Source organism: Pagrus major, chromosome 23 (assembly GCF_040436345.1).
Source record: "Pagrus major chromosome 23, Pma_NU_1.0".
Lineage (NCBI taxonomy): Eukaryota > Metazoa > Chordata > Actinopteri > Spariformes > Sparidae > Pagrus > Pagrus major.
The window spans coordinates 12815854-13069559 of NC_133237.1; the positions used below are offsets into that span (position 1 = coordinate 12815854).

The following is a 253706-nucleotide window of genomic DNA, read 5'->3' on the forward strand; positions in this document are numbered from 1 at the left end:
TCCAGTTGCCTATTATGTAATAGGATTCCCGAGTCATAGTGCGAGGTTAATGTGCTCAATGCCTGCTTTCTGACATGTAGATCAACAGTATATATGTGAACATTTCAGTGCCAGATCCCAGATCAGAGGGATTTAATAAATTGTGCAGTAGCTGCACATTTTCCTCTTATCTGACTTGTCATATTGTGCTTTGGCTGCCTGTTGTGTGACATTAGACTTATGAGCTGACAGCAGTCACAACAGCAGCGTGCACTGGTGCTTCAGGCAGACCGTTAATAATTAAAAGGACACATGAACAGATCAGTCTATCGTAAATATAAAGCCCTTTCTTATGAATTTCTGGAAACATGTCTAAGTATTTTTCTTTTTCTATTTTGCAGGAAAACATTATCACACCCTGTGGAAGGACGTCACTTCTACAAAACCAGCACTTTTGCTTTTGAACCGTGTTTTTTGTCCGAGCTCTGGTTGCTTTTGCCATCCTGCCTGGTGAGCGTCTGTTGTGTTGCCAACCACGGATAAACAAAGCAGACCCAGTGGACACAGTCAAGGTCAGACACACCTAATCTTCACGCACCTGGTAAACTTCAGCAGTTAGCTATGCAGCTTGAAATCCAAGTAGCTCTCAACTTCATCATCTCCTACCTGTATAACAAGCTGCCGAGGCGGCGGGTCAACATTTTCGGCGAGGAGCTCGAGAGGCAGCTGAAGCAGAAATATGAGGGACACTGGTACCCAGACAAGCCATACAAGGGCTCAGGATTCAGATGTATCCACGTGGGGGAGAAGGTCGACCCAGTGGTGGAGAAGGCAGCCAAAGAGAGCGGGCTGGACATTGAGGATGTCCGCAACAACCTGCCCCAGGACCTCAGCGTGTGGATTGACCCCTTTGAGGTGTCCTATCAGATCGGCGAGAAGGGGCCTGTCAAAGTATTGTACGTTGATGACAGCAACGAAAGTGGAGCGAACAGTGGGGGGCTCGATCTGGATAAGGAGATCAAGAACAGTTTCAATCCCGACGCACAGGTCTTCATGCCCATCAACGAGCCTGTGAACGGAGCCTCTCCGGGCTCCAGCTCCCCCTCACCTCCTTTTGGCCACTCAGCAGCTGTCAGCCCCACCTTTATGCCCCGCTCCACGCAGCCTTTAACCTTCACGACAGCCACCTTCGCCGCCACAAAGTTCGGCTCCACTAAAATGAAGAGCAGCGGCCGCAACAACAACAACGGCGGAAGTGGCGCTGGGAACAAGGTGGCGCGTACCTCTCCCACCAACCTGGGCCTGAATGTGAACAGTCTCCTGAAACAGAAAGCCATCTCCACCTCCATGCACTCTCTGTACGGGTTGGGCCTCGGAGTGCAGCAGCAGCAGCACCAGAAGCCCTCGGCCCTGTCCCCCAATGCCAAGGAGTTTGTGTTCCCCAGCCTTCAGGGCCAGGGCAGCCAGAGCGCTCTCTTCCCCGGGGACAGCTCACTCAGCCTAAGCCCGCTGCAGTACAGCAATGCCTTCGACGTGTTTGCGGCCTACGGTGGCCTTAACGACAAGTCCCTTATGGATGGCTTGAATTTCAGCTTGAACAACATGCAGTATTCTAACCAGCAATTCCAGCCAGTAATGGCCAACTAGTACACGTAAAGGTACTACTTAAGCTACTACTTCACACAGAAACGACCAGAGATAATGTGATACGGGGGGAAAAACAAACACAAATGCACATTTTGAAAACTTAAAAAAAAAAAAGTGTAAACAAGAACAGAATGTCAAGGATAAAAGGAAAAAGTGACTTGTCAGCTGTAAGATCTATGTTACGAGTCTAAGAGCATGAGCCCGAGGGTGAATTACTTTGCCCCCTTGAGTTATACCTTTAGTACAAGATGTCCAAGCTTGGTTTTCCTAAACTTCAACATGCATCATTGTTATTTCTTTTGCCAACCAAGCACAAAATATTTTTTTTATGTGACTGTTTTAAGATATAAAAAAAAGGACAAAAAAAAAAAAAAACTCCACCACAAGTCATGGCCTCTTTCAGTATTTAAACATAACTGGACACCGCCAATTTTTTCAAGAAATTGGCACAAATAAGTGGGATTTCCTGGTCTTTTTTCTAATTGTATAATTTAATTTAGTACAGAGTTTGTAAAATATCAGAGTATCTATTGTTTCTACGACATGGTATTGCATTTATATCTTTTTACTACTCCAGTGATCTGTGATGGCTGCAGCAACTTTATGTTTTCTTTTTTTTTATTGAAATTATAAAATGAATCCATCTTTAAAAAAAAAAAAACATTGACTATTCTAAAGATTGTGTACAGAATATTCCGTAGTGGTGGGATTTAAGAATATTTGCTTTTTTGAAAAACATAAGAGTTGTATTTTCTGTTAAGAGTTTAAAGATTTTTGCTATATTATGGACAAAATGTAATCGTATATTAATTTTGTACCTACATTGTGCAATACTTGATAAAAACAAACGGTATAACAAAGTATTTGGAGTCAGTGTCTTACATGTTAAGAGGGACTGATAGTTTATTAAGTTTGTATTAAAAAGCTTGAAAATAATTCCACATGTTCAGTTTGTCATTGGTTTTTGTGGTTCGGCTGGTTGATGCAGCTCTTAATGGGGAGTATTTTGGGACAAATCCAGTCCTGAAGTTAGAAGAATCTGGTTTTTCTTACACCTACATATGCTTGGTACATGAGCATTTCCTTAGCAGACAGTTTTTACATTTCACACAGTCAGTTTTTAAGCTGAGAGGTTGCAGGTTTAGTTTGCTACACTAGTTAAATGTATTTGAACAAATGCTACAGTAGATGAAATATTACCTCTGCCTTCAGCACTGAGAAATTGGCACACAAGCCTCACCACAAGCCCTCAGCGACATTTGTTCAAACATGCAGGCTGTGTTGGCTAACAGTTGCCCTTGGGCCAAGTGTCGTTACACATATGGATACAGGGAGTGTGATCATGTCGAGCCTGATAACATCCTGAACTAAAGCCTGGCCTCATATGCATAGCAAGGCTGTTGGCTAACAGGCTGCTGAACCGTGTAACAAATTTCAGAGATAAAAACCAAACGGCAGACAGGCAAAAACTGGGAACCATCTCTGATGAGAATACCGATCTGATACTGTAGAGCTGCAGCTGCTTGTTGACGGAAAGAAAATTTAATCGCCAACTATTTTGATAATCATTTCAATCCTTTTTCAAGCAAAAATGTCAAACATCTGCTGGTTCCAGCTTCTTAAGTGGAAGGATTTTCTGCTTTTCTATGTCAGTGATGATGGGGAAATGAAGAATCTTTGGGTTTTACACTGTTGGTTGGACAAAAGAAGCAAATTCAAGACGTCACTTAAAGCTCTGGGAAATTGTGATGAGCATTTTTGACAATATTACATTTTATAGATATAAAACAAACATCACACTGTGTCACAGATCAATTGATAAAGAAAATAATCTTTAGTTACACCCCTATCCTATATGCTGTCATCATGCTCAGTGGGGTATGGGAGGAGACAAAATTGTTTGTCTGCATCATCGGTCCATCAGACTGTGTGGGTGACAGGTTAGGCAGACTTCCTCCAAGGTGAAACCCTACCGGCTCTGGGGTGCTGTTCCCCTGCTCTCTGACCTCCTTGTAGATAGGAGACCCGATTGAAAACTCGCCCTCCAGCGAATCAGCAGCGTCACTTATTAACATTGATAATAAAATGCATCAGGAAGCAGTGCTAAAGGCTGTTCAGGAGAGATGGAGAGTGTAGCTGAATGCTAAGCTGGTCAGTTACGTTTCACCCAGTGTCCTCAAGGATGTTAATGGATAACTTGGCAGTACTCTTTATGTGGGGTAAAATGACCTCTCAGCAGGTACATGCTAAGAGAGATAGAGTTTCACAGTTGTCTCAGATAAACCATTAACCTTGTGATTGCTCATAAAAAATGATTTTTTCTAAACATGTAAAGTAACACTTCCTGTAGTCCTTGGATTTTTTAGCTGCTCACATTATTGCATGATCATTCAGTTTGAGCATTTCTAAGGTGATGATTTGGATAGTTAGAGGCATTATTGGACAGCAACAAGGTGCATTTAAGTGAATTAAATTGATATACTAAGTGTAAGTTAGTAAGCAACCTCGCTCTGCTGCATCAGAGTAAAAGATGTTTTTCACTGCTGCTTGTGATGAGAGCTTGTTGGACTGTATCATGCCAGTGCCGACTGACTAAAATCACCCTGACCCTGCTGGCGTATCGCGGCCCCTCTGGGGCTGGCTCATCATCGCTTGTCTGTCTGCGTGTCCCCTGATACACTTGGGGCTTGATAGGCTGTGTAAAGTTCAGCCTGCGTGTGTGGGTTTATCTCAGCTGCTGATACTGTGAGTGTTACACAGTCTGGTGGGGGTGTTTGTTTATCTTGGTCTGTGACAGCGTGTTTGCGTCCATGTGAAATCACTCGGGTGTGGAGCAGGTCATTCTGAGAAAAAGCCTTGATGGATCATTATTAGTTTCTGCACCCTCCTGATCTGTGGGTTCGTTATTGTTATTGATGGTTTTCTATACATCACAACTCAGGTCTGTGACCCTCCAGGTTAGCGTGAGAGAGGAGTCATGGACATCACCTCTCTCCTTATCTGGTGTTGTTATTCTGCACAGGACGAGAATCGATAGGACATATAAGTGGCACTTGTAATGAAAAGAAGCGTGTGTCATAACCTCCAGAATGATTGAGGGGACTCACCAACACTACTGGAGTATCTTGTCCTCCACTCATTCAAATTAGATTTATAGTACTTCGTATGTTACATAGACTTATATCAACCTGGAATAATAGTCAGACGTTACTTGTTGAAATACGACAAAGTTTACATGATTGTGGAGGTTATGTATGAAATATAATCTGCTCAGGATTCCTGTTTATTAAGTATTTTATCATATTAAAATGACCTGATTACATCAAGAGACTAGCTATACGAGCCAGGTTTCTGTTTTTATACAACAGGCACATAATGACAAAAAAATTGTGAACTACCAAGGGTCTTTTACAGATAATTTTTACTTTGGCTCATTATAAAGGCTAACAGATTGTATTATTTGTATACAGATATTTTTTTACATACGTATATACTCTGTGTTGGTTAAAAAAATAAGGTCTTGTTGAATCCTTTAAGCACGAGAGACATTAGTCAAGGAGGGTAACACTGTCTAAGCCACCAACAACCTGCCTTGAACACTCCCTTGACCCCTGCCTGCAAGCTGCAGATAATTTCCTGTGCACATATATGGCTGTTTATGCCCAAGGACCTCTTATGGTTATAGCAATCACAATGTTTTGAAAAATCTTGTGCCAGAGCGGGGACAAAGTGGAAAAATGCATTTCCGACAAACGGCTAGGCTAAGAACAAGACTTAGCTGCTGCATGCCACACTTTTGGTCTTTGTCATGGCTCAAAACTGGACATAAATAGAAGAGTTTGGTCTCATCTTGAAGCGGAGCATCTGCAGATTAACTCCATACCTGATATGTTATGATCTCACTTAAGTTAGGCACAATACAAGATAAATAAATCCCTGTTTTTGTTATCCTTACCGCCATCATGTCTGTTAGCCTTGTAGAAATCTGCAGTCTGCTGAGTGCACTCTTTAGCTATCGTAAAATCACCAGTATTTTGGTTAGAAAGCCTAAATCAAATTACTTTAAATGTATTTGTTTTTGCAAGTGACGGTTATGAAATCAGATATTTTGTTACTTCCCAACCCTATCTACAGCCCCAGGGGTGGCTGACAGACAGTGGAGGAAAGGAGGAGTACTGACACAAGAGAGAGTGTGATATAGAGGATGTGAACGCCATTAAAGCATGGTACTAAGAATACCAGGGAGACGAAAATCCAAGTGCGACACAAGGCTGAGAGTGGGATCAGAATAGCACAGAGAAACGAGAGACAGAAGCTTGATGAGAAGAAGAGGAATGGAGCAATGTGACTAGGAGCGAGAAAGAGCGAGAGTGAAACACTGCCAGCGCCACTATTGATGCTAATCCTGTGCCAAGCACAGCCCTCAACTCCCCAGTCCCCCCACCTGTCATAAAAACAGGTGGAGCTCAGCTCAGCTTGTGGTCTGCAGCCAGCCAACACAGCCTTATGGTAATGTCACCCTCCTCAGCAGTAAAAAAAAAAAAGAAAAAAGAAAACAGTTAATGGCTTTTCAGTCCCTTGCCTTAGTCCAACCCCTCACCCCATCTATTTCTGGAAGCACGCTGGAGCTGATTGAGCAATGATAAGCTGGAGGGAATTGTGCTTTCCTCTGAACATTACTTCACCACGCCTTATCTGTATCTCACAGGGGAAAAGGAAAAGATCTCAGCACAGCAGAGAAGAATCCATCTGTTTGTGTTTTGTTTTCTCTTCTGCACTGAATGCTTATTAGGAGCAGTTGTGTCCATTTAAACAGAGTCGACGCTCGGTTTTAGAGGTGTGCAACTATACTTGCCTCTAGTGCGCACTAATGAGAAAGATAACATTTGTTGACTGGTCTCACAGCTGAAGCTTAAGTGAGTATCAAGGGCACCGACACACAGTTGCTTTAAACAGTTGCCCAGACACCCATGTGGGACACGTGAGCCGCTGCTAGAGAGTTTACATTCACTCACATATATCCTGTCCTGTACTAATTCAAATAGAACTAGAACAACGGTTAAAGGTGTGGGTATCACTATTTAATAACCACCATTAATGGTACATTTACAGTAAATTCAACTTTAGTTAAAGGTGCAATATGTAAGAATTGGCCACCTGTCGAATTTATACTCAAAACAAATAGAGGGAGACGTAGGCTAACTGCTGCTTGGCTAACTGTAGCCATCGATAGCAAAGTTAGCTGTGCAGCTAGCAGCCCACACTGAAAGCTTGGTGAAACAGGGGGAGTGTTGGTGTTTCCACTGCCAGCAAAAGAGCTTTGGACCCAGACATGCCGGGGCTAGCCAGTTAGCATGCTAACTTCAGTAGATATTTCTGCATCACAATACACAGACGTCAGTACTCCAAAACTGTTATTACTTCACATTCTGTAAATAATTTTAGTTACTTTTATAATGTTTTCACTATTTGAACCGTTAACACACAATGAAATACTTTGTAAACCATTTATTAAGCAGTTGTAAAGGTTTATAAACACCAGTTACAACTTTATAACGACCAAATAATGTTTTTAGATGAGCTACACAGTATTTATTAACTATTTAGAACGTATTATGAACATTAGTTGCAACTTTTAAATAAACAATTGCTTATAAAATGGTTTATAAAGCATTTCATTGTAAGTCACTCTTAAAGTTTAATTAACTAGAAACAGATGACGAATGTTTTTTTATCAAGTGATACAAATGTGTGTAGTTTATCAAGAATGTTTATTATGGGTGATGTTTTTCATGGCATCTGGTGGATACATGTCGCATTTTGCATCTTGATAGATACGCTGCACGTCTGCGTGCCTGTGTACACACTGCTACACAGACACACTCAGAGTAAACTGTGTTTCAGATGCATAGCGGGAGTTGTCCCGTTTGCTTTGTGCACTGTAGATATCCCCAGCAGACACTCACACGCCCAGCCCTTTAAACTGCAGCTGCTCTTATCTGCAGAAGGGAACCAAAAACAAACACACAGTCCTCTCCCCTCCCTCACCGCACCTCTCAGGGTGACGTACTTTGGTTTTCCAGTGTAGTCTATCACGCCACTCCCATACCTGACACTTGGTCCTCATCCCAAGATGCTTTGCAGCTAAGGGGGTGTGCCTCTGCTGTTTATGGTATTTCTAGGTGCACGTGCGCCGCCTTATCAGGTGGATGATTTGCATATCTGTTTCGTTTTGTCTGGAATTAGTTCTGATTATATCTTTTTATTGCTTCGTGATTGGATATGATTGTCAGGCCAGAGTTCAGTTTGAGGCCTAGATCGTGGCCAAGATAGTTCCTAACTTTAAAAATGTTCACTACACTATCTTAATATGGCTTTCATTTGGGAATCGCACCATTATTTCTTGATCAAAAGGAACCTATTTCTAAAATTAAACCCATCCATGATTCTACAATGCTCTACCCCCAAACTCGCCTCTTTCATTGTGAGGAACTTGGCTAATTTCAGCAATGTCCAAGCGTCATGAATCAGCTTGTCAAGCAGAGATTAATCAGCGCCGTGTAATCTGCAGATCTGTGGCTCTGGTGGTGGTGGCGGTGGAGGAGTCACGAGTAGAGGAAGGTATGGGGGGGTGGACACCTGCTATTCATCACTTCCTAGTGTTTGCACGTGCGTGTTCAAGTGAGAAAGAAAGACACTGTAGCAACAAACCTTTTGGAATCGCTGAGAGGCTTCATGCTGATTTAAAGAGGCTGGATCCAGGAGAGTGAAATCATACAAAACACATGTGCACAAACAGGAGAGCGTACGATTGTGCTGCACATGCAACCCAGTTGAGAGGATTACAACAAAACTGGGAGCAAGAAGAGAGCCCCAAGTCCTCCCTCAAAGCAAATTCATATGAAACTTTCTCTCCACAACCACTTAATCCATATTATCTTCAGCTGACACGTCACCACAAAGTCTCCTCTGTTGCTGAGAAAAAATAGCTATTGCTCTCTAAAGGCCTTTTCTGTCTACTTAGAGTCAGTCTGGATTTACCTGACTTATACCTCAGGATGCTTTGAAGACTTTCATGAATAATATTTACACACATTAAAGAAAGAAAACCCGGTGACAACTGGCCATGCAGCGTCTGACTTGTGACTTTGTGCAGCGAGACGCACACTTTGTTCCTTTACTCTTCCGTAACTGTCTGCGCAGGACTAAAAATATTTTCTCGACACAGTTAATGTATTCTCAAGATCTCAGAGAAGACGTTTTTTTCCCCCCATACTGTACTAAATGTGTGAGGATGGGCTTGTTGGCTCGCGTTCATATGGATCAGCGGGACAGAAAGTCAGAACGTGCAAAGATAAAGCCATCTCTGTAGCATTTGTGGCAGCGCAGTAATCGTGAATGAGCGCTATTATGACGGTTTGAGAAGTGCAAGGATGGGGTCAACTCCAGAGAGAAAAGGGTGTGTGTCTAGAGCCGCAAAGGAGAGGGAAGTAAGACATACACTGCTGGTAATGTCATGATAGAGCAGCAAATGGCACATGTGACTGCGAGTGTGATACAAGAATGTCATGGCTTCTAAGGAAAAATGTAATCTAAATGTTTACAGTGAGGGTCGAGATTATCTGTGAACCTGTCGGGACATCACCACGAAGCGTCTCCACAGCTGGAGCAGCCTCGACTGACTCAGGACTGTGGAATTTAAACCATCTCACTAATGAGGCTGCCCGGGACACTCACGTGCAGGCCCGAACACTCCTCCTCATTTCACTTTCCCTGACATGCACCTACATTACTGCTTCACATACCTCATTACACACAAGTGTGAGGCAATTTCCCCCTGGCCATTACAATCCTAAGTGAACTGTTGTTAGGAGCAGCTACTGTTGTTCACATCAAGACGTATAGCTTATAGCCGTGTTTCCATTGCAGGAACTTTCACCTGGGACTATGAACCTTTGGAGGAATGTTTCCACTCCAGAGGAAAGAGTCTAAATTAAGTTCAGTGGACATTATATTACCCCCCAAGAACTCCCTCCCTGGGAGTGGGGGGGGTAGTATTTTCTAAAATGACAATAACTTTGGGGCTTTGGGGCTTGCAGCACTGAACATTTTGGATTGAGTTGAGTACTCTCAGCATTTTATTTCAGCCAACATTTTAAAAATATGCAGCCACAAAGCACTTTGTTATTTGCTCACTGTGAAGAAGAAGAAGAAGAAGAAGAAGAAGAAGCATATGACAGGATCTGGGTCTAAAAGTTCCTGGTACTTTGTCCAAAGTCGCAGCCTCAAACACACAAATAGAGACGACTCATAAAGCTAGCTAACAGACTTAGTAAGGTCAGTTACACAGCTGCTGTATGTCTATGGAAAGTTTGCAAACATTAGCTAATATTAGCCACCGTAGTGCTAAGTAAGGCAGTAGCAGCAAAGACTTACTTTACTGAGCTAAGATGTATTTTACTGTGTGGGAATTCACTTCGTAACATAGACAAATAAAAGCTAAGTCTCTTTAAAAACACCAGACCCCTTTCACAAAAGGTTCCCTTGCAGAATACGGGAGTTGTTCACCGCTTACGCCTTTGTTTATTTGTTTGTTTGTGTTATTGTGAGACTTTAGTGATTTAAAGGGTTAGTTCAGATCCTTTAAAACAGACATGAATCATCCTGCCAGAACAAATAGCCTGTAGAGGTGGGTGTGAACCGCTATGCAAATTAAACTGTTCCCTTTTACATTAATTTGCAAGACAATTATGCAAGTTATTTGCATCGGTAGGTGTAAAAACACATGCCATTAACTGTTTAACCTCAGCATCTATTTAATTTACATTTATGTTTTCCCTCAGAGTGTTACTTCCCATGGCTCCCACACTGGCACTGCTTAACATTTACCTCAAGGTTAGTAGTAGAGTTTACCATGGATGGTTGTGCGTTGACTGATTAGGTTTTCGTGCATAAAAAGTAGACAAAAAGCATTAGAAAGATCAGCAGCTATAAAAGTTCAATGCAGGTCCTGATATTCAACATCAATATGGAGGTGGAATTGCTAAATATGATGAACGTTTGAGGTTTGAGTTAAATATGTCGAGATTACATCCAAACCAAATAATGCTGACCTCAATTCCATTTGACTGAGTCTTATCTACAGGTTTAAAGCCAATTTCCACACTTGTCTAAACACTGGCTTGTCCCTGCCTGCAGCTGGTCTTGAAATTCACCACCGCTCTCAAACAGATGTTTTGGCCGCTCTTTACTGCAAAAAATGAATTTAATTTCCTTCCCAGTTCTTTGAATTCTGATACGTTGTTGCCGCTTGAGTTTTCTCTTTACTTCAGGCCCATTGTGATGATGGAACGAACAGACCTTGATCTGCATGCGAGTTGAAAAAAGAGTCAGAAGAAAATATTTGATTGTATCCACTCAGTCCCATTTTGTGCAATGATCTGGGGAATGTATCACACAGCTGTCAACCAACAGCACCGCACAGAGAGGCTCTAATGAAGCCAGACTTGGTGGTTATGATAGAGATTCCTCCGTCCAACCCGCTCTATTTTCGTGTGTTTACCATTACCAGGAAAGTGGATGTATTTCTATGTTTTGGTGGATCAGAATCCAGAGAATTGCGATTCAGAAAAATCACCCCCTGAGGTAAAAAACTGTTGCTACAGTTAAATGTTTCACTGTGCAGAATGACGTATGTGCAGAGTTCAACACTAAAAGGCTGTTTTCACATCCATTGCCCAAAGTGTAAATTTTTAACTGTGCTCATTGATTTCCAGGTCTATGAGCATGATCAGTGACATCACAAATAGTTTGAGAGCCAGTCCTGGTCCATGCCTCAGAACGAGCAAGTGTCACGACTTCAGCAAAACGACTCACTCCACGATCAGAATTTGATTCATTTGGTCCGATAAAACATTCTGAAAGACTTGAAGAGCTGCAAGATTAAATCATTTTATCCCCATTCAGGTTAGCTGGGGGCTAAGTTAGCCAACTCGGCAGACAGAAGTCTCTGGAGTACACTGTGACCTCACAAAACACATTTTTGGCAACTCAACAAATCACATAATGATTTTGACACAATTTCACACAATATCTCCAGGATAAAATGATGAAGTGACGTTATTTATATACAGAAGGTCAAAGGTCAGCTTCACTATTGGGTCACAATGTTCTGCAAAAAATGTTCTCGCCATTATTCAGAGCTCAACCTCAGGAACAGAAACTTGACTGGTGCACACAGGAATACAAATACAAGGCAGTAATTCTAGTTTTGAATGATTTAGTACATATATGGCAGGTATCCTTAAAGTGACTTCAGTAGGTAAAGTCAACTCTTTATCAAGACTTTTTATTAGAGTTTTCTATGCCTGTAGGCATCAGTTTGTAATCTTGTTATGTTGATTATAAACTGAATTTAAAAGATCAATCACAATAATATTATTTCTTTTGTCCTAGGGTTACTTTTCAATAATATGTTTCCAATAACCAATTAAATATCTGTGTTAAATACACACATTAAAAAAAAGTTACTTTAATTGCTTCAAACAAAATATTGTGACAATACTGTTATTTTCTGTCCTTTAATCAGTTCCCTCACAACATCTAATTAATTACATTGTGTATTGCTGCGTTGTTCCGTGCAGGCTTATGAAACTAACACAACCTGTCAGGTATCATCCAGGGCTTTTTGCAAGGACTTCATCATTTGTCTCATGCTAAAATATTGTATGACACAAATAAATAGAGCGAGTGAGAGGAGTTGGAGGCTGTTAACTCGCTGTGGAATCCAGTTTGGGCTCGAGGATGCATCCGAAATAATGGCTGAATTAATCACTCTGTGTGGGTGACTGGTGACGCCACGCTCCTGGCAACAAACACAGACACATGTGAGAACTCGAGCTCTGGAAGAACCAATCGCTTCTCACCTCATCATCAACTTTAAAAAAAAGCGTTAGCACTTCATCAAACACATGTAAAGTAAACACACACATAGCATATATTATCATGCTAATGAGTGTATGTTACTGACGCAGGGATCAGAGGCAGTTTGTTTCCATACTTGTCAGATATATTACTGCGTCGCACTCGGTCATGGCATTGTGCCGCAGGGTCTTTCTCCCACACACACATACACACCACCGCGTTCACCAATCATTATGATCCGATTAACATAATACTCTCAGAGCAATGGCAGTATTGTGACAAAAAGGCTCAGTAACACATTACATTACAAAGCAGCTGTTGACGCTGATGCATAATACGACTACAGCCAGGTCCTAATACGGTCTGCTTTGGAAGGTGAAATGTGTGAATGTGTGGTTTGTTTGTAGTCACATGGCTCAGTATTATAGATTGTTCTTATGTGCCTGAGGTGCTTTATCCTTTTTATTATATGGTTCTGAGTTCCCATGGATTCCTGTGCCTGCATTACCAATTGTAAGCGTATCAAACTTAAGGCGTTGTGACATACACACACTACAAGATTATTTGTTTATTTATTTCTGTTTCATATAAATTCTGCCATTGGTGATTGATTTTTACCTTTTGCCCTCTGCAGTGTGATCAATGGTGAATCAGAGGGCATTCGAACAAACATGGTTATCAGTGTTTGTGTTCTACTGTCTGTTTTTTCCTTTGGTTAAAGGAGTAGGTCAGCATTTTGGTAATTTTGGTATCTTTTCCAAAGAAGCTCTATTAAAATATTATGCATTTTAAGCTAGTGGATACAAATGAGCGGGAAAATAAAGCACAAACTATAAATTTGCATTGTATCTAGTGTCGCGGTGTTTTCACGTCGACAAGGCCTTGACTGGCTGGTGTTGTTTTGCAGTACCCTTGTAGATAGCTCATGCTAATTTGTCAATATGTTGTTGACAACCTGTTCAAACTACGCCCACTTAGAAGATAGGAAGTGTATACCATTTCATATCTCCGTTACAGCTTATCATGCATTATCTTTTGTTGTAGAGCATCTTTGGCCAAACTCTCACATTGACTGTACAATTCTGCAAGAAGGCAAGAACGTGTATTTTAAACTTTTTTTTTTTTTTAATTACAAAAAGTACGTAAATTATAATACTGTAAGTATCTGTTTAAATGCAATATTTTCACTCCATACACACACGACAGCAGATGACTGGACCACCCTGTACTCCCTCTCAGACTAAGTTGTGTTAATCAGTGAAATCTGGGCCTAATTAGCACATACAGTAGATTACCATCCTGAGTTTGACAACACTGTGTTTATGCTTTAGTGTTTGTTTTGTACACGCAACACAGGTGGACTTAATGATGTCACTCCTCTCCCACACAGACCACAGATGCTTAAGGCTACTCCTTGTGCGTAGGACGGCTGTGTGTATATGTGTGTTTGTGTGCATGTGTGGGAGGTTGTGATGGGTCCTCAGTGGGTGGCGTTGCATAAGAACGTCAGAGCTGAAGTAAAGTTAGATGGAGAATTAAGGGTGAGGGGGGGTTCTCTCACCTAATGTCTCCCTCGCCTACTCTGAAAGTCTCTCTCGCACTGTGAAGCGCACACACACATGGACTCAGCCCAGCAGGCAGTGGTGTCTGAGTCAACTGCGTGGACCACGATTTGTAGAAAAAAAGCCCACTGAGCAGCAGCAGAGTGTAAACATGAGTCTACACCAGACCGTCATCACAGATCAGATAGAGAGAGTAAAACGGAGAAAGAGGGAGAGAGGAAGATAGAACAACAAAAACAAAGATATGCTCAAAACTATGTAGGTGAAAAACTTGGCCTGCTTAAATAAACACCCACCACAAATGAAACCCCTTTCTTGAAATACCTGATCGAAAAACACAAATTATAATGATTATCATTTTCCCCCACTGAGAGTTGAGAAAGGTTGGCTTCTCCTCCCAACGGGCAAGAGGCAGCATTATTATCAGGTTGTTTCAGGCTTAAATAAACACAAGTAAAGCACAAATACACACAGCCTTCATCCTGTCTGCTGTGGCCTCTCTGTTCTGCATGTGTGTGGGTGTAGCTTGGCCCCCACCCTCAGTCAAACAGATCTAGAGCAGAGGAGAGAACCAGAGACTGCGATGTAACCTTGTCAATTTCCTGCTGTTTTTGGCCGCGGGCTACACAAATTCCACATAGCATACCTTTAAGATACAGTATGTGTGGCACCTTTTTCTTTAGTTGATAAAAACTGTAATTTCCTGTTGTGAAAAACTGCTTATAGTAACTCATTCTGCCACTAATGATTGACTAATGATTTCCTTCAGGTGCATTGTGTTACTACTCGTGTCAGTCACATACGTATTAGGGAAATAGCCTCAGATATCTGCATTTCGAATTAGCACTTCTTCAAACATGTAAAACAATAATAGCATGTAATAGATATGTGTCTGCACTTGTATCTGTTCTGCTTTATTTGTACATAAGAAGAAAGCCACTGATATATTTGTATCAAAATAAAAGTAGGCGCATAATATCTCCAGAGTGCATTGGGTCCCTCGCTGTCACGACACTGAAATCCTTTATCTCGGAGTGAAATAACTACTGTCATCAAATCAGCTGAAGTGTAGCAAACATTGATCTAACGTCATTGATGTCATATAATTATGGGCTGTAAAACTTTTGTGTCAACAATGTGCCCTCAGCTTGAACGTCAGTGTCTTTTAGTAGCGACTGTTTCGGCATGTTAACACTTGCAGGTGTAGGATTTAATCTTTGGCATATGTCTTTTGACAGTTTTGCATATTTTATACCTCACCCAGTGGTGGAATGTAACTAAGTATATTTACTCATGTCCTGTACTTGAGTACAGATGACATTTTCTGCCAATTTACACTTCTGTCCCACTACATCTCACAGGCAAATATTGTACTTGTTAGTCCTTTACATTTGTCTGAAAGCTTTAGTTACAGTTACTTTTCAGACCCTGCCGAGTGAAAACCATCTATGTCCAAATTCTGCTTGAATGTTAATGTTTGTGACGCACAAACATATGATTTTTTTACAGAATATGATGCATTGCTGTAGATAAAACTACCCAACAGTATATAATGTAGCTAAAATTAGCTTAACTTTAAACATCTACTGCAGTAAATGCAGCATACACATTAATGCGGCAGTTATTTTAATCCCAAAACATCGTATATAACAGTAAAACCTTTACAAGGACTATTTACTGCTCAATGAGTGTTTTTTCTTTTTAATATTCAGACATTTTCACAGTGTGGTATTAGTACTTTTACATAAGTAAATGAACTGAATACTTCTTCCACCACTGTCCAAGTAATAAACCGCCCTGTGTCCTCCCTCCGACCTTTTTCGGTATGTTGTTCCTCTGTTCCTTCTTGCCAACAGTGAGAACTCGTCATGCCGTTTCTGGGGAAATATTTTGGAAATAGTCGGAGGGTTGCACAGTGTCTCTGCCTCTCTTCCTTTCCCACAAACCCTGGCACAGCGGTGAACTGAGCTCCACCAGCAGCTTGAGGAAGGTGGAAAGAAAAGACTGTTTTATCTTAAGGAGGATTAAATGATTAGGGAGGGAACAGAGGTAAAGGAAAACAAGTGCACTTATCTGGTGACTTACGCTAAATCTTAGGTTTGGTTCAAATTAGTTTCACTCACGAGCACTGTTGCATGGGCGTGATGAAGTGGTGCAATGTTAGCAGCCTTTACAGAGCACTTTCACAGCTAGTGGACCCAAACACACTCCTCCACAAGACTGGGGAATGTTTGTCTGGGAAGGCACAAACCTACAGTGAGCCTCCGCTCTATGTGGTGCTTTACAGAAGCCACATTTCAGTCCTGATTTATACTTGGTCCCTCGCGCATGCTTCTCCTTCCCCAAGGCTGATAGCAGTCTACAGTAGGCCTATAAAACGTCAATCCCATCGTGCGATATAGTGCCTGCTGTGCTGTCAAGCATCGCAAAGGATTACTGGCAGTGTTGTGAGTTTTCCAAATGAGGAGGAGGCGGAGGTGGAGGAAATGGAAGTGGAGAAGCAGCAGAAGGGATTCTGCCAGGTCATGTCACTCTGTCACTGAAAAATGAGATTTGTGGGTCTCACTTGAAGGAGCAAAGTGCTGATTAAACAGACCTTTTAGTTCATCTAGCTCATTAGTTCATTGTCCTGTAATGTGTCTGAGAATCGATCCTGTCAAAAGAAAATCAGGTGAAAAGGGTACTGGAAACATGTAAAAATAGTGGGTTACTGCACGCTCGAGGCTGGCATGTTTGTCTAAATAAATCATCGCTGAGCTAAAATTGTGCATTGTTTTTTCTTTTTAGTTATATTTAAAAATATGGGTCAGGTAACAGAGATTTGCGGGCTCAGGAAAGGGGATGTCTGAGTAAAAAAAATGTAATATGGAACAGATGGACTATCTTCTGTGTACAGTATTGAAACCAGAGCCAACAAACTGGACAGTTTCCAGATTTGATGAAAAAGCAGTAGGTGAGTTGAATCCCTCCAGTATGAGGCTCTTTTTGTAAACAGTCTTGTCATGACCTGCTGTCTATATTTGGAGACGGAGAATCTACCCTGAGTTAGATTTTATACACATTTGGATGCACTCGATTTAGAAATAAAGATATTTCGTGTAATCTGATGTTCCTGGCAAAGAGCTTTCTCAAGGGAGGCTACAACCAAATAAAAAACCCTCCAAGCCCCAAAAGAGATAAGTTCACCTGAGGGGGTAAACTGAGAGGGCTTTATTGAGTTACCTTGCAGTGCTACATACCTTTAAATAGGGCAGAAGCTCTCATCAAAAATGGAGTATTGAATCGTGCATGTGGATGTTTCTTATACCAGTTTGCTTGTGAAGACTATTGTGTGTGTGTGTGTGTGTGTGTGTGTGTACCAGTTATGTTTGCACGTGGAAGGCTGTACGCCTGGCACACATCTCAGCCCTCATATGCGCGCGTGTGTGCATTTGATTAGAGATCGGTTTGATTTAAGGCGGTTCTTGGCCGTGCTCCACCGCTACTGCAGACGTCAGCAGCTCAGCCAGCTAGCTGAGAAGGATGGGGTGAAGGGGGTGGGGGGGGTGAGCAGGGGGGGAGGGGGTATGGAAAGTTAGAGGTAGGAAGGAAAGAATAGACTGGTGACATGATGGAGAGGTTAGCAGGGACATGGATGGATGGAGAAATGAGAGAACAGAGGGAGAGGTATAAGAAGAGGGACGGCGAAGAGTGATGAGCAAAGCTGGAGGAAGCCAAAGAGGGAGAGAATTTGAATGCAGGGTGAAAAACAAAGTGCAGCTTTGCCAGAGAAATGTTGATCATATATCAAATACAGACAGCAGAAGACACCAAAATCCTCCAATAACAAACTTTTTGCTGTACTTTTCTAATGTGAACTGCAGGCTTTCTCCTGTATAGAAGTATTGTGTGAAGTAACACACTGCCTGGCTCTGTCTTAATAAACATGTAATACTTTGCTTTGTTTATCTGTACAAAAACGAAGTGTAATAATAACAAGTTGCGTTTTATGGGCCGTGTGCGACCTTTTCTTTGCTAGGAACAGTTGCCAGGTATCCAACAGTGGCTCCAGGAAGTTACCAGTCTTTAGCTGATGCTAAGCTAACCAGCTGCTGGCAATAAACAGTGACCTGACAGCGGTGTTGATCTTCTCATCTGACTTTAAAGGTGTAAATATGTAGAACATGGCCAGTATTCAAATGCAGCTCCAAAAACAAGGCGGCAGCATATCGCCATCTTTGCTAACTATCCTTGGCTGTAGCTAGCTAATGTTCACTAATTAGCTCATTGCTCATTTAGCTGTGAAACCAGTGGCCCTAGAGTTTGTCTGGAATGGGAAATAATAACGGGAAAATAATAGGATAATAGAATAATGGGGAAATAGAAGTATATTAGAGTAGAAAGTATTTTTTATTTCATTTTGTTCATTAATTACACTAAGCCACCTAAAACTATGGGGGGCTATCGGACGATCAACTTTTGCCAGTACAAAGTGGAATTACGAGACAGGATGGGCTGGGTCTAGCTGGTTAGCATGCTAATTTCAATAGACATCTCCACATAGTACTACATTAACACTGTTAAAAATCTGGCCATATCTTACAATTGCTCCTTTAATTTAATCAATTAGCAAATACGCTGGGCTATATTCCCTGAAACTATTCAAGCTTCTCTGAGATTAGGCAATATTACAGTGCATATTTTAATCATATATTTTGTATTTATTTATTATAAGTAGATAAGAGTATAAGAGAAACCGGTGTGGTTTTTCAGTTAATATTCAAGAGTTAACAGATTGGCTATATCTGCTATCTGCTCCTGCACAAAACACTTACTCCACCTCAGTTCTGAGTGCACACTTCACAGCACAAACAACAAACACCCATTACCTTGATAACAGTGCAGTCCCATGTGACCTCTGCCAAACACACACACCCTCACACAATCTTCTAAAATGAATCAGTGATTTAAGTGTCCTCCACAGCCAAACAGGTATGTGTGGGCTGACAGTTGAAAGCACAGCACTGTAACACCATGTGACAGGCTGCGGAGTCAGAGACAGCGACAAGCCAGCTAAGTCCTCAGCAGGAAGGCAGTCTTTATTTGAAGCCAATAGTTGGGCTGTCAAAGAAGAGAGGCTGTTATTAGCATAACCCTGCGGGGGGTTTCTGCTACAGGTAGCTCAAGGGAAGAGCGGAGGGAGGAAGAGGAGAACACTGAGGTGGAAATTTTAAGAACAGTCGGTTGTGGTTAAAGCGACGCAGACGATGACAATGATAGTGACGGTGATCATGGTGATGTTGCAGGTGACAGTGATCACAGTGGTTATCTAGATGACTATGATGATGTTCGGAGCAGTGATAATTATGAGGTAATGCTGATGATGGTGCTCTAAATTATAAATGGCAACATGGATGTCAACAGTGATACCAAGGTATCAACTGATATAACAGTTGGCCGATATTATCAGCCATTATCAGCTGATACTGACCTATATAGGTATAGGTGTATATGTTGTCCAATATTTGAGAGTCGTAGCTGACCGGCAGGTGGACATAAACCAGAAAACATTTTCTCCATAAAATATGATCCAGTTTCACCGACATAGTTGGCATTGTGTGACATAATGATGTAAAGCACTGAGCACTAATCCTGGGAGATCCTATCCACCCAACCAAGTTACATAGTGTGAATACAAGTGGTCAAGCCACAGAGTGGGACTGGCAGTGTACCATCCAAATGATTTTGAAGATGTATTTTTAGGGTGAAATAGTTACAAAATGTTGCTTTTACTGAACTTCCATTGTGTTTCGGAGTTCAATGTGGAGCTTTGTTTTTAGCTTTTGTAGGCGTCTTATGACTAGTCATTACAAATATTGTGCGGGGGAGAATTTCCATTTTTCATATGGATGATCTGTAGAGCCGAATCAGTTCAGACACTGTAATATAGCGTCTTCTCTCATATCGTCTCACTTTCAGTCCGGACTTGAGAATGTAAATGCCACTGTCGAGCCAGAGATGAAAATATAATGTTGTCCCTAAGCCATAAGCTGTTGGTTTCTTCCTCCCACCCTGCAATTGAAGCTCCAGTCGTATTCATGGTGGCTTGACAGCCACACACAATAGACATGGTAATGGTTGGGTACATACTGTCGCGCACACTCAGAAAGACACACACACACAAAATAGAAACGTATACTGAGACCACAGGCTTTCAGTGAACCACAACATAAAGATGATCATTTAGACGCTGCCTTCCCCTCCACAGGAAACTGCAGACACTGATTATATGCTATTTGTTTGTCTGTGTGCTTTGTGTGTGTGCGAGACCAGAGAAGAATTCATATATATTAAATTTCTGAGGGTAACAAATCAAAGTTTGATTTTACTACCTGTTCTCCAGAAGCTCCCATATCACCTGAAAAAAATTTAAAGGGGCACTCCTGCAATTTAATATCGCACGTTCATGAAGTTCAGAGGCTTGCAAGAGTATAAATATCGGAGATTTTTAGTCATAAGTATGGGTCAAGCTCCGAAAATGCTGGATCCTACACTTCCCATAATGCAACTGGATACCATCCTTCAATCTACCAACCCTGTCTGTTTTTTTTCAAGTTTCAGGTTGGACTCTACTCTCTTGAGAGACACCGACGACTGATGGACAGCACTTTCTGTGACTAGTGAGCTGATCTTCATGTGTAAAACGTGTGCCCTTCTGACATATTAGTGATTATTCACATTGGGCAAGTGTAAAGTGTTGTCACTTCAGAGCAAGACTGGGGGGGAGGGGTCATTCCTGGCCCTGTAATCTCATCAATGACTCTGAAGAAAGTGCAAATTAAAATGGTTTCATAAGCAGCCCTGTTTACATCACTGCTGCATGCACACTCTATCACAAACCTGTCTTAATGCTCATCGTGGGCCCTCCTGCAACAGTTTTATGAGGATATACTACTGGAGTTACTGAGCAGAAGATGAGCTCTCTATGTTTATGTCCGCAAAAATGATAACATCACCTATTCAGGATGGTTCCCCTGAGAGACATGCAGCACTCAGAAAAAGGTAGAGAGTGCTCGTAAATTACACGAGTGGTGAGTCTTCCCAGCAGAGTAACTTTACTAAACTCAATTTCAGAAGTGCAGAAAGAGATGAGCCTAAAATCCAGTCATTGTGAAGAGTGCTGTTATGAAATATAACTCCAAATGATTGTTGGAAAGTTTAATCCACTTTTTTGACATTTTGACTCTGATTAGTTTTCATTTCTATTCCGACCATTAGTGACACAAAAACAATGCTGTTTTGAAACGAGGACGTGAAATCTCATCTGGACTGAAACTCTTCATAGTGTTGGTTGGAGCCGGGGCTATATGAGTACCAGACAGAGACACATTGACCATTAACCACTGATATCCAACCCCTGTTCCACTAATAGAGTGCTGTCACATGCTTGAAACCCAGCTGGAACCATTTTATTTCCACCAGTATGTGATATCTAAGTGACTGGCCGATATTTAAAGTTGACATCTGATGAAGCTGTTGACACATTCAGCTATTACACAGCAGGAGGTTGAACCTTTTCTATTATAGTTATGTTGTTTGGAATTCAATTATGTGATCCGTTATTACAGGCGAAACATTTAAAGCACTGTCAAACTGATTATATATGTTATTTTTCACGGTATGGCTAATAGGGTTGTAGGATGGAGACACAGTATAGAGTAGACCAGAGGCTTGAATACCTGCAGGCACCTTTGGGATAACAACAATGATTTTTCGCAATATGTCAGCTGCTAGTTAGCCCGAACAGCAAGAGCTGTCAGATGAGAATCCCCAGCCGAATGTTATCTATGTGAGGCTTCCTGATAAAATGCATCTATCTGGTGTAATTAGGTTTGAGAGCCACCGGCCCTCAGTCACAAAGGGGTATTGATTTGAGTCAGTATTGAGTTTGGGAGTTTGACTCTGAGAATATAAATCTTGATTATAGATGTTGTTGTGGCCAAGTGGCTGAAGCACTAGACTAGTAGTCCTTTGAGGTTTCACTCCTCTGGTTCAGATTGTGCCGAAAAAGACAGGTTGTTGTTTTTTTTTCTTAGATGTTTGAGCTGGAATCTCTGTTCTGTCAGTAACAGGAATGTCACCGGCTGCTTTCTGTTTTTGAAAATATTTGCTATCTCCTATATAGATCAGATTTGACCTGTGTGCTGTTGTGATTTTTGAGAAAGAACAGAAGCTGTTGTCATCTTCAAGGTGCAATGTGTCAGAATTGTCTACCTGTCGAAGGTCACTCCAAGCAAATAGTGGGCAGCAAATCAGCAGAGCAACCCCTAATTGCTATTAACTGTAGCTGCTGTTAGCTAGTTAGCTCAGTCAGCAGCGCAGCTAGCGATCCAGACTGGGAGCTTGGAGTGGTATTATGAGACAGGACAGGCCAGGGCTAGCTGGTTAGCATGCTTACATCGGTAGACATGTATTTGTATGTATGTATGTATTTTACATAACTTTAAAGGTGCTGGCAGGTGGATTTACTTTGTTTTTGGACTGAGCCAGGCTAGCTGTTGCCCCCTGTTTCCAGTTAACTGGCTGCTCGCGGTAGCTGTATATCTAGCATACACATTACAATTAGCAAAACTTAGCTTGAATTGTTTCTTTAATCCCTTGCTCATTATTTATTCGCACTCCTGTTCAACTAGCTGGCATACGTCTCGTTTATTTTACATATTCACAGTGGAAATACACAGAATCAAACAGTGGTACTGGTTTGAAAGTGTGAAAGGATTTGAGAGACACAACTTTGTTTCCTGATGTGGTCTTCGACCTTTACTCTCTTTTTCCTCTCCTTCCCACCATCAGTATGTTCGTCCATATAGGACTGAAATAGATGCACCAGTCTAACTATACTGAGAGGACATCTGATGCAGCGCACTAAGAATAAGGACATGAGTCAACAGCAGTGTTCCTAATGTTAGGGGACAGGCACCTAACTGGGTCACGTTTCACTGGAGATAAAAGTTGGTTACAGGGCACTCTTTAAACCTCGCTAACTCTGAGTTTTGTTTTCTCAATAGTTTTTATTCACATACACTTACAACGTGTATAAAGTCAGATGTAATAAATGAGTAAGTTCGGATGACAAGGATTGCTGTTTCTGGAATCTGAAGCCACATTTGTTAAAACTTGTAATATGAGTTGTGAGCTGATCTCCATTTTATAAAGCCAGAGCTCGGTTTACTGCCGATCTTAAGAAAGCAACCTAAGTGTCTGGAGCAGATTTCATGAGGCATCTGGACAACATTCTCCTAAAAAGCAGGTCATGCTCCTCTGAGACCATCCAAACACCCTGAAGTCCCACCACACCCTCCTCCTGAGAGCTCCTCTCCCCAGTTCAGGTCTCCTGTTCCCAGCTACTGATAGGTCAGCAGAGCGTGCGTTCCACTAAAGATAGTAACACACAAATCACCAGCTATCTTATTGTCAAAGAGGGTGAAACACTGGCCTGAGGTATAAAAAGATGCAGGACGGGGTTTGGCTTGCTCCCGATTTTTCTAATACACAGTGAACAGGCGGACAAAGGTGCAAACACACACACAAGCACACAGGAATGCTCTTAAACACACATCCACCCACAAACACAGAGACATACAAACACTCATAAACAGCTTTCTCTCTCTCTTTCTTTTGTCTTTCTACTTCCTCTTGGCCAGTCTCCCTCTTTCTCTCTCTCTCTCTCTCTCTCTCTCACACACACACACACCCTTTCTTGATGTGTGTGTCCATTTTCACTTCACTTTTTTCCCCGTCGTTCCTCTGTGGTCATGATACGTTTTTAAGATGAGGTCTGAGAAAACCAAGGGTATAAATGTGAGCAGACAGCGTCTCCTCAGAGGTTGGATGTCGGTTGTTGGACATGATCAGCCTTATCCAAACACACACACACACACACACACATACACCCACACACACACAGTAGGAAGGGGAAAACATGCAGGAAAGCTCTCATGTATGATCTCACTGTCCATCTGTCCTTCTCACATGTCGGCCATCTCTGTATGTGGGGAGCAACTGTGTGTCAAGTTGTAACGAGGTAAAACATACGGAGCGTTTCATCAATTTGACTCGCTGGTCCATCTATCTATTTTGTAAACTGCTTACTCTGCTCAGGGTCAAAGGGCTGGAGCCTAAAGCAGTGTTCAAACCGACAGCATTCATCTGAATGGAGCCAGTTTGTCAATGCACTGTTGATGCCAAACGAAGGGGTCAAAACAATGCAGGATCGTCTGGCAAAAAAAGTTAAAGGCTCAACTTTTGCTGCAATGCAACAAAATGTAATCTAGCAAAGCACTGTAATGGCCAATCACATACATGCGAGCACTGTTTACCTCGCGATTGTTGTGACCAAAGATAAAGAAGTTGCTGCTGTGATAAGCTTATGAGCCAATGTCCAGTGTTGTGGCATCTGATAAGACTTTAAAACCATTCGTTTGCCACTCCAGCTCCACCTCCACCTCCTTGATCATATCTCATTAGCTGTGTTTTCGATTTGAATCATCAAGTAGGCACCTTTCCATCAATTGTGTCGGAGCTAATGAACTAGGCTACACAGAGCATAGGTTGGAGGTACGGGTTACGTTATGCATGGCTGCGATAAACAGAGTAGAGGCAGTAGAGGTCACGAACAAAACAAAACCAGTTGCTTGCCAAAATACCTAGAAGAAGAAGAAGAAGAACCAGTCACCTTGGCCGTCTACCAGAGAAAAATGGAGAGTGGTCTTTAATTGGGCAAGTTGTAATTATTCTTTCAGCTAGTGATGGTATTAATATATGTGAACATGCCAACAGTGGACACATACTTGAAACATAGAAATATGACTTATGTCCCACTGGTCTCTTAAACAACTCACCCCCAACAACTGTGTTGTTTTAGTGCTGCTGTAAGCCTTCTCATCATTTTAGCTCACTTCCTGTCCGTTTTGCAGTTAGCAATCCCCTCCTTCCTCTCCAAGTCATTACAGGAAGCGCAGGGGTAATCGCCAGACATGGCAGCAAACAGAGGGATCCTGCTCTCGGTGCGTTCACGAGCAGACAGGACCGCCTTTTTATGGAGTTCTCTGTCCTGATTGGATAAAGTGGGCAGGGATACCAGAAAATGTCTTTTCTCTTTTACTGCATGAGCAGGGAGAGGAGAGATATGTGTTACTGACCAAACTTTATGACAGCGATTACTGTTGGAACACTTATTCTGAAAAAAATCACTTACAGCAGTTTTTACACAGGGCTAATTTCAGTCTGACAGCACGCAGATTGCAGAAAGGAATTTACCATTCTGGGCGATTTCTTGGCCATGTTAGTTTCGAACAAGGTTTTTATTATGTGTGCACATGTGCCTGACAAGGTAGCATAACAGCGGAGATCATTCTTACTCGTGGTGATGCCTCCTTGTATCCAAAGTCTGAGTGAAACTGAATTTAGTCAAAATAAATTGGTTTCCTCTGCTTGCAGTAACATTTGGACACATGCTTGTTGCGTGACCTCTCTGTGTTGTCACTCCAAATGTCCTCTAAAAGGGCGTAATAACAAATTAATAAACGGTAAAAATAGCAGCCTTGGAGTGTGGAGAAATCAGATTACTGACCAGCTGCATCTGAACATGATCATCAGCTCGATGCCTTAACCTTAATCTCCCCCTTGTTTTTCTTGTAGATGCGGTCGGTGACTCAATAACATTGCACCTGCTACCACATCAATCTCCTCACCAGCTACACCCATCAGATTTCGGGAACACATATTTCAACACCCCCCCCCCCGGCTCGGTCACTCTTCACTCTGTGTGCCCTCTGTCGTGAGCCTCGCTGCTTTCTTACCATCTGCCTCTCTCTCTCTCTCAAATGACATGCTGTGCCAAGTGTAAGTGATTCAGCTGACTCACAAGCAGTGTGGGTTGCCAACCACCACCCTTCTCACTCCAACACTATATACTCCAATACAGAGGTAGAATACAGAGGAAGGCAGAGAAAACGGCCGATGAAAAGGAGAGTAGAGGGGATGGCGGAGGAGAGGCGGGGGGTGGGATTACAACTACGTATAGGCTCCTATTTTAGTCCAGCAATCGCTCAGTTTGAAACAAGTCAAAGGATTTATATAAATATACAATACGCTCCAGAAGTTGCCCCGAGTTTCTCCCTCTGGTCTCTCTGTGCATCTGTTTTTCTCTTGAAAGTGCAGTCTGGCAGAAGCGGCTACAAATTAATAATTTGCTCCCCAGAGACAGAGTCGCTCCTCCAATTACAACTGGTAGAGAGTAAACACAGGAGCACATTAAAGATAGGCGGAGAGCTCCCCTGGGGTAAACCATCGCCCCCTTTTACACAGAGACACGCATACTGCACAGGAATACACACACACACACACACACACACACACACACACACACACAAGGAAACACAACCTGCACTCACTCCATATCAGAGACCCACTTCTGCCAGAAACAGGGTCACTTTATGACTTTTTTACCGCCTGTATTCCAGCAGCCGTTTTGTTAAGCAAAACTGCATGAAATGATGACGACGATGTGCTTTTTAATGGCTCGAATGTTTTTTTTAAAGGTGTAAAACGCAATTAAAATGGCTGTAGTAAGATATACAATATGTCGTGCATGCTGCATTTAGCTAATGCCCTCGTATCAAGTACAGATCGAGCCATGGGACACTGGTCGCCAGGCCTCATTAGCTCCATGGGACAAGGTTGTCACCTTAACAGCACACACATTCCACGTGGCTTGACGCACGTGCACGTGTGTGAGTGTGTGATATTTGAAGGTGGACATTAATCATGTCTATTGTGCAGAAGCGGTCATTTAGTCTGAGGTGACCCAAGGTTATCTGTGCTGTGGTAGGTCCACCTCAGCATCACGCCCCGACACTCACACACACACACGCACACACAATCGCGTCCCATTGTTGTGGAAAACTGGCTTTAATTGCCCCAAAAATGTATAGATGGTATCAGTGAGAGTCACATTAAGTGTGTTAGAGTCCATTTTGTCAAATACAATGGGGATTTTTCCTCACAGCTCAATAGTGTGTTCACACAGTGTATATTCAGGGTCTGTTCTCAAGTCTAAAGGTCTGCCTGTATTGAGTGAAATAATGAAACTGAAAATATATTATTTTTATTGAGTTAATTCAAAAGAAAAATTCTGGATCTTGTTTTTCATTTTACACACATCTCTATGAATCTCCGTAGCGAGAAGGAAACTGGAATCCCATTTGAATGTCGCACTCTTTAGTTGTTTCCCTCCTGTATATGCAGATAAGACCACAGATTGCAGACCCCATGCACTTAACTATTCAGACACACTGACTCAGACAACCCACTAACTGGAAGCTCACCATCACACCCACACCGGCCCTAAATTTCACCACCCCTGATCCACCCAGACCTCCACCACTCCCCGGCCCCAAACGCCCACCCCACCCTCTCGGTTTATAATCAGAGTTGCCGAGCTAAGCAGAGTGAAAGCACAGGAAAGACAGCGGGGGCCGGTTGCTCGACCCCCATTCAGTGCAGTCGGAGGGCCGGCCCGGGCCCCGAAAGCTCAGATTACATCCCACATAATGAGAGGCCTGGCTCAGCAGGCTCTGCCTCTCTTTCTCTCTCTCTCTCTCACACACACACATAGAGACAGACAGACCCACTGCTGCATTATTGCTGAAGTCCTGTTCTGTTCTGTTCTGTTCTTCTCTCTGGTTACTACACTGACATTTGCCAGCACAGCTGCTTTACATGTCACTGTATGGCCAAAGGAAATAGACACAGGCCTTGTGTGTGTGTGAGCGCGCGTGTGTGTGTGTGTCTGTTTTCTGACAGAGTGAGAGTCTGGCACTTGGTACTCAGGCCATGACCACACCAATGTGGACGAATTCTAAACTGCATCTCTTGTTGTAATTTTAGCCCTCAATCCACACCAAACCAGCATTTTCCACTTGTGACGGACAAAGCCTTCTCTCCCAGTTTTCTTCTTTCTTAAAGTTGCCGATAATTCAATACAAGCATTGATTTTTGAAAGTCTCGCATCCGTATTAGCCTGTTTACACACGGTATTTACATGCAACGTGGGCATTACAATACATCTCCACATGCGTCTCGCTTCCTGCCAATGAACTCATATGTCACTGGGTAAAACAGACAGGATGTTTTTTACACAAAGAAAGACATGACACAAGAAGGCCCAAATAATTAAGAATATGTTGTTTATGAAGTTTCATCTAACTCACAAAATGTGGTGATTTTTCTAAGTGAGTCTGGAGACAAAAAGTCGGAGGATTCGGGCACTGCAGCAGCATAAAGGCCTGATAAATAAAGAGCAACATTTCATGGGAACCATCTAATTTTTGACGACAAGTTGGGTCAAACTCGATTATTAGTTCAGTTTGTTGTACCTATCAAGCGAGTGTGGTCGCTAAAGCTCGCAGACAACAATAAAACGCAAAGATAGAGCCAAAACGTGATGTGAATTCAGCTACAGTGAACCGTTTGTCCTCTTTGAGCCCTGGTGCCGAGGTCCTTACAAAACCATATTGAAACATGGTCTTTTCTGGAAGCTCCGTGTGTGGAGTGCAGTGACAAAGCCTGGCTCCTTCGCAAATACACACACACACACACACACACACACACACACACACAGCACACAACTCACAGCCTACTCACTCACATGCCGTGTGGGCTGGCATTGTGTTTATTGCTCCGTGCTTTCAGAGCACCAAGGCCATTAGCATTGTGAAAAGCTGGACTGGAGCACAGCGAGCTTGTGTGTGTGTGTGTGTGTCTTGGTTTTTCAGTGCATATGTGCCTATATGTGCTGAAGGGCACGAGCTAATATTTGTAAACAGAAAAATATTGCATCCCTGTTTTTCTCAACGCGTCCACCTCTATGTGCTTTCCCTCAGGAGGATGTATGTATGTGTGTGTTTGCGTGTATGTGTCCGTGTAATAAAAGGAGTGAGTGAGGTCACAGACTTCTGCTACAAAGGCTCCCAGCCCAAGGTCTACTAGAGTACAAGCAGCCTTTGTAAAGGCCATGTGTGGAGTGCTCTGTGCTGCATTACAATGGATCTGAGAGAGAGAGCGAGACATAGGAAGAGAGAGCGAGGAGAGGCTCTAACAACTCGTATTGATTAGCAGGAAAGAGTTCCACCTGACTCCCTGTCCGCTGATACTGCTGCCAACAGGAGAAAAACGAAAGATATCTACCTTCTCTGCCTGCTGGGAAACTGTTTTTCTGCACATAATGTGGCATGACAGTGTGTCTTCACGGTTGTGTTGCCCCAGGGTTGCATAATTTCCCCCTTGTTTACACTCTGTGTGTACCCTTATTTGGATGTCTACATAAACTCTGCTATATATACACAGTATTCTATGAGTAGGTGTGTGTTCACATAGGACGCCGCAGGAGAGGAAACATCAAGCTCATACAGATCAGCAGACACCCTGCTCAGGGCTTTTTCTCACAGCTGTTCCACACCCACCCACACACACACACACACACACAAATGTTATGTTCTAACCTGCCCTGGATGGTTCACTCCGGGGGACTGGACATCATTTATTGATAGGGAGACGCTATAAACAGCCCATACGTCAGAATGCAAATAGTGCAGCAGGGCCGTTTGGATGCACATGGGTGTGTATCAAAATAAAGGCTCGTTTGGGGGAAGTGTGCTGGTGAGGTGGGGTTAAGGTGGCAGGAGCACAAGGATGTTGCCCCCCGGTTGAAGGACATAGTGTATGTGAGAGTGCATGTGTCTAAGTTTCAGAGATTAATGTGTGGCATGTGAGGGCAGATGAGGGTTGGGAGGTGGACTACTTGCATGTGTGCGTATGTGTGTTATATCTTTAACCATGTATGTATATGTATGTGTTTTCCGTGTTACATAACAAGTATCCAATGAATGCAGTGAAGTGTAAAGGGTAAGCCACCCGTCTCTCTTGAAAGTGTAAGAACAGTCTGATAGACGGATTGACTCACCAGCCCAATAATACACTCCGCAGCTGTCACCATGGGCCTCACACACTGATGGCTGGAAAAAGTACATGAATATTCCTACTATTATGCAGTGACGTCAGAATGAATCATTCAAAAAAGTTGAATATGTTGTGTAAACCTGCTGTGACGTCACCCAATTGGTTTGAGGTTTAACGTTGTGAAGCCTCGAGTTTTGGCTTTTTGGTCGTCGCCATCTTGTTTTTTTGGAGCAAGAAGTTACCATTTTTTGGACAAGATGGTGGAGCTAGGCAGGATGTCCTGATTGGATCTGACGCCCTAAAGCATACCCGGCTATATTATCTATTTTACTCTGTATGGGACCATTATTTACAAAATGAACATCCTGTTCTCTGACGTCATGCTCATGGTGGGATGCCCAAATGTTGGTATAATGTCTTACTGTTGTGTTTCAAGCTGCAAGTTGTATATATGTGATGAACTTCCTGATTAATCAGCAACTGAGTGAAGATGGATCGTGAATGTCTGGAGGGACTTTGGGCCATGTTTCAAGCTAAAACAACACATTTGATAGCCCGATAGCTAGTGTTAGCATTCAAACATTTCTTTCAAGATTACCGTTTGATTACATCCAGTGCATTTCACATAAATGTGTGTAATTAAAAGATGTGTGTTGATATTTTTTTATTAATGTAAGTCTTTCCTAACATATTGCGTGTCGGTATCAAACAGTAATGTTAGCTAAGAAGTGGTTGAATGCTAACATTAGCTGATGTGTAACAGACGCTGATCTCAAGTTTTCAAATATGTTTTTGGAGCATGTCCCATCAGATTTTCACTATTCATTGTCTTTTTAGTTGCTGATCAATCAGGAAGTAGTGAAATGATCACAATTTGTCAGATTCCCTACGCTAACACGAGACAGCCGTGTGATATTTCCCGAGCATTTGAGCTTCCCACCCTGAGCGTGACGTCGGAGGGAAATGGCCACTGTGTGAATACGGTCTGTTCAGGAAGACTTGAAACTAGCGATCGAGACCGTAAACTTATTAGGTAACTGTCTAATGAGGAAATAAATCAAGTGAGACGTAGGCTTATTTTCTCATAAGCTTACATACAAAGTGACAATTGAGAAATAGACGTCTTGTCGTGGCTTGTCAGATCATACTTGTCTTGGTGGATAAAACCAGTGAAGTCCTTTCAAAATAAACATATTTGTTCCCAGTCATTCTGTATGCGCAAATATTTTCTTCTCTCTTCTTTTCTGAGTATTTCAGCCAAACGTAGCTGCAACACTTTCAGCTCCGGTACTGTCCCAAGGTAATATCTTGAGCAGATGAGCCTTCAAGGGGGATAATCATATACTCTGCATGTGTGCGCATATGCATGTGTTTGTGCATGTTTGTGTGGGCGTGTGTGTTTGTTTGACACAGTGAGGAGTGGAAGCTCTGGCAGACGACAGCACATGCCATCTGCCGCTGTGCACCTCATCAGTGTTATACACAAATCACCAACACACCTACGGAAAAAAAACATATAGTTGAATCTAAACAACAAATTGTTACTTCTTGTTTGTTTCTCGTTCCATTCCTTCTCATTTCTTGCTGCCTCCCCCGTCAAACCCTCCAAACGAACACCCAGGTGATTGAACGCCATCGTCTCTGCACATCAAAGTCGACTGTAGCTGGAGGTTGAAGCTAATGGCTGTTCTGGAAGATGATTTAGGCTCTGAACAGACATTAGAAAAGATATTAGAAGCGGGAAACGCCATATGGGAGAATGGCTCAGGCACCAAGGACGAAATCATATTACCTGGCAACTGTACACATCAGAGGGTACAAAAACACACAACTCATTTTGAAGGCATGGAAGTCAAATGTGTAATGTGATTTTAGATGAGGCAGTGAGTCACAGTATCTGAGTATAAAATGAATTCATGTTATGTGGGATTGTAGAACACACCAGGTGATGGGATTATAAGAGATGTTTCACAGTTTCATGGTAATTTGTATTTATTTATCAGTAAGCCAGTAAGCCTGGCAGTAAGTCGTGTCTATTAGAAGTCTATTTAATGAAAATGCAGTAAATGATCAGACAGGGAACCGGCAATTCGTGACTGGTGTTATTATTTATTTATTTACAGGTAGGAGCACAGAAGGAGATCAACATGTAGCCTAAACACAGAGTGAAAGGTATTACACCACTGCAAATACACAGTATTTACACAGACATATTGCAGTACGGTACCACTACAGTAATGTTATCTACACCTATAACCTTAGTGAGTCATTGTTAAGTTAGTTACTTCACCTTTTACAGTACTGTAAACAGTATTTACTGTTTGTTTTTGCATTGTTTTTTAGCTAAGTTTGGCAAGTACTTCACGTGTTAAATCAGCCATTCAGCTAGCCTACCCTAGTTGGCAATTAAAATGAAGAAAAACATCATCAAGTTTATGAGCAATGAAAGTTGGACCTTCAACCTACTAGCTTTTGCAAGACAGTGTATGTCAGTCGCTTTAATTCTCGGCAGCTCCTCCTAGCAGCAAGTGTAAAAAAAGAGCCATATTTGCCTAACATTAGCTAAGCTGCTTACACTTCTAGGCTAACATTAGTGCTAGCTCATGTCACTAACAGTCATCCCAGGCCTAGTTTTGGAAATGGGGCTTCAGAAGATAGTTTTGCACCATTTCAGAAATATCTGTCCACAGGAAGCAGATTGTATACTTCTTGAATAACATGTCGGCGAAACATTGTCAGCAGCCTTCTTTGTCTCACTTCCGTCATTGTGTTATCAACATCCGTTTGTGTGTTTCTAAATATAACGTTACACAATATAACATCCATTCTGTCAACGCACGAACGCAAATACTCCAATTTCATGACACACACTGTGATCACCAGGCTGACAGGAGGTAAGCAGATGTATAGTTCGTAAAAATGGACAGGCCGATGTCACGCTACATCATCCATCATCATCGTTCATGACTGCTGCAAGATCTTCGTGAGTTAATCCACAAACCTTCCCTTTTCTCCTCTCATTTTCCTCTATGCATTTTTATGTGTGGCTTCTTTGTACTGTCTTTGTCAGGATTTGTTCAGTGTCTCAGTTTCTCTCTCTTATCCAACACACACACACACACGCCCGCTCACTCTGCGATAGTGTCTCCTCTCACTGCTGCAGGACCCAACAAGGTCAGAGGTCAAGTGTCATGTGATTTCGCTGTTTAATACACACTGACACGCTGCCTAAGCTGCTCAGGATGAAAGCGTGACGTCACGGGATCTGCCGCACATAAATGCGAGAACACACACACACACACACACACACACAAGCTTTGGTTAGACGTGAGCTGCACGTGAGGATTTCAGCTGTAGCCAGCTTAGAGGCATTTGCGTAGCAGCCAACACACATTATACGTTAAGTAAACACACACATGTGCACACACCTACAGGCTCTCACAAAGGCCCATCTGTGGAAAACGTCATTTATCTTGCTTGTACCTGTTGATTACTGATCACCGCGTCTCACAACAAATCTGAAAGGACAAATTATTCACCCGTGCCGCCCAGCTTCCCCTCCACACAGCGGCTTTTATGTTCAAACAAGTCCTCTGCTCTCTCTCTCTCTCTCTCTCTCTCTCTGTGAGAAATGTCTCCGACTCATATGGTAATACAGCAGAGGGAAAAACAGGTTTATGGCTTTCCTGCCATTCATACACAGAGGGAGCCTTTCCATAACAAATGATAAAAGCATCGATTAATATTCATACTCTCTCATGGCGGAGAGGCACAAACTGTGGAGAAAGGAACCTGACTGAAATCCAAAAATAGTCAGACTGCAGCTTGTCTCTGGTTCTCTGACGGGCTCAGGCATTTCCTTCCATTTCAAGTTGTGAACACTTATGTAATGCTTCTCTTGAAATAAGAGCAGACACCTGAGCCTCATAATATACATTAACGATTGTGAGAGTGTGCACTGAAAGCTCAACATGTTCTGTAAACTGTAGCTCAGTGCAGACTAAAAACCTTGGAGGATTTTTGTTGAGAAGTGTTAAACCAGAGGTCATAATTTAAAGATCATGTTGTTATCTTGTTGTTTACATTTCCACAGTTAGCGTCTGTTCGTGGGATAGTCATTCGCAGATGATGACTTACAGAGGAAACTATGCGACGTACTGTTTCTCAACTACGCCGTGACCCCCCTGTGCTAAATTGGGGCCCCGGTGTGTGGCTTATTATGTAATTTGTCAACATTACTCAGATGCTACAAATGCTAAGATGGTAATAAACAAGAATAGGTGCAGGATAACTACCCCCTTTCGTCCCGCCTCATAGAGTTTGTGTTGAAAGTTTATTTTGAAGGCACAATTTTATTTTTTGTTTGTTAAGGTAATCAGTCCAATAGTTTTTTCTTGTTTTCCCTGACTGAGTGAAGTGAATAGCGTCCAGCTAGTGATTACTCAGCTGAAACAAGCATCCGATACAGATGATGTACGTTTTGCGAGTATCATCCGAGTGAATGTAAATGTCAGCACTTAACAAACATTAAGGTAAGGTAAAGAGTTCTATCATGACCAAAAACATTGATCTGCAGCTCATTTCTAAGGCTGTTCTGTGAATTCAGCCTTAGAATTGAGCTCGTCATCACTTGTCAATGTTTTTGATCACAAGAGATCTTCATAAAGCAGCAGGCTACTTTTAATGAGGCTAAAGCTAAATTGTGTTTAGATTTTACATGTAATTTTACTTCAGGGGTACTTAATAATTATGTTATGCAATTTAAACCTCTTTTTTTCCAGTTTCATCAGAATACATTTCGTCTGCACATATTAATTCATGAATTCATTCATTTCCTTGTTTATTGTCTTGGGCTTGATTTACCTTCATTTAAAGATAGAGGCTTAAAAACATGCAGCCTCGTATCAGCAGCGTGTTAAAAAGGGGGCAGTGTAAGATGAGCTTGCTTTAAAGCAGCTATAATCAGTATTTTTCTAATAACCTTCTTGTATCATCATCATCATTTAATTCATTTTAAATGCCCCTTAAGTTTTGCAGGTTCAGTTCCTTTGCTTCTGAGTGGAAATGAAGTGTCTCTGTCTGTGCTTCTCTCTATGAATAACAATAAGAGGAAGCTGAGCTCACTGCAACAACTCAAACATCCAACAACCTGTACAAACTAACTTTCTCTGTCTTCAGCTCATAATGACAGATGGTAGTCTAGCACTCCCTCCAGTGTCTGCAGAGCTTCATAGCATTTCAGCAGAGACTTGCATCCACTGGCCCCTCAGGTGCCACAGCAACGGGGGCAGTGAAGTCACTGTAGCTGTAAGCAGAAAGAGTGCTATTTACAGAGACTGTGAAGCCATGTGGTCTGTGTCAATGAGAAAAAATCTCTTCTACGTGAACAAAAGCAGACTGGCTTCTGGTTTAAATGTCTCTAGTGTGCATGAGCTCAGATATTAATTGGATAATGTTTTTATTTCAATGTATATTTGTCTGACTGTGAAGTGAGTACAGTAGACGTGATAAGTTCTGACATCGTTAACTGTATAAAACATCTGGAACCAATACTACTAACACAGCTCAGATGTAAGGTCAAGTGCTTTTATTCTGGGTCAGTGAAGAACAGTCCCACAGGACCTAATTACAGCAAGATTTTGGGCTCCCCTACAGTGAATACTGTATGTGTGTCATGCGTGTGTGTGTGTGTGTAACAAACAGGACAAAATGCAGCATCATGCTGGGCGCTCACACACCGCACACACACACACGTACATACTCACATGTGTGCATGTGTGTGTCCCAAGTCCCCAAGAATGGTGCTGGGTTGCCACTTTGTTGGGATGGCCACAGTCAGAACTGCAGGTCAGGTAAACATCTAATCATTTACACAATACGTATTAATAATGTTCCATTACTTTACTAATTAGCAAATGTCAATAGTAACAGGACACATCATTTTGCACATTTAATGAAGCCCAGCTCCATTAAAGGTGCCTTTCAAACAACCCCAAAACCTAAATATCCACGTTACATCTTTTGTTTTTAAAGGTGCAATATGGGGGCAGCATAATCACCAGAGTAACTGCTAACTGCTGCTAACTGTATACTCTTTCATGATTGTAGTAACTGTTAGCCAGATAGCTCAGTTAGCTGTGCAGTTAGCTTGACAACCCGGAAACTTCACACGTGCTAAACTTTTGGCACACAGCCTGTTGATTTTGACGTATTTTTTTTGCCAAAACATGGCGGAGGAAAGTACCAATGTAGCTGATGGTTAGAAATGTTTTACTTCACATATTGTACATCCATTTTTTATTGCATGTGACGTATAATGTGGTGTGGCATTGTAACCATTAGTCTCTTCCCACGTCTATTTTAGCTAGAAAAGTTAGCTTATTTGTAGCATCCATGTTGTTTCCACATTAGGACTCAAAAGTCCATGAACCCACCAAAGTCAGAAGAACCCCTTCCACACATGTGAAGGAGCATATGAATGCAAGGTGTTTAACATGTACGTCAAGGGGCCAGCCTGCAGTTTGGAGGTATTCGCTGACCCACAACAGCTGGCTTAACGTTAGCCCCGGTGAGTCCAATCCAAACAGTGAATACGCACAACATCCAACTCTGACCTAAACCAGGTGATTCCTGTATATAGCTAGCATTTGCAATGGGTTAGGAAGCCAGCTAATAAGACACAACATGTCAGTTAGACAGCTCTGAAGTTATTGGGTGGCACATTTCTGCCCTTTTGGTGGCAGCTAGCATGTACCGACCAGTCGTACGACTATAACCCTGAATTGCGACAGTGTGTTACTCGGAAGTAACTGTAATATATAATATTTTTTCAAATTGTAATCCCTTACACTGCTCATTACTAAAAAAAGCACTAGTATTGTGCATGCAGTAGCACACATCACAAGCCTGTTAATGAATGAGAGGGTCATTATGAGCTCATTTGCAAGCAACTCTAACAGGGAGGCATTTAAAGTGAGAAGGTCATCTCTCTCTCATACTGTCCTCTGTCTGACAACATCATCCCTTTCATTTTAAAACACTCATAGAAGTGTCACTAACAGTGGCCGTGTCCTTCCCTTCATCCCCCACAGGATTCTCTTTTTGTCTTTTCACATGTATTTGCAGATCATTCTGAACACCTACAGCAGACTGACATTTATTGCTCCCTCTCCCGAAAGCATCTGATCTCCGCTGCCGTTCTGCTGGGTCACACTAGGACACCGGTCCTCGTCCCGAAACGGAAACAATGTGAAATCCCTGAGTAACTCTCTGTGATGTTGGTTTGGGATTAGAACATTTTGTCCCAAGCATCCCTTTATCCCCACCCCCTCCCTCCTCTGTCTCTTTTTTCTGGCCCCTCCCCACCCTCTCCCTCTCCGTCTCTCTCTTGCTGTGTCATTTCTGTTTGGATCTTTGTTTTCTGTGTCCCTCCATCACTCTCATTTATGAAGAGTGATGAAACTAAAACCAATTGTTGCCTATATTTTCCGTTTACCTTTGCACATGCTGGCTAAACAAACACAAACAGACGGTTTCGTGTCTGCATTGCCTCTGAATGCATTTCTAAATTCAGTAAACAGACAAAGGTGTGTGTGCGTAGGATACGTTTGTGTGTGCATGTATCAGCAAAGTGTGCGTATGACATGAATCAAAATCAGGCTGGTGGTGTGACATCTCATTAAAGAGACAGTCTGCCTGCAATGCATTGACAGCACATCTAAATTTCACAACGAAGAGCCTCGGGCACAGTTTGGGGGGGAAGAGGTACTTTCAACGTGTGGTTATATTTCATGCATACACGTCATTGTGTGTTAAGGGTGTGTGCATATACGTCTGCACGTGTCACTGTGGATGATGACTTGCAGCCTGTCACCGTCGCTAGTTCTTTAACCATATTTTGTGATTTACCATGCACACACACCACATATAAATGGTAATGTAGTTCAAAGTCCATAGACTGGGAAACAGGTTTGTATTAAATGATGGCTTATTTTTCTGGCAGTTTGGTTTCTTTCTGCTGGTTTGAATCCATTAAAGCAACTACAACTTCATGCATAAAAGGAGAAAAGATATATTCTGGTATCCCTGCAAGCTTTATCCAATCAGGACAGAGAACTCCATAGAGAGGCGGTCTGTCTGCCAAGCCAACATTAAACATCAGTGAAGACTCTTTCATCACCAGTTAAAACTCCTTGTAGCCGCTTGAATTTCTACATGTGAGCATGCTGTATTTGTGTTCAACTGCATGTTGTGGCATGTACAATAACATGTTTAAATCTCAAGGGGTATTTAGTGTACTTGCCCCTCTATACTTAATTAGAGGGCTTGGGTTTGTTCGGTGCACCGTGTGATGCTGTAATCTATGGAAGGATATGCTATTCCTCTTCAATAACATGGTTATTATTCATTAACAGGAGGTGCATGAAGTATCTGTATGGATGTATAGATGTATAGGGTAGGTATGGATACAACAGAGTGATTTCAGAGGTAACGGTGTCCTAGTTTCCCCCTACACTGAGCAAGCACTATTTTTAGAAAGCAGAGAGATAAGGGGGGTAAAGAATCCCCTCGAGTCGACAGCAGCAGTTTTATGTTCTGGACAATTTACACCCTCCTTATGCTTCCATGACCTTTCTGCCTTCATCGTTCACTCATCCCAGCCCCTTTCATACCCTCCCCTCCTCTCCGTCCTCCCTCCGTCCTCATGTCTCCTTACCTTTTTTGATTCCCCTCTCCTCCCTCCCCCCATCCTGCCACTTTTATATGTTCCCTCCTCTCCTATATTCAATTTTCTTTTCGCCCCATGTCCTCACCTAGTGCCAGCAACATTGATCAACTGCACTCATGCACTCGTTGTGTTCCTGTGTGCACGTGCATGCATGGATTTATCGAGTGTGTGAACGCAGTGTGCTGGTATTCCACATTTTGTCTTGATAATTTATGACTATCTGTCTTTCCGTCCCTCTTCTCTATCCCTTCCCATCTGGCAAATTTTTAGTCTAACCCTACCAACCTACCCAAACACACAGACCAGCTGTGCCCCGGAGAGCTGCTATTGACACTGTGAGTGTGTGTGTGTGTGTGTGTGTGTGTGTGTGTGTGTGTGTGTGTGTGTGTGTGTGTGTGTGTGTGTGTGTGTGTGTGTACACGTGTGTGTAGCTGCACACATCGAGTACCAGCACACATCCAGTGCATTGGGCACAATCTACCAGACCATCTGGATGGCTGCTTGTGGAGGCATTCATTGAGCAAGTGACACAAGTGTGTGTGTGTGTGTGTGTGTAATAGAGAGGAAATTACAATAAAGTCTGTCATGTAAAAGGGAAACTTTTCACTGGAATTTTCACCATAACTTTACTATAATTTCTGTACTTTTAGGTCCTAAATATAATAATTTCTGATAGTAGGTTGAAAAAGGTCTGTTTTACTTCAGCCTCGTTTCTATAACAACTGTTATTTTCTTGATTGCTTCTGTCCACCTTCATCCAAACATATTTCAAGATAGCAATCTTTTGCAGATTCCTGAGACAGGTGGAATCACCCTGAGCAAAATAAAAATAAAATTGATGACTGAATTTGAGTTAAAGTGACTTGTTAAGATGAATATTTTAAACATATTTGATGTATTGTTGATGCACTATAAAGACCGCTTGTCATGAATGAAAATGCTGATAACAAACATGTCTCATATCAAAGAGATCAGCAACCGTTTCAGCCAATTTACAGTAATGTGCTGCCACCCAGTGGACAACTTCATGAATTAGACAAACAGCAGTAATAAAGTTTCAGTAAAAAAAAAGACCACTCCAACAGAGTTATGAATTTGGTAGTTTATTGCATGTTACGGATGGAGGAGAGCTAGACGGATGAAGGAGGGATGGGTTAAGGTAGTGGGATGAAGGGATGAGGGGAGAGGAAAGCAAGGCCGTGGAGGGATGCAGCACATAACAATCCAGTTTTCATTTATTCTCTAAATAGAAAGCAAATGCATTAATTTGCTTGTGTAAGTGAATGTGCGATTATAGTTCACCCCACAGTGTGCATACATCCGCTCACCAAGATGAACCACCTGCATGTGAAGTGGGTCAGACTGTCTTTGTTCTGTCATCACTCCCCATTTTCTCTTTTTCCTCATCTTCAGTAATTATTCATATATTAAAATGTTTCTCTCCCTTTCCCAAAAACAAATGTAAACCAGTGCCTTGTGACCCAGAGTTGTCAAAATAAAGAATATTTCCTGGTGGACTTGCATCTCAAATGATTTGAAGGTTTCTCAGCACACTGCGTCTGTGAGGTGATTCACCACAGTGGACTGATACAAATATGAGTCTTTTGGTCAAAAGTTATTCCTTTTTTAAGATCTTAGAATGAATAAGTTGAATTTTGACTGAGAGACCATGAAAAAATAAAGGGGCAACTCCATCAGTTTTACACATCGCACTACTGCGGACAAGAAAAAAAGCCGTCTAACAGCTTTTGTGGCTCCTGCTTGAAAATGAAAAAAAAATCTGGCGACAGCTTGAAGCTACATGAGCATGAAACGTGAAATCTCTGCTTCTGCTGCATTTTGATCCTTTCATAACTGTTATTGTGGGTCCAACAGTGTTACAAGAGTGAAATACTAAATCCCCAGAGTACTGTTTTTAAATAAATTGGCTTTTAACCTAAATTGTTCATCCAAATTTGTGCTATGATGAACTATTATTGGTTATGTGCATACATTGTGTAGAAAACGATGTTCATTTTGTGAGCAAGGCAATCAAAGTGCAATTAATGGCTAGTTATCTTGGAAGAAAGTCGATCCCTCACTTTTGAACGCCAACAAGTTCACTGATACTGTGTCACTGAGGGCATTGTGCCCCTCCTTTGTGCCTGTGGCTGTCTGGCTTATTATTATGGTCTGTCTGGCAGGCCGCCTGGCTGGTGGTCTCTAAGTGAACTTGATACTGAAATCAGCAGCCGGCTGTGATGTGCAGGGCATCAAGGGAGCTCGTCTGGAGCTCAGCCAGTCACTTAACACTTGTCAACAGTTCTAATGAAAGTGGCCTTTTCCTTGGTGGCCTCTTTTTCATTAGCGGGGTCAGAGGTCTCCGCACAAGGCCGGCGCTCTGTCGGGTCTGAGAGGGTAGGCAGTTGAGGAAGAGGGAGTTAGAAAAGGGGATATGAGGGGGAAGGGGGAAAACATTCAGTGGCTCCTTATGTTTTGTTTCCTGTATGCCCTGCTGGTCCTGGTGACTAACTTTGTTCTTAAGGTCTCCCGCAGCTTCAACACCTGGCACTGTAACAGTTTGCACCTGCTGCATACTCACTCATGTTTTCATTTTCTCCCAGTGTCTTTTTCTCTTAGTCACAAGCCTGAGGAGACGGTGATTCTACAGAACGATTTGGGGTTAATCGAGATAATTAGTGTCAAACTTTGCATTAACTTTGGTTCAGTTCAGGGGTTACATTCCTCTATTTCTACTTGACTTTTTTACTCTCCTTCAATTCCTCTCTCTGTTCTCTATTATGCCCCTTTAACACAGATGTGGCCAACTGAGTGAGTGAAAGAGAGAGATTCAGCCAACATCCCTCTCCTCCTCCTCTTCCCCTTCACCCCGGCCTCTTGCACATGAAAGGGGCCGCCCAAGGCCAGTGGATGGCCGGTGGGGTGTGTGCTATGCGAGGGCCCCAGACCCAGACACAACACAACACACAGCTCTGCAGGCCACCACAGCTGGGCTGGAATGTGACCTGCTTCAGACTACGGACCCTGTGTGTGTGTGTGTGTGTGTGTGTGTGTGTGTGTGTGTGTGTGTGGAGAGGGAAGGAGGAGGACATGGATGGAGGGATGTCAACTACAGAACAGCACATGCACTGGCCGCATGAGCCTTTTGATAAGCTGGGGGCATGTTGGGTGCATAACAACATCACAAAGCAAGGACACAAAGCAGTGTTTGGTCAATTATCTTTATTCATTCTGCCATCGTGTTCCATCAAAGTTTGAATGAAAACTAATATATAATAGATAACAAAAAATATGTCTGTTCTCCATGTAATTAGATCCACGGAGAGACATTCTGCCTATACATATATATATATATATAAATAAATACAGATTATAGAAGTCCACATACATGTTCTGTATTGTAAATTAAAAACTTATCAAAACAGATTCCACAGAAATGTGGATCCAAAGAGCTTATTTGATTCTGGTACATAAACTGAGGCTTGCAAATTGCATTATAGTGAGCTCAAGTGCTCAGGACTGATGTTACATAACGTCTTTGTTGTGATAACCCACAAGAACATAAAGCAAACGTACCAATCACATTAAAACATACTGCTAAACAAATGATATTAGTGTGTTCACATTGGAGAGGAGATCTATAAAGCCATTTTAGTAAACACTTATAAAGATTAAATACTTTGTACAGGGTAAATGCTTGTTGCTAATACTATTCTACCTGCCTTTTCCAGACAGTGTACCCTAGATGTGGCCATGAAAACTGTCTAGAGCTTTGTGGACAGTCTCAGCACAGCATTTGTGAAGAAATCATGGCAAGAATAAAAAGTGAGGAGTGATTTTTCTGAGACCTACTGAGCAATAAGGAACAAAGTAAGGGAGGAAAAACATCTGAAACAGGCAACAAAATGTAACAGATAAGTTACTAGCTTTGTGTTCCCTGGCAGTCGGTCGGACTGGTGAGGTCACTGGAGCTTGGAATAAATCAGAAAACAACATAACTGACTTTTGGAAGACTCTACTGGACGGCAGAGAAATCTTTCAGGAAATCGCAGGTTTTCTTGTGGACGATCTCACGAAGCTTCCTGATTTTACGAGTGCTTGAAGAGCCTACGAAGCTGTCGGGCTGCAGAACGGCCATCCCGTTGTTGACGTCCCCCATGATGATGAGCTGCCCGTTGGCTGTGGTGATATTGGGGCAGGGGCAGTTCCAGTCCATGTTCAGGAGAGTGACCTCCAAGGGCTCTTTGCCAAAGAACCTCAGACCCATCTTCTCATCCTTCAAGATCTCCTCCACCATCACCAAAGCGTGGCCGGACTCCTGCTCCTCTGTCAGCTCAGTCACACGCCCGAGGATCACGAAGTCACTCTTGCAGAAGCTGGTGACCATCTTGCCTCGAGGTTTACATATCTTGCAGTTGTGGTTCTTCGGAAAGGGACACATCTCGTCACAGGCTTCTTTAGACTCGAAGTTGTTCTCGTTGCCACCGCAGCCTCCGTAGACAAAGGACTGACACTTTTTGAGGGCGCTGCTGTAAGCCCAGCGAGGCTCATAGGCTTTGCAAGGCCCTTGGAGACTTGGTAGGCTGCAAGGAGCAGACAGCTCTCCTCCGCATGACAGCATGCAGGTTTCGTAGGTGTCGAAATGGTTACGGTTTTTATTGCACTGACTGTAAGTGAAGGTGAAGCAATTGTTCCTCTTTGGTTCATAGTACCAGCTCATGCTCTCCTCCCCACAGTCATCTGTGTCTGGACTCTTAAGACACTCTTCAGCTGGAAATGGCAGGTTGGTGCTATTCCCCTCTGCATTCTTACCTTTTGCTTCTTTTCTGATCACTACCAAGGGAAAGTGTGATGAAACACTCCCCCCAACATTTTTGGCTGTGCATGTGTAGATGCCGGCATCCTGAAGTTGCGCATTGTATATGACCAGCTGGCCGATGTTGGTGACCACAACGTTCCCTCGGACATGGTTGGGTCTCATTATGGTGTTCTCCTTGCCTTTCAGTTGCTTCTCCCAGGTGATTTCTGGACGTGGCTTCCCGGACACCTCACACAGGAAGCTAGCTGTCTCACCCACGAAAACAGCCTGTTGGGTGGGGCCGCTGTGTATGGCGGGGAGCTGGATGTCAGCTGGCAGGGTGGTCTGGAGGGCAGTGGTGGGATGTAAGGTGGTCTCCGCAGGGATTGGACTGGTGTTTGGCCAGGTCAGGTGGTACCTGTAAGTAGGTTGAATGACAAATGAATTAATTAGAGCGAGGAAATGTCCACGACTCTTCTTTAAAGGTTCAGTGTGGAGGTTTAGTGGTATATAACGGAGAGGTTGCAGATTGCAAATAACTGAATACTGAATACCCTTGCAAGCGAGTATAGAACGCTAAAAATGCAAAAGGCCCTCTCTAGAGCCAGCTTTTGTAAAAACATGGCAGTGCATCTGCCTAAAATACAATGATTCTTATTTTCCAACACATTCTCACTCCCATCTCGTTAAATGCAGCAACTTTGTCAGTGGCCTTAGGCGTCAAACTATGACGCTCTACCTTCCCCTTTAACATTGGTTTTGCACAAGAAGGGCTCCACGGTCAAGTTAGAAATCATACAAGTACAACATCTGGTCAGACTTAAAATAAAGCTTGCTTGCTGACTCACATTTTACTATTTGTAAAGTTGTGAAAACAGCTGCGGTTTGTTCAAGTTTAAGCACAAAAACTACATGGTTAGGTTTGCGTCCAAATATTACTTGGCTAGATTGGTTAGGTTTAGGCACAGAAACTAGTTGGTTAGGTAAAGGCACAAAAGCTACTTGGTTAGGTACTTAACTACAACTACAGTGTCACATTTACAAGTGTAGGGACACTAGCCAGGCAGCTGTATTTGACAAATTGGGAGTGAGAACAACCTGCATTTTTAGGTGATATTACATCGAAATGAAATGAAATCATACTTATGAATGTGTAATGATTATGATTATACTTATATTCCATTTCTGCCTAAAAAATACCCACACACTGAACCTTTTCTGTTGCACACAGAATACATTTGTTATTCTATGCTACAGCCATTTAAAACTTGTTTTAAAATGTCTTAATTTTGAGTACTGAAACGAGACAACTTTACCTCATAACACCAAAAAACAAATAGTAGAGATATAGAATACTTAACATGTTACCTGCAGGTGACCTCAGAGATTGAGATACCCTTGGTACAGGCCTCTGCATCCATGTAGCACTTGTTATAATAGGTCATGCCGTCAGATGCACAGGTGAAGTGGGGTTCTCTCTCACAGCGGTCCCGGCACTTACAAACAGGCTGGCCGTCCCAGATGTCGCACTCTGACCCTTGCTGGGAGCACATGAACTTGTCGCAGGTGGCGCCCTTTGGCATTCCAACAGGGCCCTTGCTGCCCTTGATGTCTATGTAGCGTGCTGCCACACAGCTCTTGTTACCGCAGACATTAGGGCAGCACTTCTCGAAGGACTCACAGTCCTAAAGTTGGAAAAGAGACAGGACGTTTGAACCACATGCCATTATTTCTTTTTGAGTTAATAAACAGTATTAAATACAACATAAAACAGACAGAATGGTTGTGATTCCTGGTGAAGTCTTTCATGTTTTCAGTGTGGATAGGTTTTGATCAACATGACACAGCATGAATGAAAACTTGAAGGAATTAAATTCAGCAAAAACCACTAAGATTATTTTTGTTGAACTGGGTTTCTGCTTGATATTTTTCTTTTAGCACCCCAGGCAGCAGCTCATGCACAATGCAACGACAACAGAAATTGTTGGGAACAGAGACCACTGACACTTTTGAACACCTCAGATTGAAATGTCTTGCAATAGATAATAGATAGTAAGATAAAAAATAAATAAATAAAAATCTAAATCATTCTGCCTCATTTTAAGATATGGCCTCACAACATTTTTCACAAACTACTTTCACATCTGGCTCACTGTCCTCACGTTGCACATTTGCACATGCTGCAGGCTACATCACCTTCAGCTGCGGGTCAGCTCACCTGGTCAGATTCACACTCGCGCATGCAGGTGCTCATAGCATCCACCCACAGGTTGGGGTTCAGGTCGTTCGGGCACAAACCTGCGTGAGAGTACACCACCTTTGCCACGGACATGGGCATGGGCATCGCTCTCACACGGCAGCTGTCCATATAGAGGAGAATAGTGTAACATTGTCCCAGAAGAAACCAAATCCATCGGGGAAACAGCATCCACCACATATCCGGCGCGTAACAGAGCGGACGCTAAAAACAAAAAAACCCCAAAAATCTGTCAAAATCCAACCAGTTTAACCCGACCTTAAAGGTTTTAAAACCCTTCAGACTATCTTCAAACTGTCGCGTAGTTATTTTCTAACCACTAGGATCAGATGGTGCGTAAAAAAAGCGAGAAGAGGAGCGCGCCGGACCGGTCTCGATGTGGAGAGCTCTCCAGGTTAGTCGCTCCACGTTTAATAGCAGCGAGAGATTAGGGCTGCGGTGTGCAAACCCACTTAAGATCTAACTACATGAATTACAGTGGCCTGTCTAGTCGGACGGCAAATCCCAGCTGAGTTACAGTTATGATCAACTTAATTAAAGGAAGAAGAAAAAAGAAAAAAAGTTCGCCAACAGTTTGCAGGCGCTGTTTCGCAGAGGACTGGCGAGACACCTGTGCGTAAGGCGCCGGCTGCCTTAACCCTTAACTTGCAAAGTCGGTGCAAAGGAGGAGATATTAGCAATACTATAACAACTATAGCAGATGATGTTTATTATACAACAGTGGATGTTAATTTAAAAAAAATAATAATGTAAAGATGCTGAATAGAGCCAAAAAATGGATGTAGTTTTTATTATGTTGACAGACTTCATCTTACTTTTTTAACAAATAGTTATTATTGTGTAGTGTTTCATATAAGAAGAGGCTTTGGGTATGTTCATTTAAAAAAAAAAAACATCTTTCTTTCACACATTTAAACACAGTACTCAGTGACATACAGTAATACTGCATGATGTTTCCTGTCCATCTGAGCGAAATGTCTCCAGCAGATGGCACCAAACTTAGTTATTGCAGCTCTGGTGTCGGTTCTGTGCACATCCTTCTCTGGTTTGACTTCTGCACAGAAAATGAACCAAAGGACAGGTTTCACTAAAAGTGCTTGAGTAGAAGTGGGGTGCATTATGTATCATTAAAGGATGGTTTCTTATATGTTAATTCTGGTTGATGATTAGGTTAAAGCTTCTCTCCTCCTCCAACTCCCACTGGATCCTCTTTTCCTACCTCCTCCTCCTCTTGTTTTTCTCCACAGATCTGCGGCCAGACTTTCTAGATAGGTGATGACAAGTATCCTGGAGCCCCAGCTGATGGTGCCATGTTAGCCACCTCTGAGCTGCCTGTTGTGAAATTCAACCTGCAAACATCTGTATTTTTTTTACATTTTACGTATCGCTTGCAACTATTTTATTTTATGCAGTTTATCTCGAGATTACACAGAAATTCTTTCATTATCTTGAGACAACAAGCTGTGTTGGACATAATCAACCCATTGACACATTTCTCTTATTACTCGTGTACATATTGCATCTTGACAAATTACTGAGAATGAAAATGTCACTGATCGAGGCATCAGACTTCAATCAAGACCGGGCAAAGGCAGAAATTGCACTGTGTCTTTCTGTTAGAGGCAACATTTAGATCAGCCCTCGTCATTTCAGCAAAAGATCTGCCCGTCTGCGTCTTCACAGGCGAGCGCAGTGCATTTAACTGTGCTGTTTCATTATGAATTCTCCTCAGCAGTCAAGACAGTAATCTTGAAGGCTGAATCCAGGTGGGATTAAATGAGCCAGACACTTGTTTTTGTAACTCGTCCATGAATATACCCTGATCCAGAGTAAACAAAAATCATTTTCTCGTGATAGATTATTTATTATTTCAAGGAATGGGCTTTTTGTTTGCAAGAGATAACAAGATACAAAAAAATCTTTGAGATAACAATCTTTGTTACCTCAAAATAATGAAATAATCAACTTCATCTCGAGATAACATCATTAAAAAAATAACTGCAAGCATGGCCGTTCTGGGCTTCCATACCCAACCTACTGTTGGTTTATTATTTAACATAATGTAATACAAAACGCAGATGGTGAAGCATAAAAGGCAAATAGTTATAGTGAATATGATTGTGTTCTAAGTCATCATAATGACTTTAACATGTCTTGGTAGCTGAGTATGCCATATGAATATTAAATTACAATTAAAATCACTACTTTGTGCTTTAATTACTCCAAATATGTATCATTGTTCAGTGTCAATGTTGGAATATTGTGTGGTGGGGTTAGTGATAACACAGACAGCAAAAACAAATGGAAATACTATAAAGTTCACGACTCAGGCTATCACAATATTGACACGTAAGAAGTCACAAGTAGTACAGACAGTTTGATATCATGCTGTGAAAACTGGTTTCTTCCCCAAAAGCCTGTTCCAAGAAGTGTTGCAGAAAAAGGGGCTTCAAAGCAAAAGAACTAGGCTGGCGGTCTGTTTGGTCATTTTACATGAACAGAAGAAAATACAATGATAGTAATAAAAGGATCCTGCTGTAGATCAAACTCAACCTCATAATCATTCCGGGGAAAACCACTGAGCTCGAATAAACTAAAAACCTTTATTTTTTGAAGAACTAAAGATTCTACATTTTAGTAGCCTCGCTGCGTGTGTGAGAGTGTAAGTCTCTGTGTGTGTGTGTGCGTGTGTGTGTGCGTGTGTGTGTGCGTGTGTGTGTGTGTGTGCGTGTGCGTGTGTGTGAGAATGGAGTCTGTGCTTCCCAAGCTGAGTCCCTGCTGAGCCCAAAGAGGCCCAGCGTTCTCCAGGCCAAACCCTGCAGTCTTAGTCTGGCCTGTGTCTGTGAGCCCTCTGAAAACACACACACACACACACACACACACACACACACACACACACATACACACGCACACACACACACACACACACACACACACAGGTAAGACTCATAATTCATACATGCAAAAAACGCTGATTATTTAGCTGGCAATACTAATAATTTACATGGAATTGGTTAAATAAAATGGATGAAGATTGCATACATCATCATACTTGTTTTACACACACACACACACACACACACACACACACACACACACACATGCGCACTCTCTCAATTGCCTGCAAATGCACAAACACAGTCAAGCTGTGTTTTCAGTGTCTGCTCACCCACTCACCCCCTCAGGCCCTACACCCCTAACCTTCACCCCTGCATTCCCAGCATAGCCGACACTGGGGCTAAGGGGCATGTCACATATTGAATAAAGCCACACGGTGGACCCCACGCAGGGCGCTCCGACAGCCTATCTGCCTTCAGCGCATGTATTGTCTGCAAACAGACCTTGACTTTGACCTTCTCTGAGCCCAGTTCAAAACAAGTTAACTCAACGGATGTCTGCATTATGTTTATTTTCTCACAATAATAAGATGTTGAGGTTAATGCCACATAAAGCTGATAGATCCAGATGTTTGATTTTGTACAGACAATGCTGTTTCACTATATCGTTATCATGGTACCCTTTGTAATTGCACACATCCACTGACAAAAGCATGCAGAAATCAAAAAACAATAAATAAAAAAACTTTCAGTGTAATAATGTTCGAAACTTACAGACCTGAAGGCAAAATGACTTCATTTGATACATTTTCGTTCAGCCAGGACTCATCTAGAGATGCATATAGGACAAAAAACTTCCTGAATGAGTTCTAGGCTTAGTGGGAATATTGGGGTTTAGTTGGGTCTTCCTCTATGTCACCCTTATAAATGCTGGATTGGATCGTCAGTGCTGCAAAAATAAATAAGATGTAAATTGTAGTTTTTGCTCCTCAGGTTTTGTACAAATTAAACAAACAAGATATATATAGATATAAACTAGTGAGCCTCAGAGGGGTTGATAACCAGATTTTGAAATGCCAGTTGTTACATAATGTTGCTTTAACTTTAGACTCGACTTGACTTGACCTAGAAAAATGACTTGGGACTTGCTTGAGACTCATTCAACGTGCTGTATGTGGGCCTGTACAACTCAAGCAAGAGTGAGGTCAACAAGCCCTGTTCTCACCACAGTGTTTCAACTAAATTGCCAGAATAAATGTCGGCATTGTACATTTCTTAACACAAAAAAATACCCTGCACATCTACTTCATGAGCCAGGTGTGTAGGAGAGGGACAGGTTGACCAAAAGTTGCAAGCAAAAAGTCTTATAGCGGTCTCAAATAGTGGCCTTGCCTAAATGCGGTCTCACCTAGCATCCTCTCCTGATAAGAAAGTCAGAATGTAACGTGATATTTATGGTAGAAATGTTGATGTGATTAGTTGTTTGCGAGATGTGCCATCCCAACATTTTGAAATGAACAGCACCACTGATAAAAAAAAAGGCATAAATCTCTATAGTTTGTCGAGATGTACTGTAGACTCCTGTACATCTAACTTCATTAATCTCTGTGGCTTTACAGCGTCATGCTTTTAACAAGTAGCTCTGTATATTGGATTTATGCCTGTTAGAGAGGGGCACAAATTGTACCAGGGGCCATAGTCCAAGCACATCGCCCGAGGCACGTACTTGTGAGTAACGTCGCCTTCTGCCTCCATTTCTGAAATGCTCTTAGGGGTTCCCGACCACGCAGGTCCACGGCTTCTCTTGCCCACGGCTGAGGCCTGGGAAGCTGGTGGAACGGGTTCAAAACAATGAAGGTGTTATGACTGTTCATACTAAGCTTATTATGAATGTCTCCCTCCAGAACAAAGGAGAGAGACACGTCCAGCCACAGCAGGGCCCTAAGCTGATTCCTCAGCCCCAGTCTAGACACACTGCACAACATGCCGATGGACAGACATGCAGGCGTACATGCGCAGCTTCAGTGAAATGTATGTATCCTGATTGCTTTACATTCCTTTGTCCCTATTTTTAGGTTGCACACACACAAACACACATTTAACTTTCTCCACACCGCTCTCGCTCAGATTACGCAACGGCGCTCTCCTGATCGCATCGCAGTGTCTGAACATCTGCTCGCCGCGTGAACACTGTTGTCTTCACTTTGCTGAAGAGGTTAAGGATTTCACAGATTCTCAAGTGTGTCAGTATGACCATAACTTAGGTGTTGTTTATGTTCTTTAAATCAGAAAGGGAACATAACAAAATGTCTCCTTAGTTCATAACAGAATGTACAACATTGGCTTGAAAATGCAGGTCAAAAGTGAACGGCCTGGTCGAAGACAAAACCACAGCTGGACCGTAGAACAATACTGAAATATGGAACATTGCCAGAAAAGCTATTTATTAGTGTCAATAATGCACATAAGTGTCAATAAAGGGACAATCTGTAAAAAAAAATGTGTAACTGAGCAGCAAACAGTGTAGCTTGACATCAGATTTTTTGTCAGTCCAGTATGTAAGTGAATATTCAGCTCTACTTCACTTGAGCAGATTCTGCAGTAAGACATGCATCAAACGATATAACACTGTCAGTGCACGCCGGAGACAAGGGTTTCTCTACTAACAGGCTAAATCCTTCTTGTACAGTTAAAAAACACTTTGAGTTTCAGTTAATACATTTGTTTTTTCAAAATGATAGCATGGAGTGACATCCACACAGGTACCTGTTAGGAAAAAACAAAAACAAATTCCTAATGGTTGATTATATGGATTTAGTCGATGTAGGTTTGGACAATATTACCATATACGCTGTGAGACAATATATAATTGTCTGTAGAGCTGAGGAAGCCATCCCTTTCATAACTTTTGTAAATCAGTGAGTTGAACCACAGTTTCAAGAGCGGTGTTCAGCTTTGGGATATAAAATGTCACTCAATCATTTTATCCTGTTAGACGTGTGTTTGAAATGTTTCCATAATTGGTGCATTAATTCTTGAGTCAAATCCTTGAATAAGTGAACTTTAAGCTATCACATACACGAGAATGGGACAGAAGGACAGACAAACTGTAAATAAAATGCTTTCAGCCACAGCTGTCAGCGGCACACAGGCACAAAAACAAGTCTTCTTATTCTAGAAGTGCAGTCCTCCCTCCTGAGGCTCCAGTTCAAACCAATGGGGACTGATTAGGAGTGGTATGGTGTCGTTAAATGGATTAGGCAATGTAAACTTTCGCTTATTTCACCTTTCAAGAAACACATTATCCAGTTGAATCTCGACTTATATGAAATCTACAAGGTATCATTCAAAAGTTTGTTCTGACTTTCATAAGCTGCCGTCACTACAAGCAACCTTTCTGCTGAAAGTCACCAGTTAGCCCGGTCACTAGTTAAACCAAAACACCAGTGTAGGCTGCTTTTTTTCCCCGTCATGTCAATGTCATCAAATAAGTAAATATTACAAAGACACTGATCATAGATGCATATATGTGTTCAGAATAAATACTTTGTTGTTAAAATGTCCTTCAGCTAACTCGCTATGGGAAATTATAGGCTAGGCGCTAATATGCTAACAATCAGAGTCATAGGTATGCTGTTAACAACAAGGTGTTTATTCTAAACACAAATATAAACAAAACATTATCAGCATTATTGTAATATTGTGATGACATAAAAGAAGTATTAGACTAATATGACTTTCATGTGTAGTTGTTTTGGGGCTTAGCTGATTCACTTTGGTGAAGTGAAGTTGTTTTTTTGATTTATTTGCATTATTTCTGCTATATGTGCTTTATGTACATTTATTTAGATTACATTTGATCTGTATGTGCTTTTGTTTTTACCTGAATTCTTTGTATATTGTTCTTGTTCTCAATAAAGAAGTCACAGATAAATAAATAGGTGTATTTTAGTATTTGATCTATATAACACAGTATATATTGTCTTTGTATATTTGCAATGACATTTCTAATACAGGCCCATAGTGCACTTTTCGTAATACCTAAAAAAAAAAAATACAGTACACCCTCCGACCAGCAGGAGGCAGTACTATCTGCTTTAAAGGGGCCTGATATGCTGTCTGGTGCTACAGTTTGTGGCTCATCCTATGCCAATATTTGCTCTTCTGCTCCCTCTAGTGGCTCTCAACTGAAACGGACATTTTAATTTAGCTGCAACAAAAAACCTCTAAAAACATGACACTGATCCCTTCATTTAAAGGGAGATTTCAGATAGGCGCTCTTAGACAGACACTACCTTAGTCAGATGGACATAAGTGTGCTTGCAGAAGCACACGTGGTCGGCTTGAGAGAAAAAGAGGGAAGAAATCAAGTATTTCACCATGCTTTATCAAAGAACAGATACAGGTCTCAAGAACGAAAAAACACAGCTTGAACAGTGCCTAAGATTTCTACAAGTACACAGGACGTACTGTATATAAAAATATCAGACTCTGAATGCATAGGTTAAGTCAAACTGTATTCTGCTTTTTCTAGAACAATAAGCAACCCCACAAATACAATGTTAGTCATCTCCTCTCCACATAGTCAAAATTAGATCTTATAAAAACCCATTTCGAACATGCTGCTCTCGCTCACCCAGGGCACAAATCGGCCCGCGGGCTGTTTCCTCCACACAACTGTCCCACTTTTACTCAACCGAGCTCCTGCCTTTTCAACATGTGGCACGACTTCACCTTATAAAGCATTTAACATTGTTGGGAACGTAAAATAAGCACTCTTGGTAGTCTTCTCTTCTCACAGTCAGCAAACTCTCTGGAAACACATTCTCCCCCACCCAATCCCACATTGCACGTAGCTTCAACAGCAGCGTCTCAGCACTTCTCGTCCCATTGTTGAACTCTTTTCTTTGCACGATAATAGACTTCTTTTTGACACAAACACAACAGGCCTAGCTGGTTAAAAAAATTATACAAATTAATAAAAAATAGGTCATAAAACATACAAATAACAGTAAGAGCTTCAGGTATACATTTGAACAGTAAACAGTTACCACTTGGTAAGAAGCCGTTTTGATTGTAGGACATGTGTAGTGGCCGCCTACTGCACTGCTTCAAATAAAAGGAGCCCCAGCATTTAGAATTAAAATGAAATATAAAGTGTTGATGAAAGCAGCATAAGCACGACCACCTGACACAACATGGCTGTGCCTCTTGTCAGTTAAATCCTCAATGTACACTGTTTTTCTCATCAGACATCACCTCTGATTAAGGGACCAAGTAGAAAACATCGTTTCGTTTAAATAAAAGGAGAAATTAAAGGTGCGCTATGTAGTTTTGGAAAAGAAATCCAGAAACTCAAAAGGTAATATTTACAATTGACATTTACATTGATGAGGTAATAACAGAACTCAGAAATATTTATTATTTCCATAGCTGAATAAATAAGCCTTCCTCAGAAGAAAATAAGGACCCCAGAACAGTGTTTGAAGCTAGAAAGGTGGCAGGGTCCGCCACATATAAACAAGGTAAAACAGTATGAATTGTGTTGTCCTTTAAGGTCAGTTTGTTCATTCGGTTAATTCAGTCATGAAAACGAAGAGAGTTTGTTCATTCAGTTTGTTTAAGCATGAAAATGAGTCAATGGAGATTTTCTCAAAAACTACATAGTGCACCTTTAAATATTAACACTAAACTGGCCTTGACAACCGAGCTGAAGCTGTATCTACTGATATTCTGTGTTGCTTTCAGTGCGTTTTAAAGAAAGCTAGTCACCATATAGATAGCCTAGGTTTAACGTGAGGTGACGCAATGATAGTCACGTCAGAAAATATCATTTGGATGAGTGTTGGGGGAACAAGGAAGCGCTCATTATAACATAAAGTGTCACAAACATAGATAATCATGTCCTTTAATATATCTTATTTATTTCCTCTTTGATTTTGGAGGGGGGAAAATGTCTGAAGCAGTGATAGTTCAGTTAGTATCTTTGCTGGCTAGATTAGTTTTTGGTTTTGATTCTAATAATCACAGTTAAACACGAGGACAGCGACTGAAAGTATTCGACAACTTTAAAATCAAGTGGGAGCCTCGTACGCAACCTTTGCCGGGACTCGAGCCTCGTTACTCCGTTAGTACAAATCATTACGACTAAAAAAAAGTTCAAATAAATACTTCACAGTTGACAGTTTAAGTGTTAGGCTGACTGAAACGGATAGCGCACCCTGCGAAGCAGAAGTGAAAATGCGTTGTAGATTTTTTTTAAAATTAAACGAGTCCTGCTTCAAGTTGCTGCACATTTATCTCTACGATATAACTGAAGTTTTTTTGTTTTTTTTCTGACATGTAACGACACGAAAGAACAATTCAAACAAAGCGAATTATTTCTTTTCCACAGTGTTATGACTGGATGATTTAAATACGTAGAAGAAACAGTACTCAAACTCATCCATCCTAAGTGTGGCTGGAGATTAAAGCATACTGTACGTGTGCTCGGCAAATAAAAGTACTATTAGTCCAAAGTCTCACCTGGTGTGAGATTACTTCCACCTCTAAGAACCAGGCCGGTAATGGTTGCCCTCTGCAGGAAAGACACTAAGGTTTTCTGCCTACAGCATATATGAAAGTGTGTACGCAGGCTAGAATATCTGATAACACTCTATGGGTCAGTTTACTGTGTGCAAGTCCGCTGTCCTTCCCTGTGGACTGATGATGAACAGATGAGTTAAGAGTTACGTAAATCCTTCCTGTCGTCCTCTGCTCTCGGCCTTATCAGACCGTTTCCCTCGGTGGCCACAGTCCACAGCCGGTATCAGGTTGTGTCCGTATAAGGCTATTGCAGAATCCCATTCAAGTCCAGTTGTTAAGGAAGACAAGCCGATGTCTCCCTCTGTTGTCCCACCGGAGTCTTGGCACAAAGTGCAGTGGGTGGAGAGAAAGAGATAAAGAGAGGAGAGAGAGGGGCCCGAGTACTCTCGCACATAATCGAGGACACCATGCATCAGTAATCGCTTAGAACTGGTTGGGTACACTAAAGCGGCAGGAGGGCCGGAGGACAGGAGGAGGGCGATAGCTACAGAACTTGAAAGAACAAATCCCAGTTGGGAAATTGGCCAAACACCAAAGCCGGACAAAGCTGTAACAAGGGGCCTGGGCGGGCAACTAGTAACGGTTGCTTTAGCTACAGAAGCCCATCATGAGCGGGGAGACCTCGGGCTCGGTGGTAGCTCTAGTAGGTGAGGCGGGAGGCCTTCATGTTGTAGCAGGGTCTGTCTGTTAGGCCCCCGGTCCCAGAGAAAAGAGACAGGCCCTCTGCTTTCTCCAACACAACCTCCAGCTCCTGAAAGTCCTGCAGCCGAGCCACGTCCTTGTCCTGGACAGGGAAGGAAAAAAAATACATTTAAGTCAACATCATTCATTTCTATCTACCCAGGTTTATTAACGGCCGCCAAAATATATTCAGTTTATGACCATTTTTGACAAAGAAAAGCGTTAAATGGTCATACTTGAGAAGCTGGAACCAGCAAATGACACAGCTGTTCATTAATAATTGCAGCTAATTATCAGCGTGTGTTTCAGTATTATTTCTGACTATATGTCGTAATGTGTCAGAGGCAGTGGGCAACGATTCAAACATAGTAAACACAGAGGGAGAAAGGTAAAGTGAGTCACAAACTGAAATAGAGAGCTTGGGACAGTGTCAGACACGAGTCAGACAGAGAGTCTGACTACATCTATAGATCTCAAGAACAAAACAGGTCAGGCAGCATTGTGACCGCAGGCGGGTGAGTTTAATCTGATCAAAACGTCTCTTTCACTGAATGTAAACACTTTAACATGTGAGACGTTCAGTCTGGGAGTGGTTCAGATGTATTCTCTTCACGTGCACGTGTCAGTATCAAACTTCTTGAACCGACTTCTTGACTTTTTATACGTGTATGTTCTTGTTGCAAACTGTTTACTGAATGTCTCCTCGTGTGGATGACAAAAGGAACTTGTGCGGGCCTTCTCTCTCGTACCTTTCTCAACATGGTGTTTGGCAGCTTGCGGATTTTCTCCACGTGTTCGGCGCCGATGTCCAACTCACGGCAGCAGACCCTCAGGAGGGAACGATAGGTGAGCTCCTGGCGGTCCAGCTCCACCTCGATGAAGTCGTTCTCCCGTGCGTTGGGGTTCTGGATACGCACCTTGAGCACCAACTCTACAGAGAAAAACCAAAGAGATGCCTCTCTTTGAACAAAGATACTGTGTTTTCTGATTAGATGACAGAGACAGCAAAAGGTGAGATTTAATTACAGTGTCTTGTGTGTGATACACGCACGTCTCCTGTACAAGATGGATGTGTAGTTGCTGCTCAGCCTGTGACAGCTCACTCATCATACTGACAGAGTAGGCTACATACACCACTAATAAATCTTTCTGGTTTGACAAGTCGGCTGCCGAGAATGTCGTCATGTCTGAGCTCTCATTGGTCACTTACTTGAATAGCATGCGACAAAAATAAGCACGACAGACAAAAGCCAGCAGCTTTACTTCCTGCTCGTGCAGTACAAACTCAAGCCTTGTAACGACAAAACAATAAGGTCAGAGCTCCCAGCAAAGAAAGTTACTGAACTCCTGTCTGGTACACATTAAAGTGGACGAAGGTTTCCCGCATAATAAAAAGCGGGATGACTCTCTCACCTTGCACATTGACAGGGAAGGTGCCGGTGAAGAAGAAAGGCTGGAAGGCCGGCATGGCCCCACCAGCCTGGCTGTAGCTCAGCTGCTGTGGGATGGACTGCTGCCGGCTCATTGTTGGGTTAGCGGCGGCCACCGGAGCCTGGACCTGGCCCCCGCCGCTGCTGGCCAAGCTGGGGCTGGGCGAGGGCAAAGGAGACGAGCACATGGTGCCGTTGTGCGCCACCGCGTGCGGGTAGTCAGCGTGGTTGATGAGGTGCGGCCCCACCGACAGGTCAATGGGCACCGTGCAGTTAACAACAGCGTGGTTGTTGTGGGGTGAGGCTGACACGCCGTTTTGCTCAGTCACAGGGATGAAGTCTCCTGCCTGGGCCTGGCTGCGGGTGCTGGGGTTTTGAGGGGGAGGAGGAGAAGGGCCTTCGGAGAGCAGCGATTTCTGGGGCTCGTGAGTCGGGGAAAGGGAGGCTGAGTCACTTTGCGTGTCCTCGTCGTGTTCTCCAGAACCGTTCTGTGTGAAATGCTGGGCCAGGATGAGCTCTGACTTGTTATCCATCTTGGAATACATGAAGGGAGGGTTGGACAGGTAGTTGGGGATGATTGGCAGCTCAGGCTCTTTGACTTCAGGCACTTCCTCCACTTCAACTGCAGTAATAACGTGCATGAAACAAAAACGTTACAAACCAGACAGATTATGCAGGTTTTAACCGGTAAATTACAACTTCAGGTATCGCATGGTAAGAAGTGTGTAGTTTACCTCCTAAAAGTCGTTTGATCTCCGGCTTGGATGTGAGTTGCGAGGCCAACTCATCCTTAGCTGTGAGGATTTCTTTGTCCGCTCCACAACTGAGTAAGTAGGACACTATGTGCTTATGGTTCCTCTTGCAGGCCCAGTGCAGGCACGTCCTGGTGGGATTATTGGAGAGAGAACCACAACGCTAACACACGCCGATATGAATGACTTAACATTTATAACATGATCGATTTACATAGCTTCACCGATCGTCACACAGATTGTGTACTGAACTAGGAAGCTGGGAGTCTTACAGCAGCTGAAAAGTGTCAGAATAAAAGTCATGCACTGTAATTACCTGTCATTTAAAACAGTTTTACTTCATATGAATATATAATAAACTAACTAATAGGAACAGGCTTGCCATGTGCCAAGTAACAGCTTGTTTTCCCTAACTTCTGTTGGTCTGAGGTTACCAAAATAAAAGCACTATATATTTTAAAAACCTATATTCACTGTTTGACTAAGCTAGATAAAAAGTGGCACTTCAGGCAGAATAACCAGCCTTGGTCTGTCTAATAAGATCACACTTAGTCCCTGTAACAACACGTTTGGCTGCACTGAACTTTCCAGCAATCATCAAACAGTAAATATTTACAAATCTGTTAAGCTAATTAGCACGGCACGGCTCGCCTCTGTTGTTTTTTTCCCCCACTCACCATCCATTGATTTCGTTCTGTGAATTAACATTCACTCCACTCTCCACCAATGTCCGCACTTCGTCGATGTCCCCGATGGCAGACGCCTCTCTCAGACGCTCCTGTAATTCTTTATCCAACGAAGTGGTGGACATTTTGGTACAGGCTACCAGCGCTGCGAGATCATAGGACACACAAAAGCCTCTCGGATTACGCTGTCAATACTAATCGCCTACCGATTTCCCCCGCTGATGGCACACAGGTCCACTATAAATAGGCTCGCCAGCTAGCATTAGCTACGCGGCTAATCGTACCTGCTGGCTAGCTTAACGAGGCGCTAGCAGTCTTTGCTGCTAGCTTGTGGCATCAAACCGCTTCGGCTAATGTGTTGCTAACGTCTCCGTGTTGACGGTCCGGGTCTGTGGCGTTTACACCGCAGGCTCCGTCCTCTGCGTTTGTTTACGGTAGTGGTTAAAGTTACACTATCACTGTCAACTCTCATTCAATCATTCACTCGGTGGTGTCAGAGGTCCGCTAGTGGGCTGCCAGAAAACACCACCGCCTCATCGGGGGGCATCTTTAGATGTAACAACAGCGGGCACGAATGTTTAGTTCCCCTCTGATACTTTCTATTACCTGTTGGTGCCACATCATCAATGTATGTGAAATCCTTCTAGACCACATTAAATGTTCAGTTAGTTATTTTCTTTTATTAGGTATAAATTCATGCTAGTATCCAGTTTTTTATATATAGTTTCACTGATCTCCACAACAGAAAACCTTTCAATTGTTATATCATTTTTTTATTTTTTTTTTATTGATTATAACCAATGTGTTTTTATTTTTTGTAAAATGTTTCAATATTGTTGCATTTACATGGCCAACATTTTAAAGGTGCACTATGTAGTTTGGGGAAGACATTTTAATCAGAAGAGACAGATATTCATTAACCTTAAAGGACAACACAGTTTCATACTGTTTTACTTTGTTTATATTTGGCGGACCCCGCCACCTTTCTAGCTTCAAACAGTGTTCTGGAGACCTTATTTTCCTCTGAGAACAGCTTGTTTATTCAGTTATGGAAAAAATAAATATGTCTGAGTTTCACTCATCTTGTAAATATTGAAATTCAGAGTTTGAATTTATTCTCCAAAAACTACATAGTGCCTCTTTAAAGTTACAAATCAGTAGTTTGGCAACTTGAGATCCTGGAACCATCTTGCCTTCTAATAACGTGTAAAATTCGTGCTTGTTTTTTAAGTTGTGTTTCAGTTTTGGCTCTCCAGGGAAAAAGCTTGGTCCGTTTCCTATGAATGAACTCACCGGAAGTGTTTGTTTGGTGTCTTGTGTTTATGGACGGTAGCTTTAACGGATTCTGGCTGTTGCAGTTCCTAAATGTGTCCGCTAGAGGGCGGCATAAACTCCTGATTCTGCCTTGACGCCGGGCGGAAATGCCAAACCTGGAAACGTAATATATTGAATATTAACTGATTAATAGGCTAATTAACGCGACATTCACATAGTTAGCGAGGCTGTTAGTAAAAAAATAGCCTTTGAATTGCTCCATCTGTCATGGAGATGAAGGTGTACACGTCGAGGGAGGCGCTCCTTCCAGAGTCTGCATCAAGGTACACACAATATTATCCTGTCGTTTCCGGTGAAATCTTTCAAAATAAAACAATCAAAATACTTTGGCATTTCTGTTAAACAAAAACAAAACAGACATTCACTTGTGCTTGTATGTGTTTATGGGTGAATGTGAGCTTCGTGCAGTTTGCTTGACAAACGTGATGAATTACGGACTTCATCGATATGAGAGAATTGCGTTGTACTTCCGGGTCAGAGGCTGAAGGTGCCGCCGCTTAACTGGTTGTAGTCGAACCATAGACGGGCGTTGTTGTCACGGCGTCTGCCATTTTGATTAGGTGTACTTAGCGCGCAATAGATGGTGTGAACTGGCTCTCCAGGAGATATCGTAGTGCTTTAAAGTCAAGGCGACCTTATTGTCGGCAAAAATGCTCTCGGCAGCCCAGCTACTCGACGAGTTGATGGGCCGAGATAGAAACTTGGCCCCGGACGAGAAGCGATGCAACGTGCGCTGGGACGACGAGAGCGTAAGTTAGCATTCTGGCTAGTTTCTAGTTAGCTTGGCCAGTTTGGTAAGCTAACATATGATAAAAGGCTGAAACTCTGGCATGAATAATGTGGGAGTTGGGGTAATAAAGCTATATGTGCAGAGACGCCTGTCAGCCAGGGTCGTTAATAACTCCTGGAGCTGGTAAACTGGCATTGTGAGTGTTGTGTAAGCACGCGTCGTTGTTAGCATCAGAGTTTGCTAATGCTAACAGCGCTGATTGCTAATTGGCACAGAGCAGGCTAGAAACACAGTGAATTAGCGTCATGCTCCTGCTCTGCTAGCGTTAGCTTTTAGAGAGTTATTATTTAATAATTAACTAGTGCTTTATCTTTGTTTGGATTGTGTATCTTATGTAAACTGATAACTTGAGACACGAGTAACGTAAAAAAGAGGATATTGGTATTACATTTTTGGGACTGACTTGCAAGGCACATTTCACCTTAATTTAAATGATGAGTCAATGTAATTAATGGTAGCAGAGACGTTTCAAGAGGAATCCTGTTTGAGATAATCTAAATGCCTCCTTTCTCTCCTCAGGTATGTCGATACTATCTGTGTGGCTTCTGCCCAGCTGAGCTCTTCACAAACACCCGCTCTGACTTGGGTAAGTCCAGAACTTGTGTGTTTATGTAAGCTCGTTCAAACACAGCAGAATCTGACAGGCATCTGTTACATAACCTAAGAGAGTAAAGCATTTTGACTCTTTTCCAGGCCCTTGTGAGAAGATCCATGATGAAAATCTCAGGATAACGTAAGTTTGATAGACTTTTTTTTCTCCCCTAATCATTTGTGTGAGTCTTGATTATGTCACCTGATAAACATTTTTGATCCCATTGTGTCCAGGTATGAGAAGAGCTCTCGGTTCATGAAGGAGGGTTATGAGCGAGACTTCCTGCGCTATCTGCAGTCGCTCCTGGCAGAGGTGGAACGGCGGATTCGCAGAGGGCACGCTCGGCTCGCACTTTCCCAGGCTCAGCAGAATGCAGGGGTTTGTTCTTCAGTTTCTAGACAGTGTCATGTAACCCGTGCTTCTCATTGCATTCAAAGCATATTATGTGGCCTGTGTGGCTGTACCTGAGATTGTGTATTTATTTATAAGTGTATTTCCTTTTTCAGCAAGGTCCTGGTCCATCGGGAAAGAATGAGGAGAAGGTTCAGGTTCTAACAGAGAAGATCGAAGACCTGGTTGTACAGGTTTGTAACAAATATAGTGAAATGAGTTAACGGATATCCAGCATGGAAAATCGTATCCTAAAATTATTGCAGTTTTTTGAACACGCCACACTGTTTTCTTAGTGATTTAGTCGTCAGTGTGTTGAGATTGAATGGCAGGTGTAACTTGTCTGTTTTTGTTTTTGCTCAGATTGAGGAGCTGGGGTCAGAGGGTCGCGTGGAGGAGGCCCAGGGAATGATGAAGCTGGTGGAGCAGCTGAAGGAGGAGAGGGAGCTGCTCAGCTCCACCCCCTCGGTGAGTCGGCTTACTCCAGGCTAATCAGCCTACAGGTGCTGGTCACGTAATGCTGTCTGATGACAAGCATGTAGCATTTTTTAAAACAAAAAATCAATCTGCACTTGGAATGACAACGATGATAGGCTTTCATAAAGTTCCCTCAAAGCAAAGTGTAAATTGGATGAGCAGTTATCCTCTGAGGCAGAAATATAGGTCTTATTACATCATTCCCCTGTGATGTAACTGATCTCTGCTTTTACTGTAGACCATCGAGAGCTTCGCAGCGCAGGAGAAACAGATGGAGGTGTGTGAGGTGTGTGGGGCCTTCCTCATCGTGGGCGATGCACAATCTCGAGTGGACGACCACTTGATGGGCAAGCAGCACATGGGCTACGCCAAAATCAAATCCACCGTAGAGGAGCTCAAGGTAACAGCATTCCCTTGATCCATGTATTTACTGTGACATTTCATACATAGTGTTAATGTTGCAAGAGAAAATAATGCTCCATCACTTAGTTATTTTAAAGTGGGCTGTTTTACCTGGACTGTGTTTGATTTAGATTATTTGCTCTTTCTCTTGTGTAGGAGAAACTACGTCGCCGCTCAGAAGACCCCCAAGGTGAAAGCCCCGCACTCAAGAGGGACAGAGAAGACCGTGAGCGCGAGAGGGAGGAAAGAGAGAAAAAGCGCAAAGAGGAGGAAGAGAAGGAAAAGGAGAAGGAGAAGGAACGTGAGAAGGAGAGGGAACGAGAGAGGGAGAAGGAGCGCGAGAGGGAGAGAGACAGAGACCGGGACAGAGATCGAGACAGAGACAGAGAGAGGGACAGGGACAGAGACAGGAGGGCGCGCCGGAGCCACTCCAACAGCCGCCACTCCAGCCGAGCGTCAGACAGGAAACGGAGCAGATCCCGTGATCGCCGGAGGTCCAGGAGCCGAGACAAGGACAGAGAGAGGGAACGCAAACGCAGCAGGTGCGTCTGACTATCTTGATACACACTTTAAATCCACATTCATGACAACAGAGACGAGTAAACATTAGTTTGAACTGCGTTTATCTTTTATTTCGACTGCCTGCACTCCCAGCTGGTCTGCAAGAAGAAAACACAGCAAGACAGGCTTGTTGTCACATTGTTATTACAAGCCTGCATTAATATCCGACTGGTTAATGAGCCCTCACTTCAATTTTTTTTGACAGAGGCCAATTTTTAAAAGCATTTGTTGTTTGGTGTGTTGTCATTTTGGAACCTTGTTGCGTGTGCCATAAACATTATAATTATTGGGTACATCTAGTCTGCTGCTGATGGTGCTAATTAGAATGATGAGTACTATCAAAGTGTCACTTTTCTGCCCTAATAAAAAAAGAAGAAAACATCTTTTTATCTGACATTTTAATTACCAGGTTTCCAGTAGTGAGAACTGAGGTGGAAAAAATCCTGGTAATTTAGTCACAACTTGGTGACCAGGAAATGAAGGTGGCACGATATGTATCGTTAGGAAGTTTGTATTATTGGCTATTAATTTGCTTCTGTGAAATTCTAGCTGATAGTGGATAATATGAAGCATTTACAAGTATTTGACTGATTGCACATTGAAAGTTGGTTTGCAATTCACCAATAAACATGAAGAAGGAGAAGAACGTGTGCAGCCAGCAGACCATAAATCACTTTGTGTGCCATTGCACGACTAGACAGGATTCAACAGAAAATGTTTTTATCTTTTAGTACATCTCTCACTTGTTGCCCGGATGACTTATTCTCCTCCCTTTTTTCCAGGAGCCGGGACAGGGACAGGGAGAGGGAGAGGGAGAGGAGGCGCAGCCGAGAGCGCTCTGACAGGAAGCGTCGCTCCCGCAGTCGTGACAGAAGGAGGTCACGCAGCTCGGAGCGCAAATCTCACCGCCACCGCAGCCGCAGCAGGGACAGAGACAGAGACAGGGACAGAGAGCGGTCATCCAAAGACAAAGGTGAGGACTTCAAAGTGGCTTTCGTGTCAGTGTCGAAAGTTTGGAAAATCCTTCATTTTTAAGGTTAGGAATATTGAATTTGGAAACACTCCTTGAAGACAGTGTGGTGATTTATCTTCACAAATACTCATGTAAATCAAAAATCTTATAATGTTTGAAATAAAAGATCCCGTCATCATAAGCGCTAAATCATCATGACCATATACAGCTGGTAAAATAAAGTGACAATAGTCATTGATTGCTGTGGGTATAAAGAAATTCTGTAAACTTCAATTCTCCACCCTGTTGTTTGTACATATAAAGTTACTCTCTTGACCACTAGCTGCTGTGTATGTAAAAGCCAGCAGATTCTATTAAAACAAAAAGCTTACTGTCCCCAGGACAGCTGTCCATCAAGGGGAAGCGGTTACATTTTGATTGACGTGTGTGTGTATGTGATGTGTTGATGCGCAGACCGTAAGACAACAGAGGAGAGGAGCAGCTCTAAGAAAGACAAGCACTCCGATGGTGACGCAGCTTCCATCAAGGCTTCGTCGGAAGCGGAACCGATGGAGACGGAGGCGGCTGCCTCTGCCTCCTCCCCTCTGCTTAACGGCCAACAAGAGCTCCTCCATTCTGAAGGTGACACTCAGTCCAATTAAAACTGATCTGATAGGACCTCAGATCAGGCTCAGGTAAGTGCGTCCTCCTCCTCGCTCCCCCCTGGCTCTTAACCCAACCCTCCACCCTCCCATGACCCCCATTTCCCCCTTCCCACCCTCTGACCCTCCTGCCTTTCCCTCCCTGTTTACGTTCAGTTCAATGCCTATGATTTTGTCTTATGTACTGTATGCATATATCTTTATCCTGTTTTCGAATAGTGCATCATAAGTATGCACTGAAGATGAAGGACTAGGCCCGATGAATGAGAAGAAGGTAGAAAACATTCACACAAAGCCAAGAGGGAAAGGCCAGTGTAGCCCTGAGGTACCCCTCGTTTTGTATCGGTTTTTGATCCATATAGATGTTTATTTGTCTTTGTGGACCAAATGGCAGAAAAAATATTAACCAGTCCAGTCAAACATTTTCCTGCCTGTATTTACCTGTTTTTATTTATTTATTTTTTTACTTTGAAGAAGGAAAATGTAACTATTTTGGATTTTCTGAGATATTACCTAACATATAGGGAGAAAATTGAGCCACTGTGTGTCCACATGTTGGGGATTGTTCCTGCTCACATGTGAACACACAGACATGGTCGAAGCTGTATGTGACAAACCAAGCCATTTCTTTGACTCATAACTCAAATGCCATGGATTTGTTGTCCAGCTTACTGTGCCTGATGATGCCATGCAGTGTGTGTTTTTGGGGGGGTGTTATAGCACCGGGGGGCCTTACGTAACTAACTAACTGGAGGGGTAGGGTTTATCGAATGAATTGCAGCTGACTTCCATACCTCACACAGCGTTGGTGTTGTGAGCGAGACCACATGAGAAAAGGGCAAATTAAAAATCATGGATACTCTGACTGTCAAACTGTGCAGGTACTCACCCCAGGTACTCCTTTCTCTACCCACATCCATTTCTGAATGCTGTTGCCTGTCAGAAAAAAACAATTCTGTACTTCTGCAGAACATGAACATGAAAGCTTGACTGTGTATATTTTTGTATCGTCTTTCTTTGTTTTTTTCCTATTTGTTAATTTTGGAATATGTTTGGGAAAAAAGTAATCCTATAGAAATGTCTGAGACACATTTTTTAAATGCCGAGATGCACAAACAGCCTGCTTGATGTGCCTACGCCAACCGCTGAATTCGTCTAGACTTCCCCGTAGTTTTCTCTTAGAGCATTTTTCATGTCATATTTTTTCATGCTGTTTGTCTCTAACCTTAAAGGAACAGATTACCCCAAAATCAAAACTTACGTATTTATTCTCTCACCCGCAGTGCTGTTTATCTGTCCAGATTGTTTTGAATATAGTGGATGTAGAGATGTCTGATTCTCTAGAGTATAATGAAATGAGCCGGCACTCAGCTTGTGGGGCTCAAGTCAGTTAAAACTCAACAGCAGTGTCCCTTTCCAGAAATCATGAACCGGTTATATCCTCAGGCCTTGTTGTGAGCCGTTTCATGTCAAAACCATTTTCTTTCTATCAAACTACAGCTGCTAACCATATCACCACACAGATGTAAACATGAATGGCGTCTTCCTCGGCTGAGCTGTAACGTTGCGAGCGACATGAAACTGCTCACAACACGGTCTTGGGATGATCTTGGATTTGTGAAGAGAGACAGTGCTATAGAGTTTTATCAAAACTTTTTTTCTGGCGCCCCAAACCGATTGCCATCCAGTTCCATTATACTTTAGAGAAGGCAGACATCGCTGCGGTTGATATCTCAAACTCTGCAACTGGCATCAAAACAATCTCGATAGATAAATATGTATTTTTTATTTTCGGGTGAACTGTGCCTTTTAAGTTGACCATCAAATCTGCAAAAAATTAATTGTGAAGTGCAGTTTGGTGTAAGGAATATCAAACAGGTTTGTCACTGTTTATAAAAGATAACATTGGTGATCAAACCTTGTACACTTTTTGTCAGATTGATCTTAAGTGCAAACTTCTGATCAAACCAATAGTTAATAAATTGAGAAATATGTACAAAATATCAGCATATTCTGGCCAAATGAAACAATAGTGTCAGTATAAGGATAGTATTTGTGCATTAAGTGTCTCTTGTTTATGAGCTACACTTTCCTCTGTGACTAAATTGAGGGATATGTTTTAGTCTTTCTGTAGATGGTATTGTTGCTCCAGTAGCAGCAGTTGTTGCTACAAGCACTTGTTGTGGGACCTTTGCTAACATTTGCATTTTGTGGACATTTTTGCTCAACAGGGGAAGCTGGGATTACTGGTGGAGGAAGACGTGGAAGAGCGCACCCATCCTTAACCTGAACCTGACACTTCGCTGCTTAAAAACAAGGTGAACCACAAATGTGTAGTGGCTTATTTAAAAAAAACAAAAAAAAAAACACGTGTAAATGAGGAGGGGGGGAGGGGTAACAGTATTGATCCTGTTCCATTACCTGTCTATATTTTGGGCTGGATGAGGGTAGTTGTGGTTCATCTGATGTACTTCTTGGTCTAGATGTCAGCCGGGCATCACTTTAAATACCAAACTTAGAGGAGAACTTCATTCTGGGTTTTTTGTGTTCTTCTTTTGAAAATCTTTACACATCCTCCTTGTTTTCTTGACATTTAGTAAAAACGAAATAAAAACCGTGCTTGTGGTTTGTTTTGGTTTGTCAGGTTCCACTTCACTTCCTTACCTTTTTTTCAACAGTCAGTTGAACGCGTATGTACAATGTTAGTCCCGTAACAGGGCGTGTCTCTTTTCTCCTCCACTTAGAGCTCACATTGATTGCTCGTGTCCCCTTACTGTAAAATATACTGATTTAATTTGATCAAAACGATTTTGAAGACTGAAGATTTGTTTAATTTTGCTCTGCTTTTAATGTTCATGTTGTCTCGATGAATAAAAAGTAAAAACTTGTCGATGCTGTGTTGTTGTTGTTTTTCCATCATTCAGATTGTCTACCTCAGTGTTTTTTTAATCTTGGCTGTTTCCCTGCTCCAACACGCCTGATTCAAATGAATGGCTCGTTATCAGGCTTCAGCAGAGCTTGATGACGAGCCGATTATTTGAATCAGGCGTGTTGGAGCAGGGAAACATCTAAAACATGCAGGGCAGGGGGCCTCCAGGAACGGGCTTGAAAAGCACTGATCTACCAGAACAAAAAATATCTATTTTTGTTGAAGCAAAAGCAAGTTAGCACCATGAATGGGAAACTGGGAATCACTAAAAAAGTGAGACTTCTAACCCTCTTTTGAGCAAGTTGAGTTCCAGCCAGACTTCTCTGGGTTTTGAAGTTTATCCAGTATTTTGCCTTCCCATCAAAAGGGTAATCGTTTTCCTACAAACTGAGTGAAGCAAAAGATCTGAGGCCTTTCCAGAGAGGCAGGCTTTCTGGTTCACCTGCAGGGGTCAAAGCTGGATGTCTTTAAGTCAGATCTAAAAGGAAACATTATAAAAAGCTCAAGATGTTGACCAGGCCTTCAAATTCCCAGAATCAATCCAGTCAGGCATCCGTGGGACGTGCCGGAGCAGGTTTGACTCAGGGAGGTCTTCCTTGCAACCCACAGGATTAAAAAGGTGCAATTGCCCTGGTGCCAGACACTGCAGGACACCCCCAGATGTCCTGTGTCCGCTGCATGGTGGAGCCTCAATGGTTTGGACTTGTCCCAGCACACCCCATGGATGCTCGATCAGATTGGGAGCTGGGGGAAATGATATTTTCCAGGCACTCAGAGTATGATAAGTGTGCCATTACTTTGTAGTAGGTCATTATATTGTATTAATATACAACTTTATGCAGACAGAATCCTATTTGGGTATTAGTTGATCAATTGTTGAAGCACCTATTTATTTCTTAAATGTGTATTAAAGATTTTTATGTAGTCAAAAGAACTAAAGTAAGCCAGTTACAACATTTTGCAGATCTACTTTCCAACAGCTACCAGACTATGGACTGCTAAAAGCCACCCGTGTATACATTCTTCACCTTGCTGAACTTGCAGGTCTGCGGCTGTCCCCAAAACCCACCCCTCCGTCCAGCCTCTTACTCCTCTCCTCTTGTAATTGAGTGAGAACACACTGCACAAGTGTCAGGTTACTGCCAGCCCAGTGCTGGCTGAGAGCCACCTGCCTTGTAGGACATAATTGAACATTTTCATTAATCCGCAGTGGCTCAAGCTTCTTGAGTGTGTGTTCTAAAAAAAAAGTAAACAGATACCACTATACTTAAGGTCTGAATACAGTAATACCAAGACAACTTTTGATTCTTATTATCTTAGTGTTTTATCCATGATAATTATGTTAATCCCACACAATAAATTGTTTCCCCTCATTCCCGTCCGTACAGTACGTGCCCCCAACACTGCCAACATACCAGGCCTGATGTTTTTCCTCGGTGCCGACCTTTTTCTGCCCAGTTGCCTGTGGAGACACTGGCAGGAGTTTGCTGGAGTTCATCATTTGACTAATTCATCTGAATAGCTGCTGTCCTGGACACCCAGGTTAGTGTTCAACCAGGGTTCACAACTAACACAGTGCAGATTGACCACACTGTCACACTGTAAAGCCAATATAGGAAAACTGCAGACATACTTAAGAAGTGTTGTAATTCAACCATATCCTTAATGATGCAACAGTCCAGCTTGCAGATGTATGCTGCTTTTAGAAAGTAGGTCATTTGTCAAGTGACAAGTTCACAGTCGTAGTAGTTGTGACAGCCTAATTGATATTAATAATCTGACCGATCATCCTTATCACTGACTCAGCTATGTCCAAAGCTGCTCTCCAGGTTAATAGTGTGATTATGGGTGCAGTGTATCATGATCACTGTGCATGATTTGGCCTCATCTTCCACGGCTGAAAAAGCTTGAAATAAAAACTGCTTGCCTCTCGTCCTTTGGCACATTTTTGTTTCGCCCCATTATCCCCATTGTCAGTGGGGAAATACCAGTTTCACGTCATCTCAGCAGAGAATCAGTGTTTGGAAAATAAATGACTTTGGGTGTTCGTGTGCAAATTATTCCTCAATTACACGTAACCGCCCTTGATTGTGCAGGTGGACTCTCTCTTGCGACTCTTGTGTCACCTGAACCTCTCAGTCCTCTCCTCCCTCCCTGTCCCAGAACACCAGAGCAGCAGGTGGGCTTCAGATGGTCTGTTAACTTCTGGGACAGAAGCTGAGGGGAGGCCCTAGTTTGAGAGCCAGACCCAGTGCTCATTTGGGGAGATATATTGGCACCAGGCAGCAGCAGAGATGCATGGTTAGGAGCTGGACTCACAGGAAAATAAACTGACTTTGTTGTCTGCTTCGTAACATATGTAAAGAGTGGGTTTTATAATGTTGAATCTTGCTGTACGTATTAATGTACTGCAAAAATGTTCCCTTACTGAACAGCAGGAGGCAGTATGTACCTATTTTTCAGGGAAAGCCTCCCAGCAGTGCAGATACTGTATTTCTATGCACATATTGTGCCTATTATTGCATGTACAGTCACACACATGAGCAGGTAGGAATAACCCGCTTAAACGATCTAGCAACATGAACACCCAATTCTCTCTGCAACACACAATCCACACGTCATTAGGAAAAGCAGCATTTCCCCGGGGCACGAGTTGCAGCGAGTAGAAAGCCAGGGAAAAAACAACAGGAAGATAGTGAGCTGAGAAGACAGGGGGAATGAAAAAGTGATAGAGCAGGGAACAAGGGGAGAGATGGAGGTGGTGCGCCTGATGTGACGCTAAATAACCAGGGTGAAAAAGGATAATGGAGATGGATCTTCTCCTCCCTTCTCTACTTCTTCTCTTTCTTCACACAGTCAGTCTCACAGCGAAGGTCGAGAAGGAAAGCAGCGTGTAGATTATGCAGCAGAGAAGGCAATTCATCAGTGCTGTCGGCGTGCTGTCTGATTAATGATCTAAACTCCAACACACACACTCGCGGCTTATGTCAGCTGTCAGTCAGCTCTGATGGGGGAATATAATTTCCCCTAAAGGCGCCTGTCAGTTGTGCTGAGCTGGTGCCTATTGCATTACTCCTCGCACAGCTGTACAGCTCATACTCTGTCTCCCAGTGTTTTTCTTTATATTATTACAGGTGATGTACTGTCCTCAGGCACTTAATGTGCACACTCCTGACATTGCAGGCATTGCAGAAATACTGCTGCATTGTGTTTTTTTACACAGCTGCAAATCTCAGGTGATTTTTTTTCTTACATATGCCAAACATTGTCAGCCTTAAAGGATAACTCTCTTGGGGAGTACTACTGCACATGAGGAAAAATTAGTATAAAGCCTTTTGTAGCTGCAGAAGCTGTAATCTGATAAATTGTCTCCAGTGATGTTACTCTGTGGGTAATGTAGGCACCAGGTTTTCAAAAAGCAGTCCAATAAATACCAACATTAGGCTGTTGAAAGGAGAGATTTGTGTGTGTTGAGGAGCCATCGTTGCCAGGTAGAAGAGGAAGGATCCAATGATGCAGGAAAGGAAAGGGTTAACTGTAGGGAGGGGGCACTGTCGGACTCATTATAGACAATTTAAAAGCAAATGATCAAAATCGATACGGAACAACCTGATATCTCACCACCCATTCCTTTTCCTTTTCAAAAGCCGTTGCCTTCATTACCCACAATGCAGCTTAGCCACTACTTTTCACACATGCAGCAGTACTCCCCGAGAAGAGCAAACCTTAATGTGTAAAACTGGCGGTTACCCTTTCAGCACAACCAAGAGCTTATCACAATATACGTGTGTAATATAGGCTACGGTAACGGTAAATACCACAATTCAGTGATGGTTATGTAAACTGGGGGCAGCATATGACAGAGTTACCGCTATCTGCTGCGAACTGTAGCTGCCATCAGGTAGTTAGCTCAGCTAGCCGTGCAACCAGCAGTCTGGCTCGAATCATCTTCACCAATCAGTCTCGCACTAATCACAGCTATTCTCACTACAAGGCGGTCCATTTAAATATCATTTGATTAAATATCAAATCATAGACGTCATAACTTCAACACAGTTATTTCTTCACATTATGTTGTTAATTTCAGTGGATTTTTGGATGCTGTCAACTAAAATTCCTATATATTGCACCTTTAAATAAAGTGTGCCTCCTGCTCTGTATTTACAGTTTAAACTCCTCAGTGTTTTCTTGTCACTCTCTTCTTCTGCAGCCCACACCACGTCAGAGAATTCAGCCCTGATTTTGCTGCATAGACCCCACGGTTGAAACGGTGTAACCGTATCTGCACTGGTGGACGCGTTTCTACTGTTGCGTGTGCATACCGTCATATTGCCTAACCCCAGCCTGAAGCTATTGGACCATCCGACAAGCAAAAGCACCCGCAGCATTGTTGTATGATCCTTGTTCTATCATGTGGGAACAAATTCTTTCACGTAATGCTGTTCAGTACAACACTACCACGAACTAAGCCTCTAAAAGCCCCACAGAGTTGAGTCTTCTCCTTTCTACCGGCCTCAGCAGAGGTTGAACACTATCAGTTTCACAGAGGGAGGATTCATTGCAGGTTATGTGAATGTTTTTAGACTGTCTGGGTTCAGTTGGGCATTCAGTGGTTTCACCTGCACGTTGTGAAATCAAAATTCTCAACGGCACTAATGGAAGCAGAGTGGATCACGCTTTAGTGTTTGCACTGCACTCGGTCTCTCTCCTTCCCTCAGCAGATGGCTCCACCGCAGGAATGGGCTCCGAATCAACGAATAACAGCCCAGCAGCTTTTTCTTTCTGTGCTTCTCTCCGACCATCTCTTCCTTTATGTTCTTTCTTTTTCTTTCCCCTCTTTTTTTTTTTTTTCCTGCAGTGTTTTGCAATTCTGGCTAACAGATGAGCCGGCAGGAGCCGGGGCGGCAGCCAGTGAAGAGTCTTCAGTCCTCCCACCTGAGCGTCTAAGTCCTTTTGTAGGCGTTGGAGTGAGGACAAGCCTGTCCCCCTGTGCTGTCTCCTTGTCTGAAAGCTCAAGAAGGAATAGTTTGGACACAGAGAATGACAAGAGGGTAAAAACAGGAGGGAGATTTTTTCTTGCTCTGCAGAATGACTTGCATTCCTTTTTATAGGAGGTGAATTACATGAGGCGTGCAGAGACTAGATTTTGGAGCATGTTGGGAGAAAATAATGAGAGATGGGGGCGAACGTGCACTTAAATTCTGAAATTTAGAGAAACAGTTAAATCTTTAACGTAGTAGGAGTCAGAATAAGGTGGATAAGTGGTGTGGAAAGCAGATAGAGACTCCTTGTGGTTAAATTGCTCACTGTGATATGTGGGTGAAACCTATTTCGCCTCACACGCACATTGGAGATACAAGGCAATACCAAATCATCCACCGGTGTAACCCTGTCTCCATGGCGACGGCTCAAGCTGACCTTGCCTAATTTGTACCCTAACAACCGACAGTCGTGCCGCGCGGCGCACACACATAAATATGCACCTGGCGAAATGAAAATCATCTCGCAGACAGAGCTAACAGACCTGCCCTCCTGTCCACACACACACACACACACACACACACACACACACACACACACACACAGGCAGCCGGGGGGGAGGAGCTGGAGCAGAACAGACGACAATTACCACCAAAGTCTGGCTGATGAATTTAAGACTGCTGTTTTTGTTGACCATTTGATTTGTTTTTCATGTAAAGCCGAAGATAACAAAGGCCACCAAACGTCATTTGGGCTGCAGGGGTGACTTTTTAACCCTGCGATGAGCTCCAGCATCATTAGAAGACCCTTTAGGCCCCCCCCCGCCCCCTGTATTTGGTTATTGATCTCAGATGGTTGCACCCGTAGGTGTGGCTTTACAAGAATCCATGATGCCCCTTTTTAATCTCTGTCAGTCATGAGTGATCATTGGCCTCTAGGTTCATTGGATTGACCCGCTCATTGTCTGTTGATTGATGGATTAATCTTCCATCTGTATGGAGCGAGATTGATTGATTGATTGTTATGTGTTACGGATCTGAAGATGCTCTTCTCCAGTACACCGTGCTTTATTTACCAAAGGGTTTTGGTTATCTTGCCTTCATCGGGGTGTCTCAGGCTTTTTACTGTCTACTACTTATATATTTGATCTTAAATAACAGATTTTTGAGAACAATTTGATGTGACAAAGATCTGTTTTGGGTTATTCAGAAATGTTTAGGAAGGGAAGGCAACCTTTATGCCCATTTATAGACTAAAGTGACAGTTCACCCCATAATCAAAATACACATTTTTCCTCTTACCCGTCGTGTTTTTTATCCATTTAGATTGTTTTGGTGTGAGTTGCCAAGATTTAGGTATATCTGCAAGAGAGATGTCAGCCTTTAGACAGCGTATGAGGCTCAAATCAACAAAAAAGAATGCATTTTTAAAACTCAGCGGTAATGTCTCTGTAATCTACAGACCTTGTTGTGAGCAGTTTCATGTAGGAACTATTTTTTTTATACCAATCTACACCACATCACCGCACGGACGAAAGCGTGTATCTATTCATGGATGAGAGGTTCGTGCTTGTGACAGCGCGGGATGTAAACATTAATGGCATCCTCCTCAGCTGAGCTGTAACCTCGACAATGAGTAGACGCACACTTGGGTCTTCGCAGTGATACAGAAAGAAAACAGTTATTTTCCCACCCATGTCCGTTTATGTGTTGGTTGGTTGGTTTGTCAGCAGGATTACAGAAAAACTACTGAACAGATTTCCACGAAACTTGGATGGAGGATGAGTCTCGGCCAAGAATAGACGCCATTCACTTTTGGTGTGGATCCAGGTAGAGGGGACGGATCCAGGACTTTCTTCACGCTTTCTTTAACAATGTGAAATAGGCCATTTTTTCGCTAATTTCTTAGAGAATAATCCATGGATCTTGACTTTGAGCACCCTAAACTGAGCGCCATCCAGTTCCATTATATTTGAGACAATGCAGACATCTCAGCGCCTAAGACGGGCCGCAAACGTGACCTATGGTCAAAGTAAAGCTCTTTTAATTCCATTATTCAAGCTAGTGCTTTGTCCATAATGACTTTTCTGTCGGAGTGTTGGTCAAACGCATACACACCATATTTGTCCAACACAAACACACACTCCTCCAGTGTTCTCCTCTCACGTCTCCTCTCCAGGAAAATGCTGATGTTGCACTCTTGCCTGTCTCCACCCCCCCTCCTCATTCACAGCACACTTTTCCACCCCATGAATTATGTATCTGATTAATTAGGCTCATCATTACTGTATATGGTCAACTGTAAACCCCCCCTTCAGTTCTAGTTCAAACATAAAATGGACCTTCTTTCCTTTTTTTCTCTTCTTCCCTCCTCTCCTGCCGTCATTGTCGGCTGTGTGTTATGGATGAGAGGGACGGCCCTGGGTATTTGTTGTACCCCTCGGGATGTTGCGTGGCGTTGCGCGGGGGAATACAATGAAATAACAAGATAACAAGATAAAAGCCTCGTGGTGGACTTCAAAGCGGAACAGCGGTTTGAATAGAAGCGGAGTGAGGCACCCGTCGGGCCTCGGCGATTTAAAAGAATACTGTGTGTCTGCGTTCATGGAAGACGGGGGCTCGACACGGGATATGCAAACATGGGACGTGAACACACAGATGTGCACGTGATGGTCGTGATATATAAACACTTTCCTGGGCCTCACACAGAATACTTCAACCTGCAGCTCACGCTAGTTCATCCTCGGTGGAACGATCCACGTAAGCCATATTAATCCCAGCCTAGCGTAACTGCATTGCGCCGCCTATATTACCTCCTTCCTTTTTTCGCGACACAATGTCAGAGGCACGTTTAGCACCGAGTAACCTGGAGGTGTAAATCATCCACAAACCTGTAATTCCTGGCAGACCGCAAGTCTCCCAGCCCGAGGTGCTGTCTGTGCAATAAATTAGCTTAGCAGTTATTGATCCACGCTGTGCTCACAAGGGTGGGCTGTCCTGGCACCTCAGAGACAGTAAAACGCACATGCGAGCGCTCATACTCTCTTATGAAAAAGAGGCAAGGGGGGGGGGGGGGGGTACTCGAGAAGTGCTCTGCAGATGCCACAAGCGAAGCTCACTTCTTCGACTCTCGCCGTCCAAACATTCATGCTCACATTTGGCGAGCTTTAATGCGCTGCTCTCGCACCACGGAGCAATGTGAGGGTGTTGGGAGGTGGCCCCTGCATTGTGAATGCTTTGGCCTTTCATCGATCGAGGGCTTCAATAGCTCCGTATCGATCGTCCCTCTTTCCTTTTACAGAGATCAGTCATGTACCTGTCTGCAGATGCTCTGTGGCCAGCAGCGCTCTCTTTTATGCTTGCCCAGCAGTGAGATTATACAGACAGATCAGTGATAGGTAAGGTTTAAAACGCTCGGCTCTTATGCTAATTGACAATGTGGCTCCGAGCGATACTACGGCTCGAAGATTTCAGCATTCCTCGAGCACAAGAATGCCGGCACGTGTACATGTGCCCGCGTATGTCCCCAATCCTCGCCACCGCTCAGCTGCAAACAGTGTCAGATGATATCAGATTACCGTGATGTACAGTATTTGTGTGTGCCTTCGCTCACTTTCCCGTAATCACCCCCGTGTGAATTTGAGGTGAGAAATGAAGCGCGGATGCTGTGTAATAATGCAAATCAGTACCCAGCAAGGACATCACAGGCGATGCCTGAGGCCAGCAAGGCCGGCCTCCTCCTGACTGATTTACTCTCCCCTGTCTCCACCGTCCCCATGAACGACACCACAGCAGTAATGTATAGGATGACAGGGAAGGAGGGAGACACGCAGAAGGGCAGCGAGTAGGAGAGGCTGATGAAATTAGAGATCAAATAATGCGAAAAAGAAGCAGAGGAGAGAAAAAAAACAATAAAGTAGTTGACTGCAGAACAGTTTGGTGTGGAGTAGACAGTATGTTCCATGTTTTCAGACTCATTTGTAAATTACTTGGCAGCTTCTCTCAGAAGTTGAGTTGCAATTCATGACTAAGCCGATGACTCAAAGTACTTGACTTTTTTTTTTTTCATTAAATGTTTTCATCTTTCTGGATCTCGAACAGTTACAATTTGGATTTTGACCCAGCAGCCTATAGCCAGATGACTTCCATATCGGGAGGTGGAGGGGATGATGGTGGATTTAGCGACATGGCTGCCAGTGACCGCAGTTTGAGATTGCATTTCAACATTTGTAAGTGTGACACCTGTGAATATTTTTAAGGCGATATCTATTATTTGTCAATGACAGTTCTAAGAAGAGAACAACTTCATCCTTTACTAAGCCCACAGACAAAAGTACATTAATGTGTCTTTTTAGCTAGCTTATTGGCTGGTCAAAGGTTAGCTAGAAAGTTTTTTTAACTGGGGGGAATTTTGTCTGACTTGTGACTTGCTTACCTCTAGCAGGGACTCCACTCACTTGATTCTCGCTGCAGTAACTTCCTTTAGACTTGACAATTGCTTGTGAATTACTCCCACCTCTTTTTCTCACACTCATCTGCATCAGCTAGCAGGCAAACACTTTTCCCATGCAGTCCACTCATCATGTGGCATATTGGCATGCGGCATGAGCACACACGGACATAACAGTGACATCATAATGGACCTGCCAAGCAGAAGTGGTTTTGCACATGTTAACAGCAGAATTAAGTTTATCGAGTGTGATGACGGTATGTGCATTGGAGTCTTCGGTATGCATACATGGGAGTTGTTGTGTCCAAGTGTGTGCTTGTGTGTGTTTTTGAGGATGAAGTCAATGAGTACTGACATTTGCACTGATGTGCACTGAAATGGAAAATACAGTGCAGACTGACAACACCTGACTCTCACCTCAAAACGGGGAGCAGGTCCACTCGACGGTTCTCCACACAAGCACACAGATGTACAGTACATGCATACTCATACACACAGTGTACACATCTAGATAATGTTATACTTATACTCTGGAGCGTCACGGCAAAACATCGTTGCAGCATTCTGCTTAATAACAGAAGTAGATGGGGACTTGTTTTAAAATATAAAAAAAAACAACTGCAAAAAAATAATAATAAAATGGCTCCATACAGCTCGTCGGCATAACCCAAGTCTCCGGAAGCCTCATGATCCCACAATGATTTGAAAAGACACCATTTTAAAGCTGAAATCTTCACTGTAGCTGCTGAGCCAAAAATGTTAGCGCGCCACCCATCTGAAGTGGGTGCACGAGCTCGACCAGAGGTGAAGTGTGAACAACCTTCAAATCAATTTGGTGATCTGTTGGCTTTCAGAGTCTTGAATTACACCAGACAAGCTATATGGAACCATTTTATGTTTTTTTTGTTTTTTGTTTATGTTTTAAAACAAGCCCCCATCTCCTTCAGGTGTTCAGGAGAATGCTGAAATGTTTTGCTGTGAAGCTCCAGAAACATTTTGTGGACCACAAAGCTTCACCTGACTTTCATTCGGCATGAGGCTGAGTAGATAATGACTGATTGAATGAATGATTTTCATTTTTGGAGGACCTTTTGGCATTTGGTGGTGCTGGAACAAAATCTTTAATGTCGATATCTTTAATATCACTTTGACATAAATCAATTGTTCACTTGATGAACACTCGGGGTGTTGATTGGTCCGACACGTCTTTCAGGGTCAATTGATTCTCACTAGGTCCATCTCAGAACTGAAGCCAGCAGCGAAAACTGACTAATTCAGTACATTCTGTGCTGCATGTACACAGATGAGGTCAAATTTTCCAGTTTATAATTGAATTTGAATTCTTCAAGATGGCATGTAGGTTTACAGGTAAGACTATCTTTAAAAGGAGACATTTAGCTGTCGTGTTAAATGTCTCCATGCAGGACCGGCAAAGAGAAGAAATGAAGGTGTGCATGTGCAAACACACGCTCCCAGCTGATTAACCATATGCTAGTACCACTTACTTAGTGTTTACATGGTGTTTAAAACTTTAAAACAAAACAACATATGGATGCAAAGTGTTGCCGGGCAGTGGCACTTATTAGTACGATAGCCTCAGCCCGATGCACACACACACTAAAACCTCTTGTCATTTCCAACATTATCTCCTCTGCAGAGCGGCAAACAGCGAGTGGACATCTACTTTAGCCTTTTTTTTAGTTGACTGCATACCATATGTGCAGGAGAGAGAACATCTGCCACAGAACAGAGAGGATACGTACACAAGAACAACACTGCACACGGGTCACACTACACGTTTCCGGCTCCTGTAAAAACAGATGAACCAAGGAAATTAGCCCACTGTGTCACCGTGTCAAACCGTTCGACTGTAACACCTGTCCAGAAAACAATCTTCCAACCAGTGTGCGATGCCTAAATAACAGTGAGTTCATTTGGAAAGGGAAATTAGATTTTGTTTGGATTGTAATGACTTTAGATAAAGGTAGAGCGGGCTTTGTTCTCTAATTATGTGACTGTCTTATTTATTTTTCCTACCAGGAGTCATATTTGCGTAATTATATGTTACATCCATCAACACCAGCAATAACTGAGCAGTTTTATGGAAGAAATTACCTGCAGTCTTTTTCAGCTCATTGTGGCTCACCAAAGCTCATCCTTTAATTCCTTTTAATTGCTTCTTGTCGCCATAACAATGAGAGATCCTAACTGAAACTCACAGTCGCACAGTTGAGTTTTTAACATCATTTTGTCAAAATAGCTCCTGACTCTTCTGAAAGTGCATCAAATGATACTAATGATACCATTACACTAGGTAAAATGTTGCTTACAGAGACTTCACATTGATCACAATGACCTCGTGGCCATTTAATGGCTTTCAGTAGTTCAAGGCTGTGGCTGTAACTGAATGGTTATCTTGAGAATCTGCAGTAGTTGCTCCAAAGAAACAAAAAAATAAAAAATAAATCTGTAGGGACTGGGAAAAAGAGGGTTTTAGGGACCAACAAGACCCACTTCATTATAATGGACTTTCCATTATTATCTGTTTTCCATTATCTCCTAATGAGGCAGCTTCAATCACCTTAAAATCTGATTTAAAAAAAATAACTCAAGGTTCACTTAGTAGTTTCATCCAGGGGTTCAGTAAGGATCGTCATCTGTAACGACACTATTTCAGGATTAACTTTCAAGCTCATATTTTATAAGACCTTGAGCAGCTTCTACACAGGGATCCTCTCACACACTTGATGGATGATTGGAGGGAATTTTTTCTGGCAAGTTTGTAAAAAGCTTCTTTTGAACGCGAATAAAAAAAGGTTCACCTCAAACAGCTGGTCTGGCCACTTTCCACCAGAGCAGTTATGGTACATAGTAAATGGACTGTATTTATATTTATGTAGCTCTTTTCTGGTCTCAGCTACCGCTCATAGCAGCACAAGTCAACATTCACTCATTCACACACTAGTGGCAGCGGCTACCATACAAAGAACCACCTGCTCATCAGGAGCGATTTAGGGTTCAGTATCTTGCCCAAGGACACTTTGACACGCAGACTGCAGAGGTCGGGAACTGAACTACCAACCCTTCGATTGGTGAACTAGCGTTCTGTTTCCTGAGCTGCAGTCGCAGATGTTGGTGTGTACAAAGTTCTCCATCTATTCCTGTAAGCCGTGCTCGGACATCGTCAACATTGAGTCTGAAGTAAAAGATTTTAAAGCAACACTATGTAGAAATCGACCTTTTGTGTGATTTGGCGCCCCCCACAGTTTCTGAGTGCAACACCACTGTTGTAAATACAAATCCCAGATCCGTGACAGTGTGTCAGATGTAATGTAGGTGCAAAACTACAAACAAAACTCATGACATCATAACAATATCATGTGTTGAAAACTTGTATGTTGAAGTAAACATGTGAGTAACGCTGTGATCCTACCCTCTCACTGAAGTTACATAGAGCAGAAACAAGTGATAGGGGGGCGGAGTGGCTGAGACAGAGACACCATTCACCCTATTACAAGACACTGTACCATCAACATGACTGTGAAGATGTTATTTTAAGGTTCAGAAAAAGTTACGTAATGTTGCTTTAAAAAGTCACCGCTGTATCATCATTGCCGGCCTACATGCTGCTTTCTACTATAACCTGTTTTTTGCCACAGAAACAAAAAAAAAAGCCAAACTAGTCTACTTGCAATGGTAAAAGAGTCAGTTTTTTAGCTGAAAACCTGCATATGCACTAATGTTGGTGTAAATATTGTAAAAGACTTAATTAATTGTCCTCCTTCACATCAAAAAGAGGAAAGAAAATCAACGCAAGAGTGAAAAAAATTAAGTGAAATGAGTTCAGATGAACACACAGTGGGCCCTTGTCCCTTTTATCTCTTTCTCTGTACGCCAGCTTCTTATTGATCTATTCTCATCCGGCAAACCAAATATAGCCTCCTGTCCTTTGACGTCCCTGCGATCACACTGAGGTCCGTTTGGCAACCCGTGTGGAACCACGAACGCAGATGTGAGAGTGACGTAAGATCTTTTTTTTTTACACACATCTATCAATATGTATGGTCGCTTCAGTGTCTCATAGTGTTGTTAGCTATCCTCTAACCACTTCACATTATTCTGATGAATTTATTCCTCAAGCCCAGACATGTACACACTGTGACGTACTATAAATAACGCTTAATTGAACAAGAAAGCCGGCCTAACAATGTGACCATTAACGGGAAAAAGCCGAGAGACGAGGAAACCCTCTGGGCTCGTGTTAAAATCTCCATCACTGATCTTCCTTCTTCTGTTCCAATCATTTAATAAATGCATCACCTTGAAGCATCCCTCCATCAGCTCTTTCCTCTTTTTCCTCTCCCTGCCTATTAGTGTGTGCCCTCACCTCGTCTCCACGCGAGCATCAAAGCCACAGACATCAAAAGTGTTACACAGCCACTCATTTGAATGCAATTACCCCTCCGCTCATGCTACTAAATAACACGCCGGCATGCATGCGCACGTGTCACACTGCGGATATTTGATTTGAGTTCGTCATCAACCTTTTGGACTGGAGTGGATTAACTCCTGAGAACTTTCAAGACTACATCTGATCAGTGGACGCGCCTCCCTCCCACCACACACACACACACACAGAAACATGCAAACTGTTCATTCAGATACACACACTTTATCTGAAAGTGTTGCTCTCCAGCGTGATAGAGGTCTTATCAAGAGGAAGCCCAGTCGAACACAGTTCATCATCGTGCTATCAGCCAACCTTCCCCCACTGAATCAGTTAACACAGGTAAAAAAGAGGCAAACAGAATCAGGCAGGATTGGTGGCTTGAAGAGTGTAATGCACTTAAGTGAGTATGAATCATTTAGTAGAAGTGCTGTAGAATGAAAGCCTTTTGATTGGACGAATGTTTTAACTTTAACTAAGCAATTGGATGCTCCTGGGAAGCGCCAAAACCAGTTTCCCGCCTCACCTCTCATCTCTCTACTCATTCCGTCCTCGGCCTTTACGCATTTTCTGAATCTTCTCTCAACCTTTCTCCTCTCCTGTCGCTTTTTCTTCGCCCTCTATACCTTTAACTCTCACCCTGTCTTTGTCGGCGCAGACAGGGCAGTGTGTAATTTCAATATGGATACATCCTGTGCATGAGGCGCTGGCTACGGTTTCACTTCCTGGGCTCCCGCGGATGTACAACATATGTTCGAAAAGCTAAATATGGACGTTATTTCATCCACCTTTGGAGTTTGTAGCACGGCAATGCGACACACTCTGCTCTCCCTAAATGTTTCTGGCACCTTTCTCCTGTGCGTTCTCCATTTTGTTTCAACCTCATTCATCTTTCCACCCCGTTCTTTGCACTCTTTTGTCCGCAGCGCTGCCTCTCCGCCTCTGTCTCGCTCTTCCTCCTGCTCCCCGAGCTAGGTCTGTCTGTCAGTGATATCGTCGCTGTATATGAGCACAGGCGCAGACACAGCGAGGACAAAAGACAACATTTGGTAGAAAGGAAGCCCTGTTGGCTTCTTGATCCGGGCAGCAACAAAAGGCAGGAGCACTTGACAATCAACGGGTGTTCAAAACTCCATTTGCAGCAAAGATGGTCGAGTCTCTCTCTTTTTCTTTCCCTCTCTTAACCACTCGTGCACTCACACAGCAGGCTCTTAGGTAAACAGGGCAGACAGGCTCTCCAGTGGAGGAGAAATGCTCGCCCAGCGTGGGCCTACACGCTCAGCAGAGCGCCTAATTGCAGTGATAAATATGAGATGGTGTAGATGGGAGACAAAGACTCATAGGACCTCTCCTCACATGAACCTTTGGGAGGGAGGTGGCTGTTTAATGGACTTAACAGAGAAACGCATAAATGGACTGTATACACACCCTAAAGAAGCACGTAGTTATCCCCAGACACACTGAAAAACATACACAGAAAACTAGCCTGAAATAGCACCTCTAAAATATTACTGGACCAGAGTTTTACCTCTCAGTCTTAATGTCTTTCATCCAAAGTATGAATCCTTGAGTAGCCACAAGTGATGACGGTAAATGCAGCGAGGAACGTCGACTCCGTCTCGGAGCGAGGGATGAATCTTGAGTTTCATCATCATAAGGCCCGAAGAGCCTTTTATTTACGCTCAGGTAGAACATCATAATACATTATCTCATGTACTGCGCTGCAGACAAAACTAATAAGCCTAATTTAAAACTAATAAGGGCACAGTGACATTATTTTAGTCATCAGTGTAACATGCAGGGTTAAGTTCTTGTTTTTATGTTCTTGCCTCTCTGCCGTCTGCTCTTTCTTTGTTTTTTACTCTCACCGTGTGGTGGAAAACTACTGAAGCGTACATATAAAATCGCTGAATCACTGTTAAATCACCTGTTGAATATGTCTAAAGGGGCATTGCAATCTTTGATGTGAGAGAAGGTACAGACTGTGCAGTCGCTAAGATTTGGAAGATCTCGGGGTATCTAAGGTCAAAAAACTGTCATGTGATGTAGTTTGAAAAGCAAGAAAGACAAGATGATACAGAGAGATGTAAACGCCGTGTTTTTTCCATATCCTCATCGCGATTCTGACTCATCCTCATTATCCAGCTCCTGGAAGGGGGCTGGCAAGCGAACACCATGCATTTGATCTGTTGAGTCAACTTTCTAGTGTCGAACTGTAATAAAACATATTCATCTACGACAATGGAGACCAACCATGGAGTGATTCTTTATTCCAAGGCAGAATACCATAGTGTAGATAAAAGTTTCATGCAGCTTCAAAGCGTTAAATAATAAGAGGATTAGTATATTAATTTAATAACTCCTTCATCTTTTAAAGTTCAAATCTGACTGCAGCAGATCAAGGTGAATATTTAGTAATAGTTATATAGATGCGGATATTTTGTTTCATGCTTCATGGACATGCTCAGCAGTCTTACAAGGATCTGAGGGCAAGAGTAAGTTCACGTATTTGAATTGCAGTTCTGAGTCTGATTACACTTCAGACACATGAAGATATATTCAGGCAAATTTAAGAGCTTTGAAATTCATGAGTGTCCTCATAGTTTACCCTTCTCTACAACCTTGTGTCGTGCATAATGTGAATTTCCGTGTGTTTCAGAGTTTGAGCTGATGCTCTGTCTCTTACTCTCCCTCTCACCGTGCTCATGCACGAGAGGCTACAGCCAAAAGCTCTTAACACCAAGACCCAGCCCCAAGAAACACGGCGTTTTAAGAGTCAACAGGCATCAAACCTAAACACTTTACCTTTAAATCCACTCAGCACCTTCGACTCTCTTCTAGTGTCTCAGCTCTGGAGCGCCCCTTCAACCAGAGACTGGGTAGAAGCAAATTGATTGAACCGGCTTCAATAAAAGTGCTTTTAAATGTTATACATTCGCAGCACCGTAAAATGATGAGATAAGTAGAAAGTCAACAAAGCTAAAACCGAGAGCTCCCTGTTTGTGCACCACATGACTTTGAATTAACTTTCATGTTTGCTTTGAAGTGCATCGGGATTATACAAGGTTACCATAATTAAAGGTCCGACTGAATATCAAATAAATAAATTGCATGAACGAAAAAAACTGCTGCCTTTGTTGCTCTAGATGCTCCCTGCTTCGGAGGACAAAAGATAAACTTTGTTTTGCACACCATCGTTTCCACAGCAGAGCCAACTTTATTACAAATTCAGCGCAGTTGCATAAGACGGTATCTGGTAACCTTATGTAACTTGTCTTCAGAGGGCATGATTTATTTTTTTTTTACTTCTAATACTTCCATTTCTGCTTTGTAAACAATTGTAGAGAATATGTGGAGGTACTGTGTTCGTGCTCGCATGCTGCGGCTGGGTAATTCAATCTGAGCTGTGGGCACCATCATTAATATGAGTTCAGTTGTGCTGGTAAGCTACTTTCTGACTTTCTCTCCTACACACATTTAAAGAGATGTCAGTCAAACATTGGATGAGGGAATAAACCACAGCAAAACACTGCATCTTATCTTAATAATGCAACTGTCTGCTTATATACTTAATACTAAAAATAATGCTACAGTCAACCGTCACTCAGCATTTTAAAGGTCCCATATTATGCCTTTTTTCAGAGTGAGGGTTTGCATATGAAATAGAGGTCAGCAACATTTGTTTGTCGTTGATACTCTAATCATTATTCCCGCTCAGCAGTAAATGTAATAAGTGGATTCCTCTGAAATCGTGCCAACCTTCAAAATTGTTTTCATGTTTAGGGAAATTGCAGCGTTCTAAAGTCGCACAAGGCAGGGATGTGACAGCCTGAACTGGAATTTCAAATATGTATAGAAAAGAAACAAAACAAAGAGAAAAACACAACCCAGCATGACTGCACCACCGGAGCTCCCTCCGAATAAATCTTTCAAAGCATAAACCAGCCGCTCAGCGTTGTTACTGTTTTATTTTTCACTATTATCTTACAAGACAGCGGGCCAGGTGTTGAGAAAACCAGTCAATCATTCGTTGTGATGAAAGCGCAGCAGAGCTGAAACTAGCAGTGTCAGCATTGCATCCCAATCTCACGGTTTCAGCTGTCACAGCCTGTCTTTATTCCTCTAATGGCTTTATGTTGCAGAGGTAAAGCAGAAGAAACAGGGAGGAGGAGAGAGGGGCAAAAAGCAGTTTGTGAGGGGATAAGCTTCAGCCATTAGCACTGATCCTCAGACAAGCAAACTGCCTTGCAGACTCACGTTGGGCGCTACAAGGGAATGGATCTCTCCGGTTGGTGTTTGTGTGTGGAGGAGAAGATGGAGCGTGTGACTCGGCAGGTACATGTCTACATTAATGTCTCCGTATATATCCACAAGCACTCGTATGCAAATTTTGTGTGCGATTCCCATTCAAATTAGTGCAGCTAGGCAGATGTGCGGATACTGTAGCTGCTTACTGCATCCTGTGAAAGTCAAAGAAAGTGAAGTTCAGGTGGTGATAAGAGAGAGAGAGAACAGTGTCGGTATGTTTATGTGTGTGTGTGTGTGTGTTTGGGTGTGATAAAGGGAAGGAAGGGGGTCAGAATATGGAGGACTGAAACTGCCAAAAACAAAATCAAGCAATCAATACATGTTTACATTTTTAAAACATGTTGTGTTATTAAGAAGTATGGGATTAATAGAATAATTAATTAATCTATAACATTTGACTTAAATTTATATTAATGATTTTTCTTTACTTATTAATTCCTTTATTTATTTAACTATTAACCATTTTATTTTCCATTGTAATTTTCCATCCATTTATTTATTCATACTTTAAAATTATTTAGGTTTTGTTTATGTATTTATTTTTGTATGATTTCCCTGTTTGCACCTCCCCTCCCCTATTTATTTCCATAAAACTTAAAGGGTAACTCCACCAAGTTTACACACTGGGGAGAACTACTACATATGTCAAATAAGTAATATAAAGCCTTTTGTGGCTTCAGAAGTAGCTGCATGTTATCTGATAAGTTGCCTCCAATGATGTCACTAAGTGGCTAAGTTGCATTGTGGGTAATGCAGGCATCAGGTTTTGAAAAGAAGTCCACTGGTCTGCATTGAAATACTATAATACTGCTGGACTCTAAGAGACTAATGCTCAAAATCAATACAGCAGATCCAGAGGTATCAACTTTTTTATTCCACACGTTCTTCTTCCTCTTGGAAACCTGGCGCCTACATTACCCATAATGCAACTTAGCCACTGAGTGACATCACTGGAGGCAACTTACCAGATAACATGTAGCTTCCTTTTGGAATCACAAAAGGCTTTATTCTTCTTTTTAAAAATATGCAGTAGTACTCCCAAAGACCTGTAAATACACTTGAATGTGTATAAAATTGGTGGAGTTACCCTTTAATTCTGTATATTCTTTTAACAACCTCTAACCCTCTCTGCTTCTTTATGCACATAAAGGGGCTGTTATTCAAATGTCAATTTATGTCACATTAATGACAGTTGTTTTAATAGTTTTGGTGCATTTAATGGCATATTAATTCATTTATACAGCCATTTATTTATTTCTGATTTTGGCCGTGTCGATCCTCTCTAACAGAGAACGGGCTTAAACAACAAAGAGAAGAAAAACCTCAGTAGCTTAGATTTCAGAGAGTTTAAATATCATCCGGAGATTGACAGCTATTTTCTCTGATCTTATACAGTCAGCTAATTTCAGTGGCGTCCCATTCATCTGTTTGTTGTGCCACCTTCATGACCTGCCTTTATCTGGCTCTCTCCCTGGAGCCCGTGATACAATTGATGGCTCTGGACAACTCCCTGGGCAGTTAGCCTTGACGTCTGACAGGAGCTGGTTTCCATTCACCGCCTTGATGAATGCGCGTCTGTCAGGAGAGACTCAGGTGTGGGTAAAAAGGTTTCGCACACTGATGCGATTAAATAAACGAAAGGAAGAGACAGAGTGAGGGACAACTGTTGCTCCAGGGCGAAAATGCACATACTCATTCTTTCAATTATAATCCTATAAAACTGCATTAGAAAATAGAACACTACTGATTTATCTTCTCTTTTCAACCCTTAAAAGTAGAACAAAACCTCTAGGCAGAATTTCCCACAATGCTCGCGGGCCCTTCAGTTTGTCCGCTCTGAGCGTGTTACATCCAAATAACTCAGGCTTGGTATCTCTCTTTCATGGTCCGTGTTCCCTGCTTAGAGCAGCAATGGGGTCACCTCGACACACATCAAAGACACTCTGCCAGCTTAAGCGACTCATTAGGTGACATAGCACTAAAAACAAACTCCTAATATACTCACTTTAAAAATAAAAAGCCTCACGCTTCCCCCAGGAAAAAGGCAAAACAAAACAAAAAAGAAAAAGCAACCCGTCTATGAAAACAAGTTGGATGTTGTCAGAAGTTTTGCAGTCCCTCCCTCTTGTGCACAACACATTAATGAGACATCTGTTTGGACCTTGTTTATCAGACTTATGCTTGACAAAACATTCGGGGTAGGGATTCCTTTGACGGCACAGAATTTCTCTTGATTTTCCAACTACCTTTTGACCTAGAAATGAGGCTTTTCTTCTTCTTTGCAAAGAGGGCTGCTTTAACCCACTTTAAATCTGCTCACTCTTGTCTCCAAACAGCGGCGCCGACTTAGGATAAACATTGGGTTACAGACATGTCGTTAATTTGTCATGACATCATGTCGTGAGGAGCCTCGGTGGGCTCCAGGGGAGGATTCATGGACAGTATACATAAGGAAGGCTTCCATTGTTTCTGCAGAGGAAAACAAACACATTATTTAATGATTAATCATCTGATCCACGTCATCATTGACCGCGTTGTTTTCCCTCCTTTTCTGGTGCCAGTGCCTCCAAAAAACAATTCCCTTGATTGACGTGTTTGTCTCAAGTTTCACATCTGTAAAAAATGTGAGTGAGCTTTAACAGCCTTAAACTTCCCCCTGCAGCTGTGAAACTACAACCTGTCATGCTGCACAGAAGCACTGTGGTTATAGAGACAAAACCAGTAGGTTTCCAGGTGAGGTGAAAAATTTCTCTTGTGCCCAAGGTGCCTTGACGTCTCAGTGCACTTTGTGTGTTTTCCACAGAGGGGAAATCAATCACATCAAAACATGAGCCCCAAGAAGCTTATTGGATACTCACCTTTTGAGTTTATGTCACAAGAGGTCACTTGTTCTCTTCAGGCGATGGAAGGAAAAGCAGAGTTAATGCCCCAAAAATTTCAGATGACAGGACACTTCTTTTTAAGACCTTGCAGATAACTGAAGCGATGACACGTACTTGTTTGTGCGCGCATCACAGTCTCAGAGACACACTTAGTCCCTTACCACACACACCTCCACCCTCCTGCAGTGACATTTGAAGGACAGGGGCCTGCAGGGAGAGCTGGTTTTGAGAGGTTAGATGAGGTGGAGGGCTGTCTGGTTGGGGGTGTGAGGTAAACAACACCTCGGAGTTCAGCGTGCATGCCTAATGTGCTCTCTCGCACCGGCGGCTCCGCCGGGCGAGGCTGCCGATGACAAGCTGTCTGGAGAAGTCTCCTGCTCCTGCAGCATCGCACTACCTCAGCCTCTCACACTGTTTGTTTGCTTTACTCTGTCCAGCTGTCCGAGACAACTCTGTACACTTCCTGCATTTGTGTCCCCGTCCTGTCACTGGCTTTCTCTTCGCTGCTTTTTTTCTTCTTCGCCTGACTCAACCTCTTTGCCTGGCGTCATATTTAATTAACTGAGATGTAAACCAAAGGTATAAAGATGAAGCAGATTTTACTCACCCCTATCATGTAAAAGATGTGCTGTGGCTCCGACTGGTTCAATTTTGAGTGATTTCATAGCAGCAGTCAAAAAACACCGGGGCATTCCCTTTAACTTTGTACAATTTTATGAAATGCATACTAATGATATAATCATGGTCACTGGCAGCAATGCACACATGCAGATCAAAATACAAAGATATGTACAAATGTGAATTGTACACTCTTAAGGTGTGTTCAGACTGAACGCAAAGCAAATTCCAGAGGCGGCGTGATTGCATACAAATTCAATGCAGAGGTGGACGCACGTTCGTTCAAGGCAGCGTGAATTGAAGCAGAAGTGTGTCGAAAAGTGTGAGCGAAAAAATGTGTGCTTCTCCCGAGCTATGAAACTGCACTTCATGTTCAAACAGAGACAAGAAGAAAGTAAAAAGAGAGTCTGGAGGAAAATAACAGAAACAAATTAAGATCCTGGTAAGAGACCAGGCTGAGTCTGAGCCGTAGCACACACGTACTGTACAAAGGCACACTCTGCTCACACACACAGTTGGTGTATCATTAGGTAGTTAGAGCTAGCATCGGGAGTGTCGGTGCATTGGCTGTTTGTGGGAATAAACACTCCAGCAGTCAAATTTGTGCGAATAAAGTGAGGTGAAAATTCGCCCCGAGTTCAGTCTGATCACACCTTTACAGCTATCTTGAAAATTTTACTAGTGGTTTTTACCCCCCGACCTGAGTTCAATAACCTCATTTGTTCATGTTGTCCAATTGCAGCCCATCTCTCTGCTGATTGGTCTCTGAGAGGGCAGAGGTGCTATCTGATTGGTTGTATTTTCAGACAAGTAGAAGCAAAAACAGACAGTAATGAATACTGTTGTATTCTGAGGAGATAAAAATCACATTGACATCATTTACTCAGGGCATACACATAGAACATTTATTGCTGCGTAGTCAGGCTTTAACCTTTGATGCCATATTCATTGACACAAGGATTTGTCTCAGAAAGATAGGAGGACATATCTTTGAAGCTAAAACAGCCCTTGGTTGCTCCGCATTTTCTCTCTTCAACCTTTAATCTCGCTGACAAACAGGACACTTCAGGAAAAGGCAATCACTTCACCTGAAGTCATGGACACACACGCACAAGCACGCACACTCACACAAACTGCCTTTACTATCACTCATTAATACCCAACACCATGTGATAAAACATAGTCATCAAAGTGATTTTGCATGATAAAAAAGGTCAAACCCTCGGATTTTCTCACATCACCTCATTCTTTTTAGAGAAATTAAAAAAGCAAGGTAATGATCAAAACACTAGGGATATACAACAGTCTACCTCTAGAAATCAGGCTTTAAGATGAGCATCTGCTTTTCAGATGGAGCAATTAATCAAGTGGCAGGAGCCAAAATAAGTTTGCATTAAAAAGATGCAAAGTTTTGTTCGTTGTTACAGTGTCCGCTTTTGATATCAAACTATGATGTGTGTGTGTGTGTGTGGAAGGGTTGCTACAACATACTGTATGTGTGAGGAGATGGGGAAGAGAAGATGAGTGCATCAGGGTGTCATTTCAAGAATAAGCATACTGTATTGCAATCCCAGAACCATGCTTAAGGAACACTGATGTGTCCATAATCGATATGTTGTGGTGTAACTTTCAAATTAAAGCTTTCATAGAGATGGTTTGCGCTATTCATGGTTTTTAGCATAGGAGGCTAAAAGCAAACAAAGTTCCCTGTGTGCAGCCAGGAATGTCTGTGAGCTAGAACGATCCTCATGTGCTGAGTGAATATGGCTGTTCCCATCTCTGGTTGTCCCGCTGGGACTCCAACATTTGAAAAAGAATCCACTAGGAACCAGTGTTCCCAAAGAGAAATGTGCTGGAGGGAACAATCACTTCAGCGCACAAAGTTTGTTTGAAATTTTTTGCTTCGTTGTTTTATACACTGTGCACACCTTAAAAAATGTTATAAAACTGGAAGCCACTGGCAGACAAAAAGTCCCAGACAACAAGTCAAAGAGATCGTATGGGTTAAATTAAATGGGGACAAAGAAACGGCAACACTTGCACGTGCCTATTCTCTTTTCTACAAAAATAGTGGAATAGAAATCACATCGTTATCACCCAACATTGACATCTTGATACACTTCTGTATATTGATAAAAATCTCAGGTTAAATGCAATTCCATCATGCAGTCAAGGTCCCTCGCAACAACCTGTGGGTTTGTCCATTCACCTCTAATCCTTAAGCATGGTGGGAGGAAGTGGTGTCAAAAGGAGTGTGCTTAGAGTCTCACTTTGTTAAGTAGCTGTGAATCATTTTTTGGTGCACACAAGGCTGCCCCAGGCACGCATTAGTGTTCCTGCTGATGGGGTTTGTAAAGCTCCATCCAACCAAGCTCTTATTCATACTCATTTCTTCATTTTTCAGTGAGTGCGAGATGCTGGAGATAGAAAGAAAAATAACCAATTTCACGAATCACTCCATGCATGGTTATACCTCTGCAATCTGTCAATTTCTTTTCATTTTCCGCTGCCACTCAAGGCCGAGTTGACAGAGGCACGAAGCTTTGATCTGTCGATACCTATCTCCCGTTTAAAAAATACAGAGATATGGTGAAGTGATGAGAATAATTTAATTCATGCCTTGGAGATCAGTGCTCTCACAAACACAAACACGTTGAGCGCACCCTCTTGAACTCTCCTCCACCTTGCGCTTTACTCCCAACTCAGCAGAAGGTCCTGTGCCACAGTGAGTAGGACCTGTTGTTTCCGTCTGCCAGAACAGATGGACATTAGATCCGCTTTCTGCTTGCCCAGCCAAACAAATGACCTGTCTTCTCCTTTCCCAGCCTTTCTTACGCCTTGATATATTCCACCATCTTCGAGCCTCCTCCCTCCTACTTGCCGCACTGCCTCCGAGACACTAACGAATCAAAACTGTCTCTGTTGGCATGAATAGCTGTTTCAGTTTGGGTATTTCTATTTTTGCATTGTCATCCTCTGTGAAACCGAGCCGACGCAGAGAAAAGGAACTACAGTCGAGCAACAGCGAGACTCTTTCTTTGAGTTTAAGCTCTTTTGTCTCTGCTCCAATTCACTCCCTGATATGGATGCACCTTCTGGCCGTCCAAAGAGAGCAGAACCTTCCATGGCCTCCTCAACAGGTACAGCCCCTAAGAGGTTACAAGGACCTGTCTTCAGCCCTTGGTCCTTAACTCCGCATGCCACTTCCTCCCCAGCAGGCTACAACCAAGACCACTCCCCTAGGTAGCACAAAATAGGACATGGGCTTGTCACAAATGTATAGAAAGGGGTTGAGGGGGAAGATGAGGGTTTGGTTTTGAGATACAGGACATCATGTGTCATCAAGCCTCTCTCTCACTGATGCGAGCAGAGAGAGTGAGAGGGACAGCAATGGGTTTAGATCCAAGGAATGGAGAGACAAAGAAAGAGTAAACAGCAGATTTCATCTGTTTTCCCGACAAGGCCCTACTGTTGTCTGGCTCGAGCTCTTCCCTTTAAACCCTTGCTCACCATCTCCTAGGTCCCCTCTTCCATCTCCCCTTCTTGTATCAACTAATACCCCCGTCCAGGGGTTGGCCAAGAAGCCTTGGGGGTCCATAAGTTCCAGGCCCAGAATCTCCCTGCGGCTCTCCCTGCCCCGGGACGACAGCAGCATCCCCCCTTGTTCCAGGCTCCCTGTGCTGTTGCACTTCTTCACTGCTCCTCCCGGGTACACCAGGGAGCTGGGCGACAGCAGTGATGTCAGCGACAAGCTGCTCAGTGTCTCTGACAAGTGTTCACTGTTGCCCGCTTGGCTGGAGCCACAACCGCCAATTGATGACCCAATGCCTATGCCCAGGTCCTCATCTGAGGGGTCAATTGAGTCATCGCGGGTGTAGCCCGGGCTGGTGCTACCTCGGCCGCTGCTCTGGCTCCGCTGGTGGCCCCTGGTGGCCTGGAGGGTGAGGGTTGATGAGGGCGTCGGCCTTGGTCTCAGGGTCTGGACCGGGGAGGAAATGGCCGTGCCGTCTTCGGGCAGCTGGAGTGGACACATGAGGGGTAATGGAGCTGTTGGCAAAGGCAACTCCAGGTTCTGTGGTGGAGAGATGCTGAAGCTCAGTCCTTCTTCCAGGGTAGTCTGGAGGCTGCCCTCAGAGCTGCCTGTAGCCAGGGAGGAGTCACTGTGGGACGGGTACTGAAGACAGAGAGAAGGGAGAAAGAAAGTAGAGCACATGAATCCAACTCTTTGTTCCATTAAGAATGTAATGTAATGTAATATCTGTTATTTTGATCGCAAAAAACATTTTATTGTATCTCGTGTTGATTACAAACCAGCTTTCATAATAATAATTTCATCTAGGGATGCACCGATTGGGAAATTCTGGGCTGATACTGATATCGATGTTTGAAATATGGCTTGTGGTCGAAGCCAATGTCATTTTCTTGTTATTCATTTTGTTTATTGCCCCCTTTGTGCCAGGGAAACAATGACATTTTCATTCTAATAAATGTTTAAAGTCATTCAGACATTCATTACACTGTCTTTGACAGAGTACAAAGTTGATGAAACAAACACAAAAAAGTCTTCTTTGTGGTTCCACCACTGATATCATCTGACTTGCTCAAGCCTCTACAAACCCCCTAACAACCACCTTTCTCCACTTTTAGCATAATTTAAACTATTCGACTGTGTACTGCCCCTCTCCTCCGCTCCCCCTACCTGTGTACACAGCATCTTGCTATGGGCTCCTGGGGAGCGCAGCGACGCCCAGGAGGCTGGGGAGGTCAGCCGAAGGCCCCTTGACAACCGTAGGCTCCGACTGCGGGGAGGTGCTGGGATGGCTGCTCCTGCTGGGTGGAAGAACTCTGCAGGCAGATGGAAGAGAGGAGAAATGCCACTGGCTCCTCCTTCTCCATCTTTGTTTCTTCCCTTGTTGCTGCTGCTGGAAACGCCACCTTGAGGAGGGAATACACTCTTTCCATTTCTATATTGCTGTTACTTCATGTAGTGTTTCCACTTTTCTTGCATGAGAAGATCATAGAGGAGACGTGCATCTATAAACTTACTTTCTTACTTTATATTAATCTGAAACTGAATCACTGTCCCAGATGCTTTGAAATGCTTTCTTCTGGTTGGGCCTGCAGGACAGCTTGAACTGGTTCACAGATATATGTTGATGTTTTGTGTACACTACAGTATACACTGATTATAGGATTTAGATTGCCAAGATTAATCAACGGCAGTTTAAAAAATGTAAAATACGTCGCTCCAGGTGCACATCTACACAGATGTGATGCAAATCAGTTTTGGCAAATTACTGCAGAGGTTCAAGTGCTCCTTGTATGCTCTCTTCCTCATTGTTGAGAGCTACACTTATGGGAACTGTATATTCTCTCATATAAATCCTCCTTTTGTAAACTGAATTAAAATATGTTTGCTTTGATTTATTTTCATGTTAAAAAGCTGTTGCTTGTTTTCACAAAACCTTGTGTCCATACTGTGCCGTTGTAAGCAACAAAAAAGCAGCAACACATGACTTGTTTGCAGATACAAATACACACTTTGAAAAAACCCTTTGAAAGCCAGCTGGTATACTTCATATACTAAATATACTTTATCTGCTTTTACTCACCAGGGCTACAGTGAGGTGAGCACATATGTGTTTGGTGTGTTTGCATCTCCATCTCCTGTAGTGCGGTCTCTATCTCGATGCCAGCGCTGAGGGCTCGGCAGGGCTGGCTCTGCACCACGGTCTGGTAGCCTCCCGCGTGACTCCCTCCACCTCCAGCCTCCTCGGAGCTGCGGGAGTCACTGCTGCACCTTCCCTGGATGAGAACAGACAATCTGACATTGAACAGCAAGTCTTTTCTCATAAACCTCTGCAGTAGATTTATCCAGTAGGTGTGTGGATTCTTCCCAAACTTCATTTTAAAAACGAGGATAAATTAAACATGTCGGGTAGCTTCATTGTAAAAGAAAAAAAACAGATAAATGATGTGCTTAAAATTGCTGGGACTTGTGTGCTGAAAGGCTTAGAATCATTAACATAGCTTAGCCTTAACCTCGTATTTCTTTTGCAGAGGGACAATGTAAGTTTAGGATTAGCATTATATTATGTATGAATGTAAAGTGACAATTCCTGGACCCAGCCTGATAGAAAATGAGTAGAGAAAAAAAAAAGCAGCCCCTCTGGCATCCTGCAGATATCAAACATGGCCTCTGATTCACATCATCCCTCTGGCTTTTCATTTAAGTGCAAGTGAAGGGGTGAGAACTGATTATGAGCCAGAAGAAACTGTTATTGTCATGTTAATGTTATATATTATAGCAATAAATGTTTGGTTATAAAGCGTGTGATGTCTGTAGCTTCTGGAAGCAGGAGGCAGATTAAGGCGGGAGTTCGGCTTTGTAAGCCCTTAACTTGCACGTTTTAATTACCACCAGGGACTGCGGAGTTATGTGTGTGTACATGTGGGTGTGTGGGTACACTTCTGTGCTTTCATTAATGTATTGCACCACTGAGTCATTCAGTCCTAGCCCCTGAACAGCCTCCATTCGACCAGGCAGCCACCCACACCCATACAAACAAACAATGCTTGACAAATAAAATCCCTAACCTTGGATCCTTTCTCACCTTCTGTCTTTCCCTTTCTCCCTCCTCTAATGAGCAGCAGTTCACAGCCATGCTTGGTGGGTTGCAGGCTTATCTGGCTATCTAGAACCAAGGAGCATTACCCCTGTTACAGTGGAGGATATCTAGGAGGGACGGGTGATAAGGGATGGCGATAGGATGAGGTGCAGAGAAGGTACGCAATTACCAGAGGGGTAACGCTGAGAAAGGAGAAGCATGAAAGATCAAGTTGGAAAAGGGAAGAGTGGGTGCAAGGGAGGGAGGCACGAGCACCACCCAAGGATAGCAACCAGGGAGAATGTAGTTATTCATGAGGAGGTCTGTGGTGGATAGAGACAGTGGGTTCTTCAAAGACCAGATAGTTACAACTGATACACAGAGTGAAAGAGATAAAGGGCCCTCTGGAGCCTCAGGTTTATATCTGTAATCCACAAGAGAACTCATGACTACAGCACAGCCATGAACGGTCATTTGTTTTGTGCTTTCTGGGATTAATATGAAAAATTACCAGTGAGCCTCTGCCATTGTTTGTGCTTATCCTCACGGGGCAGCAGTGCAAAGTGCTGGTTTACTGTGTCAAGAACAAAGCAGTGGGCACACTGGAAGTTAACCAGTGTGAATTTGTTGAACACTTTGTTTTTGTGGTGATCACTGCATCTTTTTGTTTTTCCTCTAAAGCTGCAAAAAGGATTATAGTGGCATGAAGCTGGATCTGCTTTGGCTTTAAAGTCTGTGTGAAGATGACAAGCAGGTGTACACCCCAACAAAATGATGCCGGTACTGACATGAAAGCAGATGCTCACACCCTGTCTCTGTCACACACAACGCTGTGCTGGGACTTAGCTATTCACTACATTCTGGTTATGAGAGGGATGGGCATCCTTTTATTAGGATTTTTATCCGAGCAGTGTAGGACCAAAGTCTGGGCAAAGCCAGCAGAAGAACATCTGTGGAAATTGCACATTATTATTACTGATCAAAGCTCAGACCCAACTTTCTTTACCAGTATAATCTGTGTCCAGATGGCTTCATACATCAGAGAGATTCCTGAGAAGAAGTTCATTGCCTACAACTGCTTCACTGTAATGTACCTACGACAAAAAGATTTCTTTTTGTTTTTAACTGCATACTTTTCTAATACAGGCTGCTCTGTGTGAATATCGCTTGTGTCCAGGTCTACACCGTGCCTTTATTCTGTGAGACTTTTAAAAAAAATATCTTTTAATCTCCCTTTCCCACCTCAGTCTGCTCATACCCACCGTGCCCTCTCGCGCCAGCAGCTGGTAGGCAGTATGTTCGTCCAGGCTGAGGTCATCAGGCAGCGCAGGAGATGAGGACTTGTCTGAGAGTTGCTCTGACTTCAGCGATGCCTGCTCAATCTCTGCCATCCTGATCTGCTGCAAAAATGTACCGCTGTTATTCATGTCTCAAAAATAGTAAGTGATTGGGAGTAGGAAACAGAAACACTCTTGGGTTCACAGCAATCTTAACTTCAGTATCTTACATCTTTTTGTACACAGAAATTGAATTTCTAAAGGAACAGCAACAATGTTTTTAAGATGTCTCTCTTAGGCCGATATGAGCTGCACAGACAAGATAGGTAAAACCTCCGCCAAGTTTCGATATGCTTCACCAGATGTTGACAATTCAAAGTGCAAAGTCCAAAATGCCGTGGCACCTGTCTGTAAAGAGAGCAGGGTGAGAGATTTCAAGAAATAATAACAGTGTTTTGTCATCATCAGTCGAACAAATATTTCCCAGTGCCACAACAAAAGGTGACGAGAGAGGCTGAACAAGAGGCGAGAGGCAGATATCCAAGCAGTCGGTGTGTGTGCACCCACACCCATGTCTGCATGTATGTGTAAGCCAGAGCGAAAAGATGAGTGTTTTTTTTTCCAGCGGCGGCTCCAGAACCTTATAATTCTGCCCCTACAGCTAACTGAGTATGTTTTCAAACACAAGTGCACATTAACATGATGTTGCTGTGTGTATGGTAATCATGTCTCTCACAGCCTTACAACAATCCTGAAGAGACAACACTACCAAACACAGAATAATTGGAAAAGTGACAACGATTAGTCCAACTGTTACAACCTATCTTCCTCATTTGTTCCAGCTAGGTCTGAAGGTAACTGGCCATTTGGCTAGTGAACTGGTTTCTAAAATGATCGCTGCACGAGCCTCCTGTGAGCTCAAGTTTCTCGGCTGATACTGTTCTTTATTCCTCCCCCCTTGAAGCACTTTTTGTGCACAATTTCAAAACATACTGCTGACAGTGAGCTGGAGTGGAATTTCAGGGTTCTGGGGGTGCTATGAAGCGCTCAAGCAGTGTTTCTGCTTGAGACGGAGCAATAAATAGCCAGAGAGAAGCATTTAAAATGGGTACTTGAAAAAGGCCAAGTGAAATCCAATGGAGTGACGCCTGTTAGCGATATATTAACATGTGCCCGTAGGTGAAAGAGAAAGAGAGGTTCATAGAGAAAGATTCATGGCTGATATGCAGCAGTAAATTACCATTGCCCAAGCCCCCAAGGAGAGAGAGAGGGAGAAGAGAGAGAGTGGGATGAGGGTAGGCAGATTCACAGCAATGCAACTCATTAATTTACTACAAAGGACCACTTTGTTGTTTTTCTGGTTCCTCTACATGCATCAGCCCTCAATAATGCTGCCATGCAGCAATACCATATCTGCTGACTTCCTCCATGTCTCAGAGTTGGGCTGTAAACCATTATCTGCAGGTAATGGAAACTACAGCCTTTCTCCTCCTGTATTCTTGGCTGTGTGTCCGGGAACAATGAAAAAAGGCACAAGAGGTACAGGAGGAGTTGCTACACCGTTGCTTCCAAGGTAACTGCAGATATATTAAAGATAGAGGCTAGAACCAATTGAAAGTGTCCACCGCGGCCTGAAAACGGCGAGGCAAGGCATTGTTTTATTCAGTGGTGCTGGGAGGCAATGAGAGGAGAAGGTAGTGTGACTGAGCAAGAAAATAAGCATGGCTTGTAGCTCATGGCCACAAGTCATGACTAACCAGGACATGAATATGCAATATAATTTATGCTAAACTAGGGCTGCGGCTATGACATTTTAAAGTATATTAACTCAGTCCAGTCATCATCATGGGATATTTTTTCTGCCAAACATATTACATTTTTGCCCACAGGACCTGTTGGTGGCTATAGATCAACATCACTACTTGTCTATGTAAGAAAATTTATCTATGCTGTTATTTGGAGAAAAAAAACAAGCAATATTACACGTAATCCAAGATGCCTACCTTTCAAAACCTGGGAGAAATGATGTTGTAAAACGTTCACACACGCTTGAGAAGTACCTCTTTATTCTAACAACTGAATAAATGGCAAAGGCCTTCAGTGCTCCACTGAACTGTTCTCTGCAGACTCAACTGTAGTCGGCCTCAAGCTGCGGCTGATCTCAAGTCCTTATTAGGCAGTTACTTGATGAATATTTCCACTGTCACACACACACACTGCACCCAGGAAGCCCGCTGTGCCTTCCCGTCCCCTTAAACGCAATAACATTGTACAGAACTCTCAGCTTGTGATACTTATTTGTCTGAAAATGGCACACAAACACACTCACACACACAAACAAACGAGTCTGATGGTTAAAGACCAAGGCAAATTAAAGGAGAACGGTATGAGATCAGATACAGAAGATCAGAGTTAGATACAGTAGAAAGAAGAGGAGGAGTGGGGGCAGATGTGAAGAGGAAAGGATGTAAGAGAGGAAAGATTGATGGTTTGACAGCATCTGCAGACAGGCAGAAAGCAGGACTGACAGGTGGGGAGGTGTAGAGCCCGGTTATTGCTTCTTCTGAGATGACCCGCTGCACTTTGCTGTTGTGACGGACAACACTGGCACATGACAGTATGCTTTGAGTGTTTTTATGCAGGGTCTCCTGTGGACAATATACCCCAAAATGTGAGCGCACAAGTAGTAAGTAGAGTGTTAGTGTGTGCGTGCATTGCATGCACATCAGGAATGATTGCTTGTGTGTATGCATGCAAAGGGCCTCATTAATCCACATTTTTGCACATATGGAAAGTTGATATCATCTTGTGTTCATATTCCGTTTAATTAATTCTCTATTATACTGTAACAAAATAGCATACACAGTTGTTGACAGGCTCTATAAAGCGTGAACTTCAACACCACTTTCCGTTCAGACTGCTTTGTGTGATGAATGAAGCCCTGTGTGTATGCGTGTGTGTCCATGAAAGTACAGGCAAATGCATGTTCCTGTGTGTGCCCCTGCTGCAAATGTGCATGCACGCGATCCGGCCCCGAACATCATGGTTGTGTATATGCGTGTGCCTGTGTGCATGAATGAATATGTCTCGTATGTGTGAGTTTGTTTTTCAAAACTAACTAAGTTTTACTATTCACTGGTTTTGGGCCAGGGGAATTTCAAATACACTGTGGACACTCTGTAATCAGTCTATATTTCAGACCAGCTGCCGTGTGGTCAACTGAACATCTGTCAAGCCAACGAATTGCAGACAGTGGGCAACCAGGACTGCAAAGGAAAATATCTTTATCCAGAATATCACTAGATCTGTTGCTGGGCTCATTTTTTAAAAATAAAATTGCTAAAGGGGACATAAAAGTTGCCAGGTCTTACTAAATCGGCAACACTGGGGCTGTTTCTTTATAAATAGGTTTCCTATTCTAAAGTGGGAGTATTTTTAATACTAGTGAAACATTCTGGATGATTAATAGTGATTCTGACATGTCTGATACATATGTGCCTCGAGGCTGGTCCAAGCCTAGGTAGAGACTTTCACTAACATATGGAGGACCAAAACTGCCAAAAAATTGAAAATAAATTGAGAAATAAAAAAGATGACTCAATAAATACATTAATATGCCAATAAATGCACCCAAAAAATACTTATATAAATGTAGGCATTCATTAATTTATAAAATAAATGTATATTTCTGTTTTTTGTATTTATTAACTTTTGTTCAAATTCAAATATCCCATTGTAATTAGCATTTTATTTAATAATTTATTAATTATTTCATATTGTTTTCCCCTTGCATTTCTCTCCCTATTTGCTTCTTCAAACGTATCTTTTTTTTTTAACTTCCATTTTACATTTCTCTTTGCATTTCTGCTTCACTGCAAGTGAGGACGCTGTCATTCAAAGCGTGTCAAGTTAAATATGTATGCGTCCGTCCACTGTACGGTAAGATACTGTGGATAGCTGTGTCAAATGTTTTAAAAAATGGATGACTGAGGCTCTGTTTCTCTTAAAAATTTAAACTACAAGGATGAATTTAATATATCTGGGGTTATTGCACTCTTCCACTCCTCGTGTGTGTATGTGTGTGTGTGTGTGCATTGCATGTATGTGGGCATCCACGTGTGTTCAGGGTGGTACCTCTTGTGGGTGGCCCTTGCAGTCTCTACAGACGGGCGGAGGAGAGGAGTAGTGGTGGAAGACAGAACCGGAGAGGTTGTCGATCATCAGCATCTCCCCCTCCAGTGTATCCTTGATCAGAAGAGAAACGCTGTCCAGCCACTGGCTCTCCTGGAACACATACACACGTACACACACGGACACATACACACGGGACGCAGGCGGGCAGACCAGTATTGCACGCAGGCGCAAACGTGTGCACATGCGAGACATGCGAGGACAGAGAACACGGAGGGAAACGCATACACCATTGTAAGGGTTAAAATATGCCAGTGCGCACACGCAGGTATGTTATTATACTTTCTTATGTACTCACACAGTCACATATGTCACCCACACACATGTAAATTTCACACTACCAAACCTTCATTTCTACAATTCCACAAAACATAAAAAACTAAACAAAACTACTTTCACTATGTCAGAGATCGTTTACAAATAAACCAGAACAAATCCCTCTCTCACACTCTGTCGGCCTTTAGGGCTAAACATTGCTCTCTTTTGGCAAAAGGCTCCTCAATAACATGAATGCAAACCCTCATTAGCCAAGTAACACATAATTTTACTATCAAAGCCTTGAGCACTGAGAACGGTGCAATTACATTTGATGTATCACCTCAATTAGGCTGTTCAATACCTTGTTGAAACAATTTAAGATTTAAGCGTTTGCTTTGTGCTCTGGGTATTATTAGGTTTAAAGCAATTTAGACTAAATCAGTCAGGGCTTTTTCTTCGACTTAAATGATCCCTCCTTGCTTGAATCTCATCTGCCAGATTGGTTTTCCCAGAAACCAATCTGGCAGAAAAAGTGCGACTGCTGACAGAAAAAAGAAACTACTTTAAAAATGATTTCAGTGTTTCTTGGCAGGGCACTGTATTTCACAATGAACTAGGTGCATTGTTGCCTGTAGCACATTCATAACAGCCAAAATAACTGTATTACATCAGCAGATACATCCCAAAAGATACTGCGAAACAAGGTCACTCCTCTTCAATCCCCACACAAGCCTATTCTCATCAACACATTTCCACAACACCGCTTATAGGACTATACTTAGATCTGTTATGCAAACACACATTTCTGACTCACGCTGTTATATTACAATCACTCATGGCTCATGTTTTGAAAAATGAGGGGGCTAAGAATTCAAGAGACAGGTTACTGTACTCCCAGAAATATAAATACACCTAAATCATGCTGGTTTATGAAACAGCGTTGCAGTGCCACATTTTGGCACAAAGACAAACTGGCTGACTCTGCAATCCAGCTCTTTCTATACATGCATGTATAAAAAACACACGTCTTTCTCTCTCTCTCTCTCTCTCTCTCTCTCTCTCTCTCAGTGCCAAGATAGTCCATTCTGTGTAGGTGGAGAGCTTGATGTAAAAAAAATGTTTGATTGACTGTGGTGGCCTATGTGCTGGCCTCCATTAATAACTGTATTAGTGGACAACAATAGGGCCCATCCACAGGGAATGGAAGTAGAGAGAGAGAGAGAGAGAGCGAGAGAGAGAGGAGAGAGCTGAAATTAATTACGGCGTCTATCTGACTGTCACTGGCTCAGCTATTATCTCTCCTCTCTTATTCCTTTACTTTACCACTGTGTGTGTTGACTTCCTACAGAGTCCCGTGTAGTCCCCATGGAATGTATCACTAGTGTTTCACCTGAGATATTATTATTATTATTATTATTATTATTATTATTATTAGAAGGGCTGGGTGTCGCTACTCAATACCTTTTAAATATTGATTGAAAGTAGCAAGCAGTGTCAAAACTACTTAAAACGTATTCAATCCTTTCCCTTCTAGAAAAAAATTACTATTTGTATGGTTTTGCTTGCAGCCAATCATGGCAAGCCTCCTTTGATTAAATGTGACATGTGATTGACCCACTAGCACAGCAGTTGAGCATGCTGTATTTGATGAAGTTGGCAGTTCAGTTCAAGATGCTCCCAAAACATTTGAAAGCATTGCTACGAAAAAACACATTTTCTTCTCCTCAAGAGGATATGCCACAACTAGGTATGTAAATATTTAATCATTAATTGATTAATCGCTGTTAATTGTTTGCCGGATTAAAAATGTCAACGTCAAAAACTATCTTGTTAGTCATTTCTAATTTAGAAAATACTTTAAAAGGGCATTCTATGCTAGGGTTTCACGATACTAGAATTTCTAACTTTAATACAATAGAGAGCTGTTTGTACTACCAAAGTTTTTCGGAAATAAGGTCCTGTAGCCTCAATTTGGTTTGATTATGGACAGTTGTGGAATAACGACAGATGCGGGATCCACAATAAAATGCCAAAGCCAAATTACACTTTAAATGAAAAATTGCTTTGGGCACACTCTAGCGGGCAGTTGTCTGTTACGGATTCCCTACTAACTTTACCTTATTTAGCGACTCTATTGTAGCTGTCTTCTATAAGTATCAAAGAGAAGTATAAGAGGTATAAAATTAAGTTTCATTTTGGTATCAGTGTCACTATAAGAGTAATGGTATTGTTATTTTTTTTAAATGATACCCAGCCCTAATTTTATGGCACATTATAGAACACGAGGACGTGAGATGTACCTGCAATCTTTCTCAACCATCCAATCTCATCTGCTCTATCACTAACACTCTCTGAGTATACACAAATCAGTTTTGTGGGCGATTAAAGTAATTTGACACCATAAAACCCACATTTCTCTTTACCATGGATAATGATTTGTTTTGCAGGAGAAGCTGCTGGTAATATTATGACAATATGTGGAGATTCACAAAACCTTAAAGCACCACAACACGAGATGTCACAATGTTTGGATTTCCTCACATGAGCCTTTTTCAAATTGCACACACGCACACTCCAACCCCAGGACCTGTGCACTGAATAAATTGCATCGGTCTGCCAGATCCCTTATTGCATCACTTGAGAGACAGAGGAGAAAAGAGGGGGAGGTCGAGATAGAAAGAGAGCGGGGGGGAGGACGCTGCCAGTGTGTTCTCCCTGGTCTGCATTAAGTTCCTTTGTCAGCCAACACTGGGCTAAAAATGGCTCTGTGCAGCCAACTTTAGCTCTGCAAAGGTGAGACACTTCACGGCAGCTGATGAGTCATCTTTATGTGTATTTCTGCGTGGATATCTCAGACTATCATTAGCGATTTCATAATGGATGCTCTGCTGTGAGTAGAAATGAGAGACCATCTACACTCACACACGGATGTAGGCCGCGACATCTTCACTTCAAAAATGTAACCTGTGACTGTACGTTGGCAAACTCACATAGTCTCACGAGTACTGAAAGGTAAACAAAGCTTTATTAAAAAAGGATTAACTGAAAAAGTGTCCTAGCCTTTGACTCCAGCCCAATGTTTTTTACACTGAAATAAATTGGCTTCTTGACACAATTGTACTTGTGCATTGTTGCCATTCAGGTAAAGCTTAATGTCTCTTTCTTCCTTTCCTTATATCTGCCTTTTCTTTGTATTCCCTATTTTTGTGTGTCTATAAAAGAAATAAAGTACAAGTGAATTGTACAGAGAGATTGCTAAAAGTGACTTAGTGTAATCATGCAATGTGGCTGTCAGTCAATCCCACAAAAGAAAGGAATATAGCAATGATTCTCTGCTCTCTCCCTCTCACCACCATTCCACCAACATACGGAAATTACTGCCATATTGTTTACCTCTTTTGTATTCTTCCAGCTTGTGAATTGAATCTGTAATTTTCCCTACATGAACTAATGCACTGATACTGTGTAAAGAGAAGCAAACTGACAGCAGCGAGAGAAACAGAAAATAATTCGTAGAAGTAGGGATGTCTCCGTTATGTGATTTGCCCTGGATACTGATCAGAATTGTTTATAATGCAGGATCTGCAGAGACTGAATCTGATCCAGTAAAACAATAAGTGTGCTGTTCCATTTCGCAATGATGCTCTCTTTTTGTCTTGTGTTAAAGATCCAGTAAATCCCTTTCCTTTACAGCGGTGCACTTTCGCACTCTCAGCAAACCTAAAACCCAAACGCTTTCTCAGCCAGGTCAAGTTTAGTTCAGCTCAATGCAGTCAAGTGAGTTGTTGTCTTCAATACCTTACTGGTTCAGAGTCATTTCAGCAGAAACTGCTGGCCATTGTTGACGCCGCTCTTCAGTTTTCTCTACAATGTGCTACATTATGCAGTGGTTCCACTGTTTTAAAGGAGTGCAGCAAAGCATTACAGCGGAGCTACAGCTGGGTCACATCTGGGATAGAATTTAAAAATGAATCAGAAATGGATAAATATTAATGAGGATAGGATTTGTGATTAGCTGTAATGGATCCCTTATAAAAAAGAAATTCTGATCGTGCAGATCATGGAGACATCCCTACTTGCAGACACAAACGCACACTCCCACACACACTGACGCAAACACCACACATACAAAACAGGCCTTTCACACACTACCAGGAAATAAATGTAAGAATACTCGCACTCTCTCTCCCTCACACACACACTCACAGAAATACACACACTCACTTGTGCTGGTGAGTACAGGCTCCGGCTGGAGTCTCGGGAGTTGTACCCCCCTGGGTGCCCAGTGGCTGATGCATGGCGCATCTTCCTCACTCCTTCTCCCTTCTCTCCTCTGGCACCTCCTCGCTCCTTCCCCGCTGCTGTGCCTCCAGGCCCTGATCCAGCAGCGACTAGTCCTTTGTCCATTCTAGCACCCCCGCAGCCGGGGGCGCCCATGCAACAGAGGGTGCCCTGGGCCAGCTCCAGCTCAATTTCTGCATCCATCTCCGCCTCCTCTGCGGCCTCCTTGTTGGAGTCGTCCAGGTGCTTCATCAGCACGGCCACCACCACATTGATGAGCACAAACTGGGCGGTGAGCACGAAGGAGACAAAGTACATTGGCGAAATAAACTGAAGGCTCGGATTGCAGGCATAGTCCACATCGGTGCCGTGGTCCGGTGGGCACTCCCGCAATGTGTCCTGGTGTCACAGAGGCAGAAGGTGAGGAAAAATGTGGTTGGTTAGGAGTGGAGGAGGACTGGCAGTGTGGAAGACACAAAACAGATAAGCTCTCAGGGTTACCACAGTTTTGGATAAAGCTCTGCAGCAAATACTTTCATTTTTTATGTTTGTAACATTCAGTTCTTGGTGAGATGTGAGTCATGGAGGTGTCGATGTAATTTTCTGGGTATTTATTAGGCTATATTTTTGATTTTACTGTAGGAAACTGATACAAGGCTATATAAATACCGGGAAAGCATCAAAACAGTCAAGCCGCAGAGAAATGCACTCAGCCTGTATTTAGAGACTGTTTCTTAAAAACAGCCATTAGGATTTCCGTAAGGTTGTGATGTCACAACTGTACAAACACCAGCAGAGCTTATGCAGAACCACAGTGGGTGGTGCCTGCTCAGGTCTGTGACAACTGACCAATTAGAACAGACTGGGCTTTTCAGGATGGGTGCTTTACAAATACAGGCACCAAAAAAACGGAGCATGAGGGTGAATAGAGATGCTGCAGCGGACAGCGTGAGACAAGTAATGCGTTTTTTGAACAATAAAGCATTTTCTAGTAGACACCCAAAATGTAAGTAGGAACCCCAAATATAAGCATATTATGGGACATATTCACAACAAAAAATCCTTATTAATTTTAGGCAATAATAGAATGCATCTAGTTCATGTTAACAAGGCTCTTTGTATTCATGACAACTTGCATAATCATCAAACACTTAATTGTTTTCCTTCCATGCAAAACGACGGGAGGCGTTTTTTCTCTTCTCCAGCATTATTCTCGTGGTTTTCCACTCTGGTTAACATGCACTCAGTGGAGTTCAGTCAGAGCCGAACCAAAGTGACAAGTGTTTTCTGCAAGTACACATATCTCACCCAGGCTGTGACCACACGTAACAATTTTAGCCCTCTGAGCTGAAGCTGGTCTTTTCTATCTAATTTGGCATGACATTTACACACTGTGCTCCTTCACACAACTTCTCCTTCTTCTGCCTTCACTCCCTTTTCCATCTTATTTCTTTCCATATTTTTGTTCCCAATCTCCATTTGCTCTCACGCATGCTTGTGCTGCTCGCCCTCCCCCTTTTTTTCATTTTTGCTGTAATTTTCCCTGAAGAGTGGAGAAAGCATAATAACTGGTCAGTCCTTTTAACCCCCTTTCCAATCCTCTCATCCCCCCTCTTATTACAGTTCATTGGTGCCTCCTTTTCTCCCCCCTGCCCTCATTATTTCTTCTCTTCCCTGCATGGCTAATTACCACTCTGCCTCACCTGCTTCTTACTAAACCAAAGCAGATTTGCTCTCTCATGGCAAAGGTGATAATTTGACAGCTAAAATGACAGCGATTTACTCAGAGAGGTAGCATCTGTGGCCCGCTGGTTTGCTTCATGGCCCGCTACCATCCACACTGCCTGTATCCAGTGTGTGTTTAATGGTCCACGCCCGACACGCTCCAGCTTAATCTCTATTCCCCCTGCAGCCTCGGTATGTGGAGGAGCAGCCATAGCTGCTGGTGGCATTAGATGTGTGTTCAGGTGAAATTGGTGTTTTGTGTGTGTGCAATGAGGCACAGTCACCCTCCTGCCCATCAGTAAGGTAATCTGTGCCACCAGTGCTGAGCAAGCACATTTCCTTTTCATCGGTAAGCATCGCTAGAGTGGAAGATAGGATGGATGAGAGTAATAGAGGAGGAATTTGTCTTTCACTCCTCACTGCTTTCTCTAAGTCTGTGATTCTGTTTTTCCTCCGTTTGAAACACAAATAAGTAAGCTGTGTGAAGTTTGTGTATGTCCTGTGTTTTGCAGTGTAAGGCTCTGGTCACCTTTGCAAAATCTCATTCTCCAAACCAAAAGGCGGCAGCATATCACTAGACTAACAACTAGCTACCATCAGCTAGTCAGCTTAGTTAGCCATGCAGCTAGCAGTTTGGGAGCTCAGAGCAGTGGGGGAGTGCTAGCACAGGAGCTTTGGACTGTGACAGCTAGCTGGTTAGCATGCTAAGTTCAGTAGATATCTCTGCAAGAATACATACACGTCATAACTCATGGAGAGTGAGATTCTTCATGACTGTGAGCAAATTACCTTCACAAAGTGCTGTGTTTGAATTGTAATTTACTAACTATTCTGAACTAATTAAATATTGCCCCTGACAAATACCACCATATTACAGTAAATAAATAACAAGCCAAAACTGGTACTGAAACTAGTAAAAACTAAACTAAAGCTATACATTTTTTACCAATAGAAACAAAGCGGAAATGAGCAAACCCACTCAGGAAAATAACTGAAAGTAACTGAATTCAAAGTAAAAATTAAAAAAACAACAAAAAAAAAAAAGACAAATACAAATAACTCTGATTTGTACACTGTGAATGCATCTTTGTACCTTCATGATGCCATTCCAGTTGTCGCCCGTGGAGACTTGAAACAAGGTAAGGAAAGCCATGCCAAAGTTCTCAAAAGTAGCGTGACGACTCATACCCTCACATGGGTAATCAGGATTGCAAACTGAATATGAGAGTGAGGTGGGTGGAAGGAAGTAGAGGAATAAAAGAAGTTATCAGGTCACAGATAAGAAAGAGGTGAAGAGATAAAGAGAAAGATGGAGAAAGAGAAAATGGGACAGGAAGGGAGCGGGGATAACAAAAGAAGAAAAGATCAACACGTCATTACTCCTTTAAACTGCAGAAACACGCACCATTTCTGTCACTAAGCTGCCTGTGGATGAATGTCCAAACAAGCCAACTCAGTGTAGACACAGTCTGTTATCAAATCAGCAGCAATGTGACCAAAACACTCTATTTGTCTTTGAGCTTATATCCCAAGATAATCTCTGGAATGGCCTCAAGACAGAGACACTTGCATTTGCCACTAATCCTTTCTCCTGCCAAGCTCCAATAGGAAGCAACGTTGCCACTGGCTGCAGCTGCAGCACACAAGGGAGATGTGACAGTTAGAAAGATATATCTTCCAACTTCAATGTGGATATTTTAGGACAGTGCTTATATATCAGAATACTGGAGAGTGGGTTGATTCTCTAATGGCTGTCGGACTGCAGGAGAGAGAACTGATGAAAAAGGAAAAAAAAGATGGAGAGTAAATAAGGACATGTTCAGGCTAAAGTTAATACATGTGATTTGGCTTTTATGTGCACGAAAATGAGAACATGAAAACTGAAAGTCACAATTTTGCTGAGACACACATTGATAAATGTTGATTTTTAATCACCTACATGTATGGGGGTGATGTGTATGTAGACCACATGCTCTGAAACTAGTTGGAAAAGTCCTTTCATCTCTAGTTTTACACATATGTATGAGTATGGGGTGAAAGGATTAGGAGCTTATGCACATTACCACAGATATAATGGTGCACATTGTGTTACATGAGAGATAACACAGTTTCTCAAAAGTTGTAAGTTGTGCCTTGAGATCAAAGAGTAATCCATCCCACTGTACAAGGAAAATCTCTTCAAAACTCAAAATCCTTGAATTAGCTCTGAGGTTCTCCGGCACACAATGGCTCGCTGAAAGCTTCACAGATTGTTCTTTTAAACATTTATCCTATTACACCAGCCGAAATATCCAAACAGTTTATTCACAATAAATAATCAATGTATTATCGAATTTTTATGAATGTGATCTCGGCCGTGCAACTTATTACAATCATAGAGCACAGCCTTGGTTCTTGAGTCTTTAGAAAACTTCTTTTTTAACTAGCAAAGATCACTGAATGAATGTATGGTTTCTCTTAACAGATTTGTAGTTAAACTTGAAAAAAACATCAACAGTATAATATTCTTAATAACGGTTATAATTAAAATGTTAAGCAAAAAAAAAGAGGTTTTATGTGACATAGTCGCGACTGGGACACTTACCAAGTTCTCCAAAAAGCTCTACTCCTAAGGCGGCGTAGATGAAAAACAGCAGCATGAAGAGCAGGCCCAGGTTACCCACCTGCAACACACAAGCACACACACACACAGACCAGACCCAGACACAACACACACACACACACACACACACACACACACACACACACACACACACACAAAGACAGAAGAACATGCACACGTCTTAAACCATTTGACAGCATAACAACAACATAGTGGCTAAGTTTTATGTTCTGGCTATGCTAAATAATCTGGACCAAGAAGTCACTGATAATGGGACCTGTGATAAATCAGTTGTAGACTTGCTTGAGGGTAATTCAACCTTATTTTGAATTTCTATTCAAGTCAGTCATTTTTAAAACAACTAACCACAAGACAAGAATGCCTTTCAAATTGAAAATTCAAACACTGCCACTAAACAAACTGGCAGGAACTCAAACACGATTTGTAATGGCTGTGCATTAAGAATGTCACATAGGACTCCAAATTGTTTCTAGCATGCTGCTCCCACATCCTGCTTACTTCTGCACACCACGGCACAGCTTCCTCTGAGACCTTGATACGACTGAACCCCTGATGCTGTTGTGCATTTCTAAGTTTGGGGTTTTGGGATTTGGCTCGGTTCCACCACAAAACAAACCTTCTGTTCCCACAACTTAACGGTGATGATGATGTTCCACGCTAAACACTCAGGGCAAACTCTAATCCCATCACAGGGAAACAAAACCCAGTCTGCTATTCACTGTTTTTGACACTGTGCTGCTCCACGGGGAATGAGAAAAAGCACCAACAAATAGTTATAATTATTCTCCATGCCGTCTAAAGAGAAGTTTAGTTCACTCCACCTGTTTTTCAGTGGAAAGCTACTGTAAATGTGCAGTTTTCTTTAGAGTTTGGTCTCCGAGTAATGCATCAACACTATGAAAATGACAGAGCCTATTCTAAAGAGATTACACACTGCAGTGCAGACAAAATTTATTAAAGGGGCTGTTCTCAGTCTGAAGCACGGTTTGGCAGGACTATCTATAGTCAGGCCTAGCTGTAAAAGAAAAGTCATGGTGGAAATGAATGTTTAATCATAAAACCTGGTTTGGAGGGAAGGCTCTCAGTAAATAGGAGCCAAGTTATGATTGTGATTGGACTGAAGTTACACTAAATTGAACTAAAATGAGATTTCAGAGCAACCATGTCTTTTTTACTCAAGGGATAAATACCTTTGTTTACATGTTTTCTCCTCTACTTTGAAATCCACTAAAAACTCAGCAGGAGTTTACTATTATTCACTTTTAAATGCTGCTCAAGGCTTTAGAATAAATGGCCTGATATGATTCACTTGGTTAGTCTATGAAGGTCAATTCTTCACTTAAAGGAAGAGCTGCAGAAGGTGGTGAAAAAAAGAACAAAATACCTTCATCCATGTAACACAATAGAAGTGTTTAGCAGCACCTACATTATTGAAATATTAAAGTTAACTTTTTATGTAGACAAATACGCTCCATTACACGCAGAACAGTCTGATGAGTCCCTTTGGACTGAAAGTAATGGAGGTAATTGCCTTCCAACCTTTCATTTGAATTCTGTAATAATTCTTAATGCGACTGTTCTGGGGTTTGTCTCAACTACATCTCTTAAGTTAGTGCTATCCTGCCCTGTGTGCTTAACAATCTGTTCTTCCTAATGGCCTGGGCCTATATGGGATCCAGGACAAGGATAAATAACTGGATGAAAATAAGCATGGGCTGTCCACAGATTTTGTTGTCTTTTGTAAATGTGATGATCTGAGGTGAGAGAGCACAGGTGAAAACATTGGACTTTCATGTACAGGTCAATTTTGAGTTTTGGGGCTATTTTGCTTCTATAATTTTTTCAGATGAGTCAAAGTACATGCCACATACATTTTTCACAAAGATGATTTCTGTGAGTTTACTTAAATCTTATCATGCTGATGTATGTTAAAGTGTTTATGTTTGGTTTTCTTTAGTTATTTTATGCTATGAAAATCATCACATCTTGATGAGCCCTGCTCTAATTGAATCGTCAGGGTGTATGGGCAGGAACTCGACACTAGGGTTGCACAATTTGGTCAAAAAGCGATACAGCGATTATTTTGAAAGATATTGCAATTGCGATATAATTCAGAATTAATATGGATGATTAAATTTTACATCACAATTTTCAAAAAACTAGAAAAATCATGATAATGTGGCATTTCTCCTGGTCTCTGCCAAACACACGTTTTATTACATCTGGAGAACAAGCTTTGTAGGCCAGAGCATCTCTGCAGCACTACAAAATTTCATTAAAACGCTGTTTTTGTGGCAAATTACCTTTATAAAATAATTGCAGTTCTTGTGATTTGGATATTACACCTAGTTAAATTGCGATTTTGATTATTTTGTGATTAATTGTGCAGCCCTACTCGATACCATCACTCCACTACCCAATCATTACTGCGATGTCTCTGGCTCCAAATGAGGTCACTAGTGCAGGCTGGCAGCGCTCGTATCCGGGATATTTTGGGCTCATTTTAGCACAGTGGGAGGAGGTGGAGAACCATCGTCCATCTTTATATGTCAATGTTTTTAGTTCAGATTTATGTTCTGGAAATGTATGCAGATTAACAAATGTTTAATTAAGACAGTCTCATTTTGCTAAATACAAAATAAAAAAAACTTGTAATAAAAAAAATTATTGTCTTAATATAAGTAAGCAACAAGGGAAGTTTCATGGTAATATCTATTTAGGGGAGTCATGATTTTGACTGTAACTCGAAAATCGATCAAAATGAAATCACATTCAAAAGCAGGATTCTCCCAGTATTTTTTTTCTCTCCACCTGCACCTACTTGTACACATCCAGTGAACATTTTGAGGGAAAAAAAAGACAACACAGCGAGCTTACCAGTAGCCTGCAGCTACACTGTAAGGCACTTATCCTGTGGCCATGAGGATGATCAACTGAGTGGTACCTGGGGTAAATTTTGACAGATGTTGGCTATCTTCTCTTTGATTTGTTTGGGTAGAGGGTTTACTCGGGACAGATTCAAGAAACCAAACTTTTTTTTTTTCAACTCTTTATTTTTGTTGAATATTAATCGAGCTTGCCTAACCATAACCTGCAAAAAGCCACCAGGATGAAGTCAAGGTGGTGTTGTTAAAAAAAACTTATAAAGAATATCTTGCAAATGTAAATTATAGCGCTCAGGGCATAAAACAAATGATCTGTTCATCAATTGTGACAACATGAAATCTATCATTTAAATCTTTTTATCCTCTTCACCTGTAGTGTCTCACCTTATAAGGACAGAGACCAACATTCTCAACATCAATTATTTAAGTTGAATCCGAATAGTTTCACAGGGGACGGCAGTCCCAAAGCACAAATGGCATCCCATCTGGTGTCCACATCTGCCTCAGGCTATTCTGGAGGTTTCTCAGCCATTCACAGAGAAGCGATAAAACAACTGGCTTGACTTTAGTGCCAACATGATGTCGGCTATTAGTGTTAGTAAACGGTGTGTTGCAGCCATTTTACACAAGTCAGCGAGGAGGATAATGGAGGATGCTTGTGGGTTAGATGACTCTCTCTTTGTAAAGACAAACTATAAAAATACATTTCTCCTAACATGTCAGTGAGCTATTAAGCTCATTCACCCATTTAGTCTGAGTGTTTGGATCCTTCATTACATCTCCATGTCCTGTCAAGGCCTATTAAATATATACACAGCTTCCCATCACGTTTCATCTCATGAATTATTATTCTAACAGACATCTGTCGCCGTGTGCCCTGATGGCATTATTCATATTCCTTGCCTTCTCATACCAATAGCTGTGTATTTGTCTGTTCCTTTGTTCTGCTGTATCATGAAGCCTTTGTTGAAATGTCAATACTGTCCTCAATATCCTATGTGATGTAATAAAGAAATGTTGGCAGCTCGCCATTTAATTTTCACAGTGAAATATAGCAGAATATCACCTCAGGTTAATATCTCGCCAGGTATATCGCTTTCACTCTCACTCTGTCAGTACCTCAATATGCACACACACCCATACGCAGAGACAGAGACCTCCTGGAATTGTTTAATTAGCCCCAGTTTTAATTACCTCCCCTGGTGCCCTTGGGATAGTGCAAAGGGCTCAGTGTTAATGAGAGGGGGATCAATAGAAAAGAAAGACAAGGAATCTGTTCTCCCTCACCTCTGCCTGCCCTCCTTTCACCACACCACCTGTTTCCCTCTGTTTGCTTCATCTTACTGTTGATGGTCAATGGGTCAGACTGTGTGTGTGTGCGTATATGACTGTGTGGCTGCACGCCCATTAATGAGGCTCTACGCTAGTGTTTGCATCAAACCTTCCTGTCTAGACAACTGCTTTCCTTTTGAGGAACTGTTCAACATTTTGGGAAATACGCCAATGAGACGATTGATACTATTACATCTGCAGTAAATTTGTAGCTAGGCAGCACAGCCAGTTAGCTTAGTTTCATTCATATCTATTTGTTCAGATTAAACGAGCAAGATGCGTTAGTAAGTGGGTTTAAGAGATGTTAGTAGGCAGATTTGTTACACCCCACTCTGAGGTCACCCATTGGTTTGTGAACTATTGTTTTTGGAGCCAAGATACTGTGGTCCAAGACCATAATTCAGAAAATGAACATCATGCTGTGTTGAAGAAAACTAGCAAAACTAGCAACCATAAACTCATTAGATAAGTGTTTACTGAGGTAATAAATCAAGTGAGACGAAGAGTCATTTTCTCATAGGCTTACATACAGTTTGACTTCTGCAACCAGTGAAGTCACAAAGAATACAGGTTGAAGGCACTTCCACATTGGCTTCACTTTCACAGACCGGAAAGCTAAGTCCATATTTTCTACAGTCAATGCTTTCACAAATACATCAGTGAGTAGAATACAGCAAATACAGCTTCAGGGAAAGGCTCTGGATTAATAAACACTGAGTCTTGATGAAGGCATGAACATGAGGCCGGATAAAAAACAACATACTGACATTTAAATATAATATAAATGTAAAATGTACACAACAAAACTGTATTTTTTCTCTCGTCTCCTTTTTTTCCTTAATTCATGACGCTATGCTTCAAAGCAAACATGCACTACTTCCAGACACTAAGCAGAGTGAGCAAAGATGCATTCTGGGTATTCTGACACTGGGACGACCTAGAAACTGTCTGACTCTGAGGACATTTCACCACCAAATGAACTACAGAATGCTGTAAGAAGCTCCCACTGTTTCTAGCACACTGTGGCCACAGCGGGAGTCTGGGTGCTCTCCATGGTGCTGAAAGTGAAAACAAGACAAGCCTACTATGTGTGTATGTGCGCACATGTGTTGGTGTGCGAGTCTTCCAGCCTGTGGCATGAATGAGTCATCTATTAGAGTTGCCTACAGGCCAACAGAGGAACAGAATGGGTGGGCTAGTAGCACTCTGGCTATTGAATGGAATTGCAAAACTCTCTGTGGGAATGTGGAGTGTGAGTCTGTGAGGGGGAAAAAAAGGGAAAGACAGTTTTTGTCACTGTGTGTGTGTGTGTGTGTGTGTGTGTGTGCATGGTACCTGAGGCAGGGCTTGGACCACCGTATCCAGCAGGGCTCTCATTCCTGTTGCCATTTTCAGCAGTTTCAGCACTGTGTGTGTGTCAGAGAGACAAAGAGAAATTTTAAGTGTGGCCATTTAGGGGGAAATCCCTCAGGTTCAATTACAGACTAAATGGGAAACATGAAACTGTGTAAAGGTCAGTTCTTAATTTACACCCTGTTTAACACAGTCACACACACACACGTGCCTGCACACACAAGAACAGCCCTTTAGAAATGAGCTGCTATGCTACAGCTAACTGGCCAGTGAAAGTTGATTACAGGCTCAAGAGTTATATTTTAACACACCATTAAGATCAAGTCAATATTCTGTTTCACTGAAAGCATTTACAGGAAGTGTGGCTGGGGTAAATAAGGCTTGTGAGCGAGTGTGTACATGTGCGTATTTCACACGTGTAGTGGTGCGTGTACCTCGAGCTATCCTCAGTACTCTCATGATCCTGATGATAGTGGGGTTGATGGGCAGGGCAGCACTGATCTCAATCTCCTCCAGGGTGATGCCCATCACTGACAGAAGCACAATGGCCAAGTCCAACTGGTTCCACCTAGCACCAGCACACACACACACACTCATGTGATGGAGGAAGGTGCACAAGGGCATTGCAACACACATGCACACAGAGAAAACAGAAACACACATACATATGTTACATACAGATGTTCACTTGGTGAAGTCCTACACTCAGGGCTGTCTGAAAGGTTCTGACCCTAACTATACAAAGAGGTACGTAGTTAATTATCCATTACCTTTCAACTCATTGCTCTCTTTTACACATTTCTACCAGTGATGCTACAGAGCTTCATCCCCAAAAGCCCTTGATAAATCCATCATGTGCAGCAAAATGCTTGTCATATAATTGCTTGAGCACAGATGGGAAACAGATGTTGCCAAATCAGATGAATTTGTTGGGAATCAAAGAGTTTGAAGTCACCGTATTCATCGCAACATCTAAGTTCAGGGAAGCCGTTGACCTGATGCAACTATGCCACTACTATAACATGCTTTTATTTGCTTTTGCGTATCCTTTATCGCCTCATGTAATCGCTTCAGGGGGTATTGTAGTCCTTATTTATCTCCTGAGTTTTTGGAAGACAGTCAGTGGGTTAACATCTTCTGTGAAATCACAAAGCTGGCCCTAAAGCTGTGCAGTTTTTATGGAGGATGCTAAATCAGGTGCACATCTGATCCGCGTTCACAAAGCGAGGCACCCAGAGTGCTAAAACATTTGCCACTGCCAATCCATTTGTCAGAATGCTTGCCAAACTCTCTCATTTAAATGCCAATGAGAGCAGTGTATCAACCGCCGCCCGTGACTCATTATCATCTTGCACGTGATTGTGTTTCCCTCTGTTGTCAGGGCCTGCCTGTGTCTCTACTTCTTTTTCACATATTTGTTACAGGCACGTTATCATCTGTGGTTGCAGTGATACAGACCCTTAAAGGGATGGTTTGGGTTTTTTGAAGTGGGGTAGGAGGTGCTTATCCTTGGTAAATGTCCTACAGTAGATGGCAGCCTGCATGCTCCCAGTTTGGAGAAACAGACAGGAGCACTGGTAAGGAAGCTACAGTAAGCAATGTACTTAACCACCTAAAAAGACGGCCCACACTATATTTAGAATGTTTTCACCATGTTACCTTGCCTGTAAAACAGCTCTCTCTAATGGGACACTGAAGCCATAATAACAGTAATTTTACTTTGCAGAATGAGGGAGTTGCTAGTCAACTGCTGCCTCGATCTGTTAGTTTGTGTGAATCCGAACAAACCCTTTAAAACACCGAAGTCTGAAGGCTTTGAAGAAAGCGATATAGCTCCCTGTCAGAAAAGGCTGTCTGAGGGCAGGGCAAGGCAAGGCGGTGAAAATATACTAAATATAGCGTACAGTTGGAGTGGGACTAAAGAGCGTCCAACTCGCCTCCAGTGATGTGTCATGACCATGGCCAACCTGTGTCAACGCCCCTTCTCCCCGTCAAACAAGCCTGTGTCAGGATAGCGATACTTAACTTATATATGTGTGGGAAACTTGACACAAAGGTGTTCTTGAAAGTCTCTGTGTGTTCAGCTCTCAGTACTTTTGTGTCTTGTAACTAAATCTCTGATTTTGCTGCTTTATAATAAAAGCTTTCAAATAACTAAATTGGGGGGGGGGCTTTTACTGTGAAAAAATTATGGAAATGAAACGTGTGTTTAACCTAATTAGCTGAGCTTTTTCAGAGGCTATTCTTCAATAATACTGTGGGGAAAAGAGAATTTACAATTGACCACAGAAATGAGTCAAGTCGAGCCAGCACACATAGGGAAAAGCCCAATATCTGGAAATAATTACCTTATACAGCCTCACTCCTAAAAAACAAAAGTATCCCTTCAAGGCTGAAGACGGCAGCTCCCTTTGTTCATATTTGCATAATAATGTTCCTTAAAATCACTTTAACACATCAGAGTCAAAGGAACAAACTAACTCACCTGATAAAGATGCACCTGTTACTCCTCCAAAGGCACATTTAATGTGGACTTTCATATCTCCTTGACTGCCCCAGACCTTTAAACATCTACACATCTACAGTACACACACACAAACACACACACACACCTGCAGACTTACCAGTGCATGGTGACACTTGTGGCAGTGTGTTTGTGCGTTACCACCTACTCCATTGACCCAGTTCTAAAGCTGACCCCAGACTATAAATCACACTATGCACAATGACTGCTCACGGCTGTTGCTGACACTACATAAAAAGAGACGAAGTGCCAGCTGGTAAGCGTGTGATAAATTCTCTCAATATCCGCCCATCTCTTTCTCATTTCATCACTCATTTGCCCTCCTCCTTTTTTTTCTTTGATCAGTCCAGCTTCCCCTCCTATATATTATCAGATTCTTCCTCAGCCACCTCATTTCTCTTAACCGTTTCTCCTTATCCTCTTTCTCTCCTGGCTAACTAAAATAGGTCAATGACATTAAAGTACCATCAGTGTAATATAAGCTCCCAAATCTGTTTCTGCCTTTAATTAGTCACCACACAGCCCTGAAAAGAATAAGACATCAGTCTCGTCACTGTGCACATTTGGGTGAGTGACGAATCAATTAGTCTGAGCTCTGAGTGAATGAATGTGGGAGTACTGAGGTGTGTTTCTCATGGAGGTCAAACAAAGGTGAATACAGTGAGTTGGAGAAATGGAAAGCACAGGAGTGTAACAAGCAGAGAGCTAATAGACTGTTCATTTTAGTTAGTAGAATGATACTGCAGGTTAACACTTTCTTTTTTCAATCTGCCTGATATTGTACGAGATCAATAAATGACCACAAAGAATAACTCATTAATTACACATTAAGGGGTTAATTGAAAAGGAATTATAGTTTGTACTTACAATTTAAATTAACTTCATAGGAAATGAAATAAGGGGAAGAAGGCTAATCACTATAAAGGAAACTGTAAATTCTTACGTCTTACTGTGATAATGAGGACATTTCACAGAACTGATCATTGTCAGGAAATCTGTATTTGCACCACAATAAGCTAGTCAACTTAATAACACATATTTCAACATATTTCATAATCCTCTATGTCGTTAAAGCTGTTATCCCCTATTCCATTTATAATGATCAAAGCAAAAGGCGGATTTGTGCAGCCATTACACTTTGAGCTAAATAACTGTTTATTATGGCACTATTTATATTATATGTTATTTCAGAAGATTATAGCATGTGCCTGGAACCCCCGATAGTCTTTTCTAATGCTTAATTTTCACATCAAATATGAGATAAGTGACTGAGCTGAATAGACAAAAACATAGAGTAACTATTTTGAAATGTAAAGCCCTTTTTGCAGTAATCCAAAGGGCGCTTGTGTTTTCAGAAAAGAAAAGCTGATGACAATCGTCACACAGGTACAGTACAGTCTGCCTCTGGACAACAGATTAACAAATCCCACAGCGGATGGATGAGTTCTGCACTGACACCAAGCTGTCAAGCTGCATTAGTATAGCGCTACAAATAAACACACAGACACACTTCCATGGGAGGCAGAAAGGGAAACGCTCTCATACACAATCACGCTGCCAACACACACTGTACCTTTCTTTGAAGAAGCGGCGAAAGCCGAAGGCGATGAGTTTGAGTACTGATTCCAGCACAAAAGTGGAGGTGAAGAAATAGTTGCAGTACTTCAGGGCGAGATCCAAAGACTGGGGAGAGAGAGTAAAAAAATAGGGGCATGTGTGTATGTGTGTGTGTGTGTGTGTGTGTGTGTGTGTGTGCATTTGCATGTGCAATGGGGTAGAGTGGAGTATCAGCAGTATCAGCAGGGAAAACAGGTACATTTGGAAGTGTTCCCATTGTTGGTAGAGTAAAACCAAGCATGCCAGAAGCAAAAACAGAGCATCTTCCATTCATAGCAGCACACACACACACACACGCGCACACACACGCGCACACACACACACACACACACACACACACACACACACACGATGTCCCCAAACAAAAACAAATTCTTAAGCGAAATTATATTTGCAGAGTATTAAAATATTCCAGAGACAAGCCTGTTTTAACATCCAGCCCAGCTCCACGTTGCTGCAGAGACTGCAGATTATTTTCCCCGGCTGTTGTCTCCTTTCATAAATAGAGCTGTGGCTTCTAACAAGTGGGAGGCTGCCAAATGTCAGAAGCAACAACTGACGAATACAGCCAAGACCTGTGATATTTATCTGATGCCCGGTCAGTTTGAGAAAGCTTGCTCCATTTTAAAAAGGTCAAACGGGCATCTTATCTCAAGGATAATCACTTCTCTCCTTCACAAAAAATGCTATCAGAACCTCCATTCATCACACATGAATGGACAGATACGTGTACTGTACGGCTAACACCACTCTGACAGCAGCCCACGTCAAATCAGCGGTGCAATCACAGGTCCTTTGTGCTGACTGCAGTTACTCACAACACATGCTACAGTTTCATGGTGGTGGACCAGTCAGTGGTTTCACACACTGTATCTTTTTAAGATGCCGCTCTTTGGGGAATGGAAGGCTTTATGTAAGGGTTGCAGTCGGATTTGACAGACATTAATACTCTGCACGGTCCGTCTCCCCTTTATCATCTAACATACATCCACAGACACAAACACAAACACACAACTGGACCTGTGCCCCCTGCACTCCCCAGCGTTAGTTCCTACACTGCTATACACACCCCAAATACGCGTTTGCACACACAGGTAAATGTTCTTACATGAGGTTGATTGTAGTGCTCTAAGGACATGGTGATGACGTTGATGCAGATGATGAAGGTGATGATGAGGTCCAGGTAGTGGTTTGTGCACAGTGTGTGGATCATCAGGCGCACTTTGCCATAATTGGAATAGTAGGGCAGCTTCTGGGCTTCTGTTGATAGAAAATATATCAGTGGAGCTTTAAAACATATTTTCAAACAGAAATCGTTGTTAGTTAAAAAAAAGAACGAGACCCCGTGTCCGTATAACGTTTTATTCGTGCAATTCTAGCAGCACTTATGTTATTAGTTATGTGTAGTTGTGTAGTTCATTGTTATAGGCATCATGTCCTCTTCTAGCTAAAACCGATGTAATGTTTGTTGGGCACTTTCACTTTGAATTTTCAGGTGGTGCAACTTATCCTATCTCAGATGTGGTAGGATTGTCACCCACCACCCTGGTAACCGACAAAATGGATGTAAAAGCTTGTCCTGGCCGTGTCTGTCTATCCAGAACTTTATATATCAGAGAGAAGAACATAACAGAGACAGAAAAGCTAATTTTGAGCAGATCAGACCACTGACTGTTGCTGGAGAGTGCTGTGCTTTTATCAATCTAGACGTTGTAAGCTTCATCCCAGCGCTGTCCAGCACCCAACTCTTTTTTTGCCAGAAATAAACACTGTGTGGACATGGGGCCCAAAATGTTCTCTGCAGAGTTATTAAAAAAAAAAAACTTCCATTGATTTCATTATATACAGTGATCATTCAAACTTTCAGGCTATTAAAAAAGAAATTATATTTATGAGTAGTCCAGATTATTGTGCAGCAGATCATCTTTTTTCTTCCAGAGAAGGCCTGCTCCACACTGAGCGCTTTGAAATGCAAAAATTCAAAGCTTTGATCAAGCTGGAATCACTATCAACAGAAAAAAATGTGAAATTGCAGAGCACATAAGCAAGTATGACACTTTTGTGTGTTTATTATTGTCTGTCTGTTTGTCTGTCCATCTGTCTCTATTAGCATCTTTCTTTCTACAGCACACATTTTCATCAGTATTGATCAGAACTCACATTGCTAATAAAAAGTGATTCATGTATCTAGGTAACAATAGGGGATGAATGAGCTATTCAAGTCCCCTTTTCAAGCACTTTGTGTTTTGTTGTTGTTTTGTTTTGTTCATTATATCTTGTTGCTTTAAAACTGTTTGTAATAATTTTCATCTGATCGTACCCATTGTTACTCCATTAATCTCTTCCTGCCTCTTCTTTCTTATTATACCGCTCCTTTGTATCACTTTATTTTTATTTAACGTTTCAAACGTTCACACGCCTATATTTTCCTATTTCTTTACAGACTTTCCCTATTCCACACTCCTTTGCTATCCCTCTCCTGTCATCCCTCTCTCTTACTTCTCCTCTTCTTTTCCATGCGCCGCTGACGTTTCTCCTCCCGCCTTTTGGCCTCCTCCACCTCTTGGTGTTGTCGGCACTTGTGAAAATTCTCCACCACCACGCCGACGAACATGTTGAGGACGAAGAAGCTAACGATGAGGAGGAAGGAGATGAAGTACAGCAGCATCCATGGGTTGTTGTTGGTCACCGGCTGGGGTTGAAGAGGATGATGAGAGGAGAGGAGAAAAAGATTTAACCAGATAAGATCTTACCTAAAGTTTTTTCTTATGTAACATTGTTGTTATGCAGTTGATGTACCTGTTGGTCCACACCCACAGCATCAAGACCGTGATACATAATGTTGACCCAGCCATCCTTGGAGGCGAGCACAAACAGGGACATCAGAGCCTGGAAAATAGCGGGCAAACAACAGAAAGGAAAACTGTTTATTATGCTTATTCTATGAAGAAAAAAACATCATGTTCCGTAACATATTCTTATATCGAACACAATGAACACCAGATGTGCAGATATAACACATGTGACACTAACCTGTCCAAGGTTGTCAAAGTTGTACTTATGGTGGACCCACTTGTAGTTGGCTTGCAGGCAGTCGGACTTGTTGGTGATGTTTTTGACGTCGGGGCCAAAGCAGTAGAAGAACTTGCCTTTAAACAGCTGTCAGTAGAAGAACAATAAGCCAAGCTTTTGATGCTTTCTGACTACTTATAGAAAACAGACAAATAAGCCTTCGTATGCCCCGCCCGATGAGATGAAAGACTGCTTTTGAGTGAAATAATGAGGTGGTCAAAGATCCCAGCAGATGAAAATGTTGTGCAATGATGAAAGACATAGGAAGACAGTGAGGGTTTACGTAAGAATGAAATGCAAGTTTGCTTCAAAGCTATTAAAATGGAAAATGAGGGAAAGAATTACATAAAAAAAAACATAATTGGCAGGAAACCATTGCACGCACAGACTGTGTTATTTACAACAATTTCTGTGTAAATAATATAGTTGATTAAAAAATGTATGCATGCAGTGTGTATCACACCTACCTGCACCCCAAGAATGCCAAAGATGATGAAGAATGCACAACAGATCAGGACAATGTTGCCGATGGGTTTGAGGGAAGTGATGAGGGTCTCCACCACTAGCTTCAGACCCGGAGCTCTGCTAATCACCCTGAAGAGAGGAGAGCAGTAAAAAGAAAATAAGACAAACAAATAAAACAAGGCAGTTAAAACAGGAAGCTTATAAGTATGTTTTGTATAATACTGTCTGTCTTCCTTAAAACCGTCTGTATATTTTTGATATATATTTATTTATTTTTCATTTATTTATTTTTTAATCACAGGACTTTGTCCCATACCTGAGAGGACGCAATGTTCTGAGCAGCCTGAGTACCCGAAGCACGCCCAGGATCTTGGCCCCACCCGCCATGGACACGACAATGTCAATCAAAGACACGAAAACCAGGAAGCCGTCCAAAATGTTCCAGCTGCTCCGCAGATAAGCCTGTTCACCCACGTACAGACCCATGGAAACCACCTGAACATGAGAGGAAAAAAGTAGGTGAAGCTGCATAAAGCAACACAACACGGACTACACTTGCGACGTAGCATCTTAAGTAGAATTACAAGACATCTGCATAAAAAAGATATAAAGGTGAAAAAAACAAGGTGAATGGAGGATGAGCGGTGAGATACAGATAAGAAAAGTCATCAGCAGCTGTAGGAAAACAGGCTGATGACACACGTACGTACATGCACACCTGCCAAAAGACTTTATTCGCCACACACACTCACACACACACAGTGTTTTAAGAGAACATTAATTGATACCTGTGGTTAAAAATGACACAAACACACACTGACACACCATGCATCACTATAAAGAGCACACAGGTAACAGTGTTTTTACTGCAATATCCACTGGTGCAGTAACAATGTCCCACTGCCTTTATATTTGCTTGTAAAAAGTTTCATGTGAAGCCATTCGACACATGATAGTACTTGACTCGTCTCTGGCTTCAACAGTGAGGCTTTGATGTGGCTCAGGAATCGTAATACATATGCACGCAGCTGGATTTGGTGTAATGCTGAGCAGTGGCAGGAGCATCACGTCTGCCTGGGCAAAAAAAAAAAATCTGCTACTGACATTTGAAGCTGTTTGCCATGTATCCGGTAAAGCTTCAGAGGGACTGTGGGGGTGAGCGTGCAAATACATCAAGATGGTTGAAAGATGGGCGCTTGGCAAACATCTTAGGGTCTAAATGCCAAAATGTAAACTGAATGTCTAAAACTTTCAACTAGCTATTGACTTCACAATCTAATACTTGTGTGGGAAATAGCGGTACTTAATCAGACGACTACAATACAATCATGAGAACTACTTTTTCAGAGAGTTGCGCCCGGAGCTGCCTCACAAAAAAAACCCTTGAAAAACTTCTTTGACATGCTGACCAATTCCTCCACCCTGCTGTGCTGTGCTTTTTATGTGGCTACATCTTGTAGACAGCACTAAACACAGCGGTGGAGTCTTATGGAGAGATTAATGCTACACAAACACACATCAACACACATTACAGGACTACACGAGGTTCAGACAGACAGAAACACTGGGGGAGACATGTACGGCTCGGCCAGGGGGCTGACAAGTCTGCGGCTCCTTGACGGGCGGTGATTGGTTAATAATTGATTGCGGGAGTGCATAATTGATGGCCCACTTGTGCCAGAGCCTTTTGCAGAGAATACAGAAACAGTGGCGAAAGGGAGGGAGGGAGGAAAAAAAGGAAGGATGGGGAAAGACCAAGTCTGAGCAACCAGACTGATGAGAACAGAGGGATCCTAAGGAAGTGGAAACACTTAAAGACTTAAAAAAGAAACCTTCAACATCAGCGAGGACAGGAGGAAGGGGAGAGTGTGGGGGAGTGCTGGAGATGGACTGCATCCATAAGAGAAGCCTAGCCACTAATTAATGACTTTGCTTAATTGCTCTGTTCTCCAAAGGAACGTGGGAATTGCCAAGAAAGAAGGGCAGGGGGGAATGGGCTGTGGGAGCACTGAGGCGAAGTCAATTCTGTGACAGAGACAAACAGGCAGACACGGGGAGGAGACGGACACAAAAGACACCTCTGTGTAATGCCTGCACACTCTACACACTTGGGAGTAATAGAGAGACAGGTTGTAAAACGTTACCTTGAGTGTCATCTCGCCCACAAAGATGGCCGTAAAAATGTAGTTAGAGATTGTGAGGAAGACTCTTTCCTGCACAGACAAACAAGACAAGGGAGAGAGGCGTTGACAGTCAGAAGGAGAAGATGGCGCAATCAGAGGTAGAGAACCATACTTATTGCACCTTTAAGAGAAAAAAAATGATTCATCTCAAAAAGCTATTACACAAAAGCTGCAGAGAGGAGAAGAAGCTTCAACACACACGTGTAGAGACACATTTCAGATTGACTTACCAAGCTGCCCTGTAGTATCTTGGGCCTCTCCAGAGCGACTGTGATACAGTTGGAGAAGATAAAGGCCAACACCACATAGTCAAACAGCTTATGGGCTATGATGGACTGGCACATCTGTCTAAACCTGGAGTAGGAGGAGAGGAGTTGAAGAAGAAGAAGAAACAGAAATTTAAATTGGCATTCCAGGTGTTATTAAAGGTACAGTTCACCCCCAAATTAAAAATGCTATTTATTTTATTTTACCGGGAGTTCTATTCATCCATTTAGACGGTCTTGATGTGAGAAGTTGAGTTTTAGCGATATCAGCTGTGGTGATGTCTGCTTCTCTTGAATATAATGGAAGTACTTAGCAATCAGCTTGTGGTGCTCACCAAAAGAATACATTTGATAAACTCATCACCAATGTCTCTTTCCAGAAATCATGACCCTGTTACTCAAGATAATCCAGAGGCCTTGTTGTGAGCAGCTTCATGTAGGAACTATTTTCTGTCTGCATCAAAGCGCTGTAGGCTGCGCTCATTTACTTATAAGACAGGCTAGCTAATAAGCTACCTAAGCTAGCTAACATTACAGCGCTGCCAAGAAAGACACCATTACTGTCACAAGCAGAAGGAAAATAGTTCCTACATGAAACTGCTCACAACAAGGCCGGTGGATCATCCTGAGAAAACAGGCCGTGAAAGAGACATTACTGTTGAGCTTTTCGAACATATTTTTTGGGCACTTTGAGCACCACAAGCTGATTGCCATCGAGTTCCATTATATTCATGAAACGGTAGACATTTCTATGGACAATATCTCCAAAACTCAGCAACTGGCACCAAAACAATCTAGATGGATAAATAGCACTACAGGTGAGGGTAAAAATATGTGTCTTTGATGTTGGGCTGAACTGTCTCTTTAAGCCAAAAAGAGACTGGGGATAATAAACACACAGGGGTAAGGGCGACACTGTCCAAACACAATTTATAAATCCCTTCCATCCAATCTGAATGGGAGCCAAGTTCCTTGACAGTGCACGGGAGCTCTCTCACATCTTGGTGGGTAAACAGCCTCATTCAGCTCTTGTTTACATCACTCCTAATTCAAAACAAATTACATTAACAACACTCTCAGAAGCACAAGACTCCAGAGTACAGTGCTCTGCAGGGAGGACAGAATAGAGAGATAGGAGAGAAAGGAAAAGAGTGCGAGTGAGAGAGGAAGAGATGGGACGTATAAATACTGAATATGCATTTCAAAAACTTAGCATGTGACACTGTGTACTGCCAAAAAGCAATTAAATATCTTTGCTGTGGTGTTTATTGGAACGGATGAAAAGGAGCAGATTGAATAGGAGAGGCTGGTTTATTCTAAAGTATTTTGGAACAAGCACGGAGACATTTAGCTGCCTTTTATTAAAAAGAACTCAGTCTATTCAAACCCTTCCTCTGCAGAGTGTAACACAACATCACTACAAGTTAATGCAGAATTTAATGAATTGCCCATGGTATTACATTTACCCCCTGAGGCCTGTTTCTGGCTCTCTAACAGGAGGGGAGAAAATATCCTTTTGTTATTTGGAAGGTGGCAATCAATACTCTAATGTAGTCCTTCTCTGAGGAAGCTCGGCAACCCGTCCTTGCTATTGATGAGGTCGGGAACAGAATCTGCCCACCCGTCCTTGGTATTGTTTCGATGAGATACGTCCTGTGGCCAGCCGATAATGTTTATGACTCTTTTGATGACAAAAAAGCCCACATTTTGAGTCAAAACACACTTTTTGATGCAATCGCTCCACCGCTAAATGCACTGGATACGACCGATTAGATTAAAAAGAAATAAAGGTGACTCACTTGTTCTGCGGGGAGAACAGGAAGACAGACCAGTCCTCTCTGCTCTCACACCAGTCTGGTCTGTACACTTCTAACATTTTCTGGATGCGGAAGCACAAGCTCTGCAACAAAGAACACAAAGAGATTCTCATCACAATTTCCCAAAGTGATGTCTTGAAATCGCTTCTTTTGTTCAACCAACAGTCCAAAACCAAAAGACTCCTTATTTGCGATCATACATGACAAAGGAAAAGCAGCAAATTCTTACATTTAAGAAGCTGAACCAGTTAATGTTTGAGAATGTTGCTTTAAAAATGAAACTTGTGACTGATTAGCAAAATAGTTGGCAACTAATTTGCTCTCTGTTGACTAATCCATTAATCGTCTAATCATTGCAGCTCTAACGATGGCACACACAAGCAGAGCCCGTGCAGCATGCACAATGTAATCATGCAGTGAATACATAAAGACACAGAATTGCAAGGCTCCCAATTTAAATTATTTACGAAAGTGAAACACTTCTATAGCAACAGCTCGGAGCATCTTCCAACATTACCATCTGTATAGCTCTCTCCCCCGCTGTCTAAATAGTCCTTTCTAATTAACCTTGTTTCTCTCGTACACAGACTTGTTTACAATGAAAACAATGGGTCTCCCATGAGGCCCAGGTGATAGAGAGTGCAGGCTTTATACAAAGCACTTGAAAATCCTACACAAGAGAGCAAGAGATTATTGCATGTGTAAAATCTTGTACTTTAACAAAAGAGCAAATGGTTTGGTTATTGAAAATCACAAGGCTAGATTGTGTTTCTTTGTTCTATTCGGATGCTGATACGCCGTCTTATCTGCATCTGTGGAATTGGACTGTGTGTTATAGGATAGTCGTATGATTGCATAAGCTTACTTCACTTACTCACCAGGCTTTTCCTAATTCTATTACCGTCTAATTCCCCTCCTCCCACACACACTTACATAGTCAATGTCATCATCCAGGTCCTCCCTATCCTTGCTGCGTGTGTTAACCGCGGGGAAGACGTCGGCCATCAGCTGGCTCTGGGGGTTTGGCCCTCCAGCCGGCTCAGTCGGGTGTCTAGGAGGAGGCTGGAGGAGCTGAGACAGAGGAGTCTTCCCGTTACAGTCTTGGTGCACCACTCCTAATCCACCAAGACTGTCGAGCCCACCGCCACCACCTCCGCCGCTGATTACCATCCCCCCAGAGAAGCTCTTCTTCCTTTGGTGAGCATGGAGCGTCATGGGGGGCAGCGGGTGGTGTGGTGGCAGTGGACGATGCGGGGGTCCTGGGACCTGCAGCAGATGGGGCAGTTCTAGCGATAGAGCTCTGCGGTCCCTCCTGGGTACAAAGTGACCTGGCAGCATAGGATGGGGAAGGTGAAGAGATTGTGGAGCGACAGCAGGAGGAGAGAGGAGAGACTCCTCCTCATCCGTGTGGATGTGGGGCAGGTGGCGGCGCGGAGATGAGGAAGCACGGGGACCCCGTATACGAAGGCTTCCTCCGACCACTCCGCCAAGGCCTCCCAGGCCGTAGCCATAGAAGGGCCTCGCAGAGGTGGGGGTAAGGGCTGGACTGGTGGAGGGAGAAGAGGAGGAGCAGGGGCGACATCCTCCCAGGCTGTTCCAGCTGGAGCGACGGGCCCACAAGGCCTGTGGATGGGGAGGCAGTGGGCGGCCCCAGTTGTGATAAGCTCGCCCTGGATACTGAGAAAGAAAGACAGAGACGTTTCTTCTATCACCTGTAATTCTGAGCTAAAGTCTGTCTGGATCCAGAGACACAGTGACACCTACATGTCATAATAACGGACAAAAAGAACATAGCAATAAATTCTTCACATTACTTATTACACTTGGAAATACCGTCAATACAGTACATGCTTAAACTTTTAGTCACCTAAGTGCCATAGCTAATTCAATCAATGTAGCTAATTATATGAAGTTAATTAAACTATTGTTTGTTCCAGACTCCATAAAGCTGCCGAACTCTAATGCTAAATCAATAGAGCAATGTGCATTAAATACACGAGCACTTTAGCACTTTAATTCTTACTGTTTGTTTTTTTAAGCTGCTGTTTTGTCCATGTCAAATATATAGTCAAATGTGTCTTTGACGCTTTATATATAAGTAATATAGCTTACTACCATCGTACTTATAATGGAAGTTTTTTAATGTTTTATTTGAGTGCTGGTTGACATGACATTTTCGCTGTTAGGGTGAAACAGATACTGTCATATAGGTCCAAAAAAGACATGCTGTGAGTTTCAATAATGTTGCTTGGTGCCTCAAACAACATCACGCTGCCAGGAGACTGCACCAACAGGGGAGGAGAAATACTCTGCAAACTTGTTGCAGATGGTGAAAGCATCTCTGGATGAGTTGTTGATCCCAAGCCAGGAGCCTGAAGCCGGGTGCCATCTAGGCAGAGTTCGATGATACTCTCCCTGTTGTGTCCCCCCACACTGCGGCACAACCCCTGCCCTAATCACCACAGTGCCTGATTTGGTCTGAATGAACCATAAAGCATGTAAAACCTATCTTTGAAGACTTGAATAAAAAGTAAAAAAAAGACCTATAATTACTTATAATTACTTTCGCACTGTTATATCAAAACATAATAAATGGTGAGTCAATCAAGAACTAACAGCAGCTACGTATGTAGAGTATGTGCGTCTTTCTCAGCTTCTCTAATTACAGTCATTTTCACTTACCAGAGCCCTCTGCTCTGCCCTGCCAAGAGAAATAACGCTGTTCTTTCTGGAGCCAAGAGCAAAGGTCAACCTCTCTCCTGGATACAGACCAGGGGGCAGAGGGGCCAGATCCAGGTGCCCATTCGGGGTTAGTGTGCAGATCTTTGGGTCTGTAGGAAAGAGGGAGTGGAGGGAAAAAGATGGAGGAAAGGAACAAGTGGTGAAAAGTGGAGGGAGAAGGATAAGACAGCATTAAACAAGTCCTCCCCTACTTTAGTTAATTCTATTCTGTTGCTTCCACGTAAACAGAACTCGGTACTCTATATCACTTTACAACATAATGTCTTAAAATGTTGTTACGGCGAGCTCAGAAAGGCAGAGGAAGGTTTAATTTACCCTAAATCACCTTCCAGGTGCCTGAGAGGAGCTCATAATGGTGAAAGAGAGGACTATCTGCCAGTGGTTTGTCCATTCTCTAACATATCTTTTCGTGGAAAAGGTCTCAAGGAACTATTAACATTGCAAATGTGCTTTCTTCTTTTCCAGGTAAGCTGGCATTTGAAAGGCAAATTTGGGCTCAGGAGAACTGTGATCAGATATCCTGAGAAACTTCCCTGATGTGCTGCTAACAGGATTGGGTGGTGTGGAATTACATGTAATTGGTGTTACATAATTAGATTACAAAAAATAAATTGCTACAATAACGCAGATTACATTTCTTAATACATTATAGTTAAATGGTCAAGGATTGCTTGATTACATTAATCATTACATCTTTAAAATATGCCAAGTTTAAAACCATTACACTTTTTTTATGAATGTCAATATGCTGAATATGTTCTACAAGTAAGTTTTGTTAATGGTGATTAAACGTACTACAAGGAACTTTTAACTTTCTGTCTTAATTTAAACCGATGCCTCTATGTGACCTACATAAGCAAACAGGACCATCAGTGAAAAGACGGCTATTTCTGTATAATTATTAAAGTTCTTCTTAATGCCTGTCATTATTTATTTATTTTTTTTATGATGGAGAGCTGAGGATGAAATGAGGAGTCTTACAGCCTGAGTTGAAACAACAGAGCCTGGTGGTACATTATGGCACTAAAACAAAGTTTACTTTATTTAGCTTTTTCTGCCAGGAAAAGGGCCACCAGAATCAACAACAATAAATAAATAAATAAATGAGAAAGCTTTAGTAGCTTTAACTAATATTTTTTATATGATGATAATGCAGTTTTTATTTGTTTTTATTGAAAGTAGAAGATGAACATTTTGAGTTTGTGCTCGACTTGTGTTACAAGAGCAGAGTTCTCTACGTGGTGTTTGATTCAAAAACAGCAACATGAACTTACATAAAAGAAAAAGTCTCCTATGTATAGTATACACAATAAAAATTGCCATGTAATTTATATTCAGTAACTGACGACATTTCAAGGCAATCTGACCCAACACTGGCAACTCAGTCCTGCTCTATATTGAATGATGCTTTGGTCGGCTCTGGATGAGTTCACCTTTGTTTTATGCCTACAAGGAGAAGAGGGGAGAGGAGTGGATGGAAAAGTGGCATCAGGTGTGCATTATTTAAAGTCTGTGTAGCTTTCAACACAGACTGGAGAAAAGATGTTTGGCGCTGTTTGTTGTGGAAAATGGAGGAGAAACAAGACAACAAACCATGGCGTGATGAATGGCTAGATGGCCTTAGAGCAGATTTATGAGGGTGCAACTTTTGGCATCAGACTGAAGTAGACGGATGGTGTGAGATAATAAATCCACAAACAGTTTTGCATGTTTTAAATTCTGTTATAATTCAGACAACAAAGTCAGGCTGTTTGTATGGAAATGATTAAAGAATTAAATACAGACCTTTTTAAGTAAAAGGATTTCTGATTTCAGATTTTCAATGCAGTGCTCCAAACTCAAGGATGAAATGGTCACATACAGAAGAAAAACAATCTTTATTAAACAAAACATGCTGTAGAGCTCCTACAGGCACTGAATACCTGAGAGATGTAGAGAGTCTTTCTGCTTATCATTCTCCTCAAAATTACAGGAAGACCTGTCATCATCCGAGTAGGAGCGGTTTGCATCACCCTGTATCAGGTACAGTGGGAGAGTGGCAGAAAATAAATAGATGAAAGTGAGAGAGACACAGAAAGAAGAAGAGGAGAGGGATGGGAGGCACCACAAGGAAGAGGACACATGACAGAAGGTGAAGAAAGGAAGAATAAAAAGCAGAGTTAAAGGGTTAAAATAATGATCAATGTCAAGATAATGTGAATAGAAACATTTAATTATTTTCCCTCTCCTTATTAACCAACTATCCGACTATAATGTCGAGCTCTAAAACACAAATATCTGAAGTTTAGCTGTAAATCTGACACAGACTCTGTCAGTGCTCAGTACTGAGGTCTAATATACAACCCATCTCATTGCTGATTAATTGCTGCTGAACAAATCCTTACATAGTCTATACATCAAGTTTTTTATCTTTGTAAATAAGGAAAAGGCGTGTATTTCTTAAAATTGTACAACTATGTTTCAACCCAAAACAGTCAAATAACTAAAAAACACATACAAAATGATCTTGTCCCATATCATATTTGCATCTGGTTTTGTTTATTTGTCTTTTGCCAAGTAAAGATGGTCTAACACACTAAACCCAGATGTCATACCTCAGCTTGGAAACCCTCCACCAAGATAGCGACCAGTAAATTGAAGAGCACGTAATTTCCAAATGTCATAAGAGCTACGAAGTAGAGCGCAGCACAGGGCGTGGTAGACGCCATGCCATTGTACAACACCATGTTCCAGTCCTCCTGAGTCAAAATCTACAGAACAATACACATAGGGGAGAGCAGGAACACACATAGAGTAACACACAGGTACACAAAATAAGCATATTTAATGAGGTTGTGAAAACAAAATGTTGAAAGTGTGTGAAAACTATTCATACCTGAAAGACAGTGACGATGGCCCAGAGAAGGGAGTCAAAGTTCTTCCTGTCGGGCACTGTGTCTCCGGCCTCTGTCTTCAGACTGAACTTGCAACCAAAGATGTGCATCCCCAGGATACTGCAACACAAGAAGGGACGTCTCCAATAATTCAGCCACACATGCTGTCTTGGAATAAGAAAATATTGCATTTATAGTACGTCGTTTGAGGAAGTAAGTATGTTAAGTATGCCATGGGCTCTGTGTTTGTGACACCTACAGACAATGTTTAGAATTAAGGGTTAGAGGTAGGTACATGTACTCAAAATCAAAATACATAATATTAAAGAATTATTCTAAAATCATTAATTTTCATATTTATTTGTCTGCCGATACAAACATATACTACAATTATTACTTCTGCTTCATTTTAAGCTCTTTTTGTTCTCTTTCACTCTCTGTCCTTCTTCCTGCCCCTTGCTGGCGTCACAAGACTCTGACCACCCATTAATGCCGTTCATATACTCATTCATCGCTGCTTTCTTTAGAGCAATTAATGGAGGGGTTTTAAAAGTTTATGTCTCAGCTGAGTGGTGCTGTACATTAACTGCTCACTAAAAGCTACACTGGCTAGATGTATAGGCCAAAAGCCACTCGCTCAGGCTAGCATTAGCTGGCTAAAAGCTCTGATGCCATGTGTCTGTCCTGGCACATTTATTCTTGAGTGCTGTGTGGGGGGGCTGGCTGACAGGTGCGCATAAGCACACATAGGAAGTAACAAACACACATCTCAACTCACCCTTTTCATTACTTACTTACTACATTTTACATTTGACCTAGTAGTTTGAGTCTTTAATGTTACAAAGATGGTGTACCACCAACAATTTTTACAGGATTTATGATAAGTCCCTCTGCTCTAATAGTAATGGTTTATTGTCATGATTGTTCTTCAGCCTAAGGCCTATCCGCCTAATTGAGTGGAAATTCAGAAGTTTAATGTTGAATATACTGCTGACAGACAGATAAACAAGTTAAGCTGCTCATAACTTTCCTGGCAGACATACTGCTGGAGAAGGAAGCGGGTTAAAAGAGAAAAGCCTTGAAACAACTGAGACACTGTTTGGGCAAAAATGGGGTAGAGGTCCAATAATTGGAGGTTAATCCTATTATTTTGCACAAACTATGTTCAAGCCTTTGGCTATGGTTGTCTGCACCACGCTCAACTCCTATATTTTGTCTTAATCTGCTGATATTCCACCTCAGCTTTGAAGATTTTAAGTGATAACAAAACAACCTGTCTTAGGCTGTCAAAGACACACAGTATGTGCATATCCGCACCTACACACCACAATCTCTGTTCTCCTTCTCCACACATTCTTACTCACACTTTCATGCCCTCTCTGTGTCAAGCTAATTTCCTTTCTCAGCCATATTTCACATTAATAGATGCCCCTGTGCCCCTCCGTTACCTGAAGATGAAGATGAAGAGCATGAGCAGCATACAGAAAGTGGCCACGTTGTCCATTGTCTTCATCAGCACCACCAGCTGCCGCCTCAGAGCAGGCATAAACCTCACCAGCTTAATGACCCTCAGCAGTCTGAAGGTCCTCAGCACTGACAGGCCGCCGTCTGCCTGGCCGATGATCTCACACACACTGGGTTAGGGGTTGCAACAGGTGGATGTTTGTGTTTAATGGAGAGAGACAGAGGCACAGTGAGTAGCTGGAGGATGTGGAGAAATCAAAGCAACAAATGTAACTTCCAGGAGAAAGATAGTTGATTGTTGAGTCTGTTTCCCAGGTTTTCAAATACTGACATCTAACCTGAGCTGCTAACCCAAAGCGTCAGTATCTGAGTATCTGTGGATGAGATTCAACAATCAACTATCTTTCCTCTGGGTTTGTGATTATAAAATGTGTATTTTTATAATCGGGGAATGTAGGGAGAGGAAGATTTTAAAAATAAATATTAATCATCAAAAAGGAGGGAAACACCAGATCAAAAAACATCAGATAAGAGGATAAGTTGGTCCATAAGAATAACAAAATACTACTACACTGTCTATGGCCATATATAATCCATACGAGTGTGATAAGGAATACTGCTGCGTGTCACACATTTTATCTCCATGCTGCTGGACAGCTCCTATATTAAATATTTGTCACATAAAATAAGTAGTTCCTTGTATTACAAAGCTCCATCTAAAAGATAGAAAATCTGAATGGGTCAGGCTATCTTAACACCATTAGATGTACAGTATTTTGTATCTACATGTTTGGAGAAAAGCTCTATTTATTTTTTCCAGTGGATTGATTTAAAGCCGTGACTTTCAGGCTCTGGATTCACTAGTTTTAAGCCATCTTTTTAAATTATTACCATTTATAATACACAGCTTACTGACAAAAACCTCTTTCACACATAGTTCCCAGTAAATTACAGGAGTGGGGTAACCTTTCAGGCACTGTTAGTGATCTTCACGAACATCTACATTTTGTGCCTTTTCACACATGCAATGCAATGCTGGAATAGATTGAACAAGGAACGTCCAGCATACGGCAGTGGGAGTGCAGGAAAAACGAGACGGAGAGGTGAACTCAGGTTGAGTCTGTTTTACTCCCACTTCAAAACAACAGCTTACAGCACCGGTAACACAGGCTAAAGCTAACTTCCCAGAATTCCCTTCTCTCCCCTCTGAGCTCCCATCTTAAAGCGAGCCACAGTCTTTGGTGAATGTCTCTATATTGTGGGTCACCACACCCTACTATTTATTTATTATTTTTTGCAGCCACACGTTCAATCCATTAAAAGGAACATGCTGATGAATGATGACCTTTTCATGAAAACCTCCATGCATCTCACCAAATAGGTTGGAGTCTTGTAATTGAAAAGTTTCACTGGCTCCACGTGAGAGCGTCTTTTGCCACTTTCATTCACAACCAAGCCATTCTGACATTTTCCATGAAATGTTACTTTATCATAAAAATATCAACCCGTGCTCCCATTCACGCATGACCCCATGCAGAATATGCTCCAGAACATTTCAGGGATAGACTACAGGTGTGAGGGGATGCAGACACAGGCTAGTTCAGTAAACTTGCAGACCTGATGATGACAATAATGCCGTCGAAGATATTGTAGGGGTTCCTCAGGTACTCAAAGAAGCCAAAAGCAGTCAGCTTTAGGATCATCTCCAGGGTGAACATGCTGGTGAAGACGATGTTGCAGATCTCCAGGACGTTGGTCAACTCATCAGGCTGGGTGGAGGCAGGTGAGAGTGTAGAGGGTTGACAGAAACAGAAATGCATAATGAAATAGTAAGTAAGACGTGGAAGTGGATGAACACAGAGTGGTAGGAAAAAGATAAAATGGTTCAAGTTACAAGCATCCCAAGTTAAAAAACAGAGCAGCGATAGACTGAGAGAGGCAGCTACAGACAAAGAGATAAAAACACAAGTTGATATTAAACCACTGCTTTGCAATCATTGCCACCGCAACAAAAGATGACGAAGCCACTGTGAAGAAAACAACCGTGTGCGCATCGCATTTCTCTGCCTTTGTTGAAAAGGCTGTCACTCAAGCTGTCAGTCACTTGAAAAGAGAATTTTCTCTCACCTGGCAAACAAAATTAACACATACACCTTATCTGAGATAGGCAACAGACAGAGAGGAGGGGAGGAGGCTGGAAAACAGGGGGACAATTGTGTTTTTTAGCACAAGCTGTGAAATTATAAAGGAAAACTCAGCAAACATCACATCAACAACAATACAATGACAAAGGGAATGGAGCGAGTGTCTGTGTAGCACATGGTGTCAAACACTGGCTGAATTGGAGAGCATGTTATCTGGAATTGGCAAGAGAACACATGCATGCACCAACCGCACACACACACACACACACACACACACACACACACGTCAATCCCAGGTTTATTACCATTTGTATGTGCGTGTGCACATACGACTCGCTTCATGAAAGTGTATTTTGTGTGTGTGTGTGTGTGTGTGTGTGTGTCTGTGCGTGTGTGTGAGTGAATGTGGGTTGTGCACGATATGGATCAGATGCTTTTCTCTGATACCCCCTGTGAATTTCACTTTCAAAGCCAGTGGAGAAATAGCCAGCTAGCCCTGCCAAAGTTAGCAAACCATGTCAGAGAAAAACAAACTCTCGGCCCTCCCCCTCTTCTAATCCGCTTTTTCTCCATCCCCCCTTGTTCTCCATCCCTTTTTCTTTCTCTTTCTGAGTCTCATTATCAGGCAGGCTCATCTCTTCCCAATCAATATCCTCCTGTCAATCAGAGGTGGGAGAACAGCAGAAGAGAAGAAGAGGGAAAAACAGCAGAGAGACTGTGTAGGAACAGAAGAAGACATGATGGAGGAGAGGAGAGGAGAGGAGAGGAGAGGAGAGGAGAGGAGAGGAGAGGAGAGGAGAGGAGAGGAGAGGAGAGGAGAGGAGAGGAGAGGAGAGGAGAGGAGAGGAGAGGAGAGGAGAGGAGAGGAAAATACTTGTTTAAAGGTGAGAAAGAGTAAGAATGATAAAAGGGATAGACGGAAAGGAAACAGGGCCATAACCAGCCTACACCTCAGGGCTAAATTTTGAAACCAGTGTTTTAGTCTGAAAAACATCTACTGAGACTAATGGACAGACTACAGAGTGGTTTCAATGATGACAATACTCCCTAAGCATCTTTCTGCCTTCTCTTGCATATAATGGAAGCCAGACAGCACTTGACTTGTGGTGCTCAAAACGGCAGAAAGATTCACTGAAAAAACTCAAAAGCGATGTCTCTTTCCAGAAATCATGACCCAGTTACTCAAGATATACCATGTCACTGCGCAGAAGGAAATGTCTACCTGCTCACGGAAGACTGGCTAGCTAACTAAGCTAGCTAACCGAGCTCAGCCGAGGAGGAAACCATTAATGTTTCATTTGTGAGAAGATTCGTACTACCTGCTGGGGGAACTCCAAAAACAATCTAGCTGGATGTATTGGAAGGTAGGGATAAATGTACAAAGAAGCACAGACACAAACACGATTTACCCCTTCGGCAGTTAGCTCTAACCTTGAACTCAGTCCAGAACTCACTCAATAGTCATAAGTGCAAACACAGGATATGAGATTTATTGCTATCGACAGAACCATCACAGCGCTTGACATCACAGTTAAACTCAGACAAAATACCATCACTCCCCCCTCTCTTTGCTCTCTCGACCTGTTCACTAATTTCCCATCTCCCGAATGCAATTTCGCATTTTATCCTTTCAGCTACAGCTTCCAAGTCTGAATTCTTCTGTGATGGTTTATGCACACACAAACACACATATCACATGAACGCAGTCCAACATAAATCTGAGGAAAAAATCTTTGATGGTCAAAGATCGCTCTCAAAATTTCTCAGACCACACCGATAGAGAGTCATATTTATTTTTTATTTGACACCACACACTTGATGTCAACATTCCCCCTTAAGCAGGGTGTTGTGCAAGTAAGGCAGCCCTGAGGTTAGTCATTTTTTTTTGGAGAGAAGCACATCACTTGCAGAGTTCCTGTTTTAGAACAAGATTGCATGAGGTAAGACTTTTTCTACTGCAGAGCAAAAAACGCGAACTTGTATCACTGCTTCTGTGTCAGCCTGTGGAAACTGTTGAGGGAGAAACACCCAGGAGACAGACAGACAGATGAAGTGTGTGTGTGTGTGTGTGTGTGTGTGTGTGTGTGTGTGTGTGTGTGTGTGTGTGTGTGTGTGTGTGTGTGCATGCAAATGTGCACGTGTGCTTCTGCATACATGCCTACTGCGACACGCGCACACACTCGCTCGCGCACAGAATCACGCAGGGAATTGAGCTGAAAACTGCTGTGTAACCGGCGTCTGCCTCGTTCTTCCCCTCTTGCTCGTCTCCTTCTCTTCCTTCCCCCCACAACCCTCGTTTATTTTTAGAGTCTTCAGAGATGAGAGAAGGCAACTATTCTGTACGCTGTCAAAGTGTGAGTGGGTGGATGAGAGAGAGCGAGAGAGTGAGAGAGAGAGAGAGAGAGAGAGAGAAGCGGGGAGACAGAGGGTGAAACTGAGGGAGGTAAAAGACAGTCAGAGAGTAGATGAGACAATTGGGGTAAGGCGGGGAGAACGGAAGGAAGGAAGACGGCAAGGACCAAAGGAGCTAGTGGGGGAAGGAACGTGCAAAGGGAAGGTGCATGGAGGGATTTATGCAGAAAATAACGGGAGAGAGATGGAAGTAAAATTAACAAGGGAGGGAGTACGAGAGAAAAACAGAACGGTATGAGCTGAGAAGTAGAAATTAGGAAATAAGGATCAGTTGTTTTATGCATAATAGCTTGTGACTTTATGAACCTGCATGTGTTTTTGTCAGTGCATGCGCACACTGGACACAAGTGGATGGGTATGATGTGTGTGCACGCTCATATGTGTTTGTATGCATGCATGAATGTGCGCTCTTGGCAGGCTTCTCCCTCTCTCGCTCTGGGACACCTGCCTCGGCAGCTTCTGAAGAGCCGGGCCAATGTTAAAAGCCAGCTCAGTTATGGCTACCGCAAGGCTAAATGTTTACACCTCTGTCAGGAAACTGCATGGCAGTGATGCTCCACACCCACCCACTCATCCTTCTCAGTGTCATCTGCTATTATGATATTTCTAGCAGCAATGCTTCATTAGCAGTGATAGTGGTGGTTTGTCTGCTGAGGCCTCTGTGATTTGTGGGAGTGAGAGGGGAGTGAGAAATTATTACACTAACTTGCTACTTTTGACACGATAGTTGGGCTGTACAGAATGTCACTTTTTATATTTGAAGCTTCTATTGAGGGTTTCGATTGAACCTTTAAACGCCTGTCATCATATTTTAGGATGTCATCACCCTAGGGGGAAAAAAAATCCTCAAACAAAATCCTCGGGTTTGAATAAAATGATTCATCAGGTCAAAAGAGTGTATTCACTTTTTTAATTAAATAAACTTTCTTTAATAAATATCCCTGAATCAAACGGTGGTTTCTGCTTTCTTTCTACAGTCAATGTTAGTATAAAAATGATGGAACACTGAAGGCCAAACAAATGCAGACACATGATATACTTTTCCTTTGTAACAACTTCAGTAATTTGCTATAATAATGTTGGAGATTTTTTTTTTACAGCGGTTAAAGAAAGGTAATTTATGGTACTGTTCAATGGCTGCCCCGTTAATGCAGGTGCATGCCTCCCTTTGTGTGCAGCAGGCAGGAGAGCAAACAGTTTTTTGACACACAGTGAAAATGTTGTTTTTGAAAGTCTAAATGACAACAAAAATGGATTGGAACAGAATAGTTTGATAGATAAAACCATGTTGTGAATTTTGGAAATCATATCTATCTATTTTCAATATTTTTTTTTTTAACTTAAATGTTTGGAAATGTTTTGAACAGATGAGTCAAAAACAAACCTACACAGCCACCACTGGAATCTAATTCTACAATAAGTAAACACCAATACTAATAATGTTAGTGTCACCTAATCTTTATATGCAACTGTTGAGAAACACCAGGTTTAGACAGAATGAACAGTAATTAGAATGAATTAGCATGAATTGGAACATTAACATGACATAAAGTCAGTCAGATTGAAGGGCTTCTAAGTAAGAAGCTTATTTCTAAGTAAGGCTTATAAGTAAGAAACAAAAGAAAATTAAGGGGCAAATTTAAAAACTAATCCTGTAATGTGACAGCATTGATTATATCATCTTACCTGGTTATGATGCTCGATGCCCATGCTGATGGTGTTGATGAGAATAGCGATCATAATGCCCCTGCTGAAGTATTTGCTCTCCACAATGCCCCAAAGTTTCCTCCTCATTCCATTCCAAATGTCTCTACAGTGCCCAAAGCAAGACCTCTTCCTCTTTTTCTCTCCATCCCCCCTCTCCTCTAGATGGTTCTCCTCCTTGCCCGTCTCTTTCACTGCATCCTCATCATCTTCCTCCCCGTTGGCCAAGTCTCCCGCAGCCCTCGCCCCCTCTTTCAGTGATAATGCACATATGGGGCAGTCCTCGGGTTTCTGAGGGACAGTGAGACTGATGGAGTTGGCTAGTGGCTGAGGGCTGTGGTCTGGCTTGTTCTGGTGCGGACAATGGGATGCTACACAGATGCAGAAACGAGACCAGAAAGAATATAGAGACTTTAGCTGTTTCCTTTGATTTGTCAAGTGACTTTGAGGCACTCAGAGGTGAAATTGAGAAAAATGCAAATTAGATGCCGGTACAGTCTATGTTACGAATGGCTGCAAGACAAGACCAGTTGTTTGCCAACCAATGAATCTCAAAGAAGAAACAAAACCAGTTGCCTTAGTCATCTGCTAGACGGAAAAAAATGGAGATCTTCAAAATATATCTGGGACGACACTGACAGCAGAAACAGCTTCTTCTTCTTCTCTCAGTGCAGAAACAGCTGATCAGTCATGTGAGTTAAATGTTCCCTACGTCAGAACTTATTCAGAAAAAGGTGGGTTTTTTTGCAAAAAATTTTTTTTACAGGTTTGCCAGTGTTTGGAATCGGTACAAAATTTGGAAATGCATTTTGAAATGAATAACATAAACTATAATAGACATTACATCAACCCCCAAATCTTATCCATTAAAATGCAACCAAACCTTTAGTCAGACCTTGGCCTTCATGTCATGTATCAAATGTTAAATAAATAAGATGTAGTCAGATGTCATCGCTGAGGCCCTCCTACTCACATCTTGGGTGCCTGGAATGATGCCGCTCTCCGTTCACATTGCCTCCACCACGCCGGTTGCTTCTACCTCCACCAGCTGGCGGGGGCTTGCCCCTCAGCGTGTAGTAGAGAGCTGCCGATCTCCTCTTAGCCTTGCGGAGGACGTGGCAGACCAACTGGAAGATCTCCTCGTAGCAATCTCCCGGCTCAGCCATGCTGGCCAGGGTGGAGGAGGACAAACACTGCGCCCTTTGCTCCTGCATCAGCTGGTGTTCCCGCTGTTTGGTCTCTGAGAACTGGGTGGCGATGACCACCAGGCACAGGTTGATCATGAAGAATGAACCAATCTGGATGGATGTGAAAAAACAAACAGAAAGTTAGACCATGTATAGATGCAGTTTCTGGTTGAGTTAAGATGTATGGTACATGATGTGAGAGAAGGCAAACATTGGGAGATTACTGTAGGGAACATGAGCTTATATGTAGCACCAAGATTGAACTGTTCCATAGAAAAGAAAGTTCAACAATCAAAATTTAACAAACTGAACTAAGAAGCAACCCTGACTAAAACTATAAGAACCAGTGTCTTGTTTAAATAAGCAGCCTATGGCTAGAGCAGATACTGCTCATTTAAGAAACATGAAATATGTGAAGGATTGGAATTTTCCAATGGTAAACACAGACTGGTTTTTGCATCAAGCCCTCACACTTGCTGATTCTAATAATGTGTGCCAATCCCCCTGTAGAAATGTTAGCACACATGCTAAAGGTCTCTGAGGGCTGGCTTCCTACCAAACCAGGGTGATTGGAGCAGACAGACAGAGCCAACACATGCCCAAAGCACAGTTCAGCGTCTGGCTATCTTTGTCTCTCTCTTCCTTTGATTCTCTGACTTGACTTAACTTTCTCTCCTGCCCCCACTCCAACTCAATATCTGTAATTTTCTCATGCTTGGGTTCAACAGTGCCACAATGCAATGCAACCCTAACCACTAACATTTCTTTAACCAGTACATCTCTTTTTTCTCTTTTTCACAAAAGAGGTTTCACTTTCTCATCATGAGTCGAAGTGAGGTTCGGAGGGTTAGTTGCAGTGTTGGCTGACCATTTTCGTGGGAATAATGGGAATCACTACAGTACTGATGAAATGACTTTTATTGGACTACTCAGAGCTGGCTACGGAACAATGATTAGATCAATATAAGCTGATGCTGAACAACTCAAACACCAGACTGCTGGATGGATATAGCAGCTTGTAGCAGAGTCGGTTTTGTTCATTACAAATCTGAACATGCTTCCCTTCTTCTCTCTGTCAGACAGACACACACACACACACACACACACACACACACACTTACAAGGCCAAAACATTTGGAGCAGGAGCACTCTATAAATCATTCACGGATAAAATCCAGAAAAAAACAAAACCTAATGACCTTCCACCTATAGACTTTCATCCCCACTGATCAAAGATGAAGGTGAAGAAGACTGAAGTAGCTGGGAGGAATGAAAAAAAAGGGACTCCAGACATATTCATAGGGAGAGAAAGAGAGAGGAAACATGGAGGGGAGGTGTGTGTGTGTGTGTGTGTGTGTGTGTGTGTGTGTGTGTGTGTGTGTGTGTGTGTGTGTGTGTGTGTGTGTGTGTGTGTGAGGAGAAAGGGAGGAGAGATGCCCATCTGTGGCCTGTGGGTCAAAGCAGGTCTGCAGGTGTGTGGGGCTTTGATTTCCCTCCAGGCTTGCATCTGTGCTTGTGTGTGTCTATTCTGTGATTCTGATCAGTAGACAGCTTTGCGCATAATCAGGGAGGGCAGTCCAATATCACGCATTCAGATGATCACTGCATTATGCATGCATGCAAACACACACACACACACACGCACACAAACACACACACACACACACACAGACTCAACCACACATAAACATTCACAAAGACAAAAGCATGTGGATCAGAAACTCGCACACTCAAATTAAGATGGCAGGCTTGGCTTACAACTGATTGCATGATTCTGTGTGCTTCAACGCAGCAGTTGTCGCATACATTTAACACAGACATAAATATGCACACACACACACACATACACAACTTAATAATAACCAAACATCTGCCCTCTTGGTAGCACTTAGCTCTAAGTCACTCTAATCCATTTACTCACAGTCTTCAATACAGCATAAATGAGATTATCAACTATCAAGCAGATATAGAAAAACACTGCGGAGGTCAAACTTCTCTTTATCTCTGTGTTTTGTATCCGAGAACCCACACTTACAGGATCAACTAAGAAGCTTCAAAGCAAAGGGTACTGCGGCTTCATTATGACACAACACACAGGGAGAGATGAAGATTTAGATAAGTAAAAGAGAACATGGGCTACAACATGAAAGAGAGAAAGAGTTAAGGTGACCCTCACTGTGCAAACAACACCTTGGGGGCTTGTGGGAAGTGACTGACTGAAAACCCCTCATAGTGTCAGCAACACCTCCAAGGCATCCCTGAGGACCTTTGACTACTAGTTGCCAAACAGGCTGGGGTCTTGGGTTTGTGCCAACAAATCATGTAGCAAAACAGGAGCAGTGTGTTGGCTTGATTGTTATGTGTTGTGCATAGGAATTGGAGCTCTGTACATTGGACATGAAAGCAAATTAGCTTGTGTTGTTTGGTCAGTTCTCAAAGCCTAAACATTAGAAACTGTCGTATGGGGCAATACAATCCACATGACATGAGATTGTGATCGGTGAAGCAACACGACCCAGGAAAAAGTGATAACACAGTGACACCTTGTCAACTATCTTTGGGTGCCAAAAGGTGCTTGCACTGTTACTGCCAACCTCAGGTCAGATGTGCCAAAAAGTGGATACAATTTACAGCTGCAGTCATGTTGCCAATAATCACCTCAGCCTAATAAAACCAAGGGTTCAACTAGGGCAGGTCTTGCTCTTTGTCTTAGGTGTGTTTTAATTATTCACACTATGTCATCTCCTTTACTCATCCTCCATTCACTCTTGTCTTTTTTCAATATACACAGAGTGACTGAGTGCTGTTTTAGAGATAGCCAATAGCATGTGAATGCTGACTTCAACAACCTCCATTGTGCTTTACATCTGGCACTGCTCGCAAAGAGCTGATTGAGCTCTTTGGCACATTGTTTTGGACATACACTTTCTTGCCTTTTTCAACTGCCCTTCCTCCTCTTCTTACCTTATTTTCATACTCACCAACAAAGATACATTTTCGTAACATCCACCTCCTTCTCTCCCTCCCTCCCTCCCTCAAACATTGATTGTAGACAGTCCTTTATGCTAATATTGATTTCCACAAGTCTATTAACACTTCAATCTGTTACTCAGGAAATATCCTCATTCAATTTATTGATGGCAGGAGACCACTGATGTCAACATATATTGGAGATGTTATGAGAAGATGTCACAGGGGATTGCCTACCTACAGTTAGACTTCATTATGTATTTAGTCTTTTTTTTTTTTAAATCATCACAACACATTATACACTAGATGTGTCAGCTGGTAGGGATGTACTCATATACTTACAATGATGAGTAAAATGAAGTAGATGAAGTTGTAGAAGGAATGGGCATCCATTACGTAATACATAATCTCCACCCAGCCCTCCAGAGTGATCACCTAGGAGGAAAGATTAGACTAAGTGTTAAGAAATAAACATTTTCAAATTGGGGTGAGCAAATTGCAGTATTTAATGCTCTCTGACTTTACTTAAATTCCTTACTATTCCAAAATTGAAATAAAAAAGACTGCAATTTAGTTTGTGGATTGTGACTGCGATTAAATAGATTGTGCTATTGTTTGTCCTGATTGCCCCACCCCACTTAACAAGTGAACAAGATTGCTCAGCAGAATATAACCCTGCAGAAAGCAGAAACCCTTTTTTTAACATTTACCAACTAGTGCAGGAAAACTCTGTCGATTGTTCTGAATTCATGCAGTCATGATGACCTAATATAGCTAAATCTATAATCACTTTAGACTGCAGCTTAAAGATATTTACTTCTATTTTCCTTGATAGGATCAGTTCTACCTCACCAGCCCACATGGAACATACCTGAAAAATAACGATCCAGGCGTAAACAATGTTGTCAAAGTTGATGGCACCTTTGTGGGGATTACTATTTCCTGTGTGGCATCGGGTATAATACTGGTTCCAGTTGATGCACAGACCCATCGCTTCACCAGCACCGCTACCGTTAGCCAGTGGTTCAGGACTCAGGCCCAGAGCTTGTCTGTGGAGAGCATCCTCCTTGTCCAGGCAGCACGTCCGTCCTCCCTCACGCCTCGCTGGCACATCTGAACATGACATGATGCCGTTGTCATGTGCCAGGGAGCAGATGAAGGGCCGTTCATCATCCTCCTCTGGCTGGTAGTACGGAGGCGGCAGGGTCATACCCGAAGTGCTGGGGAAGGGACAAGGTAATAAGTTATTTGATTATGGAATCTGTATCTATAATACAGTACATCAATATAGTACCAATCGATTTTTATCCTGTCTCACTGCTTCATTTGAGGAGGTTCGTGAGATTTAAATGAGAAGGAGAGTAAAGAGGGAGCAAGAGGGGAGAATGGGAAACGGAAGAAGTTAAATAGTGCATTTACTGAAGTACATCCTTGGAGGTACTCAACCAAGCCTATGGGATAAATGCATCATTGAAGGCAAGCGGGTGAATTAAGAAATGCAAATGAACAAGTATATACTCTCACTCTCTTTCTTCCTTACTCACTCTCACAAACAGTACAGTGTATGTTTAAATCCACATTCACGTACACACTGAGACCAATATGTTTTCTTCACACATTTTCATTCTTTTACATGTCCCTGTCTCTTTAAACCACTGTTTCTCCAAACCAGTCAGACAAAAAAAAAAAAAAAACAGCAACACAAGGAGATCTAGAAGCTGTTGACCTTACTAGCCTAATAAATGGATCAGTAGTGAGCTGCAAGTGTGATATACAGTTTGAGTGAGAGAGGGAAGAACCTGACCCAGCAGTGAACTGACAAACACCGCCGAAAGCCAGGGCAGTAAACCAAAGGCGTGCTGACAGGTGTGGTAAACAAGGGTGGGGTCATGCCTTGGTCAGGATGTGACAAAATGAGCAGCTTGAGGAGAAATCAAGCAGCACCTAAGACGTCACATTCAATTACATATAGTCTTTATTTATCCGTGTGGAGACCACCAAAAGTTCTAAATTAGACTTTGTTGCACTCAATTTGTAATCTCTAGTAGGCTTCGTTGGTCAGTGAACCAGAAAATGAGCATTTTTGAATGTATTGATTTGCAGTGACCCTTCCCTCTCAGGGAACAAGTGGACGCAAACCATTAGAGCAAAATGCCCCCCGCAGCATTCCCATGCCACTGTTTGCTGTTTCACCACTCATTTTTTTTTTATGCTTTTCTTTTGTCACCCGTCTGTTTCTTTTTAGAGATATGTAATGTAATCCCAGCCTTGTGTTTCTATTCTGAGAGAAATCAAGCCGCTCTCTCTTAATGCATGTGGGATGCCTTGCACCTAAGCAGCTGTATAATTTGTAGTCACAGATACAGGCAAAATAAAATGAAAATGGTATTAAACAAGTATTTAATCATGTAAACACAGTCATGTGGTAAGTTCATGTGAGATTAGGTGCGTGTGTGCGTGTGTGTGTGTGTGTGTGTGTGTGTGTGTGTGTGTGTGTGTGTGTGTGTGTGTGTGTGTGTGTGTGTGCATGTGCGTGCCTTGGTGTGAAATCAGCAGAAAAACAGATTACACTATCAAGCACTGACACCTGTTACACACACACGCACACACCATCAATGAGCTGATTCATCCCCTGTCAGTGCACCCCATGAGGTCGTGAGTGTCAAACGTGATGATACACATATCCTTATAATTCTCAATCTAAGTGATTGCTGCCAGCTAGAGCACCTCATCATTTCTTGAGATGTCTCTCATTCCTCTCTGTTTTAATGGGAGCGTGCCAAAGAGTCTGTCTTTCACTTCACGTCCACCTGGGAACTCTTATCTTCATCCATGGATTTATCTAAACGGAAAGTTTGCTGGAACTGGTACAGTTCTGTGCTGCTGAAGCTATTAGGAGTATATTATATATACAGTAAGTTTCACCAGACTTCTAATAAACAGGAGAAAAAAAAGTAAAGCATTCAAAGCCTTCCCTGAAAACAAAAACATTTTAATTAACGTAACAGAACAAAAATACACAAAACAAACTCAAAACTTAGAGAAAACAATGAGAAGGGTTTTGGAAAATGAAAAAAAAGACACTGCTGAGCCGGTCGACGAGGCCTATTAACTGTGTGTATGATCTGACATGACTGTGGAGTAAATGAGGGCAGGATGTGGATGCTCATACCAAGGTCTGGGCCTGGGGAAGACAAAAATAGAGCCTCTCCATCAGCATGCCCATTACTGAACACACACACACTCAGGGTCACCCGACCTACCAGTATTTACTCATTGCACAGTCTCTGTCTGTCACATCAGCTCTTCTTTTTGCTGTCTCTCAATTGGCCTTTTTCTCACGTTTCTCTGTCTTCTTTCAGAGAATGAAGAGAAACATACAAGGCTGGCTCAAGGTAAATCTGAATGCACACAGTTGCTTTACCCTGATGCTTATATACACACATAAACCTTAAACATATATGCACAGAGCACGACCTTACCTTTAACACTTGAAATCTTTTTTACTCTCTCTTTATTCACTTGTGTTCATTTGCTCTTTTTACAGACATATCCTCTTTGTTTCTTTCTTCCTTTTTTCTCTTACTTCCTCTCCTTTTCTGTCCTTTCTCTCTGTGACCCTATGTCTTCTTCTTCTCTCACATGCCCCCCTTTTCCTTCTCCCTCCAATTCTCCTGATCCTCTCCTGTCTGCCCCAAGTCAATAGCAGGAAAGATACTGCTGACATTCATAGGAGGAGAATTTATCCTTTCAACTTGACTGCAAACCACATCCATGCACACACAACACATGTGTGCACACTAATTCCAGGATCGATAACCAACAGTGGCCATATCAGGCTGTACCACTTCCCACTGGGAGTAGCTTAGAAAACCATGCATTGATTCGGAGGTACAACAAACTTTGCAGGTATGCACCGAGACACACTGAGCTTACACTGACTTACAGCAGAGCAGAGTTTATGAGATCCAATGGAGGACACTAGGGAGTGACAACAGAGATTAGCTTTAAAAGACAGAATGCTGAAAAAGGTTGTCAGCAGCATTTACATTTGTGATTTACTCATGGTGGAGGAAGGGATAAAGAGTTAGAGACAGAAAGAGAAAAAAAAGAAAAGAAAACGACGGAGAGAGGGGCCCCTGTCAGAGTAGTGGAGCATGAATGAAGGCTGTTGCCCCCCTGCCGCTGACTTGGCATCACACAGCATGGCACAGCAAAACCTGGCATCACACTGAGAACGCACCTGCCAGATGAGAGCAAGACAGAGGGAGGGATCAAGGCTTCAGAGTAGCAGAGGAATGAGACAGTTTCCAGCAATCGTATTACAGTAAGTTCAGGGACTGGGACAGTTAGGAAAGAAAGATTTAAAGCCTGACAGATACTGGATTCTAAGGGCATAAAAATACAGCTGAACAATAAACTTTACCATCAAAAATCACATCAGCTCATATTCATATCCGCAAACCAATGTATTGTTCGGGCTCTGCAAAGATTGTTTTGAAAAAGCATTATAGAAAGGAAGGCAAAGCATTTGAAAGCAGATACAGTAAGGGAAACTAAGAAGGAGAAACGGAGAACAACATGCATGACTTTACTTTAGAAGTCTGTTTACAATAAAAATGTCTTTTGGGAGCCGTTAAAGTGCTCTCTGATGCCAGAAGTGCATACAGTAGGTTTTGTAAAAGAGCTACTTAGAGGAGTGAAACAAAAATCGTCCATTTCGACTTGCAGAAATAAGTGAGGTTAAGATCTAATGGTACTGGGCAGTATAGTTAAAAGTACTGAGATGGGAAATATTGGATAATTGAGGATTTGGTGAAAACTGAAAGAATAAGGCACGGAGGCAAGAAAAAGACACAAGAATAGAAAGGTAGAGATCAAAAGAGGGAGGGTGTGAAATGGCAAAGTGAAAGGTGCACTTGACTGCGACACACTTAGAGCGACGCTCTATTGTAACCTCTCAGAGAGCTAATGTTAGCCCTTTACTTAGCATAATAGTCCTCAAGCGTGAACTCAAAACGACCTTCCTAATTAAGCACAAAAGCACCCTGACTAGCATAATATGTTAATACAATGCTTCAAAATAATAGGCAAAAAAATACTTTTATAAGAAGCCACATACAGTTCAATGTGAGACCACGGCTAGAAATCTGCTGGCTTGTCACTAACTAATGATCCAACTCATCAAAAGTTTGTCTTTTGCTTTAACCCTTGTGAGAAAGTCAAAGTGGAGTCCTGCTAATCACCCTATCACGTAGAAACGTAGAACACACCGGTTAAAGTACCCTCATGAAGCGATTACTGCAGAGGTTGTTGCGGGCAGGACTCTGCTAGCTGGCGGACACGTGTCCCCTTTCATCTGGCTATAAGATCTGTCATGAGTATACGCTGTGTCAGCATAACCAGAGACACTGCACAGAGGCCCAGAGTAGTATACGTGGCTTATATACGTCGTAGAACACACACACACACACACATCAGGGGCATGTGTCTTTCTAGCGAGCTGATGCCAGCATATAAAAAAGAAACTGAGAGGATGCCATACAATCAGAACACTCCTGAATATCAGTGAATGTCACTCACACACAGACACAGTAGGTGATGCTGTCATGTCGGGTCATGAAAATGGAGCCATGCAGCTGGAATCTGATCACGTACTTAGTTGCAAACTGGGAAAAACTGTAGTGTTACTGCATGCTTTGAAGCTTGAAAGAGATTGAAAAAGGTTATGCTAATGTCTGTACTCAAGTGAAATATTCAAAACATACAGTACTGTACGGTATATGCAATTCATCCATTCATTCAACCTTTATATAAGTCTTGAAAAATCAATGAGGGCATGTCCTCATTTTCAATGATGTTGGGAGTAGACTTTAAACAGAATGATAAATATACACCAAAATGATTCATGCGAAAACAAACAAACAACAGTGCCCATGAAATGGCTGGTGGAGTGCTATTTGCTTCGGCATAGTTACGTGTTTCCTGCGAAAAAACAGGCAGCTGGGTCGGCGTTTACAGGGACCAAGAGCACTGCTTAATGTGTGTTATGCCAGCAGTCCACCGACTCTCCACTGTTTGGCAGCACCCAGTGAACACAGCCTCCAAAAGACTGAGGCCAGTTTGATGACAGGTTCTTGCAAGGTTTGGTGCTCCTGACACCCCGGGGATGAGTCAGAAAATAAGACCCCAGACTGCACGCCAAACTAACTAGCAGACGGCAGCTTCATTTATCAGCGCCAAAGCTACCAGTATCTATCCTTCATAAATCACCTTGGTACTGTGACTGGCCTGCAACTAGTCGTTGTTCTCGGAGACTGCGTACTGCTGATGTCTGGAGGTGTTCATTGTGAGGCTGCTGGTTAGCAGGAGTTCACAGTTTCTTATGACCCAGTTTCACTTAAATCAGTGCACAAAGTAAAAAATTAGTATACGCTACTGAGTGCAGGATGAGTCATCAACATTTTATCATTTTCCAGAAAGTTTTAAACTCTTATATGACTTTTACAAAACAACTTCCTTCCATTGTTGGAGCTGATACTGGTGTATGGATTTCAAATTCATGTGAACAATTACAATTACAATTATTGTAATGTAATGTTTTATGAAACCCATGTGAAAGGAGGAACAGGTAGGGCAAGAATGTATGCTCATATACAGATTGTAATTTTTACAATATATCATTTCAATAGATTTATTATTGTAAAATGGATTTCATTTCACTAGTATGACATCATAATAGGTAAGGGATGGAAAGCATGCAGGTAAGATGTGAGTCACACTCGCGCACATATTGTTAACACACATATACTGAACGCATTGATCTACAGTGTTTGACTCACAGGGTGAAGTTCTCCTCGAGGTAGCAGCGGTTCCTCAGGAGCCCTGCCCACAGCTGCACACCGATGATGCCGAAGATGAAGAAGACGAAGAAGCAGAGCAGCAGCACATTGCCCAGCATGGGAAGAGTGTCCAACAGCAGGTTCACCAGGATACGCATACCTGTGGGTTTCAATCAATAATTGATTATCACAGGCTCACACTAATGAGGAGAACATTAAACATTTGCGTATGGATTGCTTTGTTGCACAGCCTCTCTTGCTGCAAGTAGCATTGTTATTCACACGTTAAATGAATTATAATGCTCTCTGTTTATGGAATGTTGCAATTGCTTGTGGCAATATATGATAATTTATTTTAGTTTGTGAGTTGTTTAGACAAATTTGTTTTGATGGAGCCTCCCTGACTTTTCCCAGTTAAAAAGGCACTTCATTCTAGGACTTTACTTTAAATCAGTCTTTCATTTTCTGTTGCAATTAAGTTGCAATTGAACGTCATTTCAAGAGGACAGAGTTGTTTAAAAAGGCGTTCCTGCACGTTTGTGCACTTGTGTGAGACATCCAAAACGTCAGCTGAAATTCTGCTTATGACAGCAAACTGACTAATTACAGTCCACCCCATGAGCAAAAAAGTGTAATCAGGCTACATGAGGTCTCATTCATGATTAGATGGAACCTAATTGCAGAAATACAAGGGTGTCCTCTGTCAAATAATGATGACCTCAACGGTCCTGCAGTGATGACATACTGAGATGTAAATAGTGGAAGATAATGAGAGCTGATTGGTCTAAGAAGAGAGCGAGATGTGAGACCCACTGATGAGATACACAGCAACCCTGTACTCACACCTGAGAGAAAGGTGTGTGTGCTGTTACTATGAGTGTGATGATATGTGTGTATGTCTCTACTAATCTGATGTATGTGTGTGTGTTTGTGTTTTTCAGCGGCATACTGCGATTTGCGAATAACAACTCAACAGTAGGTTAATGTGTCATAAACACAACAGTGCATCTAAACTGCCAACAGACTGAATGACAGGAGAGACGCTGAGAGAGAGAGACACAGAGAGAAAGAGAGAGAGTGCAAGAGAGACAGAGAGAGAGAGAGAGACAGAAAGAGAGAGCAAGAGCAATAATGATGATGATGTACACACATAGGCAATATTTACACCTGTAGTTCATGCATTACACAAACACAAACCCATGTTTGAAAACAAGAGAGAAAGCAGTAAAATTAAAAATGCTTAGTGATAAGCGATTATGTGCTCATTCATTATCAAGTCAAAATGCAGTGTGTATCTGCATGAGTTAATTGATTTTGAAGAGCTTCTGAAGTTTTCAGCCAAAGTTGCGAGTGGTCTGTGAGCGACAGACTGGTGTGACATTAATCTCTATAAACAGAAATCGTCATATGTTCTGGTTTCCATGTGTAGTCAGAGTAGTATTAACAATCACATTTGAGTAGGCTATGGTTGCATGCAAGCCAGCTGTCCCTGTGGAGAACAAACGAGGTGGAATGGATTGGCCGAAAAGTAATCCCAGAACACACTGGCTATCATCTGATGAGGAATTTGCTTTTTGGTAGCTTTTTTTATTTTATTTATGTGCATTCATATCAAGATTGAATTACATCGCATCAAGTCACACCAAAATGAATCACAGTGAATAGTCCCATATTAAAAATGTGTCATCACCGAATCATTTCAAAGTCCATGCCTTGTAAGGAAGAGATGTACACCCCTGGTAAGAAAGCAGCGAAACTTAAATTTTGGAATCCATGAAAATTTAAACCTCGCAGAAGAACGAATTTTTCTCCTCTGGCTAATTTTGTCTCGTCGACTGGTATTAAATGGAGAGCAGTGGCGTTGCTGGTGTGTATGTGTCTCTGGTGGCGGCTGGAGGCGAGTCTAAATGTGTTTGTTCCCCAGGGTCCTTGTCATTAGGCCACTGTTCCATTAGGCCTAATTGGGTGAAGAGAGGGAGAGACGGATGGAGGGGGGAGAGAGGGAGAACGAGAATGAGACGCGGCCCGAGGGTGTGCCGAGAAATAGTTAGAGCCAAAATAAGAAAGAAAGCAAGGAAGAAAATGAAAGAGAAAAAGATAGATGCAAATCAAACACAAATATTAAAGGAAAGGAACGCAAAGAAAAGAAAGAAAAAGAAACAGTATGGTATAAGCTTTTTTCTCTCCTTCTCTACCTGCCTCCATCTCTTTCCCCTCCTGGCGACTGTACAAGTTTGCCATCTCCTGCTGCTTCCAGATAAAGATGGATGCCTCCCCTTGCGCCACAATGGAAACACATTTACAACTATCTGCCTCTGCTATTCACTTAAAACCAGGGGAGTTCTCTTCTCTTTTCCTTCTGCTCACACTACTTTCTACAGTGACTGTTGTCTTTCCAACTACTATTCTGTCGAGCACTCCCTCTATCTCACACCAATTTCATCAAAAAAGAAGTCTGACACAACAGCGCACCCACACACACACACACAGAGCACCGGACTACTATCTGCCACTTTTGTTGGAAGGTTACAAATTGAGGTGTGTGAGGGGTCAGGATGTGCTCATGCTCCCCGTGTACCTGTGGACAAGGTAACGATCCAACAAAACAAGGAACAAATAGCTTTATCCGCATGCCTTCTCACCTCTAATGGGGTCATGAGACGAAATCACCCTACCACATACTCATGCAGCTCGCCGATAAGAACATGAACAATAACAGTATGCACACATCACACACAGAAGAAGCATAGGCTCATGAATACACATTTATCATACACTCACTCACACATACACAGTACATGCATGAATCTGCTGCATCACCTATGCATATGCTAATTCACCCATGTACTTCAAGATTCATGTTATGATGCATAATCATCTCCAGAAAAGCACATTTGTTTCCACTCTGTGCTCTTGTCACTTTTCTGAGTGCTGCTGCTGTGTCTGTCTGAAATATCAGGCTGAGTACGTTCTTTGTTGATGCCTCCATCTGAAAGGTAACTTGTCCTTGGGTACGAGTGGAAGATTGAAACCGGCTGGCTGCTTTTTCAGGTAAATACCCTAAATACGAAGAATCTGCAATGATTGGACACTTAGCTGGTGAGCTAAAATCAGTCAGACTTTCCTCGAGGCAGAGGACAGGCTATAACTTTGGATTTGTGTGCATCTCTCTCAGGGGTCTTTTGAAAGCAGCAGAGAAGCCAAACAAGAGGATATACTGTATAAGATCAAAACTGTTAAATAATTAGTTAGCAATAGAAAAGCTTTAGATGTTGGCTTGAAGAGATAACAAGCTACTCTATCTGCTCATCTCTCTCCCTCACATGTAGAACTTTCTGTCTACATTAACTAGAAAGGTTTCCTTTTCCTGCAGTATCTGTCCCCAAGGTCCTAAATGAATTAGGCAACAGGGCTTTCATGCTATCAGCTCCATCTGCTGCGGACTGATTTCATGATTATTTAAAAGTGTCAGTAGAATATCTTAAAAATCCCTTTCAGTAACTTCAGCTTGTTGAAGAAAAGTTCCTTTGTTTATATTAGGGTTGCCGTGGTGACGAAATTTTTCCAAAGACGAATAAGCTTGTGACAATTCTGGTAATACCTGATCCACCAGCTTTTTACAAGAAAAGACACTTAGTATCTACAGAGTGCTGTGTTTGTTTTACTGCTGCTGCAGCTTCACATTAAAAGCATTTGATTGGTGGAACATGAGTTGACTTGTATTTTGAATTGGGCTAGTCACAGGAAATGCAATGTTTTCAGTTAGCACGTTATCGTTCATCAAAAATGTAACAGAAAAAAATGGTGTTGAAACATAATTTACATAAAATAAAAAATACAAAATTGTCTCACCTTTTCAGAATCACATATAGCAAAATTATTTTTATGATATCAATAGAAAATAAAATAACAATAAAAAGGATATCTTACAACCTATCTGAAACTTCTTACCCGCAATTAGCATTAGTTGCTAATGCTTGGCTAACTGCTAAAGTGCCGGAACTAAGTGATGAGAACAGTCTGAACCTAGCTTGCGCAGGCTAATTGGTGCTTACAATGATTAAGAACTGCCTATTAGAGAAGCAGGACAAAGAAATCAATAGGAGTTAAAAAGTTTGGCCGAGAACTGAGTTTTAGATGAGAGGAGCAGGGTTATGGTCACGGACTGATCAGTGAAGCAGCATTAATGGATGGTTTGTAAATCTGATAAAGCTGTGACTCAGGGCCTGAGCGGGCTGTGTGATTAAGCATAAGATGAATGTTTAATGATCCCCACGGGGAACAGGTGGCACACGGGTGCACCAAAAAGCCAGAGATGTAATACATATACATGAATTTTCATGCAGATGCGTTTGTGCTTTATGTAGACTGACAGGCCAACACAAACATAAAAAGAAACTAGAACAGAGACGTTATAAGAGGAGACAACCTACCTAAAGCATTTTGAATAGAAAATTCCGTGACGCCAGAGATGGCGCTTGTATGACACATATACGCGGCCCCAAAGGTGAGGTTATTCAGACATCAGACAGGTCAATTTTCTTTCACTGGGATGGTGAGGAAAAAACCCGTCCAACTGTGCTTCTAACTGCCTCATACTCCTTGTCCATGTTGGTTTGGTTGTTTAGGTTTAGACATGAGGGGTGATGATTGTTTAGGGTTAGGGTAAAATTATCAGGGTAAGCCAATCAGAGGCGGAGGAGGGCAGATCATTCCTTTGCCATTCTTGGAAAAGAAATATTGCTCACAGCGCTGTAGATTGAGCCATAAAAAAAATGTGGTGTTGTTCAACCTTGCGCATGTGCAAGAAGTGTTACCTGGGAAAAAAGTTTCCAAACTTTTCAAGCTGTTTTTAATCAGATTTGACTTGTGATTCTTTACATGCAGTTTTTATGTCCTGGTGACTATTAAGTGAAGTTATGGCTCCCTCTCTATTTATTTAGATAAGGGCCTGGTCTTGTTAGCCCGAAATAATTGCCCAGACCTGCCTAAAAGGACTTTGAAAACAAGCACAAACACACAGACAATACATAGTCACATAAAAGCGCACTACACCTTACACACACACATAAACTTAAAATGTCTCACTTGGCACTCTGTTGATGGCTTTGAGGGGCCGCAGGACCCGCACTGTCCGAATGGCTGACAGGTTGATGTTCTGCAGGTCCAGTGAGTACTCTACCATCCTGTTTAAACAGACAGATAAAACACAGTGAGAAAGAGAATTTAACCTTTCTGTAGTTACCTCAATGAACTGCTGGCTCAAAATATGACAAAAAAGGATATCCAGCTGGACCAGAGACCCCTGCACCATGATTCAACATCAGCGGTCACTCTTTGATCTGGTCTCACCTGTTCCCTCCCCGAGCTGTGTGAGCCCCAACAGTATGGGGAATGTAATGCAAAGAGTGTCGCAACACTCTAGAGAAAGTGGCGGGGGGACAAAGTGACAAAGCATCAAAAGGGGAGGATAACATGAAAGAGAGGTGAGGAAAAGAAAGAGGGAGCTGGAAAAGAGGGATTCATTCTATTCTAAGTGTTGCCTGCAGGATGTTGTGGCTCAGTCAGAGCCTGGCATCTGTTAGCAAGTCATTTCTACAGCATGGCTAAGCTGTTTGTGCCCCCGAACCCAAACCACTTTCACAGGAGAATGCCCACGGTTTGCCATGTGTGTGTATGTGTGAGTGTAAAAGCAGTGTGTATGGTAGGTATGTTTAAACGTACCACACTCACACTACATGACAGTTATCACCGACACAGAGATAGCTCAAGTTGGTGAATCACTTTTACAGTGTGTGTATGTGTGTGTGTGTGTGTGTGTGTGTGTGTGTGTGTGTGTGTGTGTGTGTGTGTGTGTGTGTGTGTGTGTGAGTGTATGTGTGTGTTTTAAACGAGAGCAGAAATGCAACTGCGTGCATGTGAATGTGTGTAAACGGTGTACATTGTGTAATAGTATTTAAGCCTGTCTGTGCACAGAACTGATGTTCCTGGGGCCATGACAGTGTTGGGACAGCATGATACCAGAAGCAGCACCATCACCACACACTAAGAAGACCCAAAGCACATCCGCTGGCTTTGACAAAAAAAGCCAAGCTCACTGTCTCTCACATAGATAGACTTACGAAGCATGTCATTTACAATAATGTGATATTTTATTAATCCCACAGGCAAGCTCTTTCCATTTGCTCTTCACTGCAGCACAGAGTCACCAACAGAGTAAGCTCACACTTGAGTAGGATTACTTGTAACAAGGGTTTGAACTATAGCTGACAGGCAGATGTTCTATTAACTAACAATTTATTCATATAGGGGTGAAATAACTCAAACCAAATTTGCAGAGACATAGTAGGGAGCTAAATCAGACTTTTGGGTGAAATGCTTATTCCTTTCAAACACTGTCAACATGCTTATGACATCATTGGCTCCTCTCTGTTGCTACGGTTGCTCCCCTTCAGCTCCGGCAAACCAATCTTTGCTGGTTGCTGTAAAAAAAAAACTTGCTACCAATGCAGAAAAGTCACCACAGACTCCAGGTTTACAAACTCTGGTGCACTGCAAAGTAGAGAGATTTATCTGAACTTGTTTGGTAGGGGCTTGAATGTAACAAACATTTATATGTAAAAGTCCTACACTGGGGGTTTAAAGTAAAGCTCTGGAGCCTCAAACTTTGTCTCTTCGCAAGGATGTGGAGGCACAAAGCAGAGCAATTTTCTTTACCTGGTGCAGTCGAAAAGACAGAAATGCCACACAGCAGCTTGATGAAAATGTCACAGCAGAGAGAGGAGCATAACAATTGTTTTGGGGACAGGCTTTTTCCGGCTGGGCAGAGTGGTGTTATTACAACCTGCCTCAAACATTATAGTATCTGTTGTAGCTCTAATGATCTGATGTGGGCTGCCAAGAGACTGAGCAGAAGGCTAAAATGTCAAGAGGGAGTTTTGAGAACAATTAAAACATACATGTCCTCCCTTTAATGAGCTCAAGGGTACAAAAGTGTTTTTTTTTATGTTGCCTGATTAGGTTACAGGATGAGAGCAGCAAACTATTAGATAGTCGTCACCCACTGAAGCATAAACAATTGCATGGATAAGCACATTTATTGTTTTGTTAGAGATCCAATTGCATCTGGAGGACAGAGCAGCAAATAAAGTGGGACAGAACAGAAGATCACCGATGAGTCTGCATGTGAGTGTGTGTGTGTTGGTGTGCGTGTGTGTGTGGGTGTGTGTGTGTGTGTGTGTGCTCTATAGAAGTGTCTCTTCCTGTACACATCAAGCGGGCCGCTGTGTTTGGGAGGGTAATTAGCAGGCTGCCGGAAGCGTCCTTTTTATGATTGTTCTCTATTTTTCACATTCCTTTTTTGCTCATGATGCCTTCATCTCATTCATGCTTTCATGTGACTAGTGTCTGTGTGTGTGCGCGTGCGTGTGTGTGTGCATGTTTATATCGATATGAAATGCAAAGCTTGAGGGGAAACCTGGAGTAGACCTAGTGAGAAGAGATCAGATGCACCTTTAATGTGAGAGAAAAGGAAAACTGAGTCTTGAACCTTGACATGCAAAATCTGTAGTGACTTAACTGTCAAATTAACAACATGCCTTCATCAAAGTAACCTTCTAAATGTCAAGAAAATTGTTTTCCTGCATCATTTGTACATTAGGAACGACATTCTTTCTTTTGACAGTTAAAAAAGAAACACCGTCATTTCTGAAGAAAGTGAGGAAAAGGGTGAACTGTGGTCTTGTTTTGTCCTGTTTAATTATGCATCACAATCAAGTTACTGAGGCTGGAAGGGCAGGTCCACAAAATGTAATCAGGCCATTGTTTCTTTGCATATACAGAATTAGAGCTGCAATGATTAGTTGATTAACAGAAGGGGGAAAAATGGCCACTATTTTGATAATAGATTAATCATTTCAGTCATATTTCAAGCAAAAAATTGTCAAACATTTGCTGGTTGCAATGCAAACATCAGTCTGTCTTGCTCAGTGTGAGAAAGTTTTTTATCATTTCTTGGACATGGTAAAGTTTTTCAACCAATCTCTGGCATACATTAGAAAAAAATATGGAAGACAAGACTGACTTCTTGTAAAACAAAACAAAAAGGGTCATGCTTCATCCCTGGATCAAGAATCTCAGTGGACCCACGCAAAGAGATGTGCTGCCACATTTCTGTTATTGCTGCGGCTACCAGACAGGCTATGAAAAAAAAAAAGTCAGTGCAGTGAATTAGGCCAAAATAAAATATACAGTATATAAAATAAAGCAGATTCAAAGACGGAGTTTGTGCGTGGCAGGGTTACGGAGCAAAAGCATGAAACCCCCTTTAGAGCCTGTGTGGACAAAAGCTTCATCTGTATGAGGTCTGAAGGGGGGATTACAAGGGAGGATGTTCATCCGAGCATGTGAAAAAGAAAGAAAGAGGAAGAGAGAGAGGTAGAAGGAGGGTGAGAGAGCGAGGTGGTGCCCGTGGGTAACAGACATGGAGCTCATAGCAGACTGTCGGCTGTGAATTGGCCTGGCAAGTTTGGCAATGCCCTCTGCAATTAGCCTACACGCTAATCTAATGGATGCTGCCAAGAGGAAAACGGAGGCTGAATCGTTCACACAAATGCATATGCCACACACACACACACACACACACACATACACAGATTAAGCAAACTCAAGAGGGATAAACTGGCAGACGGTAATCTCACACACACACACACACACACACACTATGAGCATCCACTTGGGATCTTCAAATGAAGATGGATGTCTCTCTAACCAGCCAGGTAAGTCTGTTGCCCTGCCTTTCTTTGTCTGCTATTATACCTCTCTCCCTATTTGTCTCTCTCTCTCACACACACAAACACACATTTTGCAGGTGTTTGAGCAGGTGTGTTTGCTTTAGTTTTGTGCACATGCCTCTATCTAGCACGTGTGTTTGTATGTCCCAGGGTAACAGTGTGTGATTGGACACTTTGTAAGAACAAACCAAACTTATGGAACGACTTGCACAATATGATAATAGAGAGGCAAAGTCCCTCCTCTTCTGATGGACCACCATGGAACGTTACTCCGGAACAAATATGTACTGTACGAAGGGACACATACGTTTTTGATCCCGTTTGAATCGTGCCATGAACTACATATATAAGGTTTGACAATTTAAAAGATTATTTTGCAACTCAAGAAACTTGCAGTCTGTTGTTGAACAGTACCGTTTTTTTTTTGTTCAAAATAAAGTTCCATGGGCGAAACCAAAAGGGGATTTGTATGTTTTTGTGGGCAAGTGCCATGAATTGTTCAGCGCGGCTGTCATTTTTAAATTCCCAGCTTCCATCTTTCATTCCTTAATTTCTTTCCTTGTTCCTGTAAACCTTCCAAACCATTTTTACTTCCAGTCTAAGCATATGCGCTTGTCCAAAAAGAAACCCCATAACAACTTTTGTTGTTGATTCTAAAAATGACAGGACGTTTTCATCTTTACCCTTGTGAATACACTATACTCTAGCATACTGCAGCATGCCCAGTCCCCTCCTATACTGTAATGTCTGTGGCAGAGTACCAGAGATTGCTGCCTTATGGTTGCATTCTCAGAGGACGCCCCACACAAGCCCAGTCTACTGTTACAATGAGTCTTACAGTGAAATATCTTTAGCTTCATTTTTACAGAGAATATTCTTCATGAGATTTCTTCTTTTCTGTTCAATTTTTGACTGGACCTTGTCATGAAGGCCACAAAGCTTTATCACCCAGTTTAGCCCAGTTGCATCCCTATTTCCTACCTGCCAAAAATATCCACACAAAATCAGAAGTCCACCATATTTTATCTAAAACATGACAAACAGGGTGTGATAGTAGCTGCAGTTGCATACACAAGTTCCAATCACTTGCTAAACCCTCACTATGGCCACTGAAGTCATGAAATTTAAGGACACGCCTACCATTGATGTTTATGATAGGACACAGTAAGATGTTGACTACTTTTGACACACCGTCAATGTTCCATAAAAATCATGACATACAGACTTTAAAAAGAATTAATACAAACACTGTGACATATTTGCTCACCCAGCCATGACGATGAAGAAGTCCAGCCTGTTCCAGGTGTCCCCCAGGTAACAGCGACGGCCAAAGATCCCAAGAGCCACCATCTTTACCACCATCTCCAATGCAAAGAAGATGTAGATGAATGCATCGAAGGCCTACAAGGGGACAAATGGAGATAAAGACGGAGGGAAGTGAGGAATAGATTAAACACATAAGCCAGGCATCTGTTTCGTCTGCTGTGTTCATGAAATGAGTAGGCTCAAGCTGTTATTGAAGCTCCCTCTTCGTTTTGTTTCAATCTCAATTCTCGGTGAATGAGAAGGAGGAGCACTTGTCCTTCAGTTCAATTCAGTTCAATCTAATGTGCTTCACTGGCATGAATATAAAGTCAAATATTTCCTATATTATATATCAGGTAAAAATGAGATCAAAAAAAAAAAAGGTCATATGTTTTAGTTGTTAACAGTATACCTTCTGGAAAAGAAAAAGATTTACTTTGATAGCACCACAAAAAATGAACAGCATGTGCACTCTTCTCAAGCCTTGAGCGAATTTCAGTTTTGACCTCCTACATATATATAACACCTAGAAAAGATCCATGACCTTCTATTTTCCACCTTTCAAAGGCAATTTTAACACTTCTAGAGTGTAGCTGGTTTCACACTCCACAGCAGCACTCATTTCAAAGCTCACAGGAACTGTCAGATTAGTTATTTTCACCCCAAATGCCTTTTTAAACACCACAAATTGTGATTTAATAGCCCACTAACAGCATATGTGATGTTCAAGACTGATGTGCTCTTAATGTGTTCGTGTGTGCTCTCTAGTAATGACTATAAAAGCACTAGTGGCAATTGCTTGAGCAAAGTTTGCTGTTAACATTGTGGTTTGAATGGCTTCAAAGAGCTAAATGTGTGTATGTGCGAACTAAGAACACAAAACATATGGTGCCCAATGTGCACCAACCCACGCAGCAACACTTGAATCACTAAGAAGTGAACAGGAAGAAGAAAGTGAGGGAGATCCAGGTCAAACAACAGGGAAACAAAGATGAAGAGAGGATAGACAGTGAGGGATAAACTGAGAGAGAGATAGATGAGCTCATATCCCTGCCATGTGCTGCTTGTATTATTATGTATAGATCGCTAGCTAAACCTCCTATTGTAAATGCGGAACAAAACTCTTTCCCAATGCTTCGCCCGAGGCCTTATGACTGTGTTTGCTGCCTTGTTACATATTCCTACTATATTATAACTCAAGCTGCTGCCTCTTGACACAGCGAGTTCCAAGGCCTGGAAATTCAAATACACAATGAAGCCGCATGGCTGCTTGCTTGGTCATAATCTGGATTATAGATGATGACAAGCATTTTTTGTTCCAAAACCTGTCATCCATCCCCAAACTGAGCACAAGAGCAAAACACACTATTCCAAATGGGACGACAATTTTGCAACTCATGTTGAATCTCAAAGTTATATAAACTTGAAATGCTTGTTTTGTTGACCTTACATGAAATTAGGAAAAATATACCAAAACACTGATGAAACATGTTGATCGCTGTGAAATAGCCAAGCAGATTTAATACATGTTTAGGTCATGCTCAAGACTGAGGGAATTTTGGACATTAATATTTATGTAACCCATCCCTACTAGGGCAATCTTAGTGCAGGGGGATGATAAAATCACTTATAGTGACTAATATCAAAGAAAGTGCTATTGCATTTGCACCTTAATAGCTAGAAGGAGAATACTTTTGGAATTGAGATCACTGTGACTGCCTAAAGCATCTGCAGTGCCCCCTTCTTAATAGCATATAATGCAACTAACCACCTATCCATGTAAGCCTATGGGCAAGGTGTTATCTGTAGAGGATGGAAACCAAACCTTAATCCTGTTGACAAACCAACCAACAAACAAACGGACACGGGTGAAAATATGACCTCCTTGGCACAGGCAAATATGATCCTTAGCAAAAAGGTTGAAGCAGCCCAGTTTATAATAAAAAATAACTTAATTTGACAGCAAACCATGAATATAAAAAAGCCTTAAAATGCCGAACATATAGCAATTTTCAATGATCACAAGAACTGAATGTTGCTCTAGGCTGCTAAAACACACTTAGTATACCCTGAGAATAGAGACTGTGCACTCAACAAATCAGACGGCACAAACCAATACACATCCCGCAACGGGAAAACAATTTTCCACAAGGTTATTACCTTTTTAGGGTTTCAGGCGGCAGTTAAATGACAAACTAGAGCCTCAACAATAACCCACAGCAGTTTAGAAAACACTGATACGTGGTACATTTTGGACAACCAGGAGTAATGCACTTCAATTGGGGAAGAGAGATGTTTTTTTTCACTCAGCACTGATGAACTGCAAGATGGTGTTTGTAGCTGCAGAGCACATTGAATGAGACAAATGGTGTGTGAAAGTTTGGGGATTTATTCATGTTGCAGCACTGGCAGCGGCAGGGGAGGTTGCTTTGTCTGAGACCAAAATAGCGAGAGTCAAGAGATGGGATGAGCAGCTATCTATTCCATTTTTCTACAAGTGCACACGTTGTCTGTACCATTAGTTATTTATAGGGCTCAAGATATCTAAAAGCCGTAAAGGAAATGAGTTGGTGCACATTTGTGCACTTGCAGGTGTGTGAACTTCAGCATTCATGAGTGTGCACAAGACTATAAGTATAAATCTGTGCTTTTTTGTTTTGTCTGTATACACCAGGCATTACAGTGCCTTGTAAGTCATTTGATCCCAACATGTGTGTTTCATCCCTGCTCATTCACTCACAGACACTCAGCATACAGAGCTGGCAGCATGCAATGGGAAAGACGAGAAGATCAGTCTCACATGCGGTTTAAATGATGTTTTGATAAATAATGCAGCCTGCACGCTTCACATGTAATCCGACATTGGCTGCACCAGTTGGATCCCTGTCGCGCTCCGCTCTTGAGTGAAAGGGGAATGAATTCATCATAGTTATTTGTCACCACCGCCAGCTTCCTCTTCAGTCAGCCTATCAGGTTTTATCGTCAACATGATTTGTAAAGAGGTTGAGGCTGTCTCGTGACGGGCCCTTTCATGATATGAAATAGGAGTTGGTGTGGAAGCTACTTCACATGCTGTCATTGTGCCGCTTATTTGGCAGGAGGAGCGGACGTTGTAAGTAGGTCATCAGGATTTCGACCATTTAAAATAAAATATGCATGCGTGTCTTACTCTACTTATGAATGAGTAAATGACGAGAGTAATCAGCGCATAAATCCAAAGGCACCGTGAGGACAAATCTCACACTCACTGATAAATAGGATGGTTATTCGACAAAGTGTCTGTGTGTTTTCTGAACATTTGAAGCTTCATTATAAAGGTGAACAGGTGTTGCTTTGACGGTATAATGAGCTCCGTCGCATCCAAATCCATTTTAGGTAGAATAACAACTTTCTATTTGCATGAGATGACTATGCAAATGCAGACATGACTTGAATTGGGCAGAGCCGGCTGGAGAGAACCTCCGCCTCCTTGCAGTACAATGTTCTTCCTCACGGCAGTCTCTGGTTGTGAGCTTGTTAAACTTCTTGGCTTTGAGGGAAAATAGCCACTTATAAATTAAAAGCATCATTGCTATTTTACTTTTAATTTGCTTTTCCTCGTCTGATTTACTTAAATTAAATTAAAGCCATACTGTGATTATGATTAGTTGTTCACAAGATATTAGAGTTGAATGGTCAGAACACCCAAGATACACATTATGCTCCTGGTGACTGGCCATGGGGATAGGTTTGTTTTCTTCAAAGCAGTACAACAGTGCATTTATAGGTGTGTTGGTGGTGTAAAGCAACACAGTTGATCCTTGATCCGAACAGATAACCCACAATTTGTCCCACAAGCAAACTGAGCAATAATTGCAAAATTTAACAATCATAGTGTGCAAAACGCTTTTACTGCCACTTTTACCTTTTAGTTATTCTCTAAATCTCTATGCAGATTTGCAATGAAAAGACAAACAAGACAGATGCTGTGTTTCACTCTGAAGCACAATGATCCCATAGACTCTGTCTTTAAGCATTTTCAGCATAACTGTGAAATGGGACATGCTTGTCATCCTAAAAAAAGGTCATAAGATTGAGATTTATATCGCAACTTTGGCAATATCCACTGCCTTCCCTTTGGCTCCCCTCAGTAGCCCTCAGAAGGCACAGTCGCCTTCAGGACAGGCTATTACTCCTGACGTGTAACCAATCAGATAGTATTGTGGGCAGTACATTGAGAGAGTGAGTCAAAGCAGTGTATTTTTAAGTCAGTTCAACCCTTACCCTAAGTAGAGCTGCAATGATTAGTCAATCGATTTCTTTGGGAATAAAAATGTATCGGCAACATAGTCGACAGTCGATTAATTTTCATTTTTAAGTTAAAATATCAAATATTAGCTTGTTCCAGGTTCTTTAATGTAGGGATTTGCTGCTTTTCTTCGTAATGTATGATGGTAAATGAAGATTCTTTGGGTTTTAGTTGTCTATCATGAAAAATAGTTATCGATAATGAAATCATAGTCGTTAGTTGCAGCCCTAACCCTTTAGTTTTTAAAAAAGGATCTTATCAGTGTTTCAAAACTGTAGTATGATCCAAACCCATGACTTTTGTGATTGTTGCACCCTTATAATACACACATTGTTCATAGCTGATTGTCTCTTCGCTCCAGGAAGTGAGGTTGCGATACTGTATTTTACAGAGGGCCAGAGAGGAATGTGAGGGCCACTCTAACAATCTAAGCTCTGTCAGCAAAATCCTTCCTGTTACCATTAGCAACCACCAGAATAGGACCCCTCACACTACCTGGGGAGACAATATGCTTGTTAGAGAGACAAAGGATGGAGGAAGGGAGAGAGCACGAGAGTGTAGGATGGGGGAATAGAAACATAGAGAGAAGTAAAGACAGTATGGAAGGTGAGGTTAGGTGAGAGGAGGAAGAGAGTTAGTGAAGCAAGTTGATGTGTCGCACGGTTTTAAAACAGCAGTGAATGTTTATTGGAAATTTCCACACAATGAAGAGAAAATCCAATGAGATAAATAAACCTATTACAGTTTGGACTGGGGGGCTTTATTTGATATGATAATCCGCCCTAATGTGCTGTAGGCAAGTGAGATAATGCAGTGCAATCGGACAACGTTCGCAGCAGCACATGGGACAAACCAATAGCAGACACCACAGCGTAGGTTACTGTCGACACATTTTCAAAGTCAATGGGGATTTAAACCAACAAAAAGCATGTGAGGCAAAATTAGGTCGTCTTTGTCACACCTGAAATTGAGCCTGCCAAATTTCCTTTAGCTAAAAGCAATTACAATCCCAGAGGCGCACACTGATTCTTCAGCCAGATGGTCAATTACAGTTGTAGCACATAACTCACATCAACTCTATACGGCTTACTACCAGAAACAGAAGCAAAATATTGCCAATTTGCAATAAAAAGGCAATAAAATAATCTGTGATTTAAAATGAGAGTATAAAATTTTAAAATAGAAGTCACTCCTTTTGTCAGTGATGATCTGTTACACAGATCAGTTACATAGCGCTTTGACATCTTGATAATCTAACCGGCTAATTTTGTTTCCAGCTTCAGAAGCAGAACACAAATATTGCGGTGGTGACTATGGCCCATAAGGCCCCCTGTATACAGTACTGTATACAGTGCAGCTGTAAATGTCTGGGGACAGCTGCATTATAAATTTCTACGCAAATCAATGGTCTCATTAACACTCTGCAGCTAAACTTCCAACAGTGGTTTCAACTATAAACTCCAGCAGAAGTAGAATTAAAGCCTGTGGGTGAAACTTTGTCAGCTGTGGCCTTTGTGGTCATCCACAACCACAGTTTTCTACTCCACTAGCGTATTCTCATCATGAAGTGACAAAATCACATGCGGCTCCACAAGACTATATTAAAACAAACCAGGTCCCAATTCCCTGTTCAGAGAGCAGGAGAGAATATAAAACCTTCCAGGAGAGAAATATTCTGCAGCAGTGTTTGTCTGCATCGCAGCTTGAGTAGTGACAAGAAGAGTGGTGAGCTGCTCTGACTTTATGTCAAATAATTCATCATTTTGTTCTATCACTTCATCAGCACGTTGAAATGTTGTTCTTACACACATACACGGGCAAACACGCACACACACCACACACAGCGGTCTCGCTTACCTGCAGTATCTGGCAGCGGTCCGAGGTGCAGTCGATGTTCTCACAGGGCTGGTACATGCCCAGTGTCACACAGTTGAGCAGGATCACCATGATGCTAATCCTCTCGAACCACGTATTAACAGGACTGGGGTTAAGGAGCATAGCAGCTGAGGAGAAATGCACAGCCATAGCACAATGTGTGTGTGTGTATATATATATAAATATATATGTTTCACACTAGGCTACAGTAGTAAATGAAGGGTGGCTTACAGACCTGTGAGGGTAATGGATGGATAGATGGTCAGGTGTCTCAGATCAAACAAAATCTGCATGTTATTTTTATTATCAGTCAGTGGTACTGAAACTTAGATATTTGGACTCACTTAAAGTAGTTTGACTTTTAGGTGGACGACCAGTATTTTGTGTAACTTTACACATCGGATCACAACTGGCAGTAACTGTGAATTTAACCATAAACAAACCTTAAACAGCATAAAACAATTGATCTTATTCCATTTAGTTCATGTTTAGTGTCAACACATTTTAATATCACTTAGATCATGCCTTAAATGACCTTAAGTCTGAACACATGTCTCCATCACCTGACTGCTGGGTTAGTTCTGAATCCTTCTTTATTTTCCTCTCTAAATCTCAGACTTTTCTTTAAACTTCTTTCCACATGTCTGCTTTCCTCCTTCATATCTGTCTCCTCATCTCTTCATTCCCTGTTTTGAGCCTGTTTTGAAAATTTCTGACAGTGCATGAAGAAGTACTTCAAGATAATCCTTCATTAGTCCCACAACGGGGAAATTAGCTTTGAAAGAGTGCATTACGACATTTTTGACTGATACCTTATGTTATTTAGTGGCAATATAAGCCAAACAGTTAACTTCCAAGCTAACCTGTGATATCAAGCTAACTTTACTAGTTAGCTAAACTTGGCGGTTGAAACGTCACTGTAAAAACACCTTTTAGCTCACCTGCTCATAACTGGCTGCTCACATGGTGGTCGCTTATTTTGACACATTATAATTAACTTTAAAAAAAAACGTGTCTGTGTGGTCTAAACTTCGATATAAGTGCTCCTCTGTCCCATGAAGCCTTCACAGGGTACCTGCTAGCTTCAGTGCGTGGGGTGCGTTTGTTTTAATTCCCGTGTAGAGCGCGTGGGTGGTGCGTTGTCTCTGCGTTAACAGGTACAGTGGTCCCGATGGATGAATCCCCAGCAGAGACCAGAGAAACAGAGAGGATAGGCTATCTACTTATTATCATTAAACGGATATTACCTCCTATAATCTTTAACTATTATTATAAAAAAAGTTGGGTTCAACTTTGTGATATCAATCATTCTTTCACAACAACAACATAACCGATGAACATTTTAATGTATGATGTCATCCTTTAGATGGTCACATTGTTTTATATATTTCTATTAAAGGGGCACTATGTAGTTTTGGAGAAGTCATTCAACCTCAGGATTTTAATATTTACAATATTAATGAGGTAATAATACAAACTCAGAATTTTTTTTTTTCATCACTGAATAAACAAGCTGTTCTCGGAGGAAAATAAGGTCCCCGTAACACTGTTTGGCAGGGTCCGCCAAACATAAACAAAGTAAAACAGCATGAAATTGTGTTGTCCTTTAAGGTCAGTCTGTTTATTGGGTTTATTCAGTCATGAAAACAAAGAGAGTTTGTTTATTTAGTTTGTTTAGGCGTAAATAGGAAAACAGTCAATAAAGATCTTTCTCTTCTGATTAATATTTCTTACCCAAAACTACATAGTGCACCTTTGAAACAGTTTCTCTCACGGGGGTTTTGCTCTACAACAATTTTGAACCATGGCTGGATATTGCCACAAATAAAAAGAAGGAAAGAAAAGAAAAAATAATCTGAGCCTGTATTTAAAATACAGATTTGTATGAATATTTGGTTTGGAACCTTTCCTTTGATTCAACAATGTACAAATACAGAAACACACAGACTCACAAGACACATTTCAGTAAATGTATGTGTGACTCATTCACAGCATGTACGCAACACATCGTACGAGCTAATAGGTCAGAGAGCCGCCATTCTGCCAGTGAGCTATTCATCAATGAAAATGAAGGTGAGATTTATTCCAGTCAAGCTATTTTTACTACATGGCTAGAATGAGTCATGAAATCAGACCTAAGAGAGTCGATACTATCGCCTTATGCATTTAACATGATGAAAGATACAGCATGGTGTTGCTCAGATATTTTTGAAATGTCAGTAACAATTCCAAACAGTGACATCATGGATAACATTTAATATTTTGCTTAACTATTGTTTTTCAAGCATATGTAAAGAAGCTCTATGTGAGAATTTGTGAGCGGATTGTAAGGTGACGTGAAAAATGAGAACATCCCCGTCTCTCTCCGTTGCCTATACAAGCCCGTCTTAGAGCCTCTCTCCGCTCTGCTAATAGAGAGCCACAGTAGCTAACGGGAGTTTATAAATGGAGTCTGCTAACATAAACAACAGCACAGAAGCTCAGCAGAGCCCCTTTAATGGTACGTTTGATTCACAACTTGGCACCTGCACCATATCTACTGGTGCACAGACTGTACTATACAGCACAGCCCTTCTTAAAGAGTTAACACAAGTTAATTACTGTGTCATTTAATTCTATGCAAACATAATAAAACTGAAAAAGCGCATTAACATAGTACATGTGTAATATGTATATGATAGTGGGGGGCCCTGTGTTTGCGTGTGCTCGCCCGTGCGTGTGTGTGTGCGTTTTAATCACCGTCATGCAGTTTAAAAGTATTTAACAGCTTTTCACTTCTTTCATATCTTAAGCTGTCAGCTTATGTTCTTCTAGTTCGACGCTCTATCCTCTTAAGTCTTTATTTTTTGTCTTGCTTTTTGTATTCACACAATGAGTGTTAAGTCTTTTGTTCCATGAACTTTGACCTTACAGAATTTGTGCTCCCTGGTGGCGCCATGTGGGAAATGTGTCTGCATGTGGCGTGTGCGTGACGCAGCTGTGCGATTGCAGACTTGAACTTGAGCTGCAAACACGTGTGACCAACTCATTTTTGCATAGATGATTGCTATATGTAATAATCTAAGCCAATACAATCTCTACCTATACAGCTGTAGCCAGTGTATTAAAGATGTATAGCAGGGCTGACCAAAGTGGGGCCCGTGAGCCAAAGATGGCCACCCATAAGGTTAAATTGGCCCACTGCATGTTTCTAGACAAAACAAATATATGTTTAAAGGTGCAATATGTTAGAATTTAAGTTGGAAACATTCAAAAAATGTACTAAGATTATCAACAGAATGTGAAGTATCATGTTGAAAAGGTATCTGGCCTGGCCTAGTCCAAAGCTACCGTGCCAGTGATGTAAGCACCTACACTTCCCTGCTGCTCCAAACTCACAGTCCGGACCACCTGAGTCAACTAGCTAATGGTGGCTACTGTGAGCAGCATTTAGCGCTAACTACGGTAAAATGCTGCCCCCTATTTGTTCTAATTATGAATTCAACAGGTGGCAAATTCTTACATATTGCACCTTGAAATAATCATGATATAAATGTCTGTTCATGCTCTGGCAGATTAACGGGCAGAGTGACACGTTGAAGTCAGTTGGGATCCTGGTGCCATTTTGGATCTTAAAAATGCTAGACAAGGTTTTTGCTCTTGGCCCAGACCCTGCAGTTAAGTTTCAGTTTTGGCCCTGCAAGGGAGAAAGTTTGGGCGCCCCTGATTCATAGCATAGTAAGAAATGCAAAAGCCAACACAGAGTGCCAGGGTTTTAGTGTGACTTTGGAGACATCTGTCTGAACACCTTTGACACGAAAACTGGTGTTGAAATATTGTTCTCTGTGCATTTGAGAGGTAAGACGTAAAAAGCATGATGTTATGATGAAACTATTTGCTGAATTGCACCCTGCATCCCCGCATGAACACACCAGTAACCCCTAACCTGCCCTAATGCATTAAGTCACTGCTGACTGTGGATGAACATGTGTACAGAATATTTAAAATGTGATCAAATCCTTCAGAAAATGTGCAACTTTGTGCGCAGTCACTGTAATAATCACACTGCAGAGAGTTGTGTTACGTGGGTAACCTAGCATTGAACCTGTGACGCACTTTATTTCTAATTCAACTGAATATCTACTGTAAGGACAAAAGTTGAAACTCGGAAATTAAAAAATAAAAAATGTTTTGAAGCTCAAGGATATTCTTTAGAAATCTTCAAGTGCACTTTTATGAAAATCTCAACTGTAGGTGTGTCTTGCGGCCCACACATACACATTCATACAGCATTTCCTTTTATCCAGGGATTATGTGTGTAACATCTTTGTTATTCATTCTCACAATATGCCTCTTTCCTGCACACGCACAGACACACACACACATGCGCCATACTCTCCATTAATCTGTATCCTGGCTCCTCGCTGCTGTCTCTGCTATCTCTTTAGCACTGCTCTCTGGAGGTAACAGTGAAATGGGGAGAAATAATACCACGACGATGTGTGGTACGAAATATTATTAAGACGTCCCTGTGCCTTTTCTTCTTACTTTCACCACAAAGCCTTCTTTGAAAATAAGGGCCGAACCCCCTTTGGATTACAGCGTTCCTTCTTTTCCTTTCTATATCTCTTCTCTGTCAATATCATTTCAATTTCCCCAGCTGTCGCCCCCCCCCCCTTCCTTCTGTCCCTCCCTTTTCTCAGCTGTTCATTCATTCCCAGGTGTGACAGAGCAAACGCTGGACAATTTTTGCCCTCCCAGCAAAAACAAACGCAAAACACTTTGGGACACATTATACCTCGACAGGCAATGAAAAAATCAATCAGACCTGCGTTGCGTATAAATGTGTGTGTACGTGCGCGTGTAGCACTCCCATAGCCCAACTAAAGAAGCTGCCCTGGGGTTCTGTGCTGGCAAAGCGAGAGCCGACAACAGAGGGTTGAACTTGCAGAGAATGGAGGAGTGAGGCAGAAAATAAACAAACACGGATACATTAAAAAAAAGCACGGGAAAAGACTTGTTTGGGACTTAGCTCTAAACAAACAAGAGACAGGAGACAAAGGACAGACGCTATATGAGGTCACGGTGCCTTTCTCACCCATCGCCTCGTAGCTCAGAGTTTAAGGGTACAAGGCTTTGCAGAGCAGCCTGGAAGAAAATACACATCTTCCTCCACACACATTAGCCACCACAGCTTGTTCAAAGCGGGAATGTTGTGCCGTCATTCTGCCTTGCTGTTCTGTATGAAAGGTACAAACCGGAATTAAGCTGGCAACGGGATACTCCGCTTCACTGCGAGATCATTACCGCGCAGACCCTTGCTCCAATTTACATCACCAGCGTTAAACGTACATGCCAACCTAGCAGATTTTCTCAGGACACTCGCAGCGTAGTCTGCTATAATGTTGTGCCTTGTCCTCGGGATGGACGAAGAAATACAGAAAAGAAAGAAATACTAGATTTCCTGGAAAAAAATGGAGGGGTGGGGGCATGCATTTTATAAAATCACGGAACCAGAATGCAGGAAAATAAAGTCCTGTGAGGGCAGATTGTCCGCTAGTTACTCGACCGCGGATGGCGTCGCTCTCTTGGACGGGAAGTGTAAAATGCTTAAAAGGGTTGCAAAATATACTTGGGCCTGCCCAAGTGAAGTATATGTGTGGAAAACACTGTTATACATTTAATAGGTTACATGTATTAGGAGACAGTTTAGGTTTAAGGTGCCTGAAGGCGACTCATATGCTCATTGCGGGCGACCATTCACCCGCAGGCACCGTGTTGGTGACCCCTGTGTTATACATTATACTGGCTTTGAGAGAGGCGAAGTCCCTTCCCTTCCAGTGGACCACCATGGGACCTTATTTCAGAGGGATGTATTTTACAGTAGTTAATGGCTCAGTAGTTTGCCTTTCTATCAAGAGTCTTAGTCATGGCAGTATTGCAGGATCTCTGTGTAAAAAGGGTTACTCATTACAGACACTTGCATGACTCTCCACCTTCAACCCATCAAAGCCAACAATATCAGCAGCCTTTGCGCTGACATGTGAAGTGAATCAGCGCTGGTTTGAGTTCAGTTTCTTTGTCATGCTGACCCCGGGCCCTCCTTCCTCTCTGGGGAAATGAAGCAGCATGCGGCTGACTCACACCCAGCTGATTCCATAGCGCTCGCTGATGGCTGGTCGTGTCACTCCCTAATCACTTTGGGAGGGCATTAACTGAGTCTGACACCAAGGATGCTTTGAGGAGAAAGGGAGGGAGGCATGCTGTTATTGAGCCTCAGCATTTAATTTGATTGCTCTTTTAAGGCTATTACTTGTGGGATATTTACCCTCAGAATGTTCAAGTATCCCCCTGGAGACCGTCCACGCGTGACTGAGGAAGTTGAGCTCGCTTTTTACTGTCTCTGTCTTCCTCTCTCTTCAGCATTATGTCTTTTTTCCTTCTCCTCTCGCTCCTGTATGTCTAATCTTCTTAGGATGTGGACAGGGCCTCCTCTCTGTCTTTAGTCTCCTCTCATCTTTCCCCCGCTTCTTCTTCTCTGTGTCTCTACCTATTTTTATGCCTGTCCCTCTGTGTCAATACACATTTCGTCACACACTTGCCCCCGTCTTTAATCCTTTTTTTTTCTCTATTGGGGCTTTCCAACTTTATCAGGCTGTCTGTCTCTCTGTTTGATGAAACAATTTAGGATCCTCACTTTGTGCTGCTGATTCTCATTTTGTCTCTCTCTCTGCCTTTGTGAAGTGTTCGAATGACAAAAAGGCCGAGCTAAGGAGCTCTTATTTTCACCACCTTCAGTAGGAAAACCGCTTTATAAAAATGATGCATGTCAGTCATAAAAATGTAAAATGGAGCACTCCAGTGCATGTGCAAAACCAATTTATTACCTGAGTGCATTTCTTATTTATTTCGTTCTAATGAAAAATCTTTTTTCCTTGCTGGCTGCAGGATATAAACACTTAAAGTTTAGATTAACCATAATATGCTGAACCTTTTTCCTGTATCTGTCGGTGAAAGGTCCAATGCGTAGGATTTAGTGGCTTTAGTGCAGATGGCAAACAACAAAATACCTCTCACCCAACCCTCAACAATGGTGGCTGCACATGAGACCCTCTCTAGGGCCATTCTTTGACTGATCTGTGACGGACTAGCGGTACAACATGTTGGACTCCATGAAAGAGGACCCACTCCCTGTTTAGATATACAGTAAAAGTCTCATACTAAGGTAACAAAAACACAACCCGTATTAGTTTCAGGTTATTACGCACTAATGAAAACATAATTATGAGTAATATATTCCACGTCTGCCAATAGATCCTCTTAAATCTTGCTGTTTAAAGCTGCAATGTTTAAGATTTCAGACGATTTGGCGACACCTGTGGTCGCTGATGGTAACAACATGCATTTTAATACTACAGGTCACAGAATTCCAGGGGCAGCAAAACAAATCATTGCTGTTTCAATAAAGAAGTCAGCCAATAATTAGCCTTTTTCCATTATTCAGTGCTCGCTTGTGATCTGATTTTATGCTGCACACGGCATGAGTCTGCCAACAGCAGGGCACGGTGAGATAGACTGATTACCTTGCTGTGATGCTGCGGCTCTTCATTTAACAGCTAACTGAGGCTTCTCCTCCTCGTACCATTACCCCCTGCCAGACTTCAAACTCATCAGCTGTCAAAAATACAGAAAATGGGGATTGTCATTTTCCTGAGATGCATTTTTGAGATTGATGACACACATTGCATTTTCTGTGACCACTTCATGATAAAAATCAACTCATGTTTTACCAGGTAAATGCTTTTGATGTGAAGCTGCAGCAGCAGGGCAGTTTGTTTTGCATTAGCAGTCACTTAATGCTTTTTCCCCCAGGAACACTGTGACCTACTCCAAGTTCTTAACGGTGCAAATATATAAATATTGCATCTCATTCGGCTTTGAAAGAAAGTCTTTGAGATTGTTTCTCTAAATACCGACCGTTGGTTATCAAATGTGGACTTTTTGGTGTCCCTTCGGGTTCAGCTTTGTTTCATTTCTTTTTTCTGTCACATGTAAACATAATAACAAAGACTTCTCCACTAAGACTGAGATGGAAAAAAATGCCTTCACAAGTTGGCTGCATGATTTGACTTCCTATTCGTATAAATAATTTAAGAACCAAATTCTATTTCTGTATGATTTTCCTCACTGCTGTAAAATTGTAAAAGTAGCATGTATGTGTGTGTGTGTGTGCATTTATATAATCCATGGAAAATGTAGGAATGACTCTATTAAATGGATGCACCAAATCAACAGCTGCGCGTGTGTGTATGTGTCTGCTTGTTAAGAACAGGATGACTCATGTCTGAATACGATCGCTGTAATTTACAAGGACGCTTTTCGGCAGAGCTCCCCTCCTTAGTGCCCGCATGTGTCTCTGTGTGTGTGCTTGTTTGTGTGTGTGTGCGTTCGTGTGAAAACCCTCAGGATCAGTCTCATTCAGAGTGAATCAAAATGACATTCTGCTTCTCACTGTGGCACTGAAGCCTGCGCCTGTCTCTTCTCCCAATGAGAGCACGGCATGATAGGTCACTCGATGTTTCACACACACACACACACTTAATGTGTACACGCGGCGTTTCCTGCTGTTATTGAAGCATACACACAAACACGTCCTCCCCCACCATGATCTTTGTGACAACCACTGTCCCATCTAGTTTCAAATTCCCCGTCTACAAACGATCCAGAGTTGTGTCGTGTGTCACCACGGCTCGTGACACAGTGAGGAGGGTCTCAGCTGCTTGAGGAAGAATCCGTCAGTGTGGAGTGACTTCCAGGTCAACCAGTGTTCAAGCTGATAAAGAGTGTGTCTGCCCACTGTCCTTGGCATCAGACAGTCACACATTTGTTTTGACTCTGTAACTGCTGTATTGTGCCCTTGCTTCTCCCTGTGCCACTCTCTCTCTCTCTCTCTCTCTCTACATGATGAAGTAGCGAGGCTGGCTGCCAGGGATCTCCCCACCTGCCTCACTCTCCTCTCATCCCTCTTTTCATCCCAGTTAATTTCCCCATTTCTTCTGGGAAAATTGATCAATGAGTCTATCTGCGTGTGTGTCTGGGTTGCTCTCTGACCCTCTAGCTTCTTGGCCTTGTTTCTGCATCCCTATTGGTCCACAAGACTTCTCTGATCATCCTTCCATAGTGTCTGCCAACCTTCTCCCTTATGGAACAAGCATAGTGACATACTACAGTATACTAAAAAATATGTGTATTATATATATAGTATTAATATATAGTATTATATAGTATATTAATATAATATTTGCTATGTTAGCATGGACTCCACAAGTCAGTGCATAGTCACCTGACCTCAGCCACACTGAACATTTATGGGGCCGTCTGAAGACTGAGAGAGCCGAGCAGTCTGTGGCACAACAAGAAGCTTTGTGAACACCGTCAAATGATGCCGGGATGACACACGTCATCAGGGTGTGCACAAACTTGTGGAGTTCATGCCGTCATTAAAGACATACTAAATACTAAGATATTCTGAAATTCAAGTACATTTTTCAAGCTTATATTATCAGTTGTAATAAAAAACAAAAAATTGAAGTATTTTGACGAGTGGTCAAAGAATTTTTGACCCTATTGTACACTGATATGTATTTGAAAATCTGTGTGATTTGTTAGAAGAGACAGAATAATCAGTTGCAAATGCATTACCTTTATGTATAATAGTTGAATAGGAACACTTGAGGATGACACTAATTTCAAACATTAGCCTGTTTCAACCCAACTTATGTAATATGTAGTTACAGGGTGAAAATATTCTGAAAACACTGTTTAATCGACACAAATAATGAATAAAACCTAAAATGTTAACATATTAGAGCTACATATATGGAAGAAAATATTGCTGTTATATAAGACTCATATTTGTGCCTTAGTATTTCTAACTGATTCCTGCTCAATCTCTATCGCTGTATACACATCATTTCACCTGTTCATCAAGTATAAGTCGTCATTGGCTAACATTCAACAGAAAACCAAGCAACTTAAGGTCCATACCCCCTCAACAGCTACAAATACCCACATTTAACCTTTAATGATGACATAAGGCAATGCTGCAGAGTTCAAAATGTTCTCAAGAAAATACAAAAAAAGCCAAAAGCTCTCTGGACAAAGCAGCATACGGACACTGGAGCACCTAGAATAACAAGTAAACCAACAACTTAAAAGCCTCAAGCAAACTGCAGTATATGTTCTGTAAGTGCTGCTATGCTTGTCTCAGCAAATGTAACTTTCACTTTGGCAGCCCCAGGAAAAGTCTGCTTACACACTCCCCGCCCCTCCCACTCAAAACACTTTTTAATATTTGAGGAATTATACTTTTGCATATTTCCCCTGCACTAAAAATCCGCCTTTGCTCGATAACAATGTTGGCAGTCCTCATGATAAGACTTCCCTCAAAATAAAACAGCTTTCTGAAAAAGTGTGTGTGTCATGCAATGAATAGAATTGGGTCTCAAACATTCAAGAACCACAGATTTGCCTTCCAGCTACGGGAAGAAAGAGTAGGCTATGATGAAGCGTCCTTTATTCTCTGAGTATCTTGTCATGCAGTTAAACAGGGCTCGGTGCAGAGTGCACAGCGTGAAGTTAATGTTGTCTCACTTTCCCTTTTACAAGGAACACATACAGATGTAGTATGAAGTGCAATGTGAAGTCAAGGTGATGATGTATTGTGATGGATGTTGAGTATACTTACTTAGTATAAGCACAGTTTCACAGTGTTATTTCCTCAGTGATGGTGCCAAAACCCACAGGAAGGGATGAAGCGGGGGTATAGATGGGTATATAGGAAAAATATTGTTTAATAGGTATATAGGTTTTTAGGTATGGTTTCATTGGTACATGCATGTTTTGCTAAAAAATTGGCTTGATTTAACTGTATTGTTTGTTGTTTATTGTCTGCACTGGCACATACTGTATGTTGACTGTATGACTTTAACCTCTCACTTACTGTGTCTGTAGCCATACTAACATAAGACCTCACAAATCGGGAGGGTTTTTGTGGTTACTCGTTTCTTGTTGTGGTTGAAACTGTGTGTTGACTGAGTGCTACTGTACCCGAAGACAAAATACAGCGATGAATATCAATTGTGATCGTGCCTTGCCTTTTTTGCGCCGTGCAAAAGTAAACAGATGATATAAAATGAATGAATGATAAACAGCAGAGAGCTTAATCAAATCATTTATTAGATTTTGCCTTCATCAGTTTAAGAAGTTTGCTTTTTATTAAATCACTTGTCTTCCAAACAAGATAAAGGCTGAACTGAATCAATTCAATTTCCTCTAATCATTTCCCCTTAAACTTTGTTTTACCTCAGACACAGGGACATTAAAGATTGCTGAAAGATAAGCACTGCCGGCTGCTCTGTAAGCATGCATTTGAGGGTAAATAATGCACATAATGCAATGTCAGCATATGGTCAGCAATACAGAGAAATGTGTTTTTAGTCAATTTAAATATATAAGTGGAGTACACAGTGGCATTGTAACTCAGAGGAGATGAATGAAGCGGCTCCTTTTCTGTTTCTGTGAACTTGGTGAACGCTCCACTGATAAACAAAGGACTGACTTACTGAGGATTGGGACTGGATTGTTGGAAAAGCAGCAGACACTGGGTTTATTAAATGGCGCTGGCTGTTGTACATTCAAATTAGCAAACCTTTAGGCCTCAATTTAAATGCACATAAGCGGCAGCGGAGCTCCCCTACCCCTCGTCTCACAAATAATAAACACTTTGTCTGCCATTTTTGCAGGAAAATAAGCAATTATGAAACAGTAACAGAAGGGAGTGGACTCATTACAGGATCCAAGAAACTGCAATCTAATTTCATAATTGCAGCCATGATTCGTTTAGCCCCCGTGAAAATTGTCACATAATGTGTTGTGCTCTCCGCCGCTGTGAGGAGTGCTGCAAGAAGGCGCACGTGCACGACAGATGCGCATACGTTACAGACACACATATGGCGAGGACAGAAAGACACAGTGACAGAAGGACGCGCGGTGCCAACCACACAGCCCCACATGGCAAGCAGAGACCTGGAGCACCTCTCAAGACGAGCCTATGGCCTGTAACCACGGCAACGGGAGCAGACGGGTTGCCTTCAGCCACCGAGACACAAACACAAACTGTGTGTGTCAATATTCATGTTTGTATGATGGACAAATGTAAAACTGTTATAAAAACTGTAAGCACAAGTTTCTAGTTAGGCGCAGTGTCTGCATTTACAGACAATTACATTTTCAATCCATATTTGAGAAAGCTCATGGTGTGTGTGTGTGTGTGTATGTGTGTGTGTGTGTTTGTGTGTGTGTGTGTGTCTGCATTTGTGTAACTGTGTATCTGTCTTTTCTCCTCATATCAGCTCAGCACAGCAGGTGCCTTGCTCCAGTACATTGCTGCCGCTAGTGAAGCTGAATGTATTGCAGACACCATGGGAAATATAAGCCAATACTTTCTGCGCTTGTGTGTGTGTGTGTGTGTGTGTGTGTGTGTGTGTGAGGGAGAGAGAGAGAGAGAGAGAGAGATCGAGAAAGAACGACGTGACTCAGTGAGATGGAGAGGAAGAAACGGAAAGACAGACAGAGGGAGACCAATATAAACTGAGAGTGTAGCGGCGAGTCAGGGGTGAAAAGGGATGTCGGTGAAAGAGGCGAGTGAAGGAATTTGAAAGAGGCATGCATGGGCGAAAAAAGGGAAAGGTAGGAAAAAAAGAAAGACTACAGAGTTTGGTGGGTCGCATGCAGTGTACTCACAAGCCATTAGCTTGAATTGGACACAGGGTCAGAGTGTTGGAAACAGGAGGACGGAGAGAGAGCGGGGAGGAAAAACAGAGAGGCGATGACAGGACTATGCTGCTGACATCTGCAGGGACTAGTCAGACTCTGATGTGACAAGCGACCATCCTCAGCAGCTCTCAACCTCCCTCCAGCCATCTGTCTCTCTCCCTGCCTGTAATGTATTCCATCTCTCGTCACAACCAAAAACCTTGCGTTCGCAGCGAAAAAAAATCTGTAGAGGGGACGCCATTGACAAACATGCGTGCCTCCAAATGCAAGAGCCTTTTGAACCCCTTTAGTCTTTAATAGCAACTTGACTGGTCACATGCGGTGATACCATCTGCTCCGCGAGTTCTCCACCGGCTTCCTACCTCCTTGCATCCGCTAACACCGCAAGTGACCGTCAGAGGACCAGGAGACATTGTCAGCTCTTCTCTGATATCTAGAGATGAGAAGCACCTGTTTGCCTTCGCACTAAGAGCACTCAAACAGGAGGAGTCTTTCCAGCGGGTGAATTAGCATCACAAATTGTTGCTATGAAATGGATTGACAGTCCTCACCCCTCATTCCTCTGTGGGTCTGGTATAGATTAGTTTAGACTCTGAGTGCAAAACACTTAGGACATGCTATGCCTTTGTCCCAATTCAGGGGCTGGATGCCTTCTTAGTCTGCATCCCTACACCAAATACATCACAGAGTAATCAGCTTGTCCTGCCTTTTGATTGAATTTGGAGGACACAAGTCGGGAAATATTACATGGCTGCATGATTACCACAGATTCCACTTCAGGTGGTGAATATTACACGTTTATATTACAGGTTTAACTGTCATTAATTGTCTGATATCATTGTACGTGTAGTTCGATTGACATATGGAGTTATATATACAATCAATAGATTATCTCTTTTTCCAATTTTCCTTATGACTGCATTATTTTACCTGCTCTGTGCTTTTGATTATAACCAAATCAGTCATGTTTTACCAGTTTAGGTATCTGTAAAGGGACTGTGAATGTTCGCACAGCAGCAGGCAGGGTTTTGCTTGGCACTGACATTGGTAACATCATTTCTGAGTAATAAAAGTGATAACTTGGATGGACTGATCCACTTGAAGGGTTGTGAGGAAGTGCGTAGGTCACTAACCCACCACTTCCTGTGCCTGCATTACACTATAGGTAGCCTATTGACAAATGTGGGACTGTGTAACCTCCAATCAGATGGGCTATTCCAACATCAGTTGGGCCGTGGTCATAGCAGGTCAATTATTTTTTTCCCCTACATTGCTGGTGGTGGCCTTGCGGCTCACTAGGTGGGCTGGCCCATCGGACATTTGCCAGAATTGCCAGATTGCTAGTCCAAGCCTGCTGTGAAGATTCTCAACCATCCATGTTATATCCAGAAGGGCTACATCAAGGCAACAAAGGCAACTGGACTTTAGATCTGAAGCTAGTCCAGCTGGCCTTTCTGGATATTAGCATATTACATATTAACTCTCTAACTATTGAGTTCTTGAGGATGTCATTTGAGGAGAGGAAAGTGCAAGTTCAGTCTGCAGGACCCACGTTCATGGTCCATGTCCTTCCCTGTACTATAGGTTAATATACATACTCCATAGTCATACGCTCAGTAAGCAGTTGGTATGAGCGCTGCAGGTTCTTACTTTAAGAGTTGCAGATCGCAAATATTAATCACACCTTTTAAAACTGACAAACTGGCCACGATGAAGATAACATATTTGCCATCTCTGCAAGATGTAATCTTTCCTAAAGAACCTCTAATTCAGTCTAATTTCACAGTAACAGACACTAAAAGAGAAAAAGAGCAGCACATTCATAAAAACAACACTGGTTCAATCGAAGACTTTCTGGGGAAGCTTGTAGCTTACAGAGCTCCTCAGGGGCCACATAATGCGACACAAGTCTGACCATATGGTCTCATAATCTGTGTTCTCAGTGTGGAAAACTATGATTAATTTGCTTTCAGTGAATGCCTGCAGCAAATGGATGGACATTTTTTACTTGAGATGAACAAGTCTAACAAAAAAACACGAATACTTTAATTAAATAACCCTAACCAGAATAATAGCGCATGTTCTGTCTAATTTGATTAAAAATCTGATTAAAGAAGAGACTTGTTGTCGAGATCTTGATGGGAGGCAATTAAAGACGCAGACATGCACATCCAGAGTCAGCACATTGTCAAATTAATGAGATGATTCCTTGGAACAATGTGTGTGATTGGCGAACTATATTGAATTTCAGGTTTTCCTCCGGGTAGCACGCAAACATCACTCTCATCACTCTCTCTGAAGAGAGTGAGGATAACAGAGATCAGAAGGAGGAGAAGGGGATGAAGAGGATCAGGTTGAGAAGGGAACCGTAAGCCCTCATCTCTCTCATCTCTTCATCCATATTTCAACAGAGGTCTAATGGGCTGACATGATCCCTTGTTACAAACAGAGGGAGAAAAACGACTGAGGGCTCAATAAGAGAAGGAAACAAGGGAAGGGAGCTTGATCGTGGCAGCAATTAAAGGACAATTCCAATGTGAATTGAGGTTTTTGTTCTTTTCTTTACCAATTCCATCCATTTAACGTTAAGTGTGATAGATTCTACATGTAAGCTAGACGGCTGGAGATCATTTCAAAGCAGCTTTGCCATTCCTCTCAGGATGAAATCTCATTTTAAAATAATTAAACAGAAACATTCAGATTTTTTTAATTGAATATGAATACTCAAAAGGATCTTTACCAATTATGAGCAAATTCTGAGGATAAATGTAACCTTAATGACGTATTGGAGTATTTCAGTGTATATACACCATGACGCACAGCGTGAAAGATGTCTCTCATTCGTACACAAGCTTGATTTGCCTGCTCTTCAAACCCCACCGGTATGGCCTTAACTTTTAGATTTTCTCTTCTCTTTAAGCGTGTCTTTTCTGTCTGGCAATCGATTTTCCCGTGATTGCTTGGGCTCCCTGAATATATGCCTCTAATTGCAGGCGTGGCAAGTGGATCCCAGAGCATCACAGGTGTTTCATGAAAGGAGAACAAACAAGCCGAGACTAGCACGGCAGATGAATGAGGCGACGCAGAGCGGGAGTGAGAGGGAGAGTGAGCGAGACAGACAGACAGACGCTAAGAACAAAAAGAATTATTAATAGGTTGTGATCCAACCATTTGTGATGGTAATTTTCCAGCAGAAAGGTGAAGGTTTCTCTGTCTTTCTGTTTACTGCGCTTCATTCTGTATTGTATGGTGTTGAAGCAGACCTAAATAGCATATTTTAATATCAAATCTAAAGTGCATTACATAGCTCCCCATTACCAAGCAAAGCAAAATATTTGGGCCTTGACCATAGACTTAATGCTCAAGTGAGTTTCCACAAGTAAAGCCAATATGATGTCAGCATGGGAATTCTGTTATCAAGGGATCAAATAAGATCCATCTGGCTGAACCACCTCTCTACGACTCTGGTGGTTCAGAAATGTAGCGTTCATTCACCAGAAAAAACAAAAACGAAACACAAGAAGGTGAAAATAAAATCTAAGTTCTCAGAGACAGTGTTAATTGGACACCTGCTGCATCCATTAACAGACGTGACCTCAGGCTACCTGGTGAGCTACGGCGTTTCCGCACTTTCATGAAGTAATGCAGAAGTGTCTCAGCATGTCGGAGGAACTCATTTAGCTGGACAACAAGATGCAGTTTGTACTGTAATGAGGAGGATGTGTGAAAACGTGCTCAATTAAAGCCACGTATCAGAGGCAGAACTCAATAATTTAGCTAAATGCTAATGTTAGCATGCTAGAATGCTCACAGTGACAATGCTAACTCGCTGATAGTGAGAGGTGTGTAATGTTTAAACCGTGTTCACCCTTTTAGTTTAGCATGTTAGCATGCTTGTGTTGCCAATCAGCACCAAACACATTTGCATTTGCATCAAGCATCTGAGGCTGATGGGAATGTAAACTTTGGAGATATTTGTGAAAAACACATTTTTGGACAAATTGCTCCTTAATTGTTGAACTGACTTGAAATACTTGAAAAATTGTGAATTTGACAGTTGGACAATTCTTACATATTGCACCTTTAACAATGGTTTTGTTTCTTATCACTAAAAATGAATATACATGAATGGAAAAAGTTGATCAAAACCAGGAAAACTGCACATACCTCCAGCAATTTTAACTGTTTTTCCACTCATATTGATGCTCCCTTTAAATACTGCTTTATTGTATACACTCTATTGTAGAGTAGCAGAAATGCTATCTGGCATTTACTGCATTGCACAAATGTGCTATTGTAAATCAACAGAGGATGATGTGAGCGCCAGCCGATGCCAAAGGAAGAGGAAGTGCTATTGTGGCCTAAATTTTACCCCGGGCTCAGTGGAGCTGCTGTGACAGCTCCCACTCAGCCCCTGCTCTCTCACCAGCCGCAAAACACCAAAGTCAGTCAGTCAGATCCACCTCCCCAAGTTTAAGGCATAAGGCACGCTGGCTCGGGGATACTGGGTGACTGACTGACAGCAGCATGACTGACAGACTGAAGCCCTTCTGGTTGTGTTGGACTAAAACGCCTAAATCCAAGGAATATATAACATGAGCTTAACTTCTGAAGTAAACTACCATCAAGTTCTTCTGTCTGTTGAGAATCGCCGTTGGGGTTCGAAGTTCAGTCTGAAGGTTACTGTGCTTTATCATCGTGATTATTATTAAAAGTGAGTACCAGCCACTATCAAATGGTCTTGCCAAATTCAAATTGAACATTAAACATTAAAATCAAACTGACAGAGGAGAAAAAATCCTGCACACACACATCACATACGCACAGTCCCAGCCCCTGTTTCATTTGACCTTGCTTTTCTGCCCACCATCCCTCTCTCCTTGCTTTGAAGCTGTGCAAGTGGTGACCTTCTGACCCTGCCTTCTGTACTGCATCCAGTCTGTGAAGGATTTCTGTCTGGGTGACAGGAAAGACTTTCATGCATATTTTTTAATTCATTTTTTGTCATTTATCTGGTTTAAAGCTGAGAGAAGGGCTTGTGAAAGTTATCACCTCTATCACCATAATTTTCTATCATATTTTTCTCAGTTGGTTCACTTCATAAAATTCTGATTGCTTCCGATGCAGCAAGCGTGGAGCAAACACTGCAGGACCAGCGGTTAGTCGGCAGTGAGTGCTGAGCCCTGCAAAGTTCACGTCCCACTAAGTGGTTCTGCCCTCACTTGGCTCCGTTATTTGTCTGCAAGTTAACTTTGTTTAGAACTTTTTTTTTTTCTGAAGGGCTCCGAGGGCGAGCAAAGTACCTCGCCTACCCCTTATTCTCTCACTGTCTCTTCTCCGGTCCTTCATTTTTTTTGTCCTTATCAGACTGCTACAATATTAATCCACATGCGCTGCAAGACTGAAATGAAGTAGAAGAAGGGACTCAATAATGCATAGCACCTTTTCCATATCGCTACCTTGAGGTGAGGCTTGTACAAAATTAGGACATTGAAATTAAGAGCAAGCTTGGCTGGTTAATTGAAGTCTAACTTTACTTTTCAACTGGCTGAGAAAGTTTAGCCACGGTGCACTTGGTTGGAATAAGTTTGTCTTTATCTCCAGTGCGTGTGTGTGTGTGTGTGTGTGAGAGAGAGAGTGTGAGTGTTTGGCCTATTGGAAAGTCTCTTGTAGGCATGTCAGCGCAGCAGGAAAGCCAATGTTCCTGTCTTTATTAATTACTACCTGACACACACATACACTTGCTCACACATGCACACACTTGCCTGCACATACAAACCCAGGCCTCCTTTAAACTGCTCCACAAAACCCAGTAAATTACACTCGGATTCATACACACACCTGTCTCTAACAGCTTCTCCTCCTTTAGTTTTGCGGTAACTAAAGGACACACACACACGCACACGTACACACACACATAGATAGCAGCAACAGGAAGCTGGTAATTCGTCCTCATATCCCTTCTGCGTTTCGGCTTACTCATGCTTGGTTAGGCCAGGAAGGGCACTGAAGAAGCAGATGAAGCAGAATGACGAGCCAAGCTGCTGGCCTCGACTGGAGGCTGCTGTCATGACCTGGTAAAAACCATGATGCGCCAGACAGCATGACGCTACGTGACAGGGCCGTAAACTGAGAGCGAGGTTGGGGTGTGGGCAAGGGCGTCAGAGTACATAACCATGGGTGGAAAAAAAAGTGTAACGGTGCATCAAATTCATTTAATCTGCTAGCATTTTTTGGTGCAAGTTTTTTTTTTTGTTTAGCACATTTTTAACTGATATACTTTTAAATGGTGATGGGGACAAAATTGGCCATTTCAAAAAGTTTTAGGGCGTCCACAATGTATAATATTCAAAAATGCTCAGAATCAGAATCCCCTCTATTGTTGACTACATGGCTATGGCCCTGCTGCATGACATACTGTACTGAAAGAGTTCATATCTGTTCTTCCGTTTCTTTTTCGGGCCACATAGCATTTTCCGGTCATCCCTAAACACATGTCAAACAGTTGTTTTGCTCTGCATTATTCATTAGCCTAGCTTAGCAATGGCACCGGCTACTGTACACCGCTCCCAGCTCTCATAACTATCATTTGTCATGCTTCCAGGCTTCTCCACAGCTCTGACCCGTACTCTCATTTTCATTACCGTCATTATTAGAGTCAAACAGCCATTCCCTCATTTTAATGTGCCTGATTATCAGCCTACTTGTGAAGGGCACAATGTGAGCACAGCTGCCAAGTCTCCCCACCAGAGAATGCCAACTCCAACAAAATGATAAAAAAAGATGGCAGGACACTCGCCAGTGAGTTTACCTACCAAACATTAAGACTAAACATTATGCAGTGGTACAATGACAGTGCAGTCATTTTTACACCAGCAGTGGGTCCTTGGAGCAGGTAGGGAACACCAGGCGGGGAAGGTGGATGCAAGATGCTCTCCTGTCTCGTAGCCATCAAGGTGCCCTTGTGCAGGCATGTAAACCTCACCGGCTGCGGTGGTGCTGCTCAGTAGTTATCAGTACAAGAGTTTGTCTGTACTGAGCAGCTCCCAAGTGTGAGTGCGCAGCTGTCAAAGCACAGCAATACTGAAAAATGCCTTAGAAAAGTTGAGATAGGCCTACATCACGATTAATCCTTAAACTGAAGCATATTCAACTAAGAACTCTGGTATCCAATAAAACAAAGAGAAAATAATACATCTGCAATAATTACTCCTCTGATGTCATTATTGACCTGTCTGATGTGAGAAGGACGGGATAAATTGAGGAATTGTAAGATGTGACAGAAATATGTGCAAAGATGAGCGCACCCTTTGCAAACCATTTCAATGATAATAGCAGGCTTCATCTTTCATCTTATATTCCAACTTCAAAGATGGCAGCAGCAGCGGAAAACGAACCATCGAAACCCACAGCGCTGTGACAAAAAATTGAAGAAGGAACAAAGGAAGCTTCTCCCCTTCTCTCATCATTCCATTTGTTTAAATAACAGCAATTTCAGTCATGGGATTGCTTTATGTATCTTTTCTTCTCTTCCTCTCTCTCAGGTTTTTTTTTTTTCGTTTTGCACATTTTTCGTCCCTCTCTGGATGTGCGAGGGCTAAATCCTCCCTCGAGGGGATGTCAGAGCTCGTAGGGGACAGTAGAGAGACAAGCTGTGTGTGTTGTAGTATCAAAGAAGGTTTCAACTTCAATGCAAAATATTAAAAAGCAGTCATATGTGACCATTTGTAAGATCTCATCAGGGGAATGATGTGGTGCAGGGGCAAGGCTAGAAACTCTAGATTTCAGAAATTAAAATCAGCTCATGCACAGTTAAAAAAACATTATGGTTAAAATGTCATAGGTAGTTGTCACCTGATTTACTTGACAAAAAAAAATAGCAAGCAATGCCTACAAGCCACTCAAAAGATAGCATAGCAATGCAGGCTACATTAGCTCACTGGTAGCTAAAGCATAACCAAGGTCAGTCATTGCAGCTCAACTGGTTCCATTGATATTAATACAGCCTGGCAGTTACTGCACCCTGTGGGATCACATCTCTGCAGGTTGGCAAGCTCAGGTATGGGCAAGCACAATATGCACAAGCACACACCACACACACACACACACACACACACACACACACACACACACACACACACACACACACTTGGACACAAGGACAATGGAGCAGATGATGACATCACCACACACATGTTCATACATCCCCTCGTGCACACACAGAAAGAGTGAGATGCAGCAGTATTATTTGAAGAAGCATATTTAAACAAACAAACACAAAACAATACTAAAAATAAGTTTCAGTCTTTCCTTTTTCAGTTCACACATCATTTACCTCCTCCACTCCACTACCTACTGTGTTTGTTGGTGTACACAACCACTAAACACACACCAGTGATGGAATGTAACTAAATACATTTACTCAAGTACTGTAAGTACAATTTTAAGGTATATCTACCTTACTTATTTCTATTTTCAAAGGCAAAGTGTTTAACTTTTCACTAAATGTAGTGGACTTGTAACATTAGTTACTAGTTACTCTGAAGGTAGCCTGCTGCGTTCGAGACAAACATGCGCGGTTTTAAAATAATTTATGTTGTTGGCGGATAAAAAATACACTGATAAATGATAATTGGTCGACACGTAGTATACAGTATGTACATACATGGAAATATATATATATTATTTACTTACATACAAATTTACTTGCACTTTTGATCCTTAAACTCATTTAATATGAGATTTTTTTATCGAACATCTTGTACTTTTTACGACACTGACAGATACTGAAGAAGAGATCACTTAAACTAAATGTCTTCATGGGTCCAAACGAGATCCTGGGACCCAACCAGGAACTCATACTTGTTTGGAGCCACGTTTTATATGGTCTGTCGGGTCCAGATTGGGTCCCGGGTTTGTTTAACATTATGTGTGATTTCCGAGTGGATCTGAGAAGACCTGGCCGGATCATGATGGAAGTGCTGTCTGTGTGTGATAGCAAATTAGCCATGCTAACGTTAGCAGCCGCAGCAACGAACGAGCAATCTTTATATAGACCCTTTTCGCAGCAGACATTTTGACAAGGAAAAGCAGAGGTGGAATTTATAACATTAATGATGGCTGCATTTCATTTAGGTGAGCTCATTCTGGGGCTCTGGTACAGTAGTATTGTGCATGCTCACTCACTGACATGGCTTACTTGGACACTTCATAGAATATAGCCATCATTAACGTTGGCGTCAGAAGCGTCAGTTTTTGACAAGTTGGGAATGAGACTCTCTTTGTTATAAGCTGCTGTTTGTTAATACTGAGCGCCTTGTACAACCCCAATTTCTAATTTTATTAAACTTCGTCATTAGTCATAGTCAACTCATTGATATGTCGACGGCTCTGTGAGTTGATGTCTGTCATACTCTCACTTTGTCTCTTGCTTTTACACCCTCTCCCATCTGCCTGACTTTGCTTTACAGACGCCTGTAAGTTACTTGTAACTCAGAAAATAAGAGGGAGAGGAGATGCAAGAGAGGAAGAGACAAGAAACTGGGCAAGGGATGAAGAGAGGGAGTGGGAGAGATGGTCGTCCCTATAAATCACATGTGGCAGGGAAGCAACTTCAGCAAATTTCTGGGAGTTACTCACACATCAGCAGCAAGTCTGACTTCTAATTAACGTCCCGCTAAAGAAATATCTCCATCTACTGCATCCTTTGTGTTTACTGTTTAGGTTGGTTCGGACTTCATTTACATTCTACTGTGTTTGTTTCAGAGAGATATACAATCTGTATCTGAGGATCTGATATGAATAAGGAAATTGTGTAAATGCAGACAAAACGCAGTGCAATCAGAATCAGTTCGGATTACCATCGGATCAGCCGGACTACATGAAGGCTTAGTTTTTTGTCTTTTTTTGTTCGTTTCTTTTAAAAAAAGTATATACAAGTGATTAAAATGTTATTTACTTCATTTATATTGTCTAGCAAAATGATAAATTATGATTAATTTGAGTATCATGCTTTCCAAAACTAAGCAAAATACAGTGAGAACACTGACAGCTGAATTGAAGGTGAAAGCATTGCAGAAAATGCAGAAATTTGAAAAGAATATGCAAGAAACCAAATCAGATCTTGACTTACTCGTTTGTTGCACTAACCAAATAATCACCTACAATTTCCTTTACCTATTATTATGACATCCAAACCACAATTTCCACTGTCAATAATGAACCTTTAAACTCAATAAATGCTGTTTCATTTCTGACTCTGTTTTATTTCTGTCATCTTTTACTGCATTTCATTTCTAATTTTGTTCACATGAAACTGCAGAGAACTGGGGAACTTTCTCAGCCCCTTTCCTGCAGGTTCTCCTCACAAGCTACAAACAGCCCCAACGACCTTCACCAAGATGTAGAGCACCTTGGATGATGTCCGAGAGGCAAAACTATTAAAAAGCTGTGAGCTCACAGTAATAACTGAAGGCCACTCAGACAACCACTTTAACATTTTCATGAACTCAGATAAAGCCTCTCCCATCTGGATTCTGGTGACTGGATAGTTTCGTGTTCTTTGAATCAAACTAAAAATCTTGTGTATATTTGCAAAAAACAGATTTGTCTGTTTGCTTATTTTCCTAAATCATGTTTGTGCGGGTGTGTGCAATCTGGGGATTATCAGTCAAACTTGTGCTGGGTTGTTTTGATAAGATATCTACATTTTTTATTTCCATAAATAAAAATGGTATTTATGGTGTTTCTACCCTTGAGTACACACAGCAAAAACAGCAGACATACCAAGGTAAGATTATGAAATGAAACACATGCACAGATGTACACAAAACACCAGAATCTGTGACTTAAGTGTGGGGTCTGGAAACCATTATAACAGGCACTCACACATCGGTACTGAAGCGAGTACCATACAAGGTCCAGTAGGCATGTTCTAATCAATGACTTATCGAAGCGCTAAATGATGTGTGGCCATGGCCAGCAGGGCATTAGGTTGGATCGAGTTGTGTTTGTGTGTCTCTGTGGATGGTGCTGGTAATAAGATGAAGGGCCACAGTACCCCTGATGTTCCTGCCGCAGCTGCAACAATACTCACATGGTAAAATATCCATATAACGCTAAACTGTCCGTTTAATGTCAGCTGTGACATACACAGAGGAGAAAGCAATGAGAGACGAGTATGTGGAGCAGGAGTGAGAGAATGTGTAAGTGAAACAGATGGAGTGGAAACAAATGTATAGTGATAACATCATTTAAACAGTGCTCGGCTCTCTGGGGGCCCTGGCTGCCTTTGCACTCGCTCTCACACTCGTTTGACTGGGAAAGTGGCCAAAAGGATGGGCCAAAAAGGACACGCACCCTCTCTCTCTCTCGCACTCTCTCTCCCCCTCCCCTGCCAAGAGACTAAATTGTACAGAATTGTGCTGTCAAGTCTCATTTGTGAGAGAAATATCCCACTGGTTATTAGTCGAAGACAGCCCGTTGTTTGGTGAGTTCTGATGAATCATCTCATTTCTGCGCGTGTAGGTTTAGATCATAATGTATGTGGTCTCCGCAGAAGGACAAAGCAAACGTGTGCCGAAACAGCATTCATGAAGAGATGTGAGCAGTTTTTTTTACTCACATGTACATTAACACGCACTGAACCGCAAAGAACTGACCCTAGCAGGAGCCGTAATTGAGGTCATCAGCGGTGTTTAGGTTGCAATAACAAGAGGTGACATGTCAGCCATTTTCCCTCCAGCGAAAGTAAGGGCATGGGGTCAGCACACTGGACCAAACTGTGGGTGGGAAAAACATATTTCTTCCTTTTCTTTCTATATAATATAGGGTCAACTGAGAGGCTGAGGTCGGATCAGTATGGCTGGAAGGTGTGAAATGGCGGTGTTCATTTTGTTTTAGCTGCATGCACTGCTGCAACCTTATCTATCCATTCATCCTTTTACTTTGCTTTCCTCTTTTTCTTAGTAGTTCTCAGCTCCTCGACTGTGTCACGCTCCCTGTCGCTGCCAGCTCCTCTGTCGGCACGGGGAGGGTGTGAAGTGCCATGTGCCTGTTTCCCACGCGCACGGAGTCACCAGACAAGGAGGATTTTCACCAAGAGCGTGTAACACATGCAGAGATTGACGCCATCTGCAGCAGTTTCGTCGATTCCCTAAAGAGATTCCCTGGCAGTAAGAATCTCTGGTGTAGTGACCGAGACATGATCCCCAGCTGGCTTCCCAACCTACTTCACAAGCTTTGCCCAACAGTCATTTGGCATGACAAATGTGGGCATTGTTTGTTTCTGCAAACCATGGATATGTTGGAACTGTTTCTGTACAGTTCAACTTTATGTTTTTCTGGGCGTTTGTGGTGTCTTTTGCTCTGTTTCCCTCCTGTGTTCCTGCGCTCCTCGTTAGTCTGCTGTCCCTCCACACCTGCACTGCATCTCCTTTGTTAGCCCAGCCCTGTTCCCAGTGTTCTTTCTAGCCTATCAGCTCCTTCCCTGCTTTCTTGGTTCCTCCACTCGTTACCCTCACCTGTGTTTCTCCACCCCACTCCAGCTGCACCTCATTAGTTTAGTTTGTATTTAAGGCCAGTCTTTATTTCAGTCTTTGTCGAGTTATCTGCTGTGTTTACCTGTTCCTGCCATGTTTTGTTTGCCTGTTCCTGCCATGTTTACCTGTTCCTGCTGTGTTTGCCTGTTCCTGCTGTGTTTGCCTGTTCCTGCCGTGTTTGCCTGTTCCTGCCGTGTTTACCTGTTCCTGCTGTATTTGCCTGTTCCTGCCGTGTTTGCCTGTTTCTGCCGTGTTTGCCTGTTCCTGCCGTGTTTGCCTGTTCCTGCCGTGTTTACCTGTTCTTGCCGTGTTTACCTGTTCCTGCTGTGTTTGCCTGTTCCTGCCGTGTTTACCTGTTCTTGCCGTGTTTACCTGTTCCTGCTGTGTTTGCCTGTTCCTGCCATGTTTTGTTTGCCTGTTCCTGCCGTGTTTGCCTGTTCCTGCCATGTTTGCCTGTTCCTGCCGTGTTTGCCTGTTCCTGCCATGTTTGTCTGTTCCTGCCGTGTTTGCCGGTTCCTGCTGCGTTGATCCTGAATAAACTTCATACATTGATATTCCTGCCTGCCGTCTCGTGCATTTGGGTCCACCTTCTTTGATCTCAGTGTGACAGTCATAAAATATCCGGTTCTGTCGCCAAACATCGTCAATATGGTCTTGAATAGTGGTCTCTCAGCAGTCTCACTATCTCATATGCATATAATCTGAATGCAATATAATCCACTTTGCAGAAATATCGATGTGATACGTGTGGAACATAAAAATGCAACTTATTTGCAACTGTGAATGTGATTTGCAACATTTTATTGCTGAGAAAATGGTATGTCTTTGCTCTTTTCCTCTCTCCTTGACACCATATTTACATATACGTAACTTATTTCTCCTCTTCATTCTTTCTCTTCTATCCCTCTTTTCTCCCCCTCTTCTCTCCCTCCTCTCCCATTGAACATTTTCCGTCTCTGAGCTGATATCATTTGAGCTTGTTGCTGTTATGTCAGTGAGCCAGGCGCTGATTCAGTTACATGACAGTCTACAGAGTTTTAGAAGAAACCTACCAACTCAGCTACTTAGGGAGTGTGTGTTTGTGTGTGTGTATGTGTGTGTGTGCGTATAAGTTTAAAGCTGCTCTTTAATGACCTAAGCCTCAAGGCTCATTTGAGCTGCAGATACCAGCAGTCAACTAATGTCCAAACATCTGGGTGGTCACACACATACACACACACACACACACACACACACACACACACACGGGCTGAGCTTTTATCATTGGCCAGAGGAAGGGTTTTAGCATCCGCCCTGACAGATGCCGCCCACACATCAACGCACACACACACACACACTCACACCACAGCTAGTGGAAAAACACTGGTGAAGGATTTAGGCTGAGTGTGATCCATATATGTGTAACATATATCTGACAGCTAGGATTATGTGTATATATGAGAGAGAGAGAGAGAGAGAGAGATAGATAGAGAGAGAAGAGGAGAGAGAGTTGTTTGTGTGTGTGTGTGTGTGTGTGAGACAGTGACAAAGCAGGGCCATTTCAGTGGGTCCCTAGTGGTCACTAACGCTTTTCTCTCTCTTTCTCACCCCTCTCTCTACATGTCTTTTTTCCCTCTTTGATTATCCCCCGCCCCCTCTGCCTCCCCCCTGTCACCCTCTTCCCATCCGGAGCTGACAGAGCAATAAGGGAATACGCCCAGGAGAGAGTAAGGGTCACTGGACGGAGGTCTGGGAGATGGCGGAGGTCAGTGTTGAAGGTGTGGGTTGTGAATGTATCATTTTTCCACCGGTTTAAGGTGCAGGAAGAATCACTCAATCAGCAAGGCATGAAGTGAGTCTTCTCTACTGTACAAAACACTACATCCACCTGCTTCCACAACACTTGCAAATGCAAATAAAGACACATTTATCCTAAACCTGCAATAATTGATTTTCTAACATCTTCTCTTCTCTCAGCTTCTAACTTAACATTGACAGCAAACTGTTGCTTACCTAAACATCCAGCATTATCATCATTTGTGGTCTCCGCCAGCTCCTGAGGGAAATATCTGGCTCTTTAGCTGCTATACGCTGCACTATAATCACCATCTCATCACTTACTTTGTCTGCTGTTTGTTGCTGAGCACGTAGTACTCAGTGGGTTTTCAGACCCTTTTCTCTGAAAGCCGCTGCCTGCTGCAGCCAAAATGACACTATGAGAGTGGTGAGAGTGAACCGAAAAATCAAAGTTGTGGCTGCACAGCTAAAAAATGAGCTGAATCTCACTATAAAGCTCCAGAAGCAGATTCAGGTGATAATTCACTGGAGCTTAATCACTACGTGTAACTGCTTACATTGTATCTTGATATATTGTCAGAATATAGCTGCTTTAAACTTGACTGCATTTTACACATTTGTAAAACCTATTACTGCAAGCTTAGCTAAAAAGTTTCAGTTCACTGTCACGGTGCCAGATTATTGTCGCCAGCTACAGTGGTACTTGGTTTATTTGTCTTTAGAAGCTTTCTTTATGTTGACTCGCCAGCACCTTAATCCAGCCTCTCTCCTCTACCACCTCTGCCACCCCACTCAACCCTGACTGCCTGAGCCAGCCACCTGCTTGGCATTAACTTTTCGGTCCACCTGTTCTACTACAACCGTTACACTTTAGTTGCAAAATGGGTACAGTAATTGTGCAGTACACCTCTTAGTGGTGGTGACATTTAAGTCATGGGACCGCAGTGTAGTCTGTTAGCCCAACATTAGCTTTTTACTTCTAGCAATTGAATTTACACTTGTGTTCATCTGTGAAGATTGTCTTGCTGCATCACAATCCAATTCAAAAATCCCACATGCTTTTTTTCCAGGGAACCAAGGCGATGCTAACTTCCGGGTTAGCCTACAAAAGTACATCATCGCTACACCACTCACACACTCTATTGTGTCATATTATAGTATAAACTGCTCACTTTTTTACACATTTTTACACAAACATTACAACAACATCGATTCATCTGATATCCTTTTGAAACCATTCCTTTTTTAAATAATGGGGATCTCAAGTAATTTATAACAGATCTTATGTAATTAATCCAGCATAAGCAGGAGACTAGGAGATACACAGCAACCCAGGGCATCAGGGCGTATCCTCTCGGCACCGCATGCATTTCTTTTGCATTTGATACGTCAGTTGGTGTGTGATCTCTTCTGTTTGTCCATTCGAACGTCTCTGCACGCAGTTCATTTCTAACTTCATTTAGCTCCTCTCCCTGTTCCTCAGACCTTCTGTCTTTTTTTGTCCTGATCTCAGCGTTACCCTGCCCTTCCTCCCACTCCCTGTCTCTCTCCAATTCACTGTGGGAGAGGTCTGAAGTTGCAGTCACCAGAGCAATTAGAGACTTCATGTTCCTCCTCACTGTCAAGAAGAGGCAAGGATGCACACATACACACACACATATACACATGACACACACACACGCACGCACGCACGCACCACCCGTCCTCTGCCGTCCTCGAGCACTGACAGGCACTGGGCAAAAGTTCACTCTGCCACTGTGCTAACTATCTCCCTTTCTCCTCCTCTGTCTCTCTCTTTCCCTCCTTCACGCTGTCTCCTTCTCACGCTCTGCCTTTTCAAGAAAAGTGCCAACTAGCAGTCCCTCGCTTCTTCCGCTCCCTTCTCCCTCTCCAAGGGCTATCGTCCTTCTCTTTCGTCTCCGTCTTTTCTCTCTCTGCTTTATCTGTCTTTCAGAGAGACGTTACAAGCATGTCCTTCACTCCGTGTCTCGCTTCAGTGTCTCTCGCCAACTCTCCGTCCCTCCCCGTGTATCTGAACAATAATTACCCCTTCTCATCCACCAGCTCCATATTCCTCCTCCCTCCCGTTTTTCCTCATACTTTTATCTTTCCGTTCTCGTCTCATACTCATTTCCTTCATTCTCAGTGTCACATGTGATTGCAGTACATTTGTACGCATCTGCACTGCTCATTTTGCCGACTCTGATACAGGGTGGAGTGTGTGTACACATAAAGTGCTGGAAAATCACCTGAAAATGAAAACTGCCAAACTTCATTTCAAATCTCCAATGAGTCCACTCTTCGGTCTCTCGTTCCTCTATTCCAAATCAATTCAACCGAAATGAGCATCAACTCGAATTGAGGAAGTCACAATTCACAATAAGCTTCCTTATCATGTCATTATAAGATCGACAGAATGGGCTTCTCCTCCACTTGAGTACTCATCTCTGACTTTTCCCCAACTATTAAGGCAGTCTTGAAATGATTCTAATATCAGAGCGCCTTGAAGAAATTTAATTCCTCCATCTGTCAGCGCCGTGAAACTCGCTTTGATCTCTCTCAGGTGAGCACCGGCTTGGCCATAAGCCTCCGACTCCCTTTCTTCATCAGAGAGGCCTCGGATGGTAATCTTACATCGCAGCCATTGTGGGTTGGTGGGCAGATGTGTGTCCCATTGATGGAGGAAGTATTCAGATAGTAAACAGTAAAGCAGTGTTGGTAAAAGTACTAAAACCACACTGTAAAAATACTCTGTTACAATTAAAAGTCCAAGTATTCTTGGGAAATTGTGCAGAAATGTTAAAAGTGACAATGACAATGAATGACATTTCGGACATTTTGAAATCTTAGAAAACCCAACAACATGTTGATGTGTTCCCCAAAATGTTGTGTTTTCCGAAATTGTTGTGTTTGACAGGAAGCAGGATGCTTCTGTACACGGGGTGCACGCTTTATCAACTGAGCTACTGGGTTGCCCCAGAGTACATCTTTAACGCAACCCTCCCAACCTGATTGGGACCCATGAATTGGTAACATAATGCCGATGCCACATATAGCCTCGACACAAAGACAGATGCTCAAAGGCGCTGAAAGGGCGTGTGATCTGCTGCTGTCCTTGATATTGTAATGAGTCTTCTTGGTCTGCTAATGTGCTCATAAGTAATCATTACTGAAGGGCAGACCTCAAAGCTCGCACAGCGAGTGGGCAAATGGTTCCTGCCCAAACATACTGATGATCAATCAAAAAGCAGAATATTCATAAACATCCTTCAGTGACGCACGCTCTACTCACACTTCCTACAAACCTATGAAATAATAAGACTCAAAGTGCTGTCAGGGTTCATGATAGCTGTTTGTCCTCCTCTAGAAAACATCCTGTTCTTTGACTCAACCTTGCTCATTTACCTCTGCAGTCAACACAAAGTCAAGTTTCATAATTACCCAAATTCATTCTATCACTTAAAGTAGCCTCGAGTCTGCAAAAACTGCACACGCACTTTCAAAACTTGTTCAAATATTATGATTCATTTGGTTAGAGGCTTTGCTTTCCCTCCCTAAGTCCTGACTATCGCATTTTAGAATTAATCGGCTCCTATTTGCAATTAAAAATATATGTCTATAATACTTTTCGGTGGACTGACATGTTTAAGCATGCTGCAGAGTTTTCTATTCATTGCTGTGATAGAATTAGCCAAAGGCGAAACATGGCCGAATGTATTCTGAAAAGACAAAATGTATTCTACAAAGTAAGGACACACTGTGAGCTGTCACATTTGATTTATTAGTAATTCTGTCTGCTGGCAGTTTAGCTTCCTTCAAGACAAGAAAATGTGGAGTAGAATAATTATTGCTTTGCTTATCTGTAGCTGTCCTTACAGCTGCCTCTGGTAATAACCATAGAATTCATATTCCAGCTAATAACATGTAAGCTTTTGTTGCTTTTGTTCCAATCCCTCTGTTTCAAGGATGGTGCAACGGAGCGCTGCCCTTCTGTTCTGAAGGAGCAGAAGAGACAAAATTCGAGTCCGACTAAATATTACATATGTTTTAGTGCCAGACATGAACTTCTTTTCTGTCTTTTACTCGAGGCTAAGCACCGGCCTGTCAACAATTTATTTCCATTTTGTAATTAATAAACTCTAGCATCACTTTAACCAGAAAAACTTTGGATTAATCATTCAGTATAAATAATCCAATACATGCACATACACATAATGCACACGCTGAGCCAGTGCACCATGTAGGAGATAAATTAAGAGTGATTAGTGAAGATGAAAGATGTTTCTTTGAAAAGAACAAAAAATTGGTTGGACTTCCAAAGCTACCAAAGGTTCAACCTCTATCGCTTTACTGAGTTTTAATGTTCATGTGCCACTTAATAATCTGTTTATCATTCATTTTTAAATACCTGCAGCCACCAGGCCGCAGCAGGAACCATGCTTGTGTCTGCAAATGAAGAAAGGGCATTTCTAGGCAATTTATTAATTATTTATAAACTGTAAGAAATTGCTTGGATGGGTGGTGCAGGAGGTGGAGCCGGTATCTTTATTTTTTTTAAAAGCCCTCTCAACCTTATGAATAATTTCTTTGGACCCTTCCTCACCCTTAACTTAAAAAAACTGCTTTAGCATTCACTTAATATCTCAAAATACTGTATTTACAGAATGGAAAATTGAACAAAAAGGTGAAAATACAGCCAATATTTATTTATTAATACAGATATTCTTACAGGCTCCAGCTCTTTGGCTTGAACACCACAATATTTGTCACTGCACCCCAAATTACAGTAGCCTAGACATTAAAATCATCATATCATATAACTATCTATTAGATCAGATGGTGTTGTTGCCTGATATGCATGAAATCCGATATCTGACAGTCCGATTACATGATGCCGAATTGCAAGTCCAGTCTGGTGAGAGACGTTTCAGACAGCTGTTTGAAAAGAGCAGTTAAAGTATCATTATGTAGAAATTGGCATTTTGTGCAATTTGCCGCCCCCCACAGTTTCTGAGTGCAACAACGTTGTCGTAAATACAAATCCGGGGTCTGTAACAATTTGTCAGATGTAATGTAGGCGCCAACTACAAATAAAACAGTGTTATGTGTTGAAAACTTGTATGTTGAAGTAAACGTGTGTAACGCTGTGATCCTACCCTCTCACTGAAGTTACATAGAGCAGAAACAAGTGATAGGGGGGCGGAGTGGCTGAGACAGAGACACCATTCACACTATTACAAGACACTGTACCATCAAAATGACTTTGAAGCTGTTATTTGAAGGGAAAAAAGTTACATAATGTTGCTTTTGCCTTCAGTGGAGAATACGATTCTTGACTGAGGACTTGCGAAGGTCCGTTCCTCACTTGACCTGACTTAATTTGGGCTCATTTTTGCGTTCACTCTAACTTCCTTCAATCATATATCCAATTTTTTTTTTTTTTATGAGGGAAAGGGTATTTGAAAATTTCAATTCTGTTCTGGTGATTTTTTTGGAGGTCGGCAGCACAGAACAGACGAACTGCAGTGCAGAATGACTCATACAATTTATATAGCACTTTGTGGATAATAGATGAGAAATAGCAAACTACAAAGCACTCACTTGGATAAAATGTACCCTGCAGTTAGTGGTGATGGAGCCATTAAATGACTTATTAAATTCTCTCAAGAGTCCCAGTTTGTGTAAAGCAATATATCTGAGTTGAGATGACATAAAAAGGAAGACATGATTCTTTTATAAGTTTAAAAAAAATAAGGATGCAGGAATGGGAAGATGACAGACGGAAAACAAAAAGAGAGAAAAAAAGACAAGCTTATATTTGTGTGTGTGTCGAGTGTGTGCATGTGCTTTTCTGTTTGTGCACCTCTGACATTTATGTGTGCAGTTTATCCAAAAGCAATCTGCCCTGCCGTTACTGAGTTCAGACAAATAGGCGCTGCTGTCTAAGGTATTGCTGCAATACACGGAGCAGCACATAGCATAAGATAGTGCCGACGTCGTAGGTGTATAATGTCAGTAAGCCATCTGAATGTGATTCTCCTCCGGGAATGTGGCAATGAAACTAGTTATGGCTGCAATTCAAGAACATTGTCTATGTAATCCATAATACAAAAGCGGGGGATCATGATAACACACACACACACTGAAGCATGTATTGATGCACGCACATAGTATTTGGACAAACACATGCAGTCATACAGTCATACAATAGCAGCAAACGGGAAATAAGGCACAGCAATGCCAGTTTAGGTGAACTGTCAGTTGACATTTCCTAAACAGCACTCCTAGCTTCTCTAAATAGTCAATAAGCGTATCTAAGCCACAGACTGAGTGGTTTCTAATTTACTGAGTGCGCAGCTGCAGATGGTTGTGAGACTGCTCACAAACACACTGCATGTCCGTGAAGAAGCGGACTGAGTAGCTGCACAGTGAAGAGATTCTGTGGTGAATTCACATGACATCATATTAGTTGTCATATGTGTAGTGCTGCCGGAGTGCACCGCGCAGTTTGCATGATCCAGTTGAAAATCATATACATTTTAAGGGCTTGAAGATCCAGTCATCAATAAAGCGTCTGCCATGCAAGACAGCCAAAAAACAAGTAAGGAAAAGACAAAACAAAAACAAAAAGACAAAAAAAAAAAAAAAAAAGACAAAACAAAAATCATCATTGGCGCATTATTCTCAACATGATGAAGTTATGTGGTCAGATATGACTGACTAATGTATGTAACTTGCCACTGTATGAGCAGTGGTTACTTGACATTCGAAACAAGCCTAACCGTGTGTGCATCCCTGTTCATTATGCGAAAAATATTATGAGGAATGCTGGCTAGGCACATTTCACTCTGCTTGCCCCATCTACCCTTTAAAGACTTTTCAAAAAGCCTGATTTTCATTCTGGGAATATAATTGCATATGTTCTGTGAAACGCGGGTGTCCTTTTCGAGTCCAGGGAAATAAACAAAATGAGATGAGCGAGTAACATAATGCAGCATTACTCACACTGTTTCAGTATTCCTCTTTATCTTTTAGCATTTACATACTGTGAACTCACAGCTGCCACAGTGTAAAAGGCACATGTACAGTGCAACTGAACTACTATGAAAGAGTAATGCATGTAAAAGAGGTCACGCAGAGTGTGTATGCACTGAGGCTTGGTACTACATAGTCATTAGAGTCACTTTAAGCCCTTCATCTCTTCTCCAATGTTCCCCTCTCATCTCGTCTTCCTCTCTCACACAGTGCAGGCACTAATGGAGTTTGGACTGGACCTGAGGGAGAAGAGTGAGGGGAGATGGGAAGGAGAGGAGAAGTGAGAATGAGTGATGAGAGGGCGGGAATTATTAGAATCAGTATCGGTACGAGTATTAACATTAGCAATGGGATTTATGTTGGAAGCATAAGCATTAGTATTCTAATGAGTTTTATTTATCCTGAACTGAGGTTTGTCTCATTAATGTTTGCACCTCATTTAAAAAAGGAGACTCTCCCCGGGGTAAAAGGACAGCAGTTCATACTTGAAGCGGAGCCTCATTAAAATAAGTGTAACACTCGCATTATTGCACAAGATGAAGGCGTAAATGGAAATCTGGGAAGAGACAACATCCCGAAGAAAGGGAGAACTGATGCTTCGAAGGAGTGATTTAATTCGTGAGTGAGAGCAAAATACAAAGAAGAAGAAATGACAGAAAACAGACGAGAGAACAAGCGAAGGAACGATGACAAATCAGAGAGTGTCGCTGTGAATTAAAGACAGCCTTTTTGATGTTCTTTAATAGAACGTCTGTCAAAACAAGCGGAGCAACCATTCTACATCTACACGCACACACACACATCCATCAAGTGGCACACCTCACAGCAAGTGTCATCACAAAAGAAAAGACATCAATCTACCGTGTAGCCCTACAGCAACTTTTCCAGCTAGAGCCACAGAAAACAGAAGGGCAAGGAGCAAAAGTTGAGACAAAGAAAGAGAAACCCGCAGGAGGAGGGAGAGCAGGGAGGTGAGAGAGAGAGAGGGTAGGTGATGTGTCCCAGGTGTGCGCTCTATCCTCAGCAGTAGTTAAAAGCAAGGCACGGCAACGCCTCAGCCATCCGTCACCATGGAGATAACAAGCTGTCAGGGCCGGAGAGGATCACGGGCCACAGAGGCCGGTCACTCTGCTTGAACACTGCAGGAGCCAATCAGAGGAGAATTGAGAGGGTGAGGTAATGTGAGGAGAGGGATGGATACTGGCATCAACTCTTCAGTGGTAAAAGGAGAAGGAGCTGATAGAAAAAGAAAAAAAAAGCAGAGAGGATGAGGAGGAGAGAGGTGCAAAACATGTGAGAGTGGCTGGAGGAAGCTCATTTCAGGGAGGGGAAAAATAAAGAAATAGACGGAATTTGGAAAATATAGCGAAGAGCACGCAGCTGTAATGATGTTTAGACGGGGGGGAAGACAACCGCCGGCGCCCAGAGCTATACATCAGTCAATGCTCTTCGACTAAACAACTCATATACACATGCCAGCACATTTCCTCTCTGAAATGCTGCATGCTGGGAGTAATTACTTGGTATTTTCACTTTGAAAATGCATCTAAAAATTGCCCCTGCTTTGCAATTAGAACCCACAATTTGTGAGTCCGTGCAGAAAAGATGCAGTCCGAAACAAAACACAATGTTCAACGGAGCACAACACAATAGCAACGCCTCTTACGTATACTAATAAAGCTAAAATATTCCAAAGCTGCAAGCCAAAAAAGGGACAATCACATAAGACCCCATAGTAAACAGGTGTTCCTTGAAACAAGCCAGTATATCGCACTTATAAAAATGTCTACTGGGGTGAGTAACTGTTGACAGGTGAGGTTTCACTGAATGCGGTTAATTGCGCTATCTGAGGTATAATGGAGTGCAAGTGACCCGACGTGTTCTCATCTCGATCTGCAGAATAAAGCGCTGATGAGGGATAATCGTCTCTGCGAAGCTAAGACACAACGCAACACACGTCTTGCACGCAGAATTATAGTACTTTCTCCTTCTTCCATATGACGGACTGACAGGATAAAAGGTATGACCTGTATTTATCTGAAATTGTCCTCTCGAAAGTGGCATAAAATTGAATTACTCAAAAAAAGTACATTAAAATGATGCATAGTGCTTGAATAAATCAGTCAGTGTGTGCGCACATGCACCAGAATACCATAGTAGGCAAATATGTGCCTTTCAATGCACTGTAATGAATCCATCAAAAGTGAGTGGGACTGTGATGGGATGCACATCTGATCTGCTATCAGCATTGACAGGGAGTAACAGCTGCTGTAGCATCTCTCCGAGTACGACGTGAAGCAGAGCAGAGAGCAGAGCTTCTTCAGATTGAAAGAAAATGTCAAAATAAGTGTATGATAGAAAAGTGGAAAATGAGGCTTAACGTGTGTCATGTGTCTGGCATGAGCAAAGGGCGTGAAGGTGGGAAAGGAGGCGACAGAGCAATGATGAAAATGAGCAGAGGGAGAAAAAAAAACATACTTGAAAATGATTAATAAGGTGTATTAAAGGGGCAATATGTAGGAATTCTTGTTAAAAATGTTCAGAAATTATCAACACAGTGTGAATAAACAGCAGTTCTGATATTATGACGTCTATAAAATGGGTTGCAGAGATATCTACTGAAGTTAGCATGCTAAACAGCTAGCCCCAATACATCCTGGTCCCATGCTCCCAGTCGGAACCGCTAGCTGCACGGCTAACTGAGCTTAATATCTAAGGCAGCTGCTGTGAGCAGCAGTTAGCGGTTACTCTGATGACATGCTGCTCCCTATTTGTTTTGATTATGAATTTTACAGGTGGCCAATTCTTACATATTGCACCTTTAAGGCATACATAAAAACTCTTTGATATGTGTGCAACGATTTGTGCAGGATAAAAAGCCACCCATTCCTTCTCCCTCATTATAATATATATAGAATATATGAATACGCAAATAGACCCGCCTCTAAAAATCTGATTTTTTTAATGAAAACAGCCTTCTACTGTCAAACTCTGCACGTACATCACTCTATAAAGTGAAGCTCAAACATTCAGCTGTCGGAACAAGAACAAGGACATATTTTTGAGTGTGTGTGTTTAAAATGAGTTTTGAAAACAATGAGAGAAGGATTAGGGTTCGTCTCTGCTGTATGGCACATATAGAGTGTGAATGTGCACTCTGCAGAGCAAGAACAATAGGGAGCGGGCGAAGAAGTGTGTGGGGTGCAATATAGAGAGGTGCTCCAGGTGCTCTGCTGCAGGCAAGCGTGGGAGAGCATCACTGTGTGTGTGTGTGTGTGTGTGTGAGTGTGTGTGTGTGTGTCACTGAATGCCTCTCACAGCTACTGTGTGGTGAACAGAATTATTGATCTGCAAAGAGATGGTGAAACATCCACTCATTGCCCCCTACACACACACACGCACACATCTAGACAAAATCCACTTCAGATAAACTGCACTGAGTACAGGCCAAACACTGTTTGATGACGGTGAAATGAGGCTTATCTTGTCATGTCATCTTATCATTGCATCACTTTGGTACAGCAGCACGCTGCGTAATCATCATCAAAGTCTTCAAAACAACAAAAAAAGTTGCTGTGCTCACAACCAATCCAACACATCTATATATACAGTACTGTCTACTCTAGTGCGATCAATACACACACTCAAAGGGGTACAGATAGTTGTTCCAGTGCATCAAACATCACACACCAAACTCTTGCTCCAGTTCAAGTCCTACACACACAGTAGATGCACACACACACACACACACACACACACACACACGCACACACACACACGCACACACACACACACACATCATCCTAGTCCTACACAAGTAAAGGCACAAAGCCTGTGAATATGCTGCCATCCCACACACACAAGGTCACGCAAACATACACAAACACACACCTGAAGTGTTGGGAAGGTTACTTTTGAAACAGAATGTGGTTATAGGTTTCTATTTTCCCTGTTCAAAATGTAATGGGTACTTCATCAAAGTAATGTAACTTATTACATGTGATTACTTTTTGGTTAGTTTAAAACAAACAAACAAACCGGGCAATACAGCTGAAAAGTCCCAAAACTTGAAAGTAAACAAGGCAGTGTAAACCTCACAGTACTTGTGCAATATGTAAGAATTTGTTGCCAGACAACCGGACTAATTCCTAAATGCTGCTAACTGTATTCTGTTTATACATCCAGGACTGCTACTATTTGCTTGTTAGCTCACTCAGCCGTGCATCTGGCCAGGAGAAAGAGGTTTTTAGGCCCAGGGAATGTTATTTCTTCACATTGTGTTGATAATTTTTTAATGTTTTAAACTAAAATTCTCACATATTGCACCTTTAATACTGATGTCACAAGACTGCCAGACCAGGAGGTGGTGCAAATGTAAAGAAAACAACCAATCAAAAACAATGCTTAACATTTGAGCGCATATTGATGAATGCAGCCTGTCGAGACAGCTTCTTTTAAGCCATTCTATCACTGATATGATATTGTCTGGACATATGCTAAAATAAGTCATTTCTGTGCAGTGAATACTGTACATGCAAAGCAACAGAATTATTTTTATCGAAAAATAATATATTCAGACGTAACATCTTGGTAATCAGCAATATTTTGATTAGAAACTGTAATTTAGTTTCATATTTTTTCTCAGTAATTGATGACAATTCCATTTATTTTGAAATGTCATTATGTTTAATTATGTAATTGAAACCTGCTACTCCCCCAACACTGCACACGTCAGCTAGCTTAAAAAATATATCAACTAACAAAGTCACATTAAGCAACAGTAACATTTTACAAATCAACTGGTGACTGAAGAGTGCGTGTGTGTGTGTGTGTGTGTGTTCCCAGCTGATTCCATGACTGTAAAATCACCTCAACTACGTCCCTCAAACCACCACACACACAATCCCTTTCACCTTTCCCACAATCACTTTATATTCATCCAGCACCTTCTCTCTCTCTCTTACACACACACACACACACACACACACACACAGGTGTGTCTCTGTCTCTGTTTTAACATGCTTACAGTGCAGCCACCTTGGGCGTCCAGCAACCAGTGAGCTGCAATAGAAGTTAAGGCGATGTGAAATAAGATTTGGATAGTGTGTGTGCAGTGTGTGTGTGCAGTGTGTGCGTATGCGCAGGCATGTCTGTACCCTGTGGCGTGGGGCCAAGTGAGAGTAGCAGAGCTGAGCCATTAGCAGGCAGTGTAAAATCCGTCTGAAACCTCTTTTCCTCCAAACATCAAAGATGGAGTCTGAAAGGCAAACAGAAAGTCTCTCTGTCCAGTTTTGTCTGTCTGACTGCAGACACTCTCCCTCTGTCTTCCTGATTTTCTTGCCACCCGTTTGTCTGTAATAGAGTTTCTCCTCCCTGCGTCAAATCTTTTCAAACTCACAACTCGCATTCCTTTAATACTTTAAGAATAACAATTTCACAACACACACAAAAACAGTCTCTGTCTACATTCAGACCTTTGCTCAAACTCAAATCATTAATACTGACCTCCATCATTCATTCCTTTTTTTCCTCTTTTCATATTTTACTTGAATCACTCTGGTGTTTTCAACATTGAGTTCCTCATTTCACAACCTTCAATTCTCTCCAATCAACAAAAGGTACCACCAAACAAAATCAAAGTAATGAGTGTATTTTTTTTTTTAAAAGCAGCTACAAGATCTTTAAGTTGTTGTTGATTCTGACAGCCCCTGTGGACAAAAGCGGTATGAGCACCACCACCTCCTGTGGTAAAGAACTTGAACTTGAAGGAAGGCACGACATATTTTTAATAGTATTTTCCCTTCTTACATACAGCTGTTTGGAGGATGCATGGTGATGAGGTAACATATCTATTTGTAATATGACAGTGGAACAAAGTCTTCAGTTTCAAAAGCAGCAAATAACTTATTGTAATGTGTATTTGCATTACTGAATATATTGGGGACATAGTGTATGGATATATTATTAGGACGAAATTCATGTTAAGTTCTCACTCTTTTTATTTCCTTTTAATTGGGACATTTTGGTTTCATAATAGGAAATAGGTTTGAGCCTAGAGGACATAACCAGGAAACAGATGTCTTCCTGTAATCAAATTATAACTGTTTGATGTACACTCATACTAAGTTTCAGTTTTGTTGTAATTAAACTCCTTCGAACACACAAGCTGCAGTCTCTGCATTTTTTCTTGAAGAATGCTTTCTCTACAACATAAATTGGCGTCACAAACAGGATTGGACAGAATTTGATCAGAAGTAGTATCTTTAAAATAATAATGAAAAAGGATCATTCATGCTAAGTGAAAATGTGAATATCTGTGAGTGCATACGTACTGTATAGTATTTAATTTTCTAAATTCTTGCCACTTCTACTTAGTCACTTTAGGGAGTGATGTAAAGCCAAAGTCTTCTGTGATTAGTTGATAATATAAAAGTTATAATTACTGACAAAAAAAGTATCCTCATCAACTATTCAGGCAGTTGTTATGAGAGAGTAATCCTGCAATCTTAAAGAAGCTTAAGTCATTAGGAGAAGTCTGTCTGGCACCACACAGTGCAGATTGCAATCCTTCATTAGTGACAGGAATTAAAATTTGCATCTTTTTGTTTTTTTGTTAAATTACAAAAAGAAACAAAATCTTATTTCCCCTTTGAATAGTTGCCACATACTAACAATTAACATGCCAAGTTTTGAAAGCATGGTTGCAATTAGTTTAATTTTAGGAACATAACAAGGGATTATAAATTAAATATAAAAAATTATATAATGGATGGATGTTTACATTATGATATATTGTTGGAAAAGTCACACTTGCACTCAAAAGTCCTTGCAATGTGTCACATCATATATTTATTAGTTACACAGTGTTTGTTTTGCCTTTGCATGTGAGGCCTAAAGAGACTGAATTTAAAGCAGACATTTTGTGCTTATTTTCAGGTTCATTATTTTATTTTATGTTACTACTAGAATAGGCCTACATGCTTTAGTGCTCAAAGAACACATCAGTTTTCTCATACTGTCCAGTGCAGCAGCACTGTATTCCCCCTTTGCCTGAAATGCTCTGTTTCAGCTCCTGTGTTTTTAAGGCCCCGCCTTCTGAATACCCAATCTGCTCTGATTGGTCAGCTCATACACACCCGAGACAGCACCACTAACAACAACAGAGCACCTGTGCTAAATCACTTCTTACATGCCAAACTGGCCATATAGGCATAATTTATCTAAATGTGTGACTTGGTGATGAAGTGTGATGTCATGAAGTCACTGAATTAAAGGCAGAACTACTGACGAGGCGTTTCAGGGGCAGTGTGTTGACCTTCTTTAACTCTTTTACATGCACAAGAACCGACATAAAACACTGAAGGCAAGGACAAAAAACTAAAAAGCATAACAGAGCGGTGCATTTTCAACATTTGATGAAGAGGTTGTGCAGCATGCATTACCTGCTATGACATTTGAAGAAACATTTAAAGTAAAAAAAACATCCTTAAAAATAAATGCACTACCAGCTTAACAGCAGTGAATGAAAAAGTGCCAAAAAAGCTCGAGAGGCTAGTTGCCCTGAAGGCTCAGCTGTTCCTTACACAGGACAATAAGTCATGTGTTCAGAGAGATTTGAACCGACCGACTGACCAAGCAAACATCACACTGCCATCGCAATCCTCAGAGCCCTGCACTCCGACTAGTGGGAGTAAATAGGGCCATAGTCATATTTTACTTGCGATGTACACACACATTCACACACATTCCCGCAGCAGCCAGCCCAGTGTGGTCTTGTCAGTCCCTAATGTGAAAGGATCATCCTTAGTCCCACCGCGACTGTCAGTGCAGTCAGCAAACAGACAATCGCTTGTTCTGGGCGCAAAGTAAAACCACACACACACACACACACAAACACACAAATATACACATTCCATTGTTCAAGCAGTGCAATGCTGATCACTGCAGTTGGAGTCGTATGAGGATGTCTAACACACTTACTTGGAGAAGATTCGGGGATGTCTGCTGTACTGCAAATCCGCAAGATAAAGGAGTGAGGGTGGATGGGAGGGTGGTCAGAGTCAAGATGGATGAAGATGTATCAAAGGAACGCAAAACAGACAAAAGACAGAAGATATCACAAAGAAGATAAATTGTGGCTCTGCGAGAGTGGGTGATGGATTAGTGGCGAAAAAAAGGCTCTCAAAAAAGAGGGACAGGATACAAAGGGGAGGGAAGCACTACTGTTAGATGAGGAGATGAAAGGGTGGAGGAGTGGGAGGGACTGAACGCTGCACGAACGGTGTGGCAATGAACAGAAGAGGCTTAAAATGTGGTTAAAAGTGGCAGATGTTTAAAACACCACTGCATGAGGACAGCTTCATCTTTGAAACTGAACATGCAGTCTGCAGTGAAATGCGGACAGGTGAACAGTTAGAGACTGATGAAGGTTTGGTGATAAAGATTATCTTCGAGGTTAAAGGGGCCGGTTCCAGCAAAGAAAGGATATGGGCTGGAGACCATCCGGATGCACCAGTTGCGAGGACAGGTGGTCTGCTTCAGGCAGAAGAAGACCACAGGTGCCAGCTCTGGGAAGGGCAGCACAAGGGTGCTCAGGTCACTGCCGATACTGACATCATCATCCGGGCCCACTTCCTCGATGATGTCGTCAGCATGCGCCGAACCGTATTCCTCGCTCTGCCCTGGCCCTGCTGAGGAAATGCTCCCCAGCGGCACAGGACACTCCTCGCTCGTCATGGCAACCCAGCCGAAATCTGGAAGGCAACAGGAGATGACAGCGGGATTAGAGGAATTAAGTGATTATCACATTTGTTTGACACATTACAGATCTCTGAGAGACTTTAGACGTGAGGAAAAATGCCTGCTTTGATTTAATTAACATGCAGTATTTGCACTGCAGCAAATAAATATTAACTGAATGCGTTTATTCCATGAAAGTTTGATCGGACAAGCGGGAATTTGCCTCCGCAGTCACTCCCACAGACCACTAAACCACCTCATGTCATAACATCACCTCACAACTCACAGATATTTAATGCTTGTCGTTTTCCAGACCCCAAAGGCCCCATTAGTCTCTCGCCGTCTCTTTGCCCCGCGAGAGCAAATTGTCCTATCGTAAACTCCCTTGTCTGCATAACAGAATGCATGGCTTACTGATAACAATCACCTCTCACAATCAAGCAAACGCAGAGGGGTACTACAGCGGAGAGTAAATCAATGTCAACAGTCATTGCACATTCATTGACGATTCATTTAGCCCCATCACAGTGTTGTGGGAGAGGAAATGGCTTTCCATCTCCAACCACTTAACTCACGAATGGATTCACTTTTATCTGTGAATATAGCTCACATAAACACACACTCATACACGTAGATATGAATATGTTTTGCATGTTCCAGTGTATACCTGGAGATTTTGGATATTGTTATATCATGATATAAAGGTTAAAGACTTATTTATTCGTCATTTAACAAATGACAAACTTGTTTGAGTCCCTTGTTGAGCACTAAAGTAAAGGAGGTGTGACTCATTCCGAACTGTCTTTGGCATAACTGGCATAATAGTTGTAATTTTCTGGATTTTCCAGGCTTTTCTACTTGTTCTAATACTTGCCTTTACCCACTGGTCATTATATCCACATTACTGATGATTAATTAACAAAAATCTCTTGGGGAGCACTACATTTTAAGATTAGATGCAGCTTCCTCTGGAGACATAAAAGGTTTTTTTTACTACTTTTTTCCACATTATGTAGTTGTGCTCCCCATTTCCCATAAACATGTGTAAAGTTATTCTTCATACTGCCACAAACTGCACTGCTAATAACTGCTAACTGCTGCCACTTATATTTTGTTTATATATCCATGACTGCAGTTACTGTCAGTCACGCAGCTAGTCAGACTTTCAGGGGAGCGTTGGTGCGAGCACTGCAGGACCACTAGGAGAAAGAGGTGTTTCCAGGCCTGGGGCTAGCTGGTTGGCATCCTAACCTCATTAGATATCTCTGCCACACAGTACCAGTATGTCTTTGACATAGAGTCAACACTGCTATTTCTTCACATTCTGTTGATAATTTTAGCAAATCTTTGAATGTTTTAAACAAAAATTCTTGCATATTTTACCTTTAAGGCCAGCATTAATTCAGTGTGCAGTTTCACAGCTCATGTAAAAAGCCAGATACTGCAGAATTTCTGTTTGGAAAAGGAGTGTTGGCAAGTCTTATTGCTGGCAAGAAGTACCACATGTTATTTTAAGGATTCAGAGACAAATGAGGAATAATATAAGAGGAGCACAGAACGGCCTAAAAACTCTTTTCTCTTTTTGGCTTATCCAGTGTTTACGTGCATCCAACTGGTGAGCCAGCTAGCAAGACACCCACTGGCAGCCGGAGCATAATTGAAGACATTAAACTGGACTATACTATACTGGACTGCTGGTAGTACTCTTGCTCTTAACTGGCCGCCAAAGGAGGCAGCCAGGAAGAGGCAAGGAGCCAAGGAGAGGCAGGACATGTGCAGAGCTGGACATAAGGTGGGCACGATCTTGCACACATATACAGTACACACACACACACACACTTACAGACAAGATATTATGACGATGAGACACTTGCGTGATTATTTTAAGCTGCATGATCATGTGTGAATGTTTATCTTTAGTAAAACTAATGTGCTATTGGCATATGTGTGTCTTTGCAGCAAACATAAGCAGATAACTTCAAACATACATGCGTAGGTGTGATTTCCCTCATGTGCGTGCGCGCGTGTGCCAGCAAATGTGTTTGTTTGCACTAAATCCGACAGTAGGATTAAGTGCCAGGGGGAGAGCAGACTTTGTTTTTATAGGATAATGATATTAAAGGCTATTCATTACAAGCTAAGAAAATAGGACAGTGATGATTTAGTAGCTGGGATCTCTCACAGCTCCGTGATAATCCTCTGACGAGATGCTAAAGCCAGGTGGAGATATCAGAAACATTAGAAAGAGGGAAAGTCACGCACCACCCTCAGCGACACACGAGTCTCTGCCTAATAATCATCTGTTATTATACCTGTGCATACGAATACATGCCATCTCTCAAAACAGGCTATTGTTTTTGCCTTTCCAAAAAAAAAAAAAAAACAGCCTTTAAAATTAGCTTTACCATGGCAACAGCTGCTTCCTGTGGAGGCAGGAAGTTTATTCTTACTCTGCTGTGTTTTATTTCCCATGACAAAGCTTCTTAGAGAGACCCTGCAGCTATTACCAGCGACTACAATTAAGCAGGAGACAGCTTAGCAGGAATGGTTGGACGAGGGTGTTGTGTGTGTGTGTGTGTGTGTGTGTAGTGGGAAAAAAAACGGCATTACTCTCAAATTTGTTTTGCATGTTTAACTTTTCTGCGCCATAAAACCGCTGCTCCTTTACTCCGACTCTCTTTTCACAGTATTCCTGCGCGCTTCCTCTCAACTGTGCTTTCCGATGACGATTGATGAATGCGTGTGTGCGTGTGTGTGTGTGTGTGACACAGAGAAAAGCGAGAAAGGGAGAGACTGCGCACGAGGCCCTCGCTGCTGTGTTGTCACGCGCGCACACACACACACGCACACACAAGCAAATTCACACTTCCCCAACATACACACTCTCACACATTAACACCCTTAATTGGGGTAGCGGATATACAGTCACCCATTTAGCTGCACCATGAGCTAAAGGCTGTGATGAGCCATGGAAAAACTTGCTTTCCCCCTCCCACACACACTCACTGCGACAGTCTGAGACAGACACAGGAAGAGGTTGGATGGAAAACAACAGCGCAAAAACATACTGTGGATCCACGAGGGGGTTTGGGCAACACACTCTTCATTTCAGGCGTTTCTTATTGCCAATTTGAATATAAGACAAAAAAAAAAAGCTGTGAAAAGCTGTATTTTCAGTCCTCGGTGGGGTGTTTACACTGAGATCAGAAATCTGATGTACAATACCCGAGGGGAACAAGCAATGAATCTCAGTGAGTCACTGAATGAGCTCAAAAGTGAAGGCTCGAGATAAGGAATTGGAGGCTTAAGACTAACTATCATGTGAGCTTGACTGAAAAGTGTAAAGAGGAACGCTCTGCGTTTGTGATATCACAGATGCGCTACATGTACTTTCACATGAGCAGGACACCTTTTTTCAAAGAGGACATTTTGAGATTTTAGCAGAAGGAAAAGCACAGGTGTGAGCAACAAAATGAACGATGGTCTGAATCTCATCTAGCTGCTTCAGTTTCAAGGTCCTGGTATTGTGCATGGAGGCTCACGGTCACGCTGTAAGGGCTCGCTAATCCAGTTGACAAACAAGTGAGGATGCACGCGCCGCAGCAGGTGGGTGGAAAACCCACTGCCAGTTTTGGGTAAGTTACTTCCAAAATGTAATGTATTACATATTACTAGTTCCCTTCATTTGAGAGTAAGTTACTTTTCATTATTACTGTCCGTGCAGAGCAATGCGTGACACTGATTTTGAGTTACTTTCACCAACCTTAGAAGGAAGACTAGGCATTATGAAACGAAACAGATTAATATCGTTTCAGTACCATGGCTTTGGATTAACCTGGTCTCTGTTGACTATAAAACTGTGTTCAGCTGGGCTTAAAGAGCAACTGAAAAAACTTGATCTGTCTGACTAGGCAGAGCAGATTGGCCTCCAAACTGGGAGCGCTTGTTTTACTCCACTGTCCTGTCCTGGGCTGAAAACTAAACAGAAAAAGGTGGAGAGACTTACATGTTGTTGGCAGCAACATAAACAAAAACAAACATACCCACAAGCACCGAGCAGGAGGAACAGAAATTATGTCTCTTGTCCAAACAGGTTTTGGTTTTGTTTGACGAAAGAAGTTGGCAGACATTGAGCAATCCAACATTCACATTAATTTTATGAAAAGTCCTTTTGCTTTCCTCTTGTTCATCAAAAATAATATAAATTATTGAGGGATGGACACAAATTAGTATTTTATGACGGCTTCAAAGGTACAGAGTCACCACTTTTTTCTGTCTCTTTTGCTTACCATGCTGGCAAATCTGAATGAATTACTCTCTGTTCTGGTATCCGTTAAATGAACTGAGGGACTGAGGGACAAAAGTTAAAACATTTATATCATTATGAGCACCTTTGAACAAGCTTAAATGGGTTGCAAGCGACCAGGTAGGTCCAAATTTCAGGCAATTACGTGTTATTGGACTTAGCAACAGTAATACTATCGCCACAAATCCCATTAGAAAAGCATTACATTTAATCTGTCGCTGGTGAAAGTAATATATTACTGCCCATTGCTATAATGTCATGATATTTTATATATGGGCATTATCAGTATTTTATGTGTTTGTAGACATAGTGCCCTCATTTTCTACATTGTTATCTAAAGGTTTAAAGAGAAAGCAATCTTACGCACCATATAATCTCCATTGGCTCACATCTACTCAGTTATTTATTGTACATCCAACATGCACCATCCATCTTTTGAGTCTTTTCCCTTCTGCCAGCATTAAACTCATTAAATAGGAAGACGGTTTTCACATCAGCAACAATAATTCCACATATATTTACATAACAAGCGATACTCTGTTTTTAATCTTTATTGAAATGGGCATTCTCATTGAGATTAAGATCTCTTTTTCAAGACAGACCCGAGGACAAGAAACAAAAGCAAACAGAAACAAAATAACTTCACAATAAACAAGGAATTAATAAAAAACGTGACAAGCATCATAAAAAACAAACAAACACATCAGCTTGCAAAGCTTTAAAATCTCCAAGGGGAGTGTAAGACTCCAGCAGTTCAAAGTTAATTCCATTTATTAGTGCGTAGTACGTGAGCCCAGTTCTGCCAACAAGAGTACGTACATGAGGGATATCTAAGATTAAGTAATTACCGCACTTAAGTCTCAAGATTTAAATGAGAGAAGAGATATGCGATAGTTTGGTAACTTCCACGGCGGAGCTTTGTAAATGTTAAACATGAGAAGACTGTTTGTAATAAAGCGTAGCGTGCTACGATAAAGAAGGTTTAACAGTTGATGGGACAGCATGACAATACAGAATATCTCCATAGTCAAGGACAGAAATAAAGGTTGACTGCACAATAGTTTTATAGTTGGAAGTGGATAGACATCATTTAATTCTATACAAGAAGCTTGATTTTTACTTTTTTGTGGTAACCAATAAACTGTAGTGAAAATGTGCATCCATTTACACTATGTGTGTGACTAAAGCCAGTTGTGTAGCTTCGCAAGGCAGCCCAAATCTACTTCTCAAGGATTCAGGACATCTGGGAAAGAAGTGATACTGTATTTGACATATTGCAGCACATAATCCTCAGTTTCTACTGGGAAAAGTTATTAAAAAGAGCCTCCCTGTAATGTTGCATTATGAGTTTTAGAAGTTATAAAGATTGGTGCTGAAAGTTGTGGGAGAAGATGAGCTATTTTTTTTCTTTTTCCTCAGCAAAAATACAGCGAGGTTGGAAGTGTGTCTGTGTGTGCGCGTGTGCGTGCGTGTGTGCCTCTGTGTGTCAGGTGATTTGGGACAATGCTGAGCCCAGCACAGCGCTAACTGACAGCCAGGGATCTGACTGTCACGCCAACTTAACACAGCAGTGCCTGGTCTTAACATTTCTTGAATTCTTTCTCTCACGGCGTCAAAACACAGTGAAGGAAACACAATATTATCACCCGGGAACACTCACACATGTGCGCACACAGTGGTGTGTGACTGGGCTGCAAAAGGGGCAAGAACACTGAGCATATGAGGAAAACATGGGGCACATAATGCACCATTGGACCATGCAGACAGTAGCTAATGCTATTAGGATCACTTCAGGACAGGGTATCCCTTGAGAACTTAGGCTACACACCCCATACAAAAACACGACACACACACCCGTCTCGTCAGCTATGTCAGGCAATGCTTCATTCAGTGACCTGAGACAAACCAGTTTTGACACCTATTGCTGAGTGTTCAAAACAACACACTACTTTGTTACTGAGACCATCAGTATATTCAATGAGCGAGTGTAATGTATTTATAAACCAGCCAGTGACGGGGGAGCTGACGCTGAATAAGATGGCTGGCTTTTTGACAGCACTATAAAATAGCTTTCTAAAATGTGATGAATGTGACTCTCGCAGAGCGGAGAGGAACATAATTCCCGCTCGGCATCTTTACCTTGCCAAGTAAACTAAATATGTCTAGTTTAATGTCATTGTAATATTTAAATATGTCAGCATAAATGGACTCGGAGCATGATAAAGCGCCTTTATTGCACAATCTTAAGCGGTTGATGAACTTTACAGGACAGCTCAAAATATTCACTGCCTTGCGGTTGAAGTTCATCATTTATTCTACATCATTGTTTTCTGTCTTTTCAGCTTTGTCACTTGTATATCTTACAACATTATACAAGCCTGGCCTGCACGACAAAATAAGGACCCATGGGCTTTACTTAAACTAACCCTTGAAGGTATACTATGCAGGATTTGTTCATCAATCAAAGTTGGCCGAGAGAGACGGACATACAGAAAGAGAGAGCAGCGACAGTTGAGTGTGCTAGAGTGTGAATGAAGAGAGGGAGCGGTGTTAGCGACAACAGAGAAGAGAATCAGATCAACAAAATGTTGCTTATATGCAGCTATGGTCTAAAGCACAAATAAACAGGCCTGAACCTCAGCACAACCCTGCTCTCTGCCTCTCTGCTCTGCTCTGTGTGCATGTATCCCAGCCCCTTCCTCAGTCAAACAGACACACAGTCCTGCAACTCATGACACAGGCAGAGCAGAAGAGAGAGACAGCGATATAACCTGGTGGCTACGGTTTTAAACAGTCCCGACCTCACTATGTTATTGGCTGGGTGTGACACACCCCCTGTCCAAAGACCGAATCCCAGAAACATCCTGAACGTAGCAAAATAAGAGAATACGGGCAGAGGGTAGCTTCTCTGCAGAAACACTTCTAGTGGATCATTAGCGATGATTGAGATTTTTTTGTTTGAGTCTATACATTGTATTTTAGGGAAATCCTGCATATCATACCGTTAAGAGACATAAAGACGAGGAAGAAAAGAAGCTAAACTAAATCAGTGCATCCGTCTGGCTCAGCCATTGTTGTTGGAGCCGGGCACCTGCTAAAAAAGTAAACGAGGCGGAGAGCATGCTGCTGCATCAACTCTATCTGTGACAGGCTGTCAGAGGGCAGCAGGCATGGCCTCAGTCATTTGAAAGCTTTGTGGTTTGTCAGATTTTGGCTACAATCAGAGTGACAGACAGCATCAACAGCACAGACATCGGATGTCAGTGTCAATTTGCTGGTGATTTTGAGCAACAAATAAGATGGTAATTATTAAAACATACCAAGACAAAGGTATGCTTTAAAGTGCTTTAGCTAAATCCACTGTATTTTGCTTGTAAAGTACAGTAAGCGAACGAAGCTGGGCCTCTCAGGTCGGAAAATCAGGTTGGCTTTATTTGACGACGTGGCAATGAGACTCAACAATCAACTATCTTTCTTGAAAATTGCTTTTTGCACCTTTAAACCCACTAACCACAGTATTATTTAACCACTGGTTGTTAACATGCAGCCGCAGCCAGACACTTAAAGGTATTTCAGTTGGTAGGTGACATATGGGTGTCAGACCCATCTCCTGCTTTCTTTCTGTCACGGTCCTGGCCATGCCTCTAGTTATTTCCCCTGTGTTCCCCTCTTCCCCTGTGTCTCTTGGGCTTTGTTCAGACTATCAGATTTGTTTCTCAGAGCAGATCTTTAAGACAGACTGTCCTAACTGTTATTTGCAGGCGAACACGACACAACGTTCCAATGCGGAAGAATAGAAATGGAGACAATTGCGCTGTCAAGGTGTGGAGCAGAATTCCTCTTATGCACCAGACAAACGCTGCTCATAACATTTCGCATTTCAAACCACCTCCAAATGTGGCTTGGATCCGATTTAGCTGAAAAATTGCATTTCTTGTCCTTTTTTTTTCAGTGGCAAGACTTTCTAAAAACAATCTGGAAACAGTCTGGATATGTCAAAAAAATGCATTTGGGCTGGAAGCCTGAACAAGGCCTCGTTTCCTCTGTGTGTGTGTGTGTGTGTGTGTGGTGGGCGTTGCTTTCTTCCTGGCACTCTCCCGGCTCCCTCCTGATTGCAGCTCATTCAACTCACCTGCTCAGCCTGCACATCTGCCTTTCATCAGCTCATCAACTCAACAGCATTTCTACCCTCGATCCACTCATCATCAGATGGTTGTTTCAGCCGCACTGGTAGCAGCGCACTTCAAGCCTCCCTAGTTTAACAATAAGTAATGCATGTTTTGATTCCAAGTTTGTGCTAATTGTCTCTACTTGTGCTCAGGATCATTCCTTATCTGCCTGCCCGCTCGCTCGCCTGCCTACCTGCCAATCTGCCTGTCGTTCCTGCCTGCCCACGCCATTCACCGCCGCTTCTCAACTCCCAGCCGTCCTCTACAAATAAAACCTTCCTAAACCTCAGCTTATCTCCTGTGTCTCTCTGCGTTTGGGTTTCTCTCTGAACACCATAAGACTCCGGGCTGTATTACCCTGACTCAACAGAATAACCAGATTGGCCCAGACATTTGTTATGGATCACAGAGCAGCCGAGTGGGCAGATTTACCCCTAATAGCCATATGCTCTGGGAAAATACCACTTCATTGGCCCTTACTGAAATCATAGTTTGTCTTGTTTCTAAATAATAAAAGCGATTATAGTGTATGAATATATACTGTAGTTAAAATCAGTAATAAACCTGCATCATTATCACCAGGCTGTTGAAATTTAAAGATGCATTAAGTCGTATATTTATATGATCACTGCATTAAACGACACATGGTTGATTGCTGACTGTCAGTACTGTTGCCTTTGCGAATCAACGCCCGATTCAATGCACCTGTTTTGAGCTTATAGCAAATATTAGTAAAACTATTCAACATCATAGAAAACCTTTCGAAGCTGCTCCTGGCAGAGAAATTGATACAAGCCAATGCTGTCCAGTGCAAAAGTGAACTGAGCCAGACGAGTTCTCAACACACGTGAAAAAAAAGCCAAATTATTTACAAATGTATGTAATTAAAGGTGTTATTGATAACATTCAGCCGCTAAATGTGTCACTCCATCTCCCCCTTCCATTGCATTCACGCCACAACACCGCTGTTATTCGTATGCTCCCTCAAGTGGTGGCCAGTTTGTGCACTACCTAACTTTGCTAACGCTAGCTCACGTTAAATGTTGCTAATGCTAGTTAGCTAATGTTAGGGCAGTACGCAATGTTGGGTGCATACTGTAGAACTCATTTTTACGTTTTTTCCCCCAAACTGGCAACTACCAGGACTGTTGAAGTTGACTGCTGGTTGATGAAACACAGATATGTGAAAATGTTAAATTTCATGTGTAAATTTTCGTTCATATGTGAAAAAATTTTGAAAAATCCCTTTCGAAAATGACCCATTCACGTGGGACATTATGTTAAAACTTTAGTTCACATATAGAGATAGCCATGACATTGTAAAATATTTAATTCACATGTGAAATTGTGACTTTTAGATGTGAAAAGGCAAAACGTTCACACATGAATTTCCACTCAGGGAATTCAGAAGAGTCAAACATTAAACAATAGAGAGACTTGTTCATCTCTTTTCTCTTGAAAGAGTCAGAATGCATTGTTCATCCAATGTGCCCTCATGCTTTCATGTGTCGACAGAACGTAAACATCCTGTCAGTCGAGACAAAGTTTTTGGAAGTTTTTAATGGAACTGACAGCTCTACCAGTTCTGACTCTGTTGTCAAATACAGAGTTTTTGGTCTTCACAGCAATTAAGTTTATGATCTGAGCAATGGATGAAAGATTGGATTCTTCTTTAATCTCCCATCTTCCCTTTGGAATTTTAAATTCCCAGCTTCCATTTCAGTTTCTTAATCTGTCTCGACTTCTACCCATCCTCTCCCTCCACTTTATCTCTTCTTCCTCTCCCCTCTGCTGCCCCTCTCCCTTGATCTCATTTTCCTCCCATTTCTCTTTGCACTTGTTCTACTCCTCTACCTCTTCTTTAACTCTCTATCTCGGTCATTCAGTCTCTCTCTTTCTATGATGATGATGATGATGATGATGATCCTGAGCTCTGTTTCAGAAATCATCTTTAAACAGTGCGGCTGCCAGTCAATTACGCTGAAGCAGTGGCCCCATCAGCTTAATCTGTTTTAACAGCATTAGCTTTTGCCAAGCAGCCGAGACCATCCTGGAGCGTGCAGTTTGAGTAGATATAGAGTGCACCTTTGTGTCTTTAGGTCGGTGTGAGTCCTCTGACGTGTAAATCCTCATCAACACCGTGACATACTGATACAAATACAGTGCTTTGCAAAATGATGAGCATTATTGTCATGCTAACAGCGTTCAGAGTGTGGGTCATGCTAAAGTTCAAGTGTAATAATATGAATTCCTTGGGTGGCAGGACGACAGACAGGCTGAGAAATGAGCTGAAGAGAAGCGAGTGGAGGCTAAGACCTGCAAATTGGATCATGGCTCACTGAACAGGGAATGGAGGCTAGACACTAAAGACCACAAACAGCTCTGTTAAGAAGAGACTTTATGGGACGAGCTAAACAACAATGCTGTTAACCTGCTGACCTCACTTTTGATTTCCACATTATTTCATTTAAATGCACAACATGTAATTTCAGTTGCTGGCGGTTGTGAAGTAGCGTCTGATCATGGGAGTCTTTATTATTAGAGATACACCACTGGTGATGAAAATCTATCTGACATGACTCAGGTGAAAATGTTCATGGATGAGGTGATGCATTAAGGTTTTATTACTCACATTACATTCAGTCAAATTCACTGACTTCCTTCCTCACTCTTCAATGTATCATCTGTTGTCCTCCCATACTTTTGCCTTGAACTCTATTTCCATTTAGCTTGTAGACTAAAGCAGCTTTATCTCCGAGGCTACAGATGATACAGATTTCAGTTTCTGATTTCTGAATACCCAGTCTCCTCTGATTGGTCAGCTCGAGCCAGAGCCTGAGCCAGCACCGCTAACGACAACAGAGCAGCTGCGCTAAATCAATTCTTATGTGCCGAACTATATACATTATGCAAATGTGTGACATGGTGACGTAGTGCGATGTCACAAAGTCACAGAATTAAAGGCAGGACTACTGATGGAGGTGGGGCTACTGTGGTGTGGACTTTGACCTTTTATACCTTTCAAGATCTTTTTCATGCACGAGAACATATATATAAAACGCTGAATGAAAGAGAAATTCAAAAGCATCATAGGTTTCCTTTGAAGAGCAAAAATATACAAAAATGCATTATATTTGAATGTATTTGGAAGCAATTTATTTGAACTGTAGGTTAAGTCGCTTTCACATAAAAACAGATCAAATTATTGTGGCAGCTTCTTTAATGTTTTGAAAACCCTGAATAAATCAAGTGCACAGCAACGCATTATCAACTAAAAGTAGATTTCTATACATGATTTCAAAAGTGAAAAGAGAATTTGAATGAGTCCAATGGAAAATGGATAATCAATCAAGACTATGGAATCTGTGAAGCTCTGCTGAAGCCTGATTACGATCCATTCATTGAATCAGGTGTGTTGGGGCGGGGAACATCGAGGACCAGGATGGAAGAATATTGCTGAATTACGTCATTATCCGATGTTGGATCGGATCTGTCCCGAGCCTACTTCCTGGTTTGGATTCAACATGATCCACCACACCACTCTCGTAAGTGTGATCACAAATTTGGTAAGCGTTGGAATCAACCTGAAAACAAACACTTTTCAGATACAAGGATGTGATTTCACAACATGTTTTTATCCCGTTCAACATGATTCATAATGCGCGTTGAGGACTGCAGAGAACAGGAAGCAGAATTGACACCGCGGGTGATCCACACAAGAAAAACTCAACTCCTGTCACAGTCTGGTTATCACTACATTTATTATCATCTCTGATGTGTTGGTTTGTGTGTGTGTGTGTCAGTGTAAGTGATGTGGGAGGGGGGTTTGCGCGTGCACACACTCCTGTGTGTTATTGACTGATTTATAACAGGCTCCCCCAGCTTCCCGACACAAATCCATATCGGCGAGGGAGGGGACGTCCAATAATGCTGCCAATGATTTACTATTAGAGCTCTGGCTGTCATTCTTTCACCCTGATAAATGACATACGTTTTCCTCAGGCTGCCCGACCGGGTGTGAGGCAGAGAGAGCTCATACTTGTAGGCGGGCCAGATAAAACGAACGGTCAATCTTATAGGCCGATGTGCAAGTGCATCTACTGCGGCCTGTCAGCTCCGGTGAGTGTGTGTTGTCAGCTCCAAACCAGATCGAGTGTAGTTGCCTGCTCTTTCCTGACTGCAGTGATGGTGGCGGAGGGACGGAGGACGATCAATTCATATTAGGGACACGCTGCTGCACGGCTGCAGGTGTTCGTATAATATGCGCTGAGTGCATGTGTGTTTCTGCGTGTAAGATCCTGCCTTCAATCAGATTTAGTGCTTTTCCTTCCACTTCCTCTGCTTCACACACACACACACACACGCGCTCTGGCTAGGTAGCTGGTAAGTAACAGTAATGAGGACAGTGGGTGCTATCATTGTCACAGGTGTTCCTTAATTGACTAGAAGCACCATTATCCTCCTAATTTAAAACACAAGAGCAGCTCTGTGACTCCATTCGAGAGGGTGTGTGATTCACTTTAAGTGTGAAGCCTTCAGTCTGCCTCACTTGAAGTTGAACTTAGAGTAACTTGTCAGCCATGTAGCTGTTTGAATGGCTGCCTGCGAGGGGGCTGCGAGTCTATTCTGTTCTCGTCTGTTCCGTTTTGTTGGATCCTATTTGGATTTACCTAAAAGCGTCATCGCCTTAAGATCAAAGGGATGAAATCAGTTTTGTTTATCGTGGGTTTTACAAGGGGAAACAAGAAGGGGAGGGGGAGGAAGGAAGAGGAAGTTGATGGAGGAGGAGGAGAAGCGAGGACAGATCCATTCCTCTTTTTCTCCTCTGTGGGGCAAAAAGCGTCGAGTTGAACATCTGTCAGCACTCCTTATCTCCTCTCCCTCTGTCTCTTCACCATCTCTTCCTCTCCGTTTAGAAATCTCTTTCCCCGCTGCTTTCATGCCCTGACAGGAAGCTGCCATCCAAAGTTTGAAAACTCGGGGAGCGATGGCGTGAGGTGACGTGCATGCGTACGTGTGTGTGTGTGTGTGTGTGTGTGTGTGTGTGTGTGAGCATGTGTTTTGCGCAGAACTTTGTGTCTGTGTGCGAGAGAGAGAGAGAGAGAGAGAGAGCAGGAGACAAAGAGAGAGAGGGAGCAGACAAAAGCCTTGATATCAAGCCCGAGGAGACAAGCCCGAGAGATGAGAGCTGCCTTGACAGCGCACGTATGTGAGCGCATGTCCATGTGAATGCATGTGAGGTCTCATTAGCCTGTGCATAATTCCTACACTAAGTTACAGTATGTGTCTGCCAGAGTGTGTTTATGCTTGCATGTATGTGTTTGAGTGCTAGCAGCATGCAGCGTATGTGATTAGTCATAGCTCCAGTGCAATCTGAAGCAAGAGAAAGAAACAGTTATGACAAGAACAAGAAATGCAGACAGAGACAAAAGCACGGAGGCTAACTCTCTTTTAGCACAGAGATTTGACAGGCTATGAGAGACATCACACAACACATTAAAGTGTATCCACCAGAATCCACAGGGCACGTCCGCTTTGTTTTCTGGCCATCACGCGACCGCCGGAGCAGATCGTGGCCATTCGAGACAGTGCTCCACCAGTCGCGTCCCAGAGGCAGCTCTCCGCTCTGCTCCACAGAGAATATGCACCTACATGTGGATTTTGACGGAAGTGGACAGAAAACCGCATCGAGCTGCACACAGCAGATCAAGCCAGACAGGAAGTCAGACACAGGAGCGGCATAGAGCATCCCGTCAGCTTTCAAAATAAAGAAAAAAAAGAAAAAGAAAGAAAAGAAAGAAAGAAAAAGTCCCAGGCACACGAAATAGGACAACAACCTACACATAGTATAGAAAATAGTCACTGAACACACAACCATTACACACATTACATCTGTAATTATGTCATTATCTGTGCAGCCTTGAGTTGAAAAGTCTTTTTTTCCAGCTTCGGTACTTTTGACACCATCAATTGCATTTATCTTATTGTTTTTAAACACGTGGTCACCAAAATGCATTCAAGTATAAATACCTGAGACAGATTTACAGGTAAAGAAACCACTGACTTCCTTCCAGTGTACAAAACTGAAGCCAAATATCCAGAATACAAGCGCTGCTATCTAGCGCTGGAGCCAGAGTCCTCCCCATAAACCTGTGTCTGCTGTCAATCTGATTTCATCCCCTTTTTATAACATCGGAATAAACGTAAACTTGTTTGACGTGTACTTTGAGTTTGTAGTTTGGCCCATGCCTCATCTGCTCACTTTGAGGGGGCGGGGTTTAGGACCCACGCTGCAGACAGCCACCAGGAGGCAATGAAGGTGTTTTAACTTCACTTTTGGGTGTCATGGCGTCGATCTTTATATATAGTCAACGGTCTAAACCTAACCAGCCCTTAACCACGACGATCCCAAACATAGAGATTCAACATGTCCCTCGTTTACCGAAACGCACAAACACCGACTTTTATTCTGCATGTGGACAACTGACTTAAGAGACAAGGGGTCATACAGGGGACAGGCTCGAGCAAAAAGCACCGGGAAAAATGTGGATGCAAGGGGGTGAAGATAAGTTTGAGCTCTGGACGAAATATGTGGGGGAGAGGCGACTAAATCGAGCAAGACAGAAACAGAGAGAGACAACATAGCAAGAGGAAAGGCTGTTCAACGGGAGACAGAAAGAAGGCAGGAGATGAGTGGATATGTCAGAGATGAGGAGGAAAAAACAGACGGACAGGGCAGGAAAGAGGGAAGAGAGAGAGAAGAGAGAGAGACTGAGGGAGCTGAAGTGTTTCAGAACAGTCGAGGCGTGCGAAAAAGAAGTATAGGGAAGCATATTAAAGCGCACGCACACACACACTCGCGGAGAAACATACAGCACTTTAAAGAGAATATGTGATAATGTATGGATGTGTAATGCTGATGCACACACACACACACACACACACACACACACACACACACACACACACACACACACACACACACACACACACAAACACACACTCACACACACCGGCGGGCATTCTTTCAAACAAACACCAAAGTCGAAATCTTCATCCGTCCACTTCTCCTCTTCTTTTCTCTCTTCGCACCTTCTTCTTCTTCTTCTGAAACCTTCGAGCTCCGAGGAAGCCAAGCAGCTTCCTAATTACCTCATTTGCATAAACATGCACAGTGTGCGAGCGAGAGGGAGGGAGTTGGGTTTTGGAGAGCCAAGGAGAAGGAGAAGAGGAAGAAGAAGAAGGGGGGGGGGCAGAGCTTCACCTGGAGAAAAGAGGAGGGAGTCAGGTAGAGAGATGTAATTTTGGAAATAGAAAAGAGATTGCAGCAAAAGTACGACACTTGCTGACTGAGGAATCCGTCACAACTCGTCTTCCTGATATTCTGCTCTCTCACCCCTCTTTGTGTGCCCTCTCCTTTCTCCATCCTCCTTTTCTTCCCCTTCTTTAGAATCGGCTGTGTGTTATTCATTCTCCGCCTCCCTTTCACCATACTGTAGGTAGCCTAATGCCAACAGCCATTATTCTCCTCCTCTCCCACATCATGTCCCTCGCTCTCCTCCTCCTCCACTTTCAGCTCTGTCCTTACCATCATTTCCTCCCCATCTCTCACATTCCTCCCTCTCATTCTCGCCCTCTCTTTTCTTCTTCCTCTCCTCCTTTTTCTCACAGAGTGCTGTGTCAGGTCTTTTCACCCTCAGCAGTGTGAAATGAGATTTGAATATGGCTCTTGGAGCGTTTGTGGCTCGCCTGCATCGCCAGCCCCCATCCACACACACACAAAGGGAGGACCACTCGTAAAGATAAAGGATTGTGACGCTACTTGAGTGCATACTCACATGTCAAGGGAGAGGAGTGGGAGAGGGAGTGGATGATGGGAGGAAGCTGGAGGAGACAGGGAGGGTGGTGAAGGTGAGGAGAAGACAGGAGAGGAAATGCAGAAAGGCCTACATGAAGGGATCAGCCAGAGAGGAAAACTGAGATGGATGAAGATGAAACACAGGCAGAGCTGGAGAGAGTAAGATATTTTCATTAAAATGTGGCAGCCTTTTTTCGCATTTTGATTGGAAACCCTCCACTCAGAGAGAAAAAGAGGGAAGAATCGAGAAGAGAGCCGAACTGAGCCGAGCATAAAGTGGCCATGAAGTGTCAAGTGCCGGCCACCTCTCCAGAGACAAACACGGGAGAGATAAGAAGGTCCCAGCATGTGCTTCGAGTGTGTCCGCTTTATGTTGTGTAATAGTATACTTCCAAAAAACAAAACATTGCCAGATTACGTGTCACATTTTGGGAGTATAATTTCTCATAATTGGCCGCAAACTCATTGCTGTGAGATACACAGAAGCATCCGGTTTCATTTCAGCCCTACATTTTTAGCCTCTCTCACATCGGCATGCAAATGCTTTTATTACAGATGAAGAAAGATCCAGACCAGGGCTGCCCAAACCTTTTCTCTTGGAAGGCCAAAACTGACACTCAATGGTGGACCATGGGCCAAAAGCAGACCTGTTGCATTATGTTGTTATGATGCAAAATGGTTTTATACAGAAGCGAGTGAGGGAAGTGTGAAAATGAATTGTGGTGATCCATTTTCTAACTCTGATCTGAACAGGTGAAAAAAATGTTGTTGTCAGCATAATTTTTCAATGCTTTGCTAGAAACATCTGGCACTTTGGTCTAGACACATCTGTGATCTGGACCAAAGACTTTTGATGGATGAGGTAGACAGTTTGTATGAGGTATTTATCCCCAGTCAGTGTATTACCTGCAGATGACAGATGACCCTCAACCCTCCCCCTGTGTGGAGAAGCAGTGAGTAGCACCGACAGAGAAGCAGAGGATTGTACTGCTAAATGTCACTGACAGGAAAATGTATTTTAGCCACCTAAAAATGTTTATCCATTTAAGTGTACGGTACATTTTGAGAATGTTTGTGCTTTACATTGCACTTGTGCGTAGGAATACGGAAGTTGTACGGTTGAAAATATGGCATTCACTTAAAACGGATATAGTCCATAAAGTCCATGACCATCACACACCCAGCCGACAACACTGGCTTCCACAAGTTCAACTAAAACCACTAAACTGCAACTGTGTTAAGTGTTTCTCCCTGTGGAAAACAAGGGCAGAAACAATTTGTATGTCTAGGTTCTATTTTTCAATGCCAATGTTTCCTTTCTCAGTTCAGGTTTTGCTTTCAAGGCCAAATTTCAATGTGACTGTTCTGTCTCCATAGTAATGCTGTTGTTGAGTACCACAGCATAGCATGACACAAGGGTCAGTGAGTGGTTTGCGAGGGGTCTGGCAGAAACAACCAGGCGTTCTTTGACCTGAACGCTCTGCAGAGAGATGGAGTGATGGAGAGAGAGCAGCTGACAGTGAAACAGGGAGAACTAAACTTTATCCACTGCTCCTGGTCTCCCTTTATGCTTCTGTTATTATTTTGTTCCCTTGCTTGTACCAAAATGTTGGCTTCAGCTGCTCTGCGTGTTGTAGGCTACTTTAGCAGGGGAGCGAGCAGAGGGAAATGGCTGTGACACACACACACACACACACACACACACATACATGCACGCCCATTCACAGTAACACATCTACAAAAGCCTGAAATTTAATTGTGGATGTGGCAAAAAAGAGCCTTCTAAGTCTGTTTAAGAAGTGCATTAATTAAAAAAAAAAAAAAAAGGAGCCACGTGTTAATTTTTAATTGTATCAATCACATTTGGCTGCATATCTCTCAAAGCAGCACTCCTGCCCTCTGGGGCTTCATGACAACCACAGCATGCATTAAAAGACTTTGTTACCCTGGGCTGATTTATCAAGAATATGAGTTATTTAATCTAATGTGAGTTAAAAACTGGTGGAATCAGGGGCGGACTCAGGGTGTTAGAGGGGCTGGGGCAAAAAAAAAAAGGGGCACCACATGTATGCTGGGGAAGGGGGGTGTTGGTGGGGGTGGGGCACCAGCATGCAGAAGTTGTGATATTTTTATTGTGAAGAAAAGGCACTTAACCACATTGTGTCCACTGGAAGGGCACCCATGTTTTATCTACCACAGGGGCATCCGTGATCTGCTCCAGCAACTGCAGTGCGTCAGTTTTTTGTGTTTTCCCATAAAAAGAAATGGAAGTCAGTGGCCACAACGCGCAATCATTTTGCGTAATCATTTTGTGGCCGTAAACATTTTAACATGTGGTGTAGTAAAGGAAGAGTGTAGAGCTCGGCAAAGCAGACTGCAGCCACAGTACGGTGGGAAAGCCAACTTTTTCATGCTATCATTAAATATTTATTCCTCTCCTCGCTTCACTGTTTCTCCTTCTCCGAGGTTATTCTGAGGGATGCTAAAGGATTCCTTTACTGTCAAATCAACAACAATGCTCCTGCACAAATCTAATCCAAATGGCCCATTTTATGATCAAGACCAACTTTGAAAACTTCAGCTTTCTGAAGGACATTAATTAGCGCAGGATTACTCGAGAGGACACAAGCTCAAAAAAACCCAAATTCTAAAATCTGTCTCCTACCTAAAAGCTTCCTTTGCCACTGGGAAAAGACTCTGGTTTTGCCTGGCTGATTTTTAATCTGACTTGACGTGATGTGGTTATCTACCCTTGGTGCTGAGGTCATGTTGGTGTTAATGTGGCACGCAGGTGCGATGGAAGTATAGGGTAGTCCTGTCAGCAACAAATGGACTTTAGTGCTCCCATCTGCCCCCGAGCCTCCACCTCACATTACTCTTATTTACATGCGCTGATTTATTTACATTTGCTCTCCCCTTCTCTCTCTCTCTCCAGCTCTCAAATGATTACTGTAAATGTCCCTCTTGGTTTTGTTCCCCTCTCTCTCCTCTCTCTTTCAGCTCTTAGCAGTATCTACCTCTCACCTCATTCTTCTTCGTCTCCCTCTCTCTCTCCACTAGTGTCTTCTCTCATTAGCGATCTTATTCGTCTTTCTCTGCCAAATGTTGCTTTTCAATTAAGAATCTACTGAATAGTAAGTTTCCCAGAATCAGCTCTCAGTAGGTGTCTACCTCAGTTCCTTTATTTAAAATGGACCGTCTCCGTCATTACTAGAATATTGCCCGATTAATCACGATTAACACCTTCAACATTCGTTGATTTATAAAGTAATAATCTTTCCAGCGACGTCTTGTTACAATGATTTCTTCTACCGTATGACTCACAAACCAAAGCGCTTCTTTATGAGCGTCACAATTTTAACCGAAGACACATAATGGGGAAGTCAAAAAGCCAGAAACGTATTTTATAGATCTGGTATCATTATGATAAACTGCACTGCATGGCCGTCCAGCTGCTGTCTGACTCCCTGGACGAAGAGAACTTATGACTCCATGAGACTTTAATGGCTACACAATCAATCAAACGAACAAGCAAACAAACAAATTAATTTGAGATTTCTATCTGTCTCTAGCTGTTGAAGTAGCCTTTTAAGACGGTGAAAATACGTAATTAGACAGACTACACACCCGACATGCACAGTATTTATGTCTCATTTAACACTTACTAAAACTGGCCGTCCCCGTCCCTCATGTTAGCTAGCTTACAGAATACTCTCTCTGATGCTAGGCTACTTCAGCGTAGCCTCAGCTGTCAACATGGCCAGAGTTGGAGTGGTTTTCACCTCCCTTAATACTTGTTCTGTGCCACGGTGACGGCCATCTTGGTGGAGGTAGTTCACTGAACAGTTATAAACAAAACTAAAGCCTACTTTACTATTTTTCCAACAAACAAACCATTTACTACCATATACTGTATATATATGTTTTTGTTTTTTTTCTAAATAAGGTCCAATTGCCTGTATTTAACTGTTTCCTTGAATGGTTTCACGTTTTCAGCCTGCTGCCCATGCAGGCATTTGTCCATACCTGAATATAATTAGCCTTCTGTTCGGGATCGCTCTATCTCGCCACACAGCTTTGATAATGCAGAACAAAACATCTCCATCTCTTCCCGCAGACAAAAGTTAGATTGCCTTGCTAATTAGCTGAAGCAGATAAATCAGCTAAAATGCTAATCCTAGTAAATCCACAGCGTTGTTATCTCTTCTTTCAGCTCCTTGCAGGGGCAGGTAGCAGGAAGCTGTAGGCTTCCAGGAGGAGACTGAAGGTCAAACTGAGGTGGAGGAGAGAGGGAGAAACAGAGAGAAGCCGAGCAGAGATGGAGATGAAGGATCGCAGAGTCTCACGAGAGAGAAGGATCAAAGGCAGTGTGCCACATCGTGGAGTGAAAGAATACTCTAGATGTAAGAGGCGGGGGGATTGGGAAAGCTCCGAAGAGGGACGGATGGCGCTCAGCTCGAAGTGATGTTAGAGGCTTCAGAAACAGTTATCACCAGAGGTCTGTTCAATGAGGTTTATGTCACTGACACTTGCACAGAGGGTTATGAATCCTGCTGAAATGCTTTGTCTCCGATGGAGTCCAGTGAAAACAGGCATTGACTTATCCGTAAAGTGAACGGTAAAATAAAAGAGAGCACAGTTATCCCTGCAGGAAAATATCATTTTAATATTTACACTTTGATTTGTGCTCAAAGCAGTGAACCACATTTCCTCATGCTGCCGATGATGAAGTAGACACAGAATTTGTGTGTTTTGCGTTCTTTTAAAGACGGAGCCATGAATAAAAGAACAGGAGGGCACGAGTAATTGAACAGCGTGTTGCTTTCCTCCGTTGTTAGTCATTCAGGACTCCTCCATTGTTAATTTACAATGCACCGCCTAGAACATGAAATTGTCTTTAGGCAGATTTAAGTCTTTATATTATGTGTAACATGTAGATTTCATCCGTTCCCTCTACTTATAATAATGCCATCTAACTTTTGACGAAACCACAAGTGTTGATGTAAAAGACTGTTTCATGCTCAGGTGCTCATTTAGATGAATCATCCTTGTCCCACTTGCTGTGTGTGCTTGTTACATAACTTCAGTAACAGAAAATCTGCTGTGGATATTCAAGTAGAAAGACTCAAATAACCCAAAAAAACCCCCCAAAAAACAGAGTGTCTCTGCAGTGTCGAGGAGCTGAACAATTTAGGCCTACACAATTATTCCAGCTCATCGCTGTCCAATTGACCAAACGACAGCAGTGTGCAAAAGACGGAGGAGCAGACCATCATGAAACGTAAAGTCTAGTGGTAATGAACTATGTTTAACTACTACAAACTCCATGAAGAACAGAGGGAGAGATTAGAAAGACTTGAATGATGAAAGAAACTGCCAGTAAAAGTAGATAAAAAAAGACGGCGTCTGTTTTCAAAGCAGCATTTTCTTTGATTTATTAAGTTGAAGCAATTCAGCTGAGGAGTCCCCTGAGCTTAAAACTCTTGAGTATCTTACAAGAAACAAATCTAATTAAAAAAAAAAAAAAGCAAAGTAGATAATTTTTGGGAAATTATAATTAATCATTCATTCATATATTTTACATCTCCAACCCTTGTTGTTTTTACCTTAATAAATCTAGTTGGTTCTCAGTAATAATAATAATAACAACACAGTTACAAAGTGCTTTACAATAAAATCAGAGCTGAATAAAAAGAGCAAAAACATAACACATGTATCACTCATAGGTTCTAATATCAATTGTCAGTTTTAGCCCAATTCTTATATTGTTGTATAATTATCCTGTTATATCTATCCCTTAAAGTGTCCTTTCTTTCTTTCTTTCTTTCTTTCATGAGGATGATTTAGATTTAAACAACTAGAAAGACAAGTTTATAGAAATAAAAAAAAGAACAGGCAGAAGAGAATTTACATACAATGTTGGGAAAGCGGTTGTAAGAAAAAGAAAAAGGTAGACTGAAGGGAAAGATAGTGTGACAGCCGGCAGAGAGGCCGTTCTACACTGTCAGGCAGCGGCTCCCTCAGGAGTGGTTAAATGCATTAGGGCTGTCCGCTGGGAAGCAGCGAAGTGATTAGCTGTACTTCAGCTTCAAGACCGAAGCTAGTCGAGATTCAGGGCACACATCCACACAAATACACACAAACACCTTATAATGCACATGTGGATGCGCTGATTAGATTTCATTAGTTAATAGACTGATAAGATGGCACTTGACATTCTTGACAATTAGGACTGAAAGTGGGCTAACGCACACACACACACACACACACATATGAGATTGCATTATTGAACTGAATAACAGCAACAAGAATTAATAATATGAACTACACATTAGAGGCTCTTAAGCTTGGAGTTGAGTGATCCCTCCAGGATGTTGTGATGACATGTCGTGATCACAAAAATGTAACTGATTTGAAAATGCAAATTCAACAGATCTCCCCTGTTAACCTTCCATTTTACACAAATCTGACCAATCATCGTAGTTTCCTGCAAGTTCCACCAATCATAGCAGTCCCCTGCGCAAACACATAGCCATACATGTACAGTATGTGAAGATGAAGACACGAAGGGAAGTGTTTGTGTGATAAAGACAATAAGTAAGAAACAAAGAGACTCAAATAAAATGTTTGAATCCGATGTGGAAGCTTTATTAAAAAAATATCAATTGGGAAGTCTAATCAAATCAGAGATAGAGAGCATGTGTGTGTGAGAGACAGGTCAATGAGTGGCAGAATATTTGTAATTCTGAGCCACGAAGCGCAATAAATGTTTTGTTGAGTTCTCCACTGACCAGTGAATTTTGTTCATGAAAGTTATGAAAATAAAAACAGGCATTAAAGGGTTACACACAACATATTCTGTGCACCCCTTCAAGAAGCTCAACCTTGGACAACCCAGACTATCTCCCTCATCCAAGTCCGATAAGTTATTCCAACAGTAAAAACTCTTGAAGACATCTTAAACCAGGCATAAACATATGCAGATATGCGCGTCTGGCTAGAAAAGATCAATTGGAATATCAATATTGAGAACATGGAGTCGCCTCAAAGTGATAAAGCAAAGACAGGAGTAAGAGCTCTCAGCATCGCAGCCACATTATCATAAATACATATGACATTCATTATTAATCACCATATTGTCTGTTGCATACTATCTCACCAAGCACTCTGCGCCCAGGCTAGTCTGGGGCGCGTGGGCGTGTGCTCTGCGTGCCCTGTAAGTAATCCATGGATGGCTGTAGGCAAAACAGCATCCAAAATTCAATTACCCCAGAGTTGGCAGAGAAAACTGTTGAGCAATGACCTTAGATAAATGTCAAACTAAATGTATGCAGTTTAATTTTACATAATATTGAAATCTCCCACAAGACCAAATTCATCATGGAGCCTATTTGTCAAAGAGCTCGTGGTAGCTGAGTGGACTAATGTATGCATGCTGTAAATATGACATCATTGTCTTGCACGTCAGTGACCACTACTACTATACACTACCTGATACAGCAGAAACACACAGATGTCATGAAGCATTGTGGCTTTGGTTTTAAAATGTCTTTCGCCAATACCTTGTGAAAATGTCCAGTTCACGTGTGACATTATTTCATTTTTCGCACGTTGAAATGTTAGTTCACATTTGAAATAGCATCCTGTTGCAGTCCTCTAAGAAGAAAGTAATTTAAACTCTTCACTTAAATGCTAAATATATGATAATAATCCATAATTAAAAAGCCATTCATTCCTCTTGCAGAGGGTTAGGGTTGGTTGTCACGTGTCGACATGCTGGCCAGCAGCCTGGATTTGTAACACCCAGCTATCGACTCCTCCTGTCCACCAGGCTGCCAGCGAGGGGTGCGTGATCGGCTCAGCTGACTGATCGCTGTAGGTGTCGGACCATTCAGAGAGTCCCCATGCACGCGAACACACACAGGGAAGGATTTATGTACAAACATGTCAAAGAAATTCTCAAAATGCACACACATAATCCAGTGTGACTGCGTCCAATCATCCACAAAGAGCGGAGATGAAATACCCTTTGAAGTTTCCCAAAGGCGCACATTAGGGCCCTATATGTCATGCATATGAAACATCATGGTGGCAGCAACACATGCACAGAAAGGCTGACATGTGATGATACTACAAATGTGTGCACAACGAGGTAAATGGTTGAAATGCCGTGTCACTAGTGCATGAAATCACCTCGGTTGGTCCTGATTGCAGAAGTGTGAGTCAAAAATGAAAACGTCTCGTCTGCACGCATTTGTGTAAGTTACTGGATTGTTCATAAAAGTCTCCCTGCGTGTTTTTATCACTAGAAGAAGACTTTTCCGCCTTGAACACATGGTTGTAATGTGTCTCAGATTATAATGGGTGAAGGAGACACGCAGGCACACAGTGTACAAACACACACACAATCACAAACACCATTGCCGAGCCCCACAATGAAAAGCCGACGACGCAATTATCAAAGGCATGATTCACCTGCTGATCTTCAAAGGTCTCCCCTCATTTCAATACGTGTCTCATTTCTCTCCCCCTCTGCAGCTCAACCTCTCACTCCCTCTGTCATATCTGACGTCTCTCTCTCTCTCTTTCTCTGTCTCACAATCTGTGCCATCTTTGCTCCTTCCCCCTTTTGTCTTTGGCTTGCCTCTCTCAGTGCGATAGCTTTCTGCACCTCGGTAGGTTTTTGCTTTTCAATAAGCAGCAGACTCATGACATTAATAATGTTGCCGGCGTTTGCTCATTAAAACGAGAGGCTGGTACTGATGCCTTCCTCTGTCTTAGTAGTTAAAGTTAGAGCCACCTTGTACTGCATCTTCCTGCTGCAGCGCCGTGTTATTTTCTTCTCCTGGCTTTACCTGTAAGTCTGCCATTGATGAAGCACCATCCTTGAAAAAAAATAGAAAGTTTTCCTTGAGACAGTTTTTTGCTTTTTTCCCTGTGTATTTTTCTGAACAGTTTGAATGTCAGCATGTCAAATACTGATTGATTGACTCATCATTTTGAAAAGCAGTCCACAGGTCTAAGATGGCACTCCCATTCATTACTCATTCATTATGGACAGTTTAAAAACAAATGCTCAAAAAAATCATTACAGCAGAACCAGGCAGTCATTGCATGGGTTGATGGATGGGAGATGTACATACATACTGTATACAACTGCCTTAATGACACATCGCAGTTTGGTTTTGCAGCAGTGCTACAAAGTTCAGGTAAGACCCACACCGATATAAATCACTCCCTACAGCAAAACTTGGAGGCAACAGTGTACTGACTCCTTCTCACCTCCCCCTGTTCCCCCTTTTCTCAACCTTGTGTGTGTGTGTGTGTGTGTGTGTGTGCGTCAGGATCTTCACTCCTCCTCTTCTCTCGTCTTTTTCCTCTCCTTCAGAAGTTTCCCCCCTCTCTTCCTGTCGTCCCCCTCCCTCCCCCTCCACTGCAGTTCTCCCTAATAAGCGGCGCAGCTTAAAAGGCACCGCGAGAGATAACTTGCCATTCACAAAACACCCTGTTTTCTGTGAAGCTAACAGGGCTAAAAATACTAATGTTTCTCTGCTCCATCTCATTACTCAGAAGGTCTCCAGATGCAACCACACACACACACGGCTTAAAGGAAGATGTCGACGGAATAACGAACAGGACTTCATTTACTTTGTTTTGTTTTTAGGGATTGTGTCTGTTGGCATTCAGTTACATATCAGAGTTTTGTGGATAAAGAATGATGTGACGTCTCACTGCTCCAGAGAGTGACCTTTGTCTTTTCAAGAGTACGGCCTATGTCGAAACACATTAAACCCTCGTCATCAACATATACGCCCACACACACAGACGCACATTTCTCTATATGTCAAAGGCCACTCCAGCAGAGCCTGAACGTTGCAGGGTGCATTCGGCATAGCGTGACATCACTTACAGTATGTCTTCCTGGGTTAGTAAATGAGTCATGTTCGATTCGGTGACTCGACTGTGAGACCACTCATGTGTTTGTTTGTGTTCGTCGTATGTGAGAGAAAATCCGCCGTTGTTTATGCCTGAAACTTTTTGAAAACACCGGGCTGTTAAGAAACATCTGATGAGTGTCAGCCACCTTTGCCTGTTGTTGAATCATGCCGCAGTGTGTATCTGGGTATTTATGTGCAAGTGGAGACTGTGTGACTACGTGTTAACATTCCCACCCTGCATGTTACATTTTGTTTTGTTTCAGCTCGGACAAAAGCCAATTTTTGTTTTAAAACTTTTTAATGAATATAAATGTCATCCTCGTTGCCTTAATCTTAATCTGTTTGGTGGCTGCCCACTCTGGAGTCCTGCTTTCGGGGAAGAGGAAGAAAAGGGAAGAGGAGGAATTGCACTAAATAAAATATGTTTTAAGGCTAATTATATCACTGTAAAAACTATTCCCCAGTTTAAAATCTTTATTTTTTCTCCACAACCATCAGGTGACCCCAAGAAAAACTAAAAATGAAGGAAGGAAGAGTCATCATGTCGACATATCTTGCTTTGGTGGCAGACTGTGGTGACAGCTGTATTGAAGTCTATAGGAGATCTATGGAAAGGCTCCTATTAGCAGTGTAATTGCAGTCTCATCTGTGTTCATTCATTTTCTGGAGGCAATTCTTCATCAGAAGTCATATGACGTAGATACGTTGGGTTTCAGTGTGTTTTCTCCCATTGACTTCAATACAGTTGTCATCCCAGTCTGGCACCAAAGCAAGATTCAGTGACACAATGACCCTTCCTTCTTGTTATAGGTTCCTTGGCTGACCCCTGGAAATTGACTTGTGACCCAACCCAAACATTTTGATGCACTGTGAGCTCAATTTTTGACAATTCGGATACCTGGCTGGATAGTTTGAGGACGACACCAGAAGATGCAGTGAAGCGAGTGTTGAGCACAAAGCATCGAAACTATAATGCTCACTGGGCTTACATTTTGGTGAAAGTTACAAGAAGAAGAAGGAGAAGAACAAGAAGTTCAGGTGGCTCATGTCCAAACACACTAGGACCCTTTGGTAAATAGTAGATTTTGAGAAAAACTCTTGGGGATAGAAAGGCACAAGTACGTTGCACTCTCAATATCTGTATGTCTCCCTCAAGCACATTCACATTTAAACATTTCCCGAGTGTGTTTGTATGTCTTCAAACAACCCCATATAGCCTCCCATCACTGGGTGCAACACTACATGTTTGAGTGTGTGTGTGTGCAGCAGTGAGAGTGCCCCAGGATGCTAGCTGCCTCTCCAGGGATGAGAAGTGTCGTCAAAAATAGAGAGCTTTCATGGTCTAGTTCACTGCTTGTGTCGGCATCCACAACAGATTAAACTGTCTGCCTTAATTGCTTGCTCCAGTTCTTAATAATAAGAATAATTTAGAAAAATTACAAGAGGCTGTCTCCATTATTGGGCCACTTCATAGAATGTGTGGCTCATAATGAGCAACTTGTCTCTCATTGTACTGTCCCAGTAGACCTGTCCAGTCTATCCATCTATCCATCTATGCTCTGTATTTTTCTAGGTGGTCATGTCTTCTGTCAGTGTGTGTGTGTGTGTGTTTGCATGACAGATGGTCTCTGGTCATAGTCCCAGTGGAGTATACACTCTACAGATGCTGCCACCGCCAAGCAAGGTGTCAGCAGCAGTTTGCTTTGTCTCTCTGTCTTTCTCTCTCTCTCTCTCTCTCTCATTTACTGAAGATATCACGTGTGTTATGTAATAATCACTGTCCCCGATGACCTTAAAGGGCCGCTCCGCCAACGTTACAAAAAACCAACATGTATTTTCGCACTTAAACTTATAGTATCTTGCCATGATGACTCTGGATTTATGTCACCGTGTTTGGATTTAAAGTCCCACTTACTGAGACTTTCTTTTAACAGTTTTCCCTGGGACTATTTAGTCCCAAAGCAAGCCAACGACTTAAATGTTATTCTTTCCACACATAAGGAAAGCCCTAAAAAATCTAAATCAATCAAAAAAGCCTGAGCTCTGAATTGTAGTTCTACATTTTGAGAAATACACTTATTCACTTACTTGCTGGGTATTAAATGATTCCTTAAATGTGTCTGTACTGTTAATTCAGCCCAGAAGACTGCTTAGCATTAAGGCTGCAAACGGTAGGAAACTGCTAGACTGGCTCCGTCTAAAGGTAACAAAATCCACCAACAAGATCAGAACTCACTTATCATTTTGTTTGTTTAATCATACAAATATATATATATATATATATATATATATATATATATATATATATATATATATATATGTATATATATATATATATATATATGTACATATATATACAGTATATATATATATATATATATGTACATATATTTAGTGACTATATCTTGGCGGGATCTGTAACCTCAGAGTCTCAACTGGTTCCAGACAAGAAATGGCCGTATATGCAACACGTTCCCCCTCTAAAGCCAGGTTTGGCTCAGCAGTCAAGTAAGCAATAAGAAATTGGTTAGACTTTCAAGAGAAAGCTTGTCGACCAACATTTCGCATTTCATTGGTTAGGTTCAGACACCAAAACGTCCTTGTCAGGTTGAAGAAAAGATCACGGTTTTGGTTGAAATTACACGACTGCAATTACATAACATAAAAACAGTTACCATAAAAATGCTAATGCTAATTGTCGTACAACCTGGGTGCTGGTAGACAAACTTTTGGACAGCCAAGCAGGCTGTTTCTCCTTTTTCAGTCTGCTGTAAGTAACCAGCTGCTTCATATTTACAGTACATTCATTTGAGTGGTATCGACCTTCTTGTCAAGAAAGCACATTTCTCAAAATGTCAGACTCTTCCTAAATGGCCTGATTGGACTTTGCTTTGAGTCACCAGCATCAGAAGACCACTGAAGTCTAAAAAGCATTTTAATGAGCTAGGCGTGAGTTTAGACATTAGTCCACTGTTGCCATGACGCCTACTTCAACCTCTATCACACTCACATCTATTGAACACTTGATCAACTACTGTAAACTCACCAAAATGCCTCTCTGGATCCAGTTGCACCAGAGCTTTTAACCCTGAAGAAAGCCCAGGGCTGAGATGTCAGTGTCAATCAGTGTCATGCTTCGCAGAGAACAGCATGTGGATTTTGATGTTCTCGTCTTTCTTGTTCCCTACGTGTCTGCCCACGTACCTCAGGGGGTGCACTCACATGCAGACATTTTCGACACGCTCACCTCCGTGCGGCCCACCCATCCGTGAACACTTAATATGCGGCTTAACTCTGCCGTGCAGCAACAACACATCCCTACTGTACAGTACTCTCGCCTTTCGTCTTTTGCGCCATCTCGTGCTGGCAGACCACACTTAATAGAATTCATAAAACAAAGAAGGGATTGATTGGTAAATGAGGCGTGTGAAGGGGGCCAGCGTAGAAATTAATTATTAGAGCGGCACAGTCCCCGCTTGTGATCAACAATCGTGGACCTGTGGAGCCTTCAGAGTGAGTGTGTGTGTGTGTGTGTGCGTGTGCGTGTGTGTGTGTGTGTTTCCAATTAAATGCAGTGAAATTGAGAGACTTGGCCTGTAGGAATCTAATTACCAGAATCCTTGGGGGGAGAGAGGACAGAGTGCCTTCAATGTGTCAGCACATCTTGCATGGAGTATGTGTGTGTGTGTGTGAAGGAGATGATTTAGGTTTACGTATTTATGCAGGTGTGAGTGTGTTTGAGTTTATTAAAATACTTCTGCATCAATGACTGTGAATTTATTATTGTGGTTGTGTAATCATATGAGTAAAGGACTGCATACTTTCTCAGTACTTTATATTTTTGAGCCAGAAATCTATTTTTACTTCACTACACTCTGGCTTTTTACCAGGATGTCATGATGACCCAGAACAAGAGGCAGCTCCCTTTGACCACATCTGGCCACATTTCGCTAACAAAATCAAGACAGCAGTTACGTGATGAAGTGCTCACTGTGCCTCCTGAAAAACATTGAGATCACCACTAAAAACTCCTCTTCAAACCTCTGCAAGCACACTGAAGTTGCACATACTGTCGGTGAAACTGTAATTAGTTGAGTCCCGTGAGCTGTTTTTTTTATGTTCATAGTGTAATCTTTGATGTTCTGATCATGACATTCACTTATATTGTAGCTTGTGGTTTGTTGGTTTGATGGTTTGCCGATTGCTGCCGAGCGTAGCGTAGCTGCTGCTCAGCTTATTAGAGCCAGCTAGCTACGGAGGAGAGAGTTGGGTGCAGAGCCAGACCTTCTGGAGGAATAAACACCCGGCGTCACATTGAATTCTGCTCTGATTCGGAGTTTTTTACTGACGGGAGGAGAGCTCAGATTCACTCCTGTTCATCAACCTGACTGCAACAGCAATAGGCAGAGGTGACCTTTATTGTCGTGTGTTTAGCTACTGTAATGTTGACTGTCGACTGGAGCTGGGGGGGGAATGTTACTTTACTTTGAGACGAGAGGGAAAAAGAAGAGAGATAACCAGAGTCACAAATGTTCATGGACGAGAACGTTTTCTTCTCACATTTGCAGATTTCCTTCCTCTCTCTGTCCCTGAAGGTAATGCAACACTATATTATCGTATTGTACCCTGTTCTTCTGTAATGGTTAATGGCACCTGACTGGAAAATTAGCAGCGCCAACTGTTTAACTTGATGTGCTCAACTTCTAATAGTAGCATAAATAATAATAATAATAATAGCATTATACTCACGCCCTCCGGCATCTCATACAGATGGAAAAGGTACATTTGATGACCTTACCATCTGTATGAGACTGCCAGAAATCATGAAGTTAACTTGCATACATAAGTTAAAATATCAACATTGACTTTTACAGGAACAACAATCTCAACGCCAACCACCATCGCATGTGGACATTGTTGACCTTTACCATATGTTACCTGTCTTGCTCTGATCATCTAATATTGCGACAGATGGGATTACAGTGGAGTTAGTGAAAAGCGTCTCACACAGAAGTTAATGAATACCTCGTGCTGAGACTCTAAGGGGCGTGACAAAACGTTGGTATTGCTGCACACAACGTGTTTATCAGTGTCTGCCTGTATATCTGCATATTTCATTAAAGGCCTGTGCTTATTCTTTGTAATACTTGTGTGTTTGTGTTCGGTAGCTTTTATGAGTGGCCGGGGGTGATGAATCAGTATGACAAGGAGGTGCTCAAAGGAACCGCGGCGTCATCACCATCAACAACCTCAATAGCTCCATATGTCTGTCAGCCCACGCTCTAGTCCTTAGAATACATAGCTAGTGTTGGAGAGAGAGCAAATCAGGCAGGTGGAGGGTGAGAAACAGAGTGATAGATGGAGAGAGGAGAGTCAAAGCGAAGCAGACAGACAATTGAGCTGTGTGACATCATATTGTGACGCTGGAAAGATGAGCAATTTACAGTATGAAAAACATTTAGGCTGTTTCAAATTCTCTTTGTCAGCAAGCAACTGACAACTGATATCCGTTGCACCTTACAGTATATATTACAAACATTTGCTGATATCCATACACACAAGAAACACACAGAGATTGTTTGAAATGTTAAGCTGAAGTCAACAAACAGCATTGTGATGTAGCTGTTCTTATTCCCCGTGTGCATGAAGACTGAGCGGAGGGCAGTGGATATCCTCTGTGACTCTGTCGGTTCTGAAAGCATACTGATGACTCAACTACAGCACAAAATGGACCGATCACGTGCTGCCTACTTAAAAACAATATGTGCCAAAAACAAAAATACAAAAAATCCATTACCTTCCAAAGATTTGTCCTTTTTTTTCCAGTAAAACAAAATCTGACGTGCTTACGTAGGCTTGAAACAACCACTTACCAATCTTCAACAGTTAGTTGCACAGAACTAAGAATAATTAGTTTGCTTGCTGAAAACAGGATGCTACATCATCGTGTCTTTTCCATGTTTTTGCTAAACACTCCCACTTTTCAACATTCAAATCAAATTCCTCGCAACATTTTGTCCCGTCTGCCTATCCTGTTTCACTCCGAAATACAACATGATACTCTCGAAAATGCTGTTTCATCTGGACTGGATATTCTGGAATAGGATGAAGGGTCCAGGTGATGAGAAACTTCTTTATAAAGGGCATAGAGGGTATTTTGTAGACAATACACATAGACAATTACACCATACAGAAGGATACAGGATGTTAAATTGGAAATGAAATATGAAATAAGCTCAAAGGGAGTTTATCAGTAGAGGTATCATTTTTACCTTTATTTATGAAAGTTAGCTGAGAGTACTTTGTGTAATGTCAGGCATAATGAGACAGATATCCTCTTTCTAGATGGGGATACAATTCCTGAAGTCCTGAGCCAATTATTCCCACTCACAAGTCATCAAATCACTGCTCGTTCTCTCTCTCTCTCACACACACACACACAAAGAAGACGAAAAAAGAAAATCTCTGAGGACATTTTATCACCTAACTTTTTCAGTGATTCAGTGTGTCTTAAGTCTGCACCGTCAGTTATCTAATGCGTCGTCACTAATTTTTTCTATGGCCTCAAAACGTCAGCACACACACATGCTCGCACAGCCTTCCGTGCTTCTCCTTTCCAAATATCATCAATGTCCTCCAGCTGATGTTAGATGTCATGTACTATGACCGCAGCAATTACTCATATTCCATAACTCCGACTTCACATCATTATGATCCTCGACTAATGTATTGTAACATGCCAGTGTCACTTAGCGAGAAGGAGACGGGATTCAAATGTCACGGGAGGGATGACGTTGTTTCCCGACAAACTGACTAACTGCGTGAGATTTGACAAGCTGTTCATCAGCGAGTACTCGCACTGTGATTGGTTGCTGGGGGCGTTCGTCTCGATACACGCAGAGTGAAGAAAGGGAAAATGAAAACGGGTACTAGAATAAAGCCAATAAACAAAACAAGTACCATGAGGATATTTAGATTGATAGATTGAGAGGCACGACTCCAAAACGCTAAAATCAGTCACTGCTATTGAACTGTTTTATGTCTGTGCGCCTGTGCTACTTTGACAATTTGTGGCAGCTACACGCACACACACGCACGCACACACACAGAGTCCACAATCAATCAAATTGATCAACAAATAGACAGAGTGAGGGCTGACATTTACAGCCCTGCAGCTCTCAGTGTTGGTATTTATGTGTGCGTGTGTGTGTGTGTGTGTGTGTGTCCTCTGCCACTATGATGCAGAAAGTGGACACAATGTGGAGGTTTTCACAGAAAAAAGGAGAAAATGTCCACGTGAGACATAAAACATGGCCGATGCTTCCTTGTACTGTTTTTCTGACAGGCCTCCCTCGTCAGTGAAAGCATATTTAAGTCCCTCAGACTGGTTTAATGTGAGTAATGTCGTATTGCCAAGCTTTTGCTTCTGGGCCGTACCCACCCAAGGATGTGAACAAAGACGATGAGATGGTTGTGATTAGATTTTGCTTCATAATGATGGCAACGATAATTACAACGATGACAACAGCAGTAATGCTGCCAGTGGCTTTGATGATTGCAGCGACTGACATCGAGAAAAAATGTCTGCGGCGGTGACGACAACGTCCAACACGATCACGCTACTGTTTTTAATCACGATGGCAAAAAGCGATGACCTTAAAAGTGATTATGTAAAGGAAGAAAGAAAGACATGGCTGTGACCTCTCCTACTATGCAACTGTCAGAGCAGAGGTGGGTGAGTCCAACGGCTACTGAAAAGTGAGAGTGAGGGGGAGGGGAGCATTGTGGAGTCAAAGAGTATAACGGGCTTCGAGCCAAAATAAAGTTTGCTTTGTACTAACCTCCATTTAGATGTCTTTCTTATCTGCACACACACACACACACACACACACACACAACAATTATTATTTGAGATCACTATTTGTACTGTAAGTGGAAAAAATTGTTAGCACACAGAAAGCTTCAGATTTGTCCTGTGAAACATTAGCTTCGGTACATTTCTTCCTCTTTAGCCTGCACGTCGTGTAAGGGAACAAGAGATAGACGCAGATAGAGCAGAGAGCTGTTTTCCAGAGATAATAAGTATCATCCGGTCAAATGTCTCCCTGACTCCCCTCAAATGTCTCCCTGGGTCTCTTAACAGCTTACTCAAAGCTGCTCTGGTTTTAACACACTCTACAAAACACTTCGGCGTGAGACCTGGTGGCTGTTTCCTCTCTCCCTTAGGTTGACTTCACTGCTTTAATTGTTTTGAGGCACCGCAGTGAGCAAAAGCGGCTCTGTGCTGCGGCAAGATTAACCCCCATCCCACCCTGCTTTTGTTGTTTGTTGTCACAGCCCGGATTGAAGATTTACCAATGGAAAATTAGAAGCTGCTTATTAATTGAATGTCAAAATATGAGTTACATTTTGTGAGGAAAGTCTATAATGTTACTTACAGGTGTGCATCTTGTTTCAGAAAGAAATCCTAACATGCAGCTTATCTCACAGTATCTCATGAAAAGTTGGTGATGGTGACCTTCTTGTCGGCCAAGAAGTCACCTACTGCCGTGTAAAAATTACTGCAATTTGCAACAATTCTGGCTGTCAATCACGTTGTATGTATGAATTTCTTTTTTTAAGCAACAGGTGAGTCTTTTCGAAAGTCTTTTCTCAGCTCTAATTTGAGAGAAAAAGAAAAGATTGTCATAACAGTTTCGCATAAGAATTTAAAAAGCTACATTATTCTACTGCATTACTCTAGACATCCCTCACAAGTGCTAAATGATCCATTAATCATGCCACCAACCATGCAGAACATCATAAGACAATAACGCTAAGGAAGTGCCACTCTGAGTCCAAAAGGTCACAAATCTTGGTGGCGGGAGGTAGGGGGGTGGGGGGTTTGTTCACATCACTGAGCAGCAAGCAGAGTGAGGTTGAACGGGGGGATGTGGTGTCCGTCAAAATGACTTAGTGACGGTACAGCGGGCCTGAGACGGCCTTCCTTGCTGGTGTCAGTCCTGACAGGTGACAAAACAGCTGAGGAAGAGGCACGCCAAGGGACCATGTGTGTGTGTGTGTTTGTGTGTGTGTGTGTGTGAGAGAGAGAGAGAGAGAGAGAGAGAGAGAGACATTTTGGTGATAACAGAGACAGGACATGGTACAGAAATATCAGGTGATAAAGTGTTGCAGACAATAGGGGTGTGTTGTTTGGGTTGACTGGCCCACTAGCGATGCAATGCTCTTACAACGTCGTATGTGTATGCCGTGTTGTGTTCGAAATGCGACAATTATGGGTGATAATTCCGGTGCTTGGCTGAACTAGCTAACTTTCAAGGCTTTAGAAGCGTTAGCTAAGTGGGCTAAGCAATAGTTAGTGTTGTAGTGTTCACTTGATAAAGTCTTCAACCTCCAATCTCCATGAATGAATGATGCTCTGTGCCAATCGCTCTAAGAAAGAGGATCAGCATTCACGACAGAACGTGCCCGACGTCATGCTCATAATTCAATCAACGTATCATGGAGGCTAGAAAAATAAGGCGAAATAATTCCTTTGGTCATTTCTGCTGCACTGCTTGTATCCAATCACACAAAGAGCTCGTCTCCGTGTTAACCTAATGAATTTATAACATGTAGCCTTTTATGTGTTTCTGGATAAGCAGGACGGTGCTCCTTCTGCAACAATCAAGTGAAAAGGACCTTGTGTGATGATGATCTGCAGGGAGGGGTTTCAGCTTGTGTGTGAGTCTGCTCCGTTTCCAGTCTTTGGGCTAAGCTGAGCTAACCACTGCTAACAGTGGTTCTGGCATAGGCTACTGCTATTTTTTCTCAAGTGATCTGTGTATTCGGTCAAATTGTATTTCTAATATTAAAATAATGGTGAGGTAAGAACACAAACTCAGAAATATTTATTTTTTCCATAACTGAATAAACAAGCTGTTCCCAGAGGAAAATAAGTTCCCCAGAACACTGTTTGAAGCTACAAAAGGTGGCAGGGTCCGCCAAATATAAACAAAGTAAACCGTAATGAAATTGTGTTGTTCTTTGAAGTCAGTTTATTCGGTTATGAAAATAAGAGAGTTTGTTTATTTAGTTTGTTTAGGCATAAAAAAATCAATCAACAAAGCGTTCTTTTCTGATTAAAAGGTATTCCCCAAAACTACATAGTGCACCTTTAAAACTATATAACTTCTGATTTAGAGGTCAAGCACTTGAATAACAAAATAAATCAGTAATTGAAATCCCTACCTTACAAAAACAACTTCCACTGGACCGTCAGTGCTTTGTGTTTATATGATCAGAATTATAAACTAAAGTAAATCAGCACGATGACATCACTTTGATAGATTTAAATATTCATTTGTCTGCTTGCGCACTAGTTTAAGACGTCAATACATCTCAGTTAAAAAAAAAAAAACACTTTTAACCTTCACTTCCCGATCCCACAGAACATTTTTATTTACAGAGCCAACTGCAGCTTAACCAGCAACAATCACCTGTCAAGAGAATTCAGAGGACGGCACAATAATCCCTGACATGACAAACACGTCATTTTAAATACATACACACCCAGTTACCGTAAATCCACACCCTCACATGCTGCGCGGCATACAATCATCTATAATTGGGATGTTGTGTGAAGGGGTGACTGCTGCTTGTCAACGGAGATTAGCCGCAGACGTGTGTGTATGTGGGTTTGTTGCACCTGTGCACACTGAACGGTGACACCTGGATTAAACATGATACTGTAAAGACACACAAATGGAGGCCTGCCTATATGTAAACATGTCATACAAAACACAGATGCACACATACATATCCTGTTTTCCTCTAATTCCAGGTGTAATATCACAGGAAACATGGCCACAGATATATGTGCAGAACATTTTTTTATCTTACAACTATTCTGCCTGCTGATCGTCCCTGATATGAGGCCAATGTAGAAGAAAAAAACTAAATTATTTAGATATTTCCAGCAGAGCAACAATCAGCTAAAGAAAAAAGGCCTTTTAAGATTATTTAAGAACAACGGCTTATTTCTGTCACAAGAACAGCAACTCACTTTTCCAGATATGACACCAACCACTATCAGTCGAGCTCTGAAGGCTGAAGTAACACAATTATGGAGCATACGGTTAATATTTATTGTTAATTTCAGGCTGATTGGACAAATATCACACTGCCAGGAGGAACCTTGAAGTCCTGAAGAAGCCAACCCTGCTGCTGTCAAAGCGAAAGGGCAGAGCTGCTGCTGTTTTATAAGGGCAGGCCCATTAGGGTTGAGTGTGAGCATCGTGACTGGCTGAGCACATGTAGGCAACTTTGCGTCGGACAAATATGCAAAGATGAGGGCTTGAATGTACAACAAGGAACTTTTAACTGGTTATGTATCAGTCTCATGTAATACTGATGACCTACATAAGTAAAACCATCAGTGAGAAGACCATTTCTACAGTGTTACAGTATATGTTATATGGCCACAAATAGAACCATTACCTCATCACTATGCAGTCTACAAACAGATGTGTTTTCAACAATAGAAGTTAGTTGTCTTTCCTTCACTCGCCCACGCTGCACATATCAAGATCTGTAAAACACGAGGCAGCGGCACTCATACTGCTTTTGTCCACAGGGATCGCCAGTATCAACAGACAGTGGAGGTTCACTTGTAGCTGCTTTAAGATATGCTTAATTTTTCTATAGCATCAGCAGTCCCAGTTTCGAGCAGATCTCTAACACAGTCTTTATACGACAGAGTTCTGTGTCTGTATTTCCCGAAGGTGTTTCTGTGCCGTGCCGTGGCACAGGGACAGTAACTTCAGATCAGAAAAGGCTGTAGCCCTGAGAGATACAAGATGTTTCTCACTCAGACTGCTGATACCTCATGTTGACTCACAACGCCCAGTATGAGGAATGATTATTGCAAACCTTATTGTACATTTGGGAACCTGAATATTTTAACATGATTCCAAGCGGATTTGTAGCAAACTTCTGGGGAAAATAAAGGAAAAACAAGGAGATTTATATTTAGGCACTGGTTTGGAATGAATAAGCAGGTAAACCAAAGTAAAGTTCTGTCAGAATTTGGCAGCATAGCTACATTTCACATGTAGTAGAACCCGAAATTACATTTCTTTCATCAATGATACTAAGAAATGATCTGGTCTCCCCGTCTGTCTACATGTACTGTAGGCCCACCTGTTGCTAGTGCTAGCCGTTTGTTTTCACACGTTATGTGAATATCCAGGAAGACGCTGACAGAGGAAATGTTTTCTCTGTGTTCTTTCTGTTTGTTAAATATTTGTTTGTCTAAACTTATTTGGAAAAGGCTGTAATTGCAATAACCCTATTTGAAAAAGGCAACAAACCTCGAGCGAACATAAAAGCCTGTTTGTCTTTTTTGTTTTTGCCATGTCCATCAACCTTTTCTCAAGCTGTACTTCTAAATAAAACCACGCTAATGGAAAGACAAATATTGAGCCATTGAATCAGTTTTGTGTTATTCTCCTCGTATTTTGTTCTGCCGCTCTCCAGTTTGTGTTTGTCTGTCTCCCTTGCCAAATGCCAAACTTCTGTTCCTCTTTGCAAACATCTTCTGGCGCTACGTTGTCGTAATTGTCAAACTGTGCAGCAATCCTCATTAAATCCCTCCGTGGCTTTTAATGGCTGAAGAGTCTGTATGTTTTATTCGTTTGGACGGACTGTTAAAACTCTGACGTCTATACTCCTTTCACAGCTGTAAAACTGCCATTGGAGTTGATCGACTCACCTGAGCAGCTGCAGATTCAAGTGTGATTTTGTGCTCGCAGTTAAATCAAAGTCCCTCTTTGGTTGTGAGGTGTTTATGCTGCTTTATCACCCTCTTTGCATCCAAAGCGTCGCACACAGATGCACAAACACCCCAGTCGTCACACGCATACTGTACACACCTTTGGTTGCAATCACATTCAGTACGAAACAATAGCAGAGCCTGTGGGTAAGTGTACGTGAGTCAACAGCCTGTGGAATTCACAATGACTCACATCTCCAAAAAGAAAGAGAAACACACACACAGATAGAGGAAGAGAGGTAGCTCTGAAGTCAAGACCACCTGATTTACACTGCTCGTACTTCAAGCAGAGGAATGAAAATCCTCTGATATAGTTTCAAACTGTTGGAAGCAAAACTCTCGAACAACCTCTTTGGTGATTTAGCTCCAAAATGTCAGACAATAAAGACGCAGATCTGTCATCAGTTTGTCGCTTTTGCTTTCAGACATTTTTCTTCTGCTTCTCCTCTCTGCGTCTTACTCTCACTGCTGGTGTTTGTCCCTCCACCCATCACATTTCCTCTCTCTTTGTTCTCCATCGCAGAATATCGACAGTCGCAGCTACCGGACCTCTTTCTCCGCTCTCCTCCTCCCTCTCTCCCTCCGCCTGTCTCTCTCCCTCGCCTCCTCTGGCCTTCACGGGAGGCTCTCAAGGCGCAGTATGTGGCTGCCCTCGCCACACAGCTGTCAAGCATAAACCGATCGTTTCACCTAACTGAATAATGCCGGTATTCACTGCGGACCCGCTCCCATCCGGCTTGCTGTCCCCTTTCTCGGTGCTCCCTCCAGCCCTTTGCCATTTCTCATCTCTTCCTTCCCTTTCTCTCTGCCAACCCCTGAGATCTTCTCACCTCCTGTACCTTCTCATCCTCACCTTTCCACTTCTCCTACACCCCCTGCTTCACTCCATGTCCCCCTTTCTCACTGTTTTTCCCCTCATCGTCTCCTCATCTTCCCTCCATTTCTTTTTCTCTGACTCTTGTCGTTCCATCTCATTTTCCACACACACACACACACACACACACACACACACACACACACACACACACACACACACACACACACACACTCTTTCTCTCCATTTGTGCCACCCCCTGGTACTTTTAGGTCATTGTGAACTTCTGCTACAAAAGGACTATAAATGCCCTCTCTCTGCCCCCTGTGGCGAACCACAATACTAGATCTCTCACAGGCCAAAACCTGGTGTCTGTTCGTGTATGTGTGCGCTTATGCATGTCTGGGCATGTACGCAAAAAGTAGACATGTATATGTGTGTTTAGGATTTGACTGCAAATGCACATTGTTTCAGGTCACCAGAGGCATGTCACCATCATGCGGTGCTCGTCCTCCTTGTGTTCATTCTGCATTGCTCCCTGCTGTGTTGTTACCTTCCTGTCTGTAGGCAGGTCTCCATCCTAATGCAAATTTCAACCAGATTTTGCAAAAATGAAAATGCAAAATGGATGCTTGTTTCCATCCACAATCATTATTTGATTATTAGGTATTGGTTGATTGAGATGAGAAGCAGGCGGTGTAATGAAGATGATGTAATTAAAAGAGGGCCAGTTGAACCTCAAACAGTCCAAAAACATTGTAAAAAACACAATGGAAATACAACATTTCTATTTCTTAACAATAATGTGAGGAAGGTTACATCAGACTTGTGTGGAGCGACGTAGAGACTGTTCTAACATGCTGCTATGATTCGCCTCTTCTCTCAGAGTGGAAACAGCTGATCAGTCATGTGAGTTAACTGTTCGCTGTGTCAAAGGTGTTTCCATCTCCCATCAAGCACTTTAGCTTTTTCAAAAATGGCTAACCATACTGAAAAATCCACAAAACGTGTCATATCACGTTCACATTACATGTTAATGACCTCACTGCCATATCAGTAGGTAGGCAGGGACGATGTTGGAGTTACAAACGAGAAGGTGGGCAAGCCAGTGACCACAGTTCGAGACTGTGTTTCAACATTTGTACACGTGACAGTACTGGATATGATCTTTCCTATTCCTAATCAAGTGTTTTTTGGCCTTGACCTAACCAGAACAGAAGTACAACATTGTCACGTTATGAAACTGAGAATTGGACCTAATGGAACGTGAACATGCAACATTAAGAAATGTAAAGTTTCAACGTATTCTTGGTTTGCAGAAACGTACATTGCCAAAATGTATTCTGGTGATTGGGTTGGATATTTTACACTACTTATCTCAATGTTTTGAAATCTCCTCAAAAGCACTTCATAAATGGTAGCGCTGAAATACACCAATGTCTATGCCATAACACAAAATAACAATATTCAAAATCTAATTCAGTATATAGCCTCAAATCACGATAACGGTATAATATCAATATATTGCTCAGCACTTCTTCAAAAGGCACTGATGGAAACATGGCCTGTCATTGCCAAAGATCCGGGCCCTACAACAACAGGCAAAGAAGACTCAAGGACAGAAGGTACTGAACATCCTCCCCCGGGCTGCTCAGTGTGTATCGAGTGGCACTGACATTCCCAGGATAAGACATTTGATCATCACTGATCACTTATACCAGCAGTGTTGTGTTTCTAATAGTTTGGAATAAAACTATTTTATATACCTGTGGGTCGTTTTCAGAGTTCATAGACGCTAATATGACTGGATCTTATCCAACACCAACACTTGACTTTTGGACAGAAATGTGCCATTAACCCAGTGCCTTAATAACAGCATTAACCAACAGGAGCAAGATGATAGACACCACTGCAGAAACAATAGAAGAGAAGAGGGGGAGCAGATATGAGTGATCAGCCTCATCAATGCTTTGACCCCTTTAAGGGGTCACTTAAAGGGGTCATAGTTCATTTAAAACAACTGCCATTTGCCTCCTATTGTGCAGCTGCAGGGCATTTCATTATTCCAAGACCTCGGAGTGACCGATGCCATTAGCTGCGTGGACAAAAAGATCCATTTTGGTACAGCAGATTGGAGGTCCTACTCCTCTCCAGTTGGGAGCAATACGGGGGCAGTGTGTGTGTCTGTTAGC

At 42.2% G+C, this 253706-nt stretch overlaps 5 protein-coding genes across 6 annotated transcripts in view; 2 read left to right on the forward strand and 3 right to left on the reverse strand.

Annotated features, from left to right (window-relative positions):
- LOC141019292 (protein Tob1-like) overlaps window positions 1-2562 on the forward strand; it is a 3763-nt gene extending 1201 nt beyond the window's left edge. Inside the window, exon 2 of the mRNA XM_073494162.1 lies at window positions 381-2562. Within this exon, the coding sequence (XP_073350263.1) occupies window positions 601-1626 (1026 nt within the window). The 5' untranslated portion in view covers window positions 381-600 and the 3' untranslated portion in view covers window positions 1627-2562. The remainder of the gene's footprint in view (window positions 1-380) is intronic.
- Window positions 2563-42853: 40291 nt separating this feature from the next.
- wfikkn2a (info WAP, follistatin/kazal, immunoglobulin, kunitz and netrin domain containing 2a) lies at window positions 42854-46073 on the reverse strand. The gene is made up of 3 exons (XM_073495168.1): window positions 45855-46073; window positions 45005-45321; window positions 42854-44054 (listed from the first exon to the last, which is right to left on the reverse strand). Exons 1-3 carry the CDS (start codon window positions 46071-46073, stop codon window positions 42854-42856), a joined length of 1737 nt encoding a protein of 578 aa, XP_073351269.1.
- Window positions 46074-53096: 7023 nt separating this feature from the next.
- Window positions 53097-59469, reverse strand: ankrd40 (ankyrin repeat domain 40). Its single transcript, XM_073494979.1, has 5 exons — window positions 58856-59469; window positions 58161-58309; window positions 57410-58048; window positions 56746-56927; window positions 53097-56099 (listed from the first exon to the last, which is right to left on the reverse strand). The coding sequence occupies exons 1-5, from the start codon at window positions 58987-58989 to the stop codon at window positions 55956-55958; spliced, it is 1248 nt and encodes a 415-aa protein (XP_073351080.1). The 5' UTR covers window positions 58990-59469; the 3' UTR covers window positions 53097-55955.
- Window positions 59470-60748: 1279 nt separating this feature from the next.
- On the forward strand, window positions 60749-67370 carry luc7l3 (LUC7-like 3 pre-mRNA splicing factor). Of its 2 annotated transcripts, XM_073494047.1 has the most exons (11): window positions 60755-60948; window positions 61509-61575; window positions 61683-61722; window positions 61815-61959; window positions 62088-62165; window positions 62335-62439; window positions 62687-62848; window positions 63007-63392; window positions 64194-64384; window positions 64838-65058; window positions 67257-67344. In XM_073494047.1, the coding sequence occupies exons 1-10, from the start codon at window positions 60850-60852 to the stop codon at window positions 65023-65025; spliced, it is 1461 nt and encodes a 486-aa protein (XP_073350148.1). In that variant the 5' UTR covers window positions 60755-60849; the 3' UTR covers window positions 65026-65058; window positions 67257-67344. The 2 variants fall into 2 exon arrangements, with proteins under 2 accessions (XP_073350147.1, XP_073350148.1); XM_073494046.1 differs by having other exon boundaries at window positions 60749-60948; window positions 64838-67370.
- A 25710-nt stretch (window positions 67371-93080) lies between these two features.
- Window positions 93081-211615, reverse strand: cacna1ia (calcium voltage-gated channel subunit alpha1 Ia). The gene is made up of 36 exons (XM_073494259.1): window positions 211368-211615; window positions 168696-168807; window positions 162513-162646; window positions 157542-157639; window positions 152454-152613; window positions 146483-146831; window positions 145954-146046; window positions 142428-142752; window positions 141437-141825; window positions 136812-136963; window positions 135179-135364; window positions 133733-133850; window positions 133452-133607; window positions 132780-132870; window positions 130798-130946; window positions 129049-129792; window positions 128098-128198; window positions 126263-126386; window positions 125994-126062; window positions 124166-124344; window positions 123852-123978; window positions 123346-123471; window positions 123112-123201; window positions 122812-123004; window positions 121421-121572; window positions 120269-120378; window positions 116606-116739; window positions 116154-116224; window positions 110563-110641; window positions 109072-109193; window positions 106197-106652; window positions 101658-101807; window positions 97509-97646; window positions 95251-95443; window positions 94338-94573; window positions 93081-93812 (listed from the first exon to the last, which is right to left on the reverse strand). The coding sequence occupies exons 1-36, from the start codon at window positions 211613-211615 to the stop codon at window positions 93081-93083; spliced, it is 7086 nt and encodes a 2361-aa protein (XP_073350360.1).
- Window positions 211616-253706: the final 42091 nt, after the last annotated feature.

Bases quoted from the DNA above. Each gene is read 5' to 3' on its own strand.
- wfikkn2a (XM_073495168.1), bottom strand. From the start codon at position 46,073: ATGTGGTGGATGCTGTTTCCCCGATGGATTTGGTTTCTTCTGGGACAA. The intron at 45,322-45,854 runs GTGAGCTGACCC...TTCCAACTTTAG, and splicing joins GCGAGTGTGAATCTGACCAG to GACTGTGAGTCCTTCGAGAA. The intron at 44,055-45,004 runs GTAACATGTTAA...ACCTACTTACAG, and splicing joins ATCTCTGAGGTCACCTGCAG to GTACCACCTGACCTGGCCAA.
- ankrd40 (XM_073494979.1), bottom strand. From the start codon at position 58,989: ATGTCCACCACTTCGTTGGATAAAGAATTACAGGAGCGTCTGAGAGAG. The intron at 58,310-58,855 runs GTGAGTGGGGGA...TAATCCCACCAG, and splicing joins CAGAACGAAATCAATGGATG to GACGTGCCTGCACTGGGCCT. The intron at 58,049-58,160 runs GTAAACTACACA...TTATTACTGCAG, and splicing joins GATCAAACGACTTTTAGGAG to TTGAAGTGGAGGAAGTGCCT.
- luc7l3 (XM_073494046.1), top strand. From the start codon at position 60,850: ATGCTCTCGGCAGCCCAGCTACTCGACGAGTTGATGGGCCGAGATAGA. The intron at 61,576-61,682 runs GTAAGTCCAGAA...ACTCTTTTCCAG, and splicing joins AAACACCCGCTCTGACTTGG to GCCCTTGTGAGAAGATCCAT. The intron at 61,960-62,087 runs GTTTGTTCTTCA...TTCCTTTTTCAG, and splicing joins AGGCTCAGCAGAATGCAGGG to CAAGGTCCTGGTCCATCGGG.
- cacna1ia (XM_073494259.1), bottom strand. From the start codon at position 211,615: ATGACGAGCGAGGAGTGTCCTGTGCCGCTGGGGAGCATTTCCTCAGCA. The intron at 141,826-142,427 runs GTGAGTAGGAGG...GCATCTGTGTAG, and splicing joins TCATTCCAGGCACCCAAGAT to CATCCCATTGTCCGCACCAG. The intron at 123,979-124,165 runs GTATGGGACAAA...TCCTCTCTTCAG, and splicing joins AGAACATTGCGTCCTCTCAG to GGTGATTAGCAGAGCTCCGG.